Here is a 288,358-nt window from a genome sequence, read left to right as displayed (position 1 = left end):
CTATCTTGGGGCCACTCTAAGAGGGTGGGACACGGGCGCCATGCCCCTGTCCTGCCCTATCTTGGGGCCTGGACAGGGTCCCGAGGCTATCTCAAGGCTCAAACAAGAAGGGGTCAAGGGGTGAAAATGTAGAAAGAGGTCTTGGTTGGGGAAGAAGATGGCGTCGCTAAGGTGAGGACCTAAAATATGGTTAAAATTACAGGGATCGCAATTTTATGACACTACACCTAGAAAGAATTCTCCATCAGTAGTACTCTTTTGTTCATCAACATCACCTTCGCAATCTGCATCAGTATAAGCACATAACATGAAATCATCATTCTTTGGATACCATAAACCATAATCTTCAATTCCTTTTAGATATCTAAATATTCTTTTAACAACAGTAACGTGACTCTCCTTTGTATCAGCTTTATATCTAGTGTTATTATGAGGATTCGATTATTACTGAGAGGGGGGGTGAATCAGTAATAACATAAATTTGCTAAACTTCACCAACTCTTGAAAAACCAGTATCGGTAACAACTTAAACAATCCTTAAAACCACTTACTTAAGTGTTCATGCATATAAAGTAGTGATATCAAATCAACACATAAACAATTCATCAACCATATGAACATAGACATTTTCACATGGAAACCCAAATGGGAAAAAATATTGTGGGAATTAGCACCCACAAAATATTTGCACTCTTTTGGAATGCGCCCGGTTAAGAGCCTAGCCCGGTTAGGAGCTTTAAAATATGCCCAGTTAAGAGAAGACCCTATTAGGAGTCACCCAGTGAAGGGATTTCAGTCTTAGCTCTGTTAGGAGTAACCTTGCTAGAGGATTTTAAACCTAAACTAATGAGCCACTCGGTGAAGGGATTTACAAATAAGACCTGTTAAAGTCTACCCGGTTAAGGGATTTCAACTACTGTAATTTTTAGGAAACAACAGGTAAATGATCTGGTCTCAGCACTTCCTTTCTTGCTATTACAGATCCTTTTCAGCTCAATTCTACTTCTCACATGCAGAATCTTCAATCTGGTTCAACACACTCTTCTTCTCAAAATCACCGACATAAAAAACCTTCTCAAACTAGACCTAAATACTCTTTACAATTAGGTCGGTTGCATAACCCTAACCAAATTCAAAATACATTGAATTTACATCAAGCACGACAAAACAATCCGCCAAAATACATTACAGATCATTACAACAAATTCCTAGACAATTTACACTGTTGAATGATCACCGCACATCACCGCACATCAATTTGATAAACAATCAAACCCTTGTCACATTCTGCAAAGCACTTCTTTTTTTACAAGAAATTTGTTTCTTGTACACGCTCAATCATCTTCTTATCACTTCATGTGGATTTTGACATGTCGTCACTAGGTTATGAACATGATAAGATTCACCACCAAACCATAAATCATTACCGGTCAAAGATCTATCACTGATATACATTCTTCTTCACATGATTTATGATAGTCAATCATAACTCACTCAATATGCCAAATATGTTGATGCAGTTCCAATCACAAATTAATACCAATATCACAAACATATGTTCCAAACCACAATACCTAAATCCTCACTAGTCGGTCATATCGGTCGCCTGATCATCGCATTGTTCTTTCTAACCTATCAACCTGTTTGTCAACCAGTTCCACTACCGGTTAGGCTTTACCAGTAGGTCTAGATGACTTAGATAACTAGCAAAACATGTTTGTCATCAATGACAACACAAACAAAGTCATCAAACAACTTAACATCATCATCTAGCTAATAATCTCTGCCATGACATCATATCAACTTGACAACTTAACCGGTTCATCTTCACATCTCATCATCATTTGTTATATTCAATGCCAATAATCTAGCTACCATACACACAGCATGCATAATGTCAGGCCTAGTTTTAGTAAGATATACCAGTCCACCAACCATAGATCTGTACAAACTCTGATTAGCTTTAGGAGATTCATCATTTTTTAGATAATTTACAACCAGTCACCATAGGAATTCCAACCGGTTTGGAATCATCTAATCCAAACTTCTTCAACAATTCCTTCACATACTTAGTTTAAGATATAAAGATACCTTTTTCTATCTATGCAATTTGCAAACCTAAGAAATTTTTTATCTCACCAATCATAGACATCTCAAATTATTTTTGCATATCATTGGAAAATTTTATGCTCATATCATCATCACCACCCAAAATAATATCATCAACAAAGACTTCAACAATCAAAATGTTATCATTTTCAATCTTAAAGTACAAATTACTATCAGTAGCATCTTTGACAAATCCCAATTTTAGCAAGTATTTATCTAATCTAGCATACCAGGCTCTAGGGGCTTGTTTCAAACCATAAAGTGCTTTCTTCAACTTACATGCCATGTCACCATCATCTGATAATGAAAATCCATCAGATTGTTCAATGTAAACTCCTTCTTCTAGATCACCATTCAAAATTTTCAGATTTGACTTCCATTTGATATACCTTGAAATCTTTATAAGCAGCATAAGCAAGTAATAATCTAACAGCTTCAATTCTGGCAACCAGAGAAAAAGTCTCTTCATAATCAGTCCCTTCTTGCTGTGAATAACCTTTGCAAACCAGTCTGGCTTTATTTCTAACAACTTCACCTGCTTCATTCAATTTGTTCCTAAAAACCCATTTAGCACCAATAACATTTTATCCTTAGGTCTAGGCACAAGTTCCCAAGTATTGTTCTTTTCAATTTAATCTAACTCGTCTTCCATGGCTCTAATCTAGTTATCATCTTTACAATCTTCAACAACATCTTTAGGTTCAACTTTAGAAATCAAACATATATCTTCTACGGCTAACCTTCTTCTAGTCATTACACCTTTATTCTTATCACTAATAATCTGATTCTTAGAATGATTCAATCTTACATACCTTGGAGTTTTCTGATTGTTCTGATTCTCAGATTCAAGATCATGAACATCCTCACTAGCAGCAACAACAGTCTCTAGCTCTACCGGATCATTCTGCTTAGGCTCTTTAGGTTGAATAGGAGCTAAACCAACATGTTGACCTTCATCATAAGCTCTAATCTCCTTCCCAAGGTTTTCATCCACCTTCACACTTGCACTCTCGACTATCTTTCTCAGTCTCTTCTTATAACACCAATAGGCTTTGTTATTTATAGAATATCCCAAGAAGATACCTTCATCACTTCTAGCATCAAACTTTTTATTATCCTCATCTCTCTTGATAACATTTTCTACCAAACCAAAGCTCATAAGGAGTCTTACCAACATCACCTTTGATATGAACTCTATTGAATGTGTAGACTGCAGTGATAATAGCTTCTCTCTAGTAAACCTTCAGAACATTTCCTTCAATCAACATGGTTCTGGTAGCATCTAAAATGGTATTGTTCTTCCTTTCAACAATCCCATTCTGTTGTGGGGTCCTAGGAGAAGATAACTGTCTTCTGATTCCATGCATCTCACAGAAAGAATTGAACTCACCGAAACAAAATTCTCCACCTCTATCAAATCTCAGAAACTTCAACTTCAATCCAAACTCAGTTTCAACTTTAGCTTTGAATATCTTGAATTTCTCAAATGCTTCTGATTTTTCTTTCAAAAAGATAACCCACATCATTCTGGAATAATCATCAATTAGTAACATAAAGTATCTATCACCTTGTACACTTCTAATATTTGTAGGTCCACACAGATCAGTATGCACAAGATTTAATAATCCATCTAATGTGTACTTTTTACTCTTGAAATAAATCCTTGTTTTCCTACACAACTGACATTCCTTGCATACTAGATTAACGGGTTTAACAATCTTAGGCAAATCCCTAACAACTTGAGTAGAAGTGATCTTGATCAATGAATCAAATTTTACATGACACATTCTTCTATGACATAGCCAACTCTCATCTATCTTGGCAATCAAACAATTTTTCTCACTATCATTCAAGAGAAAAATGTTACCTTCAGTCTTAGTTCCAGATGCAATCTCTATACTGGATGCATTCAAAATCTTGCATTTACCATCTTTGAATTGTAGATCATAACCCTTATCAACCATCTATCCAACACTCAAGAGATTATGCTTCAAACCTTCAACATACAAGACATCATCAGTGTTATGCTTACCATCAAAATAAATAGAACCTTTCCCATAGATTACACAGGCTTTGTCATCTCCAAATCTAACTATTTCACCATCATATATTTCCATGCTTACAAATTTTCTTTTGTCACCGATCATATGATATGAACAACCGTTGTTAATCACCCATTCACCTTTTTCTTCTACCTTAGCAGCCAAAGCTTTCTCCTCAATAGAGCAGCTAGTAGAATCAATAGGCACATGACTATCTTCTTTAATGGCAATAAATACAAATTCATCTTCTTTAGATTCTTCATTTGTAACACCTTCATCTGCAGCATAATAATAGTTCTTCTAGATCCTAAACTTCTAGTTAGACTTATAAGGCTTATCATACTTCTCATGCTTTTGTATCTATCATTCCTATCAAACTTATCATGTCTATCATACTTAGGCATTCTCTCTGGACATCTAGAAGCAAAATGTACTATCGTATTACAATAAAAATATTTTAAGGGCAACTTTCCATCATACTTATCGACACCTTTAGGCAATCTCCGGGCAATCAATGCTTCAAGTTTGTCGAGCTCTCTCTCTCTTGCTTTGCTATCTCTCTCCTTTCTCTTTCATATCTGGATTTCCTACACTCATTAGGATCATATTTCTTCTTATTGGACATAAATGTTGATGCTTTGAATGTTGTCTCAGACTTTCCCTATGATTCACCAAATTCACTTAGCTCAAATGCAGCAAGTTTCCTAGCTAATACATCTCTTGTCATAGTAGTTACACTCTGGATCTCATCAATAACAGCAACCTTATGTTTATAAGTAGGAGGCAAAGATCTTAGAACCTTAGGAATAATCTCATCTTCTTAAATCTTTCCACCAGCAGATCTGATACCAAGGACAAGCTCATTCACCTTAGCCATGTATGAATGTATATTCTCATCATCTCCCATCTTCAATGTCTCATATTTCCCTTTTAAACTCTACAACTTGGCATCTTTCACTTGACTATCACCTTCATATAAGATCTCAAGCTTCACCCAGATCTCATGTGCGGTCTGAAGTTCCATAACATTTGTCATTTCAGAATCAGTCAAGGCACTTAGTAATGCTTCCTTTGATCTAATGTTATATTCAACTTGCTTAATCTCATCAGGAGTAGATGGTCAATTCTAAGGAAAAACATAAGCATTCTTAGTGATCTTCCAATAATCTTCTCTGAGACATTTCAAATGCACCTCCATCAGTTTCTTCCACATAGTGTAGTTGCTTCCATCAAACCTCAGACTGTCCTTCTTGAAAAGAATACCTTGATTTTCCATCTCGGATCTCTTTCAAGCAATTAAGCTTCTACTAGAGAATCTAGCTCTGATACCAATTATTAACAGTAATCAAGAAGGAAGATTGAGAGAGGGGGTGAATCAGTCTTCACCAGATGCACAACAAATTAAACTTCCAAAACATGAACTGATAAATCACAACAAAAACAGATAAGAAAATTAACAAGACAACACGTAACACCAAGATTTTGACATGGAAAACTCGGTTAAGGGAAAAACCACAGTGGGAACCTACCCACAATAAAATGATACTTTGTAGTAGTATGTGAAAATATAACAAAGGGGAATGCACATGCATTTAGGCACACTGCCTAGAGCTCACTTCTCAAAAGATATATGTCTGGAAGGCCACAACCCTCAGGGAAGTCTCATTGACTTACAAAAATGATTCGGACTACAATTCGGAAGAAATGAACTGCAATAATAGCATCTACAAATGCCTAATGATAGTTTTGGTTAAGCACAATTGTCTGCCTTGCAACACCAAACTCACCACAACACTTTGATGAATCATATATACTTGTTTGTACACCTCTCTCTGATAATGCAGACACAATACCAACACCAAAATTACATAAGTATATCACCTATTTATATAAATCATCAACCTTGATAACAAGGTCGGCTAAACCCTCAACTCATAATTACAAAAATTACATTACATGATACAAAGATCGACCACTGGACCAATATTATGATTTACATTACATAGCATGGACCTAATTCAAATTCCCAAATAATTACATCCACCGAAAATCCCACCAAGATCAACCGCAACACGCTACACCACTAGAAATACTGTATAACACACAAATTATCACCAATTCATAGAAATCACCAAAAAATTGCCTAACGATCAATGCAGATCGTCAAAAAAATAGGACACAACTAGGAAACACCATCAAGAATGTTAGAATCATCTGGAACAGTTGCACAATCATCTCTTTTCAAATCTTCATCTATCAAGGTCTCAAAGCTCAAGAACACAACCAATCAACAACTGTCAAGAAGAAAGATATCTCATGGTGCACCAAATCACTAACCATTTGAAATGAAGATACACAAGATCATCCCAAGCAATAATCCAAAAACTCAACACAAGATCTGATCACACTGGAATATATCGGAGGGAATACTAGATACTGCAAAACAGTGATCAACAAAACCAACACTACAAATCGGATCAGAAAATCTTCCCAAACTCACCGTAATAACTCACAGGAATATGTTGGCATCAATGAAAACTACATATCCTAGCAGCAGTAATGAACAACCAAATCAAACAATCTTCCCAATAATCCAATAATCTTGTCCCTGTTATTTCTAGTAAGCTCCCATTTACAGACTTGATAAACCTACCAACAGGATTATAGCAATTTGTCAAGGCTTTGATTAGATCCAAGTTGACAAACACATTTGGGACAACCAGTTTTGCAAGCCCTAATCTCCAAGGGTTACACTTTGAAATCTCTGATTCTAATTTCAAGAAGAAAAACTTGAAAAATATGGTGCCCCCTAACTTTGAAATAACTTTCTCTACAATTATTTTGTTTATCAAAAAATTTAAGGGAATGGGCACTAGTTCTTGGCCTCCATGAGGATCTAGGAAACAAGGCAATTATATCATCATGAAGATTCTTTTCCTTTTTCGGCCTTTTTGCCTTTTTCTTGTCTGATTGTGAAATCTTGGAAGAAGTAGACATCTTTTGGATTCTCAGTTAATATAAAATTCTATAGATATCCTAGCTTAGGGTTCTAACTGAGTACCTTACTTTCTCTTCATAAATAACTCAAAATGACAGTAGATAATGTAGAAAATGAAGTTACTGGCTTTTGACAAATTGGCTAAAAACTTTACAGGTGGTCATATTTCTTTGTAGGAACCCTAACCTTTTCTCCTTTCTACTACGAATTCTACTTCATACTTTGAAAATGAATTAGTATTATGAATAGTTGCCTTTAATCTCCAGTATATTCTTCCATTAATGCTATTCGCGTGAACTCTAATGGTGCAAACAAGAACAACACAAGCTTGAATCTAAACCATTGACTAAAAACCATCGACAAACCAACAAAATTTGAATATCCTTTCTTGAGAGGATGACTTTTAACCTTTCAATTTCCTTATCACCAACTTTACTTTTACTCCTTGGATTCTCATTTAAATCCCTCAGGTCGTCTCGGCGTATCTTAAGTTGACATGTTGGATCCTTTTCATCCATTGACAAAGAATTTTGTCTTTACTTACTTGGAGACTCGCCTAGGAGAAGGAAAACCTCTCAACAAGTGTCGAGTTACTTTTAGAGATCACTTTGCAACCGTTCTCCTTGGACACTCGCCCAGCCATAGATAAAGAATTCACCAAGCTCCGAGTAAACTAACACATGTGCCTGTGCCCTGACTTGGGACCCGACAAGAGCTACAAAATAGCTCATTGAGTGTCCAAGTTGCAAATACTTTGAAATCCCACAAAAATAAAACCACTCAAGACTTGGTAGAATAAGAGAAGGTCTCACCGAGTCCAGATTTCCCTTTTGGAACACTACAAAACTACCACATCAAATGACACTTGGAAGCTCAGTAAAGCATATAGAACATCTCAACGTGTACTGAGAGCTTTAAGGACCAAGGCCCACACAAAAATAGCTTAAAACACATGCATCAAGTTATGTTCCTAGGACATCATGCAGAAGGGGTCAAAAACCTAAGGTTCATTAAAACAAGAGGGACATAACAAATTCAAGACTTTCAAATTGTCGGCTTAAAAACAAACACTAGGATATTGGGTTAGTTTTGAATGATATAAAACCTTTGAGGGACAGACTTAAGTAGAGGGCAACCAAGAAAACAAGTCACTACTTGAAAATAATACTCGCCAAATGATTCAAAAAAGAGCATTCTAAGGCCAAAGGAAAACAAAATCCCAATCTTAGGAAATTCAAAACATAGTCCTAATAGAGTCAATGCTTTGTACTTGCACCAACCAAAACATACCATGTGCATACATATACATATACATATACATATACATATACATATACATATACACATACATATACATATACACGTACATATACATATACATATACATATACATATACATATGCATATACATATAAATATACATATAACATAATATAATTGAAATCACCATAAACATTCCTTGATTGGGGTCACATAATAATATGGTTAGAAACATGATATATTATCATACAATACACATTATCAGTAGAAAATACTAAACTACTGCATCTATCATGGATATCCTCATTTGCATTTTATCACTTAACAACATAAAATGTGATTTATTACTTTTAAATCAATCAACCAGATTAACATCACTTGACACATTCCAATTATTAATCAAATCAACATTAATATAAAAACATCATAAATATGGTAACAACTCCCAATGAATCCAATATTTAAATAGATATGCAATAAGAAACAACACCATGGTCCTCACAGCCATGCACGAGAATAAAGCACACATCCCAATGCACAAGCATAATAATGATCATTATGAAGAAATTCAAAACATCATTGATCCAACATGAATACCAAGCATATATCCACTCACAACATAAGCTAGGCACTCAAGGCCTCACACTGAAAACAAATACAACATCCAGAATAATATCAAGCACCACATAAAGGTTAACATCCATAAGTAAATGAAAAAATCATTGGCTCATAGCCAAATCCACATCAAAGAGAAGAAATACAAAAGAGCAACTGGAGGGACATTACAAATTGTCACTTTGATTGATTTTACACTCCAAACAAAAAATATGATTTAGATATTTTAGGCCCAAATAACAAAATATCTAGCACTTTTTGTAACCTTTGGAGGTGTTTTGTTTTCTAAAGCATAAAATACTAGTAGCCTTAGCATCCATTGGGAATAGAAGTCAAGAAATGACCTAAAAATAACTCATAAAAAAACCTAGACATAGCTGCTAGAAACATGGAAACAACACCAATTACCCACTAATTGGACTGGAAACTTGTGCACCAACACTTAGGAAAAAGTAAACTTAATTAAAACATGTACCATAACACTTATAAGAAGCACAAAATAAATCTATCATAATCCTAAAACTAACTAACAATATGGTGACTCAAACAAAACCATTGATCAATTTTTGAAAATAACTTCCTTTTCTTTCCAACTTAGGATTCTTCACATGATTATGGCCACCTGATAAAAAATGGATAATGGAGAGATGCTTTACAACTTGCTACAATACTTCTTCAAGAATGAAAAAAGTCACCTACCCCTTTAATTTGATTGTACATGCAAATCTCTTGAAGTGAATAGTGATGGAGCTTGTTCCTCTTTAGCTGCAACTTCATGCTTAGGTGTAGGCATGACAGATGTTGTCTTTTTGGCCTCCAATCAGACTAGATACCTAATTAGACATCCTCATGAGATGAAAAATTTCAAGAAGCCAAGGTTTATCTCACATTTATGTTTTATTATTCTATCATCATACTGATTTGGATGTGATTTCCATGATACCTCATTTGGAAACATGATATCTTGTATCTCTCCTTCATGTTGTTCATGAATCACCACTTTGGGAGATGCTAGATTAGTGTCCAAGTTTGAACAAAAGCCTTGCAAATAATCCCAAAAATAATCTTCCTCCAAATCTTCTTTACTTTTTTACATAATACAATTGATTTTGACTTTATTGTATCTCTTCTCATGTCTTGATGAGACATCAAAAATGTCTTCTTGAAGCACAAGTTTTGATTTGGAATTTGTTCAACTTGGTAAACAATCTCTCGCACCTTCATCTCTTTAACCTCTAGCATAAGAGTATCTTTATTCTTTGCTTCATAGGCCAACCTCTCATCAAGCTCTTTTGTATTTCCCTATCATTCCAAATCTAATGTTAATGAAGCTATTGGAATGTCCTCTTCATCCTTTTTAATAAAATGAGGAAGCTCATCAAATGGAATTGTCAATTATTCTATTTCATCACTTCCTTGAAGCAAAACAACATCCTCTAACTCAAACTTTCATTAATCTTCCTCTTTTTTATGTGTGTAGTTCTATTTAAAAAATTAACATAATGTTATGATTAAATATAGTATTTAAATACATCAATAAAGAATTTGATGCTTTTAATATGTGTGTGTGTGTGTGTGTTTGTTTCAAAATAAATTATTAATTACATATGCAAGTTGTCTATCATTGAGTAGCTCCAGTCAAAAAACATTGAGCTACCAAAAAAATAAAAAGTAAATATATATGTATGTATAGTATATCGAATGTGTGTGTGTGTGTGTGTGCGTGCACGTGCATGCGTGTGTGAGTGATATAGATACATATTAGATACACTTTGTAGACAATAAATATACTTATCATATCATAGTTTAAGAACTATAGAAAAATCAACAATCATATGATTACACGTTCAAATACAAAATGTGCATCACTAACAAAATTGTATCAATGTCTATATTAAAGCATACACTTAATTCACTAATTTATGTTATGGAGTCCACACTTAAAATACAACATTCATGTTACAAAAATCAATCATCAATCAACCTACAATGTAAACTACATGAGCATTGTGGTGTGTGCATAGGATTTGTTCATACTACTTACAACCAAGGAGCTAGATCACCTATACCTCATATGATCTCATATTCAACGGTACCTACACACACTTGCACTCACATTTCCATAAATAGGTTAATCAATATTCAAAATTTAAATGAAATTTCAAGATTATTTTTGCATCATCATTACATCATCATAATATTGCATGATTAACTAATAATTATATTTAACATATCATTAATCAAAGCATGTCAAATCGGGATGTGACAACTAATCAAAATTGTGAATGGATTGGTGTCTCCTTCTTGGGTTGTAGTTCCTATGGGTTGATTTCTACAAGTAATTCTAAGCTCGTTATTATTTTGTGAGGTAGGATTTGGGAAGATCCAAGAAGTTATTCTCACTAGTTTTTTCCTTTTGATTTTTCACATAAATTTGGTGTTCTCTTGTGTGGATGTATGAATGTACTCGTATCTTGCATAGTTTCTTTTGATATTAGTATTGATGCAGTAATGTTATGAATATTGCAGTAATTTTGAAGTTCAAATTAGCATATATAGATTCACCCCTATCAATATATTTGTGTACATAATAACCATGGCCCTTGAATTATCTCCACAAAAGTAGAAAGGATGTCAATTTTGGCTCCAATACTTTCCCTCCAACTTGGGCACCCACTTTTGCAAGATAGACATTATATTGAAAATAATAAATGATGGAATAACAAGAAACACATGGTGCCTCTTCCAATAACCCACTTGGAGAATCCCAAAGGTCACTCATTTATCCACTTCTCAAGTTATTCATTATCTCATTTTATGCATCCACATGGGGAAAATAATATTAAATAACTATGTTCATAACCCACTGTTGCTGCAACTAGTAAAACCCTTGCCCCTTATGAATTTATTACAAACAATAATGAGAGTAAAGATTACAAAATATTTTCCCATTACACCCTAGGTTCCTTTGAGACACTTTTTAAGGGTGTTGGAACCATGTCATAGGAATTGCAAGATAGATGAAACCTTAATCCTAAAATTATCCCACTTGGCATCATGCATTGTAAATACACCCATAAGAATCACAAACAAGGGGAAAACATCCCTTATCCATCCATGTACCATCTAAATCTTTACTATTCTCTCATTTTCCAACAAGATATCTACCAAAGCAACCATGATAACTACTGTCAATAAAAAAACTACTCACATCCACCAACATGCCATATATGGAAGAAAAGGAACATTGCAAGGTGAACCATATTAATTCTCATTAAAACCTGCACCAATATTTACATGAACATAAGCATCAAATTCAAATTATGACAAAATCTCTTAGTGAATACCTTACTCATGCTACCTAGAACAACAACCACAACACATTGCAATTCATCCAATCCAACCATACCTCAAACTAGGATATATCAACATATATAGAACTTCAATCCATCCTCATATATCAATGCAATATACCTATAATGGTGAGGAATGGGGTTCACTAGTCTAAACATGCAAATTAAGAATCAAACCTATTCACATCAACACATGTTCACGAAACAACCAATAGGCCCAATTACAAAACCTTAGAAGAGTTAGGCACATGAGTTTATTGTTTCCTTTGACGTGTGTAGATGAAATTAGATAAGGTATAATAATGAAATGAAAAAACTACAACTAATGATGTAAAATTGAGAGTAATCAACATTAATAGTAAGCTACGTATCAGACATGTAGACTCTAAGTACAGATCTATAAACAAGCAATAGAAAGGAACGTGTATGCAATTTGAGCCTAAAAGTGTTGGACTATGTCAAGGTGTCCAATGCATATATCAAATGTAGTGTCCCTCCTAGACTTGCATTTTGATTTGCGCACTAATAGACTTATTTAGACTTATGCTGGTTACTTGGATGGTTGTTTATGACTCTTCTGCTATTTTTTATGGTATCTGTGATACTAGGACTTTATGTGGATTCATGGTATCCGTTATGACTCTTTATGATTAGAGACTTTTATGATTGATGATGTGAGACTTATTATATGACATTTGATTCTTATGGATGTTGATATATAGTATCTCCTAGATGGATGGATTTATATGACTCGTGGAATTACATATGATTATTTTTTACATGGATTATGTGATTGATGATGATACTAACCCTATTTCATGATGATGATTCTATGTGATGCCTTGTTATCATATTGTGTGACTTTGTAAGTAGAGATGATACCATATCACTCATTGCAAGCAGGATATATCATCATGATTCTCTATCACTTGTTTGTGTGTGTGTGTGTGTGTGTGTGTGTGTGTGTGTGTGTTATATGTATGTCTGTATGTATGTATTGTATATGTCATGTTGATGTATGTATTGTATATGCCATGTTGGTCTTTAATGCTAGTTTGCAGGTACTAGACATCGACTCCACCTGGCTCCACAGGTTTGAGCATGTCTTTATCCCAATGGCAAGTTGTCGGAGCCTTTTTGGGTCAACTAAGAGATGCGGTGTATTGGTTAAGTCTCTTCCACCTTGTTTCATAGGTCATGAGGTCAAATCTCTATGGCTTCTTATTTTGCAAAGTTGTGGCTTGGTTATTGGCTTTATTGCATGATTGGATTATTCATTTTAATTAAGAATCTAATTAAGTAATTAATCTATTTAATTTAATTTAATTTATTGAGATTTAATAGAGCTTCATTTATTATTTAATTATTTAATTTGTTTGATTTATTGTTGGGATGACTTTTATTTATTGATTTTAGTTTAATTATTTATTTAAGCTCTTTTTATTTTATTTTATTTAATTTATTGGTGTTATTATGAATAATGATAATTAATTATAAAGTATTGTATGGGAATTATTTAATTAAAATATGGGTAATTATTTGTAAATAATATTATTCCTACCTACCGTCTAATTATGAGGGAATATTTGTATTTCCTAATTGATTATCATTCATATACTATAGTAATTGAGTTTTGGGTTTATTTTACCTACTCGTATTTTTTATTGGTCGGCTTGATTGAGTAGGTAATAAATATATATTTAAAATATGTATTTTTCGAACTTTGCAATGGTAAGATATATGGTTTATGGAATTTTTCTATTGGTGGGAAAAACTATAGTTTATAATTTAATTTTTCTATTTATTTTGGCTTGTTGGTCTGTGCACGGGTTAATCATCCAACAGATCATTGCAAGAGGCTTTCGAATTTGGCTTGAAGATTGGATTGCGATTTGGATTTGTGAAGGCTTGGAAATTTCAGATTTCTTCTTCAATTTTTGGTTTTGCGAATTGCAGGTTGGTGGCTCTTACTTTTGCATTTCATTTCCGGAAAAGATTGTCTTCTCCATGTCTTCAAATTTGAATTTTTATTGCTCTTAGGAATTGATTGATTGTGGAAATGATTTGTCTTGATGGATTTCGGTCTGTTGTGCAAGTTTGGAATAGGGAAAATGCAGATTTGACTTTATATCTTCATTGTGTTTTATGTGATTTCTCTGTGACTGCACTGTGAGTATGTAGACTCTTCCTTCCACTTGTTTTGGTTGCATTTAGTCTCTACCTAGCTTGCATGAGTATTCTTTTCTTGGTTGTTACTTTTATCTCTCTCTCCATTTTGGTTTTGGCTACTTATACCTCAGTTTATGCTCAGTAGGAGAGAGATTATCTTATGTAACTTTTTACCGGTGAGTATGTTGGTTGTCCTTGATGTTATTTGGATTTTTAAGACCCTCTTTTTGCATTATGAGGGTCATTTCCAATCCCTGAGACCCCCTATGCCCTTTTCTTAGCTTTAGGACTCAGTTATGCTCAATTTCCTACACTTCTCCCAAGAACGATATGCTTGTTAGTCCCAACCGGTGCTGAGAGGGGAGGGGTGAATCAACACTTTACCGGTTTTACCCAATTAAAACTTTTAACTTAAGTTTCCACTAACTTAACAATCATCATTATAAATAATTACTGCAGAAGAATAAGCATGCATGAAAAGATACACAGTGACACCAAGATTTATCTTGTGAAAACCCAAATGGGAGAAAACCACGGTGTGAGTACAAACTCACAAAATTTGTACTCTTCTGGAGTATGCCCAGTGAGGAGCCATCCCTGTTAGGAGATTATAAGGACACTATTAGGTGCCACCCGGTTAAGGGATTTTGATTTAGGCCTGTGAGAGCCTTTACCCTATTAAAGGTAGCCTCGTTAAAGGTCTTAATATCATCAATTCAGATGACACCCAGTTAAGGGATTTTTACAATGGGACCTGTTAAAGTCCACTCTATTAAGGGATTTTAGTTGTAATGGTTAGAAAGCAACATAAAGATGATCTATTGAAGTGGCTACCGATAGCTTGATCAGATCACACTGAAAATCATACTATATATGCATCGTTTGTGTCTGCTCTGCACACCACCGGTTTCCTGAATATACCTTCGGCTCTACACTTTGTCGATTTACTAATCCTTGGCTCTACACTCTATCAGTCCTCTGTCACTCAATTCTACACTCTATCGGTCCTATGTCACTCGGCTTTGCACTATGTCGGTCCTATGTCACTCGACTCTGCACTTTGTTCTAATCCCCTTGTTTTCACTTTCACATATCACTTTTTGCATGAGCAACAACATCATCAAAATGAATTATGTGAATTTATTACCCTTTGGATCTGTCGCCAACTTTCCCTCCAAAAAATTCTATTCAAAATTTTGTTACCACGCCATAAATCACTCTCCAGAAATCATTGCAGAAATCTCTGTCAAGACAGTCGTTCATGCCAATAAGTTCATCGGTTGACTAGAGAAGACTGTCGGTTTAACTAGATGTTAACTGAATGTTACTAGTTTGTTGGTTACAGACTCTATCGGTGTATCGATCAAAATTTACCTAATCGATTACCTTCTGTATACCAATCTGTTCACTGCTTAGCCGGTTGACCTCTTCTGTGTCGGTCTACTCACTGCTTGTTAGTTGACACATTGCTTAGTCAGTTAACCTCTGTATATTGATTTACATACTGCCGATAGGTTGTGAAGACTTGGGAGATGATGTTGCCAACAATGACAACCATATCATTCACCGGTCATTACAAAATGCACCAGAGTGCCAAAAATACTATCACCCAAGAACAATGTAGGATGATCTAGGAACGTCACCCTTCAGGCTAATAACACCATCCTTCACCCCAGGAATTCCATTGTTCATACCAAATGCACTGACAAACATACTAAGAGAGCTAAGGTCCTGATTTACAGATGCAAGAAAATGCCCAGAAATTCCACCTGATAGGGAGCTTGGCAGGTAAGTGCTCACAAGGCTAAATTGCTCAAAAAGGATTACCTTGTTACCAAAGACTTATAGATTATTTTATGTATATTTACTCAACTTTTCTGACTGTCATAATACTAACCCCTCAAGGTCTTATTGCCTAGCCAACTCCCTTACTGGTTATGACACTTGCCCATGCACAAAATTACTCAATATTCTCACCTATCCAACCACTCTCACTCATGCTTGGCACTTGGGGTCTTCAACCTTTAGTTTCAATGTGTATTGGTATATTTTACCATGTTCATGTAGGGGCAGTGAGGTACAACTCACCATTTGGTGCTCAAGTTCTCATTTTGAGATCAAATGCTCTTAACTTACTCAAGCCCTTAACAAGGCTCAACTACCCCAAGTGAGGTTGCACACCATCTAGGGGTCCCAAAAAACAATTGGTGGTTTTCTTGGAGTATTTATATCACATTTCATGAGTCACCAAGTTTCATTTTCTACCAAGTACATGAAATTTGCAAAACTGCCAAAATTGTGTGTTATGTAGCAGGGCTAGTAGCCCGTGGAGGCCTAATTGACCTTGTTTTGCTCACCTAGCCCAACAATGGGTATTTCCACCATGGATCTTGTTTGTAATTTTGTTAGGGAGGTCTATGCTCAAGTATTTTAAAGGTTTAATTCGTTGTCTTTGCACTTTTAGGACTGTCCACATTTTGTGGCATGAATGGAGGGTTTGTAGGGTTTTGAGTGCTTCCACCATGGTTACTCATCTTCAAACTTGTTTCAAACTCCCTGGTTGCTTGGTTACCTCTGCCACACCATTTGGAAGATTTCCTTTCCTTTGTTGGATAGGCATTAAGCCAAACACTTAGCCAACAAGGAAGAAATCAGTCACTGTCACTGTCCTTTCACTGTCTTTTGACAGTCAACTGTTGTCTTCACATCAAAACCTACACAAGGGAGTATTTTCATAGAGAGAATACCTCAAAGAGGTCTGAGAAGAATTAAGAGAACTCCTATTACACTACCCTTAGTATTCCAAGGCATGGATTATGCTTTGTAGCATTCCAATAAGCAAAATGACAACAACTTTCCCAAAAACAGTGAACTCATTGTTTTGTCTACAAAAAGGGAAAGATTACAAGGTAATAACTATTCTAATACATCAAAATGGTGCTTCAATTCTTGGTCACATGTCTAGACCATTGTTACAAACATTTTCTCACTCAATTACCTTTGAGTGCAAACTTTGAGTCTTTATCAAGTTACTAGCCAAATGACAAACACTTGCCTAGTAATCACTCAATAGCATCTTCAAACCATTCTTCTGGTGCAAAAGGAAAGATATATACATTATATAAAAAGGGATCAAATTGGTAGAATCCATAGGAGGGATCCCAAACCTGGATCAACCAAGTTGATGCATCTTGCAACTCCAAACCCTGGCAGGGCAGCAGATGCACAATTTACAAAACTTTTTGAATAAGCACTTTGCAAAGGAAAAATTAATGAAACAAGTACATGATAAGTATTAACACAACAAAATCTCAACTTCCAAAAGGCACAATATGGATTGTACAGCTACAATACAGACTGCCCCTCAAAAAGGAAGAAAAACAGTCATAAAAGCAAGAAAACACTTGATTTCTATTGAGTTCCACTTGTAAGTACAATCACCAACCCTTTCCAAGGAAAAGGGAGGCCTTATATAGTTTCTCAAGTTGGTTTCCATTCCCTTGTATGGACTAGAGGCTTCAAAATTACATTTTGCAAGAAAATAACAATTTTTGACAACTTTCTTAAGTCAAATGACAACTTTTCTTGCTCCAAGATGCATTTTTCACAATCTAACCTCATCAACTTGACTAAACAACTTAGAAATGCTTAGAAACACTAAAAAAACATGTTTCAATGCTCTTGAAACTATTAGGAGACCTTTTTGGCCATTTTTCACATTTTGGCCAAAAAATGTCAACTCAAGCCCTGAAATGCAAGTTTTGATCTCTCAAGCCCAAAATGAGATCGAAACCACTAAAAATGACTCAAAACAACCTAAAACGAAAAAAAACAACCTAACACAAGAATTTACAAACATATAAGCATGAAATACCCAAAAATGGAGTTTTGACTCAACTAGGTGCTCCTGCACCATACTCCCCCAAAAACAAAGAAGTCATGTGACTCCTTGAGGCAGCAAAGAAGAAGAAATGCCAACTTTCTGAAAGTTAGCTTCAGATATCCAAGTGGCTTCAGAGATAGGTTGATCCTTCCACTTGATGAGATGCTCCATGTAGGTATGATATCTTGTCTTTTTGAGAACTCTGGAGTCTAGAACCTGTTCAACATGGGGAAAAGAAAGAGAAGGGATAGATAGATCAGAAAGGGAATGGGAAACATCTGAAACTCTTTGAACCTCCTCAGGTGGCTTCCCTTTGAAAGCAATCAGATCTGCAACATTAAAAATGGGGGAAAAAGAAACATTAGTAGGCAAATCAACTTTATAAGCATTAGACCCATACTTAGCCAAGACTTTGCAAGGGCCTATCCTCCTCATCTGAAGCTTGTTGGGAACTCTCTTTTGTAGCCTTGCCTTATTCAAATGTGCCATCACATAATCACCTATAGCAAATTGAACATCTCTCTTTGTAGCATCCACTCTTGCCTTAACTTTTTGAGAGGTGTCTTGGAGAGCTTGTCTCACTTGCTCATGAACCTCCTTCATGGAGTGAGTCATGTCATCTATTGTCCCACTCTTATGCTGCAAGTTAGTGATATCCCTCAACTCCAATATACCCCTTGGATGCATACCATAAACAACTTGAAATGGACTTTTACCTGTAGACCGGTTAACACTGTCATTGTAGGCATATTTTGCTTGATGAATGAGCAGATCCCAACTTTGCCCATACTCCTTTGTCAAACACCTAAGCATGTTTCCAAGAGACTTGTTCACCACTTCTGTTTGACCATCAGTTTGTGGATGATAAGCTGAACCAAAAGAGAGATTAGTACCCAATCTCTTCCATAATGTTTTCCAAAAATGTCCAAGAAACTTAACATCCCTATCTGAAACAATGCTAGTAGGTAAGCCATGAATTCTAACAACTTCTTTGAAAAATAAATAGGCAATATGACTTGCACCATGTGTTATTTTGCAAGGAATGAAGTGAGCCATCTTGTTGAATCTATCAACTACTACAAAGATGCTATCTGTAGACACCCAAAAATGGTCAACGCTTGCGAAGTCATACTTTAACAATTGCGCATTGCCTCATTTTAGGTTTTTGCATCGCATTAACATTTCTCCTATGTCACGCACTTGGTCTTTATCATTTGCGAACATCGAGTCATTCTTCTACATTCTTCAATCATCTCGTCCTCGAATTTGGTCTTGTCGACAACAACCTTCAGTCATGATTTTGGTCGATCTTTGTCCTTGTCAATCGTATCACGCGACCGATTTGTCATCGATCGTTGTCTGTCTCAATTATGTCAATTTGGATCAATTTGTCATTGTTCCTCGTCAATTGGTGCATTTATCAATCAAATCATTTTGTTGCATTGATCATTTATCAATTCAAAATCATGATATTAATTATCTTTCATCAAGACCTAATTCATCTCTTTAGGGTTTTATGATTTAGTCATTTAACCTAATTTGCCATTTCTTCCTCTAGGATTACTAAATTATTTATTAATCCTAAGTCTTCTCATTACAATTAAATCTTTATTTAATTGGCTAATTATTCCTCTTTGTGAATTGATTAATAAATGAAAAATTATTAATTAATTCACTAATTCCTAAATTCTAATTTCTATCAATTTCTAATTCCTAATTTGTCATCAATTTCAATTTCCTAATTTTTCAAATTTCTAATTCCTTTTCCCTCCTAATTCATCTCCTAATTCTATGGGAATGACATTTCAATTTGTCATAAATTGTCATAATTGACAATCAATCAATTTTGACATCGAATGTGTCATAATTTGTCATCAATTATCAATCAATCAAATTGTGCATGGAAAGTGCATAATTTGTCATAATTTGTCATATTGATTTGCAATTTCCATTTGAATTGCATCATGCCAATCTTGTCATTTATCCAATTTCTCTATAAATTGGATGATTTTCAATCAAACCTAGTCCGAATTTCTATCAAACTACCGAACTTTCGTTTCTAGTACTCTTGAGCTTTTTGCTTTCAATTGTGTGAGCACTTGTAGGTGAGATCCACAAACCCATTGAAGAGGAAAGAACAAAAATGGAGCCGCATGGAAGAAGCATATGGTTTGCATGATATTTTCTTTTAAATGCTTTGTTTTTGTGCCTCTATTGAATGTGCTTAGAATTAGGTTCATTTCAATGAGTGTTATTTTGATTAAGTTATCATGTCTTGTGTTTTAATTGATCTACTTGTCTTGTGATGATTCCTAATTTCTATGCTACATTAACTGGTGAACCCGACGTGAATACTAACCTTCTAACCATCTTACTGTGTTTTGGAGTGCTTCTAAGTTGATTTGCAGGTCAAAAACTCAAAAACAGAGCCGTGCAGTGCATTCTGGACACTCCTGCGCTTGTGTGAAGCATTCTGCACCTGTGTTGAAGCATCTTGCGCTTGTGTTGAAGCATTCTGCACTTGTGTTACACATCCTGCGCTTGTGTCTTAGCTTCTGCGCCTGTGTAAAGTCCAGATCAGAGGTTAAAAAAATGCAGTTTTTACTTGAAATCTTTGGTATTTTTGCTTTATGTTTTAGTAAATTGCAATTTTGAGGGTCTTCGGTGCATTTGTGGATAAATATGGTGTCCGGAAACATGATGAGACATCATTGATGTTCTAGATTATTTGAATACCTTTCCAATGCATCAAACGGTTTGTAATTCGGAGCTAGGATGAGAAAGTTATGCCTTCTCAAAGTGGACTGAAATTTTGATAGTTTTCATAAATCAAATCATCTGTGCTTTGGATTTTGGGTACTAATTATTTGTGCAGGATCTTGGCATACGCATGACAAAGACTACAAATCAAACTACTAACATGTGTTATGCAGAATCGATGGTCAAAGACATCAAATCAAACATCTAACTAGGGTTTTGTAGGTTGCCTTGGAGAAACAACCAAATCGTGTGTTTGAGTTTTTTTTAATTAGGCACTTAGTGATTTATAAATAGGTGGAAATGAACATTTGTTTGCTTTGTTTGTTAAGTATGACATTGGAGTAGGAGAGTATGCTCTCATCCTTCAAAGGGTGATCAGAAATTCAGATCTTCGATACCATGCTTGTGTTGTTGATTGTTTGTCTCCATTAGAGGGCCTGCCTTCCCGACCACTTTGCTTTAGCAAGCAAGTGATAATCGTGAGAAGGGGACGACCCAAAGTGAGTACGGCTAGAATTCCTTGGCATTCTAACTCACTATAAAAAAATACCTGATGGGCGAAAGCTTTGAAGGAAGTGTTACGTGGGAATTGCAGTTACTTGGGAAGTGATGACCCTTGAACTCTTTCTCATATCAACATCTAAGTAGGGCCTCTTGGTCTAAATCGCGCTTGCGCAACTACATTTGTTTGGTATCTTGATGGGCTTAATGTCTAAATCATGCTTGCATGACATCAAGGAGTAATGCTTAATAGAAATCCTTACTACATACCTTGTTTTTAGAGGCCAAAAACCCTTCTAGTTGCTTGAGAAGGACAAATTCGGATACTTGGAAGAGATACTAAGTTCGCCATGGGGAGATTCCATGGGGACTGATGCTTGGCTGCCCTGAGAAGTGAGTGTCGTGGAGGGGAGCCCGTGGGGTCAAGCATCTATGTATTCTCCTTGAATCTCATAATGAGTCTACCTCTCAAGTACCTAATGTCTTTGCCTACCATAAGAAATGTGGAAATGAGCATGATTTGTCTTGAGTTTAAGTTGTAACATCTTGTATTCTTTGATTGTCAAAAGTTGAATGTTATCCCATTTCAAAAGCAAAACACATTGATCAAAACAAGATTAAACACAAGAGACATTCATCCAACAAAAGTTCAACAAGATTCAAAGATCATATTCCTAAAGCATGGTTATCCAACATTGTTCAAAAACTTGTCTCAACTCTTATGTCACTTACATTTAGGTTCATCCTAGGTTGCATTTTGCAAAGTCATTATCAAGTATCAAGTTTAGGTTTCACCTAAGTCATACTTCTTTTGCATACCAATAAGAGTCATCCATTTGCATATATCCTCTTGCATAAGAGCAATATCATTTCATAATTAAACCTTAGGTTTCATCTTAGGTGGACATTGTCATACATTTGCATTTGCATATCCCAAGTCTCTTAATTAAACCTAAGTCTTTATCATATCATATTAAGATCATTTGCATATTAATTATCCTTTTGCATATAGTATCAAACCTAGGTCTTGTCATACTTGAGCAATCCAAATCTTTGGTAAACCCTAAGTCATTGTTAAGAAGTCTAGACCTTATCAAGTCTTTTGTCCTTTTTGTCATCAATATCATTTCGTCAAACCTAGCTTAGTATCCAAGCATATAGGGGAGACATTGTCATCTTGTCCTTTGTCTGTTAAGTCCTTTTGTCCTTTGAGGTCTAGACATCATTCCAATTTCCCAAGGTTCCTCTCTTAGATTTGCATTTCAAAAAGTTTGTCAAAATCTTCAAAAACAACCAAAAACATAGATTGCATTTTCATATATTTAGTTTGCATTTAGTTACATATCATATATTGTCTTTGAAAAATTCCAAAAAAAAATTTGCATTTGCATAAGTGACATGCCTGTTGAGACAAGATCAAGATCTAAGAAGATGAGTGAACCAATGTATCAATCCATGGATAACATAGTAAATTCGCAGTTTCAAACTAGTCAAACAGTGCAAGTTGAAGGTTCATTAAACACATCTCTACCACCATATGGAATGGTTCAACTTGGACCACCACCATTATATGGACCACTGTTTGTACCGATGAAACCAGGACAAGGGAGTGTCCCACCAACTCCAAGAGGAAGTGCACCTTTCAATTGGAATCAGTCCAGCTTGCAACAGGAAATACAAACATTGTATGAAGAACCAACTCTATCTCAAGGATGTGATTTAAATCAAGGCATTCACCAAGAAACAAATCCAAATATTTTACCAGATTCTTCATTAGATTTCGATGTCTCTGATGATGATGTTGTTATGTTCCTTAAGGATCCAAAGTTGACAAAAAAGATGGATAAATTCTTGAATAAGCTCTTTAAGAGGTTCCCACAAAAATATCTTGACATGATGAGTAATGTGACCTCCTCAAGTAAGCAAATTAATGTGCAAAAATGACAAGGCGGTGAGTTGTTAAGTTTCTCTCCTCATCCAAATGAAGAACATGTGCAACAAGAAACCCAACCTACCTTGATGAGTAAACGTGCTTCAAAGGCATTGACAGTGACTATTCCTCAAAAGTCCACATTCGAAATAATAAACAATCCATTGTTTAATGCAACACCTTTAACACCAGATCAAATGAAGGCCACACAAATGTTGATGACAGGTGTCCCTCAACAAGAAGTGATTCCTTGAATGCCAAAAAGTGGACCCAAATCTAAGATGCAAGAAAGCTTTACGATTGGAATATCTGATCTTACAAATGTTCAAATTGCCTTTCCTTCATGCCAAAGCATTAATCCCTTGCCAAAATCCCCCATGCATATCCAAAGTCCAACCCCATGTCAAGAGGATAATTTAGAGCACAAAGAAATATGTCTTGAAACAGATCAAGATCAAGATCCCAAAACCTTATCATCCCATCCAATTGTTGACCAAGATCCCATCTTCCCAAACACTCATGATGATTCCCCTATTCTTGTCCATCATATCCAAAGTTCTATAGACACTCCATTCCCCGAGCAAGATCAAGATATCCCAATCCATCCAATCCCAAATGATCCCCTTCCATTTCATGAACATAATGTCCTTTCAAATCCCATTGACATTCCGGATATCCCTTCCATCCTTTCCGATGATCCCATTGAAAGTCAAGAGCAAAGCACCTTTAAAGAAGATCCCAATGATCTTCCTCCTTGTCAAGATCAAATCATTCCTTCAGATCCTCCACAAGATCCACTTGTCCCTCTATCTCCTTGTCTTAATGCTCCATATACACTCCAAGATCGTATTTCTTTTGATGATCCCATTATTTCTCCCATTCCATCTCTTGAAGAGCCTGTCATTGAACCATGTCCACTACATGATCCTAATCCCCCTCATGATCCTGATACCCCTCATGATTCTAACGTGTCAGTGCAAGATGTTCATGAACCCTCAACATGCATAATGGGTTCTTCCACTTTGGTGCAATCTGATCCACTTCAGGACCCCATTATTTCTCTCATATCATATCCACCTCATAATGGACTCGCGTCTTCTTCCCAAAGAAAAGAGTCTCCTACAAGTCAAGATATTGATAAAGGCAAAGGGGTAGACCTTCATAAGCAAGAACCCCTCCATATCAAAGAATATACTAATGGTCATGGCTACAAAGCTCACACTCAAGGCGTTGGTATCCCTTCAAAGTCAAAATCCAAATGTCCACCTTCCCCATCATCGCTTCCATCCATTCTAGGTCCCTATATCCCTCCATCTCCTATGCAACATCAGCAAAGGCACACACCTTGGAGACCCTTCCATCCATCCCACATGCCTCCATATCATTCCCATCCACACCAACATTCATTCCCCCCTCCAAGTAATTTGGATGCCAAGTATAAGCATCATAAGTCTAGAAATCCACATGTATTCAAAGATCAACATGTCCAATATAATCGACATGTCAAAACAAAGAACAATATGATCTATAAAGAAAAAGAAAAATCCAAAAGGCCACAAAGGCCCACTAAGCAAAATCAAGCAAAGTCAAGATCTATATGGGTTCCTAAATCCCTTGTGCAAGCAATGCACTCCAAGGAACCACAAAAGCATAAAAAATCGAAAACCATGTGGATTCCCAAGAAGCTCCTTGAAGCACAAAAAGAAACATCCAACTTGGCATCCAAAATTGCTATTCCTCCATCCAAACCTCTCAAATGTGTTCCTCCATCACCTTCTTCATCCATTTTGGGCCCTTATGTCCCAAAATCCCAATCTATTACTCCATCCAAATCTCACAATCTGAGATCCATTTGTCCTCCATCAATCCATCACCCCTCAAGGTGTGTGCCAATGTCGATATTGCCAACATTTTCATCTGCTCAAGCCCAATTCTTCCAATACCCTATTCACTATCCACTGCATATTTTTCATCCTTTGATCCCTTTGATCCCATCCTTTGCATAAATCCTTGCCTTAGTTTCATCTCATTTTCCATGTCCTTATCCTACCAACGTCTTTGAGCATACTTTTAAAGGTCATGGTCCATTTTTTTTTTTTTCAAGGCTACTATCCAAACAAAAAAAAGACGCTTGAGTCCTTCTTCCATCCCCTATCATGTGTCTATCGTCTATTGAAAAAGTCAAAATACAAAAAAAAAAAAGAGACAAAAAAGTCAGAAAAAGAAAAAAAAGTAAACAAAAATAATTCGTCCACTGGTGAAAACCTAGCAAACAGGCGCTTTGGGCAAGTACCGTGATGAAAACCTGGCAAACAGGCGTCATGCGTAATTTATGAACTTCTTGCACACCACACTTGGGGGCAGATTTCCTCCTTCATATCCTTTTGTCCTTCATTGTTCCATTATCCTATCAAACCCCTGTCATTACTCTTCATATCCTATTGTCCCTCATGTCCAATTTCCCTTTCCACCTTTGATCTTGACAAGGCTGAGGATCATCATGAGCATCATGCATCTTGTTTGCAGCTTTCAGTCCATCATAGCTTTTGGTCATTTATCCATTTGCTTATTATCACCTTTCATCCATATTCCCTGGCTTATTGCAACTTTCTGCCACTATCTTGTATCCTACCCCGACCTTCAGTCCATGTCCTTTATCCATTCTTGGTCTTGCTTATACTATCCATCTCTTATCACTATCCATACGCTCTTTCTGTTCCTTGATCTTGATCTGACATAAGGACATGAAATGCAAAACATATTTTTCAAAAACCTCTTGACATATGTCCCTCATGCCATGTCACTGCTTTACATTGTCATATCCAGTCTCTTGTCCCATCACGCAATAGCCCTTGAAAATTGCATCCGTATTGTCTCCATACTAAAAGGCCATTGTCTTCCATCTATCCACCAACATTTCAGAAAGCATATTTATCCATTTGTCATATTCCTTGCCTTGCTAGACACTGGGGGCAAAATTTGAAAAAAGTCTTAAAAATTGAAAAATGTCCTGAAAAAAGTCTTAAAAATTGAAAAAAGTCTTGAAAAAATCTCTAAAAATCATATAAAGTCCTGAAAAAATCTCTAAAAATCATATAAAGTCCTGAAAAAATCTCTAAAAATCATATAAAGTCCTGAAAAAAATTCATAAAAATCAAATAGCGTCCTGAAAAAATGAACACAAAAAAAAATATATATATATAAAATTCACAAAAACACGCATTTTGCAATAAAGTATTCCCTTTATGCATCGACAAATCACTGAGCATTCCTCTAACGGCTCACAATCAAACACTTGTGCTTTAATGAAATCATGCATTAACAGATGAACCTTTTTCAACTCAAACCAAACATTCAACCTGATCCAAATTGTCTTATCAATCGACTATCAGTCTCCGAATCATTTGTCCTTGTCACATTATCATGGGTCTTATACAGGGTGTGGTATACTCGAAACCAGACTGTGTCCTGTCTTAGACGGGGTACCGCATATCCTGAAACCAGACAGCATGATCGTCCTATCAACACTTTCAACTTTTGACAATGAAGATCAAGATGTTTGTCTGATTTGCTTGAATTTGTGAGTCTTATCTTTTTATTGATTTATCTTTGGCTTCGATCATGTTCCTATGTTGCTCGATGATGTCACTGAGTGATTTAGAGTGACCGGGATGGTTCATGATCCTTTTCTTTTTTGATTGTGATTGTTGCTTGTCTATGCTGTGTCTGTCTTTCGCAAAAAGGGTTGCCTTTCAGCTCTGGCCTTCAATGCCATGATGCTACGCATCCATTTTGCTACATTAAATAAAGGTTCTCACCTACAAAGTGCATTACTGAAAGCAAGTTTTTCTTCATCTCTAACTATCCTCTATCTAATTTCTTTTTACTAACATTTCTTCCGTCAGTCTTGGCAGTCCGTTCGATCCTATCGTCTCCTATCATTTTTATCGATCAATTGGCCTCTTTTCCACATGTTTCCGGCCAATTCCTCGAGGGGGCATGCATATGTCATTATCGTTGTCTGGGGCATTTTCATTATCATTCTTTGAAACAACGCTTAAAATCGCATTGTCTCAAAGAGGGGCAAAATGTAGACACCCAAAAATGGTCAATGCTTGCGAAGTCATACTTTAACAATTGTGCATTGCCTCATTTTAGGTTTTTGCGTCGCATTAACATTTCTCCTATGTCACGCACTTGGTCTTTATCATTTGCGAACATTGAGTCATTCTTCTACATTCTTCAATCATCTCGTCCTCGAATTTGGTCTTGTCGACAACAACCTTCAGTCATGATTTTGGTCGATCTTTGTCCTTGTCAATCGTATCACGCGACCGATTTGTCATCGATCGTTGTCTGTCTCAATTATGTCAATTTGGATCAATTTTTCATTGTTCCTCGTCAATTGGCGCATTTATCGATCAAATCATTTTGTTGCATTGATCATTTATCAATTCAAAATCATGATATTAATTATCTTTCATCAAGACCTAATTCATCTCTTTAGGGTTTTATGATTTAGTCATTTAACCTAATTTGCCATTTCTTCCTCTAGGATTACTAAATTATTTATTAATCCTAAGTCTTCTCATTACAATTAAATCTTTATTTAATTGGCTAATTATTCCTCTTTGTGAATTGATTAATAAATGAAAAATTATTAATTAATTCACTAATTCCTAAATTCTAATTTCTATCAATTTCTAATTCCTAATTTGTCATCAATTTCAATTTCCTAATTTTTCAAATTTCTAATTCCTTTTCCCTCCTAATTCATCTCCTAATTCTATGGGAATGACATTTCAATTTGTCATAAATTGTCGTAATTGACAATCAATCAATTTTGACATAGAATGTGTCATAATTTGTCATCAATTATCAATCAATCAAATTGTGCATGGAAAGTGCATAATTTGTCATAATTTGTCATATTGATTTGCAATTTCCATTTGAATTGCATCATGCCAATCTTGTCATTTATCCAATTTCTCTATAAATTGGATGATTTTCAATCAAACCTAGTCCGAATTTCTATCAAACTACCGAACTTTCATTTCTAGTACTCTTGAGCTTTTTGCTTTCAATTGTGTGAGCACTTGTAGGTGAGATCCACAAACCCATTGAAGAGGAAAGAACAACAATGGAGCCACATGGAAGAAGCATATGGTTTGCATGATATTTTCTTTTAAATGCTTTGTTTTTGTGCCTCTATTGAATGTGCTTAGAATTAGGTTCATTTCAATGAGTGTTCTTTTGATTAAGTTATCATGTCTTGTGTTTTAATTGATCTACTTGTCTTGTGATGATTCCTAATTTCTACGCTACATTAATCAAATCCTGATTGAGTTCTAGGTAATCCTACTACAAAATCCATGCTAATGCAATCCCAAGGCCTATGTGGAATGGGAAGAGGCTAATATAAACCAGCATTAGAGGAGTTACCTTTTGCCTTCCGGCATACCAAGCATTGTTCAACATACCTCCTGATGTCTCTCTACATCTTAGGCCAATAATAGAACCTTTGAACCAGCTCTAAGGTCTTATTGAGACCGAGATGTCCACCTAAGCACCCATTGTGCTTCTCTTGAATGAGGTTCTCTCTCATAGAACCCTGTGGAACACACAACTGTCCACCCCTAAATAACAAACCATCCTGCAAAGTGAAATTAGCATAGGCACCATGGAAGTTATTCTCAAAATCTTTACAAACTTTATAAGTTTATGCAAAATCATTATCAGTAGGATACATATCCCTGAAACTATCAATACCAATACTCTGAACTTAAATCTCATGAATAGTTAACAATCTTCTACTCAAAGCATCCACTACTTTATTCAACTGACCCTTCTTATGCTTAAGAGTAAAAGTCTAAGCTTGTAAATATTCTACCCATTTAACATGCCTATGATTCAGTTTATCCTGTGAGTTCAAGAAACTGAGTGCTTGATTATCTGTGTATACAACAAACTCTTTAGGAAGAAGATAGTGTCTCTATTTCCTAAGTGCTTGTACCAATGCATAAAGTTCTAAATTATAAGATGATTACTTTTTCTTTGCATCATTTAACTTTTCACTAAAGAATGCAACAGGTCTATTTTCTTGACTTAAAATAGCTCCTACTGCAATATTGCTAGCATCACATTCAATAGTAAAAAGCTTATAAAAACTAGGTAAGATGAGCACTGGTTGAGTAGCTACTTTAGTTTTCAGTAATTCAAACCCCTTATTTGCTGTACTTGTCCATTGAAACTTTACCTTGACATCCCCTTTGATGGTGTCCAACATTGGAGCACAAATTTCACTGAATCCCCTGATGAATTTCCTGTAAAACTAAGCCAAACCATGGAAGCTTCTGACATCACTGACTGTCTTAGGAGTTGGCCAACTGGTTATTGCTGCAACTTTTGAGTGATCCATTTTCAGATTGCCTCTTGATACAACAAATCCAAGATAGACTAATTCTTGCTGCATGAAATCACATTTTTCTAGATTTATGTTTAGCTGTTCATTAGATAACTATTTCAAAACAATAGCTAAATGATGTAAGTGTTCTTCCTTAGTCTTGCTGAAAATAAGAATGTCATCTAAATACACTACAACAAATTTTCCAATAAAATCATATAAAACTTCATTCATGAGTCTCATGAATGTACTGGGAGCATTAGAGAGTCCAAAATGCATGACTAGCCACTCATAGAGACCCTCATTTGTTTTGAAAGTTGTCTTCCACTCATCCCCCTCTTTGATTCTTATTTGATGGTAACCACTCTTCAAGTCTATCTTGCTGAAATACTGTGCACCCCCCAAACAATCCATCAAATCCTTTATCCCAGGTATGGGAAATCTATATCTGATGGTGATCTTGTTGATGGCCCTGGAATCTATACAAAGTCTCCATGTACCACCCTTCTTAGGTGCCAACATTGTAGGTACTGCACAAGGACTAATGCTTTTCCTAATCAGCCCTTGGTCTAAGAGTTCTTGTATTTGTCTTGCTACCTCTTTGTTTTGCTCAGGGGTCATTTTGTAGGCTGCTTATTGGGCAAAGAGGCTCCAGGTATGAAGTCAATTCGGTGGCTAATGGCTCTGGGAGGTGGTAAAGCTGCAAGTGTACCATCACTGATTATTTGTTTGAAGTTATCAATGATTTTCTGCACCTCACATGGTATCTCCACTTTCTTTTCTACCTTTTCCTCCTTAGGCTTCACTATGAGTGCAAATCCTACTCCCCCACCCTCTTCTAGTGTTTTTATGAACTCTTTCTCATTGACTAACAAGATGTTAGGAACTTTGTTGCTGCTCTCTCCTTCTTCATTAAGGGATTGAATCTGATATTTTACTCCATCTTTTTGAAAGGAATAGGATTTTCTTTCCCCAACATGTTGTGCTTTTCGGTCAAATTGCCATGGTCTACCCAATAGCAGGTGGCAAGCATCCATTGGAAGGATGTCACATAGGATCCTATCAGTATATCCGCCTATGTAGAAATCTACCCAGGCTTGCTCATTTACCAACACATGTTGCCCATTGTTTATCCATGTTACTTTGTATGGTTCTTTGTGTTGTATTCTAGGTAGTTTCAACTTATTGATTGCTTCTTCTAATATGATGTTATCAATGGATCCCGAATCTATGATCACCTTACACACCTTTCCCATGATTTTACACTTAATCCTGAACAATGCTCTTCTCTGTGAGGCCTCTGCACTATGTGGCTTGTTCATTAACACTCTCTTGACCATAAAACTCTCACCATCTTCTGAAGCTAGGTGATTCAAAGCTGAAGTTCTGGAACTACATCCATCTTCTTGAACATAGTTTACTCTCTTTTCACCTCCATAGGATGAACTAGGCTTCTTTGGGCATCTATAAGCAGGGTGGCCTAACTTTTGGCAGTTGTAGCATTTCATGGTTGAGAAGTAGGACCCTCTCCCTGGTCCATTAGATCTACCTCTACTCAGGTTGCTTGATCCCCTACCCCTATAGTTGGGTTTGCTCTGAGAATCCCCACTTTTCTCTAGAAGTTTAGATTCTTCCTGGGATCGTTGATCTATGCTTCTTCCCCCAAAACTGCCTCTATGGCCTCTACTATCTCTTCCCCTACCTTGACCTCTATTGTTTTGTTCTTTATTTCTTCTACCTTTCTCTTCCACCTTAAGTGCCAATTGATAGCACTTGTGTACGGTTTGTGGGCACAACAAGCTCATCTCTTCCTGGATGTTCCATCTCAACCCATTTAAATACCTTGCCACTTTGACACTCTCATCCTCCACTACTCTAGATCTCATGCACAGTTTATGAAACTCTTCATTATAGCTACTAACATCTAGGTCTTTTTGTCTCAAGTTTTGTCTTTTCTTGTGGAGTTGTATCTCATAGTCTTCAGGAAGGTAGGTCTCTTTGATTTTGGCTACCATTGCCTTCTAGGTGGCTAGTGGTTGCTTGCCTACTTTCACCCTTTCCTCTTGGATGAACTTCCACCATGTTAAGGCCTCCCCTCTCAGCCTTGATTTTTCCACCTTGACCTTTTGTGCTTCAGTCACTCCATCACACTCAAAATGGTTTTCTAACCCTTCGATCCACTCTATTAGAGCATCTGGATCCATCTTCCCACTGAAAAGAGCCACTCCTTCTAAGGTCTTACCACTCATAGCTCTCAAGGCTTTCAAGAATGGTTCTTTCTCAATGACAAGGTTGGGCATGGGGGCTTCATCCTCTATTGCCATCATTTTACCCTGGTCTCCAACCTTATCTTGGACTTCTTCAGTTTTGACTGCTACTTCAACTAGTTTCATTGCTAGTTTGTCTAGTCTTTCTCTGAGTGCCCTATTTTCCTCTTCTTGGTCCTCTACCTTCTTAGCCAATTCTGAATTGGTCACCATGTTTGCCTAATGTGTCTTTCCCCTGAATCTTTTGTTGGCTCTGATACCACTATGATAGGGAGCTTGGCAGGTAAGTGCTCACAAGGCTAAATTGCTCAAAAAGGATCACCTTGTTACCAAAGACTTATAGATTCTTTTGTATATGTGTACTCAACCTGTTTGACTGTCATAATACCAACCCCTCAAGGTCTTATTGCCTAGCCAACTCCCTTACTGGTTATGACACTTGCCCATGCACAAAATTACTCAATATTCTCACCTATCCAACCACTCTCACTCATGCTTGGCACTTGGGGTCTTCAACCTTTAGTTTCAATGTGTACTGGGATATTTCACCATGTTCATGTAGGGGCAGTAAGGTACAACTCACCTTTTGGTGCTCAAGTTCTCGTTTTGAGATCAAATGCTCTTAACTTACTCAAGCCCTTAGCAAGGCTCAACTACCCCAAGTGAGGTTACACACCATCTAGGGGTTCCAAAACACAATCAGTGGTTTTCCTAGAGTATTTATATCACATTTCATGAGTCACCAAGTTTCATTTTCTACCAAGTACATGAAATTTGCAAAACTGCCAAAATTGTGTGTTATGTAGCAGGGCTAGTAGCCTGTGGAGGCCTAATTGGCCTTGTTTTGCTCACCTAGCCCAACGATGGGAATTTCCACCATGGATCTTGTTTGGAATGTTGTTAGGGAGGTATATGCTCAAGTATTTTAAAGGTTTAATTCACTGTCTTTGTACTTTTAGGACTGTCCACATTTTGTGGCATGAATGGAGGGTTTGTAGGGTTTTGAGTGCTTCCACCATGGTTACTCATCTTCAAACTCCCTGGCTGCTTGGTTACCTCTGCCACACCATTTGGAAGCTTTCCCTACCTTTGTTGGACAGGCATTAAGCCAAACACTTAGCCAACAAGGAAGAAATCAGTCACTGTTACTGTCCTTTCACTGTCTTTTGATAGTCAATTGCTGTCTTCACATCAAAACCTGCACAAGGGAATATTTGCATAGAGAGAATACCTCAAATAGGTCTAAGAAGAATTAAGAGAACTTCTTTTACACTTCCCTTAGTATTCCAAGGCATGGATTATGCTTTGTAGCATTCCATTAAGCAAAATGACAACAACTTTCCCAAAAACAGTGAACTCATTGTTTTGTCTACAAAAAGGGAAAGATTACAAGGTAATAACTATTCTAATACATCAAAATGGTGCTTCAATTCTTGGCCACATGTCCAGACCATTTTTACAAACATTTTCTCACTCAATTACCTTTGAGTGCAAACTTTGAGTCTTTATCAAGTTACTAGCCAAATGACAAACACTTGCCTAGTAATCACTCAATAGCATCTTCAAACCATTCTTTTGGCGCAAAAGGAAAGATATATACATTATATACAAAGGGATAAAATTGGTATAATCCATAGGAGGGATCCCAAACCTGGATCAACCAAGTTGATGCATCTTGCAACTCCAAACCCTGGCAGGGCAGCAAATGCACAGTTTACAAATTTTTTTGAATAAGCACTTTGCAAAGGAAAAATAATGAAACAAGTACATGAGAAGTCTTAACAAAACAACATCTCAACTTCAAAAAGGCACAATATGGATTGTACAGCTACAGTACGGACTGCCCCTCAAAAAGGAAGAAAAACAGTCATAAAAGCAAGAAAACACTTGATTTCTATTGAGTTCCACTCGTAAGTACAATCACCAACCCTTTCCAAGGAAAAGGGAGGCCTTATATAGTTTCTCAAGTTGGTTTCCATGCCCTTGTATGGACTAGAGGATTCAAAATTACATTTTACAAGAAAATAACAATTTTTGACAACTTTCTTAAGCCAAATGACAACTTTTCTTGCTCCAAGATGCATTTTTCACAATCTAACCTCATCAACTTGACTAAACAACTTAGACATGCTTAGAAAGACTAAAAAAACATGTTTCAATGCTCTTGAAACCATTAGGAGACCTTTTTGGCCATTTTTCACATTTTGGCCAAAAAATGTCAACTCAGGCCCTGAAATGCAAGTTTTGATCTCTCAAGCCCAAAATGAGATCAAAACCACTAAAAATGACACAAAACAACCTAAAACAACAAAAACAACCTAACACAAGAATTTACAAACATATAAGCATGAAATACCCAAAAATGGAGTTTTGACTCAACTAGGTGTTCCTGCACCACCACCCTAGAGACCAAAAACGCTGACATACATACCACAAATGTTGGCATACATACCACAAATGCTATCCTAGGAACCAGGGGGACTAAGTTGTTCCAGGGGTCTCTGAAAGTCAGTTTTTAGTTTGTTTGAGTACATCTTTGGTGTATGTAAATACTCCATAGGATTGTGCAGTATGTATTAGCATTTTCAGAGTGGGTTATGATGTAATTTGATCTGTTATGAAGTTTCATGTTCTCTAGTAAGAGGGTTCATTCCTTACCATTGAGGTGTTCCTATACGATTTGACACTCCAGCGAGAGGGAGAATGCCTCACTATTGAGGGATTAATTATGTGACTCCAGTGGGATGTGTTATGCCTAATTGTTGAGGATATGATTCTATTTGGATCTCTTTTATGGGTTGCATTCATGATTGGCTTATCTTTGATGTTGCATTTGTGAAGGCCTTCTTTGAGTTGATTCATGAGTCCTTATTGCTCATTTTGCACTCATTTTGTTGAGTTTTTTATTGTATCTCCTTGAGTCTTCATGATGATGTTATATTTTTATTTGATACATATTTTCACCCTATGGTAATGTTTCATGGTAGAGAGAGTGGGCTCTTGCATGTGTGGATCGGGGCCTTGAGCATTAGGCCTCTAGGAGGCAGTCAAGACTTATTGGAACCACGTGAAGAGTTTGTTGTAATTGCAACTGATAACTAAAACAATTGATTAGTGGGTTTGGGTATTAGGAATTCACTAAAAAAGATAATAATTGATTGTGTGCCCCTCCTCATAGCCCTAGAAGCGTGTGTGCTCAGGATGAGCTTGGGAAGACCGTTGTAGTGGTAAACTAATCTCCTTGTCTGTCTCCAAGGTTGAGATGGTTCCTCATGTCTATCAGGGTGAGGCTTGGCCCCTTATATTGTGAGGATAGCATGTGATGACACTCTTGCCCTACATGAGTTTATTTTCCATATGCTTTGCTTTATTGATTATGCCTCTGAAGGGTCTCTTGATGATTTCAGCCTTGTGTTGCAGCTTTGTGTTGTGATCTCTTGATTGGAGTCTTGTTGGGTCTTGATGTATCCTTTGGTTGATAGGTGTCAGCTTAGGTCATGAGTGTAAGTCATAACCTTTGTCATATACTAGCATGGGGGGTAGTACCTTGATTGGTTCCACATGGTCATGTGGTTGATTGCCTTCTTCCATTTAGATACTCTCCTTGGTGTTGCTTACGTGGAATGGATTCTTCATGAGATTTCACTTTAGAATTGGTTTTCTATGTTTGTGAAAAGAGGACATTATATCACAATTAAACATGTATGTAAAGAAATGATGTATCCTTGTATATGGTATTATCATGTATTTGAAGAAGAAAAATTGTAACGGGAATTGATGTTGAAATTAGGTATAGTTCTATGACTATTTCATGATGTAAAAGATGTTTTCTATGAGTTTTAAGAATTCATGTGAATGGAATAGTTTATATACATTTGAGTTGCATTACATTTATGTGATGGATAGTTTTATGTTATGATATAGAATGAATGATAGTAAAATGGAAAGGATGGCATTGATCTATACTTGAGTAGCTAGGTGATCATTGTCACTAAAGGTTAAATGATTTGTATAATGTTCTAATAAAGTATACTGTGTGTTTGGAACTTTTCATAGTAGATGATGATGATTTGACTATGTAAGAGATTATGCATCTTTGTGATAGGTATCTAAATGTAAATGAAGAAAGAACATGATGCAGAGATTAGGAAGAATACTTTGATGTTTCCTTGATGAAAAGAATGATTAATATGTAATATGTGCTTATTAAATTTATTTGAATGTGAAACGAACTAGTCATATTTATTTGGGTTGTATTTGAATTCATGCTTTGGAATTGAGTTATGTGATGTCTTAGGATAAATGATGGAAAGAATTAAATAGTTGCATTGAAATTTAACTTAAATAATTAGGAGTTTATGAGGAATGAATGGTTAAATGTAACCAATGTAACTTTTTTGAGAGAATACTAAGTGAAAGAATATGCATATGTGTTGGTAATGCTTAGATGCATGAAAAATAAATGTTTAGAGGATTAGAGAATATGATCTTCCAGATAGATGGATGTTATGATAGAATGTTTCTAAGTAGTGATGTTAAGATACCCTGGGGAATAATTGTGATGCAAGAGTATATTTTGAAATATGTTAATGTTAAAAGGTTTAATTTATTTGCATAGAATAGATTCATGATGTTTTTACTTGATGATTCATGTGTTCTTGCAATTGGATAATGTAGTATTGATGTATGTTAATGTTGGAATGATGTAACAAATGTTTTTTAAAAAAATTAAAAAAATCTCCATTTGATTAGTATTTTTTTTTGAATTTTTCTCTAGGGTATTTTGGCGGGCATTACATCAAAAATACATTTGGGATCAAGATGTCACTCTAAGTATTTCCCTAAAACATTGTCGAAAAAGTGTCAGTCGCTGACAACGATTGTCACTCTCCAGGGTTTTATGCTTCTTCTCAATTTGGTTCTCTTTGTCTTAGTTTCCACTTTATTAATTTATATTCCTTCTTTACTAAACATGTAACCTACAAACACAAGAGAGGAAAAATGTTGTTGGGTTGATAAGTCTTTCCTATGTTAAACCCTAGGTTTGCAATTAACCCTATAATGATGAATAAATAGAAAATAAAGCTTACCCTTGCAGAGTAAAGGCTAGATCTAGAATAAAATGTCGAATTAAAAGAATGTACCTTTTCTTATAAATATCCTTGCATGAACATCTTCATGAAAGTTTAATATTGCTAGGTGAAAATTCATGCATGTCTTCACATAAACTTGATCATGAATGCCATCTTGAATGCTTGAAAATCTAAATACTTGACCTATCCTTCATTGTCTTGATGATGCTTGATTACTTGCTCAATTTGAATTGAATTTCTCTTAAGGAAATGTAATTGAGAGATGTTTCAAATGAGGGGATAAGACTTTCTTTTATAATTAATCTCATGAAACATGTTGAAAATTATGAAGAAGGTTGACATTGGATATTTTTTCCCTCAACATTTTTTAGCCATTAGAGGATTCAAATTGGGGTTCTTTTGGCTTGGAGTATGTCACATAGTACCCTAGTCTAGGAGGATAAGGGCACTAGGCCCCCTAGTCTAGTCCATCTAGCCTGAGCTAAGGGTCAAGAAGAAAGAAGATAAAGCAGAGACCACAAATCTAGTACTGGTTTGAGTAGAATCAAGCATGATCAAGGAAAATAAGGCAAAAACTCTAAATTATGATCAAACATGATCCTATTTTAAAATTTTAGGCTTAGGATCTCGTAGCCTATAGGAACCTGATTCATTTTTTGACTCAAGATCCTGAAGTGAATCAGGATCCCAATTCATTTTCATTGCGCTCCGCGCATTTGCAATTTTTTTTAAGCATAAAACCTCCACTCTAAGTGGACTCAACTTCTTGCTCTTACCCCGACACCTAAATGATCATTAATTTGTGACACTTCATTTAGACCCCGCTTTAGCAATAGTATGAGCTTACGCTCATACTCTTGGTAAAGTATAGGATAGCATTGAAATACTTTCAGTAAGACATTAAAGAGACAAGACACCCCAAGCCCCCAAGGACTTGGGATCCCATCGGTCTAAAACATCAAGATAAAAGGAGCAACAATGATCGAACACATGGACCATGCATGAAAGAAGAGGAGAATATGGCTTCTAAGTGTTGAACACACCATAGGATTGAGAGGGGGGAACAAATCAATCTAAACCTTACAACAACTTATAATCCTTTAACCTTCAAACCATAATTAAATTATCTTTGAAATTATGAAACATGAAATCATAGATCACAATACACACAAGAACTGTTAGAATTGTGTGAATATTGTAATTGTTGTCATTGATGTCAAACCAGTTATCAGGTTTGGTCTAGATGGTATATGTGGATGATATATATGTGCAGATGATGTATGCAGTTTATATAGCGTAGGAAAGTGTAGATGATCTACTAGAGTCACTTCCGAAAGATCTTCATCTTCTAAGTTATGCTTATTGTAGTCTCAGTATTAGTTATGTGTTCTGGTATTAGCTATTTTAGTTATGCCAGTTGTATCTTTTCATGTCTTGTGGTATGGTATCTGTGGTATGCATAGTACTTGTGTTTTGGAGTTTGGAATTGCTATGGTTGGAGTTTTGTGTTTATGGGTCAGTATCTATGGGTCCAGTTGACCCCAATTCTATTCTAGTAATTAAGGTGTATGTATCAGTGAATGAATTGTGTAAAGGAAGCGGGTAAAGATCTTGTAGAGGCTTACTTGGTTATCATATTTTTGGTTAATACTTTATTGTATAACATGTTGATCTGAGCTACATATTACTTATGCTTGGCGGACATATTATCCCAGTGTGTGAAGCTTTCCGATATACATGGAAGTGTATGAATGCATGGATAAGAGAGGAGGTATGATTGGTAGTGTGTGAAGTGTGAGTTGTAGATAGCAAAGTAGTTAGAGAAGAGTAGTGTTGTAGTAATCCTTCAATGGATCTGCTATAAGCAATTGGTTTGGTAGAGCAGTGTTGTAGTAATCCCTTATCAGATCTTCTATAGGTGTTTGTGGATAGTGGTACATAGATCTTTTACTAGATCTATTGTAGGTTTTGTGAGTTATGATCTAAGCTTAGCTTGAAACTAATTTCATGCATTTGGAGATGCAACTTTCTTCAATTTATTTATACTTTTTGTAGTGAGCATTCTGACAATAAGCTGCCTTTGTAATCTTGCAATGAGTCATTTTTGTAATTTGGGAGTGAACCAACTGGCAGTGAGTCACCTATTTTGTAAAACCCATGAAACTAGTTATATCATCTTGAGGGTTAACTCTCTCTGTGGTTTTTCCCATTTGGGTTTTCCACGTATAAAATCTAGTGTTACATTTGTGGTTGTGTTTTCATGTTTATTCTGCATTTGTTGTTTCTTGTTTGATATGCTTAATTGGTCAATTTAGTACATTTGAAAAGGGTCTAGATTCTTGAAGAAATTTTTGAATTGCTAGGAATACTGAGTTTTGAATTATTGGGAATACAGATTCACCCTCCTCTCAGTATTTTGTTCCTTTCAACCAATCCAAAAATCGGTATCAAAGTCTTGGTCCCTTTCTTGAAAGATTAATCGCTTGAGGGAGATCTTTGTTCATTGAATCGTGGCACCTATGTGTATGACCGAAGAATTTTTGTTGGATGAAGGCTTGCGGACAACTCTTGAAGATCTATAAAGTGTCGAATCAGAGAATGAGGAATTAAAAGAGAATGTGAAAGTAGAGAATGAATGTGTGCAAAAGCTGAGAGAGTAAATCCAGAAATTCAAGCTAAGGCATAAGGAAGTTAACAATCAGTTGAAGTAGGCGAATGAGACTGTTAAAGATCTGATGCAGAAGATTAAGGAGAAGAATAAGATAGAGGAAACCCTAAAAGAATAAATCAAGCCAAAGACTGGAGAATGTGAGAAGCTAGAGCAAGAAGTGAAGAAGTTGAAGGTCGAGAATAAGGTTCTTGATAGTAGTAAGCTCTTGGAAGAATTGATCAACATGCATAAATCTCATTTGGACAAGACTGGACTTGGATTTCAGCCCGATGAATGTTCAAATCAGACTGACAAAGACAAAATCAAAGAGGTTAAGACAAAAGTAGAGAAGAAATTAGAAGATGTAAGCAAGATCTCGAATCAAAGTACTAATGCAAGAAGGCCACCGGTTCATCAACCGAATGCACAAAGGTACCCATCATTTAATGGCTATTATTTTTAAAGTAATAAATTTGGTCATAAGGATTCAAACTATAGAAGCATTCAATGTTATTGTTGCAAGAGGTTTGGTCATAAAGCGAATCACTATAGACATCATGATTTGGTTGGAGGAATTAGGTGAATAACAACTTTCATGTATATTGTCATACATGCAATGGTTATGGTCATAAAGCTAATTAGTGCAGATCTAGAAATCTTCCAGTAATTCAAGGAGGAAGAACATCAATTGTTACAAGTGCAAGCAATCTGGATACTATGCTAATCAGTGCAAAAATGGAAACATGGAGAAATTTGTTGAGAAGAGTATAATGAAGGATAATGGATCAAAGAAGAAGGAAGTCTTGGTTTGGAGAAAGAATGAGGTACATAATGGAAGCAAGCCAGGCATACCAAAATTCGATGCAAGCACCTCTTCCTTTAGTATCCAAACATATTGGTTCAGCTCTAGGGGAGCATTTGAAAGAAAAATCCTTTGATACCCCTATCCAAGTAGATCATGTCATTGATCCAACATGATTGAGTTAAAGAGGCTATCCGGTAATCAGAGGTTTATGCTAACATCATTGATAAGACACTTTTTGATGGCAAAACCCTAAAGGATATTTTTGGCAAGATAAGTATCATTGTTTGAATTCATTATGTCATTAGTGCTTGAAGGTATTGTGAACATGATTGGTAGAGAAAGAGAGAAGAGCAAATAATCATGTAAATCAAGATGATCGTCAAAGAATCGAGCAATGAAAAATTTTAGGTTGTGGAGAAAATATTTTTGGATGAATCTGACCTGGAGAAGATCAAGAACGTGGAAATTAGTTTAAGTGATATAGAGTTGCAGAGAATCAAGGAGTTAGAGTACAAAGGATTGAATCTATGGACATAATTTCCCTGGTTTGGTGATGAGGAAGTGATCAGAGTGATCCTTATTCATGTGCAGGATGACAACATTGTGTTGGATAAACCCCATCCAATCATGAAAGAGATTACTTTGATTATTACTGGTTTGTGTGACAATGGAGTCATTCTGACCAAGAAATCAATAAAGAAAAAAGAGGTGGAAACCCTAATCAGCGTAAAGGGTGATCAACGAGCATTAATTATTGACAATATTATCAATCATGTTGTAAGGTATGTTGCTTAAGACATTTCCTACAAGATATATTTTAGAAATAGGGAAGGTGCAACTTTGACTATTGTTGTGTATTTGGTACATATGATTGTAATGGAAGACAGAGATTTCAACTTGTGTGAATTGTTGTTAGAAAACATTAATATGTCAAGAGAGAAAAATTATCCCTTCTGGTTCAGATCATTACTTGTTTGCATAGCTATGTATTGTCTGGGGTCCCTTTCAGTTAAAGAAAATGTGATGTGGGAGTTTGGTGTTTTGATTGTGAGGCAGATTTTTAGATATTTAAATAGTTTGGACAAAAGAGAGGAGGCATGCAATGTATATTTCAAATCTTTTCTAGATATGTGGACTATCGGTCTGGTATCCCCTGCTACTAGTCATACTAAAGGAAGTTCTTTCTTCGATAAGAGAAAAATAAGAGAATAGATGTATCTACGAGTGTCCTAAAATCCAAGAAGAGGAAGGAGGATCATAAAGAAGAAAATATTGTAATAATTGATGATCCAAAGTCTCCTATAGCTAAGGGAGAGTTGGTTGTAGAGCAGGAAGTTAAATAATTTGATGATGAATCAAATCTATTGGAGATTATTGGAAGCGCTGATGGAATTAGGAAAATTGGTAAGTTGTGGTTGACTTTTGTTGAGTCATCTATAGAATTGAATTTCTTTTATAAATCATTTTCTCTGAAATAGTATCAGCATTGAGGATATTAGTAATATGCTTCCAGAGTCCCTATGTGAAAGTTAAGGAAAAATTATCTGAGCAACCTGTTGATGCTGAAGTTTTAGAAGAAAAAGGTGTGGATATAGAGAATTTGTTAAGGGAGTGCAGTGATGCACAAAAAACCCTATATGTATGCATTAATGAGATGAAAGATTGTATCCATAGTGTTAGAAGAGTTTATAGATATTGTCTCTCATGGAAGACGACTACTAAGAAGCATAGAGAAAAGATTGATGCTACTGAGAATGAATTGAGCTCATTGGGTAAATCTTTTGATTTTCTGAGTGACAAAGATGGTGAGTAGAGGAAAAGGATAAGTTCTCTTCAAGATGAACTATTACTTTTGCAAAGGCAAAGAGAAGATTTTGTGAGCATGTTTTGGAAAGTAAAGGAAATCATTGAGGCTAAACTGGAGCACTTTTCAACATTTCTTAACAGTGCGGTAGAATATGAGCAAAATCCATCTGCTTCAGACAATGTTCCTCATGCTATTGATTTGCTAGTAGAGTGTATAAGTTTGATAGTATGAATTAAATTGGCTATGAATGCTTGGGAGGTCCTTCTTTTAGAACTGAAAGAGAAGTACGAGCGAAGAAGAGGAGTTGAAAATTCTTTGGGTCAGTATGCAATTTTAACATTCTTTTTGTAGTTGACAGTGTTCTTTTTGTTTTCTTTCTTTTTCATCAAAGGAAATTTGTCCTTGATGTCAAAGGGGGAGAAAGGAAAAGGCTTATGGCAAATTGTTTTGGAGCAAGGAGATATATGAGTCGAGGGAAGTTGCAAGCAGATATGTTTTGTCATCAATGACAAAGGGGGAGATTGTTAGATATGTGATATTGTCATTGTTGTCATTGATGTCAAACTAGTTATCCGGTTTGGTCCAGATGGTATATGCAGATGATATATATATATATATATATATAGTACGGGAAAGTGTAGATGATCTACTGGATTCACTTTCGAAAGATCTTCATCTTTTGAGTTATGCTTATTGTAGTCTTGGTATCAGTTATATGCTCTGGTATCAACTATTTTAGTTATGTCAGTTGTATCTTTCATGTCCTATGGTCCGGTATCCGTGGTATGCATAGTACTTGTGTTTTGGAGTTTGGAATTGCTATGCTTGGAGTTTTGTGTTTATGGGTTAATATTTATGGGTCCAGTTGACCCTTGTTCTATTTCGGTAATTAAGGTATATGCATCGATGAATGAATTATTTAAAGGAAGTGTGTAGAGATCTTGCAGAGGCCGACTTGGTTATCATATTTTGGGTTAAGGCTTTATTGGATAACATGTTGATCCAAGCAACATATTATCCTAGTGTGTAAGCTTTTTGGTATATATAGAAGTGTATGAATGCATGGATAAGAGAGGAGGTATGAGTGACAGTGTGTGAAGTGCGAGTTTGTAGACAACAAAGAAGTTGGAGTAGAGTTAGAGTGTAGAGCAGTGTTGCAGTAATCCTTCACCGGATCTGTTGCAGGTGTTTGTGGATAGTTGTACAAAGATATTTTATTGGATTTTCTATAGGTTTTGTTAGTTATGATATGAGCTTAATGTGGAATTGATTTCATGCACTTGGAGATGCAACTTTATTCAATTCATTTATACTTGTTGCAGTGAGCATTCTAGCAGTAAGCTACCTTTGTAATTTTGCAGTGAGTCATTTTTGTAATCTAGCAGTGAGCCACCTATTTTGTAAACACAATATAACTAGTTATACCATCTTGAGAGTTAACACTCTTCATGGTTTTTCCCATTTGGGTTTTCTGTGTATTAAATGTGGTGTTCCATTTGTGGTTGTGTTTTCATGTTTATTCCGCATTTGTTGTTTCATGTTGATATGCTTAATTGTTGAATTTAGTACATCTAAAAAAGGTCTAGATTATTGAAGGAAGTTTTGAATTTCTAGAAATACTAATTCACCCCCCCCCCCCCCCCCCCCTTCATATTCCAATCCTTTCAACCAATCCAACAAGAACACCAATTTTACATGGAAAACCAGAGGGAAAAACCACAGTGAGAATCACACTCACATTATGAATAATTGATTACAATGTTTTAGACTTAAGGCCAAGGAGCTCATTGCACTTGATTGGACTTGCAAAAATAAGGTGCACAACCTTAGGGAAAGATGCAAAGGACTTGCATTACCGAATCACACTACTCTAGGGAAAGACACAAAGAACTACACAAGCTACCAAAGGACACACTATCTTTTGGTAGGTATAGGAAATAATGAATTTTAATGAACAAGATCTCTTGATCATGAAACTATCCTTGAACCGTTGTTTCCAATGAAAAATATCATGGCAAAAATATCTCACTTCATTCATTATCTCTACATACTGTCACACTAAATATATGATCATCAAAGCTCATCACAAATTTAAATTCACACTTTTGTTGCTTACACATCAATCACATTCAATTTACAATAATCCACTCTTCAAATCACACATCTACACTTTTATTTATACAAGATCAAATTTTGAAACCCTCAACTAGGTCAGCCATAGATAGTATACACAAATTACATAAATTCGTCCATCCAGACCAAAAATACATAATGTGGTCCACTCCAGGAGATAAAGGGGACCCAAACACATCACTCTACATCTTCCTAAGTTATTTCTAATGAACCATATACACTAACACTTCCTCCAAAGTTGGCATCAAACATTACATGTAAAAAAATAATGAAGCGTGCTAATCAATCAGCCCAAAAGCATCACCCAATGTAAAATACTCAATATGGATCTACACACACCGTGATGAGACCCATACCAACATTAGAACTCAACCTCTATTGCATATCTAGATCAAATAAGGTATGAATCAAATAAGATACACAACCCAAGTCAATCAGAGATCAACATGATTGACAACATGAAACATAAAATAACATAACCTCACTTGACGATCAAACCAACACTAGAAAACTACACAAACCATGTGAACATGCCCCCCAAGATGTAACATTTGAATGAACACAACAGAGCAATATAGAGCATTCTCTAGACAAGTTCTGACAGACAACCTCACTATCAACAAACCGCCACAACCAACTACCTCATCTAAGAAACTGAGGAACCAAAAACATGATAGTGCAACATCCATAGAGCACAGACATTATATCTAGAACCACAAGCCATCATCATCAAGAACCAAAGGAATGTATATCATTCTTCCAAGAAGATATTTAAATATTATTTACTGCATATTGAAACTTCCACTACATTAGCCTTCTATAAACACCTCGTACTAACTCAATATCACCATTAGGAAACATAACAATATTTGAGCACTCATTTTCAAACCATCTACAACATTCACACAACTAAACAACTACAACTACACCACATAGTGACATCAATGACAATGCCAAATAGGTTGACATAAATGACAACATAGGCAACACAACTCAAGTTTCCAACACTAGGTCTACTAAGGAACTAGTTACTATGATCATGCAATGTAGGGAAACAGGGTTCACTAGTCTAATGTGAAAATTAGGAAAAAAATCCAATCCCATCAATTACATTAGAGAACAACCAATTAGGCTTCAACTTTAGACCTATTAGTGAGAGTTGGGCACTATGATTTTGATTGTTCTCTCATTGATTGATTTGAATTGATAAGATGAGTTAAATGCAAGAACTATGATAAATAGTGCAAAATTGACAATACATAGAATAATCAAGCAAATGCAGAATTGATATGCAAACATCGTGTACAAATCTGGAAATGGGAAGCAGGGAGGAACCTTTAAATGAATTGTGGGCTAAAAAATGCAAGTTAATGTTGCTAGGTGACCTTGACCCAAATGTGTCACATGTAGATATTGAAAATATTTTCAAAATCATGATGTCTCTATGAGTATCTCCCTAAAATTTTGTCAAAAAAGTATCAGTCAATGTCACTAGGAAATTTTGACTAGGGTTTTTTGCTTCTTCAAAATCTGATTTTATGTCTTAGTCCACACTTTCCAAATTTGTATTCATTCTCTTTAGAATCTATCACCTGCACACATAAGAGAGGAAAAATGTTGTTAGGTTGATAGGGGTTTGCCTAGGTAAAACCCTAAGTTTGAAATTAACCCTACAATGAATAAAATAGAAAGGAGAGCATGCCTTTATGGGCCAGAGGCTAAATCTATAATTAAAATAGTTAATTGAAATGATTACACCTTCAATGGATGATGCAGTTCTCTTAAGAAAATTCCTTTGTGTGTTGATGCAATTACATGATAAATCATCATAAAATCTATTATAAATCCATCATCAAAAGATAACAGAAGATGCTTTATTATAGTTTGCTACTCCTTGAACTTAGATTTTTTCTTGAATTAGAGTATTTTTTCTCGGAAGGAAGGAATGATATAATAAAAGATGATGAAATGAATTAGGAGTGATGTCTTATATAGGGATCTTAAAGTAAAATCAACTTTTGGCCAACTTAAAATAATATTTTTTACATATTGAGAGTAGATTTGGAAATGAAAAGGTCATCATATTATCCTCTCGAAATTTTAGCCAAAAAGAGTTGGTCAACATTGATAAGCGACATTAACCCGACAAAATAGGCTTGAATTTTTATGATCACAAGATAATAGGGCCCTGATATGGTCAGAATTATAATTTATACAAAAAATGACAATATTTAAGTGGGGGAAAAAGTGCATTGAACTTTATAATGACATATGAACCATACAAGATTGAAATGATATAAGATAAAGGGCACATTTAAAATAAGGGGCCTAATAATAAAGTGTTGATGTATTAAAGTAAAATAGGATCTCATAATATTGAATTAAATACTAAATTAATGCAAGAAAAGCTTGTATAATGCATAGAGGGATGGGAAAATTAAAATAACTGCAAAGGAGAGTGTGAAATTGGACTCATTCATCAAAGGAGTACAATTTACAACACTGCAGAGCCATATTAGAAGAGCAAATAAAATAGATGACTTCTTGGACTAGTAAGGAAATGCTTACTATGAGTCATGTTAGCATAAAGAGAAATTACAAAGAAAAAGCTAGGGTTTCCAAATAATTTGACAAAAACTCAATTGCAAAATGCGTGCTACAACATGCACCAAACACAAAGATTACAAAATAGAGCCTTAGCTTGCAAAGTAATCCAAACAAAATTTCACTATGAAATGGGTGTTGCATCATGCACCAAACATATCATGGTGTATGATCAAAGTGTAAAAGTGAAACCTCTTGGTGTGTGCACAAAGTGTAACATAGAGTGTAGTGTATGCCCCCACATTAAAGTGATTGTGTATGCCTTACAGAAAGCAATTGCTTTAAGATAGCATACATGCATCCAAAAGACAGGTACATTGCAACAATGAAATGCCCCCAAACATAAGCAAATCAAAGGTGATGGTTCACAAAATATGAAAAGAGCACATGAGGGATCCATTACCTGGGATCAATATGCACATAAAATAAATCATATATACCAAGTATGATTGTAATGAATTGACCTCATCCCCCTAAGGTAGTGGAACTATGAGCACAATGGAAGAAGAGAACATGAGATGAAAAATGAAATTCTTTTTGAGACACCATGGAAGAGACAAAAAATATCTCAATGATTTTCATTGTCCCCAAGTAGACAACATAAAATCTCATTTACAATGAGATCACATTTATGACACAATATGTATACAACATATTGAAGTAAGATACAAATAAAGGAATGTCACAACAAGGTTGGTCCCTTCATTCCCTTGCACCATCAAAGCAACAAGGGTCATTCAAAGAGATCTCAACAAAACACAAAGACATGCCAAGCATCGCATTACAAGGAACACTTACATGCAAGAAAATATGTAAATGAATATGTTGCACAAGTGAAGCTAATCTAGCAAATCATCTACCTCCAAATCTTTCTCAACACCATTTAGAGATGGTGGATAACATGCTAAAGTAGCCCTAGTAGCCACAAGTATGGTAAATGGAGTTATTGCTAGTTGCAAACAAGGACCATGCTCATGATTAATCGTTATGCATGTCACTAGGAGCTAAGCTTAAAGCTTTTGAAAATATTGAAGATAACTCATGATTAATCTCAACGACTTTATTCATATCATCATAAACATTAGCATCCATATCATTATTATTCACATAATAATCTAAATTAATCACAATATGAGATCTCACGCACAAAGGAGATGAAGAAGAAGAATCATTTTGCATAGAGAATTTTGGAGATGAAGAAGAAGAATTATTTTGCATGGAGAATTTTGTCTTTGACAAGGATGATCAAGATAAAGCTCCTCCCTAGGACTAGGCGAAGGTTGGGAAAATAGGACCAAGTCAAGATTCAGTTGCTTAGGGCAGGAAACACTTTGGGAAGCAAGCTCATGAACCTTATCACAATATCTTTGTGGTGCTCTCTCACACTATGCTTTCTCTTGTTATGACTCAAAGATTGTGTGGATGAAGGCTACAGACCACTCAATGTAGGTTTATCTTCTTCCTTTGTGGAATGAGGGGCAAAAGAACTCTCACTAGGTTGAGAGATAATGTATGTCAGATGCTTCTCTCTTTGACCTTTATACGATTTAGGAGGTGGAACCACGACATATATAGGAGGAATAGGATGAGTAGGAAGAAGTCTAGGTCTGGGATACAGAGGTGAAATCTCCATATATATAGGTGAAGAATCATTCCAATATCCTTTTAGATTTGTACTTTTAATAGTATAGGAAAAGGATATCTTGATGAGGTTCCAAAGGTTGAGGTTTCTGAAGCCAAAAGCAATCAAGGGTGAAGTTTTCATGACTGGATAAGGACTTATAAAGACTATGATTGACCATTATAAATCACCTATTGTGAGGGAAATTCAAACACTTATGAATGGTAGAAGGTATAGCTTTCATGGAATCAATCCAAGGGTGTCCCGAATTCACACGAAATCGCACTAAGATGGGGATAACAAGAAAGGTAACATCTAAGTACTTAAAACCAACTTATATGGAAAGGGTGACAAAACTTGTAGTGGGACAAATGAAACCATCATACACCTTAATAATAACATCAATTTTTTTTATATGTTTCTTGATGAAATTATTGTGTACATAGATATGTTATTTTGTGATAACATTCACTGTACGTATTGGATCATTGAGCACTCCACATGAGAGATTTCCTTTAATCTTCACAGTAATGTATAATGGTCCATTAGGTGCTTTAATGATATCTTTTGAGTCAAAGGTGATACAAGGGTCACACTTAGGCTTAGGTTGCTAACAAAGTTTACAACATAGTCATTGGATTCATTTTACATATCATTAACAACTATAAATCTTGGATCATTATGCTAAACAACATTGGTAGAGTGAGAAGACAAAGGTTTGGAAAAGGTTAGGAAGTATCTATTGGATGGACAAGAAGAAGCTTCATCACAGTAGAATTAATAAATTTAATCATGATGCTATGCAATGACTCAAAAAGAGGAGTGAAGTTGTGACGTCTAAATTTTGAAGAGAAGGGAGCTACAACAAGGGTTGTCATGGGTGCCATTTGAGAATAAGTATGATTGAAAGAATTATTGTTGGTATTGATCTTGATAAAATTCTTGTTTTTTTTCTAAATTTTTGAAAATTACGAGCATCTTGATTCTTATCAACTAGAGTTAACGATGAAGAAGGTCCATATTGACTCACTCAAAGTTGATAATTATGAAGTGATGTGCACAATTGTGTGAAAGATGCATAATTAGAAATAAAAGCTTATGTCAAATGTATTTTTGCAAATTATTAATAAAATTCTTTGAACATCACCATCAAGCATAGGATAAGCAATTTGTGAATATAAATGTTTATATCTACTAATGAAATTAGTCACTTTTTTTTAATATCCTTGTTTGCAATGCGCCAAATTAGTCAATGTAATTTTTGGACCAATATTATTTTGAAAATGTTGAATAAATGCATCAATACATTTTTGAAAATAATTATTGAATAAGGAGGTAGGGACCAAAACCATTGCAAATATTTTTCTCTTAAGGTGCAGATGAATAATTTTGTCCTGAGTGTTGGGTCATATGAAAATCACTAAACAAAGTTGAAAATATTTTTACAAGTTTGTGGGTCACCTTGTCCATTATATTTCTCCAAATGGGGAACCTCAATGTGTTGTGGGAGAGGGGTATAAAGGATGTCATTGGATAGTGGGATAGTGGTAGAACATGTAGGAATACTAGATTTGGTTTGGGTTACATAAGCTAATTGTTGTTGTAAAAGATGAAAATTTTTGGATCAAATGGTTTATGTTGGCTTTGATGGATGAATTGGATTGAGATGGAGGATTTAAAGGTGTAGTATTATGATAGGTAGGTAGAGGAAATGACTTAGAAACAAATGGAAGTTTGGTTGAAAGTGGTATGTAGGAGTATTGATTGATAGAATCCCCCCATTACTAACATGTGTAGCATTAACATTTTATGTAGAGGTAACCATGATGGAAGATGTATATGTAGCCACATTAGGCAAATATGTAGGAATAGGAATGGAAGGCTCAACTTGGTTTCAAGGATTTAAATGACCAAGCACTTTGGTACAAATTTTCATTGTCATCCACAATATGAGCTATACCATGCAACACATCTACACCTTTTTCATCACTTTGAATTGATCTCTTTAAACCTTCAATCGAGGGGATTACCTCTCCATCCAAGTGTTCTTGACTCACAAATTGTTGAAGATCTTTCAATTCCTTGTCAAGGTTCCCCAATTGTTCAATAGTCACTTGAGTTAAAGGGTCATCATCATAATGAGAAGTGTGAAGGGACAAATCCTTAACAATGCTTACGTTAGATGTTGAATTGAAAGAGGATTCTCCCAAGCTCATAAATAATAAGTTAGTCAACCCAAACTCAACTCTCTTAGTGTTTAAACTTTGGGAAGCCATAAGTCTATAACTTCTTCTCAGTAATGAAACTCATACAAAAAGAAGGGAAAAGCTAATGAAATAGCTTTGTATTCACAATTCCTCTTATACAATTGATAATGCAAATAAAATAAATAATTAAACAATGTAATTTCCCAATAGAATGTTCAATTAACCACTTAATTAAGAAGAATGAAATTTAGTGTTGGGAAGTAAGTGTTGTACACCTTGCATAATGTTTATAATATATTATTTACTATTATGTGTGTGGTGCACCTAGGGGAGCCTAGATGAACGTGCATCACTACGATTAACATTCTTGGGGCCACTTTATGTGTTGTATTGTAATATTGGGATTTATATTTAATGTGGGTGTCGTATTGATATATTTGTAGAGTACAATAGTTGAACCATTGCAAAGGGTGGTCAAACCCATTGAGGACTCAACAACCTTCTCTCCACTCTAAGTAAATCTTTGGGGTTCCCTGACCTCTAAGTTTACTAACTAAGATGAAAAGAGAATGTAAAACTATCTGATACTAATAGATGATGTATTCTAGCCACATAACCTAAAAATACTAGTCATCGAGACCATTTGATAAACTCTATACACTCTCTATCCCAGACACACATGCAAGTCTAGGATGATAACATGACACATAAGCATCCGGTATGGACAAGGTACAAAGGTTCATATAGAAAGTGAAAAATGACCAGAGCATAAGGTTCTATACACTGAATGCTATAAAAAAAATAGAATGATAAATGAATAAAATAAAATATACTAATAAAAGGATGAGAAAGGTGAAAGGAAACTCACAAAGGGTCCAATAAATGAATCCTCTAGCCAATGCTACACCTTCCTTCAACGAACATACACATAAATGAATGAGAATAAAAATGTTGAAATTGTGATAAGGGGTTTGCCACAATCAAACCCTCGTGTTTCCACCTTCACAAACAACCAAAATAGAATGACTGACAAATAATAACAAAAATACAATTAAAAAAATGTCACAAACAATATGCTATACGAAAGATGATCAAATGTACATTACAATAGACAAGAGAGAGAAATACCCACCAACACCAAAAATTAGAAGCTTGTTAAAATTGGAAGCTAAAAAGTTTAAGAAAAACATTCCTCGAAAATTCTTCGAATACGCAATTAGAAAGCCACAAACTTCCCTCCACTTCAACGGTAGTATGATCCAACGCTCTGAAACATCTAAACAGACAATTTTCAAAAATCAAGTCATACAAAATCATTCCGTTATAAGGCATTCCCTTGTGTCGAGCAAAAGAAAAATTCAGTTCTAAGTTGTTTGAATGGCGTCTGACGGAGCTTTCTTCAACCCTAGCAAGAAGCTCAAGGAAGAGTGAGATTCTGTAAATTTATTCCTACATCAGATTTAAATGTGGGGTTGGAGATCTTTTATAAAATATGTATATATTAATAACCGTTTTCAATGCAGTTTTGTGAGTAATTTGGATGGAACATCATTGCTTGAAATTGCATCCATCTCTGCTATTGTGCCGGTAAGCCCATTTATTCCACCTGAATCTTGATTTAGAATTTTTTCTTTTGGCTTTTTTAAAACTTATTTCTCTCAGGATTAAGTAACCTATTTCCAAGTGCTGTTCACATGAGATCTTTCCCTATTTTGATCTCGGAAGTTATCATTCAATGCCAGAAAATAAAATCAATGCCAGAAAATAAAATCACGGTCAATCGGCTACACTCACATCCCAGCTTGCACCACATCAATGATTGTAGTGAAACCCCTAAATACCATAAAACATAACTATTTAACAGTCCTAGTTCCATTCAATCTTCCATACAAAAACCCTGCGATATATTATTTCTGCAATTCGGCCAATGTATAGTGGAGAAAAAAAGAGGTTGAGAGAGAGTACTCCCAGCTATAACAGCAGGTCCTTGTTAGGAATTCAACATTGTGCTTCACCGGGTGAATAAATTCACATGTTTGAGTTCCTATTTGCTGCTGAAGAACTTGCTAATCTTAAAAGAGCACGAACAGGAGTAGTTCAAAACTTCTAAATTCTTGCTCATTGTATGGTCCACCTATGAAGAACATCGGGTGTTATGTTATCATCCTAAATTGAAATACACACGAATTCCCTTTGTTTGCTCTCCCAGGTGCGTAGTTAATAAGACCAAGTTGTTGCTTTTGTTAAGCGATCTCATGAGTAGACCTACTTGTAGTTATCTTTAGCAAAGGGAGGTGGAGATGGGTCAGTTAGCTATCAGTAAATTGTTGTTTGTTAGTAACTTCCAATCAGGGAATTGATTGCCATAACTCAAGGATTCATGAGATGGAGAACATAGTCAATGCTGGACAGAAAGGGAGATGATTTTTTGAAATAAAAAGCCAAGAACTTTGTTTTGTAGTTTTAGCCATTGGTGCTTGGGACGAAACCCATAGGTGCATTCTATAACAAGTTTTGGGGATGAAAACCTTCAGCAACCATGATTGTTACATAGCATCAGAAGTAGTGAGAGCAAGACCTGAGGAGTTATTGGTGATCTACAAGTACATTGGCAGATTTCTAAAAGCTCAAGGAGTTATCGAGTGTGCTGGGAATGCCCAGCGATTAGTTCACGTGTGTAGTTATTGTATGTGGGCATTCATGATTAATTCAAAAAGTTGGGGGGGGGGGAGGGGTTATTGGAAGATATTTTTGTATATGTGTTCAGGATCATGTTAGGTATATTCTGAGTTCTTAGATTAGACTACTTAAGATTTCTGTGTGAAAATTGCTAGGGTTGTTTTAGTGGTATTAGAGCTGTAATCTTGACAGTGTGGAAAAAAAAACAAAAAATAATAAAAAACAAAACAAATATTCAAATAAGAAAAATCCAAAAATTTGAAACATTTATACTACATGTCAGCAAGTGACAGGTTTGTTACAGTTCCAGCAAGTGACAAGGAAATGAGGTATTAGTTGAGGGAATAGAGGAATCAGATGTCAAATGACTAAGAGAGAAGGAATTTTGCAATGCAATGAAATCCTTAAGTGATGGATAACAGTTCATTGAGCTCTCCATTCAGAGTATTTAGGGCATGGAAACAATCATGCTACTACACCTTTGGGCAATGACACACAAGGGGCATCTTCGTTTGCACCCATGGGTTCAGAACACTCCATCAAAGTGGTTCAGAACACTCCATCAAAGTTAGCTACAAATATAGGTCTACCCAAGGTCATGTTTTTGCAAAAAAGTTGTGACTTAGGATGAAGAGATGAATAGATAGCAAGAAGATGATTTGGATGTTCTTCATGCATAATATGGGGCAAAGAGTGCAAAGTTTCAGGTAGATATTACCTTAATGAATTTTTGTATGTTGGAGACAAAACTAGAACTAAAAATGCAAGCAAAAACCCTCCAAACAAGCCCCTCCAAACAAGCCTCATAAAGACTTACTAGGCAGGTTGAGAAAGCTCACTATTCGATCATTTGATGGATCAAACAAAACCTTAACTAGAGTGTGGATCCAGAAGTTGAACACACAGTTTTCATTGGACCCAATGTATGAAGAAGAAGCAATCTAATTTGCAGTCCTTCACCTGGAATAGTTTGCACATGAATGGTGGTATCATGGTGTAGTGACTCAAGGGCACAACCATATCATAACCTATAAGTATTTTTATGATTGAATATAGATTTGAGAGGCAAGACCTTGAAGAGCACTTTAGGAGTCTTGCATATCTATGCTATTTGGCTCAATGGATGATTATGTGGCTAAATTTTATAGGATATTATTGTTGGTACCTAATGTATTAGAGAGGCGCCTAGTGTTTTTTTTCGTGGAAGGACTTAAAGAACCTTTTCAAGGCTATAACTTGAGGCTCTAGAAGCCAACTTGTTGCAAGCTGCCGTTAAAAGGTCCCTAACCTTGGAAATTACTATACCTAGTAGACCTTTTAAACTAACTTGCCGGTTCGGGTTCGAAGAACCGGTACGCCGATACGGCAAAATTTTGAAAAGGGGTTTGGGTTCGTTTGGGTTCGTTAGTACAAAAACATGTAAATTATATATATATATATATATATATATATATTAATATTTGTGCAGCCTATAAGCATGAATTAAGATTTACCATGTCACATAGCATCATATAAACAACAAAACAAACATAAACTTGTAATCATAGCATCATACCATAATAGCAACATCAAGTTTAATATCAAAATGACAAAATATTCAAGTATCCCTATCTCAATAGTAGGTTTCAATTGGGTATATCTCATATCTTGCCCTATAGCTCGCGCTCAGAAACTGGGCTCCTTGTTTTGTAGAACAACAATTGCTCAGATGTGCTCTTGCTCTAGCCAAACACGTTCTGCAATCTTGTACTGATATATCTCTCCAACATTGAACTAAACCATATAATGTTCCACTAGCATTATAGTTGGCTGTTCCAGCTGCGAAACGCTTATTTTCAGGGATGTAAGCTTTCTTAGACAGATTTGACAGAAGGCTGCTGGTTGTGTTCTCGAAAGCATCTCTACTTTTAGTAATATCCATTGTGTTCACCAAGAGAATTCTTTTAGTATCTAGTCTTGAAATGAAATTAGAATTGTGATAGTGCATGAAACAGACATCCAACCATATTTTCCCACCTATGTCGTTGGGGCAAAGGTCGTGAAGGGTTTTATTTGCTTCCACTGCACATTTTGAGCATCTATCTGCTGATATAGTTCCAGTGCACTGGAGCAGACCATAGACCTTACTGGGAGATTGGCCATGGGAAGAAGTGTTAAACCCTGATTTTTTAGGTGCATTAAGATACAAATCGTTCATAACTAGGTTTAAGTTTGTGGAATAGGTGCTGCCATTGGTGAAAGTTGAGGAATTATCGCATGTGTGCCATGCGTAGATACACATGACTGATGGAAAATTTTGTACAAACAGCAAAAAGAGGACAAACCACCTAGGCGGAATTGAAAAAAAAATTAAATCTGGCATAAAAAATCACTTTTTGGGTCGCCTAGACGCCCGGGTTCGCTTTGGGTTCCCTGTGGTTCTCTTTGGTTCGACTTGGGTTCGCCCAAGTTCGAACCAGGACGAACCACCTCTGGGTTTTAAGAACCCTGGTCTAACCCAGTCGTACCAGGCCCAAAACCACGAACCAGAACCCGAACCAGGGGGGTCCAAAGGAGAACCCAGTAACTCAGCTTTTAAAGGGTCAACGTTTAGACGAGCAAATCTAAGAGCATTACAATAGCAACAACAATCTAGGAATTAAGGAAATCAATATAAATCTTTTTTTTGTAGAAAATAGGAGTTTCACACTCTTGACTCAACAAATTTGAAGGAACTGAGCACACATTTAGGAATCAACAATTAGGAAACATGACATAGGTGCCTGGGAAAGGGACATGTCCATTTGATTGAGGTGTATTCAGATGACAAGGAAGAGCTCGAGTCATGTATGGAGCCATAGAGTGTGGAAGAAGATGATGTCTTGTTAGTAGTATAGTAACTAAAGGCATATGATCACCCAAAGAAGGAGTGCAGCCAGTTACTATTTTTTCTTTGTCAAGAGTAGAGAGGTACCATTCTTTTCGAGTTAAGGGAAGTATTGGAAGATATCATATAATAGCACTCATTGATGGGAGAGTAACCCATAACTTTATTGATCAATGTGTGATAGCTTTGTTTTAGGTTTAAAGCTCAAGAGTTTGTAGGGTTCAAAGTGGTAGTAGAAGATGGTTATTCATTGGCCTAAAAGGAAGTAGTTTGATAGCTATTGGTGATGTTAGATGGGCATAATATTACCCATGATTTCTATGTCATTTCTCTTGGGGGAGTTCACATGGTTGATCTAGGCGTCTAGTGGTTACATTTGCTGGTAGAGTTCACATAGATTTACCAAATGATGCCAATTAACTTTATGAAGTAGGTATGAAAGAAGATCATCAAGGGGGTTATGCACGCATCAATACAATAGGTTCCAAGTTTCAACTCAATGAATAGAGAAGCTTTTGAGATAGGACCAATAAGTTGGATGGAAATTGGTTTCACCATTAAGGGGCTACCTCTAGGCATTCTAGACTTAGGGGTGGATGAATATCTTTTAGATATCTGAGTTTTGTTATACAAATCTGCTTTTGTGTTTGGGGATATGCCTCCAAGACTTCCACTAGATAGGGGTTTTTTAACAACCAAAAATTCTAAAATAGAAAATGTATTGTCTTTTTCTAAATCTAAGATATTAAATTCATATATTACATGTTTTAGCTGAATTAGAAAACTGTTAAAAAACTAGCATAACTGTAATTAACTGACCATTTCAGCAGACAGGAAACATTAACTAACATCTTTCAATTTCATAACTTAAAGTAAAAAGAGAGAGAATCAAAGAGTTTACAGAGTTTAATACTTCCGATGACAGAAGCTTATCATAGTACATAAGGGAGAGGGAGAGCATCATCCAGGACTTTTTTGCCCAACCACGGACCTAAGTCCCTTGTGTCGTTTCCTACTGGAATGGCCCGACCCTTCACGAGGGAAGCAAATTGAAGACAAAACAAATGCCAATGAGCCTCTGAGCCTAATGTTTAGAATCTACATTTACTAACTGGTCATACACTATAGGTACCTCCTAACTTTGTATGACACTCTGGCTAGTAGTGCTTCCGACTCTTATGAACTGATGGACGGCTGTAATACCTTGGCCAAGGTTTTCATAATTAGCACAGTGAGTACTGTCCATGTTCACCACCCTTACTCGGCTTATTTAGAAAAGGGTTGCGTACTTGCAACTAACTCAAGGGTCCAACTGACCTTCAGATTACTTAAACCAAAAGGGTATTGATTAAACTCTGAACATAGAGGGACTATCCTATACTCTTCTAGGCAAGAGTGCTGTCTTAATTATACTAGGTATGAATTTCTATCAGATTAAACAACTACTCAGATATTTAACACTGATCAAGTTTGGCTTACTACCAAAACCACACAATAGTACAGAACAGAATTAACCCAAGTTTCACAGTTGGACTTGACCCCATATAGAATGACATTAAAAACAACATAATCCAAGAACATGGACTGCCTTAGTCCAAAGTCAATTAGTTGTAATAATGTAGCACAAGTAAAAATGTATGCTTGATTTGGATTACTCAATAACAGATAGAATAATCGAGTTCTACGATTCGCCTTAAGTTTGATAATAAAAAGAGAGACAGAATCGACTATTTCATGGCTCGTATGGAGCTAGCATAATTACTTATCAATCATACTATTAATTAGTATGCTGATAAGCACTTTGTGATTCAACCACTATTCAATGGCTCTCCAAAACATAATGCATATAAGAAGTAACAAATAAATCAGAATCTTCCTTAAATACGCCTTATCATGCATGCTGCCATTTCAAAATGATTCAATCATTAAATGATGAAAAGAATGCTTCAGTTAAATATTAACAGAGGCAAAGTAACGTCTCCTTGCCTGTGAAATGACAGAGAGGAGAGTGTTTCGAGACTTCCCACTGTTAAATTTGAACCAGAATAAATAGATAGCAGAAAACTAAACTTATGAACAACACAAACACAAGAACTTATCCTGAGAAAACCCTCCACCCGAGGGGGAAAAACCCAGCCCACTCAAAATGAACTTTATTATTTCTCTGAAAATGAATACGACTGTTGATAGTTTCAGATTACTATCAATCATAATAAGATAAGATTGATTGTCTACAAATCAATCATGACAATGAAGTCAAAAGATACATCTCGTATAGATTCTATAAACCTTCATAAGTCTGAGATCAGTGAACACAGGAAACATATAATTTTAATGAACTGACAGACTACATACACAATGTTCTTAACTTGCTACAAGACAAACGAGAGAAGCCAACAATATATAACTATCCATCTGCCGAAGAAGAAAAGCCACGAAAATGGAAGAGCGATGAATATAAAGAATCAGAATTGCAAATGAAGAGACTCCACGGAGGAAGAGGAAAAGACACCGACAGCCACATCTTCACCGATAGACATGAAAAGCCACCGACAGCCACAACTTCATCGACAGCCACATAGACATGAAAAGTCACCGATCTTCACCGACAGAACATGAAAAGAAAACGGAAGCCAATGAACCGAAGCAGGATAAATAAAGGTAACTGAATCCACAAGATAAATAAGAGACGTTGCATCTTGGATCTCTATCGCAGCTATACCTTCAACACCCATGAGCTTGAGATAATCGGCTTGGTCACCACACAAACATCAAGCTTCCCAAGCAATAGTTCATCCACAACAAAAACACAATGATCCACTCCAAGCACCTTCAATATCCCAACAGCCTCGATAATGAGAGCTTAATAGATTTTTGTAGAGCACAAAACCATATCGCAAAAGAACAATACCACAACAACTCCCAAACGGGTTCCAAAATGCAATACAAATAATCATAATGTTCGCTATAGTGGTGCTGGCTCGGTGAGCTAGCACTGATGCCTATAACACAATGCCAACAATTACAAGAAAGCCTTCACTACCAAGATGGTGGCCACCTTGATCAAGGTTGGTGATCTTTAAACATGGTGCAAGAAAATGATGTGACACTTGCATAATACATACATTGAACAATAGTGGATATATTCATATCCATACATGTACGTTATCAATATACGTGTGTTAGTATGAATATATTCCCAAGTTCATGAATCCATAAAAATGCCTTCAAAGACCCCAAGGAAGATATAACTATATATGTATGTATATATGCGTGTATGAAAATATACACACACACACACACATACATACATATCCATCTCACAGAAAAAGCATAAATGAATACACACACACATATATCCTCATGGAGAGAGAGAGAGAGAGAGAGAGAGAGAGAGAGAGAGAGAGAGAGAGAGAGAGAGAGAGAGAGAGAGAGATTAATAAAATAACCACCACTAAAATAATAACTCAAACCAAGGTTAACCGACTACTTGGTGGTACAAGGGTGACACTTGACTCTAGGTCAACATTAGTAGGGTGATATGGACCTTACTCTACCAAGGTCGAGATGCTCGAAGTATACGTCCGATTAGCGGACCCAGGACTTACTGGCAATGCTCTTTTCTAATATCTGCGACCCTCTCCTTGATGGTACTCTCCCTCCCTCTTGAGTGTAGTGCAAATCCTGCATCCACTTGGTTGCATGAAAAAAAAATAGTTAGTCAAGTCTTAAACATAATAACTTATAAAGATGAAATATCAATTTCCAAAATTACTTCTTCAGTCAATTCCTACTCATTGAGAGTTTTCATCCACATGAGAAAATAAATATTAAACCTTGATTAACTAATCACAATAACATAATAAGCATATTTCCAAAGTCAAGAAAGAGGGATGTAACATATTCCCCCCCTTGTGAATCATCGTCCTTGATGATTATTAAACATAAATTAAAATTTCAATCAATTACAAGATCATATTACTCATAGTAAAAGTTCAATAGTTTTTAAAGAGATGGGGAAATTTCTGATGGTTTTCTTCATAATCTTCCCAAGTGTCGTTTTCTTCTGCATACTGGCCCCACTAGACCTTTTATTGCGTAACGTCGTTGTTATGTAGGTGCATTGCAACTTATGCACCTCGAGTACTCTAAGTGGTTCGATCATAACCACTCTTGGATCTTGCACCTTCAAGGATTTCCAGTCAATCATGTGCTCAAAATCTGACAAATGCTTCTTAAGATATGAAACATGAAAAACATTATGCAATCGGGTGAGAGTCGGTGGTAGAGCAAGTCTGTAAGCTATTGGGTTAATGACTTTCAGGATTTCAAATGGTTGCACGTATGTTGGGGCTAATTTGGAAGCTTTACCAAACTTAATGGAACTTTTCTGGGGTTCTACCCTAAGGAGAACCTTCTCCCCTATTGCAAATTGCTTGGGGGTTCGCTTTGCGTCGGCATAACTCTTTTGTCGATTGTTAGCCTCTGCTAACCTTTTCTTGATCAACTTTGTTAATTTTGTATCAGACTGAAGCAAAATAATCAGAAATAACAGAACCAAATCAATGTGCACAATAAACACCAAGTATATCCTGGGAAAACCTCCCTCTTGGAGGTGAAAAACCCAGCAACAATTCTCAGATCTTATTATTTGATAATCGGTAGGTATCTTTAGAATTTAGCTTCAGCACAGTAGTATTAGGTCTACAAGTTTAGGGCCAACACACAAATGATGAACTTATCTGTAATACACAAGATGATTGCTGTCACAGAAGTGTTCACTGTCTATTGAATGGAGTTTGCTGTCACTGCAAGGTGAATTGCAGACCTGATCAACTCTTCGCTGTCCAAAAGAACAGTTCGCTGCACCTAGGGTGAAGTTTGCTGCCCTTAATTAATGGTTCACTGTCCTTCAATGGTGTTCGCTGTGCCTCCAATGATGATCGCTGTCAGAGATAACAGTTAGGGTGAAGTTTGCTGTCCTCAATGGTAGTTCGCTTGACCTTAAGAACAGTTTGCCAACAATAGAAGATAATTTGCTGCTCAATGAAGGTTCGCTGTCCTTGAATTATGCTTCGCAGATCACAGAAGTAGTTTGTTTGAGTGTGTATGGTTACAATGGTATTGACTTTGCATATATATGTGCCGCTAGCATCCCAAATCACTTAAGTCAGCCTTGTCAACTTTGGCGCCAAGAGGAATAGGTCATAATTAAATATAAGTTACATGTGAGAGATGATTACAAGTTACATATACTTACATATGACGCCCAATTAGGGCCCAACTATTAATGTCTTCTAAGGTCGGCATGGCCACATACAGGCTAGGTGAGCTAGGTCGGCATACTTATAGTTATACATATACTTATAGTACTTGAAAAACTAGTTGTGAAAAGATGTATACTAGTATAAGAATTACATTTCAAATGAACTATAGGAAATTAGTAAAATTACAAAATAGCAAAATTTGAAATATTAAATCTAAATACAAAGATTTCTTGAATGCTAATTGCTAAATAAAATTTGACAAATGAAATTGTCAAATTGGAGATTTCTATTATTAAAATATCATATGAATATCACAAAGTCTATAATGATGATTACATGATACATCATTACAATGAGTAGCAAATAGCAATAGCATTACAAAAGAAAAAATGGCAAAATGCTCAAATCGCTCAAAATTTAAAAAATAAAAATTTCAATTGCTTTATGAGTTTGATGTGTTCGAATTGGAGACTCTTGCAAGTCTCCTTGCCCCTCAAGAGATGCCAGGGAGTCTCCCAAGGAGTCTTGGAGACATCGGATGGGAGATTATTGCAAGTCTCTTGCCCCTCAAGAGACACTTGGGAGTCTCCCAAGGAGACTTGGAGTCGCCTGGGAGTTTCCCAAGGAGACTTGGAGACGTCTCCCAAGGAAACTTGGAGATGCCGAGACGTTTCCACGTCTTCAACGGAGCACTGGTTGCGGTGACGGGAGACACCAAGTCCCCATTTCCCCGTCTCAGAAACACGGGCCTGAGGGGGGGGAACATGTTTCCGTGGAACATTGGTCTATACTCTTAGGATTGCCATAATTGCCTCATCTTGTTTTGCCGTGTACCCCTTTGCTTCGGGCAATCGATGTCATTATGATTACCGGTCCACACCATTTGCACAATAATTGTATGTTGTCTTTCTTATTTTGGCAAGTCTCTCGCAAAGTGTCCCCATTCACTACATTGTTGACACTGTATGATAGGACGTCCTTTGGAGTCATACTATATTTGATTTCGCCCTCGTTGGTTTTGATAATCGTTTGGTGATGCGTTCTGTGGTTTCAATGGGTTGGAATCTCCCTGTGTGAAGAGTACTTGTGTACTTCTCATCTTCAAATTGTATGGGCACTCCTTGATTGAATGACCCAACACTGGCAAATCTTACAAAACATATTTCTAGGACAATTGCCTTTCGTGTGCCCCTCACTTTTGCATTTAGTTCATCGTACTTCATTACTTGAGTTGTTGGTTCCTTTCTCTACCTTCAATTCTTTCAACATTCTCATAATATCTCGGCGTAGGGCCTGTATGTTTTTAAATTTCCTGTCACTACTTTCTCCTGTATCATCATCGTCACTAACCTTCTTTCCCCATGATGTCTTATTCTTGCTCTCTATGTCCATTGTCCGATTGTAAGCATCGGCGTACGAGGATGAGGGTACTACCTTCATTTTTTTCAAGGAGGGAATCAATCCCTCGACGAACCACCACTTCTTCAGCCCATTGACTGACTCGTTCTCCATCTTGTTCAACAATTCTTTGAGCTTACAATTGTATGATTGTACATTCTTGTTCTTCCCTTGCCTAGTGTTGTAAATTTTTGCAACAATTTCATTGTCGTCTCTCAGCAGTTTAAACTCTTCTTGAAATGCCTTCTTCAGTTTGTTCCATGGCACCTTGTGTTGATTCGCCAAGTTTGTATACCAGTCAATGGCAATCCCCCCTAGCGTGGCGGGAAATGCCTTCAACCAGTAGTCATGGTCGTCCTACCCATTCGCCTCCCATATTGTTATGCAAGTCATGCAATGGCGTACAAGATCCTTTGATCCATCCCTTGTGAACTTTGACATTTTTTGCACATTCGGACCTGTCGAAGGAGTCACCATCTTTCTTGCCTGCTTACTCCCTTGTGTGCTAGACCTAGTTGGATTGTTCTAACCGCTACCTTTTAGTGCTTTCCTTGCACTCTTGACCACATGTGCATCCTCTACACATCCACCTCTAGCCTCCCCAACACTCCAAGTACTTCCAGGTGTGTTGGACCTGGGTGGGTTGTTCCGACCGCTATGATCTGGTGCTTTCCCTACACTCTTGGCCGCATGTGCGTCCTCCACACATCTACCTTTAGCATCCCCAACACTCCAAGTACTTCCAATCTCTGACTCGTCCTTGTGCTCCCTTTTGTTGAGGGTCGGCGGTTCAGATCCTCCAAATCTTAGTTCCCCTGAGATGGATAGATGGTGGAATGTCTCTATGAGTTCAGGATTTCCCTCTTCATACTCCTCATCCGATGTTTACTCTACGAACGGATGGTCTAGTTGTCTGATTGGATTTTCCTCAAATGTTTCTTGTAATCTTCTTCTCCATTTTCTTTGTTCTACAATCCTTAAAGATCACCTAATTGCTTGGTCTTGACCACCCTGTGACCTCTTCTCGCCTTTATTGCGTTCTAAGGGCATGAATCCCTCAAGGCTGACCCGATTTCTGTAAGGCAACGACACCAAATGTTTACTGCTATATCTGATAAATTAAATACATGAGACAACAATACAGATAACAATGAATAACAAATATAGGAGTACAATATATCTTTATTTGCTCATGAAACTATTACAGAGAAGTCGTCCAGAGATGGTCAGCCAAGGATTACAATTCATCCGACTCTATCCTACTACTTTCCTTGGCGGTACACAACATATTTAAAAGACCCAACGGTTGCCAAGAGGAACACAACTGTCAACCAACGGACACATAACTACCCGAGAGTGACAACCCACTTAATACAAAGAATCAATACATTGGCAGATAACCAATATTATCAACATAACAATAGGCATTTTATGCCGACTACAAAGAGCAAGTGGCTTATTTATATATCAGCTCACTTGTCGGAGAATTTTTTTGGGTTTGAATTAGCCTGTCCAATTTGTACGTTATCTGTTATGATATATGGTGAGATATTATTTGCTAGTTGATTATGTCTGCTATTAATTATCTGCTACAACTCTTTTTTCACGTCCTCTGGTCAATAAAAGTATTTTTTTTTCTTAATTTTTGCATCATTTATTTATATTTCTATCTCATGATATTACTTCCAGCATTTTGAGAGAGTCCCTTTGTAGCCTATCAGTTCAGAAGCATGTCCGACACCATATGCCATCAGTTAGTACTGATTCTTTCTCCATTACATCTTTATTTAAATAGATGGATATTCAATGTTATTAGGAGTCCGGCATGCACCTTTCTTTCCTTTTGTTCATTCCCTATAAACTTGTTTATTCTTCCATTTAAGTTTTTTAAAGATAGTTATGAGCATTGTTTTAAGTGAGAGTAGGTGGGTGAAGCAATTAGTCAATCTAACACTGAAGACTATAAGTATAAAGCAATAGAAGTTCACCAACAACGTACAAGCACTATGAGTGAAATAATGTCATATCCTTCAATCTCTACAGTAATTTATGAATGAATATTAGTTTGTAAAACGAAACTATCTTTTGTTTGAATGCTAAAATCTACTTTTTGATATTTGACTTCAGGTTTTCATCCTCCTGCGACAGTGGGATGTTTTTAACCTCAAATGGGGTAAGCTTATTTTGACTCTTTACCCTTTTAATGCATTTCATACTTGTCATTTTTTAATGCTTTGATACAGTTTCCCATTTTGAATATCCTTTCAGACATTCAGTTTTTTGATTGTTGAATAAACAACAGAGTATCATCTAATACTGGACTATTTGGGCTAGTTCTCACTGGTTATCTTTTGTTTTTAGAAGTCTCAATTGTCATTACTTTTGGCAATTCAACTCACAAAACTATCAAGTGTTTGCTTCTCAAATGCAAGTAGTGTATGCTTATTTACTAAATGTGTAATGTTCTCATTATCTTCATATGTTCTTGTCTGGAATATCAATATATTTAATTATGTTTCTTTTATATCTCCATCTCCAGAGACTTAGTTCCATGGGACATCTTATTTTAAACTGAGGAAAATGCAATATTACTATAGTAGTGCTTTGTTCTTCAAATTGGGTTTCTATCTTAATCTTCCATAGACAGTTATCGTATTTAGAGACCAGGATACTTTTTCAATTTGTTGGTTTTTCCTGACTGTCTTCCTTCCTCAGGGTACTTTTGAGATGCTTCCCAACTCCCTTTGAGATAAGGTGTTATCAATAAAGTGGTCAGAGAGGACATAGACATATGAAATGCTAAGGCCACTTGGATCTCCTCCCCTTAGCCTTTTATCCTCGATGGGGTGTTTGATTGAAGCATTTTCTGTAGATTGTTAAGGGGAACATCTTGATCTTCACCAGGCAGATATAGTATCTAGAGACAAAGATGCTTCTTCAATCTATCAACATTTCCATTGACTGGCTTCCTTCATTTGGGTACTCTTTAGATACCTCCTGATGCCTTTCAAGATAAGGGTGTTGTCAATGCATTGGTTAGACGAGAATACGCACATATGATATAGGACACTTGGTTCTCTCCCACCCGCTAGTTCCAATGGGTTGTTTGATGTCAAGCATTTTCTATAGATTATGGCTGGCAACATCATCTGCACTGATTATATGCAATGCCATTTGATGGATGGCCTGAAGATTCCTCTGTGTCAGATGAGACTGAAAGGGTTCATGAGGTGATAAAGATTACCTCATTCCCCAAGGTGATAAGCTTTTGCCTCTGTTTCCTCAATGAAGTGGGGATAGCGTAACATTCAAGCTTAAAGTTTCCTACATGAGAAATGGAGACTATCTTATTAAGTTTGGAACAATCTTATGATAAAAAAACTAGATATTTAACTTTTATTGCTCATAATAGTTTTGAAGTCCTGTTGGAAAACAGATTTGTCACTTCAATTTCAATACTCCTTTGCCCACAAAAGTAACAAATCCAGCCAACAGTTGAGTCACTTGCAATAGTATTTGCGAGTGCTCTCTGCTTGTTTTACAAGGCGCAGCTACCTTCGAAAGATGTACAATGAATAAAATAGGATATGCTTTTAACCTGAAAGCAGAAAAGGCACTAACATCTACCCATAACCATGAATGTAGATGTGGAAGGTTGATTTAAAAACAAAGTGAATGAAGATAAATAAAACAAAGTTTAATTACCCACACCCACAAATAGTATGCAGGGAAAGAATGAACAACAAACCTTTTTTAACAAGTGAATCAATCTGAATTCAAAGTTTCAGAACTGAACACATACACAGTTTTGGAATACAGAATGAATACTGAAAAGTAATTATAATGACTCAAAGTTTATCAGTAATTAAAAGAGGACATTAACAAATACAAAGATTTGACAACATCTCCTTTATTTCTTCAATACTCAGAATATGGGTTCCCAGACTCCATATCCCTGTATGCCAATATCATGTAGAAAAAGGAAAGCCCGTTGCTCTCTTTCCTCACCCCCCCCCTCTACATTTCATTGTTCTGTTACATATTTAAAGAAACTTTTCTCTCTCTCCTTTCGGTTTCATAACCATTTCTTTTAAAGCTGTTATAAATTCTCTTCATCTTCCCATGAATATAGTGGGAGCTAGTTACTGTGTCCACAACAGATTCCATATATATAAGCTTTGACATCTTTCCTTTGACGATGAAGCATGAATGGCTCCAAAATTTGATGCAATCTGTGAATGATGATTACTTTCTTTCCCATTTCGAGGAAGACATCTTTAGACCTTTGAGTATACATCTTTTAAAAAGGACTTCGAGAACCAACCATTGAAGACTTTAAAATTATCAAAACATTAAGAAGTGACAAAAGTTCTTGCGGGTCATTCTGTAATGGAGTTTCCGTAAACAGCAACATCCTCTGACTCCGAAAACTATCCAGGTCATGTAATAATTGAGATTCTCTGTCTTTCATGTGATATGCCTCATCAGTGATGACATATTTCTAATATAATTTTGAAAGCTTGCACGGTCACGCATAACAAATTCATATGTAGTAACAAGCACATTGAACTTTATGCCAAGAACCTCAAGATAACGATGGCAGCAGACGACACGGCTCACTCTTTCAGTTGACAACAACATCAGTTGGCACAATAATGAGATGGGGCCCATAATCTCCCTTAAACTCCATAAGATATGCTATCAGAGCCATTAAACATTTCGATCGACAACAATATTCTTTGCAAACTGAAAGATATCCGCCGGCTATTTTTTAAATTTTTACACTGAATGTGTCGGCTAACATATCTGTGTTTTACCCCATGGTGAAAATAATTCCATTACACCATCACTGAGTGTACCCCGTGGATTTTGAATGAAGTGTCAGGAGTTTTGAGTTGGGGTGTTTTTTAGAACCAAACAAGAATGTTATCTCTGTCGGCCTTTGATGTTGGGGATAATGTGAACTATATCGGGCATTTGAGGAGTTCGTGAACAATACACATTGCTCGATAATACATAATATCGGGGAGTCAGGGATAACATAAACTTTGGAACTATATCGGGCATTTGAGGAGTTCGTGAACAATACACATTGCCTGATAAGATACAAGGTTAATGTTCTTTGTTGACCACACCTTTGAATTTTCATTGACTATATGGATGAATGGTCCTGAGTTTGGCATTTATGCAATTCTTGGTAATAATGATAGTCGATATGATTTTTCAGAGTACCAAAGGATGAGTACAAGAATTGATCAGGTTATGGGGCAAACACAGGGTCTAAAATTTGGAGTTGACCAATTTCAAAAATTAGGGTAACAAGTCCAGAGAAAGTCTTGTGAAAATAATAAAGTATAACAAATAATATATGATAAATGGATAATCTCTTACACATGGTTTGAACTTGATTCTTTTATCTAGATTGACAGGAATTTTAAGTCATTAATTAAATAAACAAAATTTGGAACCATGGCCACCATAAGCTTCAACACAGTTGGATAATTTATTAATTACAATTTACCTTTTCAACTATTACTGATATTGACAGTTGGCAGCACTTATCATCTTATGAGAGTGGACATTAGCCTTCTTTATTCCTTTACAGTCGAATATTTAATTGTTCTTTGTTGTATACTGGGTATAAAACCATAAACGTGGTCTGTGACTGGTTGGAATAAAAGAGGTTTTGTACAGGCCTTGACAGTTTTAGAATGTTTTGAGGCATCTATCTTATTAAATTTTTGTTAGCAGCTTGTAATATAAAGTTAAACTATTTTGGAAAATTACAAATTAGAATGTTCCAACTTTTATTATTGCAGTTCTTATACTTGATTTAATACTAAACAGATGTTCCTTCTAATATTGCAATTTACTGGATGAATGCATGCAAAGTAGAGTGAATAGACAAACATTAAATCAAACAATCAAAACCTTCAAATCCTACACATGCAAACCTCATGTGAAGTTTTTCTCGTTTGGGAATGTGGGTGCTAAATTCGCCAGCATAACAACTGCATTCCTTGGATAAAAAGCTTACAGAATTTGGATATATGAAAGAGTGCTTATGAAATGATGGATAATGGATCTGAGTTATAGATTTTCTTGAGAATCAGATGGATGATTGAAATTCAATCTTGGATCTCAAGTCTGATCCAAGATTAGAGGAGCTAATGGGGAGGGGCTTAGCATGAGGGAGTTGCACACTATTTTGATTTTTAATTTGAATAATTATTATTGTTCAATTCGAACTAATTGGCAAGATAATGAAATTGATTGATGAGTTTACTGCCTGCATGAAGTATTTATTGAGTACATGAGGAAATTAGGGGGTGTTGACTATTTGCATGGGTAAATGAAGTTGATTAGATTGGTGAGTGGCATTAGGAGTATGTCTTGAGTGAAGTGTATAGACTAGATAGTTAATTAGGTGAAGTTGATTTTAATAATTTAATAATTAATTAAATGAATTATAGGTGCATATTAGGTGGGAATTAATATTATTTAATTTATCAATGGATAATATGTGGATAAATAATAATAAAATTGATGAATAGTAGTAGCCCAATTTAATAAATAATTAGGACTTATTAAGTTATTCCATTAAATGATTAGGCACCAGGGTGACTAGGTGATAAATAGGTAATGAAGTAATGTGTACTGATGGACTATGAGGGGATGGTGATGATGATGAAGGTAACTTTATTTTAGTGCTTACACTAGATGTATTGAATACTCCCTAACGGATGAGCAAAATATTGTATGAAGGTAGAAACCAAGTGGCTATTGTTCTAGCTTGGGAAATGCATTTCATTGATCTTGTTTAATGCTCAGTGATAAATTACTTAAGAAGAAAATGATTGTGTGGTCTTGCTCTTGGTTATTGCCAAATTTACGTGCTTACATCTGACAGCAAGTTCTTTCTCTCTCAGACGAAGGTGTATCTGCCGAGATTGAGATAGAAAAGCCTGGTAGCGCAAATACAGGATGGAAAGATTGGAGGAACTACACATTTAACTCGATTAAATAAAATTAATGAATAATGTTAGCTCATTTTAATAAAATAATTAGGACTTATTAAGTTATTTCACGAAATGATTAGGCACTAGGGCCACTAGGTGATAAATGGGTAATGAAGTAATGTGTACTGATGGACTATGATGAGATGATGATGATGAAGGCAACTTTATTTTAGTGTTACACCTGATATGTTGAATAAAGCCTAATGGATGAGCAAAATTTTGTGTGAAGGTAGAAACCAAGCAGCTATTCTTCTATCTTGGGCAATGTGTTTCATTGATCTTGTTTAATTCTCAGTGATAAATTACTGTAGAAGAAAATGACTATGTGGCCTTGCTCTTGGTTATTGTCAATAGTGTGTGCTTACATCTGACAGCAAGTTCTTTCTTTCTCAGATCAAGGTGTATCTGCCAAGATTGAGATAGAGAAGCACAGTAGCACAAACACAGGATCGAAAGATTGGAGGAACTACACATTTAACTTGATTATTGACTTTTGTCTCATTGTGCTACCAGTGCTCTCTTTCTTAACAGTAAGTTCATTTAAAAATCTATTTCTGAAACCTAGCTGTTTTTGGTCAGATACTGCACTGTATGTTATTATTTAAAGAATCCAAAAGGAATCAAGTCTATATTTGCAGTATGTGTGACTGTTTGCAGATTCTGGCAGATTGGACATTTGTTCTTACTGTATGCCTGGTGCTTCTTGCATTATTTAGAATTTTCTGTACACGGTAATACTTTGCATTTAGATGAGGATTTGCTATCATTATGATTATTTAATAGACGTCTTATTGATTTTGTGGATACATAAAATATATATCTGTTTTCATTGCAACTGTTTAAGTTTTCATTGAGCATGGAAATGGACTCCTATCTCAAGTGCTTGCAATCTAACACATTTGTGGCCTTTTATTTAGGTTTTGGCCTCATTCTGGGATTTTATCCCAAACCAAGAGCGCGTCGACATCCTATTGGAAGCAAAGCCTATCGTCGTCTAGATTTATAATGGTACAGATACTAATGAATTTAATTCATGTATAATGGATATTATAGTGGCACTTTTCTTAATGTCAATGGTTAATGAGTGCAGATTTCAACTAACAAAATATTATTCATCTTTTTGAGAAAACAATAAGATGCTGTTGACAAGCTTGTCAATCTTGGCTGTGGACTTCAGAATATTCCCTAGAAGATATGCTAAGACTGAAACTTATGGTACAGGACTAGTGAGTATTTTCCTTCTATGCAAAATGAATAATTTTTTACGATTTATTTGTTTTCAGAAATATTGATGAGGCTGATATCATAAAAAAATTGTAAGATTTTGTCTCTCTTTGGTTTCAAATATCTGTGAATATCCAAGGTGTTCAAATTAGATGTTAATATCTACCCAGTCTAACATTCATATAGCGAACATGATTAAACTACTTAATTTCTGGTTACCAGAATGGCAAAATATATGATGGCCATAGAAAACATATTAGATGGAACTACATGGATGGTTATTTTTTTCTTTATCTAATACATGGGCAGTATAATTCTCTCTGTAGTTGGTGAAGTGTCCTTTGTCTTGTGGGGTTGTAGTTTTCTGCACCTCTTTTTCCACAAAACAAGAACCACTATGAAATATCCCATAGCAGTCTCCTATGGTATAGGTAAATTGTCCACCATACCAGTACCTTTGCAAGCTGGTATCTGTGTTTTTCCCATCTTGGTATGTCTAGCCATCCCCAGGAAAGCAGAGGGTACCTCAACCAAAAAAAGAAGAAGAACAACCAATAAAATCAAATAATGGGCGAGGGTGGCCACGAAGGCTGTCCTGCCTCTTTTCAATTTCTGAAAATCTAAATTATGTCTTGTTGTGCATTTGGAAAAGAGGAGAGAAAAAAGAACAAGAATTGAGGAAATCAGTGAGCCTGTTAGAGCATGGAGGGTGGTGTTGAAAGTGTTGTTCACCAAAAGTGATAACCCAAGTATACCTGCAATCCTTCTATGAAATGGCCAATTTCAGTCTATGAAACACATCAGGGCTTGGACAACATAACATAGGACCCTAATTGATCCTCCTGCACTTCAGGTTCTGCTAGACCTAGGGGGGAACACCCTTTGATGCTTTGAATACAACAATTACAAACACATAACTGCATCAACACTAAGCAGATAGATCATTTCACAAGCTCACCAAATCTAGAAACACATTACAGATTGGCTAGATCTGTATAAATCATAAATGAAAACAGAGCTTGGAATGAAAAGAACACAGCCCTACACATAAAGGGAAATAGATTTGTCTTTTAAAATGTTGATCTGAAACCATCCCCAAATCTGTCAAAGACCAGTGACTTGTTCATTGGGCAACAGAGTCACACACACAGAACTACAAAATGTTAATCACAGCTGCAAATTGGTTTTCCTTACAACATATCCCTGCACTAATACCTTGTACTAATGCATTACTCAATCCATTCATAAAATTATCAGATCTGGGACACATTCCATTGTTTATGACTGATTATAGAATTTAAACTCTTCATTGAAGAATGCCTACAAACAATCATACAATCTCCTTGAGATGACAAATTATAACCTCCTTGAGGATTCAATTCATAACAATTAAATGCATACACAAAGACAATATCATGGGAAATTACTCATGCCTGACACAAGTAAGACCTGCAACTAGAAAACAATCTATCATCCTGCAATACAGCCTCTATACCCTGAACAGATTCATAGAACTTTACAAGTTTGGGTCAAGAAATTCAGAATATGGAAGCCATGAAGACTGGAGTCCTTCTCACAAAATTCTGGAACTCTTATAAATGAGAAGAAATGGGAATAAGGAGAGGGAAGAAAATCAAATTTGCAACTGAAATTGCCAAATATCTCCTCTCTAATTGAATTTCACTCCCATGGAAACTGCTTCCAAAATATCCCATATTTGTCAAAATTAACTGCTTGACCGGATTCCTCATTCCGAAAGCTTTTCGGCGATATATAACACTTCATATTTTGGCCAAAATTGAGACCCTGGGCGAATTAATCCTCAACATGTGCACATCATTTAAATTTTTTGAATTTTAATATAGTTTAAACTATATCATTAACTGATTTTAAATTTGATTTTTGCTCCCATTTGGTCTTGACGCTTTGCCACATGGCGGGATCTGATTGGCTGATGGGGTTGACTGGACGCCACCTGGGATGACACCTCGTCACTTCGCCACGTGTCCGCTTGCTTGTCGTCCACCTAGGCGCCACGTCATCGCCACTGGACTGCCACCTCACCGGGGCCCGCCCGCTGGATCGCTGACTGGACCTGCCACTTGGCTTTCGCCATTTCGTGGCCTTTATTCGGCGTGCATCTTCACTCCGCGAAACCGTGCAGGCCGTCGATCTGCTCCAAACTTGCTCGACCTTTACCATGCATTTTCGCCATTTCGCGTTTCGCGGACCTTAACGAGCGAGCAACTTCCTTCGCGAAACAGCGCAGACCGTTTGATCTCTTGAAACATGCACGATCTTTACCTCTTTTTGCCATTTCGCAGGGTGTAACTCGCGTGCATCTTCGGCCCGCGAAATCTCGCGCTTCGTCGGATCCTCTGCAACCTGCTCATTGGTTAAGCCGGCCCTTCTCTGCAAAATTCGCCTGTTTGCCTCGAGAAGTGTGCCTGCGTGGGGTCCACCTAGTCGTCGCTCAGTCACCTCCTCCGTCACCTCGGGATCCGTGCCCGCACGTGGGCCCACCTTGGGCGCCCATAGGCACCGTCCGTCAAAAGCCCAAGTGGCTTTGACATTATAGATGTGTGTGGATTTGGTTATAAACACAAAAAAATACCACTTCCCAGTCAATGTGGGATAATGTGTTTAGCCTGGGATTGCGTTTTTAAAGCTTTCTCTGAGTGTTTTCATGGCTGGCAATGATGTTTTACTGAAAGATTTATTAATTCCCCCCTCTATTACCATTTTGAAGAACAGGGAGGATTGGTAGAAGGCGTGAGTTTTCAGATTTACACCTAATAGTGTGCATTGGCTGAAGCTTTCCTTACATTTTTCACTCAACACAGGGGCTGCTGCTTGCATTTGCTAGAGGTTATAACACCTTCTACTTGCCAATTGACAATGCTGAAAGCCACTAAAAATTGAATTGACTTTATACCTCACAGCAGGACATGGAGGACGTTGGCATTAAAATTGGAAGTCTGCGAACTTTTCTATTTGCCACTGCCCACAGTCAAAGACCATACAGGAGCTCACAGCAGAGAGGATTAAAACAATAGTCATAGTTTTTTTTTTAAAACTTGCCAAAATGCATTTGTTCAAGGACTCATTAAGTTTCCTTTACTTGCCACGGAGGGAGGAGAGCCATACACCATTAAATTGCAATGGCTGAAAGTTTGTTTTATAACTTTAACGCATTTCCCCATTTACCATGCTGCCTACTGCACATTGCCATGTTTCAGATGCCTTATGTTTTAAACACTTTGAAAACTTCCATATTCCTTCTCCACCATCCACGCAGGGGGTTAGATATTTGCATTAGTTTGGAGTGTTCTGTGCCTTCCTGTTGTGACCATTTCACACATCGCCCCATTGAAATGGGGACCCCCCTTTTTTTTGCTCGGTTTTGCCTGCTCTTCTCTCTGCTTTTAGGGTTTTGGGTTAGTGAGTGAGTCGTCTGGACTAGGGCTAAGCCTTAGGGTTTCCTTTTTTGATATTTTCAAGTCGCAGTCCAGTCAAATTTTGAAAGATTATTGAGCATCCTTGCGTGGATTGCAATTTTGAAATAGGATGAGTCTGTCAGGATGTCAGGTGTGTCTGTCTAGGTCCAGTCGGAATTTTTGAAAGCAAGATCAAATTTTACCTAAGTGTTAATGATGGAGTTGTGCAATCTTGTCCGGGTGAATTTTGACCAAATTTTGGAAAGTTTGATAATTGACCCCTGGCCTTGGAGATGACCTAATTACGCCTTGTGGAGTGACTGAAAGCCTAAATTCTTGATATTTTGGCTTATAGAAGCAAAATCGCTCCTATCCCTCTCCCAGGGACCAGGGCGAAATTGGTATTTTATGCATCTTGGTTATTGACTTGTTTCATTTGTCTTGTGCAGGGTCGCCAAGAGATGCAATCGAGCAAGAATTGAAGATTTGGAAGATTTTTTTGAGACTCAAAATGGCAAATTTTTTAAAGTTTAAGGCCAAATCGCTCCTGTCCCTCTCCCAGGGACCAGAGCGAAATAGCTTACTTAGGGCATTTTTGGCCTTACTTGATCAAATTGAAGTGTCAAGGATGCAATAAGGGATGAAATCAACATGGTGGAGCACTAAGACTTAGTCGTCTGCAATGAAAAGTTGAGATTTTGACCTTAAGGACAAAAATCGCTCCTATCCCTCACTGAAGGACCGAAGCTTGTTTCTCAAAGTTGCACTGTCCTTGCAAGGCCAAGACAATTTTTTGACTAGAAGAGATCAAGGAGGACACGTTTTGTCTATTGAATATAATTTGAAGTAATTTGCAAGCAAGGAAATATGCTAAAATGACAAAATCGCTCCTGTCCCTCACTGAAGGACCGGAGCTTGAACACCAAGTTTGCTTTATTCTTGCAAGATTAAGTGATTTTGCGATTTGGAAGAGATCAAGTAGAGTCCGTTTTGCCCGTTGAATATAACTTGGATGAACCACGAAGGAGAAAATCGACCTAAGGCACAAGTTCGCTCCTGTCCCTTTGTCAGGGACCAAGGCTAATTTTAAAGATAGCTCTTGTCCCTCTCCCAGGGACCAGAGCGATTTTCTCAAAGGACAAGTTTCGGACCAAGGAAAAGCGAATTTCAAGTTTGGGATGAAGGAAAGGTGACCCAACCAATCCGTTGAAGATAATCTTGAAGGTTGGAAAAACACGAATGAGCTTACAAATGAAAGTTCGCTCCTGTCCCTCAGTCAAGGACCAGGGCGAAATATGCATTATCTAGCATTCCCTTCCGAATTTGGTCGAGTCCAAGCCAAGATATGAAGTCAAAATGATGTTTGGAATGTCTCTAAGAGGAACGAAGTTGCAAAGGACCACTGAACTTGATGGAATTGCCTAAATCGCTCCTGTCCCTCTCCCAGGGACCAGAGCGAACTCTTCAAGTGTGCCTAATTTTGGAGTACTACTATCGTTTGCAAGACTTAAGAAGGAATAAGAAACAATGTTTTACGCCTTGAAGGCAATTGGAAGTTGATATGATCAAGGGTTCGCACAAAGAACAAAATGGTGCTCCTGTCCCTCAGTCAAGGACCAAAGCGATTTCAATAGAATCAACCATTTCCTTCAAAAGCTACGTCAAGGCAAGGTCATGCGGGATCCCAAATGTCTTTAGGAAGATGATGAACAAGGAGTTAACGTCAAAAATCAACAATTTTGTGCCATAAATGCAAGTTCGCTCCTGTCCTTCAGTCAAGGACCAGGGCGATTTCTATGAAATCCAACATCTCCCTCCAGAATCACGCCAAGGCAAGAATTTTGCAAAGTAAGGAATGCCTTTCGATGATGATAAACAAGGAATTGACCCCAAGGCTCGACAATTTTGAGCTCAAATATAAAGTTCGCTCCTGTCCCTCATTCAAGGATCAGGGCGAAAATCTCCAAAAATCAAGTTTGCTTTGCAAAGGACGAGATTGGCATGCGTAGAACAAACAAGGATGATCATTGCCTACCTTGCAAGTTGATTTGGCAATTTAAAAAGCAAGGACCAAGGAGGAAAAGCAAAAATCGCTCCTGTCCCTCACCAAGGGACCAGGGCGAAAATGGTCTAGGAGGCATTCATTTCAAAAAATTGAATCGATCAAGCTCCAAGTTACGAATGAAGATCCTAGTTTGGACGTAAAGGAAGTGACTTTGAGCGTAAAAATCAATCCAAGTTGGCTAAGGCGCTCCTGTCCCTCTCCCAGGGACCAGAGCGATGTGGTTAGTATCCCAAATATCTCTCATGTTTTGGCGCCAATAAATTTTGAAATACATTAAATGCTAAAATTCGATAAAAACTTTGAATTATTTGATTAAAATGGCATTTAAAAAATAGCGCATAAGGCATTTAATAATTGATTGGGCCTTTTAAAAAATCGAAATTATTAAATACAAAGGCATTTAAATTAATTAATTATTAAATTAAATAAAAAAGGGAGAGTGCTTGGGTTATATTTCCATATTTTTATAAAAGTCGGCCTCCATTTTATTTAAAATTTATTTATTATTTGCCTTATTTCCAAAAGTCGGCCTATGTGCAATTAAGGAGGTGAGCGCCTATATAAGAGGGGTACTTTCAAGCATTTTAAACCATCATTCAATCATTGTTGCATGCGAATTTGGAAGAGCAATAGAGGGAGCGAAATTTCCATCCAAGGAGGAGTGCGAACTTTGTTTTTGGTTAGAGGTGGAGCGAATTTTCCCTTCAAGGCATTGAAGACCCCAAAGGTGGTGAAGTTGATAAAGGAGGCGCATTTGCTAGGAGAAGCTCACGTTGAAGACTCCAATCTCCATTTTTGCCTAGGCGAATTTCCTAATTTTGCATCTTTTTAGAGTTAATTCTCAAGAAAGGTATGGCAAGATCCCCCTTGTCCAAATTTTGAATTTTGAATCGTCCTAGCCTCCATTTTGAATTTTGAATTTTGAATCTTGAATTCCAAAATTGCATCGTTATATTTAGGAAATGATAATTCAAGGATTTATCATGAAGTTTCCTAAAATCAATCTTTAATTTTAATCTATATTTCTATATTTCAAAATCTATTACTCATTATGAAATGTTGTGTAGGTGTCACGATGGCGACCCCGAAGGCAGGAGCATCCACCAGTCGTCTAGCCGTCATGAAGGAAGATCAAAAGAACGAAAAATTGGAGACCAAGATCGTGTCGAAGTGGAGCAACATTGGAGATACCAACTTGGGAAACTTCAGTACGAAGAAGTTTCGAGAGGTCCCTTACATTGGCAAGCCATCACCTGTCGCAAGGAGAATAATTGAAAGTGGCATTATCAAGGCGGCCGGCTTCCCTCCAGCAATCCAGTGCCATGAGTTGATGATCGAGTGTGCTCGCCATTATGATCCACAGTCCAGATCGATCGTGTCCAAGGAAGGAAACACTTTGGCTTACCTTTCAGAGGAGGCTATAAGTGAGGCTTTCCATCTTCCGGAGCACAGAGATATGATTTATAAAAGCTTAGAAGGAGCCAGGTCCATGTACGAAGATGATCCAGACACTTGCTTAAGCATCATCAACAAGAATTGGTTACTCAAGAGTCGTCCTCGCCTGAGCAAGATTCTGAACACACCACATAGGATCGACTTCCAGGAGGAGTACAGAGATTTGATAACATTACTCAACCGAGTTACAGGAGCTCCTCAAGCCTTCTATTTTGAGAAGTTGATGTTCTACTTCATCCAAGTGATAGTTCAAGGAAAAGGAACAATTCATTGGGCTAGAATGATTAGCCATTGCTTGGACGTACAGTTAAGAAGATTGAAGGCCACCAAGTCTTTCCACATGAGTTCATATATCATATACGCCTTGATCAGGAGTTTTGAATATGCAGGACTACCTCACAGAGGAGTGATCGGAAGGGGACCCGGGGAAGTCAGAGTTTGTGATTCCTATGTTCATTTGCACCATCCTCCAAGAAGCAACTACAAGTTAGTCAATGATACCTTCACAATGAACATCACTAGGACATTGCAAGGCGGGGTTCACAATCGGCTATCTCAAGATGCACAAGAACTTGTAAAGAGGTACGGTGCTTGGTTTATCCAATTCCAGAAGTTTACATATATTAGAGTTCATGGATGTCCTTCACCTCCCTACATGTTGCCAAGATATCCGACAGACAGAATAGTGTTACTTGAGGTAACTAGACAGTTGGCAGCTTATGCGAAGGCATTCAGACACAGGCATGGAAATGGAGTTCCTGTGCCAATCATACTAGGAAATTCAGTTGAGGTATGTCCTAATGCTCTAGCCATGGATGATGCAGAAAAGGAGTTGGCCTTATATTCGTTTTCATTCTTTGCTTTGAGAGAGAGTTTTGATCCTTATGGGTATATAGAGGAGACAGTCGGAAGAAAATACAAGCATGAGTTTCAGATAGAAGACTTTATGATGAATCTCTCAGATGATCTTGAAGTGAAAAGAAAGATGCATTCCAGATTGCCTTTAGACTTCATCGGGAAATGCAAAATTTACAGAGTGGCCGACCAAGCTCAGGACAGTGGCAGACATCTCCAATCATCTTATGACCGAGAAAGCAAAGCAGTGAGGCTAGATTGGAATGAACTTGAAATTTTGGATCTAGATGTTTTGATGGCTCCAATTTTGTCTTGTACTCGCAGATGGGTTGATGTGCAACATCAAAAGTTGAGAGAGCAGGGCATATCTATGACTTTTACTTTGGAGGAAAGGCCAGGAGAAGGAGGAGCAAGTGTAAGCGAAGGAAATCTTAATACCAGAAGCACAAGCGAAGGCAACCTTCGAAGCGCAAGTGAAGGCAATCCCCATCCTAGAGGCTCAAAGAGAAAAGAGAATCCTCCAAGAAGAAGCAAGAGGCCAATCGAGACCGTTCATCTGGCACATCTTCTCGACAAGAGAAGAGGACACTTGAAATGGAGGAATCTATGGAATCAATGGTACAGAACGATAAACAAGAAGAAGGACAGGCACCTCAACGTTCATCAAGTCGATCTCTCCATGTCAATGAGCTACATGAAGACAAGAATGATGACGAAGCGACATCTCCTCTCAGAGAAGAAGAAACATTGCCTAAGGAGATACAGGTTAGAGAAACAAGATCTGCCATTCCAGATTGGTTAAAGGAGAGACTGACAAGGGTGATTGTGATTGAGGACGAAGATAACGTGATTGATTTAGAGAGCCTTGTCGGGAATTCTCAGGAAGTGACAGAAAAGAGGAAGGCCACTAAGATGTCTAAGATGATCAGAGATGAGACAAGATCCAGGAAATTGCAGAGAGCTACACCAGCAGTGGACAAGTATGAAGGTGAGATCCTCGCAGAAGAATATGATGTAGAAACATTTGAGCTTGGTCCACTCACAGTCGAGCAGACATTGGATGAGGCCACTGATTCATTTGAGGCACTTAAGGACAAGCTTAGAGAAGAAATGGAAAAGAATAGAAAGCTTGAGCGAGAGGTCAGTGCTTGGAGAGGCTACTTTAGCCATCTCAATCAGCCTTTGAGGCGTCAGGATCCAGCAGTATCTTCTACGCAGGCACTTCCCCTTGAGTCAGTTGGTGAGGCAGAGAGAGTCAGGAGTTTGGTCCAGCTTATGAGCTCTTGGATTGACAAATCCCATACAGTTGCTATTGAATTTGCAACAAGAATGATGCAAACCATTCATCGAGCTATCCAGGTTCTTGAGATCATCCACAACTTAATGATAACGGTAGCCACCTTTGCTCATACTAAAGATGTTATCATTCCTGTCCTGCAAGTAATCAGACAAACATCGAGGAAGGTCCTAGCACAAGAAAAGATAGTGGATGGAGGACCTCATAGTTTACTCCAATGGTCAACTTTACTCCAGATGAAAGAAGTTCTTTTTGAGGACATCAGTAACAAATGCAATCAAGTTGAAGAGATTATCCATCCGATCCAGGACAAGGTGTTTGAAGTGTTATGTACTATTCTTGGCAGGAGGATTGCAGTTGAGAGAGATGTGGATTTGCAGGAATTAGAAGAAAGAGTCAAGGTCATCTTTTGCAAAGATGAAAATGTTATTATAGATGAGCAACGGGATCAGATGTTTGCTACCATGCTCCTGATTGAGGAAATCAAAGAACTTGAACCTGGATGGGACACTGCTCTTCTCAAGGCTTTCGATCAGGTCATCCACTTGGAGGAACGAATGAAGAATCTTCCCGAGATTCCAATTGCTGAGATTGAGGGAATCGTGTCTAGATTCACTGCATATGCTAAGAAAGAGCATTGGAAGGGAAATAAGATTCTAGAAGAAAGGTTGTTATAGATGATGTGGCACCTTAATTGTCATTGGTCTATGTCTCCTAGATTTTTGTGCCAAATTTAATATTTGGCTATGCATTTAATATTGTTCAATAAAAAGGGGACTATTTGTAATAAACCCTAATTAGGGTTTAGGTGTCATAATCTTGGCCATTGATCTTCTTTTGATCTGGACCGTTCATTGTAATTGAGGATGCTATATATACCCTCATTCATTTTCATTTTGATATATAGATAGATATAGAGATAGAGTTAAGAGAGAGCAATAAGAAATAGTTAGAGTTTTTTGAGAAGCAAGTATTTTGTAGCAAGATTGAGCTTTGAAGAAGGAATTTCAAACAATTGTTGTTCATGATGGCTTTGAGATCAATAAAATATTGAAGTTATGGTGTTTTATTGCAATTCTTGTGGTTATCTTCATGGTTGTTTACTTTCTTGAATCATCCTCAGTCAAAGTAGTATTTAGATTTGAAGGACTAAGTGTTGGGCTTGATCTTTGGTGAGATTCGTACTCCAAACCACTAGCTTCTTACTGATTGTAAGGACGCCTTGTGTGGTCGACTGGAAATATTTGGATTGCATAAACCTTCATTCATCATTCAGTCATTGATATGTACCTTCATGGTAGTACCTATGATTCTTGATGATTTGAAAAATCATTACTCACCTTAGAAGATCGCATCAGTTTCAGTAAAGTTGTAATTCTTTGGCGATACTGAAGTTGGTAGAACCTTGCCAAGTCTAGCCTACATTGAGTTGTTCTTAGGATTAGATTAGAATTTATCTCTTGCAAGCCCTACCCTTTTGATCTTTTTGAGAACTTGTTAGTTTAGAGAAATCTTGTTCCTGCAGCTCGGATTGACGTAAGGCCCCTTGATGAAACAACAATCACAACGACCACTGGTGCTTATCCACACGTACAGACCCTACATAAAAGAACATTGGAGTCGCCCTGATTGATCCTTTTTTGCGACATCTTCAGCAATCAGAGACTTTATTCAAGAGAGGATAAGGTACCCTTGGGTATTTTATTCTGTGTATGATTGTGTACAAAATACACGTCAACACTTCCTCAAGACACAACGCAAGAGGAGGCATTGCTGGCATTGCACTTTACTTATAATTTCATATGCCTTTCAGCACCTTGACCACGCAAGAGGAGAGAAAATGGGTTGCAGCCACCAACAAATATGGAAAATGAGTTGCAGATTACCACTCCACAACGCAGGGAGGAAAAACATGACATTTACTGTTTCAAAATGCCCCTTTCACCAATCACGTGGGAGGTGAAGCTGATGCTAGCAATTTGCCATTTGAATTTCAACTTTCCACACCATGCCACGTTGCCATTGCTTGAGGTTTTTATTGCTGCTGCCAGAAGGAGACCACGTGAGGGAGGATGTAATGTCCCCATTTTGCGAGCATCAGAGTTTGTAAGAATTAGCCTATCATTTGACCCTCGTAGGCTAATAATTATTGATAGAGGGCCTCGTGTGGCAGTTACTTGGTGATTAGAGACATTACTCTTCAGCTGGATTCAGGTTTTGGCCTTTGCATAGGTTTTTTGACTCAGTTCCACATACTTACTATTTATAGTAAGTCACTATTCAGGGTTTCTATTTTTAGACAGGCATCCAATCACATGGAGAACAGGGAGAGTCGACTCCTGGCTCAGACGGCTTAGCAATCAGACAAGTACATCAAGAGATATTAAAGTTTAAGTGACTTAAGTGATTTATTTAATATTTTAATATTATTATAAAGTTCTAAAGTAACTTTATAATAATAAAGTCACTTTAATATAATAAAGTGCGTTAAGTGAATAATTTAATGTGGGAATAAATCTTTTATCCCACATTGGCCAGGAAGGTGTTTGAGCTCTCTTAAGGAAAGAATAAAAGGAAAGGCAAGAGTTCATTCTCGGCATCCAGTTGATGAATAGTATTTTGATTGATTTTTATTGTGAAGCCTAGGGCTTTCGCAATTTTCTTCTTTGATCATAGGAAACGAAAACTTCCTATTTGATAGCAATTTTGAAGGAGTGAAATAACACCTGAATTATTGCAGTTGTGGGAAAGAATACTTCAGTTCTTTCATTTGTGCAAATTGGTGAAGTTTTCTACAAGGGTTTGAAGTTTATTGTTGAAGAACATTTATAGTTGGTTGTGAATCATCCTTATTTGGCAACAAATTATTCAAGGTTTTAAGAGCAGATTGCAAGTTTGTTCTTGCTGCTACAGTGCGCATGAACAGTGCGCGTGAACAGTGCGCATGAACAGTGCCGTGAATAGTGCGCTACAGTGCCATGAACAGTGCGCATGAACAGTGCCGTGAACAGTGCGCATGAACAGTGCGCTACAGTAGTTGGAGTTCTATAGAAGGGGATTTAGAGAGGTTGAACAGCTATATATATGTGACAAGGGATTTGCATATGAGAAGAATCAAACCAATATATCAAGGCAGCCATTGAAATACCAGGTTTTCTATCTATGGTCATTGTATTAGAAAATCATTACTTCATTGCATCATTTTCTATTATGATTATATCATGAAATATTTGGAGGTTGCATATGTTAAATGGAGATATAATTTGCATATTCCACATTCATGGTAACATTCAACATTGATCAGCCATTTAGCTTTCATGCCAATTGTTTGCTTAAATGCCTAATGGCTGTAGGTGTACTTTGGGATGCATGACAAGTGTTTGTCTTAATGTCAACTAGCTGTACTAGTTAATTTCAGTCATTACACATGTGTGGAAAGGTCTAAAACAGCTAGTATATCATTTCTATAACAACTTTGCATTGTTAGAAGTTTTCCATAACTTCATTTGCAGCCTACAAACCCAAAGAAGACAAATAAAGAATTCACTACAGCGGCTTCAAACATTGTATGCCAAATGTTTGACAATATTCCTTGGTGTTCATATAAGCAAAACAGGGTCAGATTAGCCAAGGGATATTACAGTTGGGTATTTTATTCTGTGTATGATTGTGTACAAAATACACGTCAACACTTCCTCAAGACACAACGCAAGAGGAGGCATTGCTGGCATTGCACTTTACTTATAATTTCATATGCCTTTCAGCACCTTGACCACGCAAGAGGAGAGAAAATGGGTTGCAGCCACCAACAAATATGGAAAATGAGTTGCAGATTACCACTCCACAACGCAGGGAGGAAAAACATGACATTTACTGTTTCAAAATGCCCCTTTCACCAATCACGTGGGAGGTGAAGCTGATGCTAGCAATTTGCCATTTGAATTTCAACTTTCCACACCATGCCACGTTGCCATTGCTTGAGGTTTTTATTGCTGCTGCCAGAAGGAGACCACGTGAGGGAGGAGCTGCATTCATTTGTTTTAAAAAATGGCGACTCTGCTGGGGAAATGAGAATGGAAATTGCCAAAATTCATCCAGTCAGTCTGTCCATTGTGTATGCACAGAGTGTGAAAGTGAATTTATGAGTTAGAAAGTGTTCCTTGTTCTGGATATGCAAGTATCCATGAGTTTCATGTTATATTTTATGAAAGGTAACGGTAAATTGTATTTGTTCAAAGTTGTAAGAAGCTCTTGCAGCTGTATACGAACTTTTCCCCAATTCCTTATTGGATGGCGACTCTGTGGTTCATACCAGTATTAAACAGCCTGGAAGAGTGTTTATTGCAGCGAGATCGAAGGAGTAAAGAGAATTAAATTTGTGATTGAATGGTTCTGCTGTTCAAAATATCCTCTGTGCAAGAGGTGGCGACTCTGTGATAAAAGACCGTGCTAAAGGTGAAATAAATCTCCAGATCTACAAGAGTTTACAGCTGCAAATCTCCAGGTATTTTCAGACGTTTCAAATGCAAAGATGTTTGTTCTGAAAATTAGAATGTGTAATGTCGTTTTCCCATTTAATGAACAAGGCACTGGTCTTTGACAGATTTGGGGATGGTTTCAGATCAACATTTTAAAAGACAAATCTATTTCCCTTTATGTGTAGGGGTGTGTTCTTTTCATTCCAAGCTCTGTTTTCATTTATGATTTATACAGATCTAGCCAATCTGTAATGTGTTTTTAGATTTGGTGAGTTTGTGAAATGATCTATCTGCTTAGTGTTAATGCAGTTATGTGTTTGTAATTGTTGTATTCAAAGCATCAAAGGGTGTCCCCCCCTAGGTCTAGCAGAACCTGAAGTGCAGGAGGATCAATTAGGGTCCTATGTTATGTTGTCCAAGCCCTGATGTGTTTCATAGATTGAAATTGGCCATTTCATAGAAGGATTGCAGGTATACTTGGGTTATCACTTTTGGTGAACAACAAAAAGCATGTGCTTCTGATTTATGATTGGGTATACTTGCCATTTTGTGAGGACTACATGATTAAGTTTAAGTTGTATTGTGTATTGAACTGTGAGTACTGTAGTTGTTCACTATGGTTGAGATTGCATTTGACATTTCTAGTCTCAGTCTCGTTATAATTGATAATTATAATGCAGTTCTTTTAGTTTCTAATTTCAATTGAATGTTGAAGGTTTGTTTGTGTCACAGTTTACTTCATCAGTAACTCATTGTTTCAAATGTTTCAATGTTCAAACTCCTAGGTTCTTACCTCCATAGACATTCCAATATTGATTTTTGATTAAAAACAGCCATAAAAGTTTTTAATAAATGTAAGTTTTGTTGTCCTTGCTTCGTAAATCTAGTGAAGTTTTTTAGTGCACCAGAAATTTGCCCCACTGTTTCTGTCCTTGAAACTTCTCTCCTCATTTGGTTTTCCTCCAATGACATTGTCTGTGTCATGACTTTACCCATCCTATGTTATTGATCGCCTTATGTTGCTGATGCTTGTATGCGTTGTGGGTACACTTGTACCATGATTTTTAGGCAATGCACATCACAGAGAATTGACTTCTCATGGATGACTTAAGTGTAAAAATAAGTTATTAGGTTGTGAAAAAAATCCCACAATGATAAAATTAATTTTATTTGGGAGTACCAAGTCTTTAATCTCAATGGTTATTTTTGGAATACTTTCACTATCTATGAGGTTTAGATTAATTTCTTTATCAAATTTGTCAACATAATTATCTTTTTCAGTTGTGGAATGTAATCTTTTTATTTTATTTTAATGGTAATGTTAGTTGGGTGCTATTTATGAGTTCCATCTCCTGTTGCAATGGGGCGAATACTTCTTTTGGCTTTCCTTCTTTCTCTCCTTTATTTGAAGCATCTTGTTTTCTTAGTTTCCTTTCCTGACTTGAGTTGTTGGAGATTCAGCTCTCATTGTTTCTTTTTGTTTCAATAGAACTGGTGTTGTCCCCAACTTTGCCCATCCTCTTTCATTTGATTGTCCTATGTACCTGGTAGGAAGGGCTGATGTCCTCCAGAACTTGAATAGCATCGGGCATTCTTTACTTTTGAACTAACATATCAAGTTCGTTTTTGTTATAGCTTCTGTAGTAACTGTAAATAATTCTTCATCATCTCTTTTGACCAAATATGGTGATTGTAACTTATGGCAAGTTTGTACATGCTTTTTTGAATTTTCCTGATTTCCTTATTTGCAATCTCTATCATAGTGACCTTATTTATTACATTCCTGACATTGGGCCATTTATTAGTCCTTATTATGTATGATTGGAAATCTTTGCTTTTCATTGTTGTTACTGTTTGTGCAGTATTTTGTGGCCTTGTATATCCTCTACTTATTACAGTAGGTTGTACTTTCTTTTCTTCTTTATATATAAATCAAAAGGGCACTGCCTGGTGTAATAATCTTTAAAATGACAAATTGTGTATAACGTCACAAGACTTTCTTCTTCTGAGTGCCTAATGTCTTTACATTTACTCGGCTAGTCCTTTTTTACAATTAATTTCAGTCCTGAAGTGTATCAGTCATCTTCTATTAAACCTGTAGTTGCAATATCTTCTGTTTTCAGTATCCAACATGCTATTACAAGTAGCTCCATAGCTTGGAGGAGGGACAAATATTGAGCTTTTTTAAAAAGCGTTCTTATGTCCATCCGTAAGGCATTGCATTAAGCTCAACATTAATCTGTAATAGTCTTTTACTGATCTATTGTTCTCTCTTTTTAAGTTAGCCAAGCTCTTTGTAACTGTGGGAGTCCATGTGCCATTGCCTGAACTCCCTTTAAGTGATCCCATTTGTTCTCATCATGATTTCTTCTTGTCAGCTTTTATCTGATCATGCCAATGAATGTTGTAGCTTTTCAATGTTCCTGCAAGGAATCTAACTTTGTCCATATCAGCGGTCATACTGTTTGCTACATAATAATTTTCAAACTTTAAGCACTGACTGATGTAATGCTCATACATTTCTTTCCTAAAGTTTTCTGGTATAGGTACCAAGGAATATTTGGTTTGCATTTCCCCTATTTTAATGGGTCTCTTGCTCAAATTTATATTAGTTGTTTTTCTGTAGAAGTCTGACATGACCGTGTTTTCTTTCTAGTAGATTATCTTTACCCAACCAGTTTCTTTTGCTGTCTCAAGCTGCCTCAATTCAGTTGTGATCATCTCAACATCAATATACAAAATAGGAATTTGATAGATGTTCATAACATTCAAATGGTATTTCTTTGAAAGTGTTACCTATCCTATTATGTTTCTAGTATGCACTTGTGGTTTTTTTATCCTTATATGGAGCCCAAGTATTCTTGTTAGTACGAGAGAAAGAAAGAGAATATATGCATAAGGGAATGACTATAAAATTCAGTGAGTGACAATAGAACTGAAACACCGACTCTATTTATGCACTGTCAAGAGGTACAGGCAAGAAGTTTTGACCATTATAGGCAACACTTATTTAAGTATTGTATAATTATTAAATCTACTAGTCACTATTAGTCTTCGAGTGAAATGTTTCTCCATCACATGATGAACTATGTATATATCTTCTACATCTTGTAGATGTGTAGGGGTCTTTGAATCTTCCCCAATGTATTTATGAAGATCTTTGAGAGCATTAGCTGGGACAGTGGCACTAATACTATGAAGTGATAGCTTATCTCATCTGTGGAGACTATTAAGTTTTTTTTACAACTATAAAAGCACTGATATTTTAGTAATCAATGTTACTCTTGTTTGGACTTCAATTTTTTTTAATTTTACTGGTATCTATGACTTAGAAACAATTTAATGCTAAATAAAATTTATCAAACAGATGGATCTTGGGGTTGGGTCATTTGTAGTTGCAAATGCAATGGTTTCAAGACAGGCACGCGATATTTCTATGTAAGTACTCAGAACATGGAGCATTATTGTAAGTTAGACTGCTTTGTTTAAGATTTTTCATCATAAGATGTTTCAAATTTAAGAATGAGCCATGCTTGTTCTGATTTTTATTATTTAGTACTCATCATTATTGTTTTCATAGTTATTTCGCCCAACTATTGGTATTGTTAGGTCAAAACTTACCATACTAAGCATACAATTAAGGTAGAATGTAACACTATATTGATATTTTGTCACGATTAGTGATTGTATGATTTTGCAGAATATGTTTTACATTATGGCACTTCATTTTGCAACTTAAGGCAGAGTCATTTAATACTGTCTCCAAAATCCTTTGCTGGATAGATAAGTTGTTTCAAACTTAATGATCGAGCGATATTGGAGTCAACGATGTTGAGTGCTGTTTGTAGTTAATAAAAACAATTATTAGATCTTTATATCGTATGCTTGTATCTTAAGCATGGTATGATGGTAGCATTACACTTGAAAAGATCATGATTAATCCTAAGTAATCATGACCCATGACATCTGCCATGTAATTTTTCAAGTTATTCTAAAAACGATTTCTGGTTTTTTTATATATATCTTTTTTGGGCTCTTGTTTACAGTTAGAGAGAAATATAGGGCAAAGATAGATTGAAACATTTTTAGTGTTTGTTTCTTGAGTTTTTCTTTTCTTTTTTTTGCTTTTGTTATGTTGGGTAAACTTTTTAACATGACCGATGATGCTGACATGTCTCGCCCACCGGTACCATGTGAAATGCTTTTGACCTAGAGGTATGAACCGATGAGGTCACAAACGAGGACATCATCCCCAATTAATAGAGTTGAGGCTTAGAACTGCGATCACATTGGGTCAGCAAAGGCACAATCCTGCAATCACAATGGCCCAGCGGGGGTTTGAGCATTGGTGGTCACAACAACAACACCACCAATTAATCAACACACTATGGGAAGAACCCGTTTCTTGAGTTTTTCTATTATTCAAAAAGTGGTTTTATTTTTTTATATACATCTTTTTTTGGCTCACATTTACATTTAGAAACAAAATATAGAGCAAAGGCGGACCAAACATTTTCTGTTGAGGATTAGGGTTTGGGTACCTGTTGTGACCATTTCACACATCGCCCCATTAAAATGGGGACCCCCTCTTTTTGCTCGTTTTGCCTGTTCTTTTTCTCTACTTTTTAGGTTTTTGGTTTAGTGTGTCAGTTGTCTGGATTAGGGTCAAGCCTTAGGGTTCCCGTTTTGACGTTTTCAGGCCAGAGTCCAGTCACTCTTGAGAGCTTTTTGAGCTTCCTCTCGCAGGATGCAATTTTGAATAAAGTGAATTCGCCAGAGGCTAAGTGAGTTGGTCTAGTTTCAATTGGAATTTTGAGTGCAACTCTGAAAATTTGTCTAAGTGTTGGTCTAGTTTCAATCAATGCCGGGGCCACATTTCAGAGAGCCATGGATATCGCTTTCAGGGACTTAATTGGAAAATGCATTATTATATATATGGATGATATCACGGTTTTCTCCAGGCAAAGAGAAGATCATGTGGATGACTTAAGAAGAGTCTTCCAAAGGTGTAGAAGATACGGTGTCTCTCTCAATCCGAAGAAATGCATATTTGGAGTAACAGAAGGAAAACTTTTAGGACATGTTATTTCAGAAAGAGGAATCTCCATCGATCCTGAAAGAGTAAAAGCCATATCCACTATCAATTTGCCGGCTAGCAAGAAAGAACTCAAATCATTCTTTGGCAAGATCAACTTTGTCAGAAAATTCATTACCGGATTTGCCGAGATTGTTAGACCTTTGAACGAGATGCTGAAGAAGGACGCAAAGATTGAATGGTCACCACAAGCCAAAAGGGCATTCGAGGAGATAAAGACGGCCATCACAAAAGCACCAGTATTAATCAGTCCTGATTATCTCAAGCCCTTCTATTTATATTCCTTCGCTTCTGACTACACTTGTGCCGCTATTCTGACCCAGAGAAGTGAAGAAAGGGATGAAAATCCAATTGCATTCATGAGCACCCCGCTAAAAGATGCAGAACTCAGATATCCTAACATTGAGAAACAAGCATACGCACTGGTAAAGGCCGTTAAGAAATTCAGACATTACCTCCTAAGGGCCAAAATTTATGCAATAGTACCAGATGCAGCAGTCAAGACTCTTCTCATGCAGAATGAACTAGGAGAAAGAAGAGGAAAGTGGGTCGCCATTATCCAAGAATTTGATATTGAAATCCAGCCCATGAAACTTGTTCGAGGACAAGCTTTGGCGCAGACATTGGCGATTGATGGACCAGGTTTAGTCCAGCAAATTTATGAGCTAGAGGACGTCACACATGATGAATGGTATAAAGATATTGTGACATACTTGCTTAACCACAGATGTCCTGCTCACATGACACCCACGCAGAAGAGAGCACTAAGGATGAAGTGTCAACATTACATGCTTCAAGGATCTGTTCTATATCGCAGAAATCATGAAGGAGTATATTTGAGGTGTGTTGGCAAAGAGGAGGCCAAACAGATAATCAAACATTTCCATTCCAAGTTTGGGACTGGACATGGAGCCAACCTCGCAACAGCTCATTAGATCCTGAGAGCAGGATATTACTGGCCTACACTTTTCAAAGATACATTTAATCATATCAGGACTTGCCACACATGCCAAGTCGCAGCCTTTAGAGAAAGAAATCTTGCTATGCCACTGAATCCAGTGATTGAAGCTAGGCCATTTGCCAAATGGGGAATGGATTTTATTGGTGTCATCAACCCTGCATCTTCGGCACAACACAAGTATAGCATCACAGCTACTGATTATTGTACCAGATGGTCGGAGGCACAAGCACTTAAAGTTTGCACTACTGAAGTTGAAATCAAATTTCTGGAGGAAAACATAATCACAAGGTTTGGATGTCCTTACGCGTTGGTTTGCGACAATGGCTCGGCATTCACATCATTGAGATTCTCGAATTGGGCTTTTGAATATGGAATAACCCTCAAGTTTTCATCAAATTATTATCCTCAGGGTAATGGGTTAGCTGAGTCAACTAACAAGAACTTACTCAGCGTTATCAAGAAATTGCTAGAAAGAAGTCCGAGAGAATGGCACACCCAATTGAGATTCGCCTTATGGGCGGACCGAATCAGGACCAAGAATGCATTAGGCATTTCACCTTATTTTTTGGTTTATGGTCAAGATCCAGTCTTTCCCATGCAACTCAGGATCCCGACTTTGAGATTTATTCAGGAGTACATGGAAGACACTGATGCTGTCCAAGCCCGATTAACGCAGTTAATGAATCTGGAAGAAAAGAGAGATCAAGCATTGGAAAACTTTGCAAAACACCAAGGAGTGGTGAAAAGATGGTTCGATCGACAAGCTAGAGTCAAGGCATTCCGAATTTCAGATCTTGTCCTGTACTGGGACAAGGCACATGAGAAAAGAGGAGAACATGATAAGTTTGATAAGCTTTGGAAAGGCCCTTATCAAATTTCAGAGATTTTGGGAGAAAATGCATTTAGGTTGAGGACTTTAACTGGAGAAGACATCCCATTGCCTGTCAATGGGAGGTATCTCAAACATTATTTCCAATCCTGAGATGCCCAAGGCCTTCCCTTGTACATAGTTAGTTTAGTTTGCGTTCGTTGTTTTTCATTTGTTTGCTTTTCTTCTCGCTTTGGTTTGCCTTTCGCTTTGTTTTCGTTCTTAGTTTAGGTGTTTTGTCTTAGGTTAGTTGTTTTGTCCTGAGGGGTATCCATTTGAAATTGGGTGATTTTGTTATGTAACGCTCTGACTTCCTGCTAGGTTGTTGGTTGCACTTGGACAATCATGAGGTCTTTTGGAACTACAAAGGGAGTTTCTTTTAGTAAAGCTTTGAGTCAGGACGTATTTACATTGAAGCAAGATTAGCTTATTGAACTCACGTATTTTGTCCTCCAGTTATTATATCTTTTCACACTTATAATCTCCGAGTCATTATGGTTTCCAGGCGAAGCTGTGATCAGTGAAAAATCTAAAGTCTGACTTCAGCGCCACCGCAATCCTCAAACCCCAGTGAGCTTCACTGCTCGCGAGCCAAAGAATTGACGGGACTAAAAGCAGTATCAAAAGAAAAGATGAGAAAATGAGAAAAGAGAAAAATCAAAAGAAAAATGATGAGCTGAAAAAGAAATATCAAATTGGCTAAAGGGAATGTACGAATAACTCCATCGGGGCTATAGACGCCTGGCCGGCAATGGAGCAATGTTCGTGAGCTTGCGGCGATAACCTCGTCGGGACTATGGACGTCTGACTGGCAACGAGGCTCTATCCAGGATGCTTTTGGAGTCTAGACAAACTACGTAGCTTATCACAGGGGAACCTGGAGATCATGATTGTCTTGTTGAGGGGAATTAACGCATTTGCACACACATGGATAACTGCGGACTTGATACTTTGTCTCAATATGATGGTCTCTTCTTGTAAGTGTTTCTTAACTCCTAGTTTTGTTGAGGGAGGTTTTCTGAGTTTTCTTCTAGAAAGATTGATTCCCAAATGTTTTTCAACATTTCTCAGTGGTGTCGCCAGATGTTGTGACCATTTCACACATCGCCCCATTAAAATGGGGACCCCCTCTTTTTGCTCGTTTTGCCTGTTCTTTTTCTCTGCTTTTTAGGTTTTTGGTTTAGTGTGTCAGTTGTCTGGATTAGGGTCAAGCCTTAGGGTTCCCGTTTTGACGTTTTCAGGCCAGAGTCCAGTCACTCTTGAGAGCTTTTTGAGCTTTCTCTCGCAGGATGCAATTTTGAATAAAGTGAATTTGCCAGAGGCTAAGTGAGTTGGTCTAGTTTCAATTGGAATTTTGAGTGCAACTCTGAAAATTTGTCTAAGTGTTGATGAGATTTTGATTTTCGTCCGATTGAGTAATTTTGACCAAATTTTGAAAATTTTGATAATTGATCCCAGGCATTGGAAATGACTTGTTTTTGCCTTGTGAAGTGATTAAACCCTTAAAATCTTGATATTTTGGCCTGTAGAAGCAAAATCGCTCCTGTCCCTCAGTGAAGGACCGAAGCTTGTTTTTCAAAATCTTACTGTCTCTGCAGGATCAAGACGAATTTCGAATTGGAAGTGATAAAGGGAGGCATGTTCTTTCCGTTGAATATAATTTGAAGAATTTTACAAACACTGAAATGTGCCAGGAGTAAAAATCGCTCCTGTCCCTCAGTGGAGGACCGGAGCTCAAAATCAAACATTGCCTTGTCCTTGCAGGATTTGAACAATTTGACGATTTGAGGAGATCAAAGGAGATATGTTTCATTAGTTGAATATAATTTGGAAGTGCCTTCGTGGAGAAAATTGGACCTCGAAGCTAAATCGTTCCTGTCCCTCAGCCAGGGACCAGGGCGAAATTCAGTGGTAGCTCCCGTCCCTCTCCCAGGGACCAGAGCGAATTTCCTCATGAGGCATGTTTTGGGCAAAGATCAAGTGAGTTTTAAGTTTGAGGCAAGTAAAGGTGGCGTAACGAACTCGTTGAAGACAAATCGAAGATTGCAAGACATCAAAGTGAACTCCAAATTGGCCTAGGCGCTCCTGTCCCTCAGTCAGGGACCAGAGCGATTTTTGCCTTAGGACAATTTTTCACCAAGTTAGAACGAATTTCATGCCAAGAATAGGTGAAAGGGTGCACATCGAGACCGTTGAAGATAATTTTGGAAGTTAGCAAAGTGTGATGGAGCCTACAAGTGAAAATTCGCTCCTGTCCCTCAGCCAGGGACCAAGGCGAAATATTGGTTATATTGCCTTCCACCCAAATTCAAGTCATTCTAAGTCAAAGTATAAGGTGGCAAGGACGTTTTGAGGTGTCTCGACAAAGAACGAAGTTACAAAGATTGACAAAGATGAAGGATTTGCACTAAAATGCTCAAGTTCGCTCCTGTCCCTCAGTCAGGGACCAGAGCGAAATCTCCATGGAGGCTTAAGTTTTGAATGATTATCACATTTCATGCGTTCAAGAAGGATCAAAGGACCTCATCTTACATTATGAAGGTGATTGTAAGTTGATGAGAACAAGGATGAGCCCAGAATACTCAAATTCGCTCCTGTCCCTCAGTCAGGGACCAGGGCGATATCCATTAGATTGGCTAGTTCTTTCAAAAATCACGCCAAGTAAAGGACGTACAAGGTTACACAGGGTCAAAGTGATCTTGAGAAGATGATGTGCAAAGAAACCAAACGTCAAAAGGTGATCAAATTGAGCCAAGAAGCTAGATCGCTCCTGTCCTTCAGGCAGGGACCAGGGCGATTTTCATTAAAACACTCATTTTACTTCGAAGATCATGTCAAAGCAAGGCTACACAAGATCGAGAACATCATTTGGAAGGCGACAAGTAAGAAGCTAAGATTAAAAGATGATGAATTTTGGCTAGAACATAAAGTTCGCTCCTGTCCCTCACCTAGGGACAGGGACCAGGGCGAAAACATTCAAACACCAAAATGCCTTGTCAAGGACGAATAAAGTAGGCGTGGAACGAAGGGATAACGTCATTTACTTGCCACATGATGAAGATTGGTGATCGTAGAAACAAAGATCAAGGAGAAAATACAAAGTTCGCTCCTGTCCCTCACCTAGGGACTAGGGCGATATCAACCTCAGGAGGCACTCATCCACACAAGTTGATCAAACTTGAGTTTCCTAACAAATATGCCAGTTTCAACGTGAAGATGGAGATTTTGAACGTAAAAGGCGAGAGATTCAAGGCTAAGGTGATAATTCGCTCCTGTCCCTCAGTCAGGGACCAGAGCGATATGGTTTGTATCTTTCCACCTTTCCAGTTTTGGCGCTAAAACACATTTTTTGAATTTTATTAAATGCTAAAATCGATAAATTTAGAAAATTCAATTAAATAGCATTTAAAAATTGCGCATGGACATTTAATTAATTATTTTTTGCCTTTAAAAATCGAATTAATTAATTGCAAAGGCATTAAATGAATTAATTATTATTTTAAATAAAAAATCAAATTGGAGCGCTTGGATTTAAATATTTACAAAAGTCGGCCATTGGTTTTTATTAAAATTGCTTTTAATTATCTTTGTTTTTACCAAGTCGGCCTTGAGGTAGTTGTAAGGGTAAGCGCCTATAAAGGGAGGTGTTTATTTCGTTTTTCAAATCATTATTCAAACATCCTTCACATGCGATTTGGAGAGGTGCGAATTGTGTTCAAAGTGGAGCGAATTTCCATTCCAAGCAAGGTGCGAATTTAGCAAAGGAAGTGGTGCGAACATCATCTTCAAAGGGGAGTGCGAGATTAGTTTCAAGTGAGGCGAACTTGCCAAAGACCACGTCAAAGACCCCCCCAAAGGTGGCGAATTGCTAAGTGGACGTTCATTTGAAGAGAGATCACGTTGAAATCTTTCAAGCATCGATTTTTGCCTAGGCGATTCTCTTTATTTTGCATTTTAGAGTTAGCTCTCAAGTGAGGTATGGCAATGTGATCCCTTGTTTTAAATTTTGAATTTTGATCGTCATTGCTTCAAATTTTGAATTTTGAAATTTTGAATTTCAGTAGCTCGATCGTTTTTTAGGAAATGATAACTCAAGGACTTATCATGAAGTTTCCTAAATTTTATCTCTAATCTATAGTTATACATTGCAAAATCTAGTTTCTTATTACGAAATGTTGTGTAGGTATGGCGACCCCAAAGGCGGGAGCATCCACCAGTCGTCCAGCTCTCATGAAGGAAGATCAAAAGACCGAAGAACTGGAGACCAAGATCGTGTCTAAGTGGAGCAACATTGGAGATACCAACTTGGGCAACTTCAGCACGAAGAAGTTTCGAGAGGTCCCTTACATTGGCAAGCCATCACCTGTCGCCAGGAGGATAATCGAAAGTGGCATCATTAAGGCGGCCGGCTTCCCTCCAGCAGTACAATGCCATGAGTTGATGATCGAGTGTGCTCGTCATTATGATCCTCAATCCAGAACAATCGTGTCCAAGGAAGGGAACACTTTAGCTTATCTTTCAGAAGAGGCTATAAGTGAGGCTTTCCATCTTCCAGAGCACAGAGATATGGTCTACAAGAGCATAGAAGGAGCCAGGTCAATGTACGAAGATGATCCAGATGCTTGCCTAAGCATCATTAACAAGAACTGGTTACTCAAGAGTCGTCCTCGCCTGAGCAAGATACCGAACACACCACATAGGATCGATTTCCAGGAGGAGTACAAAGATTTGATTACAATGCTCAACCGAGTCACAGGAGCCCCTCAGGCCTTCTACTTTGAGAAGTGGATGTTCTACTTCATCCAGGTGATAGTTCAGGGAAAAGGAACAATTCATTGGGCTAGAATGATTAGCCATTGCTTGGACGTACAGTTGAGGAGACTAAAAGCTACCAAGTCCTTCCACATGAGTTCATACGTCATATATGCTTTGATTAGGAGCTTTGATGACTTTGTGCTGAAATGACAATTGTTTTTTCTATATATACACAATATTTGGCATGAAATGACAATTGTTTTTTCTTTTTAATTTCAGTATTTTTACAAATAGTACACAATTTTCTCGTTTCCTGACTTTGTGCTGAATTTTTCCCATTTTAAACTTAGGTAATTGGATTCAATTTATACTTTTACCACATTGTGTCATGTAAAGGGAATGCTGCTTGTTAGTGTTTTAATTTGTCCTTTTAAGGACAACACAAAACATGATGACATGTAAGGTATATTTTTTTTTTGAATTAAAATAGGAAGCTCCCTTGTAGCTAAAATTTAAAATAAACCCTAGAACTTAAGGAAACAAACTCTAGCTTTCAAAGTATGTACAAGTTAAATCTTTGGGTTTTGAGCACACATTGAATGAATGCTTTTAATAATGTCCACGAGGCCAAACAGCCTTTGGAACCCACGGGTAGCCAGCAAAAGAAGAGTACGCAAAGACCAAAGAACAATCTTCTAAATCTCCTTTTCCATTTCCTTCTGCATCTTGGATCTTAAACTGTGTAACTTGATCAATAAATTTGCGACTCTTGTTATCTTATCTTCTTCAAATAAACTACTCAAGGTGTTTACATTTAGCATGTCAATGTAGTGAATTCGGATACCATTGTAAGCTGGACATTCCATGATATAGTGCCATTCTGTCTCCACAACCCCTTGGGTGCAATATCTACATTTTCTATCTGCCCACTCCTCTTTAGGTATCATCCATCTCCCAGTTTCACACCTAAGTTATGTGAACTAGTCCTGATTTGAGCAATTAACATTTTTGCTTTCCATTTTATATCCATTCCAATGTAATTTTTTTGTGTATGGTCATGTGTGGGATTGAAATGTTTGATATAATATTCATTTTTTCTCCCAAGTTGTCCTGTCCACATGTTTTCTCTAAACTTTCCTTGCACGTACTTTTTTATTTCCTTTTTGTTATTTGAGCAATCACTTATGCTAATACTCCATTTATTCAACCACTTAATGTTTTGCTTCATCCATGTTTTCTTTCTTCTTTCTAGCTTCTCTTCCGCTGCAATTTTTGGCCAATGATGTGTCTCCATGTTTTCTACTCTTTTTAAATAACTTAGTAACCGGGTCATAGCTGCTACCTCAATAGGGAAAGCCCCTGCTTCTGCTAGAACAATCTCGTATGGAACGGGTGATTTAATCTTGAGACTACTTGTGATTAAGTGTTTTTGTAATCTCTCTATTTGCCTCCATTTACTTTCTGAAGTGTTGCTGCCCCATACCTCACAACCATATAAGACCATTGGAACCACAAGAAGGCCAAAAAGAGTCTTTTTAGTTTTCCAGTCCCATAGCTCAGCTCTTCTACATCTATTTTGCAATGAGTATAAGGCTTTCCATCCTCCCTTGGATCTTTTTCATTCTGCATGTTTCCCAACTGAGTTTATTGTGGAAATTAAGACCAAGGTATTTAAATTCATTGACCATTTGTAATGGGCTGCCCTCAAAAACAAATTCCCTATGAGCCTTCTTTTTCTTCAAGGTAAAGATCATGATCTTAGTTTTGCTGGTGCTTACTTGCATCCCTGCCTCGTGGCAAAAACAAACTAAAGAAAATGGCTATCTTTTGGTTCTGGGGTATGGGCATAAGATCAATCAAACCTTCTACACACAGACCAAAGATGTTATATCTTCTTGGCCTACAAAAATGACCTAATCTATGACCACACACACACACACACATGCACGCATGCGCGCACACACTGTAATGTCCCCTTCTCAGACCTGATCTTTCCAGTGACCGTTGGCCTTTTTTCTGGAAACTCGAAGGCTAGTCGGAAGGTAAAATTAGGGTTTCCTATTTTTGAGGATGTCTTTGCTCGGAGTTGGTGGATTCAATGGCAGATTCTTTCTGGGTTTTCAGAGAGCTTCGCAGTGGGATGTTCATTTCGGCATTCAGAGCATTTTCTGGAATTTACTATTTTTAGTAAATTCTATTTTTGGCAGTTTTTCAGTTGGGTTCAGCATGGTTGACTTCCTACTTCAGTTTGGTCAGTTGACTTGGTCATTATTGGCTTCAGGGCACGATTGAAGAGTTAAGTTGATATATTTAATTAAAAGGTCACGTTTTAATATTATATTCGAACGTTGACCCCTTGGCCTAGTCTATTGACTTTATGTTGTTTTGAAAAGTGGGCTTTTTGAGGGTGGCGCCTTCATTAAAGATTATTTTATTAATTTCCAAAGTCAAAGCAAGCTTAATGTGGGCGCATTTATCAAGGTATTGAATTTAATTAGAATATCAATATTAAGCTTGAAAGGAAAAGGACGCCATCTTGGAGAAAGGATTAGGGTTTGGATATTGAAGTGGATTTTAGGGTTTCGTGAAGTCAACAGGAAGTTATGAAAGGAAGACTTTGAGCATCATTTCACATCTTTGGTCTACAGCACTGTTATGTTGCCGGTTTGGCTCTGGGTTTGCTTCGAGGAATGAAGGCCTCCTAGCTCGGGCATCGCTTCTTGTTTGTAAGACAACAACTAGTGGTGATTTTAGTCTAGTTTGTGAGTTCCTTGAAATTTGTGCATTGTAATCAGCATTGTAGTTCTTAATTTCTGATTTTTGCATATTAGAAGTTCCTGGTTTTTGCATGTTAGCTTCAGCAGATTGGATGTTTAATTCATAAATCAAAAAAGACAAAGAAATTCGTTGTGGGTATTGCATATTCCCTTCCATATAGGGAAGGCGCCCATGTGTGCCAATTTGTAGATTTATTTGTGAAGCATCAGATTTTTAAAAGAGAAATCGCCCTTTCCAGTTGGGTCGTACCTTTGCTGTCTTGGGAATTGTGCATTGAGTGTTAGATGCTTTTTAAGTCTGTTTTCTGTTCTTAGTCTGAGCGCCTCCTTTCTATTAGAGTTTTGCAATTGATATCAGGCATTTTGAATGAGTAAAGAGTGAGTTCCGAGCATTTCAAAGGAATCCTATGTTGCTGGTTATTTGTTGAAAGGTGCAGGTCTGTTAAATCAGTTTGGAGAAATCTGCAATATCTTTATTCGATGGTGGTGAGAGTTCTTTGAAAGCGATGGGAATGCTTCATTGAAGATTTATTCAAGTCTGGAGAAAAGGTTGGATCTGTTTATTGCCATTTCCGTTAATCTTACTTCTCAGCAAAGGAATTCATTAATATTGTACCTCTCTATTTATATGCTGATACATATTGTTTGCAAGATTTCATCTTTCATAGTGTAAGCTGGCAGTAGTACTGACAACAGAGTATAATCTTGCTTTATCAAATTGTAATGCTCTTCTTACTTTCAGCATTTGATATTGTATTTAATTGACCTCCGCCCTATGGTAGCTACTTTCCCATTCTGGGTTAGCAAGCACATTCTGGGTGTTGAGTATTTCCAGCTTCCGCATTTCTTTTCAAGCATTGTTTTGTAATCACTCCGCCATATGGTCACCCCTCACTCCATTCTGGATTGGGTAGCACATACTTGGTGTAGAGTTCCCTTTCAGCATTTAGGGTAGAAGATCCTCTGACCATATGCTCGCCATCATCGGCGCCATTCTTGGTTAGAGTTATTGCATAAGCAATTTGTTTTAGATCCTCTGACCAATGCTCACACCTTGCCCACATCGGGATCCTGGTGTACATTCTGGTTAGAGTTGCTTCAGCACGTTTTGGTTTATCTTCTAACCTTAACGGGTGCATTGAATGTAATTTGTAATTTTGTACAAACGAAAAAATTTGGCTCGGAATATTTCACACACACACACACTCATTTTGGTTAAAAATAGAGACCAAAAGAATGAGTACAAGACAAGAATTGAATTGGATTGAAAACAACAGATAAAACCTAATGAATTGAATAATGAAATTGCATATAAAGCTATAACACCTATGTTAACAAAAATTGCAATACATAGCCTGTAGCAATCATTGAAAATTACAATACAAAGCTTGCAGCGATCACCGATTTCAATTCAATATACAAAATATATAAGACAATGGACGAAGCTTCAACAATAATCATAGTAGGAAGTAGGCATAGAATTACTATTTCATAAAAATCTAAGTGCCAATAGCACTTATTTAGTTATTTATAAATTTTTAGCAAGATTTGCGTGCTCCAGCTATGCAATTATCCCCACAGGTAAATACAAAATAAACTGTGGAAGTCTAATGCAAAAAATAGTTGCTTGCATACAAAGTAAGCCCTAAATATCAAATGGTCTTAAATAGCTCATGTAAAATAAGTAATTCTTAAATAAAACAACTTTGAATAGGTTTTCTAAAAGATCATCTCAAAATATCAGTGTTCCACGGGGAGGCGTCCCCCCCCTTTTTGACCACGTCCCCCCGTAAGAAATGTCTCAGGGACGGGGGGACGACGTCCCCCGCCATCCCGCCACCGCCACCCAAGCGCCACCGGGACGCTGAGACGTCTCCGCGTCTCCCAGGGAGACGTCTCCCCGTCTCTCGAGAGACGTGCAAACGTCTCTCAAGGGACGGGGTAGATGCCCAGACGTCTCCCGCGTCACCCACCTCAAAAGCAAACAAAAAAAGCATTTTTTTATAAACATGTGACTTTTGGGGGGGTTAAGGGGTAACCCTAATTCGACGTGGGCCCCACCCTATCCCCCAAAACAACACAAAAGCATGTTTTTTTCAGATTTCACTCTCATTTTGGAAAACTGATTTTCCAACAAGCTGAAGAGGAGGAAAAACTTGAAGAAGACTGATTGAAGGGGTGAGAAAAGTGATTGCAAGCGTGATAGGAGCTAGAAGAAGCAAGAAGGGGAAGAAGAAGATTCTTCTACATTTTGGAGAGATTTTTCAAGCACAAGGTAGGGTTTTTCAACTTTTTCTTGTTTTTTTTTGGTTTTATTTTTTGATTTTCATTGTTCTCTGTCATTTTTGGATTTTTTTTCCCTATTCATCTCAAAATGAGATTTGATGTTGAATCTTGAGGGCAAAATGATGAATGAATCAATCATCATTTTGCCGTCAAGATTCAACATCAAATCTCATTTTGAGATGAATAGGAAAAAAATATATTGTTAAACTAGGCTGATTTTATTTTTATTTTTATTTTGTGAAATGCATTGTCAATTTCACAATGAGCTCCCAAGGCATGAGTGAAGATGACATGGAAATCCATTCTCATAGTGAGAATGATTCAGAATATGAACCTGAAAATGAGGGAGGTGACCATGGGGTTGATCCTGGAGCCCAATCTAGTTCTATGGCGAGTGCACCAGCTAGTACAGGCTCCCCTTCAGAGTTGTTGGCACCATATGCTAGGGGTCATTTTGATCCTAAGTCTCCTCTAAAACAGTTTGCTTCATGAATATTAGTACAAGGCACATCACATTCAAGTGGGGGAGCAAGGAAGTGGAAGTGCAACATTTGTGACACTGAATGGTTCGGTAGCATTAGTAGGGTGAATGCACACTTTCTGTTTTGGAGAGGAAAAGGCGTGAAACATTGTAAGTTTTTGGAGGAAGCTAAAAATATACAGTACAAAATTGAGTTTAATAAGCTTTGGGGGGTTCTAGATGACACAAATATTTCAATGCCTACTACTTTGTTTGCTAGGGCAGCACTTCAAGGCAACCAGAATGTGCCACATACTTCTCATGCTTCGCAGACGAGAGGAATGATGTTTGGATCTCCATCCACTTCCACTTCTACTGCCACCAGGGCTGGGAAACGTAGGTTGCAGACACCACAAAGCAACCCCATTGCTGATATGTTTAATGTGTAGCTAAGAGATGAGATAGATGAATCCATTGGCAAGCTCTTCTTTGCCAATGGCATTCCATTTCATGTTACATGGTCTCCTTATTATAGGGAGATGATGGCTATGGTGGCCAAGGGAGGACCATCTTATGTGCCACCAGGGGAGACAAAAATGAGGACCTCGATCTTGGATAAATGCTATTCCAAGATCAATATTTTGATGGAGAAGATGAAGGCATGTTGGGTGGCATCGGGGTGTAGCATAGTTATGGATGGGTGGACGAACATTAGCCATCGTCCACTCATCAACATCATGGTCACATGTGCAGAGGGCCCATACTTCCTCAGAGCAGTTGATTGTATAGGGCATCGTAAAGATGGTGATTTCCAGTTTCAGGTCCCCAGGGAGGCTATTGAGGAAGTTGGGCCACAAAATGTGGTCCAAGTAGTGACAGATGCAACCCATGTGTGTGGAGCAGCAGGGAGACTCATTGAGGCAGCCTATAGACACATTTGGTGGACCCCATGTTGTGTGCATGCCATGAACAATGCGCTCAAGGACATGGGGAAGATAGACTGGATTAGAGGAGTGGTCACCGATGCGAGAGATGTGCAGATGTTTATCTGCAACCACCACACTTCACATGCACTCTTCAGGACCCCTCTCTATGAGTGCATTGACTCTATGCTTGACCAGATGAGGGCTGCTGTGCGAGTGAAGGACCCCTCTCTAGCATTCTACAATGAGCAAATCCAGCCTATCATTCTGCGTAGATGGGACAAGTTGAACACTCCTTTGCATATGGCTGCCTTTGCCTTGAATCCTAAGTGGTACAAGGCTAGACCGGGTAGACTAACACCGATTCAGGATGATGAGGTGAAGGCGGGTTTCTTTAGGTGCATAGAGAAGATGTTTGATTCCAGAGATGCCAGCACAATGCGCACTGAGTGGGGAAGATTTGCCACTCTTAGAGGTTATTCAGATGCGGCAAAGATGGATATAGACACTATGGCACAGGAGGACCCACTTTTGTGGTGGAATTGTCATGGCCTGAAATCTTTGACCACCACTCTAGCCATCTGTTTGCTATCCCAGGTTTCCAGTTCTTCAGCTGTTGAGAGGAACTGGTCTACATATAGCTTCATCCACTCTCTTAAGAGGAACAGACTTACCTCTAAGAGAGTAGAGAAGCTTGTGGCTGTACACAGTGCTTTGCGTCTCATGGACCGCAAGACACTTGTGTACAAGGAGAGTCCAGCGGCACGATGGGATGTAGAGCTAGAGGAGCCTTCATAGATTGATGAGGATGATCCTACCACTTCAGATGCAAGGCTAGTTGGTGTGAGCTTGAGGGACCTTGATCTTCAGGAGTCCAATAGTTTCAGTGAGGAGGAGTTCGTAGATGATTAGAGGCCTCCATTAGCTACATTTTGAGTTTTGTCATTTTGTCTTCGACTCTAGTCTCTTTTGAAATGCTATTGCTACATGTATTTGTATTTGGCTACTCATTGTAATGATGAATCATGTAATCATCTTTATTATTATAGACTCTGCAATGGCATCAGATATTCATATTTTCGTTTTCCTTTTTCGATATAATAGAAATGAGAAATCTCCAATTTGACAATTTCATTTGTCAAATTTTATTTAGCATTTAGCAGTTAGTATTACTAATCTAAGTAATCTTGGTATTTACTATAGTTTCATTTGAAATCTAATTCTTATACTGTTATACTATCATACATCTTTTCAAAACTAGTTTTTCAAGTACTATATGTATATGTATAGTATATGTATAACTATATGAGCACCGCCACCCCGCCACCCCCCCCTCCGCCGTCCCCCCGCTGTCCCCAAACTTAGGCCCTTGGTCCCCCTGTCCCGGAAACGCGTCTCCACGTCCCCCCGTCCCCAACGCCCATGGAACACTGCAAACTATCAATACTTCTATAATAGCAATGACTAAAATAGCTAGTCTAATAGTTAGTTCTTCTTAGTGACTTTGATGCATATCCTTTTTCTTACTATACATATCCTTAGGAGAAACTTGAAACCATAACTATTCATCCTTTTCTCAATGACAACCTCCATATGGTATCCTTTGTTGAAAATTATATTATATACCTTGGGACACCTTGAAAGAAGAGTGAAGAAAATCTTTTGGTAAAACACCTAGTGTCTTATCTCATATATTGCTCTTGCAATTATTGAAACTCAATTGAAAATTTTTGCAATCCTTGTTAAACCTGCACATCTTGCTTGAGCCAACTCCTTTGGTCTACATGGCCTTTTTTTTACATTCTTGTCATAACTTTTCATCCATTTAATGAAGGTGTGCACACTTTTCCTCCTAAACACCTTTTTCACATAGTTCCATGGAGTCTTGGTATAGGGTGATGATGGGGCAGGGTTTTCGGAATAGGGGACCAAGGGCCTATATTTGGGGATGGTGGGTGGACGGTGGCACAAACATTTATAAAAAACATATATTTATACAAGGAATAATATAGAAAACTTTGAACACTCAATCATATTTGGTATTGCATTGAATGAAGAATCACCTGTATCCACAAGTCAGTAAAGACCGTGATCCTCAATACCAACAGCTACAGTAGTGCGTGTTGCACGATCTACAATCGAACACTTGTGAGCATTGAATATCACATCAAGTTGGGGAGAATGCCGCATAATTTGACTCACAAAGAGTAGGTTTAGCTCCATGCCAGGAACGTAGTATACATTGAGGAATATGAGATTCCACCCATCATACTGTATCTAAATGTTGCCCTTGCCGAGAACGGTATACTCTTCACCTCCTCCCAAAATGACTGAATCAGTATAGGGAGAGAATTTTGTAAACCAATCATGCCCGTGAGTAAAATGCCGAGAAGCACCATAATCTATATACCTAGCAGAAGACTTCAAATGGTTTGTAGGTCTTTTAGCCATGAACGCGTAAAAGGCAAACTCTTTCTGCTCTGTGTGCTCAGTGACATTGGCTTTAGGCTGAGATCCTCCTTGCTTCCGTTGTTCGAAAGCTATCCGATTGCGACAATCCTTGATCATATGGCCATATGCACTGAACCTTCTTCTTCTTTGAACCATCCTGTGACTGACTGGAGCCCTTTTGCTGAGATGACTGTGATGACTGAGCTTTGCTTTTATCCTTGTGAAAGGATTTGGCTGCAAAAGCTTGCTCTGAGGAGGATGAAGTGGCACCGCTACCAAACTGTTGTTTCCAACGATCTTGCTACAAAAGTTTGGTGCACAACTATGGAAATTTCAAATCAACATTCGTAGATGTAATGTTGAGAGTCTATGAAATGCTCATAGGATTTTGGTAGACTTTTCAAGGTGATTACTACCATATCCTCTTGCTCGATTTTCTGACCAATAGCTTCAAGCTGATCTCAAATGTCCTTAATCTTCGTGAGATGCTCCTGTAAGGACATATGTTCAACCATCATGATGGAGAACAACTAATTCTTTAGAAAGAACTCTTGGCTTTTGTTGGATGTCTCATGCAATTCCTTCAGATGCATCCTGATTTCTGATGCTGATTTACCAAAAGGAATCTGAGGCAACTGGTCTTTTGTGATAGAGAGCTTAAGGAGTATGACGGCTTCACAATTTCGGTCATCAAACTTGTCCTGATTTGATCTGGCTGCAAAAGGACAAGATTCTTTTCCCAAAACAAGATCATCAAGGCGGCGATATTAAAAAATAGTCAACATGCGTTGCTTCACGTGTTATAATTTTTGCCATCAAATCTCTGACTGCCTTCCAACATTAAGTTGGTCAATGATGCCATTGTGCACACTTCTCAAGACACAGAAAATGAGAAAATCTAAAAGGGCGTAAATCTAAAACAGAGGAAGAAACAGGTACAAACTTTGAAAAAGTGAAGTACAAATGGCACGAAACTCGAGAAAAAATTCCAGTAGATCCAAGAAATTCTGTTAGAGACCTAAAGGGGTCTCGAAAAACCCACAAGGAATTTGTGATTAAAAATTAATTTTGGCAAGAATTTGAGGGTTTTCTGCAAAACACTAGCCGAAATACAGAGAAGTTGTGAAAATTCGTGGGTATGATGAAGAAAAAACCGAAGGGTTGGAAAACCCTAGCCATCACTGGAAGAAGACCCGAAAGGTGCGAGAAAGAATTCAACAAACACAAAGGCCGTCACACAAAAATCTGTAGTCGCGGACTGGAAATCATGGGCTCAAAATGATAAAACCTGCAAAAAATATCCCATCGTGCAAAAGAAAATGCAGGTCGCGCGGGTAAAGAATATGCACAGAATCATGAAAAAAATCGCGGGTTTGCAAAATCGAAGGACGTTGCATCACGGATTTGCAGAACAAGCAACCATGAAAGACGTGAATCACATTGCACAAAAGAATTGTGGGCCGTGGACCAAAAAAAATCCGATGTGAAGTTGTGTTGCGCTAAAAAATGAAGCATTGTAGAGAGAAGAAAAGACGATGCCGATCGAAGTCGCGGGAGAGAAGATCGCCGCCGAGAGTTGCTGAAGAATTTCTGTCGCGGGAAAAGAGATCCACCACAAACACAAAAAATCACGAACACAGAAAGTGGCATCGCGAGCTACAGGAAACCCTTTTGCACTCAATAAAAATCCTTCAGAAAAAATTGAATTCTGAGAAAAGTTTTTCAAAAAAATGATGGATTCTTTTTAATGTGCTTCCCGCTCTGATACCGTTTTACAAGAAGGTAATTGGTAAAAATATTAGATTGTTTATTTACAGAAGAGATCGAGTCTCTTATAGAATACAAGATTTACAAAAAATGGTAAGTTTCTAAAAAGAAACTATAGAGGATCATAAAATGATATTACAACTATATTACAAGAATATTGAGCATTAAACATTACAAAATTTTATTTTAATAACTGAGAAACCTTTTTTTCTTAAATAATTTCTGAGAAGTTATGGTCGAATCTTTATTTTTTGCTTTTTTTGTACTATTTTTAGCTTCCTTTTTGCTTTTTTTGATTAAATTTGATAGATCTTGGAAAACTAAGAGCGACCCAGATGGTTATATATGGGTAAATAAAACTTAGAAATTTGTTTTTCTTCAAGATGTGCCAAATTTTCTCCTCAAGGTTGGATCTCTTAGAAATTGGATAGGAACTTAGTAGATCTAGAGCTTTGATACCATGTTGGAGTTATTTGTTCAACTCTGCAAGCCCATGAATCACTTGCAAGAAAAACACCTATCACATCTGAAGAGAAGAAGCTATGATTAATGCTATGCAACCTTGAGAGATATTGATCTAAAGAGGAATTTGATATGTAGATTAACTTGTAAAGAAATTGGATAGATTACAATGAATGAATGACTTGCTTTATAGAAAGCAAGAGAAACCTAATCTAAATTTAGGGAAGCTAAATAAAGCCCAACTAAAGCTCAACTAAGTGAACTTAATCTATTATTAACCTAATCTAATAAAAGATAAAAAAAATATCTATGTTCAGCTTAAGTGAATAAAGTAATTAAAGGACCTAATTAATTAAATAATTAGATAATGTCCTAATTACTGCGACAGTTGATTCTCGAGTTCTAGTATATTTTGGGCTGTTGAGTCCACATGGAGTCCAAGTCCTAAAACTTTGATTTATAGAGTTGAGAGATGCAATAAAACATAAAGGGTATCTACAAACAAAAATCCAAAAGCATGGATTAATATCCCCCAAGGGTGCCCCGTGTGTGACTGTTCTTGTTCTTGTTCCTCTGTGACCCTTCACCCACCCCTAGTGTCTTTTAACATTCCAAGGCCAGATAGGTTTGCTTAGAGAACGGTTCCTGAATTGTGACTCTTTATATACTGTCTTGAAGTGTTTCTCTTTTTTCTTATTTGGTTGTTTTTATTTGACCATCTCATTAAATACATTTTCATGTGTGACAACAATTACATATGAGAAAATTGATCTAACCAAGTGTGGCATCCCCCATTTTACTACCAATATTAAATGTTAGTTATGCAAGGTGCACAACACCTATCCCAACAAATCCACCTTTCACTTTATTGAACACAATTTCATTGCTCTTTTTGATTAAGAAGTAATACTTTTTCTTTCGCATAATGCATTTATTAAATAGCCAAAATCTAGGGTCTATTTGATTGCGTAGTTTACTAGTAATATGATATTCAAGTGCATTAGAATTCAATTTTCAAATTTATTGTTATTGTTGATAGAAAAGTGAAATTAGATTATGCAAAACTCAAAATGAGAAAAAGATTAAGAAGGACAACTAGGATAGAATTCTATCTATAGTATTAGATAGAGTTTTTTCTTTTCTTTTTGTTACTGTAAGATGATTAATAGTATAAGATTAAACATGTTGGGTGGTTACTATATTGAACATGTAAATGTATCAATTCAGGAAAGATGGAGATGCAATTAAGAGGGTAGCTCCCCTACTTTTGCTTGGTTTTGCTCGCTCAATTCTTACAAAAGGGGTTGACTATCAGGTATCTAAAGGCGATGAAGTTGCTTTGAAAATGTTGAACATATATCAAGTATTTATTGCAGTTTTTTGAAATATGAGTAAAAAAGAAGAATAACTTGCTGAATTTAGTACATGTATTTTTGATTGTATTCTTGGAAAGTAGCTGTCTTTTCAATTGGTATTGTGGATTGTATTGTTCAAAAGTATGTTTCTTTGCTTTTAACATGGTATTCATCTCCTATCTGTAAATGTAGTTCCCTCCATGCAGAGTTTATCATCCAAAAACACAAGTTTGTTGATTTTTGGCCAAAAGTTTACAATTTCTTATGTAGCTATAACAGTTGGAAAATGACAGTTTTTTTATTCTCCTCGTAGAATTACCAGCATGATGGCTACATTTTGATGAACTTGAATGTCATGTTAGAAGGGTTGATTTTGTAAAGTCGTAATGCTTCATCAAGACAATTATTGATGGTCTATTACAGTGTTTTTCTCAACATGTAATGGCTCTTTGACCATCATGGCTCATATAGCTGATATAACAAGGGTACTCTCTATGTATAGTTGCAATGTTTTTAAAAAATAAATACAGAATGGTAGTGACAAACATATGGGACAAGTGATGCACAGAGTTTATTTCAAGCAAATTTCTTCAAAGATGTAGAGCTTCATATAGAATTTCTTGGTTTAGGATCAATCAAGGTTAGAGAGAGAGTGGGTCAAGGTTGACAAACTCTCTTCATGAAACAACCATTTGATGCATACAGATAGGAAAAATGAACTAAGTCCGCCCTATGCTGCAAGTGCAACGGTTCTAATCCTCCACCAAGTCCGCCCTAAGTCACATGGAAAGGATCCTAAGTTCTTCAAGGTCTGCCTTGCAATTAAGTGTTAGGTTCTAAACCTTCTCAAAGTCCGCCCTAGGGGTGAGTCTAAGGCAAAGGCATAATCATAATCCTCTTGAAGTCCGCCCTATACATTTTGTGTGGTGCATATTCTTCTTGAAGTCCGCCTTGCCTTGCAAAAGAATGTTCTCAAGTGCTTCAAAGTCCGCTCTCATGCTGCAATGAAAAGGTCACTGAATTTAATGAAATCCGCCCATATGTAAGGGAAATGAGTTCATCCAAGTCCGCCCTGAGGTAAGAAGTTTTGGCAAAGGCATTGAAGTGGCATCAAATTAGGCAAAGTCCGCCTCACCTTGCAAACAGATGGTGCACGAAAGTCTTAAAGTACGCCTTGAAGATGAGGAAATTTTTGGCTAAGTAAAATACAAATGGTGTCAAGAAAGAGCTGAAGTCCGCCCTGCATCATGAACATTGGTTTCCTAACTTGGAGAAAGTTTGCCCTACATCAGCATATGATGGTAAACAGCTTCATGGAAGACCGCCCTGCCTTTGGGTAAGTTAGAAACAACTTCATTGAAGTCCGCCCAGGTAAGAGTAAAGTCAGAGATGCTTGCCAAGGTTTGAAAAAAAAAAAGAATATTCTTCAATGATGTCATCACAATCTTCATAAGTTCGAACTTAAGCCAAACTAGAAAGTTTTTGGAAGATAAGATGTTGCTGATCAGTTCGAGTTTGGGACTGAAAATGAAAATAGAAAGTTGCATTTGAAGTTGCAAGATAAGATTTCGAACTTAGGAATGATGACCAAGCAACTAAACATGAAATTAGAAACATTCTTTAGGGATACACAAAGACTGAAATGAGATTAAAAACAAATTTTTGGAGAAGATATTATGTTTCTAATTATAGATTCGAACTTCATTACAAATACTTCATTCTCACATATGAAGTTCGAAGTTATGAGCATATTGAGAGCAAGTTTGAGAGTTCTTTTGCAGGTTGAAGGTTATTTTGAAGTGCTTTTTGCAGATTGAAGGTGTTTTTGAGGAAGTTTTAAGTATAAGCCCGAGTTTTCAACTTCTTGTTCACCAAGTTATATTCAGATTTTGAAAATTTCTGACTGATTGGAAGACAAAACCCACTGATTTTCTGAGTGTAGCATCTGAAAGTTGTGTTCTTGACAGCTTCTTTTCTCATTCCTCTTCATTCTTCGAAGGTGAAAGTTCATTTTGTGGGCAGAATATCAAGGTTTTAACATGGTTTCGTTTTGAAAAGAAAGAGTAAATTTCATAGATTAATCTTCTTCTCTTTCTTATTTTCTACCCTTCAAAGCAAGTTGAAGTAATGTTGAATGGAGTTTCTTGGACTTAATGTTTTCAAAATCTGATTTTGAAGTGAAAATCAGACCTTAAATTTCCTAAATACCGTGATTTTCAAAGGTTTTCTTAAGATTCTCAGAATAATCAAGTGTGGAAAATCCCATTTTTGTGGCTAAGTGTTGAAAATAAAGTTAAAACCACAGATTACTTAGCCACCAAACTCACAAACTACGCTTAAAAGTATAGATTTAGCTTAATTTGGTTTGATTGTTTTGATTGTTTTGCAGAGTTTGGAATATCTCGCAGCCAGGATGAAGTTTCAGGTGGATAAAGATTCTCCTCCGGAATCTAAGATGAAGTCCAAGTGGAAGCTGGTCGGAGACACTAACTTGGGACATATTAACTTGAGGGAATCCAAGAAGCGAATGTATGGCCTGGACAACCTGATGCCTACAAGAACTGCCAAAAAGATGATGAGAAATGGAATCGTACAAGTTGCTGGTTTCCTTCCTGCGATGCAATGTATTGAGTTGGTGGTGGAATGCTTTAAACACTACAATCCTATAAACGAGAGATCATAGCACCTGACAGGAGAGTCTTGGCGAACATTAGTGAGGTTGTTATTAGGGAAGCTTTCTGCATCCCTGAATATCATAACTCTGTTTACATGACCAAGGAGGAAGCAACACAGCTGTACCAAGATAATGTTGAAGAATATGAGGCCAATATCAACCATTCGTGGTTGGATAAGCCAAGGAAGGGTGCTTCTAAGTTACCCAAGGACCTTGTGAGAGCCTACTTCAAGGAGGATATTGGAGACCTAATAGTTTTGTTGAATAGAGTCATGGGTAGTCCACAAGGCACGCCATTTGAGCCTTAGATGTACTACTTCATCATTGAAATAACTACCAGAGTGAAGATGATTGATTGGGCAAAGATTATAAGTAATAATCTTGATGACCAACAGAAGAACTTGGAAGAGAACAAGACATTTTATATGAGTTCTTATTTGGGGTACTCTCTTGCTCGAACTTACAGATATAGAGGACTCACCTGTAGAGGAGAAGTGGGAAATAAGGAGAATCAGTTCGCTGTTTATGATTGCTACCCACAGCTACACTTGGAGGAAAAATTTCACTTTAAGAGAGTCAACGATGCATTCTTGATGCACATTACCAGGACGCTCCAAGGTGGTCTTCATCAGAGGCTTTCTCAGGAGTCTAAAGATTTGGTCAGTAGATTCAGGCATTGGTACATCCAATACCCTAGATTTACTTATCTGAGAATTCAAGGATTCTCTAGACCTCTTTACAAGTTACCCATGTATCCCACCAACAGAGTAGTGTTGCTTGAATTTATCAGGCAGCTTGAAAGTTTTATGATTGTTCAGAGAGGGAAGCAAAAGACAGGAGCGTCTTTTCCCCTTCATGTTGGGAATGGATTGGAGACATGTTCATTAGCACAAGCTGCCACTAGTGTTGAAAAAGAGCTTTCTTGGTACCCATCTTTTCAGTATAAGGCCAGAAGGCATTTTGACCCTTTTCAATGAAAAAGGTTGATGGAGAGATGTTCAAGCATAGACTTGATCTTGAAGACTATTGGGCTAATGCAGCTGATAGCTTTGAAATCAGAAGGAGATTGTGGTCCAGACTTCCCCTGAATTTGATTAGAGTATCAAAAGTATTTCGAGTAGCAGATCAACTTGAGGATGATCCTAAGTTTGAGCAGCCTCACTTTGATAAATTGAGAAATGAGCCCCTTGCCTTGGTTGATTGGTCAGATTTTGAGAGGTCTGATTTGAGTGACCTCATGAGACCATTGATTGAGTATTCGAAATGGTGGGCAATGAAGAAGACAAAGGGTCTTAGATCAAAAGGTGTCGATCTCACATATGATCTCATGGGAACCAATGAATCAATCTCTTCAAACCATGGTGTTTCGTCAAGTGTTGGGTCCAAGAAAAGGAAAGAACCCACTAAAAATTCTCTGAGGGGTAAAGGAAAGAAAATAGTTGGAGATGCAAGTAGAAGGCATAAATCAGATGAAGGTTATTCGACCTTAAGTGCTGCATCCGTTGCTCTAGTCAGGACTACAACTAATGAACATGATATGAATATTGATATGGGAGATAATGAGGTAAGAGTTCCTTCTCCTTCAGTTGAAGAGATAATGGAAGAACCAGCTCAAGAGCCAAATTTTTCCAGGACTGTAGAAGTTGAAGAACTTGAGCTTTTGAGAGAATTCCTTGATGGCATTGTCACTATGCCTAAGGAAACTGAAGATAAATTTGATGAGAGTGGCATGGAGCAATCAACCATTCCAGATTGGTTGAGAGAAAGAATAAAGGCTAAGGCTCCCGAGGAAGCTCATTCAGAAGAGAACACAACAACATTCTCGACTATGGTGAATAAACCAATTGAGATAAGACCACCCAAACCAGCTAAGAAGTTCTCTTTAATTCGAAGAGATAATGCAGGATTCAAATCAATACAGATAGCTGTACCCAAAGAAGGTAAAACTCAGGATAATATTGCTCCAGAAGATTATGAGATCACCACTGTGAACCTTGGAAAGAGTACCAAACTCTAGAAAGTTCAGGAGTTTGATGATACTTGCAATACATTGAAGAAAAGGCTGAACAAAGAAGTAGTGAAAAGGAAAAGATGGGAAGAAGAGAACGAGCAGTGGAAGAAGTATGTGATACACTCGACGAAGCCACTCAATCGGGAAATACAAGTTGCTCCTCCTGTGCCTCTTCCATAGGAACTCATGAGGGACTATGATGATATGAAGGCTACCTTTAGAGAAGCCAAGGAATGGACTTCTGAGGCCTTAGAGCGTGTAGATACACTTGTTGAAAATCTAGTATCAGCATATGAGTCTACCTCTTCTTTGTTGGTCACAATTAAGGATTTGTCTGAGAATTGGGAAGAAGTCGAAGAAATTCAGAATATGGTTCTCCCATAGTTGAAGATCATTCGGGGGCTTTCTCAGCAGGAGTTAGTGGATGGAGGAGTCATTCAAGTAGGAAATAAATATGACCTCAGTACTTGGTATTTTACTTTGATAACCAGGGTTGAAACCTTGAAGAAATCCGAAGCCAATTGTTTGGAAGTTGAAAAAATTGTTAAGAATATTCAAGATAAGGTATTTCATGTGGCAGCAGATATCTGGCAGCGAGAGGTGGTGTGAGAAAAACATCTGCGTGCCTAAAATTTGAGAGCTAGAATCCATTCATACTTTTTTAAAGTTTTAGGAACGATTTTCAAAGGAGATTTCTCTACAATCTCTAGTTTTCTCCTCATTGATGAGAATTTTCTTGCACAGGTAGTTGACTGGGAATGCATACTCACCACTTGTACTGATGATGTGGACGTGGTTGACTTCCAAATTAGAAACTTGCCAAGTGTCACCATGGAGGAGGTGCGACTTCTTGTGTCCAGATACATTGAATCTACAGAAAAGGAAACTGGACACTCACCTCAGTGAGAATAGCAACTGCACCACTTGTCTCCTTCCTATTCATTTTAACTGTTAGAGTTTGGGGAAACCCTAATTAGGGTTTTGAACTTTTAATCTGAGCCCTTGATCATTGTTCGATCTCGGTCGTTCATAATTTCTAGACTACTATATAAGGTTGCCTCCTCTCATTTGGAGAGTGAGGTTTTTGAAATATTGTTGCATGAAGGTCATTTTTGAGATAATATATTACATGTTTGCTTTCTCTTAAGGCTTTGTAATCCCTATTGTTTGAGTTATTAAGCAAGGTTTTCAATTTTTTCAACATATTAGTTAGAATTTATTTTATGTTGTTAGATGAATGAAAGATCTGATAAGTATTGGTTTACGGTGTATCTCTCCTCATACTTTTGGTGAATGGATGATTTTCATTCACTGTGCAAAGTTAGTCTGAGCTTTCCATTTTGTGTATACTTAAACTTCCAATTATAAGCACATCCCTTGAAGATTGCATCCACTTTGTGTAAGTTGTCTTAAGTGAGGCGGAAGAAAGCGTGGTTTATTGAGTTCATCGAATCAATACCGTCTCTGTAATTCATAGGATTAGAGTAGATTTCTTAACCTTTATCCCTTTTGTCCTTTTTTTTTGAAAGTCTTAAACCCTGAAAATCCCAAAAAGAAAGAAAGAGAGAGCTTTAATTGACAAATCTATCTAAGTCCCAAATTTGTTGACAATTCATTCAAGCGTAAGTCCCTTTGTGTATTACCAGCAAATCACAACGCCCATTGAGCTTGTCCACACGACAAGACCTGACTAAAGAAACTTTGGAATCGCCATATGATTTTCTAGCAATCCTAGCATACGTGGTGATTTTTCAAGAGAGGATAAATTATCTTTGGGTACTTTATTCTAAATGTTTGGTAGATGATAAAACAGACACCAACATGTCCCCACTTTGAAATACAATTTAATGGTAAATGATAATAATAAAATAAAAATAAAAATATAAAAGAATATAATTAAATTTTAATTAAGTTAATGAATGGTCAAAAACATGAAATGAAAAGTTGTGACTCCTTCAAACATGAGTTATAAAAAGGGAGAAGAGAAACTCATTTGAGGGGGATAATTTGGGAACCAAAGGTGCAGATCTAATTTAAATAAAAGTGCAGATCTGATCGTGAAAGGTTGTGTCCCTTTCAAAGGGGCAGAAATAGTTAAGAGTTGCACTCTTTCAAAGGTTGCTGATGGTGAAAGGGTGTACCTCTTGCCAAAGGGCATACATGATGAAGAGGGGTGACCCCTCCCTCACATTGAGAGATATAAAGGAAAGGAATCCAAGCATCCAATGAGATGACCATCGATCAGATCAGATCAGAACTGTTATTAAGTTACAGGCAGTAACATGCTTGTTCGTAGATGTGCTTAATATATGAAGCCTGATAATGTTTTTATGCAGAGTTCAGTAGTAATATTAATATGGACTGCAATATGTATGACAGTCATACTTAATTTCATATATATCCATAACACATGAATCAGTTGAAGAGAAATAGGCTGCATTCAGAATTACATCAATGTCACAGGTGGATCAGACTTAAAGACATAGACCTTTGGAAAGCCACACTGAAACTGACTGATTGCTTATAACAATATTTGGGTATGATTACCAGTGAATTCCTTATGCATATAGAAAACACCTACAGATAGATTAATATGCAGATATATTCAGAAGTTCGATCTACTCTCTGATCTAAATGAAAAAAGAATTAAAAGGGAGAAAACTTAAGCAGAATAGAAAACAAAAAAGGGACCAGCAAACTGTTTTCCCTTTAGGAAGATAAAGGCACCTTCTCTCTAACTCTCCCTTATCAATTGAGAATACTAATCTAGGGCAAGATTTGGGACAATCCCAAAAGGGGACATTACAAGTGGTATCAGAGCATGATCTTGCCAGCCTGTAGGGTAAGGATAAATCAATTATGCATTCTAATCAATGAGAAGGGATATATTAACTCCGTCCAAAATATGGCAACAACTAAATGACAATGGCAAGACAATAGGAGAGATTGTTAAACATATTTTTATTTTGCAAAGAAGACAATCAAGTATATAATATATACATTAGATTAAAAGAGAATATTATGGAGATCTAATGTGAAGTATATGAAGAATTGGTAATAGACTTTTGAGAAAAGATTGTGGATACTTTATAGCAATCTCATGATCAGATTATGGAAGACTTGATAGCAGATCTGTGGAAGAGATATATTGTGAATTATGGAATAATAATTGGCCCAAGAGATGGTTCTGGTCCTGATTGGATGTTCCCACATCTTGTGGATAAAGTGGATTGGCCCAAGAGATGGTTCTGGTCTTGGTTGGAAACTCCTACCTCTTGCGGATAAAGTGAATTGGCCCAAGAGATGGTTCTAGTCCTAGTTGGACGCTCCTGCCTCTTGTGGATAAAGTGAATTGGCCCAAGTGATGGTTCTAGTCCTGGTTGGATGCTCTTGCCTCTTGTGGATTGGCTACTCTAAGAGATGGTTCTGGTCCTAGTTGGACACTCCTACCTCACCTGGGTAAAATGATAGATTGATTGGCCCAAGGGATGGATCTGGTCTTGCTTGGACGTTCCCACTTCTTGTGGACTAAGTAAACTATGCCTACATGTTTATGCTTGTATTTGAATATATCCATGTGTCTACTTGTGTATTCTTCGCGTTTTCATGTGTATGCTTTGTGTTTTATGTGTATACTCCATGTTGGGCATATCTACTACATGAATATTTATGTTTACTGATTTCTATCATTGTGAATTCTATTTTTTGTTGACCTAGAAAGATGAGTTTATTTAGGAAAGAATATTGCAATTAAGGTCTTACATGTGTCATGCTTCTAATCCTCTTATCAATGAATGAGGATCTTTGTTTGTCTCAAGGAAACAACTAAACACAGTTCTTATGATTACAATTGATGAGAGAGAACTTGTCTTAAGATTACAAATCTTCAGGGGTTAGTTAGGAATCCTTGTATTGGGAAAAATTAGTTAAATTGATCATTGCTTGAGGACAAGCAATCTTGAGTGGGGTGGGCTGTAATGCCCCCATTTTTGAAATACAATTTAATGGTAAATGATAATAATAAAATAAAAATAAAAATATATAAGAATATAATTAAATATAATTAAATTTTAATTAAGTTAATGAATGGTCAAAGACACGAAATGAAAAGTTGTGACTCCCTCAAACATGAGGTATAAAAGGGAGAAGAGAACCTCATTTGAGGGGGATAATTTGGGAATCAGAGGTGCAGATCTAATTTAAATAAAAGGGCATACATGATGAAGAGGTGTGACCCCTCCCTCACATTGAGAGATATAAAGGAAAGTAATCCAAGCATCCAATGAGATCACCATCGATCAGATCAATTCAGAACTGTTATTAAGTTACAGGCAGTAACATGTTTGTTCTTGGTTGGAGATGTGCTTAATATGTATGCTTAATATATGAAGCCTGATAATTTTCTTATGCAGAATTCAGTCATAATATTAATATAGACTGCAATATGTATGTCAGTCATACTTAATTTCATATATATCTATAACACATGAATCAGTTGGAGAGAAATAGACTGCACTCAGAATTACATCAACGTTACAGGCGGATCAGACTTAAAGACATAGACCTTCAGAAAGTCAAACCAAGACTGACTGATTGCTTATATTAGCATCTGGGTCTGATTACCAGTGAATTCCTTATGCATATAGAAAACACATACAAATAGATTAATATGCAGATATATACAGAAGTTCGATCTACTCTCTGATCTAAATAAAAGAATTAAAAGGGAGAATACTTTAGCCGAACTAAAAACAATAAAGGGACCATGAAACTGTTTTCCCTTTAGGAAGATAAAGGCACCTTCTCTCTAACCCTCCCTTATCAATTGAGCAGAGTAATCTAGGGCAATCCCAAAAGGGGACATTACAATTCTGTATGGTTGTAAACAAGTTGCCATTGAAGTATTCAAGTAGTTCATCAAAGGAAAGACCTGGGCTGGGACTGGCATGTGAAGTTTTCATTGGAGGTTGGAGATTACATTTTGAATGCCTTGTAGCATTGACATGATCTGTGTTAAAATATAAGAAAGTTATGCTGAATTGTGGTTAATATTTCTTTTTTTTACTGGATACATTTGTAAGTTTAGTGTAAAAGTAATACCCAACAAAAGCTGTAGAATAAACAGAAAAACTAAATAGATGATATAGAGCAACACAAGATATTTGCAACAATGATTGTGTTAGCAATAGGCATAGTACATTAACATACACTCCAGAGAGAATTCACATCCAATTTGTTGTGACCTTTTCACACATCGCCCCATTGAAAATGGGCACCTCCCTCTTTCTTGCTTTCTGCGTCATGTTAGTCTAGGGTTTTGGCAGTCAGGTGACAATTTTTGAGCTTTTACTGCTTGAGTCTCAGTTTTGAAGTGATCATGCCCAAGGTGCAATTAGGGTTTTAAATTTTGATTAGGATCAAATGTTTCAAAAATTGTCAAATTTGTTAAGGCGATTCTAATTTTTGTCTAAGTCTAGGGGTTGCAATAGGTTCTAAATTTGAGCATAAAATGTGTTAAGTGTTGCAAGTCGGTGATATTTTGTGCTTGAGCTTCAACAGTTTCTTTAGGGGTCATTTTCCTGCTCCTAGGAGGTAAATTAAGTCAGATTTGCACATTGTCCCGATGGACCCTTATTTTCCCCTAGTTAAAATGTTGAAAGTCCTGATGCAGAACGATAAAATTTGATAAGTCTGGGCATTTTTAGTGTGAAAATCATCATAGGCCCAATGGAAAGCGTTTTTTCCCATGAAACTAAGGCCTAAAACTGAGTTGTCCTGATGGAGGACGTTTTTCTGTTGAGTTTTGAAGGCATAAATAAACTTTGCCCCCGGATGGAGCATGATTTTCCACTGCATATTTTGAAGAAAAGGGTTGATTTTAATGATAAAGTTGTCTCAGTCTCGATGAGGTGCATTTTTCCTCTCATGGATTGACATTTTGGGGAAAATCTCGATGCATCAGGATTCTCCACCACAGTTTTCCAAATGGACCACATTTTTCCACCAGAGGTAAAAATGACTAAGTGCTACAAGTTGTCTAGATGAAGTTCGAATTTCCCCTAGGGAAGAAAATGAGTGTGATGGAGTTAAGTGTGGACAAAATTACATTGTCTCAGTGAAGTGCGTTTTTCCCTGATGAATTTGTTAAGTTTTAATGATATTTTATTGTCCAAATGGAGTTCGAATTTCCCTTGGACACTATTATGATGAATTTTGACAAGTTTTTTGAGTTCCGATGAGGTGCGTTTTTCCCCGGAACTTGATTTATGGGCAAAGTTGATGAAATGAATGAATTTTTTGTGTCTAGATGAGGGTCGATTTTCCCCAAAATAAGATTTTTGGACAAAGGTAAGAGAACTGATGAACTTTTATGTGTCTTGATGGGGGGCATTTTTCTCCAAAGGCTTATGTTGTGAGTTATGATGAAATTTAATGCAAATTGTTATCCCAACAAGGTTCGATTTTCCCCAAGTGGCCAAAATTTAATGCAAGTGAAGGATTTTAAATGACAAGTGTGCCCAAATTAAATTATTTTTGCCTTGCTGCAAACATTTAGGGATAAGTGGATTACATTTAATACCAAATATGTTATCCCAATGCAAATCGATTCTCCACCAGGCGGCTATTATAAAGCAAGCTTTTTTATCCCAAATTGCTTGTGCGGTGAATTGTCAAGGCAAAAATATGAATAAGTATACCCAGCCAGCATTATAATATTATTATATTGCCTTGATGTGACAGTTGGAGGTGTGATTGAAGGCAGATTGAAGACCATTGCTTCGCGATTTTTATCTAAGTGTCATTTGGACACCATTATTGAAGGAGAATTTTCAAGACTTGTTGCAGATTGAAGGGAGCGATTTGGCCTAGTCACACTTGGTGCCACCATTAAAGGGGGCTCACAGTGATTTTGTGTGGCTGATAATGCCACATTTTTGGCGATTTTGAGTGACTTCATATTTGACGTCATTGCTGGTCTGTGGGATTAAATGCGCTCAAGTGTGGGGAGACGCCATTCGCTGATTGGGGCAACTTCTACATGTGACGCCACCATTGTTGGGGAAGTTGCAACCTTGTTCATGGCTGATTGGGGATGATTTTGATGTATTTCAGGTGATGCCATTGTGGTGAAGAGTGCAGCCTTGTTTGGATTCATATTTGGTGCCATGGTTGGAGTTATTTATGACATTGTTGGAAGGGCATGGTTGCTGGTCTAGTCTGAAACCTTTATTTCCAGAACTATTTTCAGACTGATATATCATATCCAGCCACCCAGTTGTACCCAGGTGTGGCCATTTTGGAGTTTTGGGAAGGTAAAACAATTTTAAGCGTGAATGTATGCCATGGTTGTAATCACTTCTAGCCATTAATATCAACCATTTTCGGGGTATCTTCAGACTTTTGGAGGCTATTTTCAGACTTTCAGAAGGTGTATTCAGACTTAAATATCAGAAATCAGACTCATATACACCATTTTTTGAAGGTGTTCAGACCTGGGGTATACCTTTTGAGCCTCAAATTTATCATTTTTTGAGTATACCAGGGTGTTTTCAGACTTGTACTTCATGATCAGACCTTAAACAAGTCTGAAAATAAGGGTTTTAGGAGGGTTTTATACCCTATTTTGATCAAAGTTTATATTGTTTTCAGAATTCATGTTACAAATTTTTAAAATTTCTGATTTTAGATCTTTAAAGTTAACAAAATAATTAGAAATCAGAACTTAGGAAATTCTGAAAACAAACTATTCTAGTTATTTTTCATGATATTGACTTCTAGCTTCATACATGTGCCATGTCTAAGGTGGGAATAGTGGCGAGGAAGGAATAGTTGAAGATCATTCAAGAGGGTTTTTATCTAGAGTCATTGCTATCGTCCCGATGGAAGAGGATCACGGATACAAACATGGAGTACTTGGACATGAAGAAGATGAGACAAAGAATGGTCGGAGTGAAGAACCATCCTCCTTCTGCCCTATCGGCCAATATCATGAAGAGTGAAATTTACCAAGTAGCTGGCTTTCCACCATCCATACAACGCAATGAACTTATTGTTGAGTGTGCGAAACACTATGATCCAAGAACTAGAATGATCAAGTCACCCTTGGGGACAGTGCTTGCATACTTAGCTGAGGATGTGTTGACGTGTATTTTGTACACCATCATACACAGAATAAAATACCTAAAGGCATCTTATCCTCTCTTGAATAAAGCCTCTAACTGCTGAAGATTCGCATGAAGGATCAGTTAGGATGACTCCAAGGTTCCTTTTGGTAGGGTCTCTACATGTGGATAAGCTCTTCGTGGTATGATGTGATTTGCTGGAATCACAAGGGGACTTACATGTGATGATTGAACTTCCGATCTGCTTTGCTGGACACAGGCTCTTACTAACTTAGATTTGAAAAAATGAAAAAGGATAAGGGCGAAGAGAGGATCTAATCCTAATACTAAGAATGTAGGAGCAATGATTTGATTTTTGGTGAAACTCTAACTAGATCTTGTTTTGACATCAATGGAACATCTACACAAGACTAGTGCGATCTTCTATGGGAAGCTTTATGATGTTCAAATCATCACCGCAGGCATAGATACCATCCAAGTTGATGCATATCAATGAAGAGGCAACAAATTGAAATTGAGCTTAGGCTGAACGATTCCAGTTGACTACACAAGGCAAGTCTGCAATCAACAAACTGCTAGTAGTATGGATATACGAATTCCACCATTAATCAATCACATTTCCTCCATTCATCTAATCATCTACCATCTAAGATTGAAGACTCAACAAGAAACCATGCAAATTGCAAGAAACGACACACTTCACCATTACTTCAATGAAAATGGAGTTTGTTTACAATCAATGGCAACAATTTCTTGCCTTGTCCTCCTATTCTACTCTCTAACTACTAACTACTTTCAACTATTTCTAACTATCTCTCTCTAATTCTCTCTCTAATCTTTTACAAATGAAATGTCTGGGCTTATATAGTGCCCACAATACAATTTGATGGCTTAGATCAATTCAAGATCAATGGCCAAGATTCAACAATGAAAAACCCTAATTAGGGTTTGTTACAACCATTACATAACATTTAATGTTTGACCAATGATAAAATTGTATTGCTTGGACACATGTCCCTTTTAGAAAAATCGACCAATGGATAGCCGGGGTAGGTACATCGGAGTTTGTGCCACCTTCCATGAGTTAAGTACATTGAATCTGGACATGCTGAGATGGACTTCACTGATTGGAGAAATGATGACTAGGACGCCACCTCATTTGACACTTGGAACTTGGTAGATATTCAACTTGATGTTGTTGAGAAGCTTGCTTTAATTAATTCATCTGGAACTATTTTGCTTCTTCAATGAGCCCTTGTTCTAACTCCTTGCGTCCTTGATGTGCAGGAAGATGATATACCTCGCCTTGGAACACTGGATTGAAAGAGTTCGCCCTTGTCCTGGCTTGATCGTCCTGGCGAAGACCGTCCTTGATCCGGCTTGATTTTCCTTGAAGAGATCTCCATTTGATGCCTACACAACATTTCAGAATTAATACCATGATTTTGCAATACATAACATAAATTAGAGAGCAAATTTTAGGAAACTTAATGATAAGTCCTTTATTAATCATTTCCTAAAAAAGACTGAGCTAAGGCAAAACAAAATTCCAAAATTCAAAATTAAGGAAATGACGATGAACAATTCAAAATCAAGACAATAAAACCAATATCGCCATACCTCAGGAGAGAGCTAACTCTAGAATGCAAATGAGAAAAATTTGCCTAGGCAAAAATCAAAATTTGATGGCTTCGACGTGATCTTGAAGGATAAGGAACGTTCTCTTTGTCAATTCGCCACCCTTGGGGATATCTCTGACGTGGTCTTCAATGTCTTTGGCAAGTTCGCCTAACTTGAAACTCAAACTCCTTTGATAATGCTTGTGCCTTCCTATTGATAAGACTCGCACCTTGAACACAATTCGCACCTTCTCTTGAATGATAATTTCGCCCTTCCTTTGTATGAAATTCGCATGAAGGATAAAAATAATGATATGACAATAATAGTTCTCACCCTCCATATATAGCGCTTGCATTGCATTCATCCCTTAGGCCGACTTGAGGATATAAAACAATTTTTTAATGATTTTAAATGAAATAACAAGGCCGACCTCCCTTAAATGAGCGCTCCATGCGATTTTTATTAATTAATTAATTAATTATTAAATGCCTTACGTTTTTTAATTTGCAAATTTCGATTCTAATAAAGGCAAAATAATTAATAAATGTTCAACGCCGTATTAAATGCCAAATTAAATAGGATTTTCAATTTTTTATTGATTTTAGCATTTAAGGAAATTCGAATTGTCTATTTGGTTCCAAAATTATGAAAATGAAAGGGACGTACCTCATCGCCCTGGTCCCTTGGAGAGGGACAGGAGCGATTCAACATTTTTGTCCTGATTTTGCATTTTTTTCACGATCAACTCCTTCATCTCCACGTTAAAAATCGATCATCTTGATAGGTTCTTCGCATTTGATCATCTTGCATGTGTGCTTAAGTGCCTTTTGAGTGTACATCGCCCTGGTCCTTGTCCAAAGGACAGGAGCGATCTTCTTGTTTCCACGTCCATCTTGCATCTTTTAACTTCGATCTTTTATTGTTGGCGAATAACATCCTTTGTTCGTGTCTTTTGCGCTTATTCCATTTGCTCGCATGAAGTTTTGGGCGTATTAAAGGGATCATCGCCCTTGTCCCTTGGAGAGGGACAGGAGCGATCCATGTTTTCTCCTTGACCTTGTCAACTTTAAACCTTGATCTTCGTTGCGATGTCCTTCAAACGTCGTCCTTCACCTTACCTAACCTCGCCTAGCTTGGATCTTGAAGGAAAATGAGTGCTATTGATAGTATCGCCCTGGTCCTTGTCCAAAGGACAGGAGCGATGGGAGCTTTTCACCTTGATTGGCAATGTTTGGACGTTGAAAAACTCTCGCATTTATCTTCAAACGATGCCTTGGACCATGTATTACCTTATGAAATCTTGCTCTTACGTAAATCTTGCACAAAATGACCAATGCATCTAACATCGCCCTGGTCCCTTGGAGAGGGACAGGAGCGATCTAGGTCTTAGGGTGCGAATTTCTTCATTATAACGTCCCTTGAGTACTTGTGCTTGCTAAAGACGCCTTGAAATGTCCCTCGCCACCTTGTCTTGACTTGGATCGACCTTGAACTTTGGAGGAACGACCTTGAACTTGCATAGGAAGTATCATCACCATTGTATCGCCCTGGTCCCTTGGAGAGGGACAGGAGCGATCCTCCCTTTATGGCCTTTATTTCACTTGGTCAGGTTCCAAATTTATATTCAACGGACTCTTCATGCTCCACTCCATTCGTTCATGTCTTGACATCATCTGTAACTTTGCAAGAAAATCATTTATATCAAAAATCGCTCTGGTCCCTTCCTGAGGGACAGGAGCGAACTAGGCATTTAGGACCTTTGTGGACATCCAAAAAAAATCTTCAATTTGTATTCAATGCGTTCATCTCATGTTTTCCCTTGTTTTTGAACGTAAACTTGCCTTGACATTTGCCTGGATTCTGTCTAATGAAGGAAATCGCTCTGGTCCCTGGGAGAGGGACGAGAGCTACAAGGTACCTCGCCCTGGTCCCTTGGAGAGGGACAGGAGCGATTTGGTCATTCTAGGTCATTCTCCTTCACCTTTGGCATTTCAAATTATATTCATTTGGTAAAGCACCTTCCTTTGGACCCTTTCAAATTGCTAAGTCATCAAAATCTTGCAAGGACAAGGCGAAATTTGATTTGTAGCTCCGGTCCTTCACTGAGGGACAGGAGCGATTTTCCTCCTGGAGGCATTTCTGTGCTCATGAAAATCTTCAATTTATATTCAATGGAAAGATATCGCCGTTCTCCATCACTTCCAACTTGAAATTTGTCTGGACTCTGCAGGGATGATGAGATATTTGAAAATGAGCTCCCGTCCTTCACTGAGGGACAGGAGCGATTTTGCTCCTACAGGCCAAAATAACATGATTTTTCACATTTTAACACTTCACGAGGCGAAAACAAATCAATTCCAATGCCCAGGATCAAAATCAAAAAAGTCAAAATTTGGTCAAAATATTCAATTGGACAAAAATTCACATTTCATCTTCAACACTTAGACAAATTTAAGCTCTGCATTAACATTCCAATTGAAAATTAGACCATTTTGGCGAACTCATTGCATTCAAAATTTGCATTCTAGAAAAGGAAATTCAAAAAGCTCCCAAAACCGACTGGATTCAAACCAAAACCCTAAAAAGCAAAGCGAAAACGAGCAAAAAACATGGGTCCCCATTTGCAATGGGGCGATGTGTGAAAACGTCACAACAGGATGCAATCGTGGAAGTGTTTGGAATCACTAGGTGTGTGGACATGCAAGAGAGAACTAAGGATGAATACCAAGCTAAGTTTTCAAAGAAGGTAGATGCATGTATGACAATTGTCAACAACGAGTGGGTCATTGAGCCAAGGCGCCACTGCTTTAAGCTACCCAAGAGGCTTCTATCATTGGACTTCAAGGATGAATACAATGATTTAATATTCTTACTCGATAGAGTGATGGGAACACCTCAAGGGGCATTGTTTGAGAACTGGATGTTTTATTTTATGGAAGATATGCCAAGAGGGGTATTGACCAATTGGGCTAAAATGATAAGTGACAACTTTGACTTCTAGTTGAGAGGTTTTGGAGAAAACAAAGACATTCGGCATGACCTCCTACCTTGTGTTTTTACTTGCCAGATTTGTTGTGTACAAAGGATTGATATGCAAGGGTGAAGTCGGGAATGGGCCAAGACAATATAGAGTTTATGAGTGTTATCCACAACTCCATCTACACAATATTGAACACTATAGAAGGGTGAACGATGCTTTCACTATGTACATCAGAAGGCCGTTGCAAGACGAGATCCACAAATGGTCGTCCAAGGAGGTAACACGACTTATTCAAAAGTATGGATCATGGTATATGTAGTTTCCTACCTTCACATACCTACGGATTCAAAGATTTAGATCCAAACCGTACAAGCTTCCTAGATATCCAACAGGCAAGATGATCCTACTTGAGGTAGTGAGACAGCTTTTGGAGTTTGATTTTATCCAAAAGGAGAAGCATAGAATGGGGATAGCTCTCCCAATTGCTCTTGGGAAGACTTTGGAGGTATGCCACACTATAGTCGCAACGAGATCAATTATTGAGGAACTTGAATTCTACCACCTTGGAACTTAGAAGAGTAGGGATCGATTTGATCTATTCAATTGAAGATCAAGCGAGAAAAGTTTATACACAAGATTGACATTGAGGGCTATTGGGCTAATCTCATGGATGAGCTCGCAGTTAGGAAGAGAATGTGGTCCCAAATGACAGTGGACTTCATGAGGAAGTGTAATCTCTTCTCTATTCCTGATCAGGTGCAGGATGATAGTGATCATACTCATCCACAGTATGAAAATGAGGTGAACAAACCTATCCTATTGCCTAGTTGGACGTAGCTTGAGGTGGTGGATTTGAATGTGCTTATGAGAGAAGTAAATGATTACTCTAGGGAATGGGTGGACAAGTATGTCAATAAGTAGAGAGAAATGAATGTCATCTCTACCTATGAAAAGATGAGAAATGAGGAGCCTTCCTTCGATGATGATGAAAGGACAATTAGTAATGTAAGGACACACGATGATGAGAGTCAACTTCCCAAGAGGAGGGGTATGCTTGAAGAATTGCAAGCAAAAGGCAGGGAGACTGTTAGCTAGCAATCAAAGAAGAAAAAACACAAGTCTAACACTCCTTTATCCAACATGAGTTCCTCATTAGTGAAAGAGAATGATATGCCAAAGAAGGACAAAGAGTTAGAATAGGGTCTCGATACAAAAATCCTACCAGAGAATAATGAGGAGTTGCATGCTACAACGCAATCAACACCACCGAATGAAGATGAAGAGTAGCCAAGATTTCGCACTGTCTAGTTGGAGTTTATCTTGGGCAGCAATGTGGTCGATTTGACCAAGGACAAAGAGATGGATGATGATGTCATCTTAGCCTTGAGAAGACTTGATCATGACATGAACCTTGAGGATGGGATGGAAATTTCCAGCATTCCCGATTGGTTGCTGTAGGGCATGTAAAAGAAGAAAATGATAGAGGCACAACCTATAGAGGACATTGATGATTTCTTAGCCAGGCTAGACAAAGAAAAGGAGTAGAAGAGGGCTAAGAGATTTTCTAAAATTGCTAGAGATGATACAGGTGTGCATATTGCACAGGTGGCTATCATGATGGGTGATAAGACCAAAGATGTTGTCACTCCCATGGATTATCAGATCACTACGATTAACTTTGGACCTACTACGAAGAAGCAAGAGTTCTAAGAACTTGATGATATAGTCAAGGCAATCTGGGCATGATTGGATATGACTATTGAGAAGGAGATGCTTGAAAATGTAAACAGGATACTCAAGGAGTACATTGAAGGGATGAATTCCCAAAGGTGTGAGGATCCTACTTTTGTCTCACCTATTGCTATTGATCGTGGATTTCCCTTTGATTATGAGATAGTGAAGAATACACATTTAAAGGTTGGAAAGTGGATTGAGGATGTTGCAAAACAAGAAGATGATTTCCTAGCTCAATTTGTCCAAGCATTTGACAAATTGTCAATGCTCATATTCAGTTGACAGTATTTGGAAGGAGTTTGGGATGATTTCCAACTAGTGTAGGAGAAGACAATTCCTTGGCTTAGGGTGTTCAAGCGAATCCCAACGCCCACCTTGATCTAGGAGGGAGTTGTACATGCAGGTGATGTCTATGATTTTTAGGGATAGTATTGTTCCTTGGCTATGTAGAAGTCCACCTATGATCATGCAAGACAAAATTGTGTAGAGATGGAATGATCGATCCAAGAGATTTAATCTAAGATCCTTACATCTATTGATGAGTTGTTGGGGATGGATGTCCATGCTTCCAACTGTTTACACTTGGAAGAATTGAAAGAAAAGTGAAGTTCATTTACTTCAATCAATTAGAATCTTTGAAGAAGAGTCATATAGATGATATGGTTTCTCTCGTGGTTCACATCAATAGTTTGTAGAAGCTTATGCCAGATTGGGAAAATGCCCTTGATTCTTTCTTAGATGCTTTGGATGTGATTGATGCACAACAGGAGGCTTTACCCAACGTTACCATGGAGGAGCTTAACTTAGTATTGGTCAGATTCTTGGAATATGTTGCTAGAGAGAGGGATGTAGGTCAGGATCTTCTAGAAGATTCCCTACTTGATGACTAGGCGTCATCCCATTGGGTTTTCTTTTGGTGGTTTCTTTTTTGATGTAAACCCTAATTAGTGCAAATTTAGGGTAGTATTGGCTTGATCTTGGCCCTTGATTCTATTTGAGACTATATATATCTTATTGCCTCTCATTTGTAAGGGAGATTTTTGAGAAATGTCTATAAGCTTCAAGTTTGAATACAAATTATTGAAGTGTGGTGGTTTTGTTTAGATTTTGTATGCATTTGTGGTTCTCATTGCCTCCAAATTTTAGATTAGAATTTAGACTAAAATTTGTTTGAAGTATTTTAGATTGGATGAAAGAAGTATTCAATTCATTTGGATGAGAACTGCAAGTTTGAATACAAATCATTAAGTGTGGTGGTTTTGTTTAGATTTTGTATGCATTTGTGGTTCTCATTGCCTCCAAATTTTAGATTAGAATTTAGACTAGAATTTGTTTCAAGTATTTTAGATTGGATGAAAGAAGTATTGAATGCATTTGAATGAGATTCATATAATCTACCACTAGCTTCTTGCTGATTGTAAGTTCGCCTATTGTGGTCAATTGGAATTGAATTGAACATAACTTCGATTATTGCACGTCCATTGTTATGCATTGCCTTGATGGTATTGATGTTGATGGTGACAAATTGAACATCTATAACATTACCTTAGATGATTGCACTAAGCATGTGTCGAATTGTTCTTTGATGGTGAAACCTTGCCTAGTTGGATCTCATTGAATCATTCATTACGTCTTGCATTCTAGGTTTTCTATTAGAACTCCTAAACCCTTATTCCTTTTGCATTTTGTTTGAAAATCCTTTGTTAGATTAAATCAAGAGCTATAATTGCAAAATCATTTGAAGTCATTGGCAACCTATCCTCATTCATGATAAGCTTGACAAATCTGAACAATTGTGTTAAGTCCCCAAGTGACAACATCAAATCACATTAGCCATTGAGTTATCCACATGTGAAGAACTGACTGTAGAAACCTTTGAATCGTCTTAGTTGATGAGATATTTAACACTTGAGGTGATTTTGTTCAAGAGAGGGTAAAATACTTTGGTATTTAATTCTGTGTTCGATCATGCATAAAACACACATCAACACAACCATAGGCAGAATGGTGGCTGTGAGTGCGGCAGTTGAGACAACCATTGCTATCCACTTGATTGACCAATACTAACAAAGAAATTTTAACAGCTGCACACAAACATAACCATAAACATGTGGTCTTTGCTTTATACAACTACTTTGGTTTATTAGAGCACAACTTTAATACCATATGTCAGTCCAGGTACTACAAGCATAAGTGATATCTATTTCAGTGCCTGCAATATCTTATTGAATTTGCAATTTGTTTGTTTTGGTCTTAAATTAGCTGATAGTCTCCGAATATTATGAACAAATAGGTCTCAATGATATTACTAGATTTTTATATACTGTTATCAAGACCCAATAATGGATTTCAATTTGTTTTATATGAGTAGGATGAAAATATATTTAATACTAGTTAATGTTAAAATTTTCTATGTTAGCAGTCTAATAAAAATATGTTAAATTGTCACATATCTAAATTTTTTATGTTTAAAGTTCAGACACATCTGAATGAATTTGGTACCTATTTGTTGTGCTTGTAATTTCTTTTAATATGCAGAGTTGTGGAATATTATGAATGTACGGGTTTTGTTGATATACTAGATTTGTATATGCTGGTGTTAAGGCCCAAGAGCCCGTTCACATGTCATGAATAGCTTACATAATATTGTGATTAATTATATCCCTTTTAGGTGCATGCTGGCGAGTACGGTGTACACTGGAATTTCTTTTTCACTCTTGCTGCAGTGGTCATTTTGACATCTATGATCCATATTCGTCCTCAATATTGTGGCTTCTTTGGATGTTTGATACTCGTAGGTATAATTTGGGGTTTCCATGTTTGTAGTTTTTCTGCTAAATTGTGTAAATTGATGTTACTTTATGTGTGCTTTTTATTTACAAGCACAAGTGAATGTAAAAATTGCTGTTAAAAGGATTGCCAGAACATTGATATTTTAGCATTCATCATCCTTTGATTACTACGTTAATGTGTATTGAATCAATCTCTTTGTTGTGTATGTTTCAGTTTATCAAGTAGCTCTACTATGTGGGCTAAATAAGTACCTTCTCTCAGATGGGAGGGGTACAAATATTTTCAGTCTGAACAAAGAAGGCATCTTCAGTCTTTTTGGTATGCTTACAATAACTTGTTATGTATATTGCTATCGACGCATAAAATCTCGTCACCAAACCAGTTTTGCTTAAACCTTGATCTCCTTTTTTATCTGTACATAGAAATCCAATGAACAAACATGATAACATAATGAAGGTTTTGTTTCTCTCTTTAGCTGTTTTGTTTATTTGTGACCTCCTTGTAATTTCTGTATTCTTATGCAAGAAGGGAAAGCAGGGAAAGTTACCCATAAATGTAGAAAAGAAGGAACTTACAGAATTTGCAACTAAGATTGATCATTTAGTAAAGAGCTAAACTATAATCAGAGCCAAAATCCTTACATGTGGCCAAAAGGGTAGATATATTAATATTTTCCCTTGTGCTGAAATGCACAAGATGGCTGATTCAGTTCAAGCGGCTGTTTTTGCTAAGATAAGAAACATGGTTATCAAATGATGTGCCATGATTTTTGTACTTGATAAAAACATGATTGTATATCACTTTTTAAAGTGGATCAAGACTGCCTTTTATGGAAAATCATGCAGTAAAAAGATACGAAGTCTGAGACCAAACAGTTAAACTGAGATAAAGTAAGGACAACTAACAGCCTAACAACTAGGTTTTCAATATGAAGTTACATAAGTAAAAGCTTCATATCAGGAGCAATATTAAGCCAAAAATATAAAGTCTAAGAGTAGGAACGTTGATGACAGTAAAGTTATGCCATAGTTCTCCCAAGGTTTGCATAATAAAACAGTTAAACTGAGATAAACAAAGGACAACTAACAGCCTACTAGTTTTTCAACACAAAGTTACTCTGTAAAAGCTTCATATCAGGAACAATATCAAGCCAAAAGTTCAGAAAACTAAGAGTAGCAACATATACAACAGTAAATTTATGCCATAGCGCTCCCAAGGTCTCCATCATTGGCGTGAGTTGGATCCTGATCCCTTAGCATTGTTCTCTAGACTGAGTTGGCAGGCGTAGCAGTAGACTTGAAGAGTCATTACGAGAATTCGCCCAGTTGAATGCCCTCATTCATAGCTGTCTATAGTGTTGACGTGTTTTTTATGACCGCGTCTAACATAGAATAAAGTCACCAACGGTCACCTTATCCTCTCTTGATCAAGATTAGTCCGTATGCTAGGATTACTTAAAGTTCAAACGGCTAATTCCCAAGGTTCCTTCACTGCGTGGATGTGACTCAGTTGTTTGATGGGTTTGCTGATAACCCAAGGGGCCTTACGTATGTTGAAGAAACTTATGCAAGGTCAAGAATTTTTTATATGGGTGATTTGCAATAAAAGCTCTAGTTTTGGATCTTCTGGATTTTGAATTATGTGGAAAGTAAATAGGAACAGGGCAGAGAAAAACTAGACTAAAAGTAATCTGATCCTATGAACAAGGAGACAGGGTAACTTGCGCAAAATCCAACCATGCTTTGCTTTGTCAGCAATGCACAACTACACGAAGGCGGTGCAATCTTCAGAGGGTGTGTTAAAGATTTTCAAATCATCAAGAGAAACCATCAAATCAAACAATCTCTTCTGATAATCGAAGTTGAAAATACACATATAACGGAGGCTCAGGCTAACTTTGCACGGTATGCAACAATCAACTGCACACCCAAAGTATGAGCACGAATTTTGCAACAAGCGATCCTATCAAATCGAGTTCGTCTAACAGCATGAAAGCAAATCTAATCTATGAAGAGAATGAGACCATGCGAGCTCCAAAACAACACAAGAACACACCAACAATTGAATAATGTATTAAGTGTTTGCTTCAAAAACTCTCAACAACAATCTTTGACGATAGTCTCTCCCCCTTACAAATGAGGGGGTCACCCCCTTATATAGGCCTCAAGCCATGATTACATGCAAAATCCTAATTAGGGTTTGCCCTAAAGATTCCCCACTCAAGGTGCAACAAGGTGGGAATCGGCAATTAATAACCCATCATGCCCATGTACAATTAATTTAAAAGAGCCTAAAAAAGCGCCCACTAGCTCATTAAATGTGCCCCATGATGTTGACTATGCCCAGAATATAACCGACACCATCATAAATGCCCATCATTCTCCAAGTGACGACGACATGCACGAAGAATCCGTCATAATGCCATAAATGTGACGGCTGCTTGCAAAGAGATGCTTCATTAATTTAGCGTCTGTTGACTCGGCTGACACTTGGTGGAAAAAACCCTAGAGAGAAAACTTCAAGAGGGAGAATCTCTGACTCTGGAAGTATTTTCTTGAAGTTTTTGAAGTTGCCTTGTTCTGGAAAAGATTTTCAATGATTTTTCGACATCTCCTATTTTTTAGGAATTTTGCACAAATTAGGGTTTCAAGTCCAGGAGGAAGAGAATTCTCCTACGAATCCAAATTTGTAAAACTTTTGAAATTTGGATGTGATTTGATGCCCGAGAATGGATTTTTCAAATTTTTCCCTGGGGGGAAATTTCTTGTTTAGTTCATCCATGATTCCTTCCTTGCCTTAGAAATTTTATCTTCAATTCATCCTTGGGTGTGATTTCTTGTTGTGGAGGAATTCTCCTTTGGAAAGAAATTTGTTCCTTACCTTGAGGAAGGAAATTCTTCATACCTTAGCCAATTTTCATGATTTCCAAGAACTATGTCCTGAAGGAAGAAATTTCAAACACTTAGTCAATTTTTCACCTTTCCTGGAATTTCTTCTTCTTGGGTGCAATTCTTCCTCGATGAAGGAATTCATCTCTTTGTGCATTGTTCATTCTGGCACCCTCCACAAGGTTGGGGCGGAAATTCCTCCTGAGGAAGGAATTCATTGTTTTGTGAATTGTCCATGTCTTCTTTTCAACATCCCTATTTTTTAGGGATCCTCCTAAAATTTAGGAGCCAGGTTCATTGGATGGAGAATTCTGCCACGATTCTGAATCTATAACAATTTCCACATTCTGGCGAGATTCGGTGTCTAAACATAGGCAAATTCAAAAAATTTGCTCGAGGGGAATTTTACTTTCTATTCCTCCTTGACTCCTTGGATTCTATGCCTTAGGCAAAATTTCAACTTCTAGCTTGGGTGGAATTTTCTCTATGTGGAGGATTCATGAAATTTATCCATCTATCCTTGCTTGACCCATTTTGGTGCCCAACTGCATCCTTGGGTGGAAATTTCACTATGCCATGGATTCATGGAATTTTCCATCTATCCTTGCCTTCCTCATTTTGGCGCCCGACTGCATACTTGGGCAGAAATTTCACTATGCCATGGATTCATGGAATTTTCCATCTGTCCTTGCCTTCTTCATTTTGGTGCCTGACTGCAGACTTGGGTGCAATTTTGCTCTGCCCAAGGATTCACGGATTTTCCTTTTGTCCATGGGAATCCCATTTTGGCGCCGGACTCCACATTTGGGTGGATTTTTGCTTTGGCCATGGATTCACAGATTTTCCTTCTGTCCATGGGAATCCCATTCTAGCGCTCGATTGCATCCTTGGGCGCAAATCACACTTGGTCAAGGAATTTCATCTTTTCTTTGTTATCCTTGGACATCCTGTTTTGGCGCCCTCCACCTGGCTTGGGCGGAATTTTCACCCGGAGAAGGATTCATGGAATTCTTTGTGAATCCCTGGGGTCTTCATTTTGGCGCCCAAGCTCATACCTGGGCGCAATTTTGACTAGGAGAAGGATTCATGGATTTTCCTTCTCTCCTTGGGAATCTCACTTTGGCGCTTGTCTCCAGATTTGGGCACAATTCTCCTCTAGCCACGGATTCACGGATTTTTCTTTCATTTAATCTTCCAGACTTAGAATATTTTGACCTCCTGAGATTTTGAAGTGTTTTCTCGAGCTTTCCATTTTAGGAATGGATTTCCAGCACTTGACCCATTTCTAGCTCTCTTTGTCTACTGTCTAACTTTCCGGAATTAGAAATGTCTGCGAACACCTGATCCTTGTCGCCTTGTCTGACTGACCCTGCCAGTACTGACTTTCCAAAAATAGAAACTTTCTAGGTGTTAGTGTTAGATCCTTAGACAGGGTGCAGGAATGACTTACTATAAATAGAAACTTACTAAAAAGAAATTACTAAAAATAGTAAGTTTGATTTTTGGCAAAATGGCAACATTCCGGGACTTGGAAAAATCCCTAAAAAATAGGGACTTTCTAAAAATAGAAAGTTGCTCTGTTTGGGCTCAAATTTTACTAGGAGGTCCCTTGAGGGGTCCTGATTCCAGTCGTATGTTCATTTTTCCCAAAACCCTAACAGAAACCCCTAAAATCTAGGACAGAAGGCAAAAACCCTAAAATTCACAAAACGAGTCCTAGACTTAGCCGAATTTGCTCAAACGAAAGGCAGACTTGACCAATATGACCCCCAAACACTTGCAAAGTAGAGAGACTGTCGAGATTGCTGCGAAAAGACCCCAAAACCGCAAGCCAAAAGACCGGGAGGGCCTAAAAAGTAGGGGGTCCCCATTTGCAATGGGGCGATGTGTGAAAACGTCACAACATGTAGCAGTTTACTGCGTTGTCTTAGTAAGATTCTTATTATCATTTATCAGATAGTTGAGGCAATTGATCAACTTCTCATTGCTCTTTTGTAGTTTGTATGCATTCAGATCATTGATTCAGGCAGCTAAAGCAGGAGCCTAGGAAGGGTTTCATTGGCTTCCTTCTCTATATCTCAAGCCTCTATGTATGGGCCACTTGGGGAATTGTGGCATTTTTTTAAGCCCAGACAAGGTGCAGTTGACCATTAGATTGTGATTTGACGTGGGGGTTCTGACTTGTTGGTGTACGTTTTATCATATACCGAACAATAGAATAGAGTACCCAAAGATAATTTATCCTCTTTTGAAAAATCACCGCTTATGCTAAGATTGCAAAGAAGATCATATGGTGATTCCAAGGTTTCTTTCGTCAGGTCTTGACGTGTGGATAAGCTCAATGGGCGTTGTGATTCGCTGGTAATACGCAAAGGGGCTTACGCTTGAACTAGTTATCAACAACTTTGGGACTTAGATGAATTTATCAATTAAAGCTCTCTCTTTCTTTCTCCTTTTTTTTTCTTGGATTTTCAAGGTTTAAGACTTTCAAAAAAAGACAAAAGGGATAAGGGTTGAGAATTCTACTCTAATCCTATGAATTCCAGAGATGGTATTGATTCGGTGAACTCAATAAACCACACTTTGTTTCGCTTCACTTAAGACAACTTACACAAAGTGGATGCAATCTTCAAGGGATGTGCTTATGATCAGAAGTTTAAGCATGCACAAAATGGAAAGCTCAGACTAACTTTACATAGTGAATGGAAATCATCCATTCAACAAAAGTATGAGCGGAGATACACCATAAACCAATACTCATCAGATCTTTCATTCAATCTAACAACATGAAATAAAATCTAAACTAATGTGTTGAAGAAATTGAAAACCTTGCTTAATCACTCAAACAATAGGGATTACAAAGCCTTAAGAGAAAGCACACATGTAATATATTATCTGAAAAATGACCTTCATGCAACAATATTTCAAAGACCTCACCACACTCTCCAAATGAGAGGAGGCAACCTTATATAGGAGTTCAAAATTTTTGAATGGTCAAGATCGAACAATGATCAAGGGCTCAAATTAAAAGTTCAAAACCCTAATTAGGGTTTCCCCAAACTCTAACAGTTAAAATGAACAAGGAGACAAGTGGTGCAGCTGCTATTCTCACTGAGGTGAGTTTCCAGTTTCCTTCTTTGTAGATTCAATGTACCTAGACACAAGAAGTCGCACCTCCTCTATGGTGACACTTGGCAAGTTGCTAATTTGGAAGTCAACCATATCTACATCATCAGTACAGGTGGCGAGAGTGTCTTCCCAGCCAGTTGCTTGTGTCAGGAAATTTTCATCTATGCGTATGAAGCTCGAAACTCTGGAGAGATCCTCCTTGATAATTGGCCTTGAAACTTTGAAGAAGTTTCCTTGAACTTTGGCCCTCAAATTCTCTGCACGCAGATGCTTCTCTCGCACCTCATCCTGTTGCAATATCTCAGCTGCCACAAAGAAGACTTTGTCTTGAATACCTTTGATGGTCTTTTCAATTTTTGAACACTTAGCCTCAAATTTTCTCAAAGATTCAACCCTTGTAACCAAGGCAAAGTACCAAGTGCTGAAATCATATAGGTCACCGGGCTGGATGACTTTTTTGTCTACAAGATCCTACTGAGAAATTTCTCTGATTATTTTCAAATATGGAATGATTCTTCTTTGAATATCTTCAATATCTTCCCAAGCTGAAAGCTTCAGCTATGTCTTGAATTCTGCTCAGTAAGGAAGATGTGGAGTCATTTGCTGATATCAGGTTCTGAATGAGTATGTCAGCACGTTCTGAGGCATCAACAGTCCATTCTTTAGCTTCTTTGAAAGTTGTCTTCATGTCCTCATAATCCTTTAATGAATCTTGTGGAAGAGGTATGGGTGGAGCAACAAGTACCTCCTCTCGATCTATAGGTTTTGTCTAATGTTGAACATATCTCTTCCATTGCTCATTCTCATCTTCAACCTTCTTTCTTTTTTCCTTTTCCCTTGCTAGTCTTGCTGATCTCTTGGACCTGAGTAGGCTTACCCAAGTTCACAGTAGTGATTTCATAATCCTCAGGAGTGATGTTATCCTGAGTTTTCCCTGCCTTAGGTATTGCCACTTGAATTGTCTTGCATCCTGCACTATCTCTTTGGATCAAGGAGAATCTCTTGGTTGGCTTGGGCGGCTTCATCTTGCTGGATTTATCTAACTCAGCCAAAAGTTTAGCTGTATTATCTATATGGTGAACCTCTTCAAGAACTTTGGCTTTAATTCTTTCTCTCAACCAATCAGGAATGGTTGACTACTCCACGCCACTCTCATCAAAATTATTTTCTACCTCCTTTGGTCCAGTGACTATGCCATCCAAGAATTCTCTTGGCTGCTCCAAGTTCTCAACTTCGATAACTTCAACCACTTTGGGTTCTTGTCTAGGTTCTTGAAATGGGAACTGAACTGGTTCCTCCCCGATCTCCTTGATGACAGGAGAAGGAACTCTCATTTCTTGTTCTTCTGTCTCAACATCTTGCTCTTGCTCATCAATTATCACTCTCAGTGGCGTGGTAGAGGAAGCACTTATGGTCAAGTGACCTTCCCTTGACTGTTGTGGTTTGCCTACATCTACCTCTCCAGCGACCTTCTTTCCTTTTGCCCTCGATGAATTTGTAGTGGGCCCTTTTCTTTTCCTTGATCCCACACTTTTGAGGTTCCTGTGGCCACTGGACGTTACACCATGATTCGAGGACATAGATTCATCCGTCCCCATATGATCATATGTGAAAGTAACATTCTTCGCCTTAAGTTCCTTTGTTTTTTGAGCTGCCCACCATTTGGAATATTCAATTACTGGCCTCATAAGGTCTCCAAGGTTAGACCTCTCAACCTTTGACCAATCAATAGGGGCAAGAGGCTCATTTTTCAAGACGGCATAGTGCGGTTGCTCATTCTCACTGTCCTCTTCAAGCTGGTCTGCTACTCGGAATACTTCAGAAACTCTGATTAAATTTAGTGGAATTCTAGACCACAACCTCCTCCTTATGTCGAAGTTGTCAACAACGTTAGCCCAATAATCTTCTAAGTCTGGCCTATGCTTGGATTTTACTTCATTTACTTTCTCCATTTTATGAAAAGGTTCAAAATTACTCCTAGCCTGGTACTGGAAAAATGGGTACCAGTGGATCTCCTTATTAGCACAGCCTCTTGGGATGAAGGATATGTTTCTAACCCATTCCCAATAGTAAGCGAAGACGCTTTTGTCTTTTGCTTCTTCCTCTTGACACTCATAAAAATTTTCTAACTGCCGTACTACCTCAAGTAGTACCATCCTGTTCGTGGGAAACATAGGCAATTTGTATGGCTGTCCCGAGTATCCCTAAATCCTTAGATAATTAAACTTAGGGTACTGGATAAACCAATATCCAAATCTACTAATGAAGCCCATCGACTCTTGAGAGAGTCATTGATGGGTACCTCCTTGAAGGGTTCTGGTGATATGCATCAGGCATGTATCATTAACTCTCTTTAAGTGGAACTTTTCTTCTAAGTGCAGCTGGGGATGGTAGTCATAAACATGAAACTGGTTTTCTTTGTTCCCGACAACGCCTCTACATACAATACCTCTGTACCCTTATGTTCTGGCCAAAGAATAGAACAAGTAGGAACTCATGTAGAAAGTCCTATTCTTTTCCAAATTTCTCAATTGATCATCAAGGTTATCACTAATAATCCTTGCCTAGTTAATCATCTTCACTCCAGCGGTGACCTCATGGATAAAGTAGTATATCCATGGTTCAAAAGGAGCACCCTGCTGGCTTCCCATAACCCTGTTCAATAGAACAATGAGGTCTCCATAATCTTCCTTGAAGTATTCCCATACAAGGAGTTTGAGTATTTTAGAACTTTCTTTCCTTAGCTTTTCCAACCATTGATGGTTGATGTTAGCTTCATATTCCTCTACGTTATCCTTGTACAATTGTGTTGCCTCGTCCCTAGTTATGTAAACAGTTTTGTGGTACTCGGGGATACGGAATGCTTCTCTGATCGCCACTTCTCCGAGGTTCGCCAGGATTCTGCCATCGGGGGCTACTATTTCTTTGCTTGCTGGGTTATAATGTTTGGAGCATTTTGCTACTAACTCAGTACATTGCATCGCTGGAAGGAAAGCAGCAGTTTGTACGATTCCATTGTTCATCATCCTTCACGCAATTGCGGTAGGTAATTGAGCGCCTATGACATACATTCTCTTCTTAAATTCCCGGAGGTCAATGGGACCCAAGTATGTGTCACCAACTTGCTTCCATTTAGAACTCATCTTCGATTCCGGAGGGGAATCTTTGTTCACTAGAAACTTCATTTTGCGTGATGTCCTTGCTTCGAAGGTCATCCAAATCTTCGAAGAAAGAAGAAGAATGAGAAAAGAAGCTGCTTGGAGGATGAAAAACCAGATGTTAATCAGAAAATAAATGAATTTGTCTTCCAAACAGTCAAGGTCCTTCCAAAATCTGTGTGCAAACTTGTGAAAAATGGTTGAAAATCTCAGACTTATACTTGAAATCTTTCTTGAAATCACTTCCAACCTGCAAAAACTCTTAAAAATTCTCACAAAAAGGCCCTTCACCTACAGAAAACTTCTCTCAAAAACTCTTTCAACTCGCTCTTGAAAGTTTGAACTTCATATGAGGAAATGAAAGAATGAAAGGCATTTGTATTGGAGTTTGAATTCTTCATTTAGAAACTCAGTAAATCTTCCAAAATTTGTTTCTATTTCATCCTCAGTCCTTCGAATCTTCAAAGAATGTTTCTAATTTGGTCTTCAGTTGACTTGCCATCTCTCAAGCAAGTTCGAACTTCATCTTGTCTTTCGAATGCAAGTTTGTAAATTCATTTTCAGTCCATAATTCGAACTGGATCTTCAAATCTTCAAATCCAAAAACTTTCTATTTTGGTCTTATTTCGAACTTCTTCAAATCTCGCTGGCCTCATCTTGGAATATTCCTTTGTTTTCAAATTTAGCAATTATCTCATGAGGGCGGACTTCTTTGTTTTGATTTTCCTTGCTAGGGCGGACTTGATAGACTTTAGGAACCACAACCTTGACCAAGGGTGGACTTTATCTCAACTTGTGATCAATGAGGGCAGACTTAACTGATTTCATGCACCAAAGAGGGCGGAGTTCATCAAACTTGTGCACCTTTCCTTATGTCCATGGGGCGGACTTCATCTCCTTCATGCACACCACATTCTCCAAGGGCGGACTTTGTTAGCTTCATGCACCAAATGATATGCCTTAGGGCAGACTTGGCTAAACTTATGCTCTTTCCCCATCATCTATAGGGCAGACTTGGCCTGATGTATGACCCTTTGGAGGGCGGACTTGCTTACTTCCATGGTACTTAGCCTCCAACACCAAGGCAGACTTTATCAACTTTGTGCACCAACACCAAGGCGGACTTTATCAACTTTGTGCACCAACACCAAGGTGGACTTAGTGGATCTCAGGAATCATGACCTTGACCAAGGGCGGACTTTCTTGATTGTCAGGAACCAAAGAGGGCGAACTTTATGAACTTCAAGAACCACATGATCAAAACTTGAAATCTCCATAACTTGTGCAATTTTTACTGGATTGCCTTGAAATTTGAAAACTATGCTTCAATCATTCACTAGATTCCTAAAATTTAGGAGATTAGCTTTTTGGGTTAAAACTTGGATTTTAGGAGGAATTTGTTGATTATTTCAATGCGAATAGTGCAAACCCTAGATCTACTTTCTGAAAAAAGCAAGGTTTCCTAAAAAATAGGAAAAAATTTCTAAAAAATAGCCATTTTGGGGATCGTGCTCAAAATGCCAAAAACGAAACTTCCTAAAAAATAGGAAAAGCAAAAAAGCAAAACTTTCCAAAAATGGAAAGTTGTCCAATTTAGCTCAAATCAATTGCGATCTTCGTCCTTTGGGCTTTCTAGACACAATGACGACGTCTAGACTTTGTTCTAACCATGGCTTGCACACATTGACTCATAATGTTCAAAACTCAGGCCATTCAAAACTAACAAACTTGACAACACTGAAGCAGGAAGGTCACAAGGCTCTAAACAAAACCCAAGAAAGCAGGTTAAAGGGAGGGTCCCCATTTGCAATGGGGTGGTGTGTGAAAAGGTCACAACATGACTCAGATTTGAAGTAGGGTTCTGGATAGGGCTTGCGAAATGTACAGTACATTAGTGTGTGTCATGCCCTCACCATGACCTCAATGTTCACAATTCACACCACCCGTAATACAAGGAAAATGACTTTCAGGACCTCGCAATTTTCTGAGACTCAAACCAGACCAAACAGCAAAAGAAAATAATTGACCCAAAGTTGATACATCACAGATGGTGACCATGTGTACTAGCAGCCACCTCATAATTCAGCGATTTCAATATTCATAAGGCTGCGATCAGAATCCTCTATGGTAATCAAGGCAGCCACATCATTAGTTAGCAACAGCAAATTTACAAGCAATTAAGGCAGCCATGTCATTAGTTAGTAAACACAAACTTTTCAAGGGGCAAAGGATATGATAAGGGGATGCTACTCTTGGGAAGGTTGTGTCCAAAGCAAGGGACATAACCTTCCAAGCGAAAATGAGAGATATAAAAAGGGGAACTCTAATTGAATTGAAGGCATCAGGTGAAAAAGAATGAGAATTATTATATCAAACCATCTAGGGAATCAGCAAGGAAAGGTATTGAATCAGACCAGAAAACTTATAGTGATCGGATGAAGACAGACTGAAGCATCTGCCGCAACCATTACAAGAACACGAATACAGATCAAGGAAAGATCACCGTGAGCAGCAAATGTGAATTAGATCAGACCTGTAACAGATCATATCTATATTCACTATATCAAACAGACAATAGCTTTGATAATTAATTTTGTGTTCAAAGTCTAGGGTAACTCCAGAAGGGGACATCACAGTGTGGCTATGGTCTTGTGTGGCTTTATCTTTGTAATTGGAAGGGAGGTCATCAAACTCAGTGGCAGGTTGACTTTTTTGGAACATGGAGCTGAAGGGATTAGCAGCAGATATTTTAATGCTTATATAGGCTATTGAATTTTGAGATTGAAAAATATCCCTTGTTGAAACTCGAAAGCATGAATTGCAGCAGCATTTTTTGTTGAGTCCCTGGATCATGGAAATAACTTTTTGCAGAATGGGGCTGAAGGCAATAGCAGTAGAGATAGCAGCATTGGATGCAACTCTCTTGGATTTAGAGATTGAAAATGTTCCCTGGTTAAAAGACACATTTTAGCCTTAATAGTCACCTTCATTTAACAAAGCATTAATAACTGCCACATTGTTTTGAAATGGAGGCGGCAGATGAATACTTTGAATCTGAGGACTTCTGAAGGCATTACTAATAGTAGCATTGTTATGAAGTGGAGAGATCAGATAATACCTTGATTGTGGAAGAGATTCCTGATTTGGGGGTTGATTGGAGTCCAAAGCGATGATTTTGTGGACCAGTATTCTCTTCACAACTCCTTGCTGATTGCATTTTTGTGACTTTACTCCGTCTTTTCCTTTTTTAAAATCTGAAAGGGACTCTTGGATTATGAAGGCACACACATTTAGCATTTACATTGTGAATCTCTCCTTTTATAAATTTTTGAATGAGATGGTTGCTGCTTCCAGCCATTTAAAGATGGTTTGAAACACCAAGTACATCAACATCAACTTGATATGACCTGACAAAATTAATGACAAACTTTGCTGAAATATTTGCTAGCATTAGGTCCCAAGCATTCTGCATGCCATCCTGGCAAGGGAGAACTTGTAAAGGAGTGATTTTGAGAGGAAAGTGGTTGCCGATCTTGGTGTTTTGGGGAGTATTCTGGTATAAATGTACAAATCATCAGTAGAAGGGATACAAGCTGCCAGGTGGTTTTCATGGTGCACTTGCAGGCAGATCTTGCTTTAGAGAGAATTAAATTGCAAATCCATGGAGTGAAGACTTTGATGAGGATGGCCTGCAGATTGGTGATGATAGAGGAGAAATAATTTCTCATTCTCTTGAGCCTTACCACCTTGGTATGTTGTAGATCACTTTCCATTAGTGACTAAATTTTAACATCTCACTGAAAGATAAGTTCTTGGAGGGATCATTTGTGAACTGGATTGCAGCTTCTAAACTCCAGCACCTTTAGCATTTTGTTTTTTACAGACATGCGAACACAAAATAAAATACCATAAGTATCTTATCCTCTCTTGAACAAAATCTCTCGGATGCTGAAGATTAGCTTAAGGATCATTCGAGACGATTCCAAGGTTCATGAATGTAGGGTCACTACGTGTGGATAAGCTTTGTTGGTTGATGTGATTATGCTGGAATCACAAGGGGACTTACATTCAAATGCTTGAGTGCTTGATTTACTGGAACTTAGATCCCATCTATTCGAGTGGAAGATTAAAAAAAGAAAGAAAAAGGAATAGGGTTTGAGAAGTCTATGCTAGGACCTAGAATGTAAGAAGATGAATGAATGAATTTATGGAGTCCTACTGGGCATGCTCTCACCATCAAATAGAACAATTTGACACAAGCTCAGTGCAATCTTCTAAGGACATTTCAAAGATATTCAAATCAATACCATCAAACATCAATTACCATTCAAGTTAATGCATAATCAATGAGTGTAGAACGATTCGAGGTTAAGCTCATATCAATCCAGTTGACCACACAAGGCATGCTCACAATCAGTAAGAGGTTAGTGGTATGGACTAGGCGGATTCCACATGAATACATTAACAACTTCTTCCATTCGATCTAATCAACATGAATATAAATTGAGAAGTAGTACCATGAGGCTTGTTGAAATAACAAATTTCACCATAACTTAAATGAAAAGAGTATCTCATTTACAAGTCATACCAACAATTCTTCCCTCTCCTAATCTACTTCTATTATAATTGCTATTTTATTCTCTCCTAACTATTAGCTATTCTCCAACCAATGACTATTAACCAACTATTAACCTTTACAAATGAAGAGTCCGAGCTTTTGTAGAGAGCTCATTTACAATTAATGACCAGGATTGAATCTCCATTAATGGCCAGGATTTTACAATATAAACCCTAGTTAGGGTTTGTTACAACAAACTCTCCTTAGCCAATGAGAAAATTACATTCAGAAAGTGTGGATCAATAGATATTAGGGGTAGGTGCCTCGAAGTTTGTGCCATCACTGGTGAGTCAAGTACATTGCATCTAGACATGCTGATGTGGACCTCCTCTGATTGGTGGAAGTAATGACTGGGACGATGATTAGGATTCCACCTCAACTCACATTTTGAAGGCTTGATAGATCATCATCGTGAAGACATTTCTTGATACTCAACATTACAAGCTTGCTCGAAGTAGTGGTGATGGGATGCATTGAGGTGACTGAGTCCTTCCTTCATCCTCACTTGCTTGCCTTGGAGTGATTGTATAACTTCTCTTTCACACTCCTTTGATTTCTTCATGTCTCCATGGTGCGGGGAATGTTGAAGTTCCTCTTAGGCGTGAAGTTTCCCCTGTTGCATGGTGATGTAGGTCTTACAATCTTTTCGCTTTGCAATCACCATCCTCTCCCATCTGCAAAACAAAACAAACATGATATCCAATACATAATATATAACTTTTGATAGTTCTTCTTAGCTTGATATATCTCTTGATTTTATGTGTTTTGCAGGTTTGATGAGAAGATCTAAAGGAATTTGCCTTCACGAAGGAGCACTTTGAAGTTGATTTTCGCTTGTAGAAGGGGGTCTTGAAATTTACTCCACTCTTGATATTCATTAAGTTGCCCTTGTCTTTTGAAGTCACTCACTTCACTGAAATCATAAAGTTGTTAATGTAGATCAAATCATAAGATTTAACATGAAACTCGCTCATGAAGCTTGATTCATGAAGTTGATATTCGCTCATGAATCTTTTGAAGATGAAGATCGCTCTAGTTGGTGTGCCCTTGAAGTTGTTTCTCTCATCTTGCTCATCAGGTTTGTCTTTCCCTTCCAACTTATGAGGTTCGCTAATGATTTCTAACTCACAAAGTTTGTTTGGGTGAAGCTTGCTTGTGTGAAATTCGTTCCAAATCCTTGAGTTATGAAGTATACTTGTTATGAACTTCACTCCAACTCTCCCAAATCTGAAGTTCGCTCCAAAATGACAACTCATGAAGTTGCAAATTCGCTCCAAAACAGCAAGTCATGAAGTAGAGGATTTCGCTCCTAAAGGTGAACTCATGAAGTAGGCACTTCGCTCCAAGGGGTGAAATCATGAAGTTCGCTTCAAATGTGTAACTCCTGAAGTTCGCTTGGAATCTTAAAGTCATGAAATTGACATCCATGTATGTAGTCTCGAGCATGAAGTTTGTTTCAATCACCTTGCAACTCCATGAAATTGTAAAATTCGCCTCAAATATGCTACTCGTGAAGCTGATCCTTGGATTTTTTTTTAACATGAAGTGAGTGTTTACATATTTCTCCATTCCTCCATCTTCATCATGAAGAAGTTTGCTCCAAATCTCCCAAGCATGAAGTTTGCTTCAAACTGTGAAGTCATGAAGTTTAAGCCTAGAGAAGACTTAGAGATGAAGCGGATTACAAATGAGCTAATGATCACTTCATTACACATTCAAATGCTCAAATTCATACTTTCACCAATTCTCAAGCAAAAGACTCAAGGCAAACTCACTCATCTATCACTCAACATGAAATGGGCAACTTCAATAAACTCCTTAACTAGGGCTTTTAATTCAACTGATATGGCATGCAAACCTTATAGACTCACTCATTTCATATTTCACACAAGGCTATTCACTTGACTCTTGGCCACCTGACCTTGCTTTCCCCTTCAAATGCAAAGGCTAATAGCTAAGGACACAAACACAACCTAAGAAGCAAGAAAAGAGTGGGGGTCCCCATTTGCAATGGGGCGATGTGTGAATAACTCACAACAATTAGTATTTGAGAAATAGGGCTGGAGGAAATAATGGTCCATAATGTTAATTTTAGCACTTTCAGATTAGATGGTACTCAGAAAATCAGAATTTGTTTCCAACTAGGTTAATTAGATTTTCAGACTTAAGCATGATAAGAAATGAATGCAAAAGAGACAAGACAAAGTTACCCTGGGAAAACCTCCTAGGAGGAAAAACCCAGCCAGAAAAGATCCTCAGATCTGATTATGGTTTTAGATTCAATTAACAATTACACACTTATCTGGAGTATAGAAGTTGCAGTCACAAGGAAGATGGTATGGAAGACTACACAGCTAGTTTGTTGACAGTGATCATGTTTTACAGTCCTTCTAACTTGTCTTGCTGTGTATGCACCTTTCAACTAGTTGCAATCCTTTGCTTGAGCCTTCAATGGAGATTCATGGAATTCGTAATCACCAATTAGATCTGCTGTTCATTTGGTTCGCTGTGATCACTAATTGGATCTGCTGTTCATATATGGAATTCGCTGTGAGCACCACTTAGATCTGCACATATATGTAGTTTGCTGTGACCTACTGCTTGTAAGGGAGTTCGCTGTACAAGAAGAATACATTCGCTGTGACCTATTGCTTGTAAAGGAGTTCGCTGCACAAGGAGGATATATTTCGCATTTTCTTGCAGACATCATAATGATATTGTGAGAGGTATATGACTTATTTATAGGAGAGCAACCACTCCTAATCAAGTCGGCTTATGATGAATTAATAACCTTTAATTTATTTGTATCACTTTAACCGAAACCCTTTATTAGATAGGGTCGGCCCTATTCATGTAAGTATGTTATCTTGCACGTAGCGTGGTATTAAGGAATGCGAGATGTATAGGGCCCAACCCTAAGAGTGGCGTGTGGGATGAGAAGGGCCCAGCCCTAAGAATAGCGTGTGAGAGGAGAAGGGCCCAGCCCTTGGCGGATTCCAATGTTGCCTTAAGGCAATTGGAATCCGCATTCTACCTAGTTACAATCAACACATAACACTTTGAATTTGCTTTAGGAGTGGTAATTTTGAAAGAGGTGTTACGGTATTATGGATGGGCATTTTCAGGGCGAAGGGTTTATAGGGGACAAAGTGATGGGTGTTGTTCCTAGGCAATAGGAAAACATTAGAGACCGAGGGAGGTTAGGGGAATGGGAGGCACGGGTGTGTTGTGCGATTTCAGGCTTATCATGCAATAAGATTCTTGGAGGTTGGATGTGGGATTGCTAGGAGTAAGTCTAGGGGAGTATGTGAATATAGTTATCGTTATTAGGCATGTTTGAAACTTATTATTATCTTATTAGTGAGGGGTATCTTATTTTAGGGCTCTTAGCATTCCTGATGGAATTGTAATATTTTCTCTATAGGTTTTGGTATCACTATTTCTAGGGCTCCAAGTGTTGATCGTTGCTAGTAGATCTGCAAGATTGTTGATAGACCTAGGAATGTGTATATCCATTTAAAGATAATAAGCTTCTGCATATAGAATGTTCCGTAGGACCTATCTGCAATTGATACACTATAGTTGTATCATGCCTTTTGTGAATGTGCTGAGAATAATTTTGGAGTCATCCTTGATTTGAGCAAGTAGTGCCTTAAACCAAGGGCAAATTTTATACAAAAATCTCATACAATAAGTTCAACAAAAAATATTTTTCTGGCAACATATATGTTAATGGAAAGAGAGGATATCTTGTCCTTTCTTGTCTCTAAAGAATGCTTTAACTCTAGAAATAGGCTAAAATTCTATTCACCACAATAATATTTCAAAACTATTGCAAAATTGTTATGCTGAGATTGCTTGTTTGATAAATATTTGAACACCTTGGCCAAATCTTTTCAAAACATGTTTGGAACCACGAAGGGATAATCTCTTCAAAATGCATTATGAATGTTTCTATTCATCGTATGATTGTTCATACATGGTTTATGAAAATGTGTCTGCGGAGTATAACTTCACATCCTCCCATCCAAAGATACCAGCCAAAAGTCACAATTAACTTTACTTATCACAGCATGTCTTTTTCTAAATATAAAGTTATCTTCAGTTGCAAATTGTAACTAACTTTACTGTTACTGCATCTTTTATATATGTATAACCCTCACACTAAGGCGTGCTTCTGTAACATCGGTTTGATCATATCAAGACATATTGTGAATTACCATTAGAATACACAGAGAATAGAATAGTTTACATTCTAAAAGTTAGCTCTTATTGATGCATTCTAGGATACTAGAGAACTCTTTTGGTAATGACACTCAAAAGACATGCAATTAATCTCAGGAAATTGTGATCCACCACATTTATCATGCCATCTTGAGTTTTTCAGAAAGTGGTTCTTATATCTTTATATCCAGACCTATCCTTTTTTGCTCTTTTTGACAATTAAGAGGTAGAAAAATACAGAGTGAACTAGAGTGAACGATTTGGCTAAGGGTCAGAGTTAGTATGTTTTGAATTTTCTGTAAGTGTACTTTGAATATAATTTTCTTAGAAACTTAAATTTTAAACATAGCAAGGGTCTTTCTTTTAAACTATACCCAAATTTGGGTTTAGGTTAAAAACACAAGGCTTCCCATGATGGAATGTATTACTATTGCAGGGCAAGCTCTTTGTTTTCAGCATAAACACTTTTAGGTGAAAGTAAAACAGTTACAATTTACCTATGCAATGTCTAATTTTATATCTATGCACTATATTTGACATGAACTAGAAAAAATAGTTTTCTGTTTTATTTTTAAAAATAGTAAACCATCTTTTAGTTCCCAAATTTTTGCTGAGTTTTTCTTGTTTAAAGCCTGAGCAATTGAATTCCATTTATCTTCTGCCATGCTGTGTGAATGCCTTGTAAATGGAATGCTACTATATGTTGACTCCTTTTTTTTTCCATGATTTTTGACTTGCTCTGTTGTTACTTTACAGGATATTGGGGCTTATACCTTGTTAGTGTCAACATAGGTTATCATCTCTATTTCCTAAGAAAACCTATCAGTGCTAGAATTGTTCGAGTTGAAGGCCAGTCAAGACTACTTATTGAAGTTTGGCTCCTTTGTGGTTTATTTTGGTATGTTGTGCACATCCAAAGATGGGGAGATAGTCACATATCAAATAGATGTGTTAATACTTAACGACGAACGTTGAATAAGAATATATGCTTTAAAACTATTTACTTTCATTCATTAACACCAAGGATTTACTGAATCTCTAATTATGCATCTCAAATAAACAGGGGATTGACAATCCTCTTCGATCAATTTGTGGAGAAAATTTCACGTCGCATGGTAACATATCTCAACTAATTTCATTTGATTACATATAATTGTGAGAAATTACATTTTAGGAGGCAATTATTCATCATTTTGATATGTTACGTATGGATATATTGATTCACTATTATGTCTTTGTTCTTTTTATATTTACCTGGTCTATCTTATGTGAATGTTCACCATACCCTTAATTTTTGTGGAAATACTCAAAATATGAAATAAAGACTGAAATTTCACATGCTGCAATGCAGTGCAATTTCGCATACACATCGTTTGTTTTGGCAGTAAATGCTGAGGTACTCTTATTCCTAATACCTTTTAACAAGCTAGCAGTTGATACTTATTTCATTAATCAAGACTTGGCAAGTTCAATTTAGTATAAAATAGTGTGTTGTGATTTATAATCAACTGTAGGAAGTTGTAGTTCACTGTTTCAACTTCAAATTTTAATTAATGCTGATTTGATGCTATTTTTTGTGAAAACAATTTGCCTTGTCACTTTCGTACCATGTGTAGTGGTTTCTGGTGTGTTGGTCTTTTACCAACATATTCATAACCTTTTCAGAATGATATACTTAGAGGAAACTTAGATAAAGGTTAAACTACTAAATATTTGTATTTTGTGAAAATGTTATACTAGTATTTTAATTTGTTTATTGCTAGACAACACAATACTGATCAGCACATGGCAGCAAGGGCATGTCGAAGCAAATTTGATGTTTTGGTGAAACTGAAAATGAGTTGTAGAGTTTGTAAGAATTTACAGCAAAAAAATTATTAGTCAAAAATGGGAGCCTTACATCCAGAATCATGGGAGTGGATGTCTTTCAACAAAACACGAGCAAAATTTTACAAAGCTTTAAATAGAAAATTGTGGTTAGCAAGGTCGCGTGGTAGACACTGTTGTAAACACTAGGTATGCAGCCAGGGAATGCTGAAGCTAGATTTTTTTTTTTTTTGCAATTATGCAAACAACACACTTTGTGACAAGCTGTGTGACTAAGGCTTTGTTAATGCTTGACTAGGGTATGAATTTTTTTGGTTTTGTGGGTGATGCCCTCCTAAATGGCACACTGTTAGTTTAAGATCAAACAACACAAAACACACAAAAAGTTAGCGTTAGTCAATCAAAAACCAAACACATGAAGGCATTCCAAAAGAGATACTAAAAGACATGCTAAATATATCTAATAAATAGAACAAATGATCATGAGACATCTCCAACTGCCTCTTAGCATGGCCTTAGCTTCTTCTCCCTTGTTCCTCTCCTCTCCAAGTTCCAAAATAGTGTAGCTCTCAGCAGCTTTTTGCACTATGGATGCTTATGGAGGATTGAGATTGTAGTATAGCTCCTAAACATGAAATGAAAAGCTAATAGTAATGCTAAAATGATGTATTTTAACCAAAAGACAAAAGATTAGATTGTTTATGCTAAAATGCTCTCTAAAATGTCTATAGTCTAAATGCATACAAGTTTTCAGGATCTGGATTATGAAGGAATGGGCTCTATTTATAGGAAAAATGGAGCAATGGATGGCCAGGATTGAATGGTTTAATCAAGGGTCAAGCTTGAAAGTTGGGGATCCATGTGCACAATTGGCCCCAATAAAATAGTGACAAGTGTCAACACAGGATTGGGTTGAGAAAAGAGGTTGGAGGCATTAAAGGCCTGAGAAGACCTCATGGTTATCTAAAGGCTAAGGGTCAAGTCTAAGTTAGGCTTACCTACTGGATTAAGAGTTAATCCAAGGATAAACCTTTGTGCAAATGATTAAGAGATAATCATGGTCAAAGCATTAAATGCTTGATGAGACCTTTGTGGTTGGATAGAGGTTGAGTCAAAACAAATGTTTTAACCATGTGGGAGGGTTGAATTAACCATTAATGGTTATTGGAGACTTTGTGGATTAAGTGGTTGAAAGTTGGAAGCCTTTAATGGTTTTCAAAGACTTTGGGGTTTTTGGTGGTTGAAGGTTGAAAACCTTCAATGGTTATCCAAAACTTTGGGCCATTTGAGAAGTGACTCCATTTTGCTTAGGAATGTGACAATAATTAGAGGATGGATTAGGCTAATTAGGAAGGGGTTAGAAGAATCTAGAAGGGGATTAGATTTTGCAAGTGGATTTGGTGGGTGAGGGAAAATAAGATTTTATTAAAATAAAAATTCATTTATTTCAATAATGTGTGCAAGTTGCATTTGTAGGAAAATGCAAGTGGGGGGGGTTTTAAAATGATTTAAATAAATGTTAATTTATTTAAAAGAGGAAAAGGGGGATTTAATTAAATAAATTGATTTTATTTATTTAATTGATTTGAATTGGATTTAATGAATTAATTAAAATAAATTGAATAATTTATTTAATTAATAGAAGAATGTTTGGGGATGAATTAATTAAATATTAATTTAATTAACTGGTGGCTAGTGGATTTTTAATCAAATAAATACGAAATATTCATTTAATTAAAATGGACAGATTTATGTGACTACATTTGCCCCTCTTTGAGACGGTGCGGTTTATCGCGTCGTTTCAAAGAAAGAAAAACTGGTGTGAAGAAATGCCCCATAAAATGTTAATTTAATGGGTGGTATGCCCCCTCGAGAGATGGGCCGAATTTTTTTTGAAAAATCGGGCGATCTCTCGAAAAAGAACGAAAAGTGGAGGGGAGGTAGAATAGAAGAAATTAGCAACAACAGTGAAAGAATGGAAGAAAAATAGAGTGAATACGGAGAAACAACAAGCCAGCGAGTACCCTGAGGTCATGCAAGAGATACATAGCAGATGTAGTGTGGGGTTTGGATTGATGCTATACAATTGATCAAAATTGGTTGGACAATCTGGTGCAATCAGTTTAATTGCCCCGGTCAAGTCAAAGCGTGACAGTTGATGTCAGTTGGTCGCTTGGACAAGATAAAGTCTAAGTAAGTGAATCAAAGTGACCTGATGTGACTTAGACAATTGATGTAATTGCCCGATGAAGTCAAGGTATATGAAGCAAAATACTCGTTGAGACGTAGACAATTGATGTAATTGTCCGTTGGATTGTGTTTGATTGGTTGATCAATTGATAGTGTGTGCATGTGATGGATGGCTGTGGGGAATCATGGCAGCCCCGTTGAGACTAGGTCATTATGATAAATGCCTGATGTAGTCTAGGATTACCATAATCGATTACCTGTTGAGACCTGAAGATACTTGATCAGAGTGTCTGTTGATAGTCTGGGTGTGTGTGAGTCGATGTACCTGTGCAGATAGAGTAACTGGCTTGGCTTATTGGATGACTTAGGATAGGAAACACAATCCCTCCTATTTAGAGATGGATGGTGATGAACGTGGCTTGATTGGGTTGATTGAGAAATGATGTAGGGTATGTGATGCTGATTGTCGAGATGGGGAGGGTGAGGGGGGATTTGATGTTAGATAGAAGAAATGGAGGACCTATTACATTCCTATGGAAGAAGAGGAAAATAGAGTATCCATTGTTATGACTATGTATGCATGATATGCAGCTATTATGAGTGTATGGATGGGTGGAATGCAACGAAATGCAATATATACAGATGAGATGAGATGACGATCCATAGTGCTCTATTTTCATCATTGAGCTTTAAAATGTTGGAAGAGAATACAAGCAACTTGACATAAAGATTCAAGATGACTAGAGTATTTCTTACATGGATTTTATATAGCAAGTTAATACAAGCAACTTGATATAATGGATCAAGTTGACCTGAGTATTGCTTGCGGAACAGACAAGGATTATCTCCTTTCGTGCATGACTTGGATCGTCCTCCTTGATCTTAGGTTGATCATATCCTGAGACAAGTGCATACCGTACTAAAAAATAAAAACCTTTATCCAATTTGGAGGAAGAGGAACCAAAGGATGAGCATTGTACCTGCAACCAAACAGCATATTTACATAAAGAATAAAGAATAAGGATCCTTGGTAATGGCTCATGCCCATATGGTCGAGGTATACGCTGTAGTCAGCAAGCCGTAGTGATCTATGACTGCATTTTGCATAAGATCACGTAGCTTAGTGAACTTCCCACGTAGACACCATTAGTACATGCCCCAGAACTTCATCGGAAATAATGCGCAAACGATATAAAACAATGCTAAAAGATTCCGATACAGATAAACAAACAATTGAACTCACACATCAACCAAGTATTTGATAGCTTAACAGAATTTTCTTGTCAAAGAAAATGTCATCTTGTCTTTGTTTTGGTAAGGAAGGATGCATCCTTGTTGAAAAGACAGTTTGATTGTTGATGTTGATTGTTTTGGTTTGATTGGTAAATGGTCATTGTGTGAGTAGTTTGTCAATGTTTGTTCTGCATCTGATCGGATGAATATGTACAAGGGGTTGCCATGTTTTTGTGTGATTTTTGATGGGTTTTGTCAATGTTTTTGGATTTTGTATTGTTTTTGAATGTTTTTGGTATTTTGAAAGTTATTTTTGAATGTTTTTGGATTTTGTACTGTTTTTGAATGTTTTTGATATTTTCTGGGACATTTTTGAATGTTTTTGTATTTTCTGATGATCGCCTGAATGAAGAGTGTAATGACACATAAGACAATGTAGAATCCCCTTCCATTACTAGGTTAAGGGTATTGCCCCCAGTTTGTAGACCTGACTATGAAAAGGTGGGATGCTAGACGCATGGAGTACTTTCTTAATTGTAGATCAAATAACAAGCCATGGTTGGGATAGATGGATGTATGTGTGTATGAATGTGATCGCAACGAGCCTGAAAGATACTGGAGCCATTGCCCTTACGAGTGGCGCCTGTTTGCCAGGTTTTCACCATCGCACTTACCCAAGGTGCCACCGGAGTGGTTGTTCACCGTTTGGATGCATGATTTTTCTTTACTACTTTTTTTTTTTTTGAATGTTTTTGTATTTTCTTTAGGACATTTTCTGAATGTTTTTGGTATTTTTGATGTTTTTTTTTTTTTTTTTTTTTTTTTTTTTTTTCGCGAATGTTTTTGGTATTTTGTGGTATGCAGGGGAGCCTGATGCTCTGTACATCTTAGGTATAAAACCGTTTGAGGTGCATGCTGTTGATTGGATCTGCGAGCGGTTCTCCTTCTGATGTAGCCAACTGATATGCCCCGGACCCGAATACAGCAGTGACAACATATGGGCCCAACCAGTTTGATTCAAATTTGCCTTGATGTTCTCTGTTTGGTTGGTTGCGAGGATTCTCTCATAGAACAAGATCACCTACCTCAAATGTACGAGGTCTAACTCGGTGATTGTAGCTTCTGCTCATGCGCTGCTGATAGGCTTTGAGGTGATTGTATGCAGCTTGTCGTTTCTCATCAAGTAACTCTAAGTCCTGAAGACGGGATACTCTGTATGCTTCATCATCGATGAGATTGTGCAATGAAACTCGTAATGATGGTATCTCAACCTCAATAAGTAGGATAGCTTCAGCACCATAGACCAATGAGTAAGGAGTTGCACCTGTAGGGGTCCGAATGCTAGTTCGATATGCCCATAGCGCTGGATTTAGTTGAACATGCCAATCACGACCGGCATCATTGACTGTCTTCTTTAGGATTCTCAATATGTTTTTATTGGATGCTTCAGCCTGACCATTGCCTTGTGGGTAATAGGGAGTGGAAAAGCGGTGTTGGATATGAAATTTCTCACAAAGCTCACGGACATCCTGATTTTTTAAAGGAAGACCGTTATCTGTGATGATGGACATGGGCACACCATACCGGCAGATGATGTAATTGAGGATGAATGAGGCGATCTGCTTGCCGGTGACTTGGGTAAGTGGAACAGCTTCGATCCACTTGGTGAAATATTCAGTGGCGGTAATAATGAATTTATGGCCATTGGATGAAGATGGATGAATCTTACCCACAAGGTCAAGGCCCCATTGACAAAAAGGCCATGGTGTTGTGATTGGTTGCAGTTCCTGTGCTGGTGCATGTATCAGGTCACCGTGAACTTGACATTTCTTGCATTTTCTGACAAAGTAGTAGGAATCCTTTTCCATAGATGGCCAATAGTATCCAGCTCGCATGATCTTCTTGGCTAGTGATGGACCACTTGAGTGAGTCCCGCAAATTCCTTCATGTACCTCTTCCAAAGCCTTTGTTATCTCATCTTGTTCCAGACACCGAAGGAGAGTACCATCAAGACTACGTCGGTATAGGGTTTCGGCAATAATGGTATATCGAGCAGTTTGGCGAATGAAGGTTTTTCGTTGGTTATTTGATTGGTTGGGAGGAAGGGTGTGATCGCGAAGATAAGTGTAGAACTCACCGTACCATGGGGATTCAGAACCGATAAGGCGACATATCATTTCGGATTCGGGGATATCATAAGCGGGAATCCAAAGCTGTTCTACCAAGAACTCGTAGCGTGTTGAATTCTGTGGAAGATCTAGGAGAGATGCGATGGTAGCCATAGCGTCAGCAGCTCGATTCTGATCTCTTGGTATCTGCTCAAAAGTGATAGTAGTAAATGATGTCTTTAGAGTGTCTACCATTTGCTTGTATAGCATGAGTTTATCATCTTTGGTCTGATATTCATCAGTTGCTTGTCGAATGACCAGTTGTGAGTCGCCATATACTTGCAGTTCTTGTAATTTCCATTGTATGGCTAGCCTGAGTCCTGTGATCAAAGCCTCATATTCTGCTATGTTGTTTGTGCATGGAAATGTGAGCCTGTAAGACTTCGGGATGCTATCACCTTGAGGTGTGATAAATAGAATACCTGCCCCCGAGCCATGCCTAGTGTATGAACCATCAAAATATAGTTTCCATGACTGTGCTTCTGTAATCACGAATATCTCTTCATCGGGAAAATTGGAAATGAGGGGATGATCGCCTATGAGTGGTGCATCGGCTAACTGATCTGCAATAACCTGACCTTTGATAGCTTTACGGTCCACATACTCAATGTCAAATTCACTTAGAATCATCACCCATTTGGCCAAACGACCTGTCAATGCTGCTTTGCTGAGTAAGTACTTGAGTGGATCAATTTTTGCGATGAGTTGTACCTTGTGTGTTAACAGATAGTGCCGCAATTTAGTGGCTGCCAAGATTACTGCTAAGCAAGCTCGCTCAATAGGTGTGTAATTGAGTTCATAGCCAACCAGTGTGCGAGAGATGTAGTATACAACACACTCTTTACCTTCTGCATTATGTTGTGCCAGTAGTACACCCAATGCTGTACTTGTTGCCGAGATATAGAGTAATAATGGTCTACTTGGATCTGGTGGCATCAACAATGGTGGATTCATGAGATAGTCTTTAAGTGCCTGAAATGCTTGCTGGCATCTGTCATCCCATTGAAAGCGTATGTTCTTGTGTAGCAGGTGCGTGAATGGGTGACACTTATCGGCTAATTGTGCAATGAACCTGCGGATGGATTGAAGCCGTCCTTGTAATGTCCTTAGCTGGCTGATATTCTTTGGAGGTGGCATGTCCATGATTGCCTTAACCTTTGCTGGATCGACCTCAATACCTTTGCTTGAGACAATGTATCCTAGAAGCTTCCCGGAGGTCACTCCGAAGACACATTTCTTTGGGTTGAGTCGAACATGGTATTGTTCCAGTCTATCAAAGATTTTATCTAAGATGTGAAGATGTCCTTCTCTAGTAAGTGATTTTGCTAGTAAATCATCCACATAATCTTCCATCATAGTATGCATCATGTCATGGAAGATGGTGGTCATTGCTCTTTGATAGGTTGCTCCTGCATTCTTTAGACCGAAAGGCATTACATTCCAGCAGTATGTGCCCCATGGACATGTGAAGGCTGTCTTATGTTGGTCCTCTGGTGCGATCTTTATTTGATTGTATCCTGAAAAGCCATCCATGAGTGAAAGCATGGCATGTCCTGCTGTCAAATCTACTATGATGTCGATATTTGGTAGAGGGAAGTCATCCTTAGGACATGCCTTATTCAGATCTCTGAAGTCTGTACAAATGCGGATGCCCCCTTTTGGTTTGCCAACTGGTACAATGTTGGAGATCCATTCTGCATAATCAATTGGTCTAATGAAACCAACATCCAGGAGTTTCTTGAGTTCTGTTTTGACTAGCACGGCAATCTGAGGATGCATCTTACGAAGCTTCTGCTTGACAGGTTTGGCTCCTTTTGCTACTGTGAGATGATGCATGACTAAATCAGGATCAAGCCCAGGCATGTCTGCATATGACCATGCAAAGTTGATCTGACGCTGTTGGAAGAACTCTATAAATTGAGGTTGTTCCTCTGGAGTGAGAAGAGATGCCAGATGTATGATATGAGGGTTTTCAGGAGTCCCCACATTGTATTCTTTAGTCTCCTCAATGAGAATCGTCGATCGTTCCTGTTGTGTACTAGCAGGGAGAATGTCAAACCCTTCATCCTCAAGTGCCTCAGAGAGGTTTTCACCGTTGGATACGCTCTTTCTTTTTACTTTTGTTGGATCAAACAGTGCCACAGTGTGGTTTTCACTGGAAGATCCATGTTTTATTGTTATATTTTTGCAGCTGAAGGGTTTGGCATCCGCCCCGAAGTATGCTGCGCTATTAAGTTGAATGGCGAATCCAGCTTTGTGATCCCCGCTTGGTAGATTATCCCTTAATTCCAAAAAGTCAATGATAGCCTCATCGTTTTGGAAGAGGTCAAGACATGGGGGATTTGGTTGGTTCCATTCGATAAGTTCAGGGTGGATAATGGGCATTACTTCATCGATTAAGTTAAGTGCGTTAGAGGTATCAGTGAGGGTTAAGACGGTGTGGTGAAGGTCGTTGATAGTACTCTCCCTGTCAGAATCAGGCGTAGGATGAGACGTAGGGTCTGTGGAAGATGTTTCCAGCTCAGGTACCCAAGTGGTCTTTATCTGTGCTTCTCCGTAAACAGGGATGTCTTTGCGTGGTGGAGGTGGTGATGTGTCTTCCTCATCTGAAGTGTTAAGTTGCACTGAATCGAATTCCCACTCATGTGAGTCGGTCTCTGAATCACTTTCCAGCATCCGATTGCTATACCATACTGGGATGTCTTTGGAGTTAAATATTGCAGGTGTGATTGGTTTATGTACTTTTGTGGTGATCGGTGCTGCAGGAACCGTGATGAGGTTTAAAGGATTTGTTGCTGGAAGTATCGGTAATGGTGACTCAGTGGCTGCTGATGGAACGGCTGGTGCCATAGATGCTGCTGCGGGTTCTGATATAGTTGTTGCTACAAATGGTGTTGCTGATGGGATTACTGGTTCGTTTGGTGGGATGTTTGGCATTGTAGATGGTTGCGGTGGAGTTGTGAGCCTTGATGGGGCAATGACAATATTGCTTGATGGTGCTTTGATTATGAAAGGTGTCCTCTTTACAGTAGGTGGGCAAAATGGTTTGCTAGGTTTTCCTTTGAATCTGAGTTTAGGAAGGACTTCTTTTTCAAAGCCTAGGCCTGTATTACCTTTGGGCTTGAACTCTGGCAACAGCGGTTCTTGTCGTCCTTGTTTGCAGGATCCCAAAGCACTTTGACCATCATACCCCATTCTTTGCATAATGAGGAGGCCTTTGCCATACTGTTCTGTAGGAAGCGTAACTCGCGGTTTATCAGTGGTAACGGGGTCTTTATAGATCCAGTCTGCTAGGTCCTCATCTTGTGTTTCTTCCTCCTGACTCTTTCCAAGGATGAAAGGCGTTAAGGCACATGCTGGCGTGATTAGTAGTTGCTGGAGCAACTGCTGTGGTTTACCATGTGTTCTAGGAGAAGTGGGCATTTGTCCCACACAAAAGAGCTGACTCAAGTTGTATTCTCCAGGACCTTCCTCTGCTACTTTCATTTTAAGCTTTTCTTGCTTGGGTATATGGGTGTTTGAACTGGCAAGATAGGCGGGATTTACATATGATGTGGAGGAAATGGCTTCCCTATTATTAGGAACAGTAATCTCTGGTTGATGGCTGATATTATGGCAAAATGCAAAGGGATTTGCATCGCCCAGGATTGTGATTTCTGCACCATTATGTGGGAACTTGATACATTGATGGTAGGTAGATGGAACAGCTTGCATGGCATGTATCCAAGGTCTCCCTAATAATAGATTATATGGCAGAGGAAGGTCCAGAACCTGACAAGTGATGTGCTTTACCACAGGGCCCACTCGGATTGGTAGTACCACAGCTCCTTTGGATGAACGCTCTGCATCATCATAGGCCTTGATGGTGATCTTCTTGCGAGGATCCACGGATTCTATTGCATATCCCAATGCTGTGACCAATTGTAGTGTGCAAATGTTTAGGCCTGCTCCATTATCGATCAAGACTCGCTTGATCCTGTGTTGGTTGACAAAGCCTTCAATGTGGAGTGAGGCGTTATGAGGTTGTTGGAACGAAGAGTTGTCACTTTCGGAAAAAGTGAGACAAGGTGATGACTTTAGACTTCCAACCATGGCTTGAAATTGGTCCGTGTTCAGGTTTGCAGGGACTGACGCCTCTTGGAGTGCTTGATCCAAGATTGTTTTATGAGAGGGTGACAGACGCAAAAGCTCCAAGATGGATATAAGCGCAGGGGTTTTGTCTAATTGTTCCACAAGATTGTACTGCTTTGGGATGGAGGTGGTGCCTTGTGGAGCTGCCTTGATGGTAACTTTGCCGCGACGCGTAACAACATTGCAATTTGAGGTGGGATTTTTGAAGGTGATAGTTGCAATTTGTTCACTAGCATCATACAGGTGATTGACAGTGTAGTTATACGCAGCTTGCGTATAATCAGTGGTATCAGGACCTCGTGTGGAAGTGGAAGGACCCCTTTGATCTTGCGATGGAAGTGGATTTTTGAACATCTGATGATCATTATTGGTTGTTTTCGGATCATGTCCTTCAATCTCAATTTCTCCTCGATCAATAAGATCTTGAATGAGATCTTTCAATCGGTGACAATTACTTGTCTTGTGTCCTCTTCCTTGATGGAACTCACAGTGTTCAGTATCTCGCCACCACGCTGGTTTGACCTGAGGTTCATAGTTGGATAGCTTAGGTAGAGTGATCAAATTCTGAGAAATGAGTTGTCGCATCACTGTTTCAATGGGTTCCCCTAGGGGAGTGTATGTGCGTTTTTGTTTTTGTGGACGAGGTCTTGGTTCATCCTGAGATGTGATGCGACCTTGATTAGGAAGAACATTTATGTTATTTTGAGGTGGAGGATTTTGTCCTGCAAATCGAACCACAGGTTGTGCATTTTGGACAGTCCGAGCATCCACAACTCCATCGTTAACGATATTTTTATTCTTGTTCCAGAAGTTCGGTTTATCGCTATTGAAGCGCGGGCGAGGACCATCTTTGGGTTCATTAAAGATTTTGATGAGTCCTTTTTTGATGAGTGTCCGCTCACATTTGATACCCTTGGTGATCATATCGTTAAAAGAATCGGTGTCTTTGACATCCAGGTGAAATTCCATTTCTTCGTTTAAGTTGGAAATGAAAATTTCCACTAGTTCTCGTTCAGGTAACTGAAGAGAACGTCTGCTAGACATTTGACGCCATCGTTGCAGGAATACTGAGAATAATTCACCTGGTTTTTGTTTGGTGTTGCATAGATCAGCCATGGTGATGTCGCGTTCAATATTATAAGAGTAATGAGATAGGAACTTCTGGATGAGTTCCTCAAATGTTCTTATGCCACTTGGTAGTCGGGAAAACCATGATGTGGTTGTTCCTCCCAAGCTTTGGGGAAAAAGGCGCATTAAGTATGTGTCTTCATATGCGACTTCGAGACAAGCGGAATGAAATTCTCGGACATGATCGCGGGGATCTCCCTTTCCTCTATATTTTTCGAATTTTGGTGTTTCGAACCCGCGTGGAAAGGGTGGCATATAAAGATTCCTGTCAAACGGATAGGGACAGATGTCGTTAAGTGAGAATTGATTGGTCTTAACACCACTATGAAGTTGTTGGGCGAGATTCTCGACTTGTTGCCGCAACATCTCTATTTCATTTGGAGGAGGAGGTGGTGGGTTACCTCGAGGGATGTTATATCTGATGTGATCTCTACGCCTTTCCTCCTCATGGCGACTTTGTCTTTCTGATGCTTGTCTTAATTGGGCAAGATCAAAGTCTGAGGGGAGTTTGGCTCCTTCTTGAGCCAGTCTTAAGAAGTGAGCATCCGCATTGCTCCTTAGTATTTCATCAAATAATCTGTTAAAATGAGGGTTATGCTGAACCCTTTCGATTGTTGAAGGAGTGGGAGTACTTGGGTTTTCATCATTCCCATTTCCTCCAAGTGCTTCTTGAAATTCATTGAGGTTGTCCTCTTCTTCCTCAATTTCCATTTCTCGTTGCCTTGATCGTGATCGGGTTTGAGCCATTTTGTTTACAAGTTTGGTTTTGAAGTTGATTGAAGATGATGATGAGTGGTGATGAAATGCAAGATTGATTGGTTGGTGATTTGTGTTGTATGGGGATCTCTAGCACTTTTAAGGTAGATGTAACCAAAATTCCTTCTTTGAATTGCTTGCTTGTTTTGATAAGTTTTGATGTGATAAGGTGTAGAGAAATCTGAGATGTGTTACAGATTTTGACTACCTAGTAATGAGAGGATTCACTCATGAACTAGTTTTAACCTGCGTAGATGTGTCTCTTAGGATGAGCTTATCCTAGATGTAGAAACAATCTAAAAGTGATGTGATGTGTTTGATTTCAAGCAATATCTAAAAGGGAACTTGGGACAAGAACCTCTTAATGTTTTGAGAGTTTTTGGGATGGATTGATGATGGAATGATAATGTATGAGTAAGATGATGGATGTTTTGTTTTCAACTTCAATAAAAACTTTGTGTCACAAATGGGACAAACTCTATCTCTTCCCTTTCGGGTATTGGTGGCACTTCTCGAGCTGTGTTGTAGGTGATACAAATGTTTGGGAAGAATTTGGGGTTAATCTTTCCTCCTTGATTTTTGTGATAACTCAGAGCTCTATATTGCATAAAAGCTCTGCGGTTCAATGATTCTGAATCAAACTCGTTTGTTTTACCTTGAAGGTATAGACGCATGTGATGTAGAAAGACTCTATGTGAGACAAAGATTTGTCGATTGATATAGAAGAATTTCCTCCTTTTGATTAAAGCTTTTGAGCTTAATGGTCTCTTTTTCAAGGTGATACTCTGATGACACTTCTTCTTTCGCAAGATGTGAAGAATGGTCATAAAAATGTGATTCTTTGTTTGTTTGCACTTTGTTTTTGGTATTTTTGGTTGTGTTGACAGATGTTGGATGAGTACTTTGTTTTTGGGATTGATTTTCTGATTTTTTTCTTTGACAAGAAAACAAAGCAAGCACACAAACACAAGATTGTAGCCTCAAAGGCACAAATGAGTATGGGTCTAGATCAACCCAATCCTTGGACTTGTTTTTGACCCTTCCTTTAGATTTATTTTAAGGTGTATTTCCAAAGCCTGAAGTCGGCTCAATTTGCACTAGGTCTGTAAAACGAACACACTTCAAACACTCTTTATCCCTAAGGTCAAATGGCCAGTTGTGATAAATTTAGCCCACATCTTGATATTTCTTCGACTTTGGTACTACATACCTTATGAATCCCGCCGTGGCAGGTAAGGATGTGATATACTAAGTCTTGCACGAGCATAACAAATAGATGATCCCTATGATGGGGGAGTCACCACTTTTATCAAGCCACAAGTGACTTTTCAAAAAGCTATGTTTCTACTCAAGGAAATATGTATGGTGAGTATCTTGGAAGCAAAACCTTCTATGCTCTTGCACTAAATTATACCTCAAATATCCTCAATCAATAGAACAGGTGGGCTACTACTTAAAGGTGTTTAGTCATGTTCGATGGCTTTGGACATAAGTTCATTCTGCAGTGACTCACTTAAGAGCCTTGTAACTGGTGGTGGGGCCCATTTGTCCTTTCGGCCAGTTACACTGTAGGAACAGCTATACCCAAGGCTACAGCTTTCGCTCTCACCTGATTTTTATAGCGGCTCGAAGGATTTACCGCTCGAGGTCGTTCCCAAGAGTATCGATCCCTTGGCAGGCCTCTCTTAAAAAAATAAAATTTTGAGTGTTACTAACACTTTTCTCTTGCACCTAGGACCACGAGAGCCAAGGGAGAGGATAGTGTGTGTTAGAAGTAGGTCCACTCGACTGACTTTTTGTGCACAAGCGTGCTAAACACGTAATTCACTTTTTCTTTTTAATCCAACATTTGCAAAGATGATCTAACTATTTGGAGATGTTGCTCCAACAGCCATGGTGTTCTTTTTAACTTCAAAGCAATATGTTTTGTAATCTAGAAGTTGAAAGTCCTGGTCAACTTAAAAAACACGATTGCATGAAGGAAAATTTGTTTTTGCCAAAAAAATACAGACAAGTGGATTGTTCCTTTTACTGCACCAAAAATTTGAAGTGTGGATTGTGATTTTTAAGTCCCAATTGATGCAAGAAATAAAGTTTGTTTGGTTGATTTTAAGCACCAAAACAAAATGTATCCCTAACTAGAAAACAATGAAACTATTTTTTTGTGTTTTTAAGTTCTTTTTAAGCACTAAATGAAATTTTTTTTTTTGTGATTTTTGTTGTGTTGTTAACCTGCACAAAGAAAAGAAACAAGTTAATAAAATCAATGCTCAAAGGGGGGCTTCCACAAGCCTAATTTTTGATTTTTCGGTTACAAATTTTACAAATCCTGATCCTGAAATGCCCTGAAATTTGACTAAGTCTGAAATTTGGAGGATCTTCCAAAAACTAGATTTTGCATTTCAACTCCTAGAGGTCTGAAACCCCTCTCAAACATCCTGAAAGTATATATGGAATATAACTTAAAGTATAAGTGACATTTCCTCTTATCTTTCCTCTTATCTTTTCTTTTCTCTTTCTTATACTTAAATGTTATATTCCATATATATTCTACCTCCCACAAGCCTAAAAAAAAAAATTATTGGTTACAAGGCCTTTTTTTTATAACGTTCTGTTGCAATAGCGCTAGTCTGTGTTTTTTGCAGAAGCGCTGATTCATGCAATAGCGCTAGTCTGCATGAGCAGAAGCGCTAATTTAAACGGTAGCGCTGAAAGAAGAGAAAAATCCGGAAGACAAAAGCGCTAGAAGTGTGTCAATAGCGCTGAAACTGTGACAATAGCGCTAGAATGTTTCCAATAGCGCTGAAACATTTTCAATAGCGCTACTTTATGGTCAATAGCGCTAAAAGAAATTTTTCAATAGCGCTAAAACGCGTTCAATAGCGCCGAAGCGCGACCTGTGTGGCAATTTCAACAAGAAAAATGTTAATTTCAAAAAAATCAATCAGAAGGTTGCGTGTTCGATTCACGTCGGGTTCACCAAATGATGCCCTCCTAAATGGCACACTGTTAGTTTAAGATCAAACAACACAAAACACACAAAAGGTTAGCGTTAGTCAATCAAAAACCAAACACATGAAGGCATTCCAAAAGAGATACTAAAAGACATGCTAAATATATCTAATAAATAGAACAAATGATCATGAGACATCTCCAACTGCCTCTTAGCATGGCCTTAGCTTCTTCTCCCTTGTTCCTCTCCTCTCCAAGTTCCAAAATAGTGTAGCTCTCAGCAGCTTTTTGCACTATGGATGCTTATGGAGGATTGAGATTGTAGTATAGCTCCTAAACATGAAATGAAAAGCTAATAGTAATGCTAAAATGATGTATTTTAACCAAAAGACAAAAGATTAGATTGTTTATGCTAAAATGCTCTCTAAAATGTCTATAGTCTAAATGCATACAAGTTTTCAGGATCTGGATTATGAAGGAATGGGCTCTATTTATAGGAAAAATGGAGCAATGGATGGCCAGGATTGAATGGTTTAATCAAGGGTCAAGCTTGAAAGTTGGGGATCCATGTGCACAATTGGCCCCAATAAAATAGTGACAAGTGTCAACACAGGATTGGGTTGAGAAAAGAGGTTGGAGGCATTAAAGGCCTGAGAAGACCTCATGGTTATCTAAAGGCTAAGGGTCAAGTCTAAGTTAGGCTTACCTACTGGATTAAGAGTTAATCCAAGGATAAACCTTTGTGCAAATGATTAAGAGATAATCATGGTCAAAGCATTAAATGCTTGATGAGACCTTTGTGGTTGGATAGAGGTTGAGTCAAAACAAATGTTTTAACCATGTGGGAGGGTTGAATTAACCATTAATGGTTATTGGAGACTTTGTGGATTAAGTGGTTGAAAGTTGGAAGCCTTTAATGGTTTTCAAAGACTTTGGGGTTTTTGGTGGTTGAAGGTTGAAAACCTTCAATGGTTATCCAAAACTTTGGGCCATTTGAGAAGTGACTCCATTTTGCTTAGGAATGTGACAATAATTAGAGGATGGATTAGGCTAATTAGGAAGGGGTTAGAAGAATCTAGAAGGGGATTAGATTTTGCAAGTGGATTTGGTGGGTGAGGGAAAATAAGATTTTATTAAAATAAAAATTCATTTATTTCAATAATGTGTGCAAGTTGCATTTGTAGGAAAATGCAAGTGGGGGGGGTTTTAAAATGATTTAAATAAATGTTAATTTATTTAAAAGAGGAAAAGGGGGATTTAATTAAATAAATTGATTTTATTTATTTAATTGATTTGAATTGGATTTAATGAATTAATTAAAATAAATTGAATAATTTATTTAATTAATAGAAGAATGTTTGGGGATGAATTAATTAAATATTAATTTAATTAACTGGTGGCTAGTGGATTTTTAATCAAATAAATACGAAATATTCATTTAATTAAAATGGACAGATTTATGTGACTACAGTGGGTTTTTAAAATTTGTACTTTTAACTTCAACAAATAAATAAAATTGATCTTCTTTCTTTCCAGAAAATTCCTTAAGGCTTTATCATAGTTTTGGATTTTTTTTAGTTTTTTGGGTCATGTAAAATTTGTGTCGAGACTCCAGGTGGAGTTTGATCTGGGCATGGGTTAGGTAATGGAGAATTTTCTAATCTTTCTTTCTAAGATGCTTTGTGAGGAGAACCTAGACCCCAGATGTTAGGTTGTACTTTTCAAAAGCAACCCTTGAGGATGCTGAAAATTGATGCTGGAAAATATATAAATGGAATCATGAAAGCAACAAATGGATTGTTGATTGTAATACTTGAAAAAAAAATGACGTGCAAGGTGGGATTGATGAACTTGAGAATTGAGTATTGATTGTTTGGTTTCTTGGATTTTGTCCTTTAGTGGTCGCTTTCAGAAAGTGGACAAGGAAGTTTTAGCACACAAAAGGTGAGTTTATGATCTCTTTTTATGCAAATGGATACTTTTTGACATTCTTTGCCTCAACAAAAGATAGATAATTCATCTTCCAAAGGGGGCCATGGTTTTTGGAAGGGCGTCCTTTTTATGAAACCTTGGTACCCAATGTTTAAGGCAGATGACAAACTTTTTTTTGTGGGTCCAGTGTGGGTGATGCTGTTTGGGCTCCTTGCAAACTACTGGAATATCATAGTCTTCCTTAAGATCGTTAACACTCTTTGCATATACATGACAATGATAGACTCCTCATTATAGTTGGAAGAAATGATATATGTTTGCATTCATGTATTGATGGATCTTAGTAAACCTTTGCAAACCAAAATTTCTCTTCACATTAGAGGAGGATCATTGAGTGTTGAGACATGGACCAGCTAGGACACGAACCTAGGACCCTCCATAACACTGCTGGAGTGCTCTCTTGGACCAGTCCGCCTGGACCTGGAGAGCACTCCAGCAGTGTTATGAAAGGTCCTAGGTTCATGTCCTAGCTGGTCCATGTCTCAACATTGAGATTAGGTGGTGGATTATGAAAATATCCCCTTTTGTTGTTGGCTTTGTCATGAGTATGGGCACTTGTTGAAAGATTGTCCTCGTAGAGCCCCAAAGCCTCGAGTAGAAGGGAAACCCTAGGATGATTTTATTATTCCAAATAAAAAGAATACAACATGAAAACTTGTTCATGAGAACATTTATGGCAGCAATAGTAATAGGGTTGTTAGCCTCAAACAAGAAAAAGATGATAAAGATAATAAGGACATCATGGAGTCCCAAATTCCAAAGACACAAATGAACACACAAAACACAATAGTGCCATAAATTGTGTAAATTGGTGCCATAAATTGTTAGGTGTTGGTGCTCTAAATCTTTGTAAATTGTTATTTTCATTGTGAGGCTGGATTGGAGCAGTAGATCTCCAACAACATTTCTCACCAAGGTTTTTCCCATATTGGATTTTCCTCGTATATCCAGTGTTATGAGATGTGCTCTTGTGTGTGATTGCTTGTTAGTGTTTTCATTATATTACTGGTTGCACACTCTATTTGAAATTGTTTAAAATCACTGTGTCATAGCCTTAGGTTCCCTGTTGGTAAAAACTTTCTCTAGCTTGGGTAGATTCTGGTTTAAGAACACAATGGCTAGAAATGAATCCTCCTCCTCCAAAGCTCCCATGTTCGACGGTACCAACTATGCCTTCTGGAGCAGAAGAATGGAAACCTATCTGTCCTCCCTAGGTTTGGATGTTTGGATGTCTGTGAAGAATGGGTATACTGTCCCTAATGCTCCTCCTACAGATCCGGATGCTAAGAAGGAGTATGAAAACAATGCCAAGGCCAAGCATGCTATTCTCAGTGGATTGTCTAATAATGAGTTTGTTAAGGTCATGCATTGCTCATCCGCCAAGGAAACTTGGGATAAGTTTAAGAGATTGTTTGAAGGAGATGTCAAGGTCAAGGAGGCTAAACTGCAAACCCTAAGAGGTCAGCTTAAAGGATTGAAGATGAAAGATGAAGAAAAGATTGCTGATTATCTTCAAAGAGTTGATGAAACGGTGAACACTATCAGAGGACTTGGAAAAGATATATCTGATGAGGTTATTGTCAAAAAGGTACTTAGATCACTCACATCTAAGTATGATACAAAAGTCTCTGCAATAGAAGAAGCCAAGGATCTGAAAAAAATTTCAATGGATGAGTTATTTGGGTCCCTAACTACTTATGAGATGAGAACAACCGATGAAGGAACTTCAAAGAAAGAGGCTGCTTTCAATTCCATCAAAAGGGGTAAGGCAAAAAGTGCTCATGGAGAAACTAGTGAAGACTCGGATACAAAAGTTGCAAATTTTGTAAGGAAGCTTAAAAGAGGATCCAGTAAGTACAAAGGAAAATTACCTTTCAAATGTTTTAACTGTGGTAAAATAGGACACTTTGCTTCAAAATGTCCCTATGGTGAAAATGGTGGAGATGAGCAAAAGAGCATCAACAAATCTTCCGGTATGGATAAAAAGTAGAAAGTCTACCGACAAGAAAAAAGAAGTTACCGGAAGCAGAACAGTCTGTATACTTTTGAAGATGATGCAACAGATGAAGAAAGTGTCTCAGAAGGGGTTGTTGTGAGGATGAGAGAGAAATTAATCTCTTTATGGTACTAGATGAAGCGATTGATGAAGCTAATGAAGATGAAGACGTTGAAGCTGAATTGGACTTGGAAGGTGAGCTCATAAGTGCTCTTGAGGAGTTGAGTAAAACAAGAAGAGAACTCAAGAAGGTTAAGTGTGGTGTTGCTGAAGAACAAGACCGTTTGAAGTTGAATTGGACTTGGAAGGTGAGCTCATAAGTGCTCTTGAGGAGTTGAGTAAAACAAGAAGAGAACTCAAGAAGGTTAAGTGTGCTAGTGCTGAAGAACAAGACCGTTTGAAGCAATCCCTGGATGAGACCAAGAAAACAATTTCTGATCTAAAACTCATATTGGAAGAAGCTAAGAGGATATGTGAAGTTACATCCTCTGATTTGATAAAGAAGAAGGAGCATCAAAATCTGGAGGAAGAAATTGTAAGGCTCAGAAAGGAGCTTGAAAAAAGTAAGAATGAAATAAAGATGAGAAGCAAATATGAAAGCAACACTGATGCTTTGGACAAAATGTTAAACAACCAGAAGCACTCAAAAGATACCGGAGGTATAGGATTTGAAGAGGGGCAAAGTTCAAACAACAAAGACACATCAGGCAAGGAGATACAGTTCACTTCTTCAAGTGAGAGTAAAGAAAAACAAACCTTTACTGTCAGCAAAGCATCTGAGAAGAAGGCCTATGCTGAAGCTACAAGAATTCAACCTATGAACCAGAATGCTTAGAACCGGAAGGCTTACACATCTTACTGGAATGCAAATCACAAAGGCAAGCCCAAGGTAGATAATGAAGGGTTCACTAAAGTCAACAACATGAGAGGAAGACACCTAGTGAGACAAAGGATGACCGGTCCAAAGCGACAAGATTGGTATTGTTGATGTGTTTTTCATGCACATGCGAACACAGAATAAAATACCTAAAGGTACCTTATCCTCTCTTGAATAATGTTTCCCGACTGCTGAAGATCTCTCCGAAGGATCAATCGGAGTAACTCCAAGGTTCTTGTATGTAGGGTCTCTACGTGTGGATAAGCTTCTCGCGGTATGATGTGATTTTGTTGGAATCACAAGGGGACTTACATTCGATGACCTGAGTGTCTGATTTGCTTTGGATATCACTGGAACGTGGAATTTCATTGGCCCTTGATTTTGAAAAAAGAAAAAAGGATAAGGGTTGGAATGGGATCTATTTCTAACACTAAGAACGTAAGAGCAATGAATGACCTTTGATGAAATTCTAACTAAGTCTTGCTTTGACATCCTAGGATCATCTCCACAAGATTAGTGCGATCTTCTAAGGAAAACTTTATGATGTTCAGATCACCGCTACAAGCATAGACACCGTCTGGTTGATGCATATCAATGAAGAAGCGATAATTGAAGTTAAGCTTAAGCTGAATGATTCCAGTTGACTAGCCAAGGCAAGTTTGCAATCAACAAACTGCTAGTAGTATGGATATACAAATTTCATCGTTGATCATATAAATTTCTTCCATTCACCTAATAACATGAAATCAAATTTGAGAAGTATAGAGACCATGCAAATTGTTGAATCGACCCATAGAATTCACCATTTCTTCAATGAAGTTTACAAGTCTTTTGCAACAATATCTTGGCAACAATCTTTGCCTTCTCTTTCTACTCTACTCTAACTATTTCCTACTCTCTGACTATTCACTATTAGCTCACTATTAACTATTAACCTTTACAAATGAGGAGACAGGGCTTTATATAGAGAACCCTTTACAAACACACGACTCTGATTGTCTTAGAATCAAGGGCTAGGATTACAAGATAGAAACCCTAATTAGGGTTTGTTACAACAAACTTCCTCTAGCCAATGAGAAAATTACATTCCAAGAGTGAGGGCCAATAGGAAGGATGGGTAGGTACACCGAAGTTTGTGCCGCCTCCGATAGATTAGATACATTGAATCTGATCATGCTGAGGTGGACCAATCTGACTAGGAGAATGATGACTGGGATGCCACCTTGTCTAACGCTTGTAACTTGGTTGATCCTCTTCTGTCTTTTGACATGATGAATGATGTACTTCCTTTGTTTGACCAGGCTTCCTTATTGTCAAGTCTTTCTTCTCTGGTAGCACACCTCCGCCTAGAAGTGCTGGCAAAGCCCTTTCTTTGTCATCTTGTGAAAGAATGAAGTCTTGAGGCTAACTTGAACTCCTTGAACACTCCTAGTCTTCCAATGCTTCAAAGCACCTTGAGTCTTCCCTTTTGCCTGTGGAACGTCCTTGATGACGATGGACTGGAAGAGGTCGTCCTTGCCCTGGTCTTCTTCTATCTACAAAATAAACCAAAAGATGATTAAGGATACATAATAAATTCATTTAACATAGCATTTTCTACCTTAAATCATCAATAAGAGTTATCAAAATGAAGTTCGCTTGAAATCCTTCCCAGGGACAGGCCCCATAAAATTTCGCCCTAGACCCTAGCCAAGGACAGGACCTATTTGGGATTTTCGCCCTGGACCCTCTGGAAGGGTCAGGAACAAAATTCTTGTTTAAGCTCAAATTCCATCATTTTATTAGTTCAAAATGCCTCCAAGACAAGCATATGCTATCTTTCTCTTGTCCAAAGCCTAGGAATCCATGTCCTGACCTTCATCATGAGCAAGTTAGGTAAAATTGAGAATTTCGCCCTGGACCCTTAGGAAGGGTCAGGAGCGAATTTCTTCCCTTAGCTCAAAATACTTACTTCTTTCACTCACAATCCCCTCTAAGGCATGCTTGTGGCAATCTTTAAGCCCAATCTACCTTGATCACGGTCTTGGCCTAGCACAAATTTGGAAGAAAAAGGACATTTTTGTGAATTTCACCCTGGACCCTTTGGAAGGGTCAGGAGTGAATTTCTAGCTTTAGGGCTTGATCTTACACTTCCTCTACCTCAATTCATCTTGCAAGGTAAGAATACCTCACTCCACCTTCAACCATGCCACAAGAGTCAATGTTTTGGCTTCACCCAAGGAGAAAATGGTGGATTTGAAGAATTTCGCTTTGGACCCTTTGAAAGGGTCAGGAGCGAAATTCTTGTTTTGCTAGTTTTCCCTCACCCAACTCCATTCCTCTCACTTTGTTCTAACTTGCTTTTCACCTCTGGATCTATCTCTCAACTTGCTTGACAACATTTCCTTGGCCTCAAAAATGGCTAAAAGGAGAATTTCGCTAAAAAACATGGCCAGGGACAGGACCTATAAGGGATTTCGCCCTGGACCCTTTGGAAGGGTCAGGAGCGAAATCCTTGTCCAAGCTTAGAATCTTCACTTTTGGAGGCAACAATCCATTCAAGGGCAATCCTAGGGTCATTCCCCAACTTCTCCCACCTTGCTCTAGGCTTAGCTTGGCATAAAAATGAAAGGAAAAGGGTGTTTTAAGGAATTTCGCTCTGGACCCTTTGGTAGGGTCAGTAGCGAATTTCTTATTTTGAGCTTATTTCTTCATTCCTCTCACTTCAATTCATCTTCGAAGGCAAGGTCACACCACTTCACACCCATCCAATCCATAAAAACCAAAGACTTGACTTGCTTTGAAGGGAAAATAGATGATTTTAAGAGTTTCGCTTTGGACCCTTTGGAAGGGTCAGGAGCGAAATTCATGTTTTGCTCAATTCCTTAAGTTTGAAGATCACAAACAAGTCAAAGTCATGCCTAAAGACATCTCCAATCCTAATTCATCTTAGTCCACACTTGACTTGGCACAAAATTGAGGGAAAAGAGTGGTTTTGGGGAATTTCACTTTGGACCCTTTGGAAGGGTCAGGAGCTAAATTTCAACTCTAGGCTTGACTCTTCATCTTTTCAACTCCAATCTTCTTTGCAAGGTAAAAATACACCACTCTTTGCCCAAGGAACAAGGTTTGGGGCCTAAACATGGAAGCAAAAGAGGTTTATCAAGAATTTCGCTCTGGACCCTTTGGAAGGGTCAGGAGCGAAATTCTTGTTCTAGGCAAAATCTTCATCTTTCAATGCGTCCAACTACCTCTCAAGGCAAGAACATACCAATCTACCGTCCAACATGGCTTGGACTCCAACGCCTAGCCAAAACAAGGAAGCAAATGAGAGTTATAAGGATTTTTGCTTTGGACCCTTTGGAAGGGTCAGGAGCGAAATTCCTACTTTGTGTTGATTCTGACTACTCCGTCGCCTCAACCCAATTTTCAAAGGCAAGAACACATCAAAGTCTTTCCAACCATGCCACAAAACTCAAGAATTTGACCATCTCCAAGAAGAAAATATGAGTTTCCCAGAATTTCGCTCTGGACCCTTTGGAAGGGTCAAGAGCGAAATTCTAGTTTTAGGACAAAATCCTTCTCATTTTTACATCCCATCACTTCAAAAGGCAAAGACATGTTAATCCACTTCCAAATATGTCCAAGGAACTAGAATGTTGGTCTAAACAAGGAAGAAAATGAGGTTTATGGGGAATTTCGCTTTCGACCCTTTCGAAGGGTCAGGAGCGAAATTCCCATTCTTGGACAAAACCTTCACACTTTTCAATACTTTCAATCACTTCCTTAGGCAAGAACATGACCAATTTACCCCCACCATGTCCAAGGAACAAGGATGTTAGCCTAAACAAGGGAGAAAATAGTGTCTAGGGAGAATCTCGCTCTTGACCCTTTGGAAGGGTCGGGAGCGAAATTCACATTTAGGCTCAAATCTTGACTTCATTTCTCACATTTCTTCATCCAAACAAGTGTTTTGCCGTCAATAATGCTTGGGAATGAGTTAGTTCTAAGTTTGGGTCAAAGTAGAATGTCTTATGAAGAATTTCGCTCTGGACCCTTTGGAAGGGTCAGGTGTGAAATTGAAATTCGATTTGGACCCTTTGGAAGGGTCAGGAGCGAAATTTGACATTTTGGTCTCTCCGTCAGGTTTCATATATGGAATATAACATATATGAATTCAGGATTCTTATACTTTAAGTTATATTCCATATATACTGTTAGGATGTTTGAGAGTGGTTTCAGACCTCCAGGAGTTATAATGCAAAATATAGTTTTTGGAAGATTCTTCAATTTTCTAGACTTAGTCAAATTTTAGGATTAGGATGACATTCCAGACAGCCAAATTTCAAGACATTTGAAGACCAGGATGACATTCCAGACTTCATCACTCACCAATTTGACTTAACTCAGACCTTCAAAGATATTCACTCACCAAGCTTCATTGACCTCCTCAAACTCAAACAAGACACAATTAGCAACAAGAGCAAAACTTTGTCCTAAGGAAGACTTTCAAAGATTACCCTAACCCGGAGCATCCACTGACTCACCTTTAGCTAAAACAGAGCCTGCTATCTTAGTGATCCCTCTGGCAACACTCAGAATGCAAAGGCTAACAGACAAAACCCTAAAAGACCTAGAAAAACAAACCCCAGAAAGCAAAAAGTAGGGGTCCCCATTTACAATTGGGCGATGTGTGAATACGTCACAATAGGTATGTAACCAAATTCTATGGTTACTGTTACCGGTGTAATAAGTTTGGTCATAGAATTGCTGATTATAGTTTGATGCATAAGCTCCCTACAAGTTTTGAAAGTAGAAATTCGTTTGCTGCACTCCGGGAGATGAATGTTGTGTGTCATCTGTGTAATGGATTTGGTCATAAGAGTTATGAATGTAGGATAAGTCAGCCAGTATCCTACAATAGGTTTTCAAATTCATCTTTGAATGTCAATGTGAAATGCTACCATTGTCAAAAGTTTGGCCACATTGCGAAGCACTGGAAACTCAAGACTTCTAAGCAAAGGAAATCAGTATCGGATCAGAAACTGGAAGCAAAACCAGAGCAGAAAGGTGTTGCAGGAAAGAAGAAGGAAGCCAACCCGGTTTGGGTTGAGAAGGATAAGAATAAAGCAGAGTCAAGTCTGATTGTACAGACTGCCCTGCATGCAGAAAGAAGAAACCTATGGGTTGTAGATAGTGGATGTTCCAATCACATGGCCGGAGACAAAAAGAAGTTTATTAACTTTGAAGATTGGAATGGAGGTTCAGTAAGGTTTGGAGACAACTCTTCCATCAAGATAAAAGGAAAAGGAACCCTAAACATAGATGGAAAGTTAAAAGAACATGATGTTTACTATGTGGAAGGCCTAAAACATAATTTATTGGGTGTGAGTCAGTTGTGTGATAAAGGATACAAGTTCACTTTTGATTCTACCGGTTGTCAGATAAGGAAGGAAAGTACCAGACAGATTGTTGCATAAGGTAAAAAGACAGATGGAAATGTATACAATCTGAAAGAATGCTTTGAATCCCAGTGCATGATGGGACAAATAGATGAGAGCTGGCTGTGACACAGAAGATTAGGCCATATAAACTTTGATAATCTGGTTAAGGTGAGCAAGAAAGGCTATGTGAGACATATACTGCCAATCATCAAACCGGCCAGCACCTTTTGTGATGAATGTCTAAGAGGCAAGCAGACTAAGGTAACCTTCAAAACCAAAGAACATAATACCTCAAGGCCATTAGAACTTGTGCATACAGATCTGTGTGGTCCAACCAGGACAAGAGCTTTAGCCGGTGAAAAATACTTCATGCTGTTCATTGATGATTTCTCAAGAATGACATGGGTCACTTTCCTACATGACAAATCACAAGCATATGAGAGGTTCAAAATCTTTCGGAAGATGGTTGAGAGGGAAAGTGGATGCAAGTTGAAGTGTTTGAGATCTGACCGGGGTGGTGAGTTCACATCAAATGAATTTGTAGACTATTGTGAGAGACATGGAATCAGAAGACAATATTTAGCCCCAACAACACCACAACAAAATGGTGTTGTTGAAAGGAAAAAATGGACTGTTAAGGAGATGGCAAGAACTATGTTTAATGAGGCAAACATACCAGATATGTATTGGAAAGAAGCAGTCCATAGTGCTGTATATACTTTGAACCGGGTTCAACTGACAGCAAGATGACACCTTATGAATTGTGGTATGACTAGAAACCATCGGTTAAATATTTCAAAGTGTTTGGAAGTAAATGCTTCATCAAGAGAGATGAAGATGGCTTAGGTGGTTTTGATTCTAGGTGTGATGAAGGTATTTTCTTGGGTTACTCTACTCACAACAAGGCCTACAAATGCTATGTTAGGATTAATGATAGTCCCAAAGATACTAAGAGGGGGGGGTGAATCAGTATCTAACCGGTTAACAGAATATTTAACCTTATTAAGTATTTTGCATTCCAAAACAGTGTACCGGTAAACAAGACTTAATGCAGTAAATATGAATAGTAAAGACAACATAGAAAACACACCATAACACAAGATGTTTAACGAGGAAACCCGGTGTGGGAAAAACCTCGGTGGGATTTGTGACCCACAATATTCACTCACTGGCCAATGAATGGATATTACTTACAAGAGGGGCCTGCACATGCAGGAAGGCCAACTGCCTAGAGCTCACTGCTCAAATACAAAAGGAAGTCTCATTGACTTACAAAATGGATTATGAGAATCCAATATAATGTATTGCTACAATTCAGCATCTGCTATGCCAGGTTCAGTACCGGTTTAAGCTCATGCTATAACCATAAACCCTTATACAAAATCTGCCTTAATATTCGCTCATCACTTCTACATTATCCATGTGTCCATCCTTCTATTTCATTACAAAAATGATTTACAAGATCTCATACATATATGAGTCTTATTACAATATGCCATGTCGGCTTTACAAAAGATATTTACAATTAAATACAATAAACAAAATCCTGTCGGCTGGGGTGCCAGTATACATTGTTGTCACTATCAGTGAAGTGTCTGCCGGTGTCGGTGCCTGCCGGTGATTTACCAGATAAATGCCGGGTGGCTACCTGTAGGTTGCCATCAATGACAACACCATCATTTCTCACTATAGTGTAGAATGCCAACATGCTACAATAAAAGACTGAGGAGAGTCATTGAAAGTGTGCACGTAAGGGTTGATGAAGATTTGCATAAAGGAAGAAAAGCACAAGTAAACTGGTATGATGATTTATGTGATGAAGATGAAGTCCAGTCAAAAAGTGAACCGGAAGAAGCTCCCAGTAAGACCCCAAATAGATATGTGTAGAAAAATCACCTAGAAGAGAAGATTATAGGTAATAAAAATGACGGTGTGTAGACAAGAAGAAGACTTGCCCAAAACAGTGAACACGTGAATTTCTGCCTCATGACTGAAATGGAACCCAAGACATTCAATGAGGCCAACAAAAGTGAGAAATGGATGGATGCAAAGGAAGAAGAGCTGCAACAGATTGAAAAGAACAAAACTTGGGAATTAGTTCCCAGACCGGCAGATAAGAATGTCATTGGTACTAAGTGGGTCTATTGGAACAAGATGAATGAAGAAGGTAAGATTATCAGGCATAAAGCAAGGTTAGTATGCAAAGGGCATTTTCAAGTAGAAGGAATAGATTTTGAAGAAACCTTTACATTGGTCGCAAGACATGAGGCCATTAGAATGTTCTTAGCATTCTCTGCCTATAAAGGATACAAGGTATATCAAATGGATGTTAAATCTGCTTTATTGAATGGCAATTTGGAAGAGGAAGTTTACATAGAACAACCGGAAGGTTTTCTGCTGCATCATGATAGAACTTTTGTGTGCCGGTTGAAGAAAGCATTGTATGGTTTGAAGCAGGCTCCAAGAGCATGGTATTCAAGGTTGGATAAATATCTTAAGGAGCAAGGTTTCAGAAAAGGAAGTGCAGATAGTAATCTGTACATCAAAGCTGATGAAAATCACATGATTATCGTTGTTGTGTATGTGGATGATATAATATTTGGAGGCAACAAGGATACCTTGTATAAAGAGTTTGCTGATCAGATGCAATCATAATTCAAGATGTCAATGCTTGGAGAGTTGTCATACTTTCTTGGTTTGCAGATTTCTCAGTAAGACAAAGGAATATTTATCTCTCAAACCAAGTATGCCAGAGAAATGTTGAAGAAGTTTTAGATGGAAGACAACAAACCGGTAAGTACCCCAATGGTGACAGGATGCAAGTTGAGCAAGGTTGATGAGTCACCGGAAGTGGATCAGACCTTGTATAGATCCATGATTGGTAGTTTGTTATATCTTACTACTTCAAGACCAGATATAGTGCAGGCAGTATGTATGGTGGCGAGATTTCAAGCTGCACCTAAACAATCACACGTGAATGCAGTTAGAAGGGTTTTCAAGTACTTACAAGGAACACTTCATTACGGCCTATGGTATCCCAAGCAAGGAGAACTCACCTTACAAGCCTATACTGATACTGATTAGGCAGGTTGCATTGATGACCGGAAAAGTACAAGTGGTGGAGCATTCTTTTTAGGTAACCAATTAGTCTCGTGGCACAAGAAGCAAGTTTCAGTCTCTCTATCTATTGCTGAAGTAGTGTATATTGCTGCTGCTACATGTTGTTCTCAGGTGTTATGGATGAAGCAAACCCTCAAGGACATTCAAGTAGAAATGTCTGACCCTATTCCTATCCAGTGTGATAACTCAAGTGTAATCAATATTTCAAAGAATTCGGTTATGCACTCAAGGACAAAGCACATTGCCATTAAATACCTTTTTCTTCGGAAAAAGGTTGCAAAGCAGGAAGTAAAGGTAGAATATGTCCCTACAGGTGAACAAGTGGTTGATATCTTCACAAAACCTCTACCAGCAAACACATTTGAGTATCTACGCCACAAGTTAGGAGTTGTCCACCAACTTCATGCATTTAAATGTTTATGGAGATCTATTGTTCAGAGGGAGTTCACAGTCATACCTTTTATCTCTTGGACCATATGCTGGACACAGGGGGAGATCAAGTGTTTGTATGGCAGTACTGATAGGTTTGAGGCTTTGGGAAGTTGTCTATTCAATTTGTCTATCTACCAAAGTTACAATCAGCTTGACCGGGAGAGTAACTTCATAGGGGGAGAACGTGCTCATCAGTCCTTGTTTGTGATTTTTACAATGTCTATTCAATTTGTACTTAAATGAAGTTACAATTGGGCCACCGGGTGAAAGGGAAAGTAGTTTGGTCTACAAAACAGGGGAGAGCTCAGAAAACTGCCTTGGCCCTTTGTCATTGTTGTCAAAGGGGGAGAATGAACTGGTTGAGGAAATGTAGAGTGTGTTGACATCAATGCCAAAGGGGGAGATTGTTGGCATTGTGTTGTCATTGATGTCAACCGGTATAGCTAACCGGTATATATAGCATGTCACCGGTATTGGATGGAGTCAGTATGCAAGATGGAGATTGTTGTATGCTAGTGGGAGATTGTCGGCATGGTGTTGTTATGGATGTTACTGGTATGTAGGCAGGAGTATTGTCAACTGGTAAACATGTCCACCGATAAGTAAGCATACGCAAACAAGAGACAAATTGAAGGGAAGACAAACAAGAACTGAAGAAAACAAATTGAATGGTTACCGGATCATATAGATTGAAGAGGTGAATACAGAATGTGGAGCAGTCTGGGTTGTCATGACCTAACCGATAGAATAGAGAGGTGCATGGCATAAAGGTTAACCGGTTAGTGTATACCGGTAGTATGTTTGGTTGGTGACTGAGTTTGAACTGACACAATCACGTGCTGGATGCCAACAGAGATAACATGTGGATTCCAGGTGGCGAACATGCAATGGTAGGTGAATAGTGCATCGGCGAGGTAGTTGCAGATTAGGTCGATATTAATGTCGACTGCAAAAATCACGGATCGAGTGCAGAGGATTACGGCTCAAAGTAGATCGAAAGGAAACAGTTGGGTTGACAAAAATCAAGGTTGACGAACAGGATACAGTTTGCTAAATTTAGTGAACGTGCGTTGGAAGGATAAAAAATGGCGGTGATGTGTGATTTGTTGCAGGCTGTCAATCCCAGAGATAAGATTTGATTTGATCTGATATAGATCGTGCTCGGTGAGGAAAACCCTAGGCGTGTAAAGTTTGAAATTTCCGTTTTGGTGGGAAAGCATGAATATAAATGCGCAGATTGAAGATCTAAGATGATTGATGTTGGATGAGAGATTCATGAGAAAGTGTGTTTCTGTGAGGTGTGAGCTGATTAGTCTGAGTGTGAGAGAAAAATATTGAAGCGACTAAGTGTTGGAAGAAGAACCGGTAAGAAAGGTGTAACTGACAAGGTTTAAGGTAACCGGTAAACTGATACAAAGTAAAAACAGTCTATTAAACCGACAGTGTTTGAATCGGTAAGATAGCAACAAAGAGTGAAGGTAAGTAGATAGAGTTGGAAAGAAGATCCTGCAAGGTTGAAGCTGAGTTGAGAAAGATTCAGACAGAGTGAACATAGAACCGGTAGAGAAAAGAAGCAGTGGGACAAAAAAGAGTTCAACCGGGAGAAAGAATTGGTTGTTGTTGATGGGAATAATCATTATGTTATGTTGTTATATTATGTTTATGTTGTCGTCGGTAATAATGAGTTACGGCGGTTAGTTAGTTAGCCGACGGGTAGGTAGTTGGAGTCGCGACGGTTGTGTCGTACCCCTTCGGGTATTATATATTGTGTACCTTTTCTTCGAAGTAGGATCATGTTAGTCGTGTCAGATGTAATGTTATAAGCACTTATTGTACATGGACTGTGGAATTAATACAGAGGCTGGTTATTTAATATACTTCCATTATGTTCTGTGCATTTACTTTCTGCATTTAAATGTTTGCCCATTCCACCGTAGGGTAAGAAGCCGCGAAGAGTTGGTGGAACAAACAAGGCGAAGTCTAAACCTGATCGACGCTACCAGAGACTTGCTAAAAAATTTGTCCATTTCAGAGGACAACCGGAGGGAGACACCGGAAGGTGACGGTACGACCGAAGGTGCTGAGGGAGCACAAGGGTACCGTACGGGAGGCAATTTGGTTGGTTCGGTGTCAGCAACTTTTTCCGGAGGACCCACGAGTGGAGGTTCAGTTGCAGGAGGCGGAGGATCGCCAGGTACAAGCACACAAGGAACTAGAGGAGCGAGACCTAGCGGTGGGATGGCGAGTAAACAAAAATTGCCAAAGTTCACAGGGGAGGGCAAGGAAGACCCCTTACGGCACTGCCGTACATGTGAAACCATTTGGTCCGCCAACGGAGTAACAGACCAGGATGACTGGGTACAACAGTTCCCAGCCACGTTACGAGGAGTTGCCATAGATTGGTACTCCGATGTGGACAAGCAAAAAGTGGCCACGTGGGCCAATCTATAGAAGGAATTCACGAGGGAGTTTCGGTTACTCCGTGATGACAATGAAATTGTAACGAAGATATACAGTACCAAACAAGGTACCAGGGAGACAGTGCGGGCATATAGTCGGAGGCTGAAAGAACTCTTGGGTAAAATGGAAAGCCAACTCGCAGATGGATTGAAGAAACGATGGTTCGTTGAAGGGTTGAAATCCTCCCTACGGAGGAAGATGAAAATTGTACCCCCGATGTCATATGACGACGCTTATAATAGGGCGATGGACCTAGAGAGCGAACACAAAACATCAAAGAAGAAGAAAAGTAATAAATCCTCATCCGAGGACGATGACTCTTCATAGGAAAGCAGCAGCGACGACGAGGCTGGCAAACGGGTGCAAGCGCTCCAGAAAGACATGGAGCGAATGAGAAAGGAATTCAAAATAATGAGAAGCATTGGTCGGAACGAAGGGGTCATATGGTGCACTGAGTGCAAAGAGGAAGGGCACACAAAGGGTACTTGCCAAAAGAAGGCATTCTGTGAGATTTGCCAAGTGATGGGACACTCCACCAAGGAGTGCCCATACAACATGAAAACCCGAGGTACGCAAATGAACCAGGTGCTGTTCACGGAGCAGGCCACAACATCCGCACCAGCGAGTACTGGCCAACATACTAACACAACGGCATCATCTGGAGGATACCGGGACAACAGACGCGGCGGCGGAAGGAATAGCAACAATAACAATAACGGAAGCCGTATCCAGTATGACGCCAAGGGCCGGCCAATTATCCAATGTAGGGCCTGTAATCAATGGGGGCACTTCGCTCGTGATTGCACGAAGGAAGCCACCCCTCAGTACCTCTGCCGTTGGCGTGGGCCAGGCGACCATGAGGACGCAAATTGCTCGCAGGCAGGGGTTAATCTCCTCAACATTGAGAAGGCTGAGAAGACTCGTGAGAAAGAAGTACTGGCGATCACTCGCGCCCAGACGAAAAAAGCCACTTATCCTGACCCCCGTACGGAGGAGAGATTACGGGAGGCAAAGGCCAATATTGAACGTGAGATGACGACCGAACGACGGGACAACGAGGTGGCGAGTACATCATCCCGTACGGAAGCGGAAAATAACATCATTGGGCAAATCTTGCAGATGGAGGTGCCGATAAAGGTAAAAGACCTTCTTGACTCTATGCCACAATTGAGGACTGCCATCCTCACCAATGTGCAAAGCCCCGCAGCATCGAGTGCACCACAGGTACGGGTTCCCGCCACCGCATCGTCAAGTGCACCACAGGTAGGGGTTCCGGCCACCGCTTCGAAGAGTACACCACAAGTGGAGTTTTCCGTTAGCCCTTCGACTGACCCGATGTTACTAGCCGTGAGCAGTGGTAGACACCCAACTGTGGTAGAAATGGGTATTCGTGGGACCATTCTGAAGGACACCATTGTGGACGGTGGATCTGGGGTGAATGTACTACCAGAAGAAACATGGAAGCGGCTGGGGAAGCCCACCCTATGGCCACCCACATTCAACCTGGTGGGAGCAGACCAACACGACATTAAGCCACTCGGCCTGTTGATGGCCCAGCAAGTGACGATTGGTACGCAACCATTCTTGTTAGATTTCGTGGTTATTCCCTCGAAGAAGAAAGGCTATGATGCCATCCTGGGGAGAGCGTGGTTGATCAACGCGAGGGTAAACCACAACTGGAAGAAAAATACCCTTTCCATGGAGAAGGGAGGGCGGAAATATACCATTGACCTACACACCCAAGATGTCGGCGAAGAGCTCGCCTCTTCAGACTCGGACTCAGAGGACTCTAATAAAGGGGAAGGGGGTCCCGATGAAAGCAAGGGCAAGAATGCGATGGAGCCGAACAGTGAAGGGGTGCTCGAATTGGAGGGATGTTCTGAAGATGAGGTATGCTCACTTAACGGTCTCTTCCACTGGCAAATGGCGGATTACAAAATGTTCCAAAGCTATAGGCTCGAAGTAGAGGAACCAGAGCAACCAACAGAGGTGTACCTGCCGGAATACAGAGAATATTGGAAGGGAGACGCCCCAAACCCTGGCGACGTAAATAATCCAAAGAGTGTCGGCAAAGATTGGAACCTTGTGTGGAAGGCCGCAGCGTTCAAAATCTTTATTATCCTTCTTCTTCTTATGTACGGGAAGGAGGTCGTGGTCCCTGTAGAATTTTTGGTTCCAGGTCTTCCGATGGCCATTGAAAATAGATTGGCCACCAACGGGTACAAATTGAAACCCTACCACGTGAAGCGCGCAGGGGACCCGAGAGGCCGGACAGACACCCGAGAGCCCGGAGGGGGATCTGAGCGGATGGAAGGGGACCTGAGAGGTGAGGCAGGCGACTCAAGAGGCACAGGACCACAACAGGAGACCCTTGGGCAAGGAAAACTGAGAAGGATGAAGGGCGATCTCAGAGACAGGGGACCCCAGCAGAAGACTCTCTAGAAGGAAAAAAAATAAAATAAAAAATCGTATGGCCATACGGGTCAGCTGACCGTACGAAAAAAAAGGAGAAGAAAGCCACGGTGGAACCACCGTACGGTAGCACCACCGTGCGGTGGGGCCACCGGCGGTGGAACCGCCGTGCGGTGGCACCATCGTACGGTAGCCCCCACACAAACAAATATAGTCGTACGGTGGAGGGTGTTGACCGCACGATCGGAGGTGCCAGTGCTGTTGTTGACTGTACAGGAAGGTTGTATGGCCGGGATGCCATCGGGGAAATTACAGTGCCAAAAAAAAAAAAATAAAAAAAACAAAAAAAAAAAAACGACGGCCAGATTTAAAATGATTCGCTGGAGTTGGAAGCCAGGACACTGGAAAAGAAGGGTTTTTGGCATCTTAAAATATCACTGAAATGATGCGCGCCATGGACTTTCGTGGGGTTCTGAAGGTTGTAAATTGGTGTTGGCGGCGGGGGCGCTGCCCCTCGACCCCGCTGGGGCGCTGTGCCAGACCCCGCGAGGGGCGCTACCCCTCGACCCCGTTGGGGGCGTTGCCCCCAGACCCCCAGTTTATTTTGAGCTACAGAAGACCATGGGAAGTGTTGTGGTTGTTCGTACTGTGAGAAAGAAGCCTGCAGCTAAGCATTGGTGGGGAAGCCATAAGCCGTAGAGGGAGACGGATTTGGAGGTTGGGAACAAACAGAGTTTGAGGGAAGGCATTGCAGGTCCGCGCAGTTGTATGACACTAGGGAGTTATTCAGTTCAGTTTTTTGGCTTTGGGGAGTGTGATGGAGGATTTGAGGTGTCTCCTAGCATTTGTGCCAGTGGATTGTGGCCACCTCCAGGCATGACTGGTACGCTTTGAGGAACTCGGAGTATGTTTGGCTGGACGTGAGGTTGCCTTGGTGGATGCATAGAGGGCTCGAGAGGAGCTGACCACCAGGTTGGAGGCAATAGTCGTGTGAGACTTAGTTCAGCGTACCCAGGAGTTGGATGCCGGGAGAGCAGCACGCGTGGCTATCGAGGACAAATTGGCTAGGGAGATAGTATCAATTGAGTAGCAGTTGGTGGAAGCTGAGACCGAAAAACGTGTTTTGCAGACAAGTTTGGGTTATGCACAGGAGGACTGTGATGGCAAAGGAAGCAATATTGGTGAAATCCGCACTTGAGCATCGGATGGTAGCAGAAAAGGTTTTTCAGGCGAGGACGCAGCAAGTGTGTAAGATCCGGGCCCGACTGGCGTCGGTAGTTTCTGCCGTTCATCTCTATTTTGTATTAAGTCGTCGGAGTCGACTTCTTTTCTTGGGGGGGATGATGTTGACGGGAATAATCATTATGTTATGTTGTTATATTATGTTTATGTTGTCGTCGGTAATAATGAGTTACGGCGGTCAGTTAGTTAGCCGACGGGTAGGTAGTTGGAGTCGTGACGGTTGTGTCGTACCCCTTCGGGTATTATATATTGTGTACCTTTTCTTCGAAGTAGGATCATGTTAGTCGTGTCAGATGTAATGTTATAAGCACTTATTGTACATGGACTGTGGAATTAATACAGAGGCTGGTTATTTAATATACTTCCATTATGTTCGTTGCATTTACTTTCTGCATTTAACCGTTTACCCGAGAGGGCAAACAGTTGTAGCGGTTAATATGCCATCATTATATTTTTTAATATGCCATTGTATTTCACTGAGTGGGTGCTTGGTGCAGGGGTTGGTGCTCAAAATATTTTAGGTGTTGGTGCTCCTTTGGGTAGGTGCCCATAAATTGTTAGGGGTTGGTGCCCTAAATCTTTGTAAACTGTTATTTTCATTGTGAGGCTGGATTGGAGTAGTAGATCTTCAGCAACATTTCTCACTGAGGTTTTTCCCATATTGGGTTTTCCTTGTATATCCAGTGTTATGAGATGTGCTCTTGTGTGTGATTGCTTGTTAGTGTTTTCATTATATTACCGGTTGCACACTCTTTGAAATTGTTTAAAATCACTGACTGACCCCCCTCTCAGTGATATCTTGTGTTCTACACTCAGTCCTATTAGACTGGCTGGCAAGAACATGGAATTGGTTAGTATCAAGCTTAGATGAGGGATTTCCAGGGGGAGGAGTGTCAATCTCCACCCTTCTCAAATCATTGGTATCACAATCCAACCCTTCAAAATCCTTAATAATGGATTTTACCAAAGAGTCCTTTTTGTTATTTTCAGCTGCTCTGATCTCAGGCGGAGCATCCACTGAATCATCTGCCATAGGAGCTGTTGATGTGCATGTTTTATGAATCCCTTGTGCTCTAATCTTTTCCAGCACAAGTTGTTGCACATTTTTCTTTTTAGACCTCTTGTTCTTCCTAGCCACCACCTGGAAGCCTTCGTTTTTGATCTCAACTTGAGAGATAGCTTTTGAGATAGCCGAATGCGGTGGGGGGTGGGCATTGAAGGGTCCAAAAGAGGTAGAGCTGTCAATAATGGGGGGCTCATCTGGTTTCTCCATCAGGCAGCCGACTATGGCTTTATTGATGGCATCCCTGAGAGAGTCGAGTTTATCAAGAAGCGAGGGGGGGGGGTTCTTGCTAAGGCTGGGAGCCGAAGCAAAGGGTTTATCCCCTCCTTCGTTAGGATTAACCTTAGAATTAGACGAGTTATTAGGAACCCTCTTTCTGGCGTTAAGAATAAGGCAAATTCTCCTTATATGTCCCTCTCTTTTGCAAAGAAAGCACACGTTAATACCGCCAAGGGTTTCGATGAGACAAGAAAATTGTTCTTCTCCAATATTAATTTCAATGAATCTAGGGATGTCTTTCCCAAGGTTGAAGGAGACTAAAACTTTGGCATCCAAGTGGGGAACCAGGTTTGACGAGTGGTCAATTCTGATAACTCTGCCGATGGGTTCCAAAATTTGAGGTATAAAATTCCAAAAAACGGGAGGTAGATTCTTAATTTGAATCCACCGAGGGCACGAGAGAGCCAAAATCTCTTCGTTAATTGCATCAAAGGACCACTTGAGAGCCCTGAAGGTAGTTTGCCCACCGGTCCAAAACTATTTATTAATTACTTCCGTTTGAGATTTGTTATCTTTGAAGAAAATAACAAAAAGCCCTTTTTGAACCATTTTGCAGAAAGAAAAATTAAACCCTAACTTTTTTTACCAAACATTTTTAAACCAATCGTCCATGAATTTCCTAGCAAGACATCTATCAACATCAACAACCGCAAGAAATATGGCAATTTCTTGCAATCTAGATTTCTTCAAATCTAAAGCCCTAGCCATAAATTTGTTAGGCGAAATGCACAAGGTCAACAAGGGAGAGGAAGAGCCCTTACCTCTTCTTCCTCCTTTGCCATCACTCTCTGGATCAGAATCACTTACCTGAAGGAATTTCGCCTCTTCTGAGACTTGGAAAGAAGAACCGATAATGGCGTCACGAAAAGATTTGCCATTACAACCTTCGTTCACAATCTGAGAGGATTCCAACCGGTCTGAATTAATGAATAGATAACTCGATTGTTCGCCCATAGGGCAGGAAGAGCGGATGCACTCTTCACCTGTCAATCACAACCACAAATAGGACGAGCATTAAATGAAAAAAAGAAAGCAAAGAAAGAAACGATGACCATTACTAACGTGGAGGAGGCTTGACAACCTCCTCCACCTGCAGGGGGAGACCCCTCTTTTGAACCCTTGAACACCGTCCACATCAGAGAGAACCGAAGTTGCAGAGCAGACTTCTTATTTAATATTTTTTAGTATTATTAATGCTAAAATATATGTTTTATAATAATAACTAAACATACAATTCAATAAAGGGTAATGATAAAAAATATTAAATAAATTAATGAATATATAAAATTTTAATTAATTAAACAATAATAAATTATTCCAACAAGCATTTGTAAAATATAAAATGTACAATTCTATGATGGTTAAAAATAAAAAATATTAAATATATTAAAAAATATATAAATTTTAAAGTAATTAAAAATAATAAATTTTTAAGTAATTAAAAATAATAAATTTTTTGACAAGTATTTTGTAAAAGAAAAATCACTTAAAAAGAATGACTCATATTTCAAATAGTTCGTTTATATGTTAAAAATTATAAAGATTAAAAAAAGAAAAAATTGATAATAAATGTTTTGAAACAAAAAATAAATTTTCTAAATGCAAACTCCCGCATGACCAAGCTCTCTGTGTTCACTCACAAAAAACCCTCTCTTTGGCTGTCATTGGCGCAACCAAGCTTTTTGGTGTTCATGTCACTCAATAAACCCTCAATTTTCAGACGCAACCATTCTTTCTCCTATGCAGTGTCAAAGATGAACTATAGTTGTGCGATGCTTTTTACAGAGTTTTCATGAATTCGTTATTTCTGTTTTGCGGATTTTTAGGGTTTTGCAGCATTTTTCAAGACAAACGATTTAAGGTGATTTATTCTCGTTTTCTTGCATGATTTATTCCTGATTAAAATGCAATAAAAATTGTTGAAAAACGTTGACTGGTTTTTTTGGGAATAAATCGGGGACAAGGATGATTGATGATTAATCGCGATTTTCTCTAGAATAATGCTTCACTGATAAAGACTTCCAAGAGCTCATTTTCAGATATGCTTGGTTATATGATAATTTGATATTGGAATTTCTCCATAGTTGCTGGAGTAACAGTGACAGCCATTTTCAAGGACAAAAACCCTTGGGAATTTGTGTGTTGGACAGAAACACAATTCCACGTAGAGAGGTGGATTCATCCATAATTCATCATCGAGCTTCTTTGCAAGTTTGGAATTAGTTTTAGGTTCAATAAGCTAGGGTTTGGCATGGATTTTGTGAAGATTCTGAAGCTTTAATGAAAAGTGACATGAATAGTGCCACTACAGTGTTGGTTGCTATAGTGTCGCGATCATATCTTCAATAGGTGCACTTGATTCTCCATCCTTCAGCTATGTTTGTTGTCTTCAACGCCTTGATCCTTTCACCTCTCGGGCTTCCTTTAGGTGTCATCCATCTTGCGTAGACAAGCAATTCAAAGATCAATCACAATTACATGTTACTCAATCCTCATTATCACTTTCATTTTCACTTGAACACACGTCATCATCCATTACTTCACTCATTTCTCAAAGGATCTTCGTTTTGATGGTAAAGTAACTCGAGACTTTCAATTGGTAGTTCATTGACTAGGTCATCGGACTAGATTTAATCCCTACATGCTTTGTCTAGTTGATTTGCACTTTGCTGCTCTAGGAATCCTATCCTAACCTTGGATATTGAAAGACCTTTGGATTACCATTTGAAGATCCTTGGTCAGAATCTCGGCTTCAAAAAGGTATTTAGGAGTAGTGCCTGAAAATTCGGTCCAAAACATGGGGGTAGGAACACTTTCAAGAATAGGGATAAAGTTCGGTCCTAGGATAGGTTTTTGGATTAAGCCTAATTCAATTTTGACTGATATCACCGAATTGTAGAATGAAATTTCAAGTGACGGGAAGAAATTCAGTGTAAACCTCAACATTGGGAAGACTTTTGGGAATAAGGCTATTCTGATTTTCAGTGCAACCGCCAATCTTGTAGCATGAAGGAGCAAAACTCGGTGAAAACCTCGGGGTTGGGAACATTTTTAGGAACAAGGCTTATTCCACTTTTTAATGCTGCAAATTTTGAGCTGGTTTGTTAGAAGTTCGGTCAAAACCTTGGCATTAGGAACATTTTTAGGAACAAAGATTATTCTATTTTATAGTGCTACCATTGTATTTCAGACTTTGGGTCAAAACATAGGGCTAGGAACAACTTTAGGAACAAGGTCTATTTTGATTTTTTAAGCTCAAAGCCTTGAATTTCAAGCTGCAGCCTTTTGTTTGTGCTTATAAAAAGACCTTGATACCTGTTGGCGGGTATTTTATGACTGCACCAACACAAAATAAAATACCAAGGTATCTTATACTCTCTTGAGCAAAATATCGTGTATACTAAGATTGCAAAAGATCATACAGGTGACTTCAAGATTCTTCTCTGTTAGATCATGACGTGTGGATAAGCTAAATGGTTGTTGTGATGCGTCTTCTTCGAATGGACATAACTGAAATGAACTGAAATTAAAAGGGGAAAGGGTTAGAGAAACCTAATTGTAATCCTAAGGACAATGATATCAATGGATAGTGTTGTAATGGACGACTTCCAAATAAACCAAGTTCTTCTTCGCCAAGCTCAACAACAACTCCACAGGATCAGTGCAATCTCCCAAGTGTTATGCAAGGAATTTTCCTATCATAATGAACACCATCATAACGAACAATGTACATTCAATAATCGAAGTTAAGCATCCCTCTTAAAAAAAAGGCTTAGGCTAACTTTACATTGCAAATAGAAATCATCTAAGTGCAAAAAGTACGAACCATTGAAATTCATCGAACATTGTCACATTCTCCATTAACATCAATGCACTTCTAACAATTTGAGAAATCGAAGGAACAACATGCAACAAGTTGAAATAGACAAGAATCCACCATAACTTCAATGTAATCAAGTTTTATTTGTCTAAGTCATATGCAACAATGTCTTCTCCTCTTACTCTACTTCTACTCTAAGGAGCAAGAGCTCTTTGCTTGTAATGAGCTAGCTATATATTACAAATGAGAAGGCATGGGCCTTTTATAGAGATTCCCCCACAAATGAACGACCAAGATTGATTTGAAATCAAGGGCCAAGATTACAAGATGGACCCCTAATTAGGGTTTGATCGAAAAATAACCTATGTGGTGCTAGGTAGTGGGTCTCAGTCATCAATGATGCATTATACCCACTATGCATTTAATCAGAATAGCATGCCCACTAAGCATTTAATAGCTCATCGCCCAAAATAGGGTGCCTACTATCCCTTTCCTTGGTGGCAAATGCAATGAATTTGGTCATGACGGTTGGGAGACATTTGATTGGCCGGAGAAGGTGACGGGTGCCGCCTCAGTATGATGGATGCCATGTGGACCCAGTAACTCATCACGAAGAATATTCCATTTCGACTGATTATGATAAAGTATATTCCCACATTGCATAATTTGGACCAAGGTTCTAACTTTGATTAATTCTTCTGAAATTATCCTTGATCATTTCCTTCCTTCCATGTACTTGCTTAGGAATTCACCTTCTTAGAATATCTTTCCTTGTCGATGATTCTGTCATTCTTGAATTCTTTCATGCTTGAAATGGATCTCAAGAACTTTGAATGTCCTCCTTGAACGTTTGGAATTGGAATTCTTCCTCGTTCTTTCATGACTGGGATCTTGGACTTTCAGAGGAAATTGAAGATAGTTGTAAATTTTTCTCATCTGTACTTGCTTGAATCTTGAGGTCTATGAATTGGCATTCTTTGGAATTGGAATTCCTTTATGCTTTTCGAACTTTCTTGCAATGATGCCCTTGAATTGGGAGATGAATCTTTGATGGCCCCTTTTTGCCCTTTGACTTTCCAAATGCCATACTTTACTAAAGACATTACCTTAAGCAATAAATTTTATGCCTCGTGTCATTTCTCCACCTTGGGCACATATGAGACATGTGGAAGGATTTTTTTGTGCCTTAAGCCAAATTTCCAACATTCCATGCCCTTTGAGAGGTGGGTGCATTCTAGAGAGAGAGAGGAGGAATTTTGCAACACTTAAACCAAATTTCATCATTTCCTCCCTTTTTGGAGATGGGCGCATTTGCAACTTGGGGAAGGATTTTGACGCCTTAGCCAAATTTTGAAGATTTCATGCCTTTCCGGATGCTTGAGTGCACTTGGAGGGGGAAAGAGGAACTCTAAGCAAAAGGATGAATCCTCCTTGCCTTTGGTTTTGTGCCCAAGAAGACCTTCCTGGCGCACTTAAAGCTCGGAGGAGGAATTTTCCTTTTGGGAGGAATCCTCCTCTTCTTGAGATTTGCGCCCAAGGAATGTTCTTTAGTGTGCTCAGTCTTTGAGGGAAGATTTCCAAACTTACAAATTCGATCATTTGCTTGCTTCATTTGTTTTTCGGATTTGGAATTAGATGTCTGGTTCTTTTTGTAGTCAGTGCTCACTTGTTGCCAAGGATAGACCTTCTAAAAATAGTAAGTTCTTCCAAACACAAAATAAGGGCAAAAGGGGATACAATGAAACATACTAAATATAGACTTGGACACTGCTAAGAATAGACTTACGAAAAATAGTAAGTTTATGAAAAACACTCAAATTTCACTAGAAGGCCCCTTAAAAGATTTTTTTTTACACACTTTGGAAGAAATTCCTACTTCCTGCCTTGTACTGACTGTCAAAGTGCAAATTAGAGGCTGAGGAAGAATGTTGTCAGTGGGACAAAATCTTGGCATTGCCACAAACTACCTCCTTGATTGCAAATAAAGACCCTAAGGAGGATTTTGTTCTTGGGGACAAAATCTTGTTGCTGTACTGAACTGCTTCGTTGGACACAATTTAGGAGTGGAGGATGAATTTTCCTTGAGCGCAAATCCATCTATGTGAAATATTTTTTCCAGTCAGCCAAATTTTGGCTATTCAATTTCATTCTAGGGGTCGAGGAGGAATTTTTATCATGATTGCAAATCCACCTCTGTGAAGGATTTTTTCTGGACTTTGCGATTCAATTTCATTCTAGGGGAGGAGGTATTTTTTTCATGGGCGCAAATCCACCTCTGTGAAGGATTTTTTCTATATGTGGCCAAATATTGGCTATTCAATTTCATTCTAGGGGTGTGGAGGAATTTTTATCATGAGCGCAAATCCACCTCTGTGAAGCAAAGATGAAAAAGTCTTGGCAATAAATCTTTTGGCCCAAAATTTTTATAAAATTGGGACTAGGCAAAAAATCTGCAAATTTATCAAACATTTGAAAATATATAATTTCTTAAAATATTCTTAAAAAACACACATATACACTAAACTTATAGAACATAATAACATATTATACCTAATAAGAATATACCTAATAAATTATCAAATTAATTTAACCATTATTTTTAGAAGATCTTAAATTTAAATTTGTTATAATTAAATCTTAGTTTTTTTTAATAAAAATTGAATATAAGTAAAATAATATTTTAACTTTTTATTGACGTCAAAGTCAATATTTAAATTTAAAAAATACAAATTTAAGAAACGTATTTTTAACTTTTTAATAGAATTAAAAAAATGAAACAAAAAAAAAACTTTAAAAAAACATGTTTTCAAATTTTTATTCAATACCGATACATAACCTAAAAAAGAATCTAAAGTCTTCGCCTAGGAGTTGTTGCTCGTGCGTTTAAGAAAAACGGAAAAAAATCCCGTCGTTAGAGTCGTCGTCGAAAAATGCTCCTATGTTTAGAAAAAATCAAAGCGTATTTTATTTTTCGCTTGCATTTTTAGGGTTGCGTACGAAAGAGTTAATTTGCATTTTTTAACGTGATTTTTAATGTTTAACTCATGATTTTATCACGATTTTTTACTTGTGAAGTTCACGATTTTTAACAAAAAATTACCCGCGTTTTTTCAGCCGATTAAATCGGCGGGACAAATTACTCTAGATTAATCGCGGTTTTAACGATTTTTGGCCGTTTTTTTAATCCTTGCTGTGAAGGATTTTTTCCAAAAAGCGCCAAATTTTGGTAGTTTCTCTTTCATTTCTTCATATTAGTTCTTAGGGTTATCTTGACACTTAGCCAAATATCCATCACTCCACTCCTCTGTTTGTGCATTCTTTGTTCTATCATTGCAATCTCTTCCTTGGACAATGATATCATCCACTCAATGATGTCCCCTTCTCAGCATCCAAAGTCTTGCTCCCTGCAATGTACTTGAAAAAGACAAGGAAACATTATGAAGTACAAGTATCAATCAAGTTCATAGTTAGCAAAATGCAAAGTTCGAAGGATAAAGCAATAACACATTGCATTTCTTCATACATCAAAACCCTAATTCTTTACTTGACAGGAATATTAAGATTGTATCCTGTCTAGGTTGTATATTTCCTTAAGAATCCATTTCCTACTTAGTCATTTCATTACTTTCAAAGATCAAAATTCAGACCAACAAGACCTTACTACCCATTCCTTAGGATTGGGAGATGACACAGACTGCAAAAGACTTGGTTTATGTAGTCAAAAGAGGGGGTTCCCATTTCTGATGGGGCGATGTGTGAAAACGTCACCATTGATCTTGCAGCATGAAGGGGCAAAACTCGGTGAAAACCTCCGGGTTGGGAACATTTTTAGGAACAAGTCTTATTCCTCTTTTTAATGCTACCACCGAATTTTGGGCTGGTTGGTTAGAAGTTTGGTCAAAACCTCGGCACTAGGATCATTTTTAGGAACAAAGATTATTTTGTTTTATAGTGCTACCACTGAATTTCAGACTTTGGGTCAGAACTTCGGGCTAAAGTTTGGAGTTAGGAACAACTTTAGGAACAAGGTCTGCTCTGATTTTTAAGCTCAAAGGACTGAATTTTAAGCTGCAACCTTTGTTTGTGCTTATAAAAAGACCTTGATACCTTCACAACTATGACAAGGATTGCCCTACTTTGGATTGAACTTGGAATGTCTTGGACTTTGACCTCATCATTAGCTGATTCTGCAAACTTGGGCTAAAGTTCGGCCCCGGGAAACATTTTAGGTTTAACAATTATTCCAATGCTTAGTGCAAATACTGAACTTTTGTAAGGTGAACGGTGAAATTTGGGCTAAAGTTCGGGGTTAGGAAACATTTTAGGAATGAGCTTAATCCTATTTTTTATGCAGGTATCAAGTTTGCAAAATGATGGGGTGAAATTTGGGCTGAAGTTTGGGGTTTGGAAACATTTTACGAATAAGCTTAATCCTATTTTTTAAGGCAACCACTGAGTTTCGGATTGAAGCGGCATGTTTAGGCAAGAAGTTTGGTAGTAGGAACACTTTTGGGAACAAGGTCCTAGTCTGATTTTCTGTCCCAGCACTGAATTTGGAGAGAAAGCTTTGTCTTAGCTGAATTCTTCTTAATACCGAATTTAGGGAGAGGGTGCAGTTTGACCTTGAGTTCAGACTTATAGGCTTGTATTCACCCTACTTCCTCACTTATTGGATGAGTTATCGATTCTCTTTTTCCCCTCTTTCCTCATGTTTGGACTTCACCCTATGGTGCAATACTTGTAGTCCCAAGGTAGCATTACTTCAACTTCAGACTTAATGAAAATTCCTAATGTCTTATGGCTCAATACCCCAAATCCTAATGAGCTCTTCAAGGCTAATCAAATTGTAGTCCTATTCTGCCCATTTCAACTCACTATGCTTAGAGGATGCATTTTGGCCAAGGAGGATGCATTCTGGCCTAGGCCCTATATTTCTCTCAAAAGGATAAAGTTGCCTCAAAACTCCAATGAAGCCAACAAAATAGAGGGGGCCTTGTTGATGACGGGGTGTGTGTGTGCAACACAACAAAAGGTATGCAAACTTGTAAAGTCTCTTTATGGTCTCAAATAGGCTCGTAGAGCTTGGTATATTAAAATTGATGAGAATTTTCTAAAACATGGTTTTACTAGGCTTCTATATGATCCAAATCGGTACCTTAAGAAACAAATTGTGATTATTAATGTATATGTTGATGACCTAGTTATGACAGGCAGCTCAGAAACAATGGTTTGAGTAAACCATAAATGATCTCAAGAAGGCATTTGATATGATAAATCTCAGGCTGCTACACTATTGTCTTGGCTTAGAGGTATGGCAAACAAATCACCATATCTTTGTATCACAATGAAAATATGCCAAGACGCTGCTTGAGAATTTTAGAATGATGGATTCCAAACCCATGTCTACACTTATGGAATCAGGTTTGAAGTTATATGTGTTTGATCCATCTCCTTAGTTAAATGCGTCTCTATCAATAGATGATTCGAGGTTTGATTTACTTGACATACACTACACCAAACATCAGTTTTGCTTTTAATTATCTTTCTTGGTTCATGCGAGAACCAAAGAAATGTCATTAGAAAGCAACAAAACGAGACCTAAGGTATGTACATGGTACAATACCTCGTGGTTTATAGTATAAAAAGAATGATCAATTTTTGTTGATAGGATACACAAATGTAGATTATGCACGTTTTGTTGATGATAGGAAATCCACATCTGGATTTGTTTTCTTCCTAGGTTTAGGACCTTTTTCTAGGGGAAATAAGAAACAAACCGCAGTTATTCGTTCCTCAATAGAAGCAAAATATCACACAAGTGCAATAGTTTGTGGTGTAGCAGTTTAGTTGCGACGCATACTAGAAGGATCAGGGGTACCTCAAAATCAACCTACAATCCTCTATTGTGACTATTAGAGTGTTCTTGAGCTTGTTCGTAATCTAGTGTTTCATGGATGTGTTGATGTGTTTTTCATGCACATGCGAACACAGAATAACATACCCAAAAGTATCTTATCCTCTCTTGAACAAAGTTACTCAAATGCTGAAGATTAGCTTAAGGATCACTTGAGATAACTACAAGGTTCTAGTATGTCAGGTCATGACGTGTGGATAAGCTCTGTTGGTTGATGTGATTGCTGGTATCACAAGGGCACTTACGTTGAATTGTCAAATGCTTGAATCGCTGGAACTTGATCATTTGATGTTGCAATCTTGTGATGCTTTTTGTCCTAAACTAGCTTGATTAAAAAAAATGGTAAAAGATGAAGGGTTGAGAGAGTCTATTCTAAGGCCTAGAATGTAAGAAGATGGAATCCTACTGGGCGAGGTCTCATCATCAAACGGAACAATTTGACACAAGCTTAGTGCAATCTTCTAGGGTGCAATTCGGAGATGTTCAAATCATTATCATCAAACATTGCTCACCATTCAAGTTAATGCATAAACAATGGACGCATAACAATTTGTGGTTAGGTTCATATCATTCCAGTTGACCACGCAAGGCACACTTACAATTAGCAAGAGGTTAGTGGTATGAACTAAATGGATTCCACATAAATGCATTCAACAAATTCTTACATTCACTCTAATCAACATGAAAACAAATTGAGAAATAAAGATGATGCTGATGGTCTTGAAAAGCACTGAGAGGGGGAGAGGGGGGGGGCGAATCAGTGACACCAAAACAAACACAACTTCAAACACTAATTGGTAAATGAACTTAACCAAACATTTAAACAAAATACATGCTATCCAAAATGAAATAACAACATCCACATAAAGTAGAACATCCACCATAACACAAGTGTTTATACGTGGAAAACCCAAATAGGTAAAAACCACGGTGAGATGGAACTCACAAGTTAACTATCTGTAGTAATAGATAACTGACCCGTTAAGGTCTTACAAAGTGCTCTGCGCGAATAGAGATCCCAAGCTTGATTAGAAGCTTATACCCTATTAAGAGTAACCTTGCTGGAGGATTTGAGAATCCAAACTAAGGGATCACCTTGTTAGAGGATTTGTACAATGAAGCTTGTTAGAGCTTACCCGTTAGGGGATTTGATTCTGTTGTAATGATTAGAAAACAACAAGAAAGGTTTGATCTGTTCTGAGTAGCACAAGACTTGCTTGATCAGATCATTCTAAGTACATTCAACACTGCTCTTCATCTTAACACTTATTGCTCTTCAGTAAAAGCTTTCACTCTTTATGCATATCAATATTCACATAATCTCCTCTTCTATATCAGTTCTCTCTCTTTTAAAAGATTTACTAAGATATCTTTAAATAGGCATACAAATCTTATGTCGGCCATAGGAACATAATTTCCTAGGTGCAGTGTATCTAGACAATTTAAACATAACTCATCACAAAAATGACCGTCAAGAAAACGGTGCTGGTAACTCATCACAAAAATGGATACCGTTTAGAACAGTCATATCCGGTTGGAACAAAACATGTGAACCGTTGTCCTGGAATCTTCTGCTTGATCTCCATCTTCATCTTCATCTTCATTTTGATCCCGACTTAATGTAACCACAGGTTATCTCTTAGGCACATACCGGTTGACACAGAGTACTGGTTAGAGATAGACCTTAAACATACCGGTTGACAGTGTAAATCAATGAAGTTACACCGATAGTCAATGTAATCACGTGTGTGTGAGTGTTTCATCAATGACAACAAGTGATGAATACATTACAATCATCATCAAGCCAACAATCTCCCCCTTTGGCATTGATGGCAACACTTAGAAAAAGTTAGAGTAGTACAATACCGCTAAGTGTGCATACACAACATATTTACATATGTACTCATATTCCCTTTTCAATGCAATACTCCCCCTTAATGCATGCATAAATACAAAATTTTCAAAAACACACATACATATTATTACTCCCCCTTTGACAGCAATGCCAAAATGATAAAGTAAACAATATATACATATATAGAAAATCTGTATCAAAGTGTAAAACATATATTACAATTTAAAAGTTCATACATTGGCTAGTCTCATAAAAATATTATTGAAATTCTGCTTCATCTGGGATAAAGCATTTTCCCATGATTCCAGTATGTTAGTAGTATACTCAAATGTAGACATCAACTGGGAATGGAATTCTTCCATTGAGTCTAGCGTGCAGGTTTCAGGAGTAGCAAGAATAGCTTCTGCATTGGAGCTGGCTCTCTGAAGAATGTCGACCTGTGAGGTGAGCTGACTCTTGAGCTCTCTTGGAGATCGGAATCTCTTAGCCTTCTCATTATCATTCTTGTTCAGTCTGTCATGCAAATCATCTATAGACTGGTTAAAGGCATGAATGGAGTCCTGGAGTGGGACATATGCCTTGCATAACCTTTCTATTTCCTGCTCGGTTTCAACTTGACTCTTAGAAATATCAGAATAAAAGAAAGTAACATTGAGGTAGAGGCAAGATACTTCCCTCTAGATTCAACAGCTTGCTTCAACGGACTTCCATTATGAGATAAAGCCATTTTGCCACTTTCAATGTTCTTATCCAGTTTATCTACATATTCCTTCTTGTGGCTCTTCTCAGCAGACATTTGAGCAGCATCTTCAAGCGATTTGATTTGATCAGATGCATCTGCAACTAACTGACCAAGTTTGTTGATAGGGGTAGGAAGATGTGCAATAATTGTTTCCGGTAGTAAACCAGACAAAATTTCTACTGCATTCTGGATTGTCTCTGCTTCAATCATTTGCTCTTTCAGTCGCTTCTTGTGTGCTCGAGATTGCATAACATTAGCAATCTTCATCATTTCTGATGCACTCAAAGTGTTCATATCAATGGGTCTTGAGATACTTAAAGAATCTTGATTCAGTAAAAGAATCAAAATGTTCTTTGACATTACCAAATCTATTTCTTCCTAGTGACTTCATTGTCCTCTCAAAGATTGTGTCAGGTTTGTAGACAGCAATATCTATAGGTGTAGTTGCCTTTGGCACTACCTTTACCTTCTTAGGTGTTCTACCGGTTGCTTTTTCTTTCTTTGGTTCTTCTTCAGAATCTGTACCCTCAGACTTTGGTTGCAAAATTAGTTTTCGATTTCTCTTCTTTGGTGCATTCTCCTTCTTTACATATACTTTAGGTGTTGGTTCCTTCTTGGTTAGGACACTCCGAGTCACCCTTGTGGTCTTTTTCATAGGATATTTTTCATCAGACTTCTTTTGCTTTCCTTTCACTTTAGCTACAGGTGCAGTACCGGTTTCAGTTGGTGCAACTTGGACTGCCACAATGTCCAATTTTGCCTTCTTTTTATCTTTAGGCGATGCTAACAGGGTATTAGCATAGCCCGACCAGTAAATCATGATTGACCTCATAGCTCATATCTTCCATCTCTTCTTCTCTAGGTTCAATTGCTTGCATCAAGCAAAAATTAGTGGTAACCGTGAAGATTATGTCTTTTGCAAAGTGATTTACCATATCTTCCGGTAGCCTCATTCTCATGCTCATCTTTTTCTGGAATTCGTTAAAATACTCGTTCGTGACAGCTGAAAAAGTATTCTTTACAGCCTTAATGTTGTTCTTGATCTGTGCATTGACCGGTTGTTCCTTGGACCATTCAATATCTCCAATACCCGGTAGGAAGTTCTGAAAATAGAAAAATAACCCGGTTAATAGCTGACCATATTTGAACTTTTGTGTATTGTCCTTCTTAATGGATTTCAAATTTTGAAATAATTGGTCTCTGATAGCTTCACAAATATCATAGTCTGCATTGTCAACAATCATTCTATGTGCTATGTGAATTGTTGCAGATGGAACACTGTTAAGTCTACTGGAGTAGAATACTCGGTAGCCTATCACCATTGCTGCAAGTTTCATCGCAGGGTCTCTAATAGTGTTGATAGAGAAAGCACGCTTATCAAATGTAGAACTGGTTAACTTGAAGACAATATCCTTTGAAATTCTTCTTAACACAGGAATCTCACCGGTTGAGCAATAACCTGTTACAACCCTAATAGCTTCCTTGGTTATTGTACGAGTCCTTTCCAGATACATATTCTCTCTGTGAACTTGACTCAAGATGATTCTTATGTGTTCATCCTCAAAATCTTCAAGAAAATATGCGGTATTATGAAACCCTTTTTCAAAAACCCTAACATATTTTGTTTCAATCTTTCCGCTCTTATCACAAAGTGATTTCAGCTGAGTATAGATGTGTAGAGTTCCTAAATCTTCTATTTTGCAATCTATATAGTTGGACAAGTCACCTTTGACCACAACACTCGGGACTTGCGATAATGCATTATAAGACATAATTTCATCTGCCTTTAGAGCTTTCTCAGGCTCAACAGTGATCATCAACCTCTCTACAGACTTAGAAGTAGATGACATTCTAGATAAACAAGTTTCAAAGCGGTATACAAAGGAATATCTTGTATCTTGCACGTCGCTCCGTTTCCCGGTTGAAATGTTCAAATGCACACCCGTTCGCCTCTCTGCAACTTTGATTCAACTTGATTTCTCTAATCACAAAACAATTCGCCAATTTACACCAAGACAATCTTGTTCTGCTCTGCAATCGCTTCAAATTTCTTTTTCGAAAGAGTTAGGGTAAAAATGATAAAGTAAAACTTGTTTTTATCCACTTTACCAATCCGCAATAAATGCTCACACTTTTAGGTTACAAACCCTAATTTTTATTTACCGCTTAAGTGAAATACCGGTTGATAACACGTCAACAAAAAGTCACCAAAATTAAAAATTCAAAAATTCTTTCCCACTCATTTTACAAAGGGGTCCGGAAATGTTTTACCGTTAAGCTCCCCTTAGCCATGTTAGACAGGCTTAAGTCACCGGTGCTGGATTCTCTTCACTGGGTGAAGGACTAGTTTCTTCTCCAGGCGAGTCATCACCTTTCTTTTTCCAAATTTGATTCATATCTTCTCTGGTCTCCTCAACATCAACTTTCTGTTTGCCTTTCTGATCCTTAAGGGAGTTGACCGGTTTACTATTTCTTGATCTGCAAAACTTTGCCAAGTGCCCCGGTTTGTTGTAGTGGTAACAGACCATACCAGATGATCTCCAGGGTCCTGCATTTCCTCTTCCTGTTCTTCTTCTGCAGTCCATAGCAACATGACCAAGGTTATTACAAAAGGTGCAAACAACATTTGTTGCCTTTTCCATTTCGAATGGACTAAACCGGTTGCCATAGGATCTTTGCTAGTTCCGGTTTACCCGATTATCAAAATTCCTTATCCGGTCACCATTTGGTCTAGGATGCATGTGTGGTACATGATTGTTTGATCCATATTTGCACCCAATATGTCTATGCCCATACATTCCACATGTGTAGCAATGACCTTCAAACTTTCTAGACACATACCTAACATTAGTATTGTAATTTGCATTTCTGTTAGGTTTGTTTCTACAAACATTTGCAGTATGGCCAGGCTTGTGACAAACAAAGCAGATAGGTTTAAAAACCTTCTTACCAGTAGTCTTATTGACTTTAGAAGCAGTTTTGTTCTTTGTACCGGAGGATTCACCTTTTTCAGTTGTATGAAAACCAAGTCCAGCGATATCACCCTTCATTCTCTGTGATTGAATTTGTTCTTTCAGCATGGTAGAACTTTTGACAAACTTCTCCAATTTCTCATTGGCTTCAGTAAGCTTTTTGACAATATCTTCATTATGCTTAGACAAGTTCTCTTTCAAAGACGATGCCAACTCAAGATCTAGCTTTATGTTCTCCTTTTCTTCTGTTTCAGCAATCAAGTCCTCATGTATAGTATCTTTTTCCCGTTTGATCTTTATGATCTCTTGATCTCTTACCTTGATAAGATCTTCAACAGCTCTTCTGGCTTCTAGTTCTTGACTCATGCGGATAGTGAGACCTTCTAGCTCTCTCCTTAGATTTAGTTTTTCACCGTTCACCTTTTCAACTTCATCAGTTAAAGCTTCAATGTTGGTTTCATCTGAAGAACTATTATCAGATATTTCCAGCAGTTTTTCAGATAGCTCTCTCCTTTTGACTTGAGAAACTTTCAGTTTGCCCCTAAGAGATTCAATTTCATTTCTGCTAGCTTCTAGCTCTCTAACCATCTCAAAGTAGCTCTTGTTCCCCATGGTAGTTTCGAGATTCCCTTCTAAGTGGTTAGGCTTCAAAGAAGTTAGGCTCTGATACCAATTGATGTTCTTGAAAAGCACTGAGAGTGGGGGGTGAATTAGTGACACCATGTAAAATTCCCTCTTATTTTTTTTTTGATTTTTTCCACGATTACATTCAACACAACAATGGTTATGGTTAGGAAATGAAAACCAAATGTTGCTGAAAGGTAACCCTTCCACTTTCTGATCACCAAGAGCCCAATATGGGAAGGTGAGAGCATACGGTGACAAGGGGGTCGTTAGCTTTCTAATCCGCAGGAAATTATAATGCAATTACAAAATTGGGCGGCAAGCCAGCCCCTTCCACTTTTCAGCGGGATGAAGAACATAAACTTGGCGGTAAACCAGCCAAGGCAACAAAGCATAATAGAACCAAATCACTCTACCACTTATGCAGCGCGAGGACATTTAAATTGAAACTATCACTCTACCGCATATCTCAGCGGGAGGACTTTAAAATGAAACTATCACTCCACCGCATATCTCAGCGGGAGGACAATATCACTCAACCACTTGTTCAGCGGGAGGACAAAACTGAATTACAAACATATAGGCGGCTGAGCCATCCTCTTCCACTTGTTCAGCGGGAAATATAACATAGAATGAATTGGTTAGTACTACTGAAGCAATTCTTATAATAATAGAACTGTGAAAGGAGATAGAGTGAAGTACATATCTTATGAATTCCCTAACACATTCTGACCAATAATACTACTTGTTGTTCTGAAATCAAATACAAGGAAAATGCAGAACCAGCCATCCCGAAAACCCACTAAATTGCTTGTAACTCACTCAAAACCCCATAGAATCATGCCAAATCAGAGGCAAATGAAGCGTATGACATAAGTGAACAATACAATACCTCGAAACTGCAAATGAAGAGCGTCAATAGCAAGACACGCATCCCAATGCAATTCTGGAAATGGCGTTTTTGCTAGAATGTTCGATATGCAACTAAAAATTGGAGAGTTCTCTAAATGCCACACCAATATAGGAGACTTATCGCCTCTCCGGTACGCTTCCAATGAGCCCTCACCCAGAATGATACACTCAACACACAGACAGCTACGAATGAAATACACTTTCAGCCGACACACACCAGCGATACCAAAAACCCAACAGCACACTCAAAACTTCGCGAACACACCCAAAATATCACCAAGAAGCTCACAACTACGCACCACAGCTAGGAGTGATGTCTCACACTCGAAACCGGAAGGAAGGATTTAGGAGGTATTCACCCTCGAAGAATGTCTGGAGTCATTCTGACAGCATAACAATATATTTTCTCTAGATGCCAAATGAGGAGCCCAACCTCTGTTTATATAGCTTTTCCCATCTGAAATTCAAATGAAACTGCCTCCCCATTTCGCCTCATTCCAATTGCATTTCATTTCATGGTGGACCCAAAGAGGCGCCCACTTCACCAAGTCAAAATCGCACCAAGGAGAGGGGCCACGATTTTTTGTTATTATAAATTCTTTAAAAGAATGAAGTCTCCCTTTAACTCTCCAAATAAATCGCCTAGACATGACTTAGGAAAAAAATATTGTATTTTGCACAATTTCCCATAACATCAACAAGTGATAAAATAATTAAATAATAACCTTAGGATAAGGAATAATATTTAATTAAATTGTTTATAGTTCCAGTACTGATTATTAACGGAATCCAAATGAGGCTGAGCAATGAGGATCACTGAATTGTGCTGGGACAGGACCAAATCCAGGATTGCCAAAAATAGAATACCCCAAACTGCTACTTACTAAAAATAGTAAGTCATGAAATAATGCTCCAAAAATCGTTGTCTTCGCAACTGGAGAAGAAGCTTTGTGAGCTTAGCAATTCTGTACCATCCTGACAACCAAACTCTAACTTACTAAAAATAGTAAGTTCACCTTCCACCCCTGACAAGTCTGGTCGGAACTCCAAGGAACATGGGAACCCTTAATTCATCTTTCCACATAGCCTACGGGTCTCCGGAATAGGCCAATGGACCACTGAATGCAACATCACAAGGAAGGGGACATTACACACCAAAACAAACACAACTTCAAACACTAAGCGGTAGATGAACTTAACCAAACATTTAAACAAAATACATGCTATCCAAAATGAAATAACAACATCCACATAAAGTAGAACATCCACCATAACACAAGTGTTTATACGTGGAAAACCCAAATAGGTAAAAACTACGGCGAGATGGAACTCACAAGTTAACTATCTGCAGTAATAGATAACTGACCAGTTAAGGTCTTACAAAGTGCTCTGCTAGGAGTGAATCTTGTTAGAGATCCCAAGCTTGATTAGAAGCTTATACCCTGTTAAGAGTAACCTTGCTGGAGGATTTGAGAATCCAAACTAATGGATCACCTTGTTAGAGGATTTGTACAATGAAGCTTGTTAGAGCTTGCCTGGTTAGGGGATTTGATTCTGTTGTAATGATTAGAAAACAAGAAAGGTTTGATTTGTTCTGAGTAGCACAAGACTTGCTTGATCAGATCATTCTAAGTACATTCAACACTGCTCTTCATCTTAACACTCATTGCTCTTCAATAAAAGCTCTCACTCTTTATGCATATCAGTATTCACATAATCTCCTCTTCTATATCAGTTCTCTCTCTCTTTTAAAAGATTCACTAAGATGTCTTTAAATAGGCATACAAATCTTATGTCGACCATAGGAACACAATTTCCTAGGTGCAGTGTATCTAGACAATTTAAACATAACTCATCACAAAAATGACCATCAAGAAAACGGCGTTGGTAACTCATCACAAAAATGGATACCGGTTAGAACAGTCATAACTGGTTGGAACAAAACATGTGAACTGTTGTCTTGGAATCTTCCGCTTGATTTCCATCTTCATCTTCATCTTCATTTTGATGCCGACTTAATGTAACCACAGGTTATCTCTTAGGCACATACCGGTTGACACAGAGTACCGAGATAGACCTTAAACATACCGGTTGACAGTGTAAATCAATGAAGTTACACCGGTAGTCAATGTAATCACATGTGTGTGTGTGAGAGTGTTTCATCAATGACAACAAGTGATGAATACATTACAATCATCATCAAGCCAACAGATGCAAGTTGTTGAAGTAACAAATCAAATTCACCATAACTTCAATGAAATCAATTGTTCTTTACAACAAGGCTTTGACAACAATCTTTGCCTTCTCTTAATCTAACTTCTACTCTAATTGCTATTCATTATTCTATTCTTTGAAAACTATCTATTAACCTTTACAAATGAAGAGCTTGAGCCTTTTATAATGCTCTCAATACAATTCAATAGCTCAGATCAATTTGAGATCTATGGTCGAGATTTTACAATGAAAACCCTAATTTGGGTTTGTTACAACAAACACAATTTGGCCAATGAAATAATTACAACACTTTAGCATAACCAATAGATAATAAGTGTAGGTTCCCTGAAGTTTGTGCCATCATGGGTGAGTCAAGTACATTGAATCAAGATGTGTTGATGTGGAACTCTTTCGATTGGTAGAGATAGTGACTGGGATGATGACTAGGAATCCACCTGTTAACTTGTACTTGTAGGCTTGATATACCATCATGAAGGAATATTTCTTGATACTCAACATTATCTAGCTTCAGCAATGATTATGATGATCTTCTAACTTTGATTAACTCTTCTGGAACTATTCTCTTGAGGGCTTCAATCATGGAGGTGCAAGGTATAGATCTTGTCTTCCTCTTAGTTTTGAAGTATTTGATGTTGCCTTGGAACGAATTCTTGATGGCACAATTTCTTCTCTGCTTTGAAATTCCTTCTCTGTGACTCCTTTCATGTTGTGGGTGTTGTGGATCATGTCTTTGTGTAAGTGAATGCTTCTTGTGTAATCACCTTCTTGTGCTTGTCTATGAAGTTCCCTTGAGGATATCTTCTTTGTATCTTAATCTTGATGTTGAAATTTGATCCTTGAGAGACTTGTTTCAATCCTCCTTCAATGTGATCCCCTTGATTTCTTTCTTCATCTCCTGCAAAACAAACAAATGAGCATTAAACACACATGATATACCTTCTATATAACCTCCTAGTTTGATATAATTATGTGATTTCATGTGGTTTGCAGGTTTAATAAGAGCATTTAGAGAGAATTTGTCTTCATGAAGGAGCACTTGAAGTTCGCTCTCACCTTGCTGCTCATGAAGTGATTTTTGAACTTGCTTTTAACCATTCATTGATGAAATCATGTCAACTAACCTAAGGGAAGGCCCGTACAAGAATTTTGCTTTGGGAGTGGAATACATGAAGTTTGCTCCACAAGGTGAGCAAATGAAGTAACCCTATAACTTACCCTTCATCATTTCAAAAATTGTTCTATCCTAAGCACGTTAAGACATCAAATCAGCTTAAGGAAATGACCTATTAGGAGTTTTGCATCTTATTTTGGGCAAATGAGACAAATTCGCTCCTCTACCTCAACTCGTGAAGTTCGCTCCCCTCCTTGGATTCATGAAGTTTGCTCCCCGCTAATTCCTGAAGTTCACTCCCATGGGCTTAAACGTGAAGTTTAGACATGGAGTTCGCTCTCCAAGGCAAGCACATGAAGTAATTCTTAAATCTTGCCTTTCATGTACTTAACACCATAATTACTCTTTCCAAACATCAAATCAGTTCAAGGTAGTGGTCTTGTAAGAAATCTTGGAGGTTCGCCTTCAATTAGGGGCTCATGAAATTCGCTCTACTTAGCTCCCACATGAAGTTCACTCCCCTCCTTGGATTCATGAAGTTTGCTCCCCCTGCTCAGTTTATGAAGTTTGCTCCTGTGTGCTTGAAGGTGAAGTTCGCTCCCCTCCTTTGATTCCTCAAGTTCGCTCCTCTCCCCTTGAAGATGAAGTTCGCTCCCCTCCTCCAATTTGTGAAGTTCTCTCTTATATGCTTGAACATGAAGTTTGCTTTCTACTCCAAATCGAATCAGCTCAAGGCATATGAAAGAAATTCGCTCTTACTTGGGAATTCATGAAGTAAAAATTCGCTCCACTACCTTTGCACATGAATTTCGCTCTCCTACCTTAAGACATGAAGTTCGCTCTCCTGTGCTCAAAACATGAAGTTTGCTCTCCTGAGGGCTTGGAGATGAAGTTAATTTCAAACGAACTTTTCTTCAATCACTTTGTTGTTTCATCGAGTCAATCCTTAGGTTCTTAAAGTTATCTTATTCAAATGCTCAAATTCACACTCACACACACTCAAACAAGGCTCTTAGAGGAAATTCGCTCTCCTACCTCCAAACATGAAGTTCGCTTCCCCAACTCAATTCTCGAAGTTTGCTCTCCTCCTTCAATTCTTGAAGTTCGCTCTCGGGGGGTTGGGAAATGAAGTGGATTGAAATTAAATACTACATGTTTGCTCACTCACCTTGTTTCACTCTCTCCATTCAAACTTGCAAGATAAGGCTCATGGAACAACTTCGCTCTCAGTCAAGGGTATCTGAAGTGAATTTCGCTCCTGATGAAAAGCACTTGAAGCTTTCGCCTTTAACTTAGAATACTAGCAATGTTTGACACTCGGTTAAACTCATGAATGACTCACATGAAATCTACACTTTATGAACTTACTCATGTGATCTGGATGTTATGAAGGCTAACAAACTCACTCATTTCACACCTCACACAAGGCTATCCACCTAACTCTTGGCTTCCTAACCTTCTATACCCTTCTAATGCAAAGGTTAATAGCTAAGGACTCAAACGCCATCGTAGAAAGCAGAAAAAAGTGGGGGTCCCTATTTGCAATGGGGCGATGTGTGAATACCTCACAACAAGATGGACCAAGCATATTGAAGTTGATTGTGACTTCATATGAGAACATGTTCAAGAAAACAATATTCATCTTCAATTCTCCTTTGCTCAGGAATGTGTTGATATCTTCACCAAGCCTCTTGCATGTGTGAAGTTTGAAACTTTTCAAGATTCTCTCATTAGTATTTTAAAACAATGATGTAATAAGGGGGGAATGTTGTATTTTCCATCATTACTCTCATTTGGTTTGTTATTTTATTGCTTGTTGGTTTTGGATTTGTTATTATATAATTAGGATATTGTTGAATAGTTGGTTAGCTGGTTGAACTCACACATGGTATTTTAAAGCACATAGTTCACCATTTGTAGCGTATATATTTGTACTTTCTTTTGGCATTTGTAAGCAATAATATTCACTCTAATTTCTTTGATAATAGCTATGCTCCAAGTTATCACAAGGACAAAGTACATGTTTCTAGCATAAATTTATTTGGGACTATTCAAATAAAAGAAAAATTATAAAATGTAAGGACATTTCAAATATTCAGATGATAATATTGATAAAGCATTCATCATAGACATTGTTGAACCTTAATACATAACATTAGAATTGAATTGAGATTTACATGAGAATTAACAAACAAATTAATGAAATTTAAATGCTTTTATTGTTGATGTGCATAAATATTATATAAGAATTATAACAAAATGCCCAAAGACTGCAAGTTTCAACTACAAAATGACGAAACATAGAAAATATATAGCTGTCCTAATCAACATTTGCTTCTGGTAGGTCTATAACCAAATGAGAGTTTGAGTCCAAGTCACTACCAATATGAGGGGCTACTTATGTAATGGAACCCTAAACAATCCATCTTCTGTCTTCTCATCATCTTGTATTGTATCTTTGAGATCAACATGCCAATGTGAGGTTGGAGTTTGTGGATATTTAGGGGTCTGTTGATCCTATAGCCCCAAGGTACTATGTACAACCACCAACTTCTTTTATTGTCTAGAGGCAAGGTTATTCCTCTTAACTAACTAAATGAAGTTATACATGAACCAATTCCTCTTTGCAGCAAAAGAAATTACTTGTGAAAGGAGGAAAACAACAAGTGTCCTCAACATTGGTGCATGCTTGCCATGCTACATTCACCATCCATTAGGGTTGATTTGAGTTAAATGTAGCTCTATCTATATTCACCTCTGGTTGTTGAAGGTTGAGCCACAAAGCTTGATAAAGGCAAGCCACTATGTGTGAAGTAAAGAAGGTTCCTCAATAATATACATTATTTGAAGGGCCTTCATGAGCACTTCTTTCATCTGTTCCATCTCTTCAATGGTGAGAAGCAAACTTCCAAGCCTAGCTGCCATATGAAGTGGGGTGCTCATAGTGCTACACTGCTGCGTAACAATGGGCCTAATATGCTCATAAAATTTCGAAGTGGGATCCCTACTCTAAACGACTTGCTTCATTTGCCCAAGCATATCATCAAAGGTCTCATAAATCTCTCCAAGGTCGGGAGAGTTGGTATCAACATGTCTTATAACTTGTGCAACAGGTTTGATGAAGTAGCACAGATATATACAAGTGCAAATAAGTTACAAAAATTATAATTTTAAAAAAGATTATGAATTTAAGACTCAAATGATAGAGTGAATGCTATTACAAAGATGAAAATAATTTACGAGTAAGAAACATCAATTAATCATTTTTTTAACATTTAATAATAAAATCAGCAATTTCTTACCTCATTTTGGACAATCAATTATCATTAAGGGTCTCTTGTTTCACATATCTTCCTTTGGGAGTGCTTGCCTTCAGCCATTTACCCCACTTTGAATTAACAGTATTAATTTTGGAGCCTCCTATACCTCAAGCATCCTCTCTAGCAAACTGAAGTAGTAGGCATATCTAGTATCCATGGGCTTGAGGAATTCCTTACTTGGAAATGTCTTGAAGAAATCAGATGAAGTGTGATGGTTGCATATCTTCTATTACCATTGCTTCAACCCAATCTACTATCATTCAATGCATGAACACAACATGGGGTCAAGAAAATGTGTTTTAAGCACCCTCCATCATCAAGTGAGTTAATTTACATACATGGGATGAATCAGTCACCACTTCTCTATGCATGTTGCAAATTGTAAGGGAGGTTTTTTGGAGTTGAATGGGCCTTTTTTGTTATTTTTGAGGAGTTCGAAAGAGCATTCAAGAGAGTTTAGACCCAATCTCAAACCTTATTTCTCAATCCACATTCACTTTAACCTTATCCTTATCAACACCAATGAAAAATAAAACAATGAAATACTATACACAAGAGAACACTAGATTTATGTGGAAAACCCAAACAAGGAGAAACCACAGTGAGAGATAACTCACAATATATGAAATGATTACATATTGTTTTAGGTTCACTGCCAAGGAAGTACATTGCTTTCTAAAGGACTTGCAGGGTAGAGCACATTGCCCTAGGGCAAGATACAATGCTTGCAATCTAAAGATCACTTCTCGAGAGCAAGGTACAATGAATATATGAATTAGGGATGAATAGGTTTTCAACAACATTGCCTCCAACAATCTCCAAATGTGAGCTGTCCTTGAATCTCTATCTCAAGCGACCAACTCACAACAATCACCACATTGACTTTGTCACAACCGACTTCTGCAAATGATATAATCATGTAGGCGTAGTACACTTAGTGATCCACACACTCATCCATACCATCAACATCAATTTGATCTTCTATATATACTATTGCCTTCATTGCAAATATCAATTAGGTCACCCAGAACAAAGGACAAACATAGATTCTATCAAGTTGGCCACCAACACATAATTGTGTTGAATGTGGTTCAATCTAGGAGATAGAGAGGACCTAAACACAACATACCACTTCTTTCTAAGCTTTTAGAACCAATTCACATGCTGTCACACTTCTCCCTGTTGGCATGCGTTTTGTGACCCCACACAACACAAAATAAAGTTTTCCAACGGTCACTTTACTCTCTCTTGATCAAAGTTCAATTGTAAGCTAAGATTGCAATAAGTTCAAACAATTGACTCCAAGGTTCTTGTTATGCAATAGATGTGACTTAGTTGGCTTGATGTGATATGCCAGTAATCCAAGGGGACTTACGCACACTTAAAGAAGATTAAACAATTTTATGAATTCCAAGGAATTTGATCACAAATGATTTGTCAATGAGAAGCTATTTTTTAGGATTTTTTACTTCGAAAATGCTGAAAGCAAAAAGGAAGGGTTTAGAAAAGCTATGCTAAATCTAAGAACAAAGAGACAATGATTGCTTGAGTGAAATCAACCACACTTTGCTTTGCCAACTTCGTACAACTACACAAAAGCGGTGCAATCTTCAAAGGTTGTGCAAAATATTTTCATAACACCAATGAACACCATCAAAGAACAATGTCCACCCGATGATTGAAGTTAAGTTTCCACATAAAAAGGCTCAGACTAACCTTGCACTGTTAATAACAATCAGCTATTAACAAAAGGTATGAGCAAAGATTTCACTACAAACAATATCATCAATCCCATTCATCTAAGTGCTGAAAAACAAATATACTTTAAGTGAGGAAAGCAAGACCATGCAAGCTACAAAACAGGACAAGTATACACCTTGAAAAGAACAATGTATTAAGTGTATTGCTGCAACAACTCTTCGCAACAATCATAGACAATCTCTCCTCCCTTTACAAGTGAGGGGATCACCCCTTTATATAGGCCTCAAGCCATGATTACATGCAAAACCCTAATAAGGGTTTGCCATAAAAGATTCCACACACATGATGCAACAAGGTGGGAATATTCTTTAAATGCCCATTATACCCATTAACAATTAATTCCTGCATGCCCAAAATGGCATCAACTTGTGCATTAAATGCACCACTTTCCATCAAATCTGCCCAATACATCATAAATGCAATAAATATTCCTCCATGCAAAATCGCCCATGATGCCATAAATGCACCATCATCTCTAGAACGTGACGACTACGTTAAAAAAGATGCTCCACTACCTCGGCATGTGTTGACCCAGCCGCCACTTGGTCAAATATTCCAAACATGCATGCGTCATGATGTCAAAAGATTCTCGTCTAGAAATGGACGACCATTATCTCGCTCATTAACGACATATGCAACTAACCTGGTGACGATGACCTCCAATTCTCCTATGGAGACACTTGGCACACTCTCCATCCTGAATTCCATCAAGGCAATTTCTTCCTCGCTCTTGAAGAAAAGCTTCTCCCAATTTGCTGCTAACTCTTGTGTCTTCTGCATGGTGCTAGAGAACAAAGAAACATTTTCCAAGTGTGCCATGGAAAATAAATCCGCAAAGAAAAATTCATGCAATCTGTCCCTTAGGAAGTCCACTGTCAACTCTTCTTCAGTCACCCCTTTGGAAAATAGTGCCTCGATTGCCTTAAGGATTTCTCTTCTACTTTCTTGATTGAGTCATTCAAGGAACTAGACTCCCTGCTGAATCTTTCAAAGTATTCTTTTCTAGTGCAGACAATGTAAAACCACCGTGGGAAATCATAAACATCGTTCTCCTAGACAACTTTCCCGTCAATTAGTGTCTGCCTGGGAATCTTCATTAGCTCTCTGAGTCGTGGAATAGTTAAGTCTTGGTAAATGTGCACGTCCTCCCATGAACTATCCACGACTTCCAGCCTGTTCAAGATTGTATGACTTCTAGAATGAAGGCGGGCCAAGTTCTCAATGAATCCTCTTGCTGAAGTGAAAACACCTTCCACCCACTCCTTAGAGCACTAAGCTCTCTTCCTAACTTCTTCAGCTCCATTAATGGATTCGTTAGGAAAAGAAGAGGGGAGGACAAAGAACAGGTCTTCCTCTCTGAGTGTTTGTTTGAAACTCCTCACATATTCACACAATACTCGATTTTCACTCTTTAGCCTCTTCACTTCTCTTTCATCTTCTTCATTTTCTCCTTCATGGCCAAGGAAGATTCTTCAAAATCTTCCACTACCTGTGTTGTGGATGCACGCCCCAAATTAACTTCTCTAATCATGTATTCATCAAGTGTGATCTCATTTTTGTCTTTGTCTATCATAGGCTCGACCAAGTGCAATGCTCTGGAAAATTTCCTGGCTGCCTTTTTCTCTATCAACTTGTCCATTCTGCTTAGAAGTCTTTCTAACTCTTGTGCTAGATCTATCTCTTCTTCCAAATCTCTTCTCATCCTTTCTCTAAGCCAATCAGGAGCAACTATTGTCCAATCCCCAACTTCCATGTGTACTTGCTCCTATGAAACTTCCTCCATGTCTTCGAAAGTTGCATTAATGAAAGCACCCTGGTCTCGCTGCTCTGTGCTGTGAGGAATTTCTTGCCTTTGAATTTTCGGCAGAAGAGGTTTGTGAGAAGTGCTGGCACTAAGCAAATCCTGTGCTGGAACACTGCCAAGTGTTGAAAACTGATAGCTAGATCGGATTATATGAGCAAATAAATATGAACAAATGTATCTACATTGGGTTGGGCCCAAAATTGTTTATTGTAATTTGTAGATAGGGTAGGCCCAATTTGGGTGGTAAAATCAAATATGTATTTGAGCGATCATTTATGTAATTGGGCTGGGCCCAAACTCATGTAGCTTGTGGTAAAGGCAATCAAGCAATAACGTCTTAATAGGTCAAGACCTATTTGAGCGATATACATAATATTATTATTAATTTAATAAGGCAGGCCGACTTGAGCTTGACACCACAAGTCAAGTATATAAGCAAGTCATTTGCATGGCATAATCAATCAATCATATCATGCAAATTACATCAACTAAGTCAGCGAACTTGTAATGAGCTTCAAGTTAGCGTAATTGTTATCTCAAGCTTATTGAAGGTCAATGCTCATCTCTCTCCATTGGCTGGTATGATCTGCAAGTTGTCAAGTCTGCAATAGTCATTTCAAGTCTGAGACAGACTTCTGGAAGGGCAGTGCTCATCTCCATGCAAGCGAATTCCTTCTACAGATCTGTACATCACATCTCCAAGACAACAAGGCAGAATTGATACATCTCGGTCAAGCGAATTCACTGAAGACTGTTTTAGCAGCAAACTGATCTGATGTTGGAGATAAGTTTCATGTCTTGTAATTGCCTTCATATTTGACATAATATAATTGGATTTTAAGGCTGGGTTTTTCACCTCCAAGAGGGAGGTTTTCCCAAGGTATTGCTGTGTTGTGTTTATGAGCATTGTGTTTTCATTACATTTTCAGTTTACATTGAATTTTGTTATATCTGATTAGTAAAATTAACATGGTATCAGAGCTTTAGGTTCATTATAAATCAGATTATTGGTTATCCTTCACTTTCAGTTTGCTGTTTTAGTTTTGCAAGATGTTTACAGGACTGAAGGTTGAGGACAGACTTGATGGTGCTCTCAACTTTACCTCTTGGAAAGTTCGTGTGCTTCTTACCCTTGAAGAGGTTGAGCTGTTATAGTTTATGGAAGACAAGGATCTGCCTGAACCCTCAGATCCAGATGAGTTAAAGTAGTTCAAGAAGAATGCTCTTAAGGCAAAGAAGTTTCTAATTGATTCTGTGAAGGATCATCTTGTTCCAGTCATCTCCAAGTTATCTTCAGCCAAGGAGATGTTCAAACACCTAGAAGGAATGTTTGAAATCAATAACATTAGTCGGGCTCTTACTTTGAGGCAGCAACTTCTTCAAATCAAGATGAGTAAGGGAGATTCAATCATGTCCTTCTTCATGAAAATTTCAGAATAGGAGGACCAACTCAGCTCCATTGGAAGTGAAGTAGTGGACAAGGATGTTGTCATGATCGCATTAAATGGTCCCCCTGATTCTTGGGATCCATTTATTCAAAGCATAAGCGGAAGAGTTGAATTTACCTCCTTTGATCGCCTCCGGTCTGATTGCATTCAAGAGGAATGTTGCCTAGCTGCAAGAGGAATGCTCAAACGCACTCATGGAGGTGACCATCATGTGCTTGCATCTCAACATGTCAAAAGAAAGGGTGATCATTGGAAGAAGAACAACTTCAAAAGAGATAGAGACTTCAGATCTCCTGTTGCTTACGATTCAAGGAAGAAGCCAAGGGATCTTTCACGTGTCCGTTGCTTCAGATGCGATAAGTTTGGACACTATGCTAAAGAATGTCAGAATTTGCCCAAGCAAGGAGAAGCGAACCTGAATGAAGTTGCAGATTCAAAGGATAACGAAGACTTCCTCTTCATTTCTGCCTTATCTAGCCATGTGCCAATTGACAACAACACTTGGTTGATAGACAGTGGTGCATCCAGACATATCATGGGATATCGGGAGCACCTCTCAGATTTAATGGAGAAAGAGTCCAATCTTCATGTGGTAATTGGTGATGATGTTCAGTATTCGGTAAGAGGTTTTGGCAATACTTCCTTAAATTTGGAATTTGGTATCTCCTTGCATCTTAGTGATATTTTATTTGTTCCTAGAATTAAAAGAAATTTACTCTCTATTTCTGCCCTAGAAGATAAAGGTTATCAAATAGCATTTTCTGAGGGTAAAGTACTTGCTTGGCCTAATAAATCTAGTTTTAAATTTGCTCGTGTTATAGGAAATAGATATGATAGTTTCTATAAGCTTTCAGCTAATCCTGTTCGAGCACTCATTCATGAAGCTCCCGAATCTAGTAAGCTATGGCATAGAAGGCTTGGCCACCTTCACTTGAAAAGATGGTTAAAGGTATGCCTAAACTTAGTTATTTTCATATGATACTTGCAAAGGTTGTGCATTAGGTCAGAACACTAAGAGTCCATTTCATAAAAATGAAAATAGAGCTAAGGAAAAATGAGCACTTGTTCATTCTGACCTATGTGGACCCATGTTTGTTCCTTCATCTAGCAGATTTCTATACTATGTTACATTTATAGATGATTTTTCTAGAAAGTCTTGGATTTACTTTCTAAAATCTAAAGAATCTGATGAAGTGCTAAGTAGGTTTAAAGAATTTAAAGCTCTAGCTGAAAATATGTCTGGTAAAAGGATTAAAGTGTTAAGATCTGACAGTGGAGGTGAATACACCTCAAGTAGTTTCAATGAGTTTTGTGTAGAGACAAGAATTAAGAGGGAGTTCTGCGTTCCCTACAATCTTCAGCAAAATGGTGTGGTTGAACGAAAGAATAGAGCCATTGTTGAAGCAGCTAAAGCAATGATTCATGATCAAGATCTGCAGACTTCCTTATGGGCTGAAGCATCCAAGACTACAGTATACATTCAAAACAGATGCCCTCACCATGTCCTGAAGAACATGATTCCTGAAGAGGCCTTCACTGGAGTCAAACCGGATATCAGTTACCTAAGGATTTTTGGAAGTCCTGTCTATGTTCATGTGCCAAAGGAAAAGAGAACTAAGCTAGAGCCATCCGGGAAGAAAGGTATCCTTGTTGGATACAGTGAATCCTCCAAAACATTTCGTATCTACATTCGAGGACAAAGGTATCTTGAGGTAAGTAGAGATGTTACGTTTGAAGAAAATATTGCTTTTAAGAAATCTAAAGGTTCCTTTGTCAATGATGATAAAGAGGTTAATGATAATCAAAACATGGATATTGATACTAACCTTGAGATTTAGAATGAGTCTATTGAGCCTCCCGAACCTATTGAGCATGGTGATCCTCCTGAACCTCCGGATCCAATTGATGGACCTAGAGATATTGCAATTAGCAAGAAAAGGCCATTTTGGGTTAGGAGCACAATTCAAGAAGCAGAAAAGTTTGCAGCTCCTAGTGGCACTTTCAGAGAAAGTAGGAGACCTCAGAAGTTCTCCAACTATGTTGCAATGATGTGCAACATCATTGAGAGTGAACCATCTAGCATAGAAGAAGCTATGAACCAGCAAGCATGGAAATTAGCTATGGACAAAGAGTATCAATCCATCATCAAGAATGATGTCTAGGATATTGTACCTAGACCTAAAGGTAAGTCTGTTGTTTCTTCTAAATGGTTGTTTAAAATTAAACATGCTGCTGATGGTAGTATAGAGAAATATAAAGCTAGATTTGTAGCTCGTGGTTTTTCTCAAAAGGAAGGCATAGATTATGAAGAAACATTTGCTCCTGTTGCTAGATATACTTCTATTAGAACTATTATAGCTATTGCTGCAACTAAGGGTTGGAAGTTACAATAGATGGATGTAAAGACTGCCTTCCTTAATGGTGTCATTGAGAAAGAAGTCTATATTGAGCAACCGGAAGGATATGAGACTCATAATAGAGAATCACATGTATGTAGATTAAAGAAAGCTCTTTATGGCCTCAAGCAAGCTCCTCGAGCTTGGTATGAAAGAATTGATAAGTACTTGGTTAGTTTAGGGTTTTGTAAGAATGATGCTGATCGTAACATTTACTTTAAAGTATTTAATGGTGAAATGCTAATTCTAGTTTAACATGTGGATGATTTATTCCTAACTGGTGAAGATAGTCTCATCATTAGGTGTAAGAAAGAATTAGCTACTGAATTTGAAATGAAGGATCTAGGTCTAATGCATTACTTTCTAGGGTTAGAAGTGTGGCAAAGACCTAATGAAATTATTCTAAGTCAAGGATAATATACTGTTGATATTTTGAAGAGATTTGGAATGTTGGATTGCAAACCTATGTCTACTCCTATGGAAACCAACTTGAAGAAATTGAGTTTATTTGCAGCTAACTTTGATTTTGCAGATCCTTCTGAGTACAGACAGTTGATTGGATCATTGATGTATCTAGTTAACACTAGACCCGACATTTGTTACGCTGTGAGTGCACTCAACCAATTTATGAACAAGCCAAAGCATGTTCACCTTACAGCCAAACATATTCTGATATACTTGCGTGGAATTGTTGGCTACGGGCTAAAATATCCAATCAACACTTCCATTACCTTGGAAGGCTACTCAGATTCTAATTGGGCAGGAAGTGTTACTGATAGGAAGAGCACTTCAGGTATTTGTGTCAGTTTGGGTTCTGTTGTGATTTCTTGGGCCAACAGGAAAAATCCTTTGTAGCCTTGAGTACTGCAGAAGCTGAGTATATTGCATCGAGTGTTGCATCGAGAGAAGCAGTGTGGCTTCGAAAGCTTCTTGCTGGGTTGTTTGGACAACCTTGGGAACCCACAGTTATTCATTGTGATAATCAAAGTTGTATTAAAATGTCTGCTAATCCTATGTTTCATGACAGATCAAAACATGTGGAAAATCACTATCACTATGTTTGTGATATGGTACAAAGAGGCACCTTACAACTGAAATATGTTAGCACTGATGAGCATGTTGCAGACATTCTCACCAAGCCCCTTGCTCATGTGAAGTTTGAATACTTTAGAGATATGCTTGGAGTTGTGGAGAATCCAACTATGATTGAGAGGGAGTCTCAGTCTCAGTGATGCATTAAGTTGCATCTTCCACCCTCTGCGAGCAATGCATGGTGGAGTCACCCTCTGCAGGCAATGCAAGGTGACAGTATCTCCTTCTCTGGGAGAAGGTTGAGGTGAAAGACCTCTTCCACCCTCTGCGGGCAATGTAAGGTGGATCCATCCTCTGCGGGCAATGCAAGATGGAAAGTTTTGTTGTTTTCTTGCAGGTTAACTTTTTCATCCTCTGCGGGCAATGTAAGATGAAGAAGTCCATGATGCATGATTACACTATTTGCTAGAATCCTCCCTAGCTAAGAGGGAGTGTTGAAAACCGATAGCTAGATCGGATTATATGAGCAAATAAATATGAACAAATGTATATACATTGGGCTGGGCCCAAAATTGTTTATTGTAACTTGTAGATAGGGTAGGCCCAATTCGGGCGGTAAAATCAAATATGTATTTGAGCGATCATTTATGTAATTGGGCTGGGCCCAAACTCATGTAGCTTGTGGTAAAGGCAATCAAGCAATAACGTCTTAATAGGTCAAGACCTATTTTAGCGATATACATAATATTATTATTAATTTAATAAGGCAGGCCGACTTGAGACTTGACACCACAAGTCAGGTATATAAGCAAGTCATTTGCATGGCATAATCAATCAATCATATCATGCAAATTACATCAACTAAGTCAGCAAACTTGTAGTGAGCTTCAAGTCAGCGAAATTGTTATCTCAAGCTTATTGAAGGTCAACGCTCATCTCTCTCCATTGGCTGGTCTGATCTGCAAGTTGTCAAGTCTGCAATAGTCATCTTAAGTCTGAGACAGACTTCTGGAAGGGCAGCGATCATCTCCATGCAAGAGAATTCCTTCTACAGATCAGTACATCACATCTCCAAGACAACAAGGTAGAATTGATACATCTCAGTCAAGCGAATTCACTAAAGACTGTTTTAGCAACAAATTGATCTGATGTTGGAGATAAGTTTCATGTCTTGTAATTGCCTTCATATTTGACATAATATAATTGGATTTTAAGGCTGGGTTTTTCACCTCCAAGAGGGACGTTTTCCCAAGGTATTGCTGTGTTGTGTTTATGAGCATTGTGTTTTCATTACATTTTCAGTTTACATTGAATTTTGTTATATTTGATTAGTAAAATTAACACCAAGGACATTATCCTGAGGTTGACTTCGTGGAATCTCTTGTGTAAACATCTCTACTTCCTGCACACTAAAGGAATTGGCTAGCGATTGTGCCTCTTCCACCCTTGACCTTTTTTGCTAAGGCGCTTCCTATTGAACTTCTGGCTGTATTTCCGGTTGGGCATCGTTCCTGTTCTTGGTTCTGAACTTCTTAGGAACATCCATTTCTGTACTATGTCCAACTCCTTCTTGCTAGATTTCTCCTTCTTCAACCTGTGCTTGAGATGATCCCTTTGTGGCTTCACTATGGGAATCCATATTCCCCATCAATTGGTAAGTAAGGCGCACATTTCCTTCCCTCAGCGCCCTGATGTGCCGATCCACCCAATGCCTAGTAAATTTCAGAAGTGGCCTAGCTAAAACTTCTAAAACATCAACTTCAGGTTTTGACCAATCTAGAACCTGGATAGGTGTATTCTTCAACTTTTCAAATTCCGGTTGCGTCACAATCCTAATCTTCTTTTACTTGATCTGGCACCTAAATGATTTCACTAATTCTATTCAAGTTAAGGGGTAGTTTGAAAAACATTTGTTTCTTGATCTCAAGATCATCCTTGGCATTTGCCAAAAAATCTTCCAAGTGAAATTTATGCCTGAACTTCATTTTGGCGACCATCCGAATTTTATTATATGGATCAAAGAAGGATCTGGGCATATGGAATGTCAAGTGGTAGAATGCCAATTCTTCCAAGGACTTTTCAGCAGCCGCCAATGAAGGGCACAATTCAACATAGTCACCTAGGACAATTGGGAATTCAATGGACAACTTCCTTTTCTTTTTCTAAATCATGTCATAAGCAATCAATTGCCTGGTGAGCTCCAGTAACACCAATTTGTCCATAGGATACCTTTGAAGTTTGTGCAGCTGAAAGGAAAATTCTTGGGCTCGGATATAAGTAAATTTTGGAAACTGAATGTACAAGGCCCCAAATTTCTGCATCAATGTTATGGCCTTCGATGATACCTTTGTATGAAGTTCCCCCTGCAATAGTCTGGTTAAATACATTGTGAACGTGTCATTCACCAGTTTGAAAGAATCAGTGCTATACAAGTGCAACTGGGGATGGCATTCGTGGACTTTAAACTATCCTGGCCCACATTCCATGGGCCCTTTTCCTAGGAAGTTGTCGAAGCTGCCCATCCTTGCCAGCGAATGAATCACATACAAGCTCATGTAAAAGGATTGGGTACGCTTCTCCTTCAGATTCTTCAACTGTTCATGCACATAATGGCTTATTAATCTCACCCAATCCACTATCCCATTGGCATTCATAACTTCGCCAATAAAGAAGAACATCTAGGTTTCAAAAATAAAAGCATGCGGACATCCCGTTATCCTGCTGAACATCATTACGAGGTCCGCGTACTCTTACCTGAAGTCAAAAGGAGTGATCTGTTGGAAGTGTTGTCATTGATGTCAAGAAGGTGAGAAGATAATGTTAAATTTTCCATTGATGTCAAAAGTGAAAATGTTATTATTGAAGACAATATGCAACGATAAGTTTATAAGACTATAGTTTTGTTGGTGCCTCATGAAAACTCTTTGTATTATCCTTATAGATAAAGCTGATTCAATGTATAAGGCATTGAATTACGAATGAAAAGGATTTAAAAGAGTGGCAACATCCTTACTATTTTGGCAGCATTGAGATTTTCTTGGAAAGTCTTCAAGCACTTTCGTGGAGGTTTGTTATCGCAGGGAGAAAGTATTCTTCAGCTAATAGCATCTGGACATTTCCCAACATAATTGAAAAGAGATTATGCATCGCTTCAGTACTCAATATTGACTATGAATGAAGACAGCCAATATCATAGAAGTTACCTTAACAAAACTTGTATCTGATGAAGTCAAATGATTTTAAATGTGCCCATATGAAAGAAGCAGTAGTTCCAAGCCTTGGCAACAATTATAAAAAGGAACAAACATTTGTTAAGAAATTAAAAATAATGGAGCGGTGATAGAGAAGAATTTATTGATGTTACATTCAGTAATACACAGGCCAGAGTTGTATCGAGATAATAAGACCAATTCACAAGAAGAAGAAGTCATTACATATTGACCAACTCTTTCAGTAATACTCGAGAAATATATTCATACAGCAATTATGTCTTAAGAGATAATGGATATTGGCAATTCTAATACGGTCGATTTCCTCATATGGTCAATTCTCCAAGATAGCCGATTGTGTTTGAGAAATTTAATGGTTAATTACGTAGCAAAGGTAGCAGTCGATGTGCTTAATAAACAAGCATAATATGAAACTATTCGCATGATAAAAAATAAAGAACTACACTTGTTGATTTCATGGCAATATGTGTGAAGTCAATAAAAGTCAAAGCAGTTGAAGTCAATAAAGGAGAAGCTATTCATGTTATATAATGCAGCGACAATTGTTAGGGAAGTGTTTCGTTTGTTTTCGAGACCAAACAAGGATTAGGAGCGACACAATTTAAGGGCATGATTTCTGTCAAGCATTCTACGGAAGAGAAGTCAAATGCTAAACGACTCATATAGAGAATACAAAGAAATAAAGTAGTCGTCAACATTATGGAAGACCAAGGAAAGATGCAGCAAAATTACATGATATATAAGCTCAGTCTTCGAAACTGACTTGGCAAATTGCACGGGATGTTTTGATGTATTTGGCATGAGGGAACCTACAAGATGTGAATTGTTTTTAATATGGCAGCGATACCAAACAATTGATAAAGCAGAGGCTTATTTAAGGAAAATTATTAATATCAATAAAGCAACGTGGCAGGATTATTTCTCAAAAATTGGCTGCTTGAACATCAGACAGCGATTAACTTGGAAAACAAAATAATACTTTTGTTTGATACATTAGAGAAAGACAAATCAGCTTATATGACAAAAGAAGATCAAAATATGTTGATTGCTTAAAAAGATTAATACATATCAAAACAACGGTATATGGTTTAAGCGTGCAGTGATCTCAAAAAATAATACCTCAACGATAAAGGATTGGCAATTAATCAAAAAGAATATAATTTAAGTATCGGTGGTGTACAGAGTTGATTGGTATTAAATTAATTAATGATTACTTTGCTATAAACAGTAAATTATGAAAGGCAGCGATTTGTCTAAAATAAATAAATAAGGGCGTAATTTGTTCTAATAAGGGTGACTCGTTGAAAAGAGTTCACACCTCTTATGAAAAGGGGTGACTTGTAGAAGAAAACTGTATATAAAAAGAAAAGGAGAAGAGTTGATGTGTGTGTGAAAAAAATTAGAATATGAAATAAAAAGGAAGATCTGATGTAAAAATGAGAGTGGGAATGTATAGTGAGCATAAAAATAAAACTATCAGATATACACCAGCAGATTGATATGAAGAAAATATAGTAGAAGACTTTTCAAATACTGAAGCAGATATAAAGCAGAATTAAAAACAGATCTGAAAGATATGTGAGAGCAGAATTATAGAAGACTTGTAAGAAGAATTGTTGAGCATAATTATGATCAGATTTATGACAGTTGAGAAGGGAATTATAGCAGATTTTTGGAGAAGAAGATATAGTCAGTTTTTGTGAAAAGAAATAGTATCCATCATCCGTTGTTATAGCAACATTATCAAGGTGGAAAATTCAGATTTGGGAGTTGGTGCTTCTAGTGGGTTGGTGCTCACAAACAAACTTAGGGGTTGGTGCCTCTAGTAGGTTGGTGCCTACGAACATTGTAAAAGAATTTTTTTATAAAAGCATCAATTTGTTGTGGTTTTCTCCCGTAAGGGTTTCCACGTATATATCTTGTGTTCTACTTGTGTTCGTTTTAGTTAAATCACATATGAATGTTGGTATGGAATGAATATGTTAATGAGATAAGTTATATACTTGTGATTGAAGTTGAAAAAGTTAAAATTGGTTGTTCTACTGATTCACCCCCCACTCTCAGTATAACCGTGTGCTCTTCATGATCTGTTTAGGCATCTTGGAAATATGCAGTCTTGACTTCTGCATCCAAGTTTTGTTAGTAAGCTCAACACATCTTTCAACACAAACCTCATATACTGCTACTGCTCTTTCCTTAAGTCTGTATGTCATGGAATGATATGCCGGAATTCCAAAAGTTTCTCCAATAGTTTTGGTAGTCAGGTTAGCCAGAAGCTTGCTATTCGATGTCAAAATCACTCTTCTTTCTTTATCATAGTGCTTTGTACATTCCAAAATCAATTTTGGACATTGAATAGCTAGAGGGAAGCTTGCAGATGAGACAATTCTTCTCTTGACAAATTTAACAGCAGTAGGTGATGGATTACGTCTAGCTTTACCAAAACTCCTATGCCTGAAAGCTCCTAGCTTGAAAGTTCCCAAGTTGGTGTCGCTGATTTCCTTCCATTTGGAAATAATCTTGGAGTCTGGAAGTAATCCCTTCATCTCGTCTTTTTTATATGTGCCTGCCTGGAAGTAACCGCAGTCTTGCCTGATTCCACCATTCCTACAAAACAAAGTAAATTAACATTTAAAATTTGCTTAAGGAGTCAAATAAAATGGTGGAGAAGAATTTCCAGCTGATAAATTCCTAATTAGGATAAAATAAAACCTTTGCGATCAAGAACTTCTTAATAAGAAATAAAATTCTTCTCCTTTGAATCTTTATCACTTCTCTCCAATTTCAACTTTCTCCAAAATTGCACGTGAGAAATGAATTGTGTTTCATCATTTATATAGAATTCCTCACCAAGCTGCCAAGTTGGAGAGAATTTAATCTTAGCAATTGCATTAAGAATGCGTCATACTTTCCTTAATAATTCGCCATGCAAATTGGTCCCGTAGTTATCATCAAGTTCAAAAATGGAAATTTCCATGATTTCATTAAGTTATGCGTCATAAGCATGGAACATTCCTTTGCATGTTGCCAACTTGCGAATTGTGAGAATCTTTCCATTTTGAATTTTCAAAGGAGATTTTGAAAGATTTTTCTTTCCTTAACAAATTTTGTCAATTTATCCTCTTGAAAAGAAATCATGATCATCCGTATTTTTGGGGAGAAAACTTCTAGAGAGAAATTTTATCCTAGAAGAATTTCTTGTGCTTTTTGAGTCCATCTTGTTCCAAGGAAGCTTTTTCATCAATTTGTCACATTTCCTATTTTTTAGGAAATTTTTCAAATTTGAGTTCCAGAGCTCATGATAGAGAAAACTCTCTACCTTGGTCAAATTTGTCATTGCCTTGAAATTTCTTCAACTTTTGGGCGAATTTTCATGCCTGAGAGAGACAATTTGAATTTCTTCCCTGAGGGGATTTTTCTTTCCTCCTTATCCTTGGGCGCTAATTCATTGCCATGCAAGAATTTTCTTGTTTGGAAGGAACTCCTTCCTACCCCTGCCTAGCGTTTTTCACCTTGTTTGGGCGTGAAAATTACCATGTGGAGGAATTTGGGTGTTGAGGAAAATTCCTCCACAACCCTTATTTGGTGCCCACTCACCATGCTTGGGCGTTGATCTTGCCTTGTGGAGGATTCTTGTCTTAGCCTCACTTTCCTTTACCATCCTCATACAATGCTCTATACCCCTGATTGGGCGCTAATTCCATGCCTTGGAGGAATTTCACTTTTATCAACTTTTCCTTCCTGCCTCCATTTTGGCGCTCTCCCTTTATACTTGGGCGCTAATTTCATATGGTCAAGGAATTTTGATCTAGGAGGAAAATTTCTCTTGACCCTCAATTTGGTGCTCCCTTACCTGACTTGGGCATTGTTTTGCTAGTGTGAAGGAATTTGGGTGTGGAGGAAAATTCCTCCACAACCCCATTTTGGCGCCCTCCCTTATGCTTGAGCGCGAGAAACATGATGTGCAGGAATTTTGGTCTTGGAAGGAAAATTCCTCCAAGACCCTATTTTGGCGCCCACCTTCCTTTGGATGCATTTCTTTGGTGAAGGATTCTTGCTTGGTTATTTTCCAGACTTAGCCATTTTTGCACTTTCCAGATCTGGATGCCATCTTGGATTGAAGTGGATTGTTCGTGCCTTGGGAGATTTTTCAATGACTTTCCACTTCTGGAATGAATTCACACTTAGCCATTCTTGATCAATTGTTTGCTTTTTCAAACTTTCTAGAGTTAGGCAAATGTTCAGGAATACTCAAGTCTTCAGTGTCGTGACCTCCACCTGTGAAGAACCTGCCAAAAATAGACTCACTAAAAATAGTAAGTACTTCAAAACATCAAAATTAGGGCAAATCAAGACAGGATGACACTAAAAATAGTAAGTTTGATTTTTGGCAAAATAAAAACAATCTGGGAGGCAATGAAATCCCTAAAAACTAGGAACTTTCTAAAAATAGAAAGTTGCTCAGAATTCGCTCAAATTTCACTGATAGCTTCCTTGAAAGGTCTTGATTCCAATGCAATGCTTGGTTTTCCAAAACCCTAAGGAAAAGACCTGAAATCTAAGTTTAAAGGGAAAAACCCTAAAATAGGCAAAATAGGTTCTAGACTTAGCCAAATTTGCTTAAACGACTTGCAGACTTGATCAAATTCACCCTAAAACACTTGCAAACTGAGGAGATTGAAGAGACTGCCACGAAAGGACCCAACGAACCGAAACCAAAAGATCAAGAGGACCTAAAAAGTAGGGGGTCCCCATTTGGAATGGGGTGATGTGTGATTAGGTCACTGTTGAATTTTATGGTAGTGCTCGTTAACTATAGGCAAACATCAAATCTGTTGCCTTCCCAACCATAGACGATAAGCTCTTATCGTCACCCTCGAGCACACTACATGACCTTCATGCTATTGAATTCATATCTATTGATGCAATCATGACCTTGCATATATATGAATCAATACCTCCTAATAGACTTCAAGTCGGCCATATACTTTTGGTGCCAAGGATAGGGTCAAACCTATATATTACAAGTTACATACAAGTCTCCCTTAGTTGCAAGTTACATTTAACTTAATCACAAGTTACACATAAGTGGTTCGCCCAAATAAAGCCTGCCCCAAATTAGACTCATACAACTGAGATATCCAAATGCCAAGGTCGACAGGCCACTTGGCATTTTGTGCACTAGGTTGGCCCTAGAAGGGATCCGACCTAGCTACACAACAACACTCCCTCTTAGCTAGGGAGGATTCCTTCTGAATAACCAAGTCACATAGTGACTACCACCATGGCTACTCCCATGAATAATACGTTCACCATAGCTACTCCCAGAGGGTGAACAAGCACATCATGGAATTTCTTCCATGATACCCACCATACCTACTTGCAGAGGGTGGAAGAGGGCTTTCACCTCAACCTTCTCCCAGAGAAGGGTGCATTACCACTATGCCTACTCGCAGAGGGTGGAACGAGGGCTCTAACCTTAGACTTCTCCCAGAGAAGAATGCATCTCCACCATGCCTACTCGCAGAGGATGGATCCACCATACCTACTCACAGAGGGTGGAACGAGGGCTTTAACCTCAAACTTCTCCCAGAGAAGGATGCATCTCCACCATGCCTACTCGCACAGGGTGGATCCACCATACCTAATTGTAGAGGGTGTAATGAGGGCTTTAACCTCAGACTTCTCCTAGAGAAGAATGCATCAACAAGGGATTGCACCTCGAACTTCTCCCTCACAAAGAACTCATTAACAAGGGATTGCACCTTGATCTTCTCCCTCACAAAGAAGAACTCATTAACAAGGGCTTTCACCTCAAATTCCTCCATCACAGAGAAAAATGCATTAACCAAATCTTCATGATGACGTGGCTCCCTCTGAAGCTAGAATGTTAGGCTTCCTCTGAAGCTGAAATGTCAAGCTCCCTATGAAGCTAAAATGTCAAGCTCTGTCTGAAGCTGAAATGTCATGCTTCCTCTGAAGCTGAAATCAACCTTCTGATCTCTTCGTCCAAGGTTACTTCTGACGATATGTCAAACTCCCTCTGAATGTTGATTCTTCCTTTGCGAAGAAATGCAAGCAATCTTCCTTCCTTGAATGCAATCTTTGATTCGTCCTTAAAGCATTTCAGAGAGAGATAATGATAGTCAGGGGAAATGTCAATACATGATTCACTATTCAATGATGTAGCATTATTCAAACATAAAAAGTACTTTTCTTTTATAATTTTCCTCAGTAATGGAATTTCCATTCACTTGGATTGATCACACCGAAGCACCTAGTGATGATCTGATGGTTGTGTGGCCTTTGGCCCTTGCCATCACTCATCATCTATCCACAATATCTACTCCGAGCATAGCTTAAGCATCATCTAAAGAACTGCCTTTAATACCATCCACAACAAAGTGATGGACCAACCACATAAATGCGAGAGGAATCCACTTGTGGCAGGGTGTGCCAAAATGCTAAGGTGCAGTGCCCATCCTAGGACAAACTTCAGATGATCTTCAAGAGCGACATAAGTAAGAACTCGAATAACTGGACCTTCAGTTGCAATATCATCCGATGCCTATGCAAGCTTCAGCGAAACAAATGCTTCATGTGACTCTCGAAGCTTCTAGGATGATGTGAAAGCTGTTGCAAGGCGTTATTGCACGGAGGCCTTCTCCACCATTCCTGATCGTTAGGTGCCTCCATTCGCTTTTGTCCCCATACACACACATTTCACATTTGTCTACGGCTTAATGTGATTGTCACAAAACTCGCCACTATGCTGCTGTTGGATCTCAACCTTCCATTATACTGAGTAGTCAATAGCACGCATACCGACTCGCGTCGCTTCGTTGAATCCTCAGAATGCTTGTTGCCACCTTGTCAATGTCTCTAGCCATGAGCACCATGAAGCGAGCGAACTCCGTCACTTTCATTTGCTAGTAAAATGTTATGATCGCCGGAGAGAATCCTCCACAACATGTTCTCCCCGAACGAAGAATTCGAATATAAAATGTTAAAACAGACAGAGATGTCCATAGTGACTCCACTTACCGTTAGCATTTCGATACCAAGCTTGGCGACTTTCAATGCCAAGGCATCAGACTGAATCTGTCATTGAGCACTAACAACATATCTATGGCGATCATCGGCACCTCAACGGTCATTACTCGCTGCAGAGAGCATATGCAATGCTCACGACTGAGTTGAGAGGCTCGGTAATCGACTTTTGCTTGCACTTAGATTTATCAGTCTGCAAATTACTTTGATTGAACTCCCTCAAAAGCACAGGATCTACCTTCAAGCGGTTAGGCTCTATAGAAGGAACCCGCTCTGATACTATGTTGAATTTTCTGGTAGTGCTCGTTAACCACATGCAAACATCGGATCTGTTGCCTTCCCAACCATAGACGATAAGCTCTTATCGTCACCCCCGAGCACACTACATGACCTTAATGTTTTGAATTCATATCTATTGATGCAATCATGACCTTGCATATATATGAATCAATACTTCCTAATAGACCTCAAGTCGGTCATATACTTTTGGCGCCAAGGATATGGTTAGACCTATATATTACAAGTTACATATGCCAAATTAGACTCATACAACTGAGATATCCAAATGCCAAGGCCGACAGGCCACTTGGCATTTTGTGCACTAGGTCGGCCCTAGAAGGGATTCGACCTAGCTACACAACAACAGTCACAACACCTCCAAGGTCGGCAAAAAGGTAATGTGTAGATACACCAAGTAGTACATCACAAGTTGGCCCAAAACATGTCTTCCAATTGAACAAGTCCAATGTAGATCTTCACACGCCAAGGTAGGAGCCAAAAACAATGCAACCCAATCTTCAAGGCATGCAGAGACATCTAGGAATTCACCACAAGCCAAAGAACAATACCTATTGGCTGAACTACAACAGTCACTTTGAAGCACAAATTCCAATCACAATGCATCATCATATAGATTATCTAACATCATGCGAAGCACATCGAGGCGTTCCATGAACATCCAACAACATTCTCAAATTCTTCTTTCATCTTACCATATCAAGATCATATTGGCACAACATAGCTGATGTTAAACACTTCATTTTGGAGAGCCAATCAAACATAAAACACATTATTACTATTTGTAGACCACATTAGCATATGAAAGTTGAACTAAGACAAGGAACAAACGTTTTAAACATGTCCTCTAAGCCACAACACCTGAAACATCAATGTGGAGAAATGCGGAGCATTTCTTGAACCAATTTTGACATAGAACCAGATTGTTAGCCAACTGCAATCTTTAACCATATTAGTGGCAACACAAAGGACCTAAAAAGATAGGAGTGCAATGTCCACAAAGCATAAACATTATATCCAAGTTCGCTAGACCATATTTGCAAATGCGGAGGAATGTGGAACATTCTTTGGGCACACATCAATACATACTTTGGAACCAACTTGCTCCATTAGGCTTCTAGGGACCAAACTATTACAAAAACATCACCTCCTCACTTAGTACACCATTTCCATCATATTGTCATGCATCTAATCCTCATCTTAATATCTCAACCCATCTGAACTTCAACATGCTCTTACTGCCATTATCATTATCAACAGTATCATTACAACATACTTAGTGTAGACATCAAACACCGGGAAGGTGGACATCCATTGACTATTTGCAACCAATATTCATTTGTTTTTTACATCAACCTCCTCATACCAGTCATACAAATTATGACAACAATTGATAAACAATAACCAATGCAATTACTTCATCACATCCTCAACTACTTCAACAACACTCTACTTAACCAATCATCATATCATCAATGACCACAACAATCAAGAACAACATACATTGTCAGACATTAGGTTGACATCAATGACAACATATATTGCCAATAGTGGGGGTCCTTGTGGGCCCACCCATCTCTTTTTTAAAAATCAAAATTGTGTTTTTTTAAAAGACTAGCAAAAAGTGCTTGGGTCTGTAGAGTAGGAAAAGTTGTGGTCAAACCTTTTGAGGACTTTCTAACCTCCTCTCCACTCAGAGCAACCTTTGAATTCCTCTGACCTCTAAGCTAAGTCACTATAACTGAATAAGAGCATGAAACTAACTACTGCTGACAGATAAAAATGTTTTAACCACAGATTCTGAAAGTACAAGTCACAGAGGTCATCCAGTGGACTCTGCAGCTTTGTGTTTAGGACACACGGGTGGGTTGTCCAGTGGACTCTGCTAACAGCTAATTGAAATGAAACAATAACAAAACAAAGGGGATAAAAAGAAAAGCTCACAAAGGGTCCACAAATGTAGCCTCCAACCAATGCAGCGCTTCCTTTCCAACAAAATTGCACATAGAAGAACGAAGACGAAAATGTTGGGTCTGCCATAGTTAGACCCTCGTTTTGGTGTTTCCACCTACAGCCAAGATTGATAGATAGATAAAATGACAATGATAAAAGAAAATAATACTAAACAATATGCTAATAGAGATAGATTAATGAAAAATGCAATCAAAGAGGAAGAAGAAACTCCCTTTCAATACCAAGAAGCAGGAAAAGCTTGCTAGAGTGAAGATGAGAACTAGGCCCTTGAAGATGTGAAGCTACAACAATGGCGGTAACGGAATGAACAAACATGGTAATGGCAAACAAGATGCAAAAACTAGTCACCAAGCACAAAAGATAGCTAGCAGAGAGTTCAAGAAGATCCAAGAGAGCCAAAATGAAGTGAAAAAGGCAAGCAATACAACCCAAGAAAGAATCCTGACTTCGGTGCACACAAGAGGCGTTACACTGCCAAAATTAGTAGGTTTAATGTCTCAATGACCACATTTGGACTGGAAATTTGTGGGACGAATGCATGGTGCACATGTTTACCCAAATTAAATAGTCAACATGCTTGAGAAAGCTGACAAAAAGGATGATAAGGTGGGACATGTGGGTAAATGAGATGGAAGCCAAGGGGTCATCCTTGATTCGGCTTAAAGTGGAGCCGCTATGTGACGTGGAATTGCATGGGGTGCAATTTAGGACCTTACAGGGTCATAGTGGACAGATAACTAGGCTTTTGTTGCAATTTTTTTGATAATTATGGATAAAAAGGGGATGAGGTGGGGATATGTCCTACCTGTCCCTAAATGTTCCCTAAAGGTTACGGTGTTAAGGGGCACATCATTGGGGAACATAAGGTCACATAAAGCACATAAGTAGAGGATAAGCAAGAGAAGAAATTCTAATTTGACTTGTGAATTTTAATTTCTATTCAAATATTCATGCGAATTTCAATAGGAAGTGTTTACAAATAATTAATAAATAAATTTAAAGATCTAAATACTACTGTTAAATTTTTTATTTTTTATGTGAAAGTAAATTGGTAGCCTGTAAATTGGTTACTAAATTAGTAAGTTGAAATTACTAAATTGAAACAAACAATTGAATAAAAGGAAATGTTAATAAGGGCCAAAGCTTTCGTTGAGGCTTGAAGAATGCATTGATTCAATGGTTGATTGATGAACTTGATCTTCTTTGCACTCTCTCTTAGTTTCACTCTTCCTAATGCTATCACAATCTTTCTCACTCTTGCAGGCTTGCAACTTGCTGATGCAACTTCCAACTTTGTTGTTGAAACTATGGAGTGGGGCTTAGATGTCCATTTATAAGCTTTTTGTGATTGCTTAGGGTGCGGATGGGGCCCATAGACCATTATGGTTAGAGTTATTGGCATGAAGATCAAAAAGCATTTCTAAAAGGGAATTTTTTTTGCCTCAATTGATGTGGGGGACGCCTGTGTATCTTGAGTGCACTTAGGAGACATGAGGGAGTCCGTAGAGGGTTGTAGGGATGTTTTAGCATGTTTGTGGCATCTCCAAAATAGCATGATGTCCCAAAATGTTCCCTCTTTGACTGAGATGTCCTAGAAATTTCCTCGTCTTAAAAATGCCTAGTTGGAGAGAGGGGGAGGGGAAATGTCCCCGTGGAACATTGGAAAACTCTGATCTTAATGCATTGATTTGGTTAATATTGTGAATAATGATGGATTGTGAGCATCGAGGTGTAACATAAGTGTTGAAGAATGGATCACAGCTGCTGGGTACTTGTTATATATATGATTTACCAAAAGAAAATGTGTGCTGGGGAGTTATGTCTTTGGCATAGTTTTATATGGGATAGTTTACTTGTATCAAGGCATCTAAAACTCAGCTTTTGAACTGTTCATTATTATGGTGTGACCAATACAGCAGGTTCTATGTCAATGTGTAACTGTCAAAGCTTTTTAAAATAAGCCCAAACTGATTTGGATTGCCCTAGAGAGTAAGAATTTGTTCAAATTTCGCTCAAGGTGTTGGATTCAAATCTAGAAAATGAGGAGTGGAATTTCAGAATTAGGATATTGGTTTTGGGACCAGATTTTATGGTTTTGAGATTAATATATCTATGGAAATAGTTTTTACATATGGCTATGCACCACGTATGCATGAGGAAAATGTAAGCATTAGTAAGAAACTCTTATTGTTAACGCATTGAATTGATTAATATTATGAATAATGATGGATGGTGAGCACTGGGATCAACATTTAGTGTCGATGAATGGGTCTTAGCTGCTGGTAACTCATTATGTGTTTTGGTTTGCTCCAAGAAAATGTGTTGGAATAAGATCTGTGGATGATCTATTTCTCCCTGCATAACATGGTAATACAAATCTAAGAAGGTGATCAATATTATTTAGTGTTATTATTCTTGCAAACATGTACAGATAAAAAAAATCCAGTCTTTCTCAAAGGGAAATATGTATGTCTGCCATTCTTCTCTAGAAGATCTTGATGGGAACTTCCTAGATTTCAACTGCTGCTTTTTTGTGCTTGCTTTGTCTTCCTATAACTATGATTTTCTAGGTGTACCATTATTTTGGTCTTAGACCGCATTGGAAAACAATATGCTAATAATTATATCTGAACTGACATGTTTTGGTATATGGGAAATTGTGTTTCGTTATGAAATTTTTACTCAACAATTTTTTACAGGTGGTTGGGATAATTATGCTTGCATATTTAATCCCTACAAGGAAACAGTTGGTCATTGTTGAGGTGTTTAATCAGAACTTGCTTGCAAGTTTCCTCTTGGTGAGCTTTCACAAGCCTGTTGCTTTACACATGTATCTTGCTACTCTCAAATTTTATTTAAGAATTAACATAATGATCAAGAAGCAGTTAGCGTTATCTTATTGAGTTCCTTGGATCTTATTTAATAAAATTTATTGTAGTCTTGCTAGATTTTTCCTATGTCAATATTGCCATAGTATTTATAAATTTTAATTTATTTTGATATTCTTAACAAGACACTGTCTTTTTCCTTGTAGGCAAATATATTGACAGGGCTTATAAATATTTCGGTGGAAACTCTTTTTGTTTCTCCATTTGTAGCATATTGCATCCTACTTGCTTATGCGGTAGCTTTGGTATCGGGAGTTGCTATTCTAAAGTTTTGTGATTTAAAACTAAAATTCTGATATAAGAGTACTTTTTTCTCACTCAAGAATGAAGGCTTTTAAACCATTTAAGTCCAATTCTTTCAGCGGCAATAATAATTTCTCTTAAGATGTGTATTTGTGGCATTGTCAATAATGCGTTACATGCACCATGTCGATTCTAATGTTTGAGTATTAAGAAAATTGCATCTTTGACATTTTTTTACATCAAGGTCTACATGTCTGGCTCTGATTAAAAATATATTTTACATTTTAAAATTGGTTCTCATATCTTTTAATTCAGAAAGTTGTGTTTCCTTTATCATATCTGGTTGCATAGGTGTGCTTTCAGGACATGCTTGTGTGTCACTCTCTTAAACCAGTTTAAACATGTGAATGCATGGTAAATTGACATTTAGATATTATTTGTTGTTTCACGCAATTTTTTGTTCATATCGAGAGTAGCTGCATATCTTACAATGGTGCTTGGAATTATAGGTAGAAAAACAATGTCAAACTCGGTCATTTTAGTGGATTTTGCTTTCCTTGATGATTGTAAGAAATTGGAGCACAAGTGGTAACATTATGTTGTAAGATGCCGCTATACAGAATTTGGCAGCCTGATAATACAAACAACCACCATGATACAAAATTCTAACCAGCTTCTGTTTTACGTGTAACAAGTTGGATAAGCAAACTCAACAGGCTTTTGTTGTCTAATGTTTTAAACTTTTTATTATCTAATAGCCCCACCTTAATGACTAGATTAGATACACTCTCAAATTTATCACAAAATTTGACAAATTTAGCTAACCAAACTGATTTAATCATTATGTGACCAAATCGACCTTTCCTAAGACAATACTACATCCAAACATCTTCATTACTGACCAACTCATCGATATAATCATGATGAATCTTTAAAATTCTTGGTTCCTGCATCTTAGGATGGATTCTTTACCATATTGATCACAGTTTTGATTGTCTTATAGAAGTGAGGTTGATGCTGATTGGTGAAGTTGGAGATAGATCAATATCATGCAAAATGACATTGTTTCACAACATACACGAACAAAAACCTTATTTTTTGTTTTCTAATGGAAGACAAGGCAATAATATCTTATAGCTTGCTCTTCCAAAAGATTACTCATCAACCAAGAGTAAAAACATACCCGATTTATGTAGTCCAATTAGAGGTATGTCCAAGTAGCATGGAATCTATAGATAATCAATATAGAATGTCCATGTCGAAGGTCCCTTTTACATAAAGCAATTGTTTAATAGCTTGTGGCTTGGAAAAGGCAATTTTTTGCAAAATAGAGGTTTGAGCTAAACAAGCTATACGCTAACTAATGATGCATTGACTCAATAACTAGTGATGACTTAGAATAAGTTAATAATTTAATCTTAAAATCCATAGTTGTATCTTGGATTATGTGTTGACATATTTAGTTTGTGAGATAGATGACAAGAGGAGCAAATTGGCAAAATTCTACACCTAAGAAATAATGTCATTACCATTGATTTTCATGTGGAGATTGGGGTCATAATTGATGGAGTTGATGATTGAACCTCACAACTCTCATAAATTACAAATAAAGATCAAATAAGATAGATTTGCTCAACAACTTGAAAATTGTACTGATGGTTAAACCTAGATGGATGATTGCAATGAATTATCAATCCTTATATAACAAACATAGAAACCCTAAATTTAAAACTTTAGGTGAGGATTAAATTAGTCAATGACAAGTGTTATCCTACACAATGAGACACATGACCTATATTTACCACAATATAATAAAAGAAAACCCTCAAGTTTAGTTTAAGTGAATAAAGTAAAGGGGACCTAATTAATTAATAATAATTGTAAGAAACTCCATAATATTAAAAAATTTAAATAAAAAACATACACTTAATCACACACAACTAAGAAAATACTAAAACAACTTGTTCCAATATACATAATATAGAGATATGAAATTACATTTCGACATAAAGTTTGAGTACAATAAGCTAATAACAAGGGAAGAATGCAAGGAAACAACTTCTTTTACATTAGACCACAAGGTTGAATACATAGAGTATAGAAAATATAAATCATGAAGACAATCTTGACAAAAACTCTCAGCATCTCTCTCTCGAGCACACCATGGCAAGAACATTGTTAGAGCATTTTTCCACCAACCAAAAAGTTTTATGCTTCTTTAGAATTATTCCTAACATCAAGAATACTAGACCTTGCACCAAGATGTCTAGCAATTTGAATCTGACATGCGTAATAAAATATGTTATATCTAACATACAATTTCACATACTGACTGTCATGAGAACAACATGAGAAATCAAAATGATTGTCATGATGACATTGGCAATAACAACATCAAGAGTTTTTGTGAGGTCATTAGCGAAATGGCGAAAGGGATTAGTGACTTGAAGACTGACCTCAATGTGATAAAAAAGGCTACTATGGGCGAGAAGCCTCTCTCTTAAAACATAAAAGAATTAATGGTTGCTATTAACAAGGTTGAAGCAATTGAGGCTATGGTTAATAAAATTATGGAAACAGAAAAGAAGGTGAAGGAGCTGGAAGGGAACATAGATGCTAAGGGTCTAGATACTAACCTGAATAATCTGGTCAACAGAGTGGATATGATGGAGCTTACTGTGAAGAGGATTGCCGAGCAAAACTTCTAGATCCTTAAGGCCACTGTTGACCATATTAACATCCTGATTAACAAATTTGAATAGATTAAAGGCAAGGAAGGTGATAAGGATCAGATGGAGAAGAAGGGTCATGAAAAAGAACAAGGGCTAACACTCAGAAACAGGTTGATATCAAGGAAAAAGAGTTGGAAGAAATGAAGAATTTTGCGATCAATATGAAGCAGATGGTGGTTCATGTTGAAGAACTTATGAGAAACATTTAGTTGTCCTTGTGTTGTTTTTGTTCTTTCCTTTGGTTGTCTAGTGTTGCTTCCTTTGTCTTGTGTTCCCTTTTTGTTTTGGCTGGGAACTGTTTTATGTGTGGGTGATCAGGCACTGTTGTTTTCTGCCTCTTTTATGCTTTATCTTTCTCCTGCTTTGTAACAAGGTTTCGGGTTCCTTTCAAAAACCTGTTTTTAATTAATCAAAACATACAATTTCACGTATAAAAAACTATGTATCATACCAGACATTAAGAAACACAATTAAAAAAAAATGATTTTAAAAGCTTTGATCAAAGCATTTGTTTAAGTTGTTTATTGGTAGATATAGGGTGGAGATCTATCCTTATCTATTTTCCATATTTGACATCGTCCACAAACACATTGAAAGCACAAGAATGCATATAAAGGCAAACATGGCTTACAAGGCATTGATTCATGAAATATTTATTTGTCAATTGAACACATATTAGTCAATGTGCACGAGCATATAATTTACACATCTAATAGAAGTCAATCTTTTATCAATAATGCAAGAATGTACTATAGATATAGACTTGTACTCAACAAGTATTATAGTCACACAATGGATCATGAACAGTTACATAACCATACATATATAATATGAATGATAATGAATTGGAACAATTTCTTATAACAAAGTAAAAAGAGCAGTCTTTGCATTTCTATTTTGATATTATTTACATTTATGAAAATCAATGCAACTATAATTATGTCAAGATTTAGCATCAAACATAAATAAATATCACCATAAGATGATAAAAGCTAAACAATATCTTATCAAATCTTACGAGGATGCAGACTAAGTTATTATTGAAGAAATAGCTATGATCAATATTTTAAAGAATCTTTCCATATCTGGTATGCCTACATATCATTAATACATAAGCGAAACTTATTCTAAAGTGTCATAACATTATAGCTATACATGTGTTAATCCTCCTCGTTTGATTTTTTCATAAGTTGCTTTATCATAATGAGAATCCCAAAAGGCGAACTCCCTTTTTCCAATTCACTTTAGTAATAAAAAAATATAATGTAATTACTTTTTTTATGCAATGGATTAAAAGAGAATTAGGTGAACTTCAATGTCTATTCAAACTTTGACTAATGAAATTAGTAGCTTTCATATCGTATTAAATGATTGTTTTCTCTCTTCACAATGGAAGAATAAATACAACTCGTTATTAAAGGTTCCATGATACTAATTGTTTAAAAAAACTAAAATATAAGAATGTATTCTCTTAACCTATGTCCTCGTTTCTCTCAAGATCTCTAGATATTTGTAATTAACATGTTGACTGATGAATACTATTGACTATCAATCTGTATTTACGACATGCAAAGCTAAATGAATATTTAGTTTATAAAAATCTATTATTATTATTATTATCAAGAATCAAAGTGATATAGCCGTAGAACTTATCATTGAGAATGAGCTTCACCTAGCCGCACAATGGAAGAGTGATAAAAAAATGAAATCATAAGAGATTTGCAACCAATGATGAGGTTTGAACAAAAAATTATGCATGCATTGCCTAAATTATGCATTAATGCACAAAAGTCATTCAAATAATTTAGACATTCAACAATATCGAAGTGAAATTGTTAAGCTATAGAATATCAAGATCTTTCAAGTAATTGTAGAGATAAGGAAGCATAAGCAAAACATTCGATTCAATTTGCTTGATAAGATGTAGTAGTGAGTTGAGGTTTATAGGAAGGCAATGATAAAAGGGTTTGCATAATAGTTATAGACAAATTCACGTTGCATGTGAGCTTCCTTTTGGCATGAGTCATACAGGGAACATGGAAAGAAGCATAGACATGCAATAAGGCATAAATGATCAATAATAGATCTATTACAATTTTGATAGCTATACGGCTTGAGATAGGATGCACAACCATTGGTTAACATATTTGTCTCTTTGAAAGTTATAAAACAAAACTCTTTTGCCTAGAAATGAGACTAAATCATTAATCAACAGTTGGGTAAACTACTATTAGTTTCCCTTTCAATTTTTATTAAAGGTACGACTTCCTTCATTTGATCTATATTTTGATTTTTTAAAAATTTAAATAGGGCTACACTTTAATCAGAAAGTAGTAAAGGTATATAACGTTTGTTCATCACGAAGTAATAAATGTGGAAAAGAATATTTAAAGGAAGCAACAATCTCAAGATATTAAAATTAGGTTCACAGACTATTCAACTTTTTGAGATAACCCACCGTTAACATCAATACATAGATTACTATGCTAACGTATGAATACATAACTATAGATTCAAGCACCTATTGAATTTTCAAGATAATGAAAGCCACTTGTGTGAATATCAATATTTCAAAGAACATGGCATTCAGATTGCGTAAGTTCACAAACTTAGAACAAACCACAAGTAAATATTCACTTTCATGCACATAGACAAGAAAATCTTAGAAGCACAACACAATTTCCATTAATCTTCAAATTTGATTGTTTCTCACTGTTATACCAAAGTATAATGAAGATCCAAAATTTGGACCATCACAAAGTCCTTTAAACATATAATATTTATAATGTCCATAGTTGTAATTTTCAAAGTTTGTTGAAATTGATTCTTATAAAGAATCATTTAATATAACATTAAAAGAGTTTATTGAAACATTTTAAAAGTTCATGACATAACATAAATAAAATATGGATGCGACATTAAGGTTGAGATGACATCTTGTCTAGCCCGCAATAGCATCTCCTTGTTGAGTTGGCTATTGTTGTGCTTGTTTGGCTTTATAGTCTTGAAGTTCCTTTCAAACAATTGGAATTTCCTACTCATATGGAATAAAAATATTTAGTGTCCTTGATCCCCATAAGGCTCTACTAGGCATGGCAACTTCTTTTTTAGTAGAGAAGGCTCTTGCATGATTAGCACACTAACTCAAGGAAGAATAAATTCTAGCCAACTTATTTTGATTTTCTTCATTGAAAGATTTTGGGTCAAAGAAGATGTCAATATTACTTCCAAATTATGCCTTAAGTTCATCTAATGTGGCATTTCCAGAGTTGCCTTTTTTCTTAATTTGACAACCAATGTTAGTAAACTCTTGCATAACTTTCCCTATCATCTTGTTAGCATCCTTTAATAACTTACACCACTCTCTAACATTTTGTTGTAGGAAGGTGCATTTCCATTTGAGACTATCTATCCAAACCATGCATTGGTAATCATGAGCACAAGGGATTATCTTGTCTGCAACAACATCCATCTCAAGGACTACAATTCTTGTAGTTGTTTTATCGTTTGTAAGTGTGCAACTTCTTCTCGCTTTGTAGTTTCACTCTCCACATTGACACCATTCCTTGCTAGAATGAGCGTACTATACCCTTTTGACTTTAATCTTTTTAGCCCACTCTTGAGTAAGATGACCGAAATGACTATTAGTTTGTACCTTAGCCACCAATCCTTTATCACCATCAAACTTAGGGTCTAAATTGAACTTTGAAGAGATGGATGACTGTGAAGAAAGATCGAGTAATGACTTCAAGTAATCAAAAAGTGTATTCACCAATGCCTTCAATTCTTCCTTATCAATTTTTATCCTTTTTAGTTCTCTCCATCAATTTACTGGCAGATAGCAGCAAGCTATGCTAGTTTGCATCTTGGTTAGCAGGGTGCATATCAATTCTAGTCATACTGAAATTGGCCACCATGGCCGGACTTGGGTCCTTTTGTGTGGTGGGATGAGCAATTTCTAGGAATATGTGTTTTGGGTTTTCATCCTCTACTATCCTCGCAATAGTTTTGTGTTTCTTAGTATTTGGAAAGGAAGTAGATTGAAGGAATTGTGTTATGGCATCTATGGGTGACCTCATAGAAGAATCAATTTTTCTCTTCCTAGAAGTACACCTTTAACCAAGATGGAGAAGACAATGTTTTCATAGCACTTTGCATAGAATTGGGAGTAAACAACAAGGCTCTATTCATAGGTGGGTTGTTTACCACATTTTCCAAGTTGAAAGGACAAGGTCTGTTTGACTCATTGCTTTTGGGGTCTTCATCTAGATTGGTATTTGTTGCTCCATCTACTTGCTATTGATCCCCAATAACCTCTTTTTCTTTCCACTTATCTCCTTCCTTCTCTTTATTCTAATCTACTAGGATTCCTTCCTTTCTTTCTCTGCCCCTATGTCTGGTAATGAACCATCTCCAAAAGTTTTCTATGGGGACAATATTTTTCATGTGGTTCCTCATCACCCCTACTTCCACTTGGTGCAATTATTGATTTTGTTTGAATAGATGGGCCAAAGGAAGGAGCTTTCATAGAGCTTGGGTTATTTTGGCTTCTTATCTTCCTATCTTTTGTGACTTCTTAGAAACAACTTTTGAAGTCTCTATCTTCTTCTCTGCAAGCCATATTTGTGTCCTTCTTAGGACAACATTAGTTCTTGTTTAGATCTCTTTTCTTTGGTAGACTCTAGTCAATTGGAATCAATGGATGCATTTGGATGTTACTTACATAGATGAGATCAATGTAATCAAACTCGCCATCTTCAACACCTTCAACATCCCAACACAATTGATAATAATTATTTGTTTTATGCTCACTCCCATCTAATTTTTTTTTTCTGAACTTCATAGTCATCAACACAATCTACCAAATAATATTCTAGATGAGGGACATGATTTAATGTAGGCACTAAATGGAAGTTGTTCTCGACAGTCTTTGTTGTCAAAATGCAGCTTGAGGTGATCATAAGTTGCAGCAATATATTTGACAATATCCCTTCCAATACTTAACGCATATGATTGTGTTTTGTAAACATAACTACCCAAATCAATAGGGAATTGAATACCATTTTTTCTTCTCTTAGCACATGTTTTGGTAACATCACAAATCTGCCTACATACATAAATCAACACAAATTTGTGACCTGAAACATTGATGCAAAAATAATTTACATAGTTGAATCCAAAAAAAATTTCATACAAATTTGTCCTTTGCATATTTGGGTAGCTTTTGATGAATACTATCATAATGTCCTACTCTGATGTAGGCAAACCTTTGAAATTGTATGAATTAGCAACCATACTTGGTGACCAATTTGGTTGCTTTTGGTGAGATCCTTTGCCTTAAAATCCCTTGTAATTCTCTCACAAGCCTCATTGTGAACACATAGTTCATTGTTTTGAAGTTAGAATAACTCTTTTGCAATTGTGAGTTTGGATAAAAATCATAGACATGTAAAATAACTTATTGAGAGAGAATAAAGTAATCATACAATGCAACCCATCACTAATTAAAATTGCTCTATCCAAGTATGATTCAATAATACATATAACTTGCATGAAGAAATATATCCACTCATCTAGGTTAAAGGCATCAACATCCCTTTGTAGCCCATGTAATAGAATGATTATATCAACTATTTCCCCTTTTAGGTGCAACTTGTGAATTGTTTTCGACAAGTGGGATTGTCCTCTTCTTGGTACAACAAACCATTCCTTAGCAATGACATTCTTGTAGAAACCTTTCTTTTCATTGAACATCATCCATCAAATGGCAAAATCTCAATGTGAATACACTTCCACAAATAATCAAATTTGCCATTTTTTCCCTTTGGTTCTCCTCTCCTATCCCATAGCGACACCACATATCCTTCCATGAATTTCCCGAGTCTAGATTTTTTGTCATATTTTCACTCTTGCTTGATGGAGGGTGATCTTGTCTATCATGTCTTCTCTTTGTTCTTCAATTTTAGCTAGGTACATGATCTCTTTTCCAATGAGCCCTTGAATTGTCGATCTTCAATCGTAATCTATAACTTGGAAGCCAAAAGTTCAAGTGGAAGTGGTGAAGTAGAACCAATACCAGATGCCATTTCAAAAGGTAACATCCCAATTGCTCTCTTAGGTGTGGTTCTATTTTCTCACAAGGTTTCACATAGTTTCTTATGCCAGTTCCTCTAATTCTCATCCACTAACTTCTTCATGATTGACACTAATTTTTTATTACTAGGCTTAGCCTGACCATTTTCTTGAGGATAGTAATTAGATGAATGAGCCAAAGTAATTCCATGTTCATAACAAAAAAGTACCACTTTAGAAGAAGAAGAAGAAAAACTTGTAACATTATTTGTTACTATCTTGAATGACAGTCCAAAATGCACTAAGATATTCTCTTGGATGAAATTGCAAACCACTTCTAAGGTAGAACCTTTCACTGGTATGACATCCACCCATTTGGTAAAATAATTTGTAGCAACCAAACTATGTGTGTGACTTGCAATTGATGATGGATTAATAGTGTTGGAATCCAAGAACACTGATAGGGGGGGTGAATCAATGTTCTGCCGGTGTAGAGAATTTTAGCTTTATTAACAAATCCACTTATTAACCGGTATGCATGAAAGGAAGTAAAAACAAGTAATAAAAATGCAATCACAAGAATAAACACCATAACACAAAGATTTATAAGTGGAAAACCTCAAAGAGGAAAAACCACGGTGGGATTGGTAACCCACAATATCTATTCACTAGCCAAATGAATAAATATTACAATAGAGTATGCACATGCAGGAAGGCCAACAACCTAGAGTGCATTGCTCATCACAAAAGGAGCCTCACTGACTACAAACACCAAATATGGAGTTACAAACAAAATTATACTCTGAGAATGCATCTGATATGCTAGATGATAACCGGTTAAAGCACACTCTGTACCAGTTTTTACCGTGTCCTCCCTTACTGGTATCTTACTTCACTTCCCAAACCTCTAAACCAATATCCAAGACCGACTACAGAATATTGCATTCACATGCCGTCGATCAAGATCGCTCACATAATCTTACACAGCTATATCACCTTATGTATCCAAAATAACCTAACCAGACCGACTTAAATACCCTTCCTAATTATAAACACAAATGCCTTAGGTCAGCTTACAATGATATTACAATTTATTTCCATGTCAGCCTAGACAAAAATAAATGCACTAAACTTTTTCACTGATGTCGCTGATCATTGCTGTGTAGACCTGTCGGATCAATCTCCTATGTCGGCCTCATATACCGGTTCCTAGTTTGTCAGTTCCCTTGTATGCCAGATGAATTGAATGTCGATGAGTACCGGTAAAGTTTCCAACCCAAAATGGTGTGTGTTGCCACAAATGACAACACCACTAAACCGGATGAGTGTCAATTGCCAACAATCTCTCCCTTTGGCATTGATGGCAACACTAATGTGAAAAATCGATCGCTGAAGTGCTATTCCGGTTCCTCCAGAAATTGATGACCAAAACTGACCCTGCTCCCTCTGAGTTATACATTATTTCTTATGTCCCTTAACATTTTTCACATCAACCTCTCCCCCTTTGACATCAATGACAATGCCGAGTTAAATAAAGAATGAAAGAATGAGAGCAAACACTATCATTACCGGATCTGTGTATGCTTGAAAATGTCGGGATAAGAACCCTTCAAGAATGTCAAGTAAGTATCCCAGCTAGATTTCAAAGTACCCAAAATTGATACAAGCCCATTCAATAAGTAAGCATGAATTTCCAACTCAGCTACGTTTGTCGGTGTGGGATTTCTCATCTATTCTATACACTCCCTCTTATGAAGAAACAAAGTATTTAACTAGGGACTAATCAATCCTCTCAATTCTCTAGCTCGCCGAATGATTTTGTCCTTATCTTTCTCCAGGGCTGAAATTTCAGATTTAAGAAGCAAAATTTGACCATCAACGGAGCTCGTCAATGACTCAGTACCATCAAAATTGATTAGGATCTGTTCAATTTTCTCCTTATCCTCCTTTATTTTATTATCTAGGCCAGCTGTTAAATGTGATATGTGAGAGCAAGACCAGTATATATGACTACACAAAATGAGAGCTTCATCGATCCTTTTCAATTCTTTAATCAGACTAGTCTTATCAGATGCAATCATATTATTACAAGCTACCAATCTGGCTGCATTGTACCTCTCTATCAACTATCGGTTTGATACCTGTTGAAGAGTTTTAAACTCTTTGGAAATATGCTCTATCAAACCTTTCAATTTACCGGATGGACTTCCAATCAGATCTACCTTATACTCTGGTGCAAGCTGCTCCAAAATAGGGATGGCTTGCTCAATGACCTGCTTGTCTTCAGTCCCTTCCTTCCTTATCTTCTGAGCTGCAACATACATCAATTCAAAACTGCTCAGTTGTTCAATATTCTTCTGTGCAAAATCAACTTGACCAGATGAGCCAAGTGCCAACAATGAATGACTGTCCAAATTTTTTCTGGAGGATTCAACCTTATGACTTGCACCTGTGGCTTCACCACTTGTTGCAGTTACCTGATCAACCTTAACCTCTTTTGTATGTATATTTGGTGTCAGAGGTTCAATATCCTCAACATGTTTTTTTTTGTATCCACATCAATAACCTCTATATCCAGAATATTATGTTCCGGTGTATCCTGCTTATCCTGTATAGTTTCAATATTATCTACAGGTTTCTCTACATTTTGTACATGTGGTTGTACGAGAGGAATATCCTCTATTAGTTTTTGTCCCAAAACTAGTGGATCCATGCCTAATATACCTTTCCCCTTATCATCTACCAGGATGTCTGGCGTGTTATACTTTGGAAGGACTTCCGGTGATGTAAAGAATCTAGGTTTATCTACAAAGAATTTTACCCATGCCTCGTGGGTCTCCTTAACTATTTTATTTACGCTACCTACCATGAGACTCACATGTCGGTGTCTACTTTGGAAAATTGTTTTCTTTGCAAACTCTAGACACTGCTGCATCTCATCATCTGTGATGGCTCCACAAAAAGTTAACAACTGTATCTTTAGATGTTTATCATCTTCAACCGCAGATAACCTTCTAGCATCTAGTTTATTGTACAAATCTCCCGGTATTTGTCTTTCTATCTCTATTAATGCTTTCTTATATATATCTAAGTATAAAAAAATTGATTCCTCAATTTCTATTTGCTCCTTATCATCCACATGTACATAATAATGTTGTATATTACTCAAAATTTCATCTTTATTTATTTGATCAATCAACTCAGCAAGTGAGAGAGGAGGAACGACTTCAATACTCTTACCGGATTCGAGAGCTATATCTATATCTGATTTCTTCTTGCCGGGAGTAGAAGTAGACTACTTAACCGGTTTCCTCTTCTCTATGGGCTTCCTCTCCTTCATAATTTTCTTTGGGGGTGTCGGAGGGGTTACCTTCACTTTCTGTTTCTTTTCTTCTTCAGGCTTCTTCCTCTATATCCTGATGTAAGTTTTGGGGATCTTTGGGGGCTCATCATCAATATCAAAACTGGATGCAATAGGGGCAATATAAGTTTTCAGTGTCTTTCTCTTCATTACGCCCTTGCTGGTTGCTATTTTTGGTGAGGCATGAACTGCTGTCGGAGAAGATCTTTCTGCTAATCCAATGATCTGTTTGATTTCAAAAGACATATTCTATACAACTTCCCCAACCTTCTTGATTTTTCCTCCCCTTTTCTTCTTGTTGAATCCTATCTAAACTTTGGATTCCTTCTACTTTGTTGTCCCAAAGGTTTTCTCCTGTTCATCTACCGGGGCATCAATGAGAGCCTTGGCATAACTCCAAGATTCCAACATCAACCTCATAGCCCATCTTAGTGATCCGAATCTTCTGTGGTTGTACTGCCTCCATCAGTGTTTCATCCTTCTTCACCATAAAGCAGATTTCAGTTGAATTTTTTTCAACTATATGCTTTGGAATTATTTCTCTCTGCCTCATTGTTTTTTGAAATGATTTGAAATAACCCCATAGAATGGAGTCTCTCTCCTTATCCTATCCCAAACCTGTTATAGCTTCTTTAATTTTTTTTCCTACTGGTATATCAAATGCCCATTGTGGTTTACCAGATACTGGTAACTCATTCAAAAAGAAAAGCATCAAGCAAACAACAAGGTTTACAATTAGCTCATCACACATCCATTTACAGAGATCATATTTTTCTTTTTCTTTGACCATCTTGTGAGCACAATAAATGCATGAACTAGAAATAGAGTTCAACTGGTTTGATTGGGTTACCTTGTAATTGATGATCATGCTTGCAATTGAACAACTTTGTCTTTGATAGTGCTTATCCTCATTGAACGACTATTAAAAGTTGAGCCGATTAACTTCTCCACCTCATTGTTAGGTATTTTCTTCTTTCTGGGAGTCTAACCAGTTTGGGGAAAATTGGTGATTGCACGAATAGCCTCCTTGGTGATTTTGTAAGGCCGGTCAAGCCATATGAATTCCCCATGGACTCGACTCAGCACATACTAGATTATATCATCTTCAAATTCCGGCATCTCCAAAATGTTTGTGAAACCCTGATCCTTCAGAATTTGGAATTTTGGTTTCCTTGATCCATTCTTGTCCAACAGATTTTTCATGTATATTGTTTTGATTTCTGCAGAACATAAATCCTCCAAAGTGTAGTGGATATATGCATGAACATCCTCAACATACAAGAATCCATCTGGAACCCTAGAAAATGTGCCGACTGAATCATTAACCTTCACAATCTAAGGGAATTGCTTGAAAATCAGGCATGGACAGTCCTTGATGTCAACAACAATAGGGGTAGCCATACCTACCAGAGCAGGAGTCAATCCAGAAGCCATTGCAAATAAAAGATAGCTTGAAAACTGATAAAATACTTCACAACCTTTGCCGACGAAAGCTCTTGAAAATCCACTCTAAATGCACTGGAACTCACCTGAAAATGATCTTGATCACCTTGAATCACCTTGAACTCTCTCTTCTTCACTCTGAATGCTGTGTGATTGAAAATGAACCAACATTTCCCTTTTATTATGCGAAAACCCTAATTTTTCATTGACATTAATGCATGTCGGCATATCATATCCGATTCAAAAATTTTAATCTCAGTACCGAAAAATATTTAGACTAACTTCTTCAAGATCTAAAACAAGCTTTTAGACCACTACCAGGGGTAATGCAATTTGCCTCCCCTAAGGCTAATGCCTTAGTTACTAGATGAGTTTCCTGCCGGTGCAGGAACATTCTACTCTTCCAGTTGAGTAATCGAGTTGATTGTCTCTGTCGGTTGATCTTCAGATTTCCTAACCCATTTTTTTTCTCATGCTCATTCCAGATATCTTCAACCTTTTGTTTTCCTTTCTCATCATTTCCTATCGGATTGTTCTTGCTTCAGTAGAATTTAGCAATATGTCCTATTTTGTTGCATGTATAGCAAGTGACATTATTTTTCTGAATTGCTTTGTTGTATCCTTGATCATTCCTTGACTTGCATTGATTAGCCATATATCCCCACTTTCCACATGCATGACATTTCACATTTATTCTACAATCTTCTATCCTATGACCATACTTATTACAATTTGAACACTGACCGAGAACTGCATTGTTATCCCGATTTGCTCTATTTTTGCAATGTCTTGCCATATGACCAAATTTATTGCAAACAAAACATCTACCATTGAATTTATGTGCATTAGGTTTCCTTAGCAGTGTTTTCTGATTCTGGTTGACAGGTGGATTCTCCTTCTGACTATTTGTCTCATTTTTATTTGCAGTACCAAAGCTTTCTCCATGCTCAAATCCAAGACCTCTAGTGTCTCCCTTGTGCCTTTGATCCATCAATAGATCATCTAGTTTTGCAGAATTGTCCTTAAACTTTTCTTTGTATTCATTAGCAGTATTGGGATCTCCCCTTAGGACTGTTATTAATCTTTCCAATTCTTATTCATTATTCTGGGATTGCACCAGTTTAGTTCTCAACATATCATTCTGATGCACCAACCTAATGCATTCCTCAGATATGTCTTTCAGAGATCTGCTAATATTTTCTTCATTCTTCTTCTCGTCTCCAATCTCCTTAGACATCCTCATAGTTAGGGCTTGCATTTCATTCCTCATGATACCGTTCTCCTGACTCAACTTTTGACATTGTTCCTTAAGGGCATCCTTTTCTTCATCATCTTGATTTTGCAAAAGTTCCTTCCTTCTAGCTTGAACAAATGACTGCATCTCCTGTAGGATAAGAATGAATTCATTTGCAGAGTTCAATTCATCTTGCAACTTCAAGTTCTTCATCCTTTCAGCATCATAGTCCTCAAGTGATACTTCAAGTTGTTTCTCCATACTCTTCTCCATGGATTCTGGATTCAGGATCTTCCTCAAGCTATTAAACTTATTCCAAGGCACCAGGCTCTAATACCAATTGTCGGAATCCAAGAACACTGAGAGAGGGGGGGGGGGGGGTGAATCAGTGTTCTGCCAATGTAGAGAATTTTAGCCTTATTAACAAATCCACTTATTAACTGGTATGCATGAAGGGAAGTAACAACAAGTATTAACAATGCAATCACAAGAGTAAACACCATAACACAAAGATTTATAGGTGGAAAAAGTCAAAGAGGAAAAACCACGGTGGGATTGGTGACCCACAATATCTATCCATTGGCCAAATGAATACATATTACAATAGGGGCCTGCACATGTAGGAAGGCCAACAACCTAGAGCACACTGCTCATCACAGAAGGATCCTCATTGACTACAAACACCAAATATGGAGTTACAAACAAAATTCTAAACTTTGAGAATACATCTGCTATGCTGGATGAGTTCCAGTTAAAGCATAATATGTACCAGTTTTCACTATGTCCTCCCTTACTGGTATCTTACTTCGCTTCCCAAACCTCTAAGCCAATATCCAAGACCTACTACAAAATATTACATTCACATACTATCGATCAAGATCTCTCACATAATCTTACACACCTATATCACCTTATGTATCCAAAATAACCTAACCAGACTCACTTAAATACCCTTCCTAATTATAAACACAAATGCCTTAGGTTGGCTTACAATGATATTACCGTTTATTTACATGTCAGCCTAGACAAAATTAAATGCATTAAACTTTGTGATCGATGTCGTCGATCATTGTTGTGTAGACCTGCCAAATCAATCTCCTATGTCAGCCTCATATATTGGTTCCTAGTTTGTCGGTTGCTAGTTCCCTTGTATGCCAGATGACTTGAATTCTGATGAGTACCAGTAAAGTGTCCAACCCAAAATGGTGCATGTTTCTATCAATGATAACATCACTAAACCAGATGAGTGTCAATTTCCAACAAATAGGTCCCACAAAATCTAAACCCCATTGCTGAAAAGGTTCTTCGGTCACTACTGATTTAAGTGGAAGAGCTATTAGCTATGGCTTTCCTATGAATTGCTTGCACTTATCAAATCTAGCTACCCACTGGTACACATCCTTAAACATACCTGGCCAATAATAACATCGCTTTAAAATTTTGAAGGTGGTCATTGTAGATGAAAAGTTTCCTCCGCAAGCCTCATTATGAAAAGCTTCTAGGAGCTTTTACTGTCAGTCTTTGTCAACACATTATATAAATGTTCCATCTAAACCACTCTTATACAAGGTGTCATTCCAAATCACATAGTTTACGAATTTCAACTTTAGCTCTCTTTTCTCCCTAGGTGACAAGTGTGAATGGCAATCAACATAAGTAAGGTAGAAGATGATATTAGAGAACCAAGGATCTTCCAAGATAACCAACAACACCATGGGGACTTCCTCCATTGTTTTGAGTTTATTTTCAACTATCAACTTATATAATCCTCAATCCTTGACCAATTTAAATGGTTTGATTTCTAGATCATACTCTTGTACTTTAGCTACCCATTTTGCCTCTTTTATTGCAATTGATCTCTTGTTGAGTAAGAATACTCTTGATGGTTGGATTAGATACACACACAACACATGAGAATGCAAAATATAAAATCTAAATTGTCAAACTGCTTTCACAACTACAAAGGCATGATTTTCTATCTACGACTAGTTGATTTTTTTTGTTTCTTCAAAGGGATAGTCATGAAGGGAATATGTGCTTTGATTTTATGCTCATTGGTTTGCAATAAGATGGCTAACATAGTGTGTTATGATGTATAACAATAAATGATAAAGTCTTTACTAATATATGGGTGCACTAATATAGGAGTATGTGCAATAACCTTTTTGATATCCTCAAATGTTTTCTACCAGAGTCATTCTACTTGAAACCTTGTCGTTCCTTCATCATGTCCACTATGTGTATGGTAATTTCAGAGAAATTAGGAACAAACTTCCTCAAAAATTTAAGCTAACCAAAGAATGAGTTTACCCTTGTTTAGTTGGATGCTAGGCTCATTTGTTGGATGGCTCTAAACCATTCATGACCAATTTTGATTCCCTCTTTAAAAGTGATCTGGCCAAGGAGCTTAGCTTTGGTGATTCAAAACATAGACCTCTTAGGATTCAAGGAGATACCATGTTCTATGCACCTATGTAAATAATTTTTTTGACCCTCAGGTCTCCAAATGATAGATCCATAGCCCACTGAAAGGTAGCACTTGATTGTCAAAATGTATGCAATTGTACGCAAATGTTCCCGATAACGTAATGAAAGATGGCATATGCTGATCTTTCTTATCCATATTGATTTGATTATAATCTGAAAAATATATCAAGCATAGACATCTTCTCCACTCCAGTAGTTGTTTGCAACACATGGTCCATATTTGGCAAGGGATAGTTATCTTTAACAGAGGATTGATTCAAATTCCTAAAATCCATACATATCCTTATCTCCTCGTTCTTCTTGCATACCAGAGTAATGTTTTCTATCCAAGTAGTTTGGTGAATAGGATAAATGATTCTCACTTTCAACATCTTTTTAGACTCCTTAAAGATAACATCAATAATTTTAAGATTATAATTCCTTTGTTTTTGTCTAAAAGGGGAATTTAGAGGTTTGAGCGGTGTATGGTGTTGAAGTTGACCCCCAATAAACTTCTTAAAATCATCATAGTACGAAGAAAGAATATCTTAATATTTGATCATGAGCTTTTTCAACTTATCTTTTTCTTCAAGTGTACAACACCTACCATAACATACCAACTTAGGATTATCCTGACTCCCAATATTCATGCTCTCGTATTCTGCAGACGTATTGACTCATTATGCCATCTTCTTCTTAACACGCCTATCATGTTCGTCAAAAAGGCGTTCAAGAGAAACCAAACCCTTAGGAATTTTATTTCCTTTCAATTGTATCACATCTTCTCCCAATTCCTTTACCTTATCTAGGTAGAATTATTTACACTCAGATTCACTCCCTTCAAGGAAGGACTCCATAAATATTTTGGCATTTTCTATAGACATTCTGATATGTTGATTATTATCAAAATATTTCCAAGACTCCACATTTCCAAGAACATAAGGTTGATATATGATTTTGATTCTATAAGAATCTTTCTCAAAGTCTAGGCGAGGGAGAAGTAAAGACATTAAAACAACAAAAGAATTAGCCCTAGAATTTTGGTCCCTTGGATTTGCCTCAATAGAGAATGCATCAAATTATTCTCTCATCCTAGATTCTTTTATGGTAGTGCTTCAATCTTTCATTTTCAATCATTAACATATACCTCACTTGTTTAACAATGAGTTCAACATCGCCTACTGCCTTCAACATCCTAATTCCTTTATCTTTTGTTGCTACTATTCCCAATAATAAAGCTTCATGCTTGGTAGTTTTATTAGTGTTCTTGAATTTCAGTTTATAAGAGGTAAATTTATGTCCATCTGGTGAAACTAGTACAATACTAGTGTCGAAACCAGAATTAGAGCAACTTTAGTCAAACTCCAAGTTTTACATTTTAGAGATATATCAAGTCCAAGTGATTCTTCATTGAAAGAATCATCTAAAAATATTATATAATTACAAAACTCCATTTCTTCATAAATAATCCAAGACCTAGGATCATTAGATTTCAAAACTATGAATTTTGCCTTGGCCTCAGGTTCTAACCACACCTTTTTGTTTCCCAACAGAATGAGTTCATGGGACTAGTACATTTGAATTTCTTGTTCTAAATCTTTATAGAAGCTTTGACTAAGTAGTTGTTGGCAATTGACACTCAATTGGTTGGTTTTCAATATGTTGTCATTGATGGCAACATGGTAATTTATTTCGGCTTCATATTTTGGGTTAGTTGTGTACCGACAGGCACTTCATAGACACTGGAACCGACACTAGTAGGTTGGAAGGAATTTTTTGGTTACCGATAATGCAGGCTGACATGGTTTAGAATCAAGTTATCGATATTGGAGGCTGACATCTTTTGGATCCAGTATCGACAATTATTTTTGATATTCATGTATTTATGTTATTTAGCCAACATGTATATTGATGTTGTAATTATCTTTGTAAGCCGACATAAGGCATGATATATTATAAAGGGTATATAGGTCAGTTGGTTAGATCATTTTGATATAGAGATATCATGAACATGCATAAGGAAGTAAATAATTAAGGAGATGCGTAATATATGAGAGAGATTATGTATGTGAGGATATTTTTGTAAAGGGTTATTTCGGTATAGGGTTAAGGGTTTGAGACTGGAACATACATAGCTTAACCATAACTGTATTCAGGTATAAAAGATGCTATCTTTGTAGTTAAATCATTTCTCCATATTGTAGTTTGGATTTGTATGTAGTCAGTGAGGTTCCTTTTGTGATTGAGTAGTATGCTCTAGGATGTAAGCCTTCCTGCAAGTGCAACCCCCTATATTTTGTAATATCTCTTCATAGGGCCAGTGGATTGATATTGTGGGTCACAAATCCCATCGTGGTTTTTCCTCTTTAAGGTTTTCCACATATAATTTTGTGTGTTATGATATTCATTTATGTGATTGGCTTATTGGTTGCTTTACTTCTTTCAATTCTATATGTATCGGTATAATAGTTGGTGTATGCATGTTTTAATAAGGTTAAAATTGATTATTCCGGTAGAACACTGATTTACCCCCCCCTCTTAGTGTTCTTGGATTTCAACAATTGGTATTAGAGCCTTGTGCCTTGGAGGAAGTTTAACAGCTTGAAGAAGATCCTGAATCCAGAATCCATGGATATGAGTTTGGAGAAGCAACTTGAGGTGGCACTTGAAGATTATGATGTTGAAAGGATGAAGAACTTGAAGCTACAAGATGAATTGAACTCTACACAAGAATTCATTCCTTACCTACAAGAGAGATTGTCATCTGTTTAGGCTAGGAGGAAGGAACTTTTGCAGAATAAGGATAATGATGAGAAAGATACACTTAATGGGAGATGTTTGAAGCTGAGTTAGGAGAACATGGCTATGAGGATTGAAATGCAAGCTATAACTATGAAGATTTCTAAAGAGATTGAGGACCGGAAGAAAAAAGAATAAAATCTTGTTGTATCTTTGAAGAACAAATTTGAAGAATGTGGAAGGTTGGTTCATGAGAATGACAGGTTGAGAACTGATTTAGTACAATCACAGAGTAATGAACAAGAGCTTGAGAGACAACTGATAATTCTGAGAGATGATCTGACTATTGCAAGTGAGAACAAAGAAAAATTCAAGATTAGTTTAGCACAGCTAGATGAGTTATTGAAAAGTCAAAGGCAAAATGGAGATTCTAGTGGACTTGGATATGAACAAGGACAGAGTTCTGGTACTACAAATGAATATCAAAACCTTAGGGCATCGGTAAGGCAGTTTAATGCTTATAAATTTAATGGTAGATGCTTTGTTTGTAATAAATTTGGTCACATGGCTAGTCAATGTAGAAAGAGAGCAAATCCAAGTCCCGGTCAATGTTATAAATGTAATAAATATGGTCATAAGACAAAAAATTGTATTGGCTTGATGATGATTTTTGTAATGGATGAATTTATGTGTTGTCATTGATGGCACATATACACACACATATGTTCATATTTTCATAGTCATCTTTGTTAAGTCAAACCTGTACTACTCCTAAGACTTTGTATTGCAAACCAATATCATATGTATAGAGAAGTCTAACTGGTATGAAGGTGTCTAAACTGGTATATGTAGACAACCAGTATATGAAGTAATGACAATTGGTTTTGGTCAATTCCACTGACACTAGTTTCAAGATACAACGGAGAGAAGCAAGGAGGAAAATGGAGACAATCGGTCTATGAGTTGGAAGCGGTTAACACTCAACCGGTATCAGTGTTCCAACCGGTTTCATTGATTGTGGCTGCAACATTGTAAAGTTGTGTCGTTCAAATTACTGGAAGGCATTGTAAGGCATGATGGAATTTCAGATAAAAAGTTGTCTCCATATCCGAACAGTTGGAAAGACTGTTATAAATATTTATTTATCCTTGTACAAAGGATGTGACCCTTCCTTTTAAATGATACACCTCTTCTTCAATAAAATGAAACTCTTAAACCCAACCTCTTAAAAATTATATAGACTAATTTCTTTTAAGGGGCGATGCTAACTTGTATCAACATGATACGATTCTTTCAATTTTATCCTCTTTTGAAAAGACACATCTCTCCAACCTTTTACAAAGGACTTTGATTTATTAAAAAAAGAATATGTCTCAAGTGGTATCAAATGCATAAGATTCATGATATCTAAATAATTTCAAGAGTCCTTCATGTGTTCACCGGGTTATCTTACGGATGGAATACATTCTAAGCTCATGTATATATATATATATTGAAGATCTTATTTATTAATGATGTATATGATTACTTCTCTCTTTCTCCTCCTATTGTAATAACTAATTGTAAAGTTGTTTTTTTTAAAATAGACATTTTTAGAGTGATAGCTTGTATTAAGAGTATGATATAAATGAAATCAATAATAATTGTAAAGGTGAAGAATGTATAAAAAATTAAGAAAAGTGGGGATCCTTAAAAATGACAAAAAAGATATGTGATTTTGATTATAAGAATATTGTATTCTAAGGATAGTGAAACAGTTTTAAATTGATTATGACATATAATATTAAAAAAGTATCACACATCACTTAATAATCAAATACATAGCAATCGCAATCCTAAGTTATATGAATATGTTAGGAAGAAAAAAAGTTTGAAAACTTCTCTTAGATATTACTTATGAAAAAAAAATGATTAAAATTTTGAGTTATCTATGTTGAAAGACACACCAAATGTATTGCAAAAAAGGTCTTACACATGTGTTGATTGACTTAAAGGAATTTTCCATCAAATTATATATATCTTCTAGTTAACCTGTAAAAATGATTAGCATAGCCTACTAGACTCTGATACCATGTTAGAAATTAGGATCTTAGGATACTAATCATTATAAACAATAAAATGAGAATCATACATGCATAAATGTACACATTACACAAGATATACATGGGGAAAACCCTTTCAGGTAGAAAACCCCATAAAGAATCATCTAATTAAAACACTTACAAATATTTTCTATCATAAAATAGACATGAACCTGGGGATACTCCTCCAATACTTCCACATGGCCAATAATACCTCTCGTGCATAGTGATACAACTCACCATAAAAGCTTCAAATTCACACACCTCTCAAATAAGAGAGAACCTCCTTAAATATAGGAGGAAGGGTGGCTTCATTAGTCACACCTTTTCAATAACCCTATATTAGAACATTATATATAAATATTATAAGGATGTGATCCCTAATAACATTATGTTCTAACAACTTTGCATGAACATTAGCATGAGGATAAGGAAGAAAAAGAAGCATTACCGTTAGATCTTGAAATGGCAATGTCTCTTAGAGTGACCCTTACAAAGCATAATGAAGATATCACCAAAGAGCTTACTAGGGCTAATGGGAAACTTGAAAAATTCAACAAGATTTCCTCTATGCTAGATGAATAGATCCAATCTCAAAGGATGAAAGGTGACACATCTGGATTAGGATTTAATACATCTAAGAAAGGAGAATCTTCCGGTACCAAGAGCAACATGCATAAAGGTAAAACTACTCGTAAGGTTGAGAAGCCTAATGGTAAGAAGGCTTACAAACATATTTTCTTTATCTATCACAAACCTGGATATACTACTAATGTTTGTAGAAGCAAATCTAATGAGAACACAGGCTATAATGCTAATACTAGATATTTGTCTAGAAGATTTGAAGGTCATTGTTACACATGCAATATGTATGGACATAGATTAGTTGAATGCAGATATGGAGCAAACAATCTAGCACCTCACATGAATCTAAGACCTATCAGTAACTGGAGAAGGACTTATGACAACTGAAGAAACATGAACTGACAAAAACCCTATGTCAACCGGTTCAGTCCCTAGGAGATGGAGAAGGTATCAAATGTGATTTGCACAATTTGCAATAACTATGGACATGTGGCTATGAACTACAAAAGAAGGACTGGAAGAGGTAATGAAAGACCTTGGAGAGCTTATGGGATGGCCTACTATCATTGACATAAATTGGGATACATGGCCAAGTTGTGTAGAGCGAAGAAGAACCAACCGGTAAATCACTCTGAAGATCAGAAAGGAAAGCATAAGGTAGATGTTGAAGAAACTAGAGCGAAGATGAACAAAATTTCGAAGATGAACAAAATTTGGAAGAAGAAAAGTGAGGACAAGCCAGCAGAAGAATCAACCCCTTCATCGAGTGTGGAGATTTCTACACCGGTTAACAGAGCTTTTCAACAGGCCTAAGGGCAGCATATCGGTAAATATACTTCCAGACCCCTTGAAGGGTATATGGTAAGAGAGTTTTACATTTCGAGTTGTAATATGAGAATTTTTGATAATCTATTAGTTTTATAAGGATTACCAACCGGTTATATACCTATCGGTATAGGCAAGTTTGTTAAGTGGTAATTAGGGTTTGTTACCCTATCGGTAGTGTAATAAATGTAGTGGGTAAGTTAATAAAAGGAAGTTTCACTAAGTTATTTTTACCCTAATTTCATTCGAGGAAGCATTTTGAGCACTTACAGAGTGAAACAAAGCATTGTTAGCAGATTAAGAATGAATTTGTGCTACGAATTAAGAAGTTGAATCAGATTTGAAGCTAAGAAAAGGCAAAACAAGTGCGCATACGAGAGAGCAACCAAATACCCTACCAATGTGAAAGGAATAAGGTATTTTTATTAATCCCTCTCGAATCAAGATTATCTAGAATGGCATCGTCGTCTACACCAGCACAGAGTCTTATGATTACTACTCAAGCTATGGAGTTAATGGAATCACATAAAATAGAATCTTATAATGCATTGTCTCAAGTTCCACAAGGTGTTTTGATCAAAGGTGACTTGACTAGTTATATAGATTGTAAAATTGAGGATCTAGGATCACTGGCAATCTATTCTCAGCTCAAATCTTTGTGTGATGAGTGGGAAAATCAAACCTGAATATATTAGGGTTTATGAAAAGGGCTTTCATAATGCAACCTATTTTATTAAATATTTTGAGGAAGAACATGTCAGGATTATCCTTAGTCGTGTACGTGGTGGGAACATGTATCTTGATAGATCTCACACCATCACAAAGGAGGCTATTCATGCAGTAATTGGTTTCTGCCAAACCAGTCAAGTACTAAAATTGAGGACAATCTCAAAGGAGACTGTTATTGCATTGACAAAGACCACTGCTGACAGTCATGCTATATCGGTCAATAACATTGCAGATCCAGGAGTCAAATTTGTAACAATGGTTATTGGCTACCAGATATTCCATTCTAGCAGGATGAACAATGTACCATCTACTGTTGTGCATGCCGCCTACAAAATGATGATAGAGAATGCAGCTTATGATTTGTGTGAGGCAATGTGAAGTCAATTGATGCTGAACTTAGAGTCAATTAAGAAAGACAACGGTCAAAAGTTTAAATATGGTCAAATGTTGATTGGTTTGTTTTTCTACTTTCAGAATTTCATTCTAGGAATTGGTGATATTCAATGGTCCAAGGACATACCAATTACAACCCAAATAAAGAATAGCATTAAGGTTGTGAAGAAAACATTTCTTGTTGCCATGAATAGATATTTTAATGAGTTTGAAAAGAAGATGAGCATGATATTAAGGATATCTGATGAAGTGGTGAAACACTTTGAAAAAGACATCTATTTCACTGTAACCATTGACTTTTTCCTTATGGAGGCCGTTGAACGCAGAGAAGAAGAAATGGAAGAAATGAGCTATGAAGTTAGCTATGACTTACTAATTGGCTATGCCAACAACATTTTGGCATCTCCTAAGGATACAAAGAAGAAAAGACTGGGAACTTATCACGAAAGGATTGCAGCTGCTCAACCTAGTAGTGCCAAGGAGAAGAAGAAGAAAATTGGTCAACTAACTTATGTGACCACTGGTGCAAGGGTGACTAGAAGTACTTAAATCAAGAAGGAACCGGTACCCAAGGTATATGAAAAGAAGCAAAGTGCAACAAAGAAGAGATGTAGACATCTCATTCTTCAAGAAAAATCTAAGGAAACTGATACTGAAGAAGAATCAAAGAAGATGAAATTGATTGGTAAGAAATCCAAACTAGTAGGAGACATTTCTAAACAAAGTACTCCTATTAATGTTACATCATTCAAACCAATGAGTGATTTTGAGAGGACTTTAAAAATATTAGGGAGAAAATGGTTTGATAATGTAAATGAATATTTTGATTCATTTGATGAAGGTCAGAAACAAGAAAATGTTCAAGAGGTAATCAATCACCTGTGTCAATACAATTGGTTTCCACAAGATATTAAAAAGGACATTTGTGATTCTTTATATTCTATTTTTGAAAATAAATAAAAAATGGTTGTAGATCAGGATCAAGAAATTATTGACAGTGTTTTTGTTCAATATTTTATTGAGTTGTCTCAAGATGAATTATTAGCATTGCTTGCTAAGTTCAAAGGATAGTTTCATTCTAAGACAAGGAGACCGAGGTTATTGGATGGAAAGATTCAACTTGTTGAAGATGATACTCATCGTATAGCTCAAGATATTCAAAGGATGAATGGGCAATTGAAGTACCATAAAAATAAACCTGGTCAGACTGAGACTGGAGCTCCACTGGAGCTAGATGCTGAAGAGTTTATTATACTGGATGTAGTCTATTTTGTCAAGAATAAGGATGACACAAGTTCTCCACTGGTTATATTCTTTGTGGATGATACTAAACAAATTTAGGATACTGTTGACACAATTGGTAATTTCATTGAACCAGTTAAGGAAACTGAACATCAACCGGATATTATTGAGCAACAATTAACAGAGGAAGAACCGGTTACTAAACCAAGTGTGGACATACAACCACCACCGGAAAAAGAACACCAAGTTGAAATTAACTGCCACCGGTCACTACAACCACACGGGAGGAACAAGCAGAGACATATAAAGAGAAACCAGAGAAAAAGGATGAAGAGAAGAAGAGTGAAGAGAAAAAGGATGAAGAGGAGAAAGTAAAGAAGAGGAAGCACATGCCTTAGCTGAAAAAGGTTACAAAAAGAAAAGGGGAGAGCAACTAATGTCAGACATTGATAAGGGAAAGATTGCTTTATCTGTGAATAAAGATCTTTTGAGAACTGCTATTGAAACTGGAGGTAAAATTTTGGCCAATACATCTAAAGTTTTATTTTTCTATTATGATTTGAAGAAGAGGCAAGAAGATACAGAAAAGGAACCGGAGAGGATCAGTAATGCTTATATACCAGTACAAGATTCAGCTTTAGATTTTGGCAAATCATTTGATGCTTTGCAACATCTGTTAGATGTTTATGATTTTGAACAGGTTAAGTGAATCATATCGTTGAAAGAACTAAAGAACCCATTGATTCCAAAAGTTGAAATCCTACAAAGGGCATACAAGGATTTTGAAGCGGTTTTGTCTACCCCGAAGATGAGCACAGTGGATGCAATGGAAGAATTTTCTGCACAAATTATGACAACTATTGAGATCACTGAAACACTATTAGAAATATGGGATAATGATTTTGCATAGATGAAGATTCATTTCAGTGACATTTTCTTAAGAATTGCAGTGAACACACCTTCAAAAACTCTTACATTTATGTATATGCAGTTTTTGATGCAAATTTTGATGTAACATGTATGTATTTTACTTTTCAATTTGGCATTATTATCAAAGGGGGAGTAGAAATATGTATGTGATGTGAAAATTTTGTATGTACTGTTAAAGGGGAGTCTGTACATTTTTTTTTGTACTTAGTTGTAAATTTTCTCTAAATGTTAAGGGGGAGATTGTTGGCTTAATGATTTTTGTAATGGATGACTTTATGTGTTGTCATTGATGGCACATATACACACACATATGTTCATATTGTCATAATCATCTTAGTTAAGTCAAATCGGTACCACTCCTAAGACTTTGTGTTGCAAACTGGTATCATATGTATAGAGAAGTCTAACCAGTATGAAGGTGTCTAAACCGGTATATGTAGACAATCGGTATATGAAGTAATGACAATTGGTTTTGGTCAATTCCACTGACACCAGTTTTGAGATACAACGGAGAGAAGCAAGGAGGCAAATGGAGACAATCGGTCTATGAGTTGGAAGCAGTTAACACTCAACCAGTATCAATGTTCCAATCGGTTTCATTGATTGTGTGATGAGTTATATCTAACCGATATTTTTGGCGATGATTTGTGATGTGTTATGGAAGATTGTCTAGATACACTGAACCTAGGAAATTGTGATGAGGTTCTTGAGCCGACATGAAATATAATGTCTATAAAAAGACATTGTGATGAGTTATTTTGATATGCAAGATACAAGTGATGTTATGAGTTAGAGTTGATGTGATTTATTGAAGGAGTTGCAGAGTATGTTGGTGATGCAGTATTGAGTGAGCAGAAAATAATCTATACAAGCAAGATGTGATATTATGGATCATACCACCTATTTTTTTCTAATCACTACAACAGTTAAATCCCTTAAACGGGTAAGCTCTAACAAGCTTCATTATACAAATTCTTTAACCGGGTGATCTATTATCTTGGATTTGAAATCCTCTACCGAGGTTACTCCTAACAGGGCTTTGGGATCTTTAACAAGATTCACTCCTAGCATAGCACTTTGTAGACCTTAACCAATCAGTTACCTATTTCTGCAGACAGTTAAGTTGTGAGTCCCATCTCACTGTGGTTTTTCCCAGTTGGTTTTTTCATGTATAAACACTTGTGTTATGGTGAATATTTTACTTGTTGTGAATGCTTTTATAACACTTTGGATTGCATGCAAAGTCTTAAGTAAACGGGTTAATTATTTTTACCGGTTTGGGTTTAAAGTGTTATTGTTTTTGCTATCACTGATTCACCCCCCTTTCAGGGCTTTATAAGTCTATTAGATTGCAGATTGAATGTTAAGTGTTATGCATGTGAAAAATTTGGACATATGGCTAATCAGTGCAGGTCAAGCAATTACACCGGTTTTAGCAAAGCAATTGAAAAGAACAATGGTACATGTTATGCATATAATGAGGTTGGACATATTGTTAAGTTTTGTAGAAGCATAAATCCATCGGTTGGTAATAGAGGATCAAATGAGAAAGGTAAAGATAAGGTTAATGAAATCCGACAAGATCATACCCAGAGATGGGTCAGGAAGACTGAAGAACAATCAACAGATGGTAATGCACCGGTTACTCAACCGACAAAGGAGGTTGCTTCTGCAGTGACATGACGCTCATTTGGTAACTAAGGTAGATGCCTTAGGGGTAGGAAAAATTCATGAAGATGCTACATATGCCTCAAGAAGAGGTTCTGGAAGATGTTTTAGACATTGGAGATTCTTATCCGAAATGGAAATGTTTGATCAAGATCCGGTATCTTCCATCGGAAGTCATTGATGTTAATGAAATATTAGGGTTTCTTAGAGGATAAAAGGTCGAATTCACTTCATTTCTGATCACTTTGCATTTAGAGTGATTCAGAGAGATTTAGAGGAAGTCTAAGGTGAATCAGAGTGATCGATATCATCTTGAGCGATTTCACCAGCGATTGGAAGAGGTCTTTAGGATTTTTCACTGACAACGATTCACAGGTATTTATTTTCAATCATGAAAGAAGGATCATCATTTGTAGCTATCTTTGTTGCAAATCCGACTGTTGTTGAGGTCAAGGACCATCCCAGACCAATTTTCAAGCGATATCCGCATGTTGCTACCCCGGACGATTCGGTTAGAGATTTTTCCTGTGTCCTAAAAGGAGTCATGTATTTCAAAGATGTAAGAGCTTACATTCACTATCATATTGAGGATTTAGGAATGACTAATATTAAGAGAATGCACATGAATGAGCTAATGGGAGATTATGGAAAGATTAAGCCCAAATACCAGCATATTATGGATTTAGGGTTTACCGACATTCTGGACATTCCAGAATTTGAAGATGAAATCGTTAGGTATGTTTTGAGCAAGGTACATGGAGATTTTATCTAGTTAGATAGACTGTATAAGATTACGAAGGAGGCCATCAATGCAATCATCGGTTTACCACAAGTTGGACAAGGTCCGAAGAAGAAAGTTTCAAATGATCAGGTCAACAAGATTATCAGTTTAACATCAGACAAGTGGTCAATGAGGATCAGTACTATCACCGACAAAGATATCAGATTCAGAAGCATGATCATTGGTTACAAGGTAACACAATCAAATTGACTGAACTTTGTTTCTAACTCCTACATTTATGCACCTCATAAAATGATGAGGGAGAATGAGAAGTTGGATCTATGTGGTTGTATGTTGGATGAACTATTGATTAACCTAGGAAAGATTAAAGAAGAAAAGAAAGGAAATTTTTGGTATGGTAACCTAATTGTCTGTTTAAAGTTATTTTTCATCGATGAGACTCCTGGTTTTGGGAAGAGAAAATGGGCATTCGATATCTCGGTAGGGAGGAAACTAAAACAGTCAATTGCTACATTGGGTAGTCAGAGAGATGACAAAGTGTGGGGTTATTTTAAAACATTTCAAAAGGCTATGAATTATAGGATGAGGGTTCCCAAGCACATTGTTGAGAAGTATTCAACTAACATATGCTTCATGGTCAAGAAAGATGAAACTTTGATGGAAGTTGTTAGGCCCCGAAAGATTTGGATTGAGGAAATGGGTTATGAAGTTTATGCACAAATTCTTGATGCTTATGCACAAATGCTAATTGATGCACTGATAGATGAAACTGTAAAAACCTTTGGCATTGCTAAGCAGAAGACACAAGAGGTTGAAACTGAGTTCAACTGGAAGAAGAGAGAGAAGTAGGAAGGTAAGGCAAGTTTGTTGAAAAGGTTTCACAGGACATCAAAGCATTGATTGATGTTGTCACGGAGAAAGGTAGGAGGAGAAAAGAACCATAAATATTCATTGAACCTATTGCAGTTGAATCTGCATCTGAAGATGACACACCCTTGGCATTCAAAAGGGTATTGAGGAAGAAATCTGAAGAAATTAAGGTAGAAGCTAAGAAGCAACTAGTTAGGGAATTTACTATCAGGGTACCGACACAGAGAAGAGCACCAAAAGAGACATCTTCAGCCCCATCCGGTACTGGAAGGAGAAAGAAGAAGGATGACATTGAATCTGGTAATGTAACTATCATTCCACCAAAGACTTGTGCAGAGTTAGTTGATGAGATTACTAAAGATGGTATGTTAAAGAATGTACAATTTTATTATGAACATTTAGATAATGGTGAACAAAGAGAGGTAGAGGAATCAATTTTGTTATATTTGGATATCTATAAGAAAGCCTTGATAGAAATTGAAAACCAAATACCAACACAGTTGTATGATATTTTAGATGCTAGAAGACTATCAACAATGCAAAAAGACATGCATATAAAGATACCAGAGTTTTTATCTGTTTGTGTTTCTATTGCTTCAGAGGAGATGGATAGGACACTTGAGGTTGCAGATAGGAAAATATTTAACAACAAGCATAGAATAATCAGTCTTATGTTAGGTAGAGTAAATGAGATAATCAAGGAGACCCACAAGGCATGGGTTAAGTTCTTTGAAGAGAACCATGGTTTTTATACTTCACTGGAACCAAAGAAAGATACTGCAGACATCTCGGTTGAAGGATAAGGAAAGGGTATTATGGGTACTTTACCCTCAATCTTGAAAAACATTAGGATAGTGGATATTGAGCCCCCCGGTAGATACAAATGTACAGGAAAATTTTGAGATATCGGTAGATACAGAGAGTGTAAAGGTTGATAATGTATAGGTTTCTAATGTTGAGAACAATAGTCCTCTAGATACAAATGTTCAGGATGAGCTTACAGTTCCTAGGGAGGAACTGACAGTTACTGAGATTGCACCAAGTGGCGAAGCCACTGGTGCAAGTGAGGAAGCTATAAAGGTTAAAACATTAGAGGAGAAGAAAGGGGAATCTGGCAGGGAACTGGTAGTGAGTCCATCATTTTTGTCAATTGACAACTCGCAAGTTGAAAAGAAAAGCATAACCGAGATGAGTTCTACTGAACTCATGATGATGGTTGCATAGAAAATGTTGAGGGAGGGATCTATGGATAAAGGGGTTATTGATTAGTCTATCACAATTTTGCATAGACTAGTTTCGGAGTGGAAGTTTGACAGAGAAGTGAGCCCATTTGATAAGCTTAAGACAATCACAAAGCACATTTCAAAGGGTTTTCAATCCTTGCAGTAGATATCAAACCAACAAGCACTAGAGAGGTTCACACAGGCAAAAAGAGCTACATTTGATCAAGTGATTGAGTCTAAAAGGAAGAAGATTAATGATAAGTTGAAATTGACACATAATGCATTGAGGCAGTGTACTAATATCTACAGAGTATGTTGTAATACAGGTTTTCTCACAACTGAGACAAATAAAAAGATTAAGGATATTTAGGAGGATATTGTAGGTATAGCCAATTGTTTTGATGGATTGAATTCATTAATACATCTATAGATGGTCAAATTTTGGTTTTGGAAGCCCATGTTTTTGCTTTTGAGAAGGAAAAAGATAAAATAATAAGGAGAGCCAGAAGTCTTAGAGGATTGGTGAGTCCCCGGTTGGATTCACTTAGTGTACATAAGAAGGAGTGTACAGATCTGGTTGGTAAGCCCACACCGACAGAGCTTAATGAGAAAGAGTCATTTGCCCAAATGTTAAATGGACTTGTATCTATTTATGGTACTTTCAAATCTGGTTGGGATACCTATCTTGAGCTATTGAAGAAGGCCTATCTGGATATTTTCAAATACATCCAGCTCCAGTAAGGTATTTTGGGACATATTCATTGTACAATCTTTCATTCTTCGTCCCAATTTTTAGTTTTTGGTACTTTTTTTGGTATTTTTGATGGCATTTATGTCAAAGGGGGAGTGATATTGATGTGAAAAAGAAAAAGGGAGTTGTATACATTAGGGGGAGTATAGATGGAAAACTATGGAAGTATGGAGTATTTTGTATTGATAGATATTCAGCTCAGGGGGAGTAGGTTCAAGACGAAACCGATAGTTGGAAACCATGACCATTTTTCACATGTGTTGCCATCAATGCCAAAGGGGGAGATTGTTGGCAATTGACACTCAATTGGTTGGTTTACAATATTCTTTCATTGATAGAAACATGGTAATTGGTCACCATTGGGGACTTGTTATTGGTCACCTTCATTATTCCCTAGTGTGGCTTTGATCATTTACCAATTTCTTTATCAATCAAGAAGGAGACTCACAAATAGAGGAGCTACTTCAAATTCCTCAGTATGTGGTGGTGTGACCTGGGTTTTAAAGAAAAACTCAAGGTGTGGTGGTTGGAAGGAGATACTTTCGTGGGCACCCCTAGTTTCAGATTTGTTAAAAGGCTTCAATCTTTAAAACATAAGATTAAGGCCTGGAATAAATCGAGCTTCAAAAACATTTTTTCAGAAAAATTGAGAATAGAGGAAGAACTTGAAGCGTTAAACCAAAAAGTGATGTTGGTCGGGATGAATAAGGAGGAATTTTTGCTTGAAAATAATTTGAAGGAGTACAATGAAGTTTTGAAAAGAGAAGAAGTTTTTGGAGGGATAAGTCTAGGGAGCTATGGATTTCAGAGGGCGGTCGTAACACCAAATTCTTTCATGCATCTTCAAAAGTGAGAAGAATCCATAATAAGATCAATGCCATCAAGGATGAGAATGGTCATTGGAAGATGTTAGATGAGGAGATTCAACATACTGCCCTTATTCATTTTCAAAGAGTTCTAGGGAATGTTGACTTGGGAGGAATTGATTTTGAGCACTTTGTCAATGCGAATATTAACAATAATCTGATTTCCAGTTCGGATGCAAAATTGTTGGTAGCTCCCTACACCATGGAAGAAGTTAAGGCAATGACGTTTGTACTACACCCAAACAAAGCCCCTAGTCTGAATGGGATGACTGCAGATTTGTTTCAAAACTGCTGGGAGTTCATGGGAAGAGACATTTGGATGATTGTTGAATATTTCAAGAAAAAACATAAATTTGTTAGAGAATTGAACCACACCATGATTGTGTTGATTCCCAAGAAAGAAGATTGTGTATCCATGGCAGATTTTAGGCCTATCTCATTGTGCAACATGATATACAAAATCATTTCAAAATCTATGGCCAATAGACTCAAGAAAATCATGCCTAATTTAATTTCTGAAAACCAAAATGGCTTCACACCTGGTAGAGAGCTAGCGGATAGCATCATTTTGGTAGCAGAGGTGTTGCATTCCATGCAGAAAGGCAAACAAAAAGGTATGACCATTAAACTTGATGTTGCAAAAGCTTACGATAGGGTGGTTTGGGACTTTCTTGTCTATGTTCTAGATAAATTTGGCTTTCCTAAAGATTGGATTGATTGCATTAAATTTTGTATTTCTTCAGTGAGTTTTTCTATGATTATAAATGGAATGGTATGTGGGTTATTTGAGGCCACAAATGGGCTGCACCAAGGGGATCCTCTTTCCCCTTCTTTGTTTGTCCTAATGGCAGAGGTGTTGGGCAATTTCATCAAAAGGAGAAATAGTGAAGGTTTTTGGAAAGGCATCGGGGTGCATGAAAATTTCGAGGCCATCACGCATTCGCAATTCGCAGATGACACAATTTTGTTTGGTGAAGCTTCCATGAAAGAAGAGAAGGAAATCAAGAATGTCTTGGACATTTACACTGAAGCTTCGGGACAAGTGATGAACAGGGACAAATCATAGGTCTTCTTCTTCTTCAACACCGGCAAACCTCTTCAAACCAAAATTGCAAACTTCTTAGAGTTTAAAATTGGGGTGTTCACCATCAAATACTTAGGGGTTCGGATTAGCTCTAGTTGTAGGCAGAGTCATATTTGGGAAGATGTGATTCATTTGTGCCAATCGAAGTCTGATAAGTGGAAGAACAGATGGCTCTCGCAAGCGGGACGTTTGACTATGATCAGAGCTGTCCTCTCGGCTATCCCAATTTACAGTATGTCTTGCTTCAAGATGTCGCATGTGGCTGGGAGAAAGTTGGATGGTTTGCTCAAGAAATTTGTGTGGGAAGGTGCCAAAGATTAGAGGAAGATTCCCCTAATCAACTGGGATACCATGTGCCTTCTCAAGGAAGAAGGTGGAGTAGGGCTGAGGAAGATGGATCTTCAGAACCTTACGTTGGGGGCAAAATTGACTTGGAAAATGTATGAACACCCGAACAAGTTATGGTGTAGACTCTTTAGGAGGAAATATTTGGATTTGGAGGATCCAAATAGGATCCTTACCATAGCTGATGCCGATAGAGGTTGTTCGAATTGGAATTTCTTGTGGGACTGCAGGAACATCATTACCAATCATATTTATTGGCGCATTGGCAATGGCCAGATGGCTATGTTCTGGCGCGACTCATGAGAAGGTGAGCAGTTGCTTGGTGACTTATTTGCAGAACAAGAATGGGTCAAAGAGGTCGAAAGCAAGGTCGGCCTTTTTGTTAAAGATTATGTTGATGACAACTTGAGTAATGGTGGGGTGTTGGGGTGGAAATCTATTGATATTCGAGAGAGAATGTTGTGTTTGAAGTTGGTAGATCTTCTAAAAAATAGATGCGTCTTGCAGTCAGAACAGGAGGACACCATATTTTGGTGTGCATCCAAATCGAGTAAGTATAGTGTGAAATTGGGTTACGAGATTCAACGTCACAGATTGAGAGAAAGCAAGTGGCCTTATTATCTTTGTTGGAACAACATTGGTCTTCCTAAAGCTGGAGCCTTTATGTGGATTTCACTACATGGAAAAATTTCAACTGGTGATAGATTGAAGCATATTGGGATTTCAGGACCAAGTTGGTGTGTTATGTGCAAAGGGAGTGAAGAGACAAATAATCATTTACTCTTTCACTATCCCTTCGTGGATGCATGATGAGATTGGCTCATGGATAAATTGTAGTTCTTTTTGGTTAAAAATGAGCTTCTTAAAGATTTCCTTCTTGCGTGGCCTAAAGAAAATCATTCAAAGTGGAGTGGATTATGGCTGATTACCCCTGCTTTGTTAGTTTGGCACATCTAGAAGGAGAGGAACAAGAGGATATTCTGAGAATCTTGTCTTTTGTTGGAGGAGGTGATTTTCAAAATCAAGGTGGCAATTGAAGAAGTGATTAATGGAAAGCCCCCCAAAGTTAAATCATTCAGGTATTGCAATTGGGACAGGGATATGGAACCAATTGGTTGCTCAAGGACTAGGGTTTGGGGTTCCCTCCAGTTCCCAAAACCAATAGAAAGATAGTTAGATGGATTCCTCTACAATGTGATTTGGTGAAGCTGAATTTTGATGGAGCAAGTAGACGGAATCCTGGGATTTCAGGTATTGGTGCGGTCATTAGAGATTCCTCGGTACAATTGATGGGAGACTTGTTTGGGAGTTTGGGCTTTGCCACAAATAATGAAGCAGAGATAACGGCATTGGCGGCTAGATTGGGCTTATGTGTTCGAAAAGGATATGACAAAGTCATCATTGAAGGAGACTCACAGATTATCATTAATGGTATCTCAAAATCTAGCTTTCAAAATTGGAAACTAGGTAAGTGGATACCTTATATTAATAAGCTTCTGGGATCTATTAACTCTTTTGAACTCAAACATACTTTTAGGGAAGTAAATAAGGTGGCAAATCTTTTGGCCAATGTTGGGATTGATAAGGATCTTAGTACAATCATATTCGACAAAGAGGATGCAGACAAAGTAGTGTTGGAAGCCATTCTAACTGAGATCCCATATTTAACTCGTATGGAGGTTGGTTAGACATTGATTGATGTTAATGCCTCTCGTGAACTGGACCATAGGTAGCATAGTTGTATGATAAAAGGGAAATTAGAACTATGTTTTAGCTCCTCATGATTCTCAGTCTACAAAAAGTGGCGATGACAGGTACAAGTTAGTCACACCTCTGGTAGGTAAGAGTGCAGTGCGTGGATCACATAAGATTTCTTTAGAATGGGAGTTTGGATGTTTCTAGTAGTCTGCATTCTATTTAAGGAGGAACAAGATAGAGACAGATGTATTATGATTGGATAGCCAAAATGTTGCCTTTTGTGGGTCTGAGATGTGTTAACTATGGAAACTCTCTGGAGCGACAATGCCTCAACCTGTTCATGTTGGAGGAAGAAATTTGTGGGGCAATTATCTCCCTGGTGGATTGTTCCTTGATCTTAGAGTGCCATTGGTGTGATGGGATTTCTATGGAGTGGTAATCACTCCCATAGTGGATATCCTGGAGTCACGGGTGGAAGGTGTCAGTTTGATGCAAGGATTTGTTAACTCGGTGAACATCCATGCCATGGCGGATGCAATCTTTGAGTTGTGAGAAGGAGTCAGGGAGAGTATCCTGAAGTTGTATTTTGAGCCTACAGATAACATTTCTTCCTCATTTGATACGAAGGATTCGTCGGGAAATGGGCAGGAGGAGTCTGATGGTGATGAAGTCGAAGAAATGGATGCAGAAGGAGAGAAAGAGGAGGAAGCATTTGAGGGAGAGGAGCTGGAAGAGGGCATGGAAGAGGTGAAAAAATTAGACAATGGAGAGGAAGAGGAGGCTGATGGAGAGGCGGCTCATGGAGCAGAGCAGAGAAGAAAGGCCATGTTCACGGGAGAGGCTTGGTGCACTTTCAAGGCAGGTGTGTTGAGCGGCAACCTCAACAATTTCAGGAGGCTCCTGGATTCAGATGATTGGTGGCTTTCGGAGGGATCAACTGAAAATCTCCTCAGGATAGGGGATGCAGTGGTGGATATTCTTCTCTTTATTAGATAGAATTAGGGAATAGGATACTGGTGTTCAAGTTGGTTAGGGTGTATCTGCCAAGGTTTTTTGTAGTCGGGTTCTAATTGTAGCTATGCTCTCTCCTTAGTTGAAGGGATTTTTGGATATGTGATAACATAACTATGTATTTATTTTCTTTTATTAATATAGGACGCTATCCCCACTACTGATAGCACTTACCTTTTAAAAAAAGAAGTTAAACTCAATACTATAAATATCTCCCACATATATATAAAATAATCAAATAAATAATAAATAAATAAATGGATGTACTGATAAGCATAAATACTCAACTAATATAATTCCACCAATTAATTATTAATTAATTATAAACTCCCAGTAAATAAATATATATAAATATATTGTATTCATACTAACCATTATTTAAAAATTTATGCCAATGCCTATATGTAGTAATTGATTAATTAATTTTCACAATTCCAATAACCAATAAAATATAAATCCATAAAATAAACATTAATGAGTAATAATTCTCCAATAATAATAATAATCGCACATTAATATTAAATATTAATGTCGTCTATTGATTTAATTTAATATTTATAGAGTATATAAACATAAACCGATTAATTATTAACTAATAAATAATCACAAACTCACAAGGCAACCCGACATAAGGTTGAACAACATACCACATGACGCAGACCAACGACTCAAGCCAAGACACTAATTGACAAGGGTATCAACTTAAGCCTAGAGTATGGGAGGGAAACACGTGTCATCTCCAACAACTTGTCATTGGGTTAAAGACACGCTCAGAACTATCAGACCAGGTGGAGTCAATGTTGGGTACCTGCAATCCTGCATCCACCACTAAATGCAATACAACATATATACAACACATATATATCATAAATGATTAGGAAAGTGATAGAGAATCGCAACGTCATATCATGCTCACATTGAGTGGTATGATATCATCTCTAATCATGAAGACACTAGAAGACAATCACAAACATCGTAGCATCAACTCAGTCATCATGTAAACAATAAGTTCTTCATTGAAAATTCGAGCTACTAACCTCTTATGTGACAATGATTTCAATCAGTCTTTTGGTTATGAGTTTTGTGTCACTTTCATTGTAAACTCTACCTCCCCATTCAACTAATATTTTGAATTATACATTTGAAAATGATAGTTTGGTCTAAATAACTTTCCTTTTAGCTGCATTATTTCCTCACCTACTTCAACCTTCTACAATTATGGCATAGTACCTTGGGCATGGCGTCAACACTTTGGCTCTAGGTTGGTTAAAGTAGGATTGTTAGAGTCCAAAAAGAGTTTTAAAATAATTCTATTCCTCCACTCAAATTTCAAACTATGGCACACACTTTACTTTCTTCTCACTTCATTTTTCATTGTAGTTTGATATGAGGCGTTAGAGTTTGACAAGGTTCTATAACCTCTTCATGAGCAGAAATTTGACTTAAAATTAATTGTTATTTCTCTATTTTGAAGAGCATGCTTTGTAAAGAGTTTTTCTATATAAATCCCAACTATTTTTGACTTTATAAACTTATTTAATGAGCCAAGTGGTCAGGGTTGGACTTGGTTAGGAAACTGCGTTAGAGTTCAATGTTTGTCATAGAACTTGGAAACATTATTGAAAAAGGATTACAAATTAATAAAGTTGGACTCACTAAAGACCAAGAGGTGAGTTTGGGGCAAACTTTCTTTCTCCAATAATTATTTTGGAACTAAGGGACTTGCAAACTTATAGACAAAATCAACTATGAAAAGCTTTAAAATTAAGTACGAGTAGAAATATCAAAGTCCGTTAGAGTTTTTGGAACTAGTGATTAAGGTCAAAAAAATATTTGTAAGTCTTTAAAAGGAAGACCATGGAGGTTTAAACAAATATGGAAAGGCTTGTCAATGTCCAACAAAAGTTTCTAACAAAGACTAAAACCTGATGTGCTCATAAAAATGACTAAGTATGAAAAATTTAATGATAGAATATGAGCCCATTTAGACATCTAAAATATGAATGTTGGTCTAGACTCTAAAATAGAATGTAAAACTTAAAATTTTATTATGGGAAAAATTCAAGGCAACAATAAGATATTGGGAGACCGAAGGTTACATAGCTATCATCCTTATGGAAAGAGGATGCAATATTCTCAAAATATGCTCAAAGAACATGATTCCTTTTTTATTCTTAATATAATTTGATATCAAGAAGATCCAATTGTATGCTTTCTAATGACATATATCATACTTGGATAGTATCTTTTCAAATCTCCTTTGTTTGGCCCAAAAATATCTCCCTCCTTTCTACTTATTCTCGTTGAGCCCAAGTTGCTCTACTTGTTCATGGAAATGTTAGTGGTCCTTGCAGTGCCTCCTCTCTTCATAATGATGGTTTCCTCTAGGAGATAAGTAAGTCATAATATCAAGGATGCATTCTAAAGAATTTAAAAATACTACGGAGAAAAAAAAATTGTCCCTACCCTCCAAAATGTCTCCAAATTTTGACCATGGACAAAAATAAAAATGATCCCCTCTTCTTTCTTCTACAAAATATAATAATGTGAAAATCTATGAGACCCAGCTCATATAATTCTCCTCATGTGTTGAAAGAGAAATAAATGAATAAATTTAAAACTAACTCCCACTTCTAATTTTAGGAGCAAATAATGGCATCTAGAAGATATCGACATGTGTCATTTTTAGTAATTTAATTTATACTACTAGTTAAATTGAAACAATTAAGTTGTTAATAAAATATTTTTCTTATTTCAAAATTAAAACGTGAGGGTTGGACAATTTATACATGTAATAACAAATTAAACATTTTAATAGATCTATTTTATACCAAATATTGCATTTACATTTATTAAATTATATAAAATAATTTAAATTATTATATAATAAAAATAGGGATATTAAGGGTTGTGACAAGAATTAATTAATTAATTAGGTGGTTAACCTATTACTCCCATCCCAACTTATGATTAACTTTGAGAGAAGCTAAAACCCTAATGATAAATACAAAGAATCGATGCATGAATGAATGAAAGGATGGGTATCAACTACAAGTTATGATGAGATACCAACGTACAAACAAATGCAATCTCTTATAATTGGAGAAAAAAAAACCTCATGGGGAAACTCCTTTCCAAAAGAGAGAAAGCTAAGAACATACATGCGACAAAAAAGTGTTGGACTCAACAATTCCTCCCAAGTGTCACTTTGATCATATATGTCTTATTTCCTATGAAAATATGTAGTAATGTGAAAGGTTCATATGAAGAGAACATACCTAGAGATGAAGCCATATGATGAGAGGCTCTTGAATAAAGAATCCATCGATTTGATTGAGGACTATTGGATGCAAAGATAGCATGGTATTTCATGTTGTCTACTCCATGTGCCATAATAGCTAATCTGGATTGTGCAGGTCTCAAAAGTAGAAGAATACAATGCACTAGTGGATGTAGATGAAGGCATCTAAATATGATTCTTTGTAGAAATTTCTTCAACTCACCAATATGGTTTGCATAACATTGATGCTCATCATGTCTTGACCTTTCATAATATACACATTTTGGTTGATCCTTCTCAGATGATTTCCTGGTAGAGGAAGAAGAATGAGATGTATCATGAGAGTGCGATTCATTATCTTTCTCATGACACTTGAAATCCTTGTGTTTCTACTACTTGCCTTTGTGATTTGAAACCTTCCAATATTTGTGCCCAATCTTATAATAATAGCACATGATTTGGAGATTTCAGTTTTCTCATCTATATGAACTTTTATTGCTCCCTAGTGAGTGATGAAGCACAATCATCAAGTGAAGGCATAATAAATATGGTACCAAGTGTATTTATAGTAATATAAAAGGTAAACATAAAGCTAGATTATCAAGATCAAGCTTGGCAAGGATAGAAATAATCAAATAAGAGTTATTTTTTAGTGCCACACCATGACAATTGTGATATGAGATATTTGAGTTTGGTTAACAAGTCTTGGATATTGAACATATGTAAGGTCATTATTCCATAAGCAGATTAGAAATGGAGGGAATAGCGTAGCTAGAGGGAAATTTGAATTCTGTGAATGGAGGGAACATCATGGTTGGTTCCTCCGGCTATACTGCCTCTGCAGCTCAAGGACAACTTGTCTCTTTGGGATCTACGGTGGATGATGAGGATGGTCAAAAGGATGGGGACCCATGACATTGGGACCCTCCTCTTGTCCTTAAAAATAATGAAGATTCTTCAAAGTTGGGTCCCGAGATCTTGAATGCTGACTTGGAAAAGATGACAGAGGTGAAGGCTCTCAAACCCTGGAATAGTCTATTTGCAAACAAACCCACGGGTAAATCGTCCTTTCCCTCTATGGAAGATATTTCTGATAGAAAAATAGACAGACTAGCTATTGCAGTACCAGATGTGGTTATAGACCATAGTATTTCTCAAATGGCTTTTTCTCTAGTAGGAAAATTTGTTGGACCAAGACCTAATATTGAAGTCGTTAGGTCTTTTGTTCAGAGAAAATGGAGGTTGAAAGGACAAGTTGATGTTTCAGCCCTGTCAAGGGGTTTCTTTGTTCTTTCCTTCTCTTGTGGGGAATATTTGGAAATGGCCCTGAGTGGAGGTCCATGGATGTTTGGAAAATCTTCAGTATCCTTAAGGAATTGGTCTCCAAATATGGAGCTCAATGATTCCTTTATTGAATTTGCTCCAGTCTGGGTGCGGTTGCCTGGTTTTTCGCTTCAATTCTGGTTGGAGGATGTTTTCTCAGGTATTGCTAACTCCTTCGGGGAGCTTGTGGCTATAGATTCTATGACAACAACACAAAAGAGGCTAGTGTATGTGAGGATATGTGTTAATATATCACAGAATATGGACCTACCTAGCTCTATTGAAATAAATTACAAACTAGGGAAGTAGGAACAAGCCATAGAGTTTGAGTCCCTCCCCTTTGTGTGTTTCTCTTGTAAGAAAGTTGGACATTGGGCAAAGGCTTTCCCAAGTAACCCCAAGAATGCTCAGAAGCATAACAATCATGTTAAACAGATCTAGAAAGAGAAGATTAACAAAAATGAGGAGGGTAGAGCAGAAGGAGGAAGTGGACTTCCTAGTAACCCAAAAGATATAACAAAGGATGATAGGAAAGCTAATCCTTCCAAGGATACTCTTCAGAAGGAAGATAGAAAGAATGAAGATAATGGATTTGAGATCAAAACAGTCAATGGATTTGAAGTTTTATAGATTTAGGAGGAAGACAATGCAAGCATAGAAGAAATTCTTGAAGAGGGTGAGATTAGCGACATAAATGAATCACAATATGAGGCTCTACAAGATACAGAAATGAAAAGTAATAAAGTTTGTCCAAAGGAATTTGAAGGTCCAGAAGTTATTGTTGAAAAAAAGACCAAGTTCGGATCGCCTCAGGTTAACCTTAACTCTCTATTTCAGAGTGTTGGCATTGAATCACCCACCTCTTCTCAGAGAATAGGAGAACCTTGGAATAATAAGCAATCTGCATATAAAGATGAATATGATGAAGAGATAATAGGAGTGGGAAAAAAAAGACAGGTTGTTCTAATGGGGTTAAAACTAGAACCAGATCTAAGGTAGATATTGGTCTTTCCAAATCCCCACAGGGACGTAAAACCATGAAGTGGCACAGGGACTAGGAGAGAAAACAAAACATAGCTGATGGAAGGCAGCGAACCATTCAGGAATCCTACTCCCAGGTTTCCAAATGAAGGTAATTTCCTGGAACATACGAGGCCTAAATGATCTCCATAAACATGACGTATTAAGGAATTTTATCAGAGATCATAAGCCAGACATCATCCTAGTTCAGGAAACTAAAATGAGTAAGGAAAAAGTTAAAAAATTAAAATTCTTCAAACAAGGAGGTGTTTGTGGTAGTAGCTCGAATGGGGCGTCAGGTGGGGTGGCCATATTTTGGAATAAGAAAACTATTGATGGAGATCTTATTGATGAAGATGGTAATATTATTTCTATGAGAGTTAAATGTATTGTTGAAGGACAGGAATGGGTGGTTACCAACATTTATGCCCCAAATTCTAAAGCTGCTAAGAGTAAATTTTGGGACAAAAATTAGCAGAAAAGGGGGTTTTTCTCTCAGGATAGCTGGCTATTGATGGGAGATTTCAACACCCCATTGCAAGAAATTGACAAATTTGGAGGAACTCAAGCTCAACTGGATAGCAGGATTGATCTTATGGACTTCATCAATGTCAATGCCCTGATTGATGTTGATCTTTCTGGAGCTTCCTACACTTGGTCTAACCGAAGGGATGGAGGAGATCTTATTTAGGTAAGGCTTGATAGATCCCTTATCACTCCTGACTCGGTCCTTAAGTATAGAAGCTCTTTATCTGTTATTAACAGAATAGGATCAGATCATTATCCCATTTCTTTTGTTGCTGATTTTGTTAAGGGCAAACGTTGTTTTCCTTTCCGGTTTGAAAAAATGTGGATTTCACACCCTTCCTTGGAAAATTCCATTACCAAATGGTGGAATATTAATGTGGATGGTTCTGCCATGTTCAAAGTTGCTAAAAAAATTAAGAAACACCAAAGATAACATTAAGATCTGGAACAAAAAGGTTTTTGGAGATATTTTTTAATCCAAGAGGAAGCTGAAGGAGGAATTAGAACATATTCAAAACTCAATTCAGAAAGATGGTTATAAGATGTTCCCCAAGGCTAAATAAGATGAGGTTCTAGCCAAATTACACAACACTATATCAAGAGAAGAAATCTATTTGAGGTAGAGATCTAGGGCTATTTGGTTGGAAGCCGATGATAGAAATACTAAATTCTTTCATTTGACATCTATGAAGCATAAAGCTGCTAGCATAATCTCTAGATTAATTGTTGATGACAAAATTCTTCTCAAAGATGATGACATTGGTGATGAAGTTGTTAGGTTCTTCTCTAACCTCCTTACCGGTAGCAAGGATATTGACATTGTAAAGCAACAAGACCTGGTTGATAACATTCCTAAGATTATTGAACCTCATCAGAATAAGATATTATTTGCTATCCCTACAACTGATGAAATTAAAAAAGTTGTTTTTTCCTTTCAAGGGGATAAGGCTCCGGGCTCAAATGGCTTTCCCATGTTTTCATTTCAAGAATATTGGCATATTGTTGGGGAAGACACGGTCAATATTGTCAAAGAACTCTTTGGATCCAGAAGAATTCTTAAGGAAATCAATTCTACTTTTATTGCTCTAATTCCTAAGGTGGTTGGAGTTGATTCTATGGGAAATTTTAGGCCAATAAGTCTTTGTAATTCCTTTTACAAGATTATTTCAAAAGTCATGACTTCTAGATTGTTGGTTGTTCTCCTCTTTGTTATCTCTGAGGAGAAAAAAGGATTTTTCCCAGGTAGGCAGATTTTGGATTCTATTATTCTTGTGCATGAGAATATCCACTCTCTTAATGCTGGAAAAAAAAGAGGGATTTATGATAAAATTGGATCTAGCAAAATCAACAAACAGTGTAGCTATTTTAACATGACTGATAATGAGAAAAGCATCCTTACTAAATGGAAGTTGACACACAAGGTCTGTAAATCTGATATAAAGAGTAGGAGAGATAATGTTGTTTGGAGGTTCCCTTTTCATGATTGGGTTAAGGTGAATTTTGATGGTGAAGATAAAGGTAATCTTGGGAAGGCTAGAGGGGGAGGAGTCATAAAAAATTCTTATGGTTTTTGTGCTACTGCTATTGCCTCTCCCTTTGGAGTTCAAAACAATCATGTGGCAAAAGCTCTAGCAATGCTAAAATGTCTCCAGCTTGCTCAAAGTTTTAACTTTAAAAAAATATGGCTGGAAGGGGACTCTCTCAATATTATTCAGGCTATTAAAGGAATTAGTTCCCCTTCTCGGAACATTCATAATATCATTGATAATGCTAAAAAATTATTAGATGCCTATGATAGTGTGATTATTACCCATACCCTAAAGGAAGGTAACAAGGTAGTTGATTTATTAGCTAATGAGGAGGTTTTTTTTAGAGGAGGATACTAAATATATCGGATAAGTTTCTTGTAAGAAGGGAGTCCTTGAGCAATTATTATTTGATAGAGTCCATGGTACAAGTTAATTTCATTATTACTTTTTTGGGTTTGGATCTCAATGACAGATATTGGAGTGATGTAAAGTGTCAGTTGATTACCTGTTTAAGGCATTGTGATAATGAGCACCGGTGTGACGGGCCTAATCATATGAAGTGTTGGTTTATATTGAATGTCTTAAAAGACTATTCGAATAACAATAAAATCACCTTGTTTTTTGATTCCAGCGTCTAGGTTTGATTCTAGTTGTCTTGTTTCTTCAACATTTGGGTATTTTGTGCTCTGTTGAGGATTTCGACTTGAATAGCCATTACATTATGGGGGGTAATCTTAATCACAATGAGCCTTCCAACTGTGAAAACTGGAAAAGTGAAAGGAAAATATGGCGAAGGTTGCACAGATATGGATTCACTGATTACATGGAAAAACTACACAGGAGTAAAAAGCCTGTGTCACATGGTTTTGCCAAGGGCTGGAGCAATAATAAAGTCACTCTATTTGTCCAGACATGGAAGCTGGATGAAGATTTGGTGGCGGAGGTTACAGGATTGCAGAAGGAAGGCACCAAATTTTACAGAGACCGCAAGTTCTCGGTGGAAGCTACCAAGAATTTCCCTAAAAATGATGAAGAAAGGGCTCGGCTCGCTAAGAAGGACAGTGTGTCCTACTACCTCCCTCACCAGGTAAAATCTTTCTGGCAGAAAATGTTAAGACTTTTAATGGAATACCTTACAGTTGATGGAAGGTTTTCAAAGGTTTGCAATTATCATTTTGTCATCCTTAACCATTTTCGCCATGGCTCGAAGATTTTGTTGCCCTTCTATTTAGCTTCTTCCCTTAACGATAGCCTGGCCAACCATGCCAAAAAACCTAAATCCTACCCCATTTCTCACCAAGGCCTTATTTTGTTAATTTATAAGCATTTGAAGGGTAAAGCTAGGGCTAATAGGGAAGACCGCTTGGTGGAGAATGCCCACATTTCTGAGGGTCATGATGGCTTTGTTTTTTATGAAGATTCTTCTAATCTTCCTCTGCATAAGAAATTGAGGGTTGGTGATGAAGCTAAAGAATACACGGAAGAGAATACTGGTTCTAAGGAGGAACATGGGAAGGAGGTAGATGGAGAGGTGGAGAATGAGTAGAAGAAAGAGGTTGAGGGCGAGGAAGGGAATGAGCAGAGAAAAGAGGATGTTGAAGAGCCAGAAGCGAAGAATAACCCTTATGTCTCGGATAGCAGGAATGATGTTCAACACAACATGGAGGAGGGAAACCCTAGGTCTATGGGCTCTTCTCTAATTATGGAGAACATGGACTCCATTCTGAATGCTGCCAGAAATACTACCCTGGAAATGTTCAATTTTCAAAAATGGGTAATTGATAACATCTCCATCATTCACAATAAACAGAGAGACTTGGATTATAAAATTGAGAACTTGATTAAGGATACCAACACTAAAGGTAAAGAGGATGTTGCGGAGGATACTAGTGAGGCAGAGGATGAAGAAGAAATTTTGAACTGGCCAAAAAAAGATATGATTAAGGGAGATTTGAAGCACTTTGAAGATGTGGTCAGAATCATCAAAGAAAAGGGAGAGGTTGATAATGAACTTATAAACAACCGGATTACAAAAATTGAGAAGGCCTTGAAGAAATTCATGGAGCATAGTCTTGAGGTTTTGAAGGTGTCTTCTCAAAAAATGAATGCTTTGGTTTCTTTTCTAGAGAAGAACAAGTAGAATAAAGAGACGGTGATCATTGATGATGTGTCAGTCACTAGTTCTGTTCTTCACTCCTTTAGATGTAGAACCAAGCAAACTACCAGTGAGGTGGATTTGAACACCAAAGACACCCACCAGATGCAGGAAAACAAAGACTTGAAAGAGGCAGCTAATGTGATGATGATGCTAGTTAAGGATGCAAAAGAGTCTATAAAGATTTTCATCTGATATGTAATCTGGTTTTAGGTTGCTAGTTTCTCGCTGGCCTTATGTTGTTCTTTTCATTGGCTGTTGTTTTCTCTGTTGTTCTTTTGCAGCCTTTCTATTTTTGTTTTGCTCTTTCTAGTTTCTCTTATGCTTATCTCCTCATTATGTAAGCAGGTTTCGGGTCCCTTAAAACCTGATTTTCCTTAATCAAAAAAAAGTCTTGGATATTGTCAAAATATGTAGGATTCAATCCATAAGATCATTCTCCAACTAAAATATTCTCATGGTACCTTACTTCCAAAACAAGGACTCATGATGCAAGATTCAACATGAAATAAGATCATGAGACAAGACATACATAATTCTTGAAAAGCCTCATCACATATATTAAAAAAAATTCTCATCTATAGCTCCTATAGGCTCAAGTTTTCTACCCATGGTCACTCTATACAATTCTTGTTTCTTTAGATAAATTTCCATTTATTTTTTCCACCCATAATAGTTGTATGAATTAAGTGGAGATATGTGGGTTTGACCCATTGTGATTGAATGATAAATTACAAAAATTGAAAAATTAATAACAATATACACCCTCATAATGAAAAAGTTCCCTTTTGGTCCTAAAAAATTTGACTTGACTTGTACATTTTATAAGTAAAGAAACAAAAAATAAAAATATCAGATTTAATGAAAGTAACAATTACTTGACAAATTTTAAGGTAACATAGGCCAAATATTTGTGTAGAGGATTTAATCGACTTTCCAATGCCTATTCATTTGCAAAAAATAGATGTTGGATGCTCGTTATAAATTTGGAAGCACAAGATGATAGGTCTGGCTTCAATGACACATACTATTCATCAAGAGAAGAATCTAAAAAAAATAGTAGGCACCATTTGATTGAGCTTAGAAGAATTTTTCTAATATTATATGATTTGCCAAATTTTGACAACATATACAAAACTTTTTCCCAGTTTACACAAATAGGTTCGAAAGACCAAAAAACATAAGTTGGTGGTGACTTGGCATCACTACTCATAGAAGTAGTGTTTTGGCAATTTGTTGCTAATAGAGGTGAAAACTTGACAATGATGGTTGGAATGAAACATTTATGTCAACATGTTGATAAATTGAGTAGGTTGCCAAAAAATCAAGGTTCATAAAAAACCCTAAAATATTGGAAAAACCAAAAAATAGTCAAAAAACTATGCAAAGAGCTAGAAAGTGGTGCCAAATGGCCAAAAATCCATAAAAAGGGTACAAAGAAGTGTACACGTGCTTAGAGATGGTATGGATATATAATTTTTTACCTCATAAAATGTGAATCTTGTTGGTTGGATATGATTATGGGGCACCACAAATGTCATTTCGGTCATTTCTAGACCTATATATCCATTATACCCCTTAAATAGCCTTTAAACATGCCTAATATGCCTAAATATGTTATTAAAGAGTTAATATAATAAAATAAAAGGCAAATTTGTGGGAATAATATAATTAAGAGTTATTCTAAAAGGACATGCTGACAACACATAAGGAAAAAGCATTACGAGGCTATATAAAGAGGGAAAACTAAGAGATAAAGAGTGTAGGATAATGTGGAAATATGCGTGGAATAATATGAACTAAATACATGTGAGAGTATAAGGAAATGCAAAATATATATGTGGTATATGTATATATGGATGAAGAACAATGAATGCATTATAAGACATGTGTATATATGAATGTATGTAATATATGACTTATTGTGATATATGAATATATGATGTTATATATGTGTATATATGAATGTATGTAATTAATTAGGAATTGGTTTATACTTATTGCATATATAAATTCTCCCTTTTTATTGCATCACACCAAGTTTTATTACATATAATTGAATATTAAACCATAGACTCTAATCAAGGTTATAGCCCCAAGAAATTCCTAAATTTCTGATTCTTGAATTTTGGTAAATGAACAATCGTATCTTATGCTTTTTGGCCACACTTTATGCAATGGTGAGGTCTAGTTTTCTATAGAACACACCAAAAAATTTCTCAAGGTTGGATCCCTCAAAACTTGAATAGGAATTTACAAATCTAGTGCTTTGATTGTAATGTCCGCCAAAATACCCTAGAGAAATACACTGACTAACATACAAAATAAAGATAACATTTTTTTTAAACATCTATACACACATCTAATACAATAACTTCTCATATGCAATAACATTCATTAACTTGATACACAACTACTCAACATGAATATAATCACCAATCATGTTATGCAAGCGAAAATGAAATACAATACATCAATAGTTATCTAACTTCCCTAGGGTAAATCAACACCACTACTTAAACTACACATTTAAGGATTCTTAATTATGATATCATTTAATTTTCATAATTCATGTGCAATCTAACTTACTATCATTAATTCCTTTCACATAATAATATATGATTGATTACTTTATCCTAGAATGATTACATCTATTTAGGAATACTCAACCATCCCATAAGGTTCATTTTAAGCACCATTACCAAATGTTCCTAATCCCAACCATTCTTTTCTTTTAACATAAATTAACCATTTCAATACCAATTACCATATCATTAAACCATAGCAATATGAACTAATTGTATCATCACATTCATAGCACTAAGTACCCATCCATAGATGTAATACCCACTAATATCATTATTAAACAATCTCAGGATACACATAATACATCATTTTCCCTGATAACATCTACTAGATACATGAATACAATGTCTTTCACATCAATGAGTATAACTCTCTAAATACAGTTAGATCAAGGATAATACCAATACATATGTCAAATGAATCATATTACAATAAAATGCTACAAATATCCATCCACGAGCTACTATGATAGAATCCACATCCACGCATAAGAGAGCATCCAATGAAGAACATCCCAATGGAAGAAAGGCATCAACCACATGACCATGTGGAACCAAAGGAACCACCCATGTGCTAGGACATGACACAAGATCCTACACACACTCTAGATCTAAGATAACACCCATCAACCAAAGAGGAAACAACTCTAACAGAACTCAGGAAAAACATATCAAACGACCAAGAGAACCTCCAGAGGCAACTTATCAACAAGGCGTAAGGAACTAGGATCAACGTGTAGGGAAAGAGTGTCATCACATGCTACCACATAGGATACACATGTATAATAGTCTCAACTTTTGAGTAAATCAAGGAAGTTTGGTTTACCCAGTTACCAGATCTTCTACCTCACTCTGGTACCCGATCCATGAGATAGGCACTACACAACACATTTATTATCTTGCTTAGATGAGTTACTCTAACCAACCCACCTAGTATTAATTATTATGTTATCACTTATCAATTACAATTGAAAACCTCCAATGAACTATCCAGATAGTCAAGACCTTGGCTCTCTTACTCAAGAATCCTAGCATTCTATTCCTCGTGACCTTAGCAAACTCATGAAAGCCCACCCCCCCTACTCAACAAGAAAGATCACAAACCAAAATTTGGCTAACCAATATAGAACATCATAAATGTACAAGAAACAATATCGTATACCACATAGGTCACATAGACCACCCAACATCATAAAGAAAAGAATCCATAGCAAGGCATCACTCCTCTTGCAACAATACAAATGATCAAATAACGCATCAAATCTTACTCCGGATATCCAAGAGTATTCAAAAATCATATAATAGACTCTGGACCAACCTCAACACAGTTTGATAAAACCAAAAAATCCAATCTGAAACTTGAACAATTCAGAAAAATAGATCAGAAGACAAAAATAACTAGTTCAGTGCATTTGTTTAGCAGTTTGATGCATTTGAATAACTCTTCAGCGCATACAAGAAACATAATAGCGCATATGGGATATAGAATAACACATATGAGATGTAAAACAACACATATACAAAGGATTCAAAGCTTTCGCATCACTCTATAGTGTAAATGAGACACAAGACAATGAATCTGACAGGGAAAACAACGCAAACGAGAAGGGAAATAGCGCATATAACAAATGAATTAGCGCATATGTAGATTTAGCACTTTTACTCAAAATCATAGATGAAGATAATAAAATTACATTGACAAAATAAAAACCACGGAATCAACTTAAGGCTTCGAAATCCATAGGACAAGGAATGCAAATATAGAACAAAGCTGAATAGTAAGGTTTTATAGCTCCAAAGTAAGAGTATACAAGAATAAGTTTTGAGAAATACTCCCGACAATACTCGACAAGAACATTTTCAGACAACTAAACAAGGCACAAACCTCTAAAATCTCAATGGGGAAAATTCATGCAACACCGAATCCTCCACTCCTGTACAAAAGAAACACACAGGAAACTAGGGAAAACTGCATCACATAAAACACAGCTAGTCGAATACGGCAAGGAAAATAATCGCATACAATTTATTTTATCCCCCATACTATAGTTAAAATTTATAATAATTTCATAAATAAAATTTATGCAACTATACAAACTATGTAAATAAAATGTTTTTCCCAAAACTCTCGAGAAAGCACGGCACAAACAATCTTTTCAAAACTGAAAAAATGCAAGAGGAAGAATCCCCCAACCTGGTAAATGTTGAATACAATATGGATGGAGAGATTTAAATTCCAAAAAAATCCAAGCAATCTAACTCCAACAAGTAATTAGAATCCAACTCCATAAAGTGCATCCAAGAAGTCGTCCAACCCTCGTGAAATCACAAGAAAACCAATAAATAGAAAACCAGGCCAAAAAAATAGAATATGTTAGCCAATCAAAATAATAGGCAGAAATAATATTTCTTACCAACCCATATCAAACTCCAAGGTAAATATGAATAAAATAATAGTTAATTTACTTACCCAATAACTCAACTAATCACACGAAAGGGTAGGTAAAATAATATTTAATCAACCCATCTCAAAAACCAAGGTAAAAATAATAAGATATTATTTAATTAACTTACCCAATAATTCAACCAATAGAATGAGAGGGTAAGTAGAAAGAATATATTAATTATCCCAAAGTGTAAAAAGAGAAATAATAATAATACTCATGGGCACAATTAACTATAAAAGCCCATCAACAAAATAGCCAAAGGTGTACAGACAAATACTCAAATTAATAGATAATATTTATCTAATGATCATAAATCAATAAATACTTAATCAATAATATAAAATCACCTATTAAATATAAACCCCAATAAATAAGTAAACCAAGGCTATAATAAATTAAAGCCTCAATACTAAATCAAAGGGTATTTATATAAATAAATATTATAATTAATAATAAAGCCTTTTCTTGCTAAATGATAATATTAATTCCAAACCAATTAATTAAATACTGGATAATAACTATCTAATCGTTCATCCAATATTACTCTTTCTCAATTATTTATCTTTTTATTACGAACTATAGATATTTAATTTATTATAAACTATATAGATCTATTAATTTAATTTAACATTATTAAATTATATAAATTACTTACTTAATTAATAATTAAACCAATCAATACATACAACACTCCAAGCATGCCAACAATAGACAACTCAAGAGATCACTCAACACTGAACTACAAATCACACAAGACTGACAAGGGTTATCAATCTTAAACCTAGAGTGTAGAATAGGATTTTGTGTCATCTCCAATCAACTTGCCATTGGGATAAGATAGACTCAGACCTGCGAAGCCAGGTGGAGTTGATGTCTGGTACCTACAAAACCTACATCCACAAGGCCACTATACAACATATATAATATATATAATAACAGGAAAGTGATAGAGAAATGCAATGGCACATCCTACTCACAATGAGTGATGTGACATCGTCCCTATCATGAAGACACTAGAAAACACTTGCAAACAATCAAGCAATATCATAATCATCATCATATCCAATATAATCATGAATTAGGGTTAGTACATGGTTAGATACCATCAAATCATCATAAAGTAAACTAAGCTTTATCAATATGATCTATTAATGCACAATAGACAAGATGAATCATGGAGGGGCACTACATTGATACCATGATGGATTTGATGACTGAACCCCATAGTTTGCAAAAATCACTTGCAAGAAAAATACCTGTAAAAATGGAGTTCAAGAAAGATATATTTTATCAACAAATTGAGACTTGTATTGATGTAAAAACTTGACTGAATGGTTACAACAAATCATCAATCCTTAAATAGAAAGGAGATAAAACCCCTAGATCTAATACCTTAGTTGAGGATTAAATTAGCTTGTAACAAGTATCTTCATTCAATGTAATGACAAAATGACTTATATTTAGCTCAATCTAATAAAAATTTAAAAAAAACAATCCTAAATTTACCTTAAGTAAATAAAGGGGACCTAATCAATCAATTATTTAGGTAATTAACTTATTACTCTAACAATAATAATTTCTAAATCTTGAATCTATAAGGCATGGATTAATTTTAAACTACTAGGCTCAAGGAGCTTTCTTAAGTCTACCTAAGGACATAACCAATCTACAAACTGAATATTCATTTCTAAATACCTAGTATCCTTTGAGTTTCACCATGTAGACCTCAT

At 37.5% G+C, this 288,358-nt stretch overlaps 1 protein-coding gene across 1 annotated transcript; it reads left to right on the top strand.

Annotated features, from left to right (window-relative positions):
- Positions 1 to 52,374: 52,374 nt before the first annotated feature.
- LOC131062441 (uncharacterized protein At4g17910) lies at positions 52,375 to 234,910 on the top strand. Its single transcript, XM_057996107.2, has 16 exons — positions 52,375 to 52,637; positions 52,734 to 52,797; positions 65,548 to 65,593; positions 70,833 to 70,969; positions 71,097 to 71,170; positions 71,357 to 71,447; positions 71,576 to 71,665; positions 88,618 to 88,688; positions 109,283 to 109,370; positions 131,224 to 131,350; positions 131,559 to 131,663; positions 150,119 to 150,260; positions 150,426 to 150,477; positions 150,714 to 150,758; positions 234,240 to 234,338; positions 234,575 to 234,910. Exons 1-16 carry the CDS (start codon positions 52,588 to 52,590, stop codon positions 234,722 to 234,724), a joined length of 1,431 nt encoding a protein of 476 aa, XP_057852090.2. The 5' UTR covers positions 52,375 to 52,587; the 3' UTR covers positions 234,725 to 234,910.
- The last annotated feature ends 53,448 nt before the right edge of the window (positions 234,911 to 288,358 follow it).

Source organism: Cryptomeria japonica, chromosome 8 (assembly GCF_030272615.1).
Source record: "Cryptomeria japonica chromosome 8, Sugi_1.0, whole genome shotgun sequence".
NCBI classification, from domain to species: domain Eukaryota; kingdom Viridiplantae; phylum Streptophyta; class Pinopsida; order Cupressales; family Cupressaceae; genus Cryptomeria; species Cryptomeria japonica.
Note: the sequence above shows the minus strand (reverse complement) of the source record. Positions and strands in the feature narration are given on the sequence as shown.

Excerpts from the sequence above, each read along its gene's own strand:
- LOC131062441 (XM_057996107.2), top strand. The coding sequence starts at position 52,588 with ATGGCGTCTGACGGAGCTTTCTTCAACCCTAGCAAGAAGCTCAAGGAA. Across the intron at positions 65,594-70,832 it reads TGTTTTTAACCTCAAATGGG|ATCAAGGTGTATCTGCCAAG; the intron begins GTAAGCTTATTT and ends TTTCTTTCTCAG. Across the intron at positions 109,371-131,223 it reads CAAAAGGGGTTGACTATCAG|GTGCATGCTGGCGAGTACGG; the intron begins GTATCTAAAGGC and ends TATCCCTTTTAG.